Here is a 288,358-nt window from a genome sequence, read left to right as displayed (position 1 = left end):
CTGATTCTGATTCTGATAATGTTGAGATCGGAACTCTTTGGGGGTCAGACCATCTGCTCCAGCACATCTTGTTCTACTTGTGGCTCAAGCTAGCTCCTTGTGATTTCAGAGTTCCTCATTTAGCCAGGAAATGGATTTGGGAGTAATCAGACAACTTCTTTTTTTGCATAAAGAACCTACGCTCTTAAAACAGGGATTTGAACACACTTGTTACAACCACGATTTATATATAACCTATCCAAGTTCCCATTAAATTTAGCAAAGCCAGCTGGTTTATGCTAAATTAATACTTGCAGAATTTGCACGTTATGAATGCTATTATAAGATTTTTACACAGAATTAGCTGATAATGAGGAACTTGCTTTACTTAAAGTGGTGGTTTAGTGGTGCAAATATGCAGCTGCTTGCTTAGCTTTTATAGCCCCGCCTTATTTCCCTGCTTATGCCTTAACATAAAAAAGCAAATTCTGCACATATAGTTTGTGTTTAATGTTTTTTGTAAAGAACATCCAGAATAAATGGCACTGTTGTTAGATGTTATGTTGTGTTTTCAATATGTAGTTTCAATGCAAAGATTCCAGCTGATGCATGCAACGAAGGAGTTAAAAACATCTGAACTTTAATCAACACTTTTTCTTGACTCTGTGTTCAAAAGCCCGTCAGCTGTCTGACTTCCATAGACCGTGGATTCCCCTTAAAATGTTATTAAAAGATCTTCTAAAAAGCTTTTAGAAAATCATCAGAGTTATTTTGGGCGTGTGTGTGTGTGTTCACAATCACTTTTGCCTGTTTTATCATTTCTCTGAGTTGGTGACTTCTAAAATATCCCAGATGAAGGTAGTACAATAATTGGTTACATCTCTGCTGGTTTGAATTGGCATGGAAATGTATAATCCCAATTAGGCATTGTCTATCTTATATATTTATTATTCAGGGAATACAACTAGAGTTTAATGGTGATCGCTATATGCACAGGATCTATTTATAATTCACAACATAACTAGTTAGCAAATTATGACACAGGGACGGTCAATATCATATGGCAAGGAGCACTATATGCAAACAGCAAAACACAGATGGGCTCTAATTTATTTCAACATTTTCACAGTACAATCCATGCAACACATTTCAATAATATCGTTTACTGTGACAGTATGTGTTACTAACATGTTGAATTTCCAAACCAGGCACACCAGTGCTTTGACGATCTTTTCTTGGCACACTGATTAAGATTTCCTCCATGTTCGCCTGCGTGACAGATTAGGCCTGTGCTGCAAAGTAGCCACAAGAATCTAAAAATAAACAGACACTCAGGCCAGACATAACGTTGCAACCAAATCTCAAATTAACTGCCCACACTGGGAATTAATGAACAGCATTTATGAAGTCTGACTTTTAATCCAAAATGGCTGAATGGGGAGAGGCAGTCTGAATCGAGTGAGATAAAAGTTGTAATCCAAATGCCTCAGGCATCCGGTTGGGTAATTAAAAAAAAAGTTTGAAAAATCTATTAATAAACCTTTAATTAAAAACTACATTTTTAATATCTCAAGACCTTTTCAATTGACATTTCTAACAGGATTTGGTTGCCCGCCTAAAGCGCTTACCACTCGAGTGTGGCTGCAATACAGTACATTGAAGTGAACAGCTCATTTAACATATTTCAGTATTAATTTGGTTGTATAGTACATATGATAGTAAACACAACCTACACCAGTGGTGGTGTAGTGAGCAAAAGACTATTACTGAAAAAAGTACTAAACAGAATGAAAAAAACATTTTTGCTCTGACCTTTTTTTTTTGAAAATCCACAAGAACATCACAAAAAATAATTCAGTAAATTTAAATGACCTAATTCACCATAAAGGTCTTTGGAAACAGTGCCATCAAGCAGCCGCAGGTTGATATGATCCATTTAAATTTTTATTAATAGATAAATATTAAGGTTTAATCAGATTTCATTAAAAGCCATAAAACAATAACAATGCTATCCTATCAGACTAAAATCATGAAAAAGCAAATGAATGACATGACGAGTTATTACTACTTTTTTGTGTTTATTTTATTTATTGTTTTTCATTTTGTGCTATGACCGTCTCTCAGGCCCTATCACGAAATCTAAACTTTTTTAAAATGCATGTGGCTAACATCCATGTTGGTCATTAAAACAAAAGATCAAACAGGCAACTTTAGCCTACAAATGATCTAAAACACATTTGCAATTTGTGTTCACCAGCTCAAGTTATTCCAAATAAGGATGCGCAGTGTTTCCCAGCACACATCAGCTGATGGCTCAGCTGATACCACATATCTAGATAGTATGTGCTATTTAAGCTGCCTTAGCCTACCCACAGCAACTACAAGCAGCTTTGCAACCCACTTTCAGCTGAGGTCCTGCTTTCACATTGTGTCTAACTTAATCAGTGTAATAGTTATTATCATTGCTGCCTGTTTTGTTATCTGCTGGGTCCTTCCATACATCCACATAGTAGAAAGCGACACAGCTAAATGTAAAGTACTGAAATAGCAAAGGAAATAACAGAAAATAACAATCATCATTCAAAATAGTTTATATTTCTATTATTTACAGTATCTCAGCATGCGTGCTATAACTTATTTTGCATTAGTTGGATGCCATATTGTAGTAAATCTCTGTGTTGTGTGTATAGATCCCAATAGAAATGTAAACAACTTGGGACTGCAGAGTCACAGAGAGAGAAAGTAAAATGGAAAGTGTGACTTAACACAGTGCACCGATGCTGACTCAGAGCCTTTATTTTACGCCTGGAATTTAATTGTCATCTGTATTTGGATATTTTACTTGGATAGGGTGAAATGCCTGCTAATGCAACATGTAAATAAACTCGGAATTAGCATCAGAATGTGATCAGACTGGACAAACTACATTCGAAGGTGGTTAAGCTAGCACTGTGATTAGATATCAGAAATGCAGTCGGTATAGTTTGACCACATTAAAAAGAAAAACTTGAGGTCATCTTTCTCCCCCTTCTTCAAACCAAGCTACAGGTAGAGGCGTTAAAGATGTTCAGATACTATTTTCAAAGACTGATCACATGGTTACAACAAGTCTAAATGGAGTTTTGAATCCATTATTTCTAAACAACCTCAGTGTAAATGAGCTGACGCCATATTTCTGTGACTGTATCTGTTATTTAATTTTATTTACAGCATATTACACTAAGAATCTAGAAGATAAATGCTGTTTTATGTATAACCACTGACAACCTTTGACTCAACACAGAAGGATGACTGTTCAGAGGTGGGAATGTTTGAATGTTTGACCTTAAGCTCTACAGTTTCTTTGTTCTCCAGAAAGTTTAGTTCAAAATTAATCACGAGGGACTCTTTTATTTTCCAGCTATTAATTAACACAAGTGATGTATGTGTTGTCTTTGCGGAGGAGGACATATTTTAGTGCTGGTCAGTGAATTAAAACATTGTTAATACTGTATTTGACTTCTGTATCCTGTACTTTGTTTCACATACTTTTGTGTATTAACTTTTAATCCTATTCATGCCAAGTTTTTTTCACCTTCAGGGAAGTTGAATTGAATTAAATTGAACTTCACTGAAAGGAAACCGAATGTACCTTGAGAGTTTATTGGATGTTTCAAGCCTCGACCATTTGTTAAGTACAGCAGATGCATCAAGGATGTAGAAGGAGAGATGCTTTTAGTTGTGAAACAGCAAGTGAGGGAGACAAAACACTTGTAGATGAGAATGGAAATGGGTCAGGACACATCTAGACACTGTGCTTCTGCTGGGTTCCCTCTTGGTGTTACTATGGTAACTCACCCTATCTCCCTACCTACCTACCTGCCTTTAACGCACAAACTACACACCTTCGCAGCTGTGCTACAGGTTTTGCACCTGAACGCACCGACGCTGCTCCTGTTCGGAAGAACCCAGCACCACGTCTTATCCTGTTTCACAGCGAAGCGTGAAAATGTTAAGTTGTAGCTGTGTTTGATGAAGCTTCTGCTGGTGTAAACAGTCACACTCGTTTGAAACGTGAAACATGTGCCAACACGCACAATGTTTGGGAGTAATTTGAAGCCAGCGGGAAGAGTCTGATTGTGGTATTAATAAAAGGAGCTCACTAGTGATTGACAAGGTGTGATGAGACAAAAGACCTGATAAAAATAGAGCAGAATTTCATAGCGAAACACACAAATAAACTACTGTAACCAGCTAAGTAACACCACCTGAGGAAAATGCTTCTCCTATCTAACTGACCAGAATTAAGCTGTTCGTGGACCCCACTGAAAGTAAAACTCACAAACTCAACTGTGAACACTAGGAAGTGTGTCCCCTATTTTGAGCACACAACTGTTTTCCAAATATGGATGAAATATACCCCGGATGCTGGAGCAGCAACTTCTATGGTGGAATCTCATTAGCATCGTAATAGCTTCCAGGCTCATTTGCATTTTGCCGTGAGTGATTCCCCCCCCCCCTCGCTCTCTTTCCTCTTCGCTGCTGGATGGAATAATAATAAAAAAAAAGAAGTAAAACTTTAAAGCACCATATTTTATTTCATTATTTAAGTTAAACAAATTGTAATTGAAAAGCACTTTTCAATTATGCTATTTCCTCATACTGGTGACAAATGAGTCTTACAGTTGTGTCAAGCAATTATAGGAAGACACACAAATCTACAAACTAATATTTGCATACAGGGATGACAAATTAGTGTAAATAGATTAATACATGAAGTAAATGGTTTTAGTTCTATTTCAGAAGAAGCCAATATGTGCATAGGTGCAGGGTAGAAATATGTTTGCAGTAGCATCCTGAGCTACGGTGCTGAAGTGGCATGACAGGAAACCATTATGAAGTCTGTTGCCACCAAAAACTGAAAAAAATACTGAAGAAAACATGCTTAGCTGATAAAATGATATACTTTCCAGGTCAGAAAATGTCAAACTACATATTTAAAGTGATTAACTAGGTTTTTGTGATGCCCACAGCCTTATTTAACAAGGCGGTAACATGTCCTTGTGCTGAATACAAGGATACAAACACATAGTGCAGCTTGTTAGACATCCACACTCTTCTTCTCTCATGCTGAATTTTTGCAGCGAAGCAGTTCAGCGAGCAAAGAGTTAAAATTTTCAACCAGTTCTGCCTCTGACACACACACACACACACACACACACACACACACACACACACACACGCGCGCGCGCGCGCGTATCCCCACAGCCCATCACCCCTGATCACACTCAGACGCACGCACACTCCCACGCGCACACACATGCACACACAAACCCATAATTCCCAACACCACCTCCCCCTCTCCCTCCTCACCCACCGCCTCCTCCACCTCCTACCTCCCTGGGCTCCCCCGCTCCCCCCACAACCTCCTCCTCCATTCTCCATCTCTGCCCCCCCACCACCACAACTCCCCACTCACTCCCTCCCTCCTCCACCACCGCCCCCCTCAGGTCAGTTAATAAGCGAGCCTGAGCCTGTGCCTCAGCTTGGCTGTCTGGAGGACATGCAGAGCAGTGTCTCCTGGGAATTGGCTCATGCAGAATGCTGCTCCACCGAGAGAATGGAATTTTACCCTCGCTAGGGCTCCCAGCCGCGCCGCGCAGCAGGAAACCTGACAGACACACGCACACACACAAACACACACACGCAGAGCTACAGTGGTGCACGTGCATGCACGCTAACACGTGCTGCAAATCAACACACATCCTACATCCTCACACACATAGTGGTCCCAAGAGTGCATTTCTTGAGACATTTCCCCATCCCTTAAAATAAAGTGACCACTACCTAAGAAAAACACTTATTTTCCCCCTGAATCATCAAGAAGCCATCATTAAGTTAATTGCGACACAGTCTTTGGGGACACACAGTGATAGTCTGTGATGCACAAAAGCCTCCATTTCACTCCAGCTAATGTAAACACACACGGTTATGAATACAGGGACATCAGTGGGGACAGTGGGGACACTAGATTTTATCTAGTGTTCTGATTTTATCTACTGTTTTTAAAAAAAATCAATTTTAAATCATGCTTTTTATTGTTTTTGTTTTTTAATGTCTCTGTAAAGCACTTTGAATCACCTTGTTGTTGAATTGTGCTATATAAATAAACCTGCCTTGCCTTGCCTAATGAGTTGTCCCGTAGATTTAGAAACAGTGGCTCTTCCACACTTCTGTCTCAACTTCAAATGTTGCGAAAGTCACCCCCCTCACCCCCCCCCCCCCCCCCCCCCCCCTTCCTTCTCCACCTCCCCTTCTTTCTTTCATTCCACCTCAAACCCACAGCTCCATCTATCGGTGTCCCAGTGTTACACGAAAGAGTATGTAGGCAAACACTGAACCACTGGACTGGCTTCAGTTGGATACCATCATCACTTTTCCAGCAAGCAGGGAACTATTTCATGTTTAATGCAAATTAAATAGAGTGGCTGCAAACAAGTTTTGCAGTAAATGAACAAAGTGAGTGAAAATAGATGAATAAGCAGACATAATGACACTGGAGCAAAATGAACTAAATATTTTCTCTAAGTGACCTTTAACCTGTATTTTTTCCCTTTTTTTGTCATTTAGAATGTCTGTAGATGTGACTGTGTGGACAAAATGACAGAGGTCTGATGAATCATGTTGCCCAGCAATACTGCGTATGATTCATGCCTCCAACAGGGTTGTATTTACTCAGGAAAAAACAACACTCACCCTGAGCCTGCACATACATGTAGACAAGCTTGAGAAAAAATGTAGAAACATGTTTCTTATAATATGTTTTTGCATTTTTTATCAATATAAAGGAAGGTAAAGAGAATGCTCAGCATTAGTGATTATGATATTTTTCTCTTTGTGATGAGTTTTAGCCGATTAAAGGCTCAATCCCATTTTCTATGGTTCCAGGATGTAAATAGAATCTAGACCGGATCTCCAGAGAGAGATCTAACTGCCTTTATGTGTAGATTACAGACGGGATTAGCAGTTACACAGATTGTTAACCAGTGTCACTCAGGAATGAATTGTCCACAAACAAGACCCAGGCCTGTTGCTTGGAACTAAATGTGGAAGAGCTTGGCTTGTCAGGCAACCTTTAAGGCAATTGTTGCCTTTGTTCAGTGTGGTTTTGACCTAATCATAAACACGACTGTTTGCATTTGTTGGCTCCCTCCTTCCTCCCTCAACTAGGAAATTATCCACAAAAATTATATTGTTAAAGGCGGTGATATGAGGTGTAATGTGAAAACACCCCCTAATTGCAAATGAGATTTTTTTTTTCAAACTAAATGTTATCCTCCACCCCCAACCACACCATGACAGTGGTGGAAAATTTGTGGAAATGGTGGACTTAAAAAAAAAAAGAAAAGGAAAGGAAAGAAAGCCATGCAGACTACATACAACCTTCACTGAGCGCCTCTCCATGAAATGCTGAAGCCAAGGTAACATTTACACCATGAAAATGCTCCAAATAATAACACTGACACTTTACATATAAAATATTCCTGCACTTTTTTGCATTGGAAATATTTTCCATCTGCAACATTTGTCAGGTGTAGCATACAGAGGTTATCATTATAATTATTTTTCTTCTCTCTCATTGAGCACCTCCAGTGAAAAAGCCCAGCCCGTCTCAGCTCTGGCTGTTTGTAGTGCAGCAAGCCGAGGCAGCAGCGCTCTCTTTGGGATTTAGCCTTTCAAAAGTCCTCGTCAGATTTGCAGCGCAGACGTACTTCTGCTGCCTGCCGCCCCCACATCTCTGCCCCCCCACACCCCAACACCACCACCACCACCACCACATCTCCCCATCCCTCTAACCACCATCCCTCCCCTTCCTCCCCCATCAACCTCCTTCCCCTCTCCTCTCTCTGCTCACTCTGCTGCAGATGTTTTGGGTATGTTTTCTTAGTGAGGAAGCTGCGCCAACTGCCAAGTGTCGACAAAATGCCCCTCAGTCGTTTGCTGCAGTCGCTGGTGTGGCGGTGGTAAGGCTGGCCAACGGCTGGTGAGCTAGAAGTTAGCATGAATGGCAGCCAACATTCCAGAGACACAGAGAGGTCATGTAGAGGTTAGAGCCAGTGGTTGCCAAAGTGCACAATGTGCAGGCTCCTAATTATCCAACCTGCAACACAGGAGTATCTTTATGAGAGTAAAGTGAAAGTTACTGCATAAATAAACACGCATGAATCTATCTCTGTGATGGTTTGCTGTGTTCGGACACCGGGCTCCAGTGTTTTGCACCACAATGTGGCAAACATTTACTGAAGGGATTTCAGGTTCAGTTTGACTGGAACAGTGTGCTCATTAACTTGCTTGTTGTATGGCATCACAACACAACAAGTCAGGTGGAAAACTTTTCTTACACAACAAATAAATCAAACTGCTGTGCACATAACAGGGGATGCCTTATCCCATGTCCCCTGTCCACACAGGAAATTTCCCAGTTTTGTTCAAGTGTTGATTATTCAGTGGATGTTATCCCGCGTGTTGATTATGCACTCAGAGTGGATATGGCTTGGAGGCTGTTCAAAACTATCTGAAAGTGTTAAATTAACTCTGATGGGAACGGAATTACCTAAAAACTGGTACGGTGATGAGTGTTAACACCGGCAATGTTGCAGGTTTCATGTATTAATTTCAACGCTGTCAGCAGGTGAGGAGATTCCAGTCAGTGTTTCTTCACTTATTGGCATCAAAATAGTGTTCACAGGTTTACTGTTTTGCACCACTCTTATTAATGCCATTTTTTCCAATCCAGCTCATTTTTCAGAGCCAGTCACCATGTAGTATCTGTACAAATAACCATCAAAAAACTTTTTTTTCATTTACTGACATCAAAATAATTGTTTACTACTTTGTCATGTATGTATGTCATGCAATCAGAACCAATTACCTTATAGTGTGCAACAAAGTAGTTGTTGTTTGGGAGATCCAACCCTTGCAGTAAGAGCAAGGGTTGGGTCAGAAATGAAATGTAGTCAGTTACCATCTAGAAATACTAATTACTAAGCAATTACTTATTAGTACTAAGTAATTATTAATGTTCTGTTTTTATTTTGACAAGCGTGTTATGTAATATGATATATTTGGATTGCTTCAAAATAAAATAAAATAATAGAACATTTAACATTTTTCCATCTAAAAACATTTTTAACCAAAATCAGATTGTGCTTCAAACAGAATCAGAACTATATCTGTTGCTTAAATGCTTTAAGTCATACGAATTAACAGCAATGCTGTATAACTTTATAACTGACATTTTAAAGAAGCAATCCAAATATAATTTAGTCATATTTGACAGTGGGATCATTACCTACTAATACACGAATAAGATATCTTTTCATTTTTTGTAAGCCCAATTACACGTAGACTATTACTACTAACCCTGATAAGAACATACAAAAGTATGCAGTTTAATATTTTCAGTGTACAAAAGTAATCTGTGTCCTAAAATCCATAGTTCCTGTATTTATACATCCACATTCTGCTTTTCAATAATTAAACATCTGTAGCTTTCATGCAGAAGATAATCAACAACTTTTCCCAATAAAACCTGACTGTAGCATATTGTTATGAAAAAATTGCAGCATATTGTATCTTCTAGTAAGTTAATCCACATCCATATAACTATCTATTATTAGTAACATCTGTGCGCCACATTTTGGTCTATCAACACGTATGATTTTTTCGTGGATCAATCAACACCTGTACTAAGTTACTCGATAATTATGTAGATAACATTGTGGCTTATCAATAGTTGTCTGTACCACATCTTCTACCAACAAGCATTTTCTGTAGAGGGTGAGGCTGATGGGAGACCAAACTTGATGTTCAGGAGAGAAAGAAAGAAAAATAGCTGGCTGTGCTGCTACCATCCCCCATCTCGTAGGCATGGCAGCAGCCTCGCACACATGCGCCTGCACACATTCACACACAAACACACACACACAGTTGCTCCTCGACACACACACACACACACACACACACACACACACACACACACACACACACACACACACACACACACACACACACACACACACAAATACACATGCATACAAAGCACACATACATAAACGCATGCACACAGATACACGCACAGCCCATCTCTCTCTGCTACCTGATGTGAGGCAGAGAGAATATTCCAGAAACCAAACACAATGAATGTTCCTCTACTATTCATACAAAACAGAAAATCTCACTGCAACGGTCCTAATTCAGATTAAACCCATACGTGCATTTAAAAGCTGCTCTCGACACTCTTAAGAATCAAATTTAAAGTGGGAGAGAATAAAATATTAGGGTAGAGGAGAAAAAGTTTATGGTATAGCTCCAGTGCTGGATAAATAAAGTGTTTTAAGAGGCAGCATTTGAAGGAGAAGAGCAGCTGTGATGATCTGTAGCGTTCCTGCTGACCTTCCTGCACCTTCATAATACAACACTCAGAGCGGCTCAGGGCTGATTCGCTTCAGCTGTACAAGGTTATTTCTTGGAAATTTGATGAGATTTTTAATTTCAAAGATGTTTTAAGCATTTGAACATTAATTCATGCAGTTACAGTTCCTTTCAATGTCACAGGAAGATTGAAATGAAGTCCTGTGAGGGAGTTTAAGTAGGAAGGGTTTTGACAATTTGTTATAAGTATGGCCAGGTCTTCAAAAAGAGAAGTGGGTTGCCTTTGAACTCATAGCAATCCACTTGCCTGATTATTTATCATCAATATTATATACTAAATAATATTATATACTGATTATATACTAGATTTTAACTTGCCTTTAAGGTAATTTATAAATATGATGCAGCTTTCCATTTATATGTTTCTTAATGCGGATAAAAGTAGAGATAAAATACACCATAATTAGGTTTAAAGTAAGAAAATGGTTGTAAATCAGGCATGTGATCATGACACGATGAAATCCAATACATGTGAATTTAAACTTTCAAATTAACGTACTTCAATTTTGTGTGGTCAAAGAGTTAAAAAAAAAGTTAGTTGGACCTTTTTAAGAGGTTCCTACTAGCTGCCACACATATCAGCACTTAAACTACTTATAAAATTAACCCCTTACTGGTCTTGGCTGTTCTATTGTTGCTGGAGTGCTATTCCTAATGCAGTTTTTATTAGTTGTAACTTCTAAAGTATTGAAAAGGCTGTCAATTATTTCTAGTTCTGCTACCTCTGCTATTGCTACTCATGCAAAGCACTGTATACTTGTTTGTTATTATACAGCCATTATGTGCTGTATATTTCTAGAACTGCAGCCTCTGTTGGTAGGAACAAAAACACATCATGAATTCATTAGGATATCAGAAAAAACTGTATTCACTTGTGCTTCAGAGAAACTTGCACAGCCAATGCAGAAATCTCTGTATTACTGAGCTCATTTAATGCAGATCATGGGGGTGAGGAGTTGGGGGGTATGATAGGGCTGGTCTATAACAGGGCTATCTACTGATGTAGCCTGTATTATTTAATTTGACTGCATCAAAATATGACATAAAAATACTAAGACACTAAGAAAGACATATCTGTCCTTTTACTCCACTAAATTTGTTGTAAAATATGATTCCTTCCTTCACAAGAAACTTTCCAGTTGTAGATAAGTATATATGGAGTGGACAACAATAAGAAATCTGTTGCAAGAAGGTATCATATCCTTCATGACTTCAAATGAATGTTGGAGATATCATATAGACAAATATATACATAAATATAATTGTATAATCATTTTAAATATAAAGAGTAAGTGGCTAAACAAGATGTAAAAAGTCAGAATAAACTGCAGACTGCTCCTGAGCTGGCTGTGTCCTCATCGCCGTCTGTTAGAGAGGTAAAAGTCTGCTGTGGTTTACTGTCATCATCCTCCAGACTTTTTAACTAACAGCCAACTGGACACAAACATCACAGTTCACTGCTTAATTTATTCCCAGTGTTTACCTTGCCAGACTCTGCCAGTGTCCTTGTATCATCTGCAATCCCCACAATGCCTTTTTTTTTCCAGGCTTTGTGTAATCGGCATCATCCCAATGACGATCAATAGCGCTTCAAAATTACAGCGCTGGACTGGGTGCTATCTCCAGTCCTGCTGATTATTGGACTTTGCATAGTGTTGAGTCGGTTTTTCTGGGCTTTGGTCTTACCAGCAGCCAGGTATAACATGGGAATGGATATCTGTTTGAATAAAAGCCCAAAGCTTCTGGCAGCTCCAGTCCAAATCAATGTTCAGGCCAGGGCACCAGATACATTCGTTTCCCTTCAGAAAGGAGCCATTCTTTCTTATCTCTCAAGTTTTCCTGACTTCGATCCTCACACATAGCCCCCCCCCCCCGCAAAAAAAATAAAATATAAATCAGCTCGAAAAATGCGTAGAACCAGGAGTCTGACTCTTTTTTTTTTTTTTTACAAGATTGTGGGAGGTAAGGGGGCTTGGGGGAAAGGTTGGAGAGGGGTGTTCCCTAATGAGCTTTAAAGAAAGGGTGCAGCCACGTTAAAATGAGAGGAAACAGACCTCCCACCAAAAATGAATACCAGAAAGATGCAAATGCACTCAGCAGTGAATTTATTATTCTGAATATGTTCGGAAACAAAAGGCTCTGGAAAACAGAGGGAGTGAAAGTGAACTGCTTCCCTCTGCTCTTCACTGCCTAAAAAATAATAATAAAAAAAAAATAACAGAGTGGAAAGGGAGAGGATGGGAGAGAGAGAGAAAGATGGAAAGGGAGGGGTATGAAAAAACAGGCAGAGAGAGGGGGAGAGAGAGAGAGAGAGGAAAAATCCTGGGCCCTGTTTCTTCTATTTTTTTAAGCAGTGGCATCCTGTGTTCTTGGATGTGTCGTTGCCATGGCAACTGTAACTTGGTGACCTCGTTATTTCTACCTAATCCCGCTCTGAAATTATGGTTGCTCCACCCTTTTGCCTGGCTGCCCTGATAACATAATCATTGCAAATGAGGCAGGGGAATGAAGAAGAAGAAGAAGAAGTAGAAGAAGGAAGAGAAGAAGAAGAAGAAACATATATGGCAGAGCTTTTTTTCCTTCAAACCAGATAACCAATAACTGTAATCACATACATTCACCAAAATACACGCACTGCTGCTCTTAGTGTTCTGCAGTCCTTTGCAACAGCTGTTGATGGGGTTGAGTAATTAAAATATGCACTTAGCAATAATCGGCATTGAGTGGTTGATAAACTGTATTGATTTCAGATCAGACAGGAGTTTATTACAGTGGAAACTGTGCCAAGTTAACAATAAAGCTGCCAGTTGCAAAGTTTAGAAATTCTCAAACTGAAGACCAGACGAAACTAAATCTACTGTACAACACACACACACAAACACACAGATACATGCACACAGCAGCATATAAACACCTGAATTATTGATTTCAGTGTTTGATTAGATTTACTTATTGGATGGGGCAGAAGAGGCACTCTGTAAAATTGATGGATTTTTAGAGATAAACATGCAAACTAATAAGAAATCCACAGTCATGCCTATTCAATAATTCACCAAATTTACATATTATTATTGGCATATCTCATTACTCCAGACCAAGACACACTTATATATTCCAAAATTTTATTAGTTGGGTATTCCGTTGCATAAATTAACATGAATAATGAAGCATGAGAGATACTTTAAAGTCATAATTCAAAGAAATTCCTCATTTAGGAACATAAGAGAAAAAGGCTTTGTGTGGTCAAATAGGCCACACCATCTTTAGTAACTGAATTGTTTAGAAACCCTTACTATAGCTCTGATTAAAAATATACTCACTCAATATAATTTGACATGTTTTTTGTTTACATCTACAACATTATTCTTTAGCTAAAATACTTAAAATAAAACACTTTTATTCCCCCCAAAATCTGAATTTAGTTTCTTAATTTTACAATACTTTAATGTAATATTTTATAGGAGGGTATGACCAGTGTTCCCATACGGTAAAAAAATATATTTTAAAATACATTTTGAAATATATTTCAAAATATACAAAAAATGGCCAAAAAATATATGTGCTAAAATACATTTTAAAATATATTTATATATTTAAAATGTATTTTAGCACATATATTTTTTGGCCATTTTTTGTATATTTTGAAATGTATTTCAAAATGTATTTTAAAATACATTTTGAAATATGTTTATGTATTTTGAAATGTTTTTTAGCACATATATTTTTTGGCCATTTTTTGTATATTTTGAAATATATTAATAAAATATATTTCAAAATACAATTTAAATTTATTTAAAATCATTCAAAAAAATATAAATTTAACCCTTCATATATTTCTAAGAAAACACATTCACATGTAACATCTGAAAGAAATCTTTATTTGATGTTTAAAACATACATATAGCATATCAATCAAGCAAGGAATATTCATTTTATAAGTTTATTCTCATTACATACTCAAACATTCTAAAAGAAACACACACACATATACATATATGTGTGTGTGTGTGTGTATATATATATATATATATATATATATATATATATATATATATATATATATATATATATATATATATATATATACACACACACACACACATATGTGTGTGTATGTGTATATGTGTGTGTGATTGTATGAACATAAGTCAGCATACTTAAAATGTAATTTCTTTTCCTTTTCCAGCAGTCTCAGTTCCCCCAGCTTTCACGGCAATCCTCAAAGCCCTTCTGGACACGCTGGGAAACCCCTTCCTTACCGCCACTGTAACAAACAAAAGTCACAGTTCTATTACTTTTATCAGAGTTAAAATAAAAATGTGATTTATGTTAGCTGGCTTCATTTAGCAAACAGATATTTCTGTTTATATAGATACAGATATTAATACAGATATATTTTACGCATAATTTTACCTCTTTTTTTTCCTAGATGGGAAGTCTATCCAGTTCACATTACAGTAATGCTAACACCCCTTTTGGTCGTCTCTCCTTACCTTCCAGCATTCATAAATCTGTTGACCTTCTTTGTCTGAGACCAACCACTACAATGCATCATCACCTATTTGTATTGGTAACTTACTTTACAACCTATTTTAATGGTTGCAAAGTAAGTTACTTGTGCTGTATGCAATTTTAGATACACAGAAAGTCTTCACTTACTATATATGGCTGTCATAGTGTCCTTATCAAGGGCAGTTCTTCACTCTGCGCCGATGTCCGTTTTGCTCTGTCCTCCTATAAAAAGCATGAACATTTGAGTGTTTGACTAGTTTTAGATTTCCAAAAATTTGATATTTGTACAACTAAACATTTGAACTACAATATATGCTATTGAGCGATACTTTTATGGGTAATTTTTGGTAAAGAAACTGGTGACAGAGTTGTAGGCTTTTTAAAGTACTATTAGCTAACCATTTGAACTGACTTTCAAAGCTGATTACCTTTTAAATTGCTGTGGATCAAAACCTCCAGTGGGAAGGCGGCCATTAGAAGAACACGCACCATTGAACCTGAAAATAACAAAAACAAACAAAAAACAGAACAATATATAGATACTGTTTATATAGGGTAATAAATCTCTTCTGAAGCAATATAGTTCATTTTGGGTGAAAAACAAAACATTCCTCTAAAATATATATACTGACATCAGCAATCAACATCATGATTGTAATTATTTCCTTTTTAGTACATCTACTGCTGTTTGCATGTGTCAAGCACTACGACTGTATCTATGCATATAAATTCACCATATATATCCAGCAAAAATGTTTTGTTATAGTCAAAAGGAAAACAAACAAAGGCATTCAATCAGAGGTGAGAAATTAATTGGGAATATGAATTATAGGTGAACTATTCTTTACCTACTAGCAATCAAGCTTCTTTAACCAAGAAGCTTGAAATATTTGAATGTAAAATAAAATAAATAAATAAATAATAATAAAAATAACATCATGTAATTAAAATGCACAACTTACATTAAGGAAATCTGCATTTGTATCCACAGGCTAAAAGTAAAACAGTAAATGTGTTAGTGATAGTACAGGTATTTGTAAAAAAAAAAAAAAAAAAAGAGGCAGTAACTGTGACGCTTCTAGTGGGATGCTAAATGCAGAGATTTATATTTACAGTATAATACTGCATGTACGGGTAACTGTGTTGTGAACTGTAACTGAATATTAGAGAATCTCAGAGAAATTAAATGTATTTATTTTTTGAATTTATCAATCATAAAACCGTCTGTTTTGAAGGCCTGTTACGATAGCGACTTTTTGTTGGTCGGTATATTGCCCCATAAACAATTGCGACAAGTTATGTCATTGTCATTTTAAGACCATTTTATGTCTTTGAATGTATAATCATAATATAACACCATAATAATGCAAGATCTACACACTTTCAATTGACAAACCAACATCTAATTCTTAAAGTATTTAGATCATTGAAATTAGGAATCAAAATATTAGATACCTTAAAAACTTGAATAAATAGTAAATTTTCTAACAAATAGAAAACAATGTTATTTAATGTTATTGTTTTGTTATCATTATATTTTATTTTTGTAAATATAATGGCGGATAAATTACATCATCAACAATTATTGAGGTCATGTACATGTATTGTGTGTTAAGTCGATATATCGATTATTGTGATAGGCCTACTGTTTTGGTATCATAACGAGCTTGTCAAACATGCATGACCACTAAACAATGTCTAAGCAGTAGTATTGGTCTGAATGACAACAAACATAACTAGTGTTTTGGAAAATCTGTTAGAAAACAGTTATTTCAATAATTATGATTAGCATGTGACACAGACACCGCATAAAAAACTACAACAACAAATACTTACTTTAGGAGGATGGGGGAGGGCAGCATGAGGTTGAGACTTTGACATCTGTAAAAAACAAATTCATGTATTACAAACAAGTCACTTAAAAATACATTAATGTGGCAGACTGTTCCCTGTTCAGATGCAGTGTATAAGCACAATCAGGGCTGTCACAACAATGGGGTGGGGCCAAGTGGCTGCAACCCTAGGTACAATGTGCAGGTATATATAATTACATATAATATATGTGAATAAAGCAAGAATCTGTTTAGGTTAGTCACTGTGCTGACTGATGCTTGCTAGGTTTATATGATTGCAAACTGCACAAAAACAACAACAGCAACAACATTAATGACAATGACAAACAAAATTACTTACATTTATGTAAATCTCACATTAGGAAGATCTGCATTCGATTTCATGGGCTGAAATAAATAGGCAGAAACATTACTGCTAAAAAAATAAAAAACAAAAACTCTAAAAAGCCTAAAAATGACTTAAAAAGCAAGGAAATGTGGAACATTGTAATTAGCGAACATTAATAAAGCATAACTGTTCTTTGTTTCTAACCTTGGTGAGTACTCTGTAGCCAGAAGGAGAGGTAGGATTTCTGTGAAAGCCAAATTAAATGTGAATAGGCTTTGATAGTTATTGAGAAGGCAGAATAATAAGAAAAGGCAAAAGTACGTCACAATATAATTAATTAAGTTACATATTTTGATTACCAAATTATGGAAGCGTGGAGCTGCCACCCAGGCAAAAGAAAAATAGAGCTGTATCACGTTATGACGTGAAATGTTTATTGTTCTAACATTATGCTTTTCATGTTTGTATAATATAATATCAAGTTATTATAATATACATAATTGTCACGTTCGCACAATATTGTACGGACGTGATAATTATGTACATTTTTCGTACAATGTTGTTCAAACATGTTGTTCAAACATGATAGTATATTGTTAGAACGATAAACTTTTCACGTTATAACGTGATATACTTATATTTCTCTTTTGCCTGGGTGGCAGCTCTACGCTTCCGTTCCAAATACACGAGAATAAAGTAATATTATATGGGAAAAGGCACCTGCTAGCTTGATGATGGAGGCTTCTTAGACTGGCCACCCGCCTTGGCTTCTTGTCGCCACTCCACGAAATAAAGGTCCGTTTCCTCCATGCCGGCTAATTATTCATCCTCATTAAAATCTCGTATATGTTCAGTTGGCAGAATTGAGAATTTTACATCTTCCAACCACTTAATTAACGCGAACATAATCGGCTTGTTTCTTCCCGTCTCCTGTATCCGGCCGTTCCTCTCGCTGTCAGATTTCGCGCCTCAGAGACGTCGTTATTTTTCAAAAAAAAAAAAAAGAAGAAAGAAAGAAAGAAACAGCAACAACTACTAAAGAGAGTTTTTGCACGTTCATTGCACATTTGTGGGAATGTTTAAATATTTAATTTTTATTAATTACTTTTCATTATATCTTTATTTTTTAAACCACCGTGGCAATGCGCATGCGCATACACTCCTGCACGCAAAGGGCTTTGGCGTTGACGTAATGTCGCAATGCATTGTGGGAGCGCAGCACCATCTTGGCAGGTCACGAATCAAAACAAGATTGCTACGAACCATTCTGAAACGTAGCTCAAAAGAAAATGACGGTATAGAGACAGATTCTGTCCAGATGCAAAGAGACGGTACTTGATTGTTGAAATGTGGACCCGTATGAAATGGCTATTTTTAAGCCTCCACGTTGTGAGTACGCCGTCATTCAAGCAAAGGTAAGTCAGCTTGAGTACTGCGAGTAAAATGCGTTTGATTCCCCCCAGCATTCAAATTAGTGCTAGCAAAAATTCATTCGTGAGGGGGAAATTACAGTGAGAACATGTAGAGGCTCTGTTAGAGGGATAACATAGTGAGTTCAGTGCATTGATGTGACATTGTCCTGAAGGATTTAGTTATTCTTTATGGTTAAAGAAATTTCCCTAATTAATTCATATTTATTATAAATAATCCTAATTACACATCTTGCTTCCTTGTTTGTGTCCTGTGTCACTAAAAATACATTCTGTTTTAGTTTTATACATTGATTAATGACCTGCAGAATCTGCTTGTCATATTAGGTGTCCATAGTTGTCACTTAAAGTCGAACTTTATGTTTTCTCCCTCTTGAAAGTGATTACATCCTTGCATTACATACTTTAGGTTCATTTTTTGCTGATAGGTTTCTAAAAAGAAACATGCAGATTTAGAATATAACATGCAGCGTTCTATAGATGGATACATAAAAACACTTTATTTGTTACATTTATGATAAATGGATTTGAAAGTAAATAAAACACATTTGTGTCGGACTTGGCTTATTAAAGTTCTTGTCTTTAAATGAACTTTGTCTGTGTGTGTTTTAGGTCCTGCACTCTTAAAGACTGAATTGCAGCATTGCAGCCACAGGTCATTGTGAGCATCACAGGGAAGGTTGAAGCCGCCCACTGCAGCTGTATGGCTAGAGTCGTGGAGACTTGCAGCCATGTCACTGCTCTTCTGTTTAATGTAGAAGCAACAGTGAGGATCTGTGGCACAAGGACTGTTACAGATGAACCTGCATACTGGGTTTTGCTGGGTAATATGACCAAGATACAGCCAGAGGTTGGCCATAAGATAGACTTCTCCTCTTCAGCTGCCCAAAAAAAGGTTCTTGATCAAAACATAAACAGACCATTCGTTGTGACAGGTAAAAGAAGCCATCCTCAAAAAAGAAAAGTTCCACCTGCTACTGTGGAGGAGTTGGATCAACTGATGGGACAATATTTTTCCAAGCATAGTTCTGTTCTGAATAACCCATAATGTTTTAATTTAGGGGGCCATGTAAATACTTTGCATTTACTGAATATGTACTTACTAAATACCACTGTTCAAAAGTTGAATAAAGAAACAAAGAAATGTTTGCCTATTTTTAATTAAAAGCACTTTGTCGAACATCACATCAGTTACAATGTAGAAAAAATGTTATGTATAGTTTACAAATGACAAAATGTTCACATAAAATCATGACAGCATTTGTATAATATCACCCACTACTAGCATTCTGTAATTTACTGTCTCTTTTGAAAACTTATCACTACATAAACAGCACAAGACTTAAAAGTATTTAACAAGAGCATTTTTCCCTGGTTTTACTACCACACTGGGGCACATGTTCACCAAAACGCAGCAAACCTTTCCCATCTTATCCAGGAAGGTCACCTTTTTACCCTCACATGGAAGAAGTAATCTGATTGGCATGGTGGTATGTAGCATGTAGTTTGAAGCAGGGATTTCGTAGTGCCCCATGTGTAGTGTTGGAACCCAGTCAGGATTTGTTTCATTCATTTCATAGGCTGGTTTGTTGCAATAATGCCAAATAATTAGCAACTCTATAAATAGAAGGTAGTTCTGCATGTTTGTTCTAAGTTTGTGCTATTGAAAATAAAATTAACAGGCTATAAATAATAATATGAACTTATTTAGAACTTACCTGAATGAAAATACTGGAGCACACCAACAGATATCTGTGGCTGGTAGAGAACTGAATATCAGCTCGTCTCGCAGCTGCTATCCAGGCTAGACGCCTTCTTTTGGTAACATCCAACACATAAGCTCCCTCATGATGTTTCCAGGTGAGGAAACAATGAAAAGAGAGCCTGTTTTCAAGCTTATTCCTTTGTCGGTAGTGCAATCTAACATTACAACCGACCACACAGCAAGCATTTGTTTGGCCTGCTAATATGGCGCCTTGACCAAAAATCCTGGCTACGCCCCATCCCGTAAGATCACGCTCCAGAGCCCTATTAACGTACGGATCTAGAAAGAAGACGCTGCATTTTTAACTCTGAGGGAGATGGAGAATGAGCCTATTTCCAAAACAGTGGAGTGTGTTCCTTTAAGTACTAAATTGTATATATTGTCAAAAACTAAAGTGTACATAGCAGTTGTTGTATCTTGTTTACTGTATCACTGACAGATAATTTCAAAGTCAATGAACGCTACATTATAGTGAGATATTGTGTAATGTGAAATACTGTAAGCAAATGAATAAACAACCTAATTCGTGATAGACCTTTGACTCTGTTTTGTTTGAATCCAACTGTTTTTTGCAGATGTGCATAAAACATGTTACTTTTAGTATTGTTATCATTATCATCATTATTGCACTAAATATATTTTAAATAAAGGATACTTTGATATACATTCTACTGTAAGGTTGGAAATGTATTTTCTTCACCCTAAAATATGTTTTGAAATGTATTTTGGTTTGAAAGAAATATATTTTCAATTTCAAAAATATATTTTTTTGGAGCATCACAAATACAAAATATATTTACCATATATTTGAAATATATTTTGGCCAGGAAAAATGTATTTTTTTACCGTATGGGTTGGGGAGTAACGGAATACATGCACCGCCGTTACGTATTTAAAATACAAAATATGAGGAACTGTATTCCGTTACAGTTACAGTTTAAAAAGGTGGTATTTAGAATACAGTTACATTGTTGAAATAAATGTATTACATGGTGGTATATCCCTGTTTCATATTGTCGTGGGTCAGGACTGTTTGGGTTTTGTTTGACATGTTCTGTTGTTCTGTTGTTCCGTTACGGTTGCCATGGTTATAGGGTGACCCCCACTGTGTGTTTCCTGGGTGAGAGAGCGCCTTTTTGTTGTTGTTGTTGTTGTGCTAAGCTAATAGGCAGAATGCTACAGGCATAGCCCTAAAGAATGTAGCCTCATAGGCAGTGTAGTCCGTGCTGCAGGTAGAATGGACTACCATACCCGTTATGTGTCTGTGAGCGAGGGAGGGAGAAAAAGGAAAGTGGAAAAGTACGAGCTGTCACCGAGCAGAAACGGGAGCTGGAAGCATGTAAATATAATAATAACCACTGCAGCCAAGAAGAGTGCCTGACCAGCCCAGTTGTAAGTAAGCTATTAAGACTCGACTGTACACCGTGTTCGTGTTTTCCTCCGAAAAAATAAGTTCCATTGGAGCAGCCTTTCAACGCCTCTCTCTGTCTCTCGCTAGCAAAGTTGACCCACACAACAAAGTAAAGCTATTTTTCGGCTACGAGCCCGACACGGAACCGACGTATTAGCCAGAGGTCCCTTTATTTATTTATTTATTAACCTTTATTTAACCTTTACTATGGGTCGGAGCCGCGAACCTTCAGTAATATTAATAAATCACATTCATGTAGTTGTAAACAGCATGATAATATATTAAGTAATCCAAAGTATTCAGAATACGTTAATCCCATTGAGTAACGTAACGGAATACGTTACAAAATACATTTTGGGGCATGTATTCTGTAATCTGTAGTGGAATACATTTTAAAAATAACCTTCCCAACACTGGGTATGACCTCATATGTGAGACCATATGCATATATGTTGGCTCCTTCATTGTTACATTTGGAGACATTCTGAGACAGACAACTTCATTTAGAGCTTCATCATCATCATCATCATCATCAATACATCAATAATTGACTTTGAATTAAGTTCAGCACCTAAACAACAATCGCAGTTTCTCACCTGGCCCATTGGGAAAATTAATTCCCCACCCCTGATCTATAGCGTTCTTTAACATGATAAAAAACAACAACATTTAAATTATATAATTTGCTTATGCACCTTGGATTGTTATTCCATTATACAACACACCAACCATCTATTAACAATCAAAAACGCACCAGTAATTTGTGGTTGGTGTATTGTTTTATTACCATAAGTCTGTCTAAGTTTTATTTTGAGTCAGTCTCATACATGCTATCTTGCTATCAAGATCTATTTTGCTTCATACACTATATTACCAACTGATGTATAATTAAACAGTCCCCTGCAAATGCATTTCCCTTTTCTGATTTAGCCTTCTAAGTATGAAGATAATAAGAATTATAATGTCAATGAGCAGGAACCTACTTATAACATTTATGTTAGTTTTGTTATTCTAAATACATAGTTTAAATGTTTACATGTACACTGTATTACTTCGCAACTAATATCAATACCAGAAATCCTATATAACTATATAACGTAGTCTTTTACATATCAATATATTTTTTATTAATGTTTAATAAAGTTACACTGTAATGAAAAAAGTACAAGAATGTGTTATTATGTTTATATTATACATACATACAAATGATTAAAGGAATTTCTTCCTTAATAGCATTACAGGGATAATTCCGACTTTCTCTTTGACTTGTTAGATGTCACATGCAAATACATGATGGCAGCTGTTTAAATATGGTAAACAAAACAAACAAAACAAAACTCAGTGGAACTATTATTTTCTAGTCTAAAGTTTGTTTGTTTTTTACAGTCATTGTTGCAGTGAAAAATAACAATCATGTCTGAATTGCAGGCTCAGAGTACATTGCAGTAGCTTGCATCACAGTCAGGTCATGCACCACTAATTTTTTGTAGACTGTAACTGTGTGTTACATATCAGATGATGGCATTTTAACTAAATTTCATCCCCTCTCCTCGTTTGAGAAGATGGCAAATGAAAAAATATGTTGTTGTTGCAAATAAATAAAAGATTTTATTGTGTATATGTTGACATGTAATTATCTAGTCACATACAGTATAACGTTGACTCTAAATGACCGTACACTTATATCTTCCAATAAATGGTATTAGAGCCCAGCTCAAACTTTTTATATTTTGTAAGCAGTGTTGGGAAGGGTACTTTTAAAATGTATTCCACTACAGATTACAGAATACATGCCCCAAAATGTATTGTGTAACGTATTCCGTTACGTTACTCAATGAGAGTAACGTATTCTGAATACTTTGCATTACTTAATATATTATCATGCTGTTTACAACTACATGAATGTACTATTGCTGTGTGATTTATTACTATTACTGAAGGCTACTCGCCATACCAACTAGATTTTTAAATCTTAATATAAAATGAGTAACAGTAGGGTGGACATTAGGTAAGGCTGCACTTTTTGCAGCGATCTCATATAGAAAACTATTCCGCACGTATAAAAAACAGGTCTGCGGCTCCAAACTGTAGTAAAGGGACCTCTGGCTAATACATTGGGTTCGTGTCGGGCTCGTAGCTGAAAACTAGCTTTACTTTATTGTCTGGGCCAACTTTGCTAGCGAGAGACAGAGAGAGGCGTTGAAAGGCTGCTCCAATGGAACTTATTGTTTAATAGCTTATTTACAACTGGGCTCGTCAGGCACTCTTTTTGGCTGCAGTGGTTATTATTATATTTACATGCTTCTCCCGTTTCTGGTTGGTCACAACTCGTACTTTTCCACTCTCCTTTTTCTCCCTCCCTCACACTCACAGACACATAACGGGTATGGTAGTCCATTCTCCCTGCAGCACGGACTACACTGCCCATGAGGCTACATTCTTTAGGCCTATGCCTGTTACACTCTGCCTATTGCCTTCATATTAAATAATTTTTTGAATAATAATTTTGAAAAATATTTCTTCATGTCATTATGCGGGCCGCAAATGGAGGTGACATGGGCTGAGATTGAGACACGGGCATTAGAGCCTCTTAATGCGTGTTTTGTTTGGGTTTCCACCAGCGTGGAATTACCAAATATAGAGAGGGCATAGCCTAACATATGAAACATGTACTCCATTTATTTAAACAATGTAACTGTATTCTAAATACCACCTTTTTAAATGGTAACTGTAACGGAATACAGTCACTCGTATTTTGTATTTTAAATACGTAACGGCGGTACATGTATTCTGTTACTCCCCAACGCTGTTTGTAAGTTTGATAACAATAATGATACAGCCTGGTAATGTTTTAAAATATAGTTTGATATGTGTCTCTTCAACTCTGCAACTCTGACTAGAAATTAAAAAAAGCTGCACCAGGAAACTTGGGACGTCCAAAACATTATAAAAGCATTAGGAAATAAATCGCTACAAATAGTAACTGTAACAAGCACATCTACTTTCTAGTGCTATTTGTTTATATTGGCTAATGTTAACAGAAAGTACCTTATGGATTATGGCTATATGGCTATATTTCCTTCTTTATCCACTTTTCTATTTACTAAAGCTCTGTTTAAAAATACACCCAATATATTTGACATGTTTTGTATTTACACAGTAATGCTACAGCCTTTTTTAAAGTATTTCTTAAAATATTAATTCCCCCAAAATTCTGTATATAGTTTCAGACCTGTTAGTGCCATCATTGTTACTTTTTAAGCCACTTAAAGACAATTTTACAGATATTTTCAAGCTAATGATTTAGGCTAATGTTGCGAGAAATTCAAATCAATTACACCACTGGTTTGGGGCATTGGGAATTCATTAAAATGGGCTAATAATTGTAACTGTAAGAAGCACATCCACTCTCTTGTCCTTTTAGTTTATATAGCCTAATGTTAGCAGAAGTTATATTGTGGCTTAAGCTATATTGGTCAAAACATGAGTCATTATCAGCTGATAATCTATAAATGAAACCAAATTAGGTAGCTAAACAGGTTTATGATATTAAAACAAAGAGGGAGAAAATATTTTTGCCTGAAACTGGTACCTTTAGCAGCGCTACTCATTTATTTACTTTATGTCCTATGCACCTATGAATATTTAAAAATGACCTTTAATGGAGCTCCCATTTTAGAATGAATGAGACGAACACTTAAAACCTTAGCTATAGTGTTTTTCCATCATCAAACTAACAAATCAGCTCACTAGTTAAAGACAGCAGCAACGACAGCTAACAACTGTAAACCTGTGGTTCAAAAGGTTATAAGAAGTGATTTAGTGTTTCCTTGAATCTAAGACATCAATTTAACAAAAAATCCTTGCATCAAATTCAAAATGATCTGATATTTTTCAACAAATAATAAAATGTCTTACTGATATGTTATGTTTTCGATGTTCTGTTCTTATTCATATTCTTTTTTTTCCTTTATTTTATTTTATTTTTTACATTTTACATTTTACACAACAACCTAACGCTTTTGGAATGGGGATTGCAACTTTTTAAGGTGAGTCTGTAACATTTCCAATTAAAAAAAACCCTAAAAAACCCCAAAAAGGTCATTAAGGGATGGCGGCTGGTGGGATCGGGGCTTAAGTAATTCTCAATATGATTTTAATTGAATATTAAAAATATTACTTGAAAATGTTTGTATTGTAATCATCTTTAGTCATAACTAAAATTGAGACATCTTAAAATTGAGTTACAGCTAGAGGTGTAGTTTATTGTTCAGTAATTACTTGAAAATGTCACAGTTTCACACTGCAGATGTGTAATTATTTTGTCAACAAAGGTCTCACATTAGCTGTCACTTTTAAAAGGCACGCTTATTTGTTGTAAATCTGAGTAGGTGTCAGTGTTTTTAAATTTTAGAATTTAGAAAGACTTTACTTATATTAAGAAGAAAAGCCACATGCGGGAGACTTGGATATTTCTTGGCTGCTCACCTTCTAACAATCCCCCCCACCCCACTTCCATCCAAGATGTAAATGAGAAACAGATGTTCAGGAGGTTGGGGGGCATTGAGGAGAATGTGCTTTCATGAAGACCTTAGGCTTAGAAGAACCAGAAAATCCCAAACTTGGATCATTTTGGGCTGGCTTCTTTGCACTAGACGCCATCCAGGGAAGTCAATGGAGATAGAAACGGGTAAACTAACAGACAGGCATATGGACAGATGTGTACAGTAGACAGAGAGGGAAGTGTGCACATAATCCACCCTGAGAGAGAGGATCGCTCAACTCCCAAGAGGCTTATCTTGGTCAGATCCTGTTGCTTGTATGGAAACTCGGATTTCGGTCACATCGTCCAGTGTTTTAGTGCCACCTCCACCCCACCCCCTTCACTCATACTGACACACACACGCACCCTCCCACCCCCAATGACCTGGATTTGACTGGCTCCTGCCTGCAGTATCCGCCCACATTGACTTCAATGGGCCTACAGTGCTTACTGTTGGATGCTGTAACTGACAGGGAAATGGGTCTTTCACTTATATTGTTTTGTAACTTTTTTTTTTGTAACCGGATGAACAAAATAATTAGTAGCAGCTTTTGTAAAATAGAGCCTGCAAGTTGCAAAAGCAGTAATACCATTTGGAGTACCTCAAATCACCTAAGAAGTAATGGCAATCGCAATGGTAACAGGTAATTTAGTAGTAATAACACCATAGGCTAACAGTATGATGACAGTAATATTATGTGAGCTTCAGCTAAGTTGTACCAACAGCTGGTAGCAGTACCAGTGGAGAAGCCAAACCAGTTTGAAAGTTGAGGCCAGGTAGATACTATTACTTAGGGTAGGTATGGCATGAACCTGTGGCAAAGATGTTTTTAACAAATAACAAAAAACAAAGTTTAACTAGAAAAATTGGAGGCAGCATAGTAACATGGTGGTTAGAGCACAGTAACCTCTGCAAGATGGTCCTGTGTTCAAACCCACTGGTCTTTGTATGAGGACTTTGCATGTTCTCCCTGTGTCTCTAAGTACTCCAGCTTCCTTAAGCAGTCTGAAAACATCCATGTTATTTAATTGGTTATTCTGAAATTGGCTGCAGGTATGAATGTAGAATGAATGGTTGTATGTCTCTCTGTGTTAGTCCTGCGCACCCCGCCTCTTGACCAGTGACAGCTGGAATAGGCTTCAACCCAACCATGAGCCTGAACTGGATAAGCAAAAAAAAGGAAAAGGATGGCTAGAAAAAAATTGCAGTTGCTGGATGTAACCCCAGTTCAATGAGTAATGATGATAGGGTTTCATGGCAGTGAGAACTGTGGCCACCACTTGGATCTGCTCTGAGTATTGTTCATAGGAAAAATAGTGTGAGCTAATAAGAACTGATCTGATGTGTTGCAAACACGTCCTGTCATTTTGTTGTGTCTCATGCTCCTTATCACTAGAATGGGTTTGCTGGGAAATTTAGTGAATTCATTTTCTTATATGTAATCTATGAACATGTATGCAGTTTTACAGCTGCTTTGCAAATGTATAATGGGTTAAGTTTAGATTATTACATCAAAGTAGTTTGTAACTTTCCTTCACCTCCAACCAGTCGTGCCAGATGGCTGCCTTTCCCAGAGCCTGGTTCTGCTGGAGATTTCCCTTCCCAGTGCTGCCTAGTGCTTGCTCATAAGGGATCATCTGATTGTTTGGGATTTTCTCTCTAATACTGTGGGGTCTTTACCTTACAGTATGAAGCACCCTGAGGCAGCTGCTGTTGTTTATTTGGCAGTACATAATTAAAACGGAATTGAATTGAATACATTTATACGATTTCGATGCCAAACTTATTTAAACTTTAAATTATTTTAGAGATCTGTTCTGATCCCAAATCACAAAAATAGTTCTTATTGAAAGTCGAAATCTTATTAATAATGGTCTCAACAGCAGTACCCAAGTGGTTTTAGCTATTACCTACCCATACCTGACATTGAGTGTATGCATAATTTTGCAGATAATGGTTTCAGCACTAACATCATAATGTTTTTTCTTTTTCTATTTGGCACATCTGTATTATTTTATTATTGAACATAAGCATAAATAACCTCTTTAACTTGGATTGTGTCTGTAGTAGGATGGAGGGATTACTTGTTGAACTCAGGAAAAATTATTTTAAACTGCCATTTAACTCTTTGTACACATGTATCATTTCCCATAGGATCATGTCACAGTTTTTCATGTAGTGTTCTAAAGACCTGTGGTGATCCTTTTTTCTTTTTTTTTTTTGGAAAACAAATGCTCCACTTGCTTTCTAACAGTGTCAGAGCTGTTAGGAACAAGAACCTATCAGGTATTCCTGGTCCCAGAAGTGACAGCTGTGATTAGATGGATCATATGTAATGCCAGGCCTCTTTAGCTTCACCCCATCATTGCTGCAGGCCTAATAATGAGGTTATTGCCTGTAATGGTAGCCTGCCTTTGTCCCCTCTGTTTGTTATCACTTTAGCTGTGTCTGGCCAGGGGCATTTACATTTTGGGTGTTATCCAAGGACACTCCAACAAAGTGCAACAGTACAAGAAACCTCCATTACTAGATTATCAACAATGCAAGCAACCAACAACTCAGAATACAGAAGGTCCCAGCATCAGTAGCTCAAATGTGTGACAAAGGAAACCTTGTTTGGCAATAACAGCTGCAGAAGAAAACAGAGAGCTGGTGTTAGCTCAGATACCCCGAGGCCCTGATTCTCAGACTCTGGACCTGCTCCTCCTTCATCTCCCCGAGTAACACATGGGGTCAAAGTGTTAGAGGGGAGGGGATGTGTGTACTAGAGAACATATGTACCAAATGGTTCATTCATTCACGGGTTTGACCTTTTCTTTTTTTTTTTTTTATTAATTATGTGTCAGTTTTAATTAAGAGTGCAGGGTGACATGTTCATGTTGTCTGATTTACTGGCAATAATAAAAATAAAGCTATTTAAATTAGATGCATATATAATAGATAATTAGTGTGGGGCTGATGTTTAGTATGAATATTGTCAAAACAACCAATGGGGGTAACTCAACACCCACCACTGATGGCGGTCATGAAAGCAAGCAGAGAAGGCAGAATAGGCAGCGCAGGCAATAAATGCTTAAAAATGCTTGAAATGTCACGAGGTAATATGAATTCAAATGTAACTAAACTCTACTGAAAAAGCAACTCAGTCTTATAGAAATGTAACTGTTATTAAGAACATTGGTGGTGTTAACTCATTGTGAAGCACTAGTTTAGGCCATATAGTGTCCAGTTTTTAAACAATTAACCAATAATCAAATCTTTCCTTTCTTTCTATTGTTGTACAATGATGTACAAACTGTAACGCCATCTAAGGAAAAGTCATTGTTTTTGGATATATGTATATGTATATATAAAACACCCAGCACGCCCCTGCGGGCGGTTTATCCTTCAAGCTCGGGTCCTCTACCAGAGGCCTGGGAGCTTGAGGGTCCTGCGCAGTATCTTAGCTGTTCCCAGGACTGCGCTCTTCTGGACAGAGATCTCCGATGTTATTCCCGGGATCTGCTGGAGCCACTCGCCTAGCTTGGGAGTCACCGCACCTAGTGCTCCGATTACCACGGGGACCACCGTTACCTTCACCCTCCACATCCTCTCGAGCTCTTCTCTGAGCCCTTGGTATTTCTCCAGCTTCTCGTGTTCCTTCTTCCTGATATTGCTGTCATTCGGAACCGCTACATCGATCACTACGGCCGTCTTCTTCTGTTTGTCTACCACCACTATGTCCGGTTGGTTAGCCACCACCATTTTGTCCGTCTGTATCTGGAAGTCCCACAGGATCTTAGCTCGGTCATTCTCCACCACCCTTGGGGGCATCTCCCATTTTGACCTCGGGACTTCTAGGTTATACTCGGCACAGATGTTCCTGTACACTATGCCGGCCACTTGGTTATGGCGTTCCATGTATGCCTTGCCTGCTAGCATCTTGCACCCTGCTGTTATGTGCTGGATTGTCTCTGGGGCATCTTTACACAGCCTGCACCTGGGGTCTTGCCTGGTGTGATAGACCCCAGCCTCTATGGATCTTGTACTCAGAGCTTGTTCTTGTGCTGCCATGATTAGTGCCTCTGTGCTGTCTTTCAGTCCAGCTTTGTCCAGCCACTGGTAGGATTTCTGGATATCAGCCACCTCCTCTATCTGCCGGTGGTACATACCGTGCAGGGGCCTGTCCTTCCATGATGGTTCCTCGTCTCCCTCCTCTTTCTATATATATATATATATATATATATATATATATATATATATATATATATATATATATATATATATATAACTGGCTGCACTCCACGAGCATCTGGCAGCACAAATGAACCAGCTGCTAGTTGACGAGAGACACCCGGAATGGCTAACCAAAGGCCGGACAGTCCTGATCCCCAAGAAGGGACCGGTCCCATCCAACTACCGACCAATAACCTGCCTCAGTACTACATGGAAGCTCCTGTCAGGCATCATATCGGCTAAGATGAACAGGCACATGGGTCAATACATGAGCGGGGCACAGAAAGGGATTGGCAAGAATACCAGAGGCGCAAAACACCAGCTACTGGTAGACAGAACAGTCAGCCGGGACTGCAAGACCAGACTGACCAACCTGTGCACTGCCTGGATTGATTACAAGAAGGCCTATGACTCATTGCCCCACAGCTGGATACTGGAATGCCTAGAATTGTACAAGATCAATGGGACCCTAAGAGCCTTCATCAGGAACTCAATGGGGATGTGGCGTACAACACTAGAGGCCAACTCCAAGCCCATAACACAAGTCACAATCAAGTGCGGGATCTACCAAGGAGATGCTCTGTCCCCACTGCTGTTCTGCATAGGCCCGAACCCCCTCAGTGAGATCATTAACAAGACTGGCTACGGATACCGACTATGGAACGGAGCAGTTGTCAGCCACCTCCTGTACATGGATGACATCAAGCTGTATGCCAAGAGTGAACGAGACATCGATTCACTGATCCACACTACCAGGATATACAGCAATGACATTGGAATGTCATTCGGGCTGGAGAAGTGTAGTTGGATGATAACAAAGAGAGGGAAGGTAGTCAGAACTGAGGGGATCAAGCTACCAGAAGGCAACATTGCAGATATAGAGGACAGTTACAAGTACCTGGGGATCCCGCAGGCGAATGGGAACCATGAAGAGGCCGCTAGGAAAGCTGCAACCACCAAGTACCTGCAGAGGGTCAGGCAAGTCCTGAGGAGTCAGCTGAACGGTAAGAACAAGATCCGGGCCATCAACACGTACGCCCTGCCCGTGATCAGGTACCCAGCTGGTATAATAAGTTGGCCAAAGGAGGAGATAGAAGCCACTGAGATAAAGACAAGAAAGCTCCTTACCATGCATGGAGGGTTTCACCCCAAGTCCAGCACCCTGAGGCTGTACGCTAAGTGGAAGGAAGGGGGCCGGGGACTGGTGAGTGTCAGCACCACAGTCCAGGATGAGACAAGGAACATCCAAGAATACATTGGGAAGATGGCCCCAACTGACCGAGTGCTCAGTGAATACCTCAGGCAGCAGAAACCCAAGAAAGAAGAGGGAGACGAGGAACCATCATGGAAGGACAGGCCCCTGCACGGTATGTACCACCGGCAGATAGAGGAGGTGGCTGATATCCAGAAATCCTACCAGTGGCTGGACAAAGCTGGACTGAAAGACAGCACAGAGGCACTAATCATGGCAGTACAGTACAAGATCCATTGAGGCTGGGGTCTATCACACCAGGCAAGACCCCAGGTGCAGGCTGTGTAAAGATGCCCCTGAGACAATCCAGCACATAACAGCAGGGTCCAAGATGCTAGCAGGCAGGGCATACATGGAACGCCATAACCAAGTGGCCGGCATAGTGTACAGAAACATCTGTGCTGAATATTGCCTGGAAGTTCCAAGGTCAAAATGGGAGACGCCCACAAGGGTGGTGGAGAATGACCGAGCTAAGATCCTGTGGGACTTCCAGATACAGACGGACAAAATGGTGGTGGCTAACCAACCGGACATAGTGGTGGTAGACAAACAGAAGCAGACGGCCGTAGTGATCGATGTAGCGGTTCCGAATGACAGCAATATCAGGAAGAAGGAACACGAGAAGCTGGAGAAATACCAAGGGCTCAGAGAAGAGCTCGAGAGGATGTGGAGGGTGAAGGTAACGGTGGTCCCCGTGGTAATCGGAGCACTAGGTGCGGTGACTCCCAAGCTAGGCGAGTGGCTCCAGCAGATCCCGGGAATAACATCTGAGATCTCTGTCCAGAAGAGCGCAGTCCTGGGAAGATAATGCGCAGGACCCTCAAGTTCCCAGGCCTCTGGTAGAGGACCCGAGCTTGAAGGATAAACCACCTGCAGGGGCGTGCTGGGTGTTTTTTATATATAGGAAATAGTCCACACTTTATTAGGTACACCTGCTTACAACCACATGTAAGCAACTCAGTGCATTTAGACATAGACACAGTCATGAGGACCTGCTAAAGTTCAAACTAAGCATCAAAGAAGAAGGGTAATTTTAGTGACAATGAATATGAGGCATGTTCTTGGTCTCAGTATTTCAGATTTTCTGTATTTCTGAATATATATTTAGGATTTATAGAGAATGGACTGAAAAAGAAAGAAAAAAATCCAGCCAGCAGCTCTCTGGTTGGAAATGCCTTGTTGACACGGGGTATGAGAACAAAGGCTAGACTGCTTTTAGCTGATAGGAAGGCAACAGTAATTTAAATAGCCACTCATTACAACCAAGGTGTGCAGAAGAGCACCTCTGAGTGCACAACTAGCCAAACCTTAAAGTGGATTGGCTACAGCAGTAGAACGCCATATCAGGTACCACTCCTGTCAGCTAGGACAGTAAAAAGTGGTCAGACAGGCTCACCAAAATTGCACAACAGAAGATGGAAAAATGTTGCCAGGTCTGACGAGACTTGATAGCTGCTGTGACATTTGGATGATAAGGTCTGAATTTGCTGTAAATAACATGAAAGCACAGACCAATTCAGCACCAGTGGTGCTGGCTGTTGGGGGAGTTTTTTTTTTTTTTTTTGGCCCAACTGAGCATTGTTTAGAAGCCACAGACTACCTGAGGGTTGTCGCTGAACATGCCCACCCATTTATGACCAGCAACATAAATATACTGAGCGTCTGATGCCAGTTACCAGCAGGATAACGCATCATGTCACAAAGCCCAAATAATCCCAAAGTGGTTTCTTGAATGTAACAGTGAGTTCGCTGTACTTAAATGATCTCCAGTCCAACCTCCAATCCAACAGAGAACCTTTGGGATGTGGTGGAACGGGAGATTCAGTTCATGGATGTGCAGCCAAAAAAACCTGCAGCAACGTTGTGATGTGATCATATCAGTATGAACCAAAATCCCAAAATAATACTTCTAGTACCTTGTAGAATCTATGACATGAATATTAAAGTTAGTTCTTGAAGAATTAAAGGAGGGTCCACCCTGGTACTACCAAGGTATAGGCTATCTAATAAAATGAGCAGTAAGTATACTTAAGCTGAACACTGCATACTGAATAAATTTTAGCTTAGAAAATAGTTTCAAGATTATATAAAACTTGCTTTGTTAATATGACACCCACGGAGATGAATTGTAAAAAGGAGAAGAAAAGCAGCAGGTTGGTGTGTATGTAGGAGCCAGATAACAGCAACATGTGTGAACAGAAAACCATAAAACACAGCAAAACTAAGACGACAAGTAATGGCGTGTAGCGTATGTACAGATTTAGCAGCAGGTTTTACTTTCCTCGGTCCCATATGTCTCCAAAAATATCGCCTCCAAATCCTGATCATTCTGCTCTTGTAAATACAGATTTCCTAACATACAGTAGCCCTCCGAAAAGAAAGTTGGATACAATTTGTCAAATACTGTCAGGAAATATTCAGAGACAGAAAATAGTAGTATAATACGAAGTAGAGGTTTGACAGAAAGTATGTGCAAAGCAAGCCATCCCTGTCAGCCTGTCATTCCTACGAAAGTGACATCGCTGACAGGCCAGGAAAACATGTTCCCACATAACTTCAGAGTAATCACAAATCAAAGCTTCTGTTGTTCCTGTCTGTGTGCTTGTTTGTGTGCACGTGCGTGTGTGATTACTTCTGCTTTTATGTTGAGTAATTCAGAGATTTCATTATTGTGTGCATTGAAAGAATATCTGGAGCAGGTCTTCATTCAGCCTATCATTTATTCATTGACATGGATTTTTCAAGCAGTGGCTCACCTCTCACTGAGCAGGTGTTGAGTACCATCTCGAGCTGCCTTGATCTTAAAAGACAGAGGACCTGATGTTGAAAAATAAATTCTCTATCCACGTCGACCCTATGTTGTGAGTTACTGGCTTGAGGGGCATTTAATTAAATCAAAAACTTATCACTCACGTTTTAATTATTCTGCCATACATCTCAGGTTCACTTATGACTTAGTGCCATCTAGAGGCTAAGTTGGGTGAAACTATAACACTGATTTTAGAAGAGCGAGCAACATTTGTCTTCAGTACGTACCACACAGCTTTCTTTATGCAGTAACACAAAAAGACTGACAGCTTAAAAACCAAGTGAAGAGTATTGAGAGAAAACACTGACTCATTCTACTTAAAAAATATGGCCAAGTATGATAAGATGCATTTGTGGGAATATTTATTAGGGTAATTAAATGTTGGAGTGGGAAAGCCATGCCAGAAACATACCATTATATCACTGCATTTAAGTTTTCTGCCATTTTTTTTCCCTTATTCTGTACTCATTTTATTAACCTTAGTGCAGTTTCATCTTACTCTTATTTTTAAAGACTGGTCTTTGCATATGCAGTATGCACAGTGTCCTGAACTGCCACAACATCAAAACCAGGTGAAGCGAAAACTGCTGCAAATCCCAGTTCTCCTGGGAATCACTGTGTCTTGGCATTCATGTGGATGCTCCTTTAACGCTCACCCTAACTGCAGACCAAGCAGATCCCCGATCTCCCAGCCAGTAGCCCCACCCCCCCACGAATAGGACAATATGGCCATCTACACTGCAAAAACTGCCCTGGAATAGCTTAAGGACCAGCCCTAGGCTTTGACCTGGCCTCCAGACTCCCAAGATCCCAATCCAATCAAGGATCCATGGGATGTGGAAGAACAAGCCCGATGTATGGATGCCTCGACCCCATAAACCCAAAGGACTCAATGTGAGCCAATGACACCACTAGGACATCACCAGAGATTCTGTGTCCCACTGTGGTGGCTCGGATCTGTGCACGAGAGAGACCTACTCAGCAGTGGGCATGTGGTTGTAATAATGTGGCTGATCGGTATATGAATACCTTTGTTGAAAATGTGGGGGAAAAACAAACAAATAAATAAATAAGAAATAACAACATAAAAACAAGCATACAAAAAAACCCATATAAATGTATTGTGACATATATGTGAATATATCATATATGTCTATATGATATATTATTATGCTAGTCATTATTAATACTGCATTGTCAGTGAAATGTAGCAGTAGTAGCACAAATACATCTAAACGATACTTCTTTCCAGAACCTGCGAGACAGACATTTTGGTGTGGTTCTACTTTGTAGTGTTCTCTTTACAATTGCATGTATTTTGTTAAAGATGACTCTCATATAATGGGTTAATGCAGGTATACTGTATACAGGATAAAAACATGAATCAGACTCTTAATAACATTGCCATCAGACCTCTAGATCCTCCCTGATCCTGTCTCTGAACTGTTTCTGTCTGATCCCATTTCTAGTTTGTTGTTTTAGATCCTCAGTTAAAGAAAACATCCCCGGACTGCTGAGAACAGGCAGTCAGGAAGCTGCGAGGCGGTTTCCTGGTTTTTGGGTGACTTATTCTCACGCAACACATGTGGCGGCTGGTCCTCGTGAGGCAGAGGGGTCCTCCCCTGCAGGTCAGGTTACCCAGAGCAGCCAAGGACTAACCACTACCATCTGGCCTTACCTTCCATGTTCACTGCCGCTCCAGCTCTCAATGGCTTCCACATGGCGCCCCGTCATCTCAGACATAACCTCTACAACAAGCAAACACACAGAAATACACATTTATATAACCAGTGCACATAAAAACACACAAACCCAGGCACATATGGTACAGCGACATGTAAACACACAAACACATAAAAAAGCCCTAGTGCCTTACAGAAAGTAGAAGCAACACTTTTTATGTAAAAATACACTAATAAGTTGACAATAAAGACAAATATGCATGAATTTAGCCTTATAAATCCATGCATACACTATGCAAACACGCATGTGCACACACTACACCGTGTGCAATTCTTTGGCATGTATCCAAAAACTGCGTACGCAGACATGTTATGTCACATGCACTACCCACAGACACACGCAGACATGTGCATATAACCCACATACAGCACATGTAGGTGTGCACGCTTGCACAGGCACAAAAACGTTCAGATAGGCTCACACGACTGCAGGGGTTTGGGGGAGGGGGATGGGTAGTGAGGGGCTTTAATCAGGAAATTCACCTCGAGGGGTTTCATCTAAGCAGGACTGGACGCTGCTCTTCTCCCTGCTTCAACACAATGAATTGAATCACCGAGACAGCCAGTGCTTGAAAGCCTCAATCCGCTGTCAATAACGCTAATGCTATCACAGGTTTTCTGTGAGCACTGTAATCTATTATATGGTTTCATATGCAGCATGTGGACCTGAATTCAGCCGCATATGAGACAGACACAACCATTATTCCCTGTTTGAATGAATCAAAGCATGCAGTCATTTAGACTTTTTAGAGGCATTTTGTTGGAATTAAAAGATTCTACATTAGATTTAATGAGACGCAAGTTTTAATTCACACACAGAAAATATAAACACTCAAAAATTCGGCCTACTATTGACAATTATGTGTTTTAACTGGTAATAAATTGTGTGCCTGTTTGGATCACATAATAGAACAAAGTAATAAACTTTACAAATGAAACCAGTAAGTATTTAATTCTTGTAGTACTAATAAATCCACAATGCTATGTTTATGTTTATTATTAGTGCTTATTTATTTCTTTATTTTGAGACACAGACATAACATTATGTTAAAATTATCTAATCCAAATGAACTGAATATTTCTCTTTGTAATTAAAATACATAACCATAACCAAAAATACATATTAGAGCAGAAGATGTCACTTCAGTCACTAATTTCACTCGCTGATTTGACAAATTGTGCCCACTTTCCTTTCATTTCACGCCAAACTTCCTGATATCAAAGCTTGCTTCACACGTTCTGCTTACGTAGCATGATTTTTGTTTGTGATCATTAAAACGTCAGTGTTTTTGTAATACACTTTAGGAAACTCTTCAGCCGACACATTTCTTTTTGACCATTTAGTTGGTAGTTTGGTTTCTGGATTTTTTTCTTCATCCGTTCAAATACGCAGGTTGTCTCTGCTCATGTTACAAATACCGGTTCTATATTAGTCATGGCGATTAAAGCTTTTCAGTGTTCAGTTTCCATACTACACACTACAGCCATTGTGGTCTCAAGAAACTGCACCTGGTTTCCTCCCGGTGAACAGAAACTCTCCCTCTTTTAATATCACATAAGTATAGCATTAAGCACGGTGGACAGTGAGTGGTAATAGAGACATTCATAATTAAGGAGGAAAAATACTTCCTTTGAGTACTTTGGCGGATGATTTTATGGCTGTCTGTGGACTTCATTTGTCAGTGAATTATTTTCACAATAATGCATATGCCGTCACAAAACTTAGCAGGTGTAAAGTTGAGGTCAAAATGAAGGTTGGGTTCAAAGATGGACGTTTGAGGCTGGTGTGATCCTATTGCCAGATGATATCTACAGTTATATTAACCCAGAATAACTGCCATTGATGTTTAAAAACTTGATTTGCGACAGAAGGATACGGGCAAGAGTGAAAAGGAAGGCTTATAAGATGGTAGCGAGACCAGCTTTGATGTATGATTTCGAAACTGTGGCACTGACAGGAGAGAAAAGACAGGAGGCTGAACTGAAGATGTTAAGATTTTAATTGGCAGTGATTGGGAGGGACAGGATTAGAAATTAGTGTATTAGAGAACAGCTGAGGTTTAGAGTTTTGGAGAGAAAGCTAGAGAGGTGAAGCTGGGATGGTTTGGATGGGTGCAGAGGGATAGTGGTTATGTTGGGACAAAGGCTGATGAATGTTGAGCTGCCAGGCGGCAAGAAAAGAAGACCACAAAGAAGATTCATAGATGTAGTGAAGAATGATACGAAGAGGGTTGGCTTGACAGATAAGGTCGCGAGGGACAGGGTAACATGGAGGCAGATGATCTGCCGTGGCAACCCCTAAAGCAGAAGCAACAGAAGAAGATGATGATATAGTGCATTCTTCTACAACATCGAAACCATCTTCCTAATGTCATGTAGGTCCCTCGCGTGCTGCAGATTAGGGGTGTTCAGGGACGCTCAGTCTGACTGGGCTCTGAGGAGTTTGGAAACTGGATCAATGCCTTGGGCTCTCTGTTTTCTTGAGCAGCTTTTAGCCTGCTGGGAGAGGTTGCTGCTGTTGGAGAGCGTTGTTGCCATGAAGGGGTGTGCTGGGTTCCCAACAATAGTTCAAAGTATCACCCACATGAATGTGAGGATCAAAGATTTGCCAGTGCAACACTGGATTGTAATGGCACATTATTTACTTCACCTGTCAGTTGAATTGTTGTATACTGATAGTAAAAAGTGATGGAAGATGCATATTTCCATTTCACTACGTTGCTTTGCCCCATTCCACTGTATGGTCGTGCTGACCTTATTAGAATTTGTTTGCTGTTTATGTGAACAAGACCTTTCTTAAATCACATTGGTCAACCTACATTTACACGCGCTATCAGATGGGATGTGAAAAGCGTGCCGCCGCAGCTTAGAGGAAGAGCACCGCGGATAAATTCGCTTTAGAGCACCGCGGCACCTGTGACATACAAATAATTTGCTTCTCAGAGGTTTACACTGCGCAAAACAATAGCACCTGTAGCGCTGGGTGACAACTTATCTGCCCCAGCTGAAACAGGAACAACATGCTCTGTCTCAGCGGTAATCTTTGATCAGCTGAAACGCTTTCTGTGATAAACATTGACTCGATCCCCATGGGCAATCACTCTATAGTACTGGCATCATGGGAGGTAATGTATGCATAGACGTGTTGAATTCGCCTTGGGCCCCTCGCACAAACACTCACACACACGCACGGACACACACCGTGCACAGTGAGATGAATTGCTACGCCACCTAGAATAAATACATATCAGCTACAGTGAGCTGGGGCGCTTTGCTCTTTCCTATTAATCCTCAGCATGGTGATTTATTGCAGCGTGCTTGTCAACAGCCATATAGTCCCCTGGAACTGTGGCCATCCGGGAGAAATAGTAGAGTTTAAGACTAAGGCCCAGCAGCTGCCCCATAGTCTATTTATGTGCATTCTGGTCTGGTCCACGCTGAGGGTGAATATATGGGTTGGTTGAACAACAACATTTTGCGCTAAGAGGAATGGGGCTGTAAAATAATCTATTTGCCATAATCCAAGTTTTAAATTGATGCCTTCCCAGATGTCACTGTTGTAGAGATTTGCATTTGCCAAGGTGAAAGGCCTGGATGCTCAGAAATCAGTTGTGCGCAGGAGAGTGAATGCTAAAGGGTCCTCCTGTAAGTTATTTTTATACTGTGTATGCATGGCACTGCATATTCAGCTCTGGGTGTTAACTCATCCGTTTGATTAATATGACTTCCACTGAAAAACACAAGAGTGGCAGTAAAGCAGTGGGACTCTTTATTTAACAGCACCATCTAGTGGGCATCTCTGTGGCAAATAATTCATAATTCAAATGACAAATGAGAAATCTAAAACTGCGAATTGATCCTGACACTAAAGACTTGATCAGACTTTATACATTGATCAATTTTATGTTCACTTATTTATTTGAAGACAAGAGTCCTGCATGTAAAAGGAGAGCAAGAATTGTCCTCATATAACCATGAGATTTGATTTCTGCCTTAGAATTTTAGTGAACAGGGTAGTGAAGGACTTATAATCCTGCTTTTAATATGTATATGAATAATAATAAGAAGGAATCCACCTTGGAAGTTGGTACAGTGCAAATTTATTAGACCACATGTCCCAGTGTAAGTTGCTCTAACTTAAAAGCACTGGCAATAAAGTCAGTTTTTCTGCTTCTGTAATTGTTACTCCACCAATACGCAACAGCTCTTTAATGGAAATCACACTTTTTCATGCTAAAATATAATTGGTGTTATCAATCATTATCACAAGCGCCTTGAGGCGACTGTTGTTGTGATTTGGCACCGTATAAATAAAATTGAATTGAATCAATGAATTTACTTTTCTAAAAAGGCAAAAATTGCAGTTATTTTCTTACTTCCTGAAAAGAAAAATAAATTTTAGTGGTTGAATGTTAACCTTGATTAATTTTTGACTTCTCAGAGAAGTTCAGTATGCTGGCTCAAATTTGAAATGAATAAAGTTTGTGGTTTATGACATAATACATATTAATATAACTGTTAGTTTTAAACAAGTTTTTGGCAGATTTCTACAATATTTGTGTTTTGTTTTTGTTACATTTCAATACGTTTGTTCACCACTGTGTTTGCACACTTCTAAGAAGGCCCGATACATGCTCACTCGCTAAAATAAAGGCTTTTTGGTACTTTTCTAAACCTACCACGAAAGCCTTGCATAGATTCATTTAGTGGAAGGTTTTTGGGCATTGTTTTTAATTTTCTTTGCTACAATTATTCCCCATACATGAGTGCCACTGGTTTGAGGGACACCAATAACTCTATTATCTTTTCTTTTTTTTTAAGAAATTCCCCACTAATTAAAAGCCAAACAATTTATTTTAGACTTTTATCACTAATGAGTTTCCCCAGATCTGTGAAGAGTGGTGTATAGCTTACCTTATCTTACCAAATGTCACTTAAAAAATAATCCACAGCTACTTGAAGGAAAGAAATCAAGTAAATTAATTTTTTACTCTAACTTGTCTCTTTTCTGCCAAACACGTTACACTCACATATGACTTTAGGGCAGGATGTGAAAGTCTATATATCTGTAACTGATAAGACAAAGAACCAGAGAAACTACTGTGAAACTACTCGAGTGGGCCTCACATCTGAAAATACAGTATCAACTGTAATTATTGCAACATGAGCTTTATTATTTGTGTCTCACTAGATTTAAAAAACAAAAAAACAAAAACAAATATAATTTTACAAACACCAAAGCATCTTAAACTTCAACTGCTGTTTTCAAACAGGATGACAATTTTTTTTGGATTGATTTAATGTGAATATTGACAGTTACAACACATGACTCAGAAAACCCACAACAGGAACAGAGCACCTTTTTCATACTGCAGACGGCAAGGACACTTTGACTTGATAGCTACATACAAAAAACAAATAAGGCCACTCCACTTTAAAGCGTTATTGTCCGTTTGAGAGAAGACAGCGGCTTTCTTTGACTGAGTTTCCGCAGTGGTAGAGGACCTAAACAGTGGAAACTAAAAAGGTCTACGGAGCTCACACATTTCACGGGTCACTGTCACATGTTACATTTTAGAGGGAACTGCTATGGCTAATGTAGGTGATTATGAAGTTTCCAATGTGCTTTTCAGAAGAATGAACTTTAAAATGTGGTAAAAAACAAAAAACCACAGGGTAGATAAGCCACTGCTCATTAATTTTCAGCAATTACCCGTATTAAAAATGTTATGACAATGAAATGGAAGGACATCACTTTAGTTTGAGTTTAAAGCTACATTAGTATATTTTATTACCTCTTGTTTGCATCCGATGAAATAAGCCTAAAATATTTATAACACTGTTTACTCTGAATGTTCAGTTACCACAATTTCACATCACTGTTCAGTGAGATTAAATCAAATATGCTAGGTAAGCCTTGATGGTCCATCCGTGAAGAATATTTCAGTTACTAGAGATTGAACAAAGTTGGATTGGCTGTTACAGTCAGTTACAATGATTGACAGCTAGATGGCGCTGTGAGGCTGTATTTGCAAAGAAAGCCCCCCTCCTCCAAAACAAACCCATCTGGTCATCTCTGCTCCACCTACCCATTTTATTTAGCTCCTCTCTGTCTCCAGCTCTGTTCTTCACCTCCACACCTCATCACTCCTTCCATCTATCTCTCACCCTTCTCTCCTCAAGCCTCTGTATCCGTTTCCATCCATCTTTATCGCTTCCTCCCTACTAACCCCCACCCCCCACCTGCTCTGTCCTCTACTGAGCAGCAACAGCCTGGGTTTCGCCTCCGGAGGTCACCAGCTCCATGAGGCTTCCTGAAGATGGTCGGTTCACCCCGGTGGCCCAGCTGAAGAACATTCTGAGGAGGGAAAAAAAGAAAGGAGGAAGAACTTTTTGAGTAGTTGAATAAAACCTTCAATACCTTTTCATGTTCATTCTTATATATATTATATATGTACAATGTGCTGAACCTTTTGGTTCTTAGTAAGTGTGTTTGCTTTTTCCAGTTTATTTGTTGGAGTCAAGGAGGCACAGATGTGTCTGGAAGATGAGCCACACCTCAATCATATTCCCCTGATTGTTTTATAAGATGCTGGCAGCGTCAGTTCTCTTTTGCTTTCCCTCTGGTGGGCTGGTTTTATTCCCTGGGCGACATCCTGCTCTATGACTGCAAATTCACAGCCTAAAATGGTACTGTTAACTAGGGCTGCCACAAACGATTATTTTGATAGTCGACGTAATCGTGACTAGTCGACTAATCGTGGCAGCCCTACTGTTAACTGCAGTTAAATACAACGCAATGGTCACAGAGTTAGTTTCTCACTCAGATCTGCCACTCGCTCAATACATGTGCATCTTATGTTGAAAACAGTCAGCTTAGAGCTTCATTACAGGATATCGCTGATCAGTGGTCGATGTCAAAGCTATATTTTTCTTTAATATACTGTCTGTAGTTGTAACCTTATTCTTTGCATACATTTACAACTCTTTCCGTTTATCCCCCGTTACACGCCAAATAACTGATCAGCATACCTAAATTTGTGGGGTTTTTTTTTAGTTAAATAAACCGATAACTCAACACCAAAGATGCCTTCAAATACCACGTGAGCTAGTCTGTTAACTTAAAACAGTAACATAAAATCTAAGTAAAAACAGCTTATACTGGAAGTCAGTTTGGTTTAATAGATGAACAGTGGCCAGAAAGGTAAGCACAGAATAACAATAGGTGCTAAAACAAACTAACCGCTACCTTCATTAATTTCGGGTCACATAGACTGTTTCTATTTCTGTCTCCAGACCCTCATCTGTTTCCTACGGGATTATCAAAGTGGATCAAATCCCATCTAATCTTCACTGGCCGACACAGACATAAACGCAGCCAAAGCCAAAGCCAAAGCATTCATTCAGTTGTACACCAAGGATTAAAAGAAATTAACAAATTTATCAAAGCTTTAAGTAAAGGCAGAGTGGCTCATGTAGCTCAAAGTTCTATTTGTTAATAGAAGTTTAATTGTCTCATTGCTGTTTAAAACCCCCCAGAAGAAGTCTATTTTGCCATCTTGTGGTGCAATTCTATATTTTAAATTTTATTTCTTTTTGGGTTAATGATATTCATATGCAGCCAAACCTTCAGATCCTCAAAAGAAACCAATTCCAGTTCATGAAGATGTCAGAATACATAATATACATATAAACAAAACAAATCTGTCCTAACAGATTTTTTAAGCAGCTACTTGCAAAACACTTTGTATTCTGTGTTCATGCCTCCTCATTCTTGTGCATAATTAGACATCCTCAGGTATTTCCAGTCACTTTAATGTAACGTAGTTTGATAGCTGGAAGTGTTTCTGTGATCCCAAGCATCAAAGGTAAATGTGACGATTACGGTGTCAGTCCCTGAGAATCAAAGAGCTTCTTAGTCCAATGCTGAACAATCAGAAAGAAATTCTGTTTCTTTGCCCACACCATCTTAATAACAGTGTGAACAATTGAGAGTCAGCAGGGGGGCCGTTGTGAACAGAAACACGCAGAGGAGCTGTACAGCAGTTGAACGATATCAAAGCATTTAAGAAGTATATTAATTTAAAATGTGAATGCCCTAATAGAGTGCAGTTGGAATTTTGCATAATAGGGCTCCTATAAAACTGAACATCTTGAACATTTCACCATTTGAAAATTGATAAAAACATATACACACACCCCCAATCTAAATAAAAACAAAGAAGAGAAAAAGACTGCTTTGGCACTCACTCTGCAATATACTCCAGCGGTGTCCAGGTACTGAAATCTGCTTTAGGCATGAACTTCCTGTTCATCGGCGTATCCAAGGTAACGCTGCCAAATGAAGCCAGATGACAATCAGGGTGAGTAGCTGCGTCTGAGCAGCACAGAGGAAGCAGAGTGTGCAGACTGCAGCATCTCCACACATACTATATATCACATGCAGTTTCTGAGGGGTTGAAGTCATTTTATAAGCATACTAAAACTGCATTTCACAGGAAAATCGATTATTCCGTATAAGTTAGACATCAACATTCAGCTTAAAGAAAAAAAATGTTTAGGAATTATGGCAAAAGGCACAGGAGGCTTATTTTAAACTTGAAACAGCCATCGCTCAGACAATAAGGCTTGCAGTTTATGTGCTTGAGTGAGGACATTTGCATTGGGCGTGTTATCATCTGCCAGGGCAATCCTGTATTGTCAGACTGTGTATTCCTGCAAAAGCCATACAATGGGTAAACAACATTTTTATTCTATACTGTGCTTTGCAGAAATGTTCGGGTTACTATATGGTGGTGCCACAGCATCAGAGACCTGCATGCAGCAGAAATGCAAGTCATGGGGCTAATGTTAAACAGATGTGACAGAATGCTGGAGAGGCAGCCTGGCCCCATACTGGAGGAAAATGCAGCCAAACAGAGCGCGAGGGGTGGATACACCCCCTAACAAGACATTTCTTTCTTCTCATGATGACAGTGCAAAAGCTGCTTTTATATCCAATAACTAAAGAGAGAGCGCAATGATGCAAATACAGCTGTGTGTCATTCATCTAAAGCATTCATGTGCAGATCCACCGCGTGGAACGGGCACCCTTATTCATCTTTTATTCCTGCATCTTATCCTCACCTCGTACTTATCTATCCAACATGACAAAGAATACGTGGCACAGCTAATTTTATAGCTTTCATCTTCAGTCCTTTCACCGACTGCTTGCCGTGCTGGTGTATTTAAAGCAGCTCTATACATGACTTTTATGTTATGGTGAATACAGAACACATTTTTAAACCTGCGTCTGTAGCACAAAAAAATGACTTGAATTCATCCTACCGGTTTGTCAGTCCTGTTTTATTAATAAAAGTCTGCTGCTGGATATGGATTAGAGACAAATCTGTTCCCTAAAAATATTAAAAACACACTAGAAGAAGCAATATACAGTATTACCCTGCAAGCGGAACACCAGCACACTATCCAAGGAAAAAAAAAATCTTTTTTGTCATAACATACAGTACATGCTTTTGCTAATACAGGAAATCTAGGGGTTTCTGTGTTACCATAAAATCAACTATTTTTACCCCATAAAAACAATTCAGGTGGGATCTGAAAGGTTAGTCCATGTCAGCAGGACGAACAGGAGTGCAGAGGCACCTGCAGACAATTCCTTGGTAAAACCCAGTGTGGAAAAAGAAGACATGTAAGACATGCAAGTGTAAGATTTATTTCTGAGTAAAACCCAGGGAGCCATGTTTCCCTTTTCATTTCCATTTAAATTCTAATTACAAACTCACTACACACAGTAATGAACAGTAACTGTATAATATAATTAAAGCCACTTGTTTTCTCATAATAAAAAGAGCAACTTGTGTTTTGAGGAAAACACATTTGTGTGAATTGTACAGTCAAAAAAGCTTAAAAATATATTAAAAACTATTGTAGCTTCTTATTTTAAAAGGTTAATAAAATCATGCTAGGCCATATAAAGCTATTAAATTCTATTAGCTTCAGTTTGTTGCTTTTTGCTAGCAGGGATAAACCAGAGATTTTACACATAAAGTGTGCTCAGGATCATCTCGACTAAGTTTTAAAATCTTTGAAAAACAGACTGGGGATGAAAGTTGGTAAGGACTGCTTTTAATTATTCAATACTGATAACTTTGTTTCCTGTAAGTCTGGCTTTCCAGTTGTATCTGCTGTAAATACAACTAATCTAATCTGAGGGTGAGAAGAGAGCAATAGACTTTTCTAGTTTTAATCTAGCAGAGAAGACTTTTTGTTGATTGTTCCTTTAAGGACAGCACATGCTAGAGCTGCTTTTGTACACCTTGATTGTGTTTTATTTCAGTACTCACGGTAGTATAGCGACAGCAGCAGTGTCGGCAGGCATCCCACTGTTTTTTGCTGCGAGACTCTGACACAGCTGGTGGACGGCTGCTTTGGCCATGCCATATCCTATCATGCCTGGGGGTTGCAGTGGAAACATTATTATTTTAGTATCCTGGAGAAAATTCAGCTTGCAAAAGGCAACGCACAACACAATATAATCGTTACACAGAAAGTGGACGGTACTGATTTGTTGAGAGGGGTCAAGTGGACAGACCAGACGTCTGTGAATCTATGTGAGGAACATCTTGAGACTTTCAAATGCTTCCCTGTCTTTTACATGGTTTGTAAATGTTAATATCGACTTAAGGCTTGACAGTCTGCTTACTTGCATACTGAATCTGTACATGAGCCCAGCCTGGGAGAACGAATTTTCTGACTCTTCAGCATCTGGAAACAGTAAGCGTCTCTTCCCCCTAAATGATCTTATGAGAGGCTTATAAATCCCCAACCAATAGAAACGAGGGGTGGTGGCATGACTTTGCTCTCAAGCTTTTGTTTTTCCTGCAAGAGCAAACACTAGTAAGGAATACCAGTCTTGCAAATGCATCCACTCACTGTATACTGACCAGATTAGAATGCGAATTTAGACAACCAGACATGTTCAGCCCATCATTAAAAAACAAAAATCTGATTTCTGGCTCTGTTGCATGAATACATATACATTCACCTGAAAACATTTTGGAAAGAAGGGAAAAAATAGAATTTACACTATGCAGACTCACATTATTATCTGCAATATAATAGTTCCAAAACATGTTGCGAATTTGCAATTTTGAGTTGTTATAGTTTGCATTAGACGTTTGATAACCGCTGCGCCATCATGCTGATCACCTCTCTCATCTGCTTTATTCTTCAATAACTAAGCTTAATTATTTAGTCTTGTAACAGACACACTCAATAGTTACCAAATGATTAAACTCCAAATCTCATGCTGATAATTTAGTGATTCTATCTAACAGCAGCTGCAACTGGTTGCAGAAAAACAAATGCAATAGGTGCCAACTAAGGTTTTTCCAGTTATATACTGACTCTAGGATTACCACTGCATCCACTGGAAGTCTCTTCATAGTGTCTTCATCTCTGTTCTGTATGAGAGACTGCTTTGACTACTGACTTATCATCTAGTGAATGTTAAATGAGGCCAGAATGGAGTTCTCCAAGGAATTTAAAAGGCTACAAGTTGCATATCTGGGAGGATAATCACAAACCATGAAAATTTCACGAGGCCAAGCAAAGAGCTCTGCATTCCTTTTGAACTGTCTGGGGTTCAAACTCTGCTCTTAAGCTTAACTGTGGGGTCAAATTCTCAAAAAGGGCAGTCATAAAATTTCCAACCTTTTCTTCACCTGCTGGCTTTTTGTTTTTTCTTTCAGATTTCTAGTAAATTGGGTTTGCTCCTCAGAGAAAGAAGCTAAGAAACAAGATTGATGTGCTACTGGGGTATGTTGAGCCTAAACCCAACTTTGGTAACTTACGCTGAACACAGAACCAAGTCGTGAGCAGGTTTTGTTTTTTTTTTAACCAAGTTTTGGGTTGAAATTGGCCGAAAGTGCCACATTTTTAGTTTCTTTTCACAACTTGCCCCAAATGCAGTATATATTCTTTACTGAAGGAAAACACTTTACACATGTTGGACCTTACTAACACCACCAAAATGAAGCTCTAAAGTAAAGTTACAGAAATGCAAACTACACAAACTGGAAATGTACAAAAAGGGAATTTTCATGTAGATGATGCAGAAAATGCATATTTTTTTGTGGTCCCTGTTATGAGGGTCATGCCCGTTATCTCTGACTGGGTTTTAGGTTTTGTCAAGACAGCAAACACAAAGAAAGCCTGGGTTTGTAAAATCTGCTGCATCGTAAATCCCTCTGAAAGACAACGAGTATGACAAAAACTTTTAACTACTTTAAACATTTGGCCAACCCAAAATCAACGTACATTTTCAGTGTATTAAACGATTCCCTTCATTTGGTCTGTTAGCTCACACACCTGCAGCATTTAACAGCCTTTTCATCCATTAAACTTTGATGAACAACAACAAAGTCAAAGTCAGTACAATTACTCATCCTAATATCCTTTCCTGTTTCCTCTTCATAGATGATCTGGATTTGGCTTATTAACTCTCCACTCATCTTGTTTGATCAAAGCACTCAAAAAAAAAAAAAAAAAAAAAAAAAAGGATGAGTGTAGGTGCCTCTTAAACCAGTTTGTTACATTTCTTAACATTTGGTACTTGTTATTGCCTTGTGTTTATTTAGAATTTGAAGATTTTTTTCCCCACATGTTTACTATGCAGAGCTCTACCTAAGTGCTTGCACTACAGAGAACAACTAAAATGCTTTAGTCTGATAAGTTAGAACACTGCATGGGGACATTGTGTGAGGACCAACAACTGCTGAGTCACTGTCTTCCTAAGCCGGCAGCCAATGAGCTCTTCGGCTCTGTGTGGGCTGCTGAGCCAGGGCTTTGTGTAGCTGTAGAATTGGATCATAGCCCATCACATGGCCAGCTTGGTCACAGGAGGGGTTTTTACAAATCACATGGCCCTGGATTTAAGCCTTTATGGACACTACATGAGCTGAAGAGCTGGACCAGTATCACATGGTAACAAGGCTGCAACTAACAAAGTATTTGACTATACCAATTAATCATAGATGTAGACTTTAATTAATTAAGTTGAATAAAGTGATTTCTTTGGACTCTGTCTTAATTGGTTGTTTAAGTGGCTGAGTATTAAACAACCCCATGGACGGCCTGTTCTAGTATGTAAATAAACATAAAATCGTTAATTTTAGACACTTTGTTCCTAGCACCCTGTCGCAAAAAACAAACTTAATTTGTTCTAATTTCATTAATTTAATATACAAAAACAAACAAAACAAAGCCAAAGATATCACAGTTTCACAGATATAAAATGTGATTTTGCACCAACAAGATGAATGCTGAAGAACTATTAACCAAAACACAGGAGTGGTACATCTTAAATACTACCTACAGCATCTGAACAGGGTCTGACAGTCATATCGTTAAGAAGCAGGAAAAAAAAAAATCCCTGAAAAACCTGACACAGGAACTGAAGAATGCATCTAGCCCTTCAATGAATCCATCTACTCCTCACTGAAGCCTCATGAGAAATTGTTTCAGTAGAAGGCTGGATGTCAAGAAGATATTATTCGTGAAGGAAGGCAAATGGCGAGAACCAGCCAAGGTTTGCCAGATTACAAAAAGAACTGCAGTGAAAACATGTTGTATGGAGCGATTAATCCAAATTTGCACATTTCAATAAATCGCTACACCCATTTCCCATTTTTTTTTTTGTTTTAAGAAAAAATTAAATTTAAATTTACTTTTGGTCTAATTTATCTATTTTCATTAACCTAATTTTTTTATTTATTCACTCTTGCCCCAGATATCTTAAAACGATTAAGCAGGTCACGGTTGAGTCGATTGCTCAACAATACAGGGGAAGGTTTGTAGTAGACAAACATGCTGTTTTGGCAATCAAACCAATTACTTTTTGTTTGTGAAACAGACTCACTAACCAGTGAGCACCACTGCTGCCGCAGAGCTCATCAGCGATTCTGTCTTGCTTCTTGGATCAATGTTATCGACACATTTCGCCCCCAATCGCACACACTGCTGTGAGCAGGTGCGCCTCTGATCAGTGTGTCAATTACCCTGGTCAAAGTCTGTAACCCTGAGGAGCGGGCCATCAGTTCGCTATGATGAGAACAGTAAACACGCAACAAAAACTGTGTGCCTCACCTCCAGTGCCTGACTGGGCTGCTTTAGCTCCAGCCAGAGTCAGCAGTCCACCTGTTTTTAGGTGCAAGGCAGCAAGGTGGCTGGAGATGGTTGAGGTCCACACGCTCTGTTTCCACATCAAATCACTATTTTTGTAAAAGTCTGTAGGAGAATACAGAGAACAACATCTTAGACTGGCTCTTCAAAGCAGTGCCGAAAGCTACGAGTACCTCGAAAAGGTTTGTTTGATCTGTACAAAAACTTGATTAAAAAAGATCAAATTACCATTTTTACAGGATTACTGTGTCAGATTATTTCTTGACTTGGACCAGAAACGTCCTGAAGTCTTACCAGACTGCCTGATAACCCTTCATTGCCAAAAATCATTGCTGGCACGTAACTCATCTATTAAATGGCGAATTGCTGTTTATAAACACTGGTATTTGTAAAGATTTAATACACTAAGTTGTTAATCTGAGCCGGGTAGACCAGCTGTTTTGAGTAGCTTCAATAATGCCAGCCTTTTCATCTTTGCCAGAAAGCGAGTGCCTTATCCTCCAAATGTTTGAAATGGCTGAATTTGCGGCAACCACAAAATTCTTATTAGCTGCACAGTGCACATCAATTCTGGCACTTCAAGAGAACTGCTGCTTTCCCTTTGCTGCCAGGTACAGCTATGGAATAAATACCAAAAAGCTAACTGGCAGAACAAAAATCTGGCAAGCTTTTGGCCCCGCAGAACAAGATTTAAACACTTCTAAGTAAATGAGATTCAAGAAAAAGTCTAATCACAAATATCCCTTAGACTTTATTTAATTACAAAGCAAATTGTTTTCAAGTTCACAATTATGCATGGGAGACTGCAGGAAAGCTGGCTGATTATTAACACCAAAACAAATAATAATAAAAAAAAAAAGGTTGAACTCTGACCTTTGGAACTACAGTTTCCTCCCGCCCATCCTCCCGCCGCGCACAAGATGGCATCCACTTTCTGTTCCCCTAGCAACTGGGCCACATCTGCCGTCACCTGCACAAAATGAGAGCTAACTGCTAACACAATGACATAAAGCCACTGGGCAGACGCACGAGCTGAATGGCATTTAAATGTCAACTAAGCAGCAGCTGGAGAGTGTTTGTTCTGGTAAACAAACAAAGGAGGATAGCTGTAGAAATTATCCTCACTCAGTCAGTGTACTGTTAGATTTCTAAAAACACACTTTTCATTTTATAAAGTGCAAAAAATATCTTACCAAAAGCAATTATACAGAGAGAAAGGATGCTACCGATTTTTATCAAGGTCACATAAAATGGGCAAAAAGAGATGCATCAAATGATAAATATATTTCTGTGTGTCAAATAAGACCGCTCAGATCAGCTTTAATAGTTTTACCTACCTTGGGTTTTTATACCTCTCTACCCTTAGACGCTCTCAATGAACAGATTTGAACTATAAAAGCTACTAAGGGGTTCAAGAAAAAGAAGTACAGTTTAGATAACCATTAATGCTGCCTAAACAAATAAGAAAAAAAAAAAAATCATCACAGTAATCTGACTCTATCATAACCTCTCTACTACAAAAACCGAAATCCCCACTTTCTCAGTTGACCTGAACGCAGCATTAGCTTACACACATTTTAGCAACTCTACTATTACTGAACAATGCAAATAGTTGTAATAATAATAAAAATAACAATAATAAATTTAAAAAACAACAAACAAATGTCATTAGAGTTATACCAAAGTCATATGAAAAGTCTGACTTTAGCTGTCGCAGTAACAGCCCTACTCCTGTCTGTTAACGCTTCAGTTTTTGCACTGATGAGTCAGAAAGATCTGCAGAGCACCTGTCCTGCTTGCTCGGTGAAAGACTCCGTCATCTTCACGATCACGTTTTCATTAGCCTCTTCATTTGCAACCATGTCGATGCTGGCGACCCACTATTTAGTGCACAGAGAAAGAGAAATATAGTTAGCTCACCGTTTATCAGTGCTAGCATGCTAGCGTTAGCTGTCACCACTCACCCATCCTTTAGATTTGAAATACTCGACACACTTTGAGCCCAGAGCGCCTCTCCCACCGTAAATGATCACCCGGTTAGCAGCCATGTTCACGCTCCAGTTACCCGTCAGGAGTGAGAGCGAGAGAGCTGCAGGGATTGAGTTTAGAAGAGCAGAAGGAGGAGGAATAGGAGGCGTTTCTCTGAATGAGCAACAAGTTGGTTGAACTAATGCTGCGTTCAACGACTGTAGGAAATCACCCACTCCAAAGTGAATCCTGAAGCGAAACAAGCTGAGAGCTGAAACCAAAAATTGCAGTTCTTGAAATAGGCACTGGAGAGCGAGTCAATTCCCACAGCCAAACTTTACAGCAATAAAAAGCACGTGGTCAATGCCAATACACTGAAAAGGAGTATAGAAAACTTAATAATAATAATGACTTTAAAAAATAACATGCTTATGTTACAGGTAAAAGTTTGTCCTCCAAGGATAGGAAGCTGTACCTGGTAACTCTCTGCTAATTTGAGTTACTGAACAGAACCTGACCATCTGCTGTTGGTGCATTTTTGTGAGCAAAAGTCTTTTAAAAATATTATTATTATGAACGATGGATTTAGATTTAGGTTTTAAAATTGAATTCAAGGCAGAAGTGCCTTAAACCTGAGCTGTTTTAACGGCCGACGGCAGGTGAAAGGCTGCTAAAAGGATTCTGTTTGAACTCTATGAAAAAATGGCCTTGTTGTTGTCTGACTTGTTGTTCTTTTACCTAATCAAACACTTTACAAAACACTTTTTAGGCTTACTCGCTGGAAAAACGTTAGTGAATGAACATGTGGCTTCATATCAGGGACTTGAAAACTCGATGGGTCACACCACAGCGGGTACATGCATCATCATATGACTTTGTCATTTGGCAATAATTAGCAAGTGTGTGTCTTACCATTGAACCCAGTGACTCTGGATGAAAACATACAGTTTCTGGATGCACCTTGCTAAATCTCCCTGTCTTCAAATGTGGTTCCTTTTTATGGACAAAAAGCTAACACTGAGAGTTCAAAATGTTAGTCCAGAACCCAGCAGGTGACGTTCTAGAGGACAAGTGTCAAACACAAGGCCCGGGGGACATAAATGGCCTATTAAAGACTCTAATCTGGCCCACTAAGTGTGTAGATTTTGATCTTTTAACTATATTTTCACAAGATTTATAGCTTTTCCAGTTGAGACAGACTTCTTTCCCCAACCCTGTTACCATATATACGACACCAAAGTAATTAACTATCACTTAAACAATTAAGTGAAAGAAAAGTGGCTGTTTTTCCGCTATCTACTATAGCTATAGACATTGGGTTTTTTCTGTTTTGTTTTTTTGTTCTTTGTTTATTTTACAGTGAGTCTACAATCAAATACTGTGTTTGGGAGGTTTGTTTTGTTTTTTGGGAAATTAACAAATGCTACATGTTTTATAATTACAGAAGAGTGTGGCTGAATTTTTAAAAGCTCGCTTATTTAAATGCTAAAAGGTTAACTGTATAGCTGCACCAAATGAAGCAGTTGCTTGTAAAAAGACTACATTCACATTCACATGGGAGTTTTAAATGGAGATTTTCTCTTTAGAATTTGAAAAATCTCTGTCTCAATGAAGATGCAAAAAAGAAAAGAAAAGGAAAGAAAAAGAAGGAAAAAGGTGGTGATATAACCTTAACTGTAAAGAAATGTTAGCCAATCAGCAGCCAGTAACAACAGAGTGCATGCAACAGCAGAGATTCTGGTGTCAAAAAAGAGAAAAAGATGATTTTCAAAAGCTCTGTTCTTAGTAACCAATAAAACTATTTACATGTACATGGCAAGCCATAAAAGGTAGAACAGAATAGCTGTTGTCCTTGACATTGTGTGTAAATAAAACATGTTTTTGTTCAGAAAAGGGTAAAAACATAAAGACTTTGTTTTTTTACTATACAGGCACACATAGCATTATTTCAAAATTTCATAGCTCATAGTGAGTCTACGCTAGATAGTCGCAACATTGGTGCCCTTAACCAAAATCCCTATGGAGAATATGAATGGGATTTTACTTTCAAGTCTCATTGTTTGAGTTTTATTGTAGAAAAATGTTCACGTCTGGTTTGAAAAAAGTAGATGGCCAAAATACCAAACCCAAGGCTTCAAAAACCACTTTTAAATGTCTTTTCTACAGTTTGTCTATCACACAAGGTTAAAAGTGAAAATGTTGTTAGATGGTTTGGATTATTTGTAAAAAAAAAAAAAAAAGAAAAAAAATACACATCTTAATCTTTATCTTCATAGCAAAATCTTAGTTGGACAGAGTGATTCATCTTGTCTGAAGCTTGAAAATGTCAGTGCCCAAAAGCTATAATGGACACAAAGATGTTTTTAAATGACAAGTGCTTAAGTAATCTAATAGCCCAGGCTGCTCTGAGAATAGGTTTTCATTAAGGAAAAGTAAATGTCTACTGAGTTTTATCATACATGAATATATTACAGGCAAGCCTAGTGTGCAGTAATGCAGTTCTGCGTGAATTCACCTATAATGCTAAAATTTTGGTAATTTCCATTTTCTGTATAAAATTAATGCAGTAATTTCAGATACGTTACAAGGGGGAGAAACAATTAAAGGCTGATGTTTTTATATTTTGCATTTGAAAAAAAAAATAGCATCATTTTCACTAAATTGTATAATAGAAAAAAACTTGCAAATGTTGCAGATCTCTTAAACCATTTAATTTTATATAGTGAGCACTAGGTGCTGCTATAAGGCTACAAGGTTTACAACATAGGACTGAGCTCTGTCTTTCCATTAGTTGCTGCTGTGCTGCCTGTGCTGAGCCAAAGCGGCATGCCAACGAGACATCCCTGCCTCTCATGAATTATACAAACAAGATGGCCCTAGTGAAGCCCCGATCTGTCACTTCACACACCTCTGCTACTGGGAATAAGTGCTTGGTTTGTCTAGTCTGACACACACACACACACACACACACACACACACACACACACACACACACACACACACACACAGGAAAAAGAGGGTTAGAGAAGCAAATACACACCTTTCCAGTGTTGCAAACAAACGAATTACACCTTCCTTTCCTGCCTGTCTTCCTCTCTCCAGAGAAAATATATTAAAACAAACATGCACACCCACACATCTCCTCCAATGTGAGATGAGGAGAAACTGTGTGGGTGAAGGGAGTCAGTGAGGCTGACCAAGTTCAATAGCTGGCTGATACAAAAGAACACATGATAATTATGACCCAGTATCTGGTTAGTTCAGACCTGAAAAAGAAATCCTGCAGCTTCCCAACATTCGACAAACAAACAGAATTAGAGCTGCATCAAAGGAACCTGTGCCAGGTTGAGTATTTGTCAGCAGCTTGGTATCTCATGGCATGAAGTGGACACAGTAATGACAACAGCAGCAACTGCTGTTGCAGAATGGGGTTTATTGGGGCAGTGGTGGTGCTTGTCCAGAGAGGAGAGATGATAACTGATAGGCTGCTAGTTTCAGAGCAAGGACAGGAGTTGGGGAAAAACTACGGCACTGGGAAGACAAATAAGACCAGAACTCTTGTGCCTTGAGGCGACTGGTGTTGTGATTGGGCGCTGTATAAATAAAACTGAATAAGAATTGAACTCCAAAATGAATGAAATGGCAACTTTTTCTTTTAAACTTTAATGATGTCTGTCCTTGGGCCTGAACTACTAAGCAAGTTTAATATACCCACAGTGTCTTTTATGTTATCTGCCTTAACTTAATGACTACCAGGCAATTACAACACAGTAGGTGTTGTAATTGCCTTAACACAGTGGTGTTAAAGTCCTGCGTTAGCAACATATGGTAATTGGCCAAAGCTGGCAACAATGTGTAAGTAACATAATCTTTAATGTTTACCTTTTGATTCTTTTCCAGTGCCTGTTATATTACTTAGATGCTCTGTTATGGTGTATACGTTCATTTTAGCACCATTCAGTCAGCCACAATCCTGTTGGTTTTAAGAACAGAACAAATATATCATCAGAAATAACTCAAAAAAAATAAACAAGCTTTCTTGCAAATCTAACATAGGGTCAGCAAGTTGCATACCAGGCTTTATGCCCCCATTTTTAGATTTATGTCATAGAGCGTTAGAGAGCAAAGAAATAGCTCTGACATAGCTTGGAGTCAGCAGGAAAAAAATAAGTAAGGAATAAGGTTCCCCCTGCTTAGAATCTGCATCCCCCATTGATGTTGGCTAGAGAAATTCTAAATGTTTAGGCAGTGTGCTAAAATTATAAAGCACTTTAATGTCTGTATAGCACTTTCTACTCCTCAGGAGACACTTCATTTATACTCTTTGATCCACCATCTTGGATGTAAACTGTTCTGGAGCAGGCTGTACATAACAGATAGACTTAACATCCAGGTCTCAGGAGTGACATCACCGCTGCCTTAAACCTGGATGAGACCTCTATGTTTTAAAAAGAAGTCTGATTGTGTAGAAGTCTATAGAAAAAAACAGCACTCAGCTCATTTTCCTGAGACTTTTTAAATACAGCATGATGTTAATTATGTGCATTATGGTCTCCATTAGAATCCAGAATGACAATAAAGGAGATCATGCTTCAGGGTGGGCCTACCTTGTGATTGATAAGTAACTGCCAGATGGGCGTGAATTGTCTCTACGTTCTCAGTGAGCTCCACTCTTCCCTCTTCACATCTGTTTCACAGCAGGATTTCAGTAAGCAATATGTGACATCATAGTAGCTACTTTTATTTTTATCATCTATGCCAAATATGCAGCAAAATACCTTTTTGATGGGAAAAACCTGGAATTAAACTAATTCTAAGCCTCATTGTACAAGCCTCTAATGTTTGTATTATACAGTACCATTGTTTTAGGGGGAAAATAACGTTAGCGGCAGTAGAAGATTTTAATCATGCTGCTTCATTCTCGTGTTTTCAGCTGTGCCCAGTACTGCTTAATATTTCATTTGATCTATTCTGTATAGATAACTTAATCAACTTGTAGTGCTCTGAAAAGTCCGCAGTGGAAATAAAACAATCCCCACTGTGCGTGACAATGTGCATTACTTTCTGCAACAATCCACAGCTCTGTTCCTAAAGATTTCCTCACATCTAAACTGTGGATTGAAGCAGCAGGTGAGGTTGTTTTTTCTATGACCATAAAAAGAAAAATAATTTCCACAGACATATACTGGTCCTAACGTAGCGGGATATATGAAATGTGTCCTTACGGTCTCTGATGTAGCGATTCTTCTCACTACATGAATCTTCCATTAAGTTAACCCGGTACAAAACAGCCTAAAGGGGATGCAATTCACAGTTCAACCAACAGAAAAACAGTGTGAAAAAAAGCTCAGGGTCTTTACCTTTTTAACTTCGTTTTACTCAATTTACATGTTTGCTTTAGAGAAGTGATTTTATTTTCATTTCCAATATTGCTCAGCTCTGCTGGCCTCTTTTAACCTTCCTAACCTCACACATTAAGCTCAGACTTTGTGATGTCTTTTGTCATCCCCGTGCCATGTTTTGTCGAGTAATGTTGATTGCGTGCGTTTGTCGTTGTAGTGCAGCACTTTGTGAAATTTGCTTTTGAAGCTACCTGTAAAAATACAGGATCACATTCATAAGTGGCTGTGCTCTGTTACCTTCTGGAATGTATTCTGTGCGTGTTTGAGCACACCGATGCCTTCAGAAGAGGATTGATACTGTATATAAATTCTGTGGTTATGCATAAAGCCATTACTCATGCATTTTAATGCATACATTTCTTGCTGAACTATTTTATACTTTGACTTGACACCCTACGTGTTCTGCCGTGTTAAAAAACAGAGCTTAAAGGAAAGGTTAGATTGTCTGAGTGAAACATTGGTCTAATGCAGGCTAAATTTGTACAAATATGAGTATTTATACATGCAGCAAAATCAGTTATAGAAAATATATTCTTGTACCTTCTATTTGGGAAGGTTAGTTTGTTAAAGAAGAAAAATGTTGTTTGATGTATGTTCAGTACAGAGCGATATAATGTTTGAATGCCTTTGCTATTCTTCAGCATGTGATAGTAATTCTGAATAAGTTAAACACACTCATGAAATACTTGTGAAGACACGTGAAGATAAAACAAGTGTAGGTGCAGACAATAAAGCTACTGGTGTTTTGGCTTATTGTTACACTGTCACATCGTACTGAGATACTTGAATAGAGCAGGGCTCTATCGACTGTTATAACAGAACACCTGTGCTTTTCTTGCAGTGACAAGTTGAATTGCCCACCTCAATCTATTGATTTAACAACAGGTGTGTTAAAGGGCTGCTTATAGCAAGACTGGTGTTCTTAATCTGACACCCGTTTTCCATGTTAGAGAGTCGTACGTTCAGTCGTCAGAACAATTGAGCATTTTACACTAAAATATGGTTTCTACAGCATTTGGATGCAATTTTTAAATTGCTGCAGCATTTGTTTAACTTTTTTGTTAAATTTTTGTGTTTTTAAAACTGTGTTGAAGTGCTGTAATCTCTGTGGGTCTGGACACTGATGTTATACACTGTACATTCCTTGCATAACAGAGTAATTTAAAAGGTGACATTGTCTCAAATCAAATGCCAAAATTTGCAGTGTGCTTTTCCAGCATTACCCAGCACTCAAAGTGCTTTAGACTACAAGCCACATTTTGGTCATACAGCACTTAAATACAGTTATAGCACTTCATCTACCTCAGTAACCACAACATTTTATGCACAGTAGTAATGCTCAGCTCTCCTTAGTGAAAACAGGATACCACAAATAAAATAGAGTGCAGTCTTGACCCACCCCTCATTATTTTACTAATGGGGGTGGTTGCTTATTGAAACATGCAAACGTACAAAGAAATATATTATGTAAGTTAAAAACTAAATCTATACAGTTCTAACAAGCTTGAAAGTCAATTCTTGGTATCACCACCTTTATTCTTCAGCACACTTCACTTATTCAAGCTTGCCTTTAACCTCTTCAAGTAGTCTTCAGGAGTAGTTGAAAGTCCAAGGGCATTCAAAGCTGCTCTTTGGATGTCGGCTGTCTTTTGTTCCATTCTCTGTCAAGATGATCCCACACTGCTTCCATAGTTTTGAGGTCAGGGCTCTGATTTTCATACATATATGACAATTTGAATCAAAAGTTTCACATTTGGATTCAGTCCATATAATTCGTTACCAGTGATTTTCTGTCAATTTCTTGTATAACTTTGAATGCTTCTGCCTTTTCTCCCAGTTTCCATTCCTTCAAAAGTTTGACAGCTACTCTTCCACTGAGACCATTCCTGCTGAGGCTTCTGCAAACAGGCTTTTTTTCATGGTGTTTGAGGCCAAGACTTAAGATACTGCTCAGGTGTAGATATTTTTGGGGATCTGCCACTTCTTTTGTTAGCACCTTATCCAATTTCCTCAAGAGTTTCAACCTCCTAAGACCTGAACTCTTCCACGGCATGCATTTTAAATTTCTCTTTGATATTTGGGCATATTGGGACCCGATGAATGTAAAAACAAAGAATTACCAGATTTTATTTTATTTTTTTACCTTATTTTTGTTTTTAGGAAAACTAAGAGCCACATATGAGGATATTCATTTAAAATTTTGATAGAACAGTAGCAGCATAATGTCCTTGTAAGTGGATATCAGGCCCTTGTAGAGGAAAATTGAGTACTTTTTTTTTTTTTTAGCAGCATAGTGCTTTTTTCCAATTATTTTTTTAAAAGTCAGGTCAAGGCTCAAAAAGCCCAAAGGCGCTATAAGGGTGGCAGCTCACAACAGTTTTTGTTTGTTACATGTTACAACAGAACATAGCTGTCAAACAAAACCCAAACAGTCCTGACCCGCGACAATATGAAACAGGGAAATACCACCGTGTAATCCATTTATTTAAACAATGTAACTGTATTCTAAATACCACCTTTTTAAACGGTAACTGTAACAGAATACAGTTACTGATATTTTGTATTTTAAATACGTAACGGCGGTACATGTATTCCGTTACTCCCCAACACTGGATAGGAGTGACAGAACCTTCTTACTATTACCACCAACTACGGTGTTGGATCAGACCACAGACGGCAAATAAGGTTTGTTTTAGCAGCTATGACAAAAATGACCGTACATCAGTTGAAATGTGAATGTGCTGACTTATTTGTGTAAATGCACCTACGTCATCAACATAGCAAGCATACTGTGGAAATACAGAATCTGAAACACATTGCCAGTGAAAGCAAATGGTGTTATACGGGATTCACATCATCTTCACGCTTACCAGTCTGTTCAGTGACTCACTGTCATTATGTAAGTAACGTAAAAAAAATAACAAAATACTGGAATGGTAATGAAATACAAGTATTACATAAAATCCATCCACAAATGTGAAGTGAAGTATAATACTTCCCAAGTTTCTACAAGTTACTGCTTCAAAGTCTTCTTTTGAGCCCGGAGCAAGAAACACCTCAGATACTCTGATCAGAAAATCTTAGAGACTTGCTGGTGACACAGAGCTGCGCTAATTCTCTAATCTAGACTAGAGATGGCACGATACCACTTTTTTATGTCCGATACCGATACCGATATCATAAATTTGGATATCTGCCGATACCGATATGAATCCGATATAGTGTGTTTTAATCAATAAAACTGTTTTTTTAAAAATATCTTGCTGCATTTTGTATAAGTTCATACTCAAGTTTAAAACAACAACTACACTAAAGCTATTCTGTTATACCTATATGCAAAAAAAAAATATTTATAGTTCAGCAATACTGATCAATCTAATAAACTTAAACCTACACCATCCTCCCTATTCTGGTATTTTAAAGAGTACTTAGCGTAAATATTAAGCAACCTAACTAATAGGGTTCCAACTCCCAGCAACAACAAAAATAAATAAATAAAAAATAGGGAACCACCCCTCACGCTCCACCTCATGATGCTTAATCAACGTAATCAACCTTAATTTGATGCAGTGTGAAAAAAAAATGCACAGAAATCAATTATTTTTCAAGAAATATTAAATAGATTCAACATCTTTCTTCAACAAAATTGCAGACTGTACAGATGGTACCTTCCCAAAGGAAAAAGTACTATAGCTTACTAGGGTATATATATTAGACTTAATAGTCACTATATACAGTAATTGACTTCTATTCATTTTACATCAAATTAAAACTTTCGGTGTAAGATTCGGATAATTATTTATTAAAAGCTAGACATTTTAAATGAGAATAAGAAAGAAAAGTATGTCTTTGTGCCCCCTTTTCCCTGTTAATGCCCTATCGGCCCCCCTGGCTAAACTTTGCTAGATCCGCCCCTGCACAGTTACCAGCGTCAGCTACGTAGAAAAAGATCCTCGAGTAGAAAGTAATAATAAATAAATTCTAACAACAGCTGATCAAGCTTAAACGTGCTGCTGTTGTTTAGCCGCTGGTTTCCTCTTTCTGGTGCAAAGTGGGCCAAAAACAAACCAGAGAGATGGACTCGCGACAGAAAAGCCGATCAGCTGATCATTAAGCAGTTTCATGATTGAAGTAGCAGCAAGAAGAGGCAGTCGCTCCATATATCGTTTGGTAAGCTTAACGCAGGAATGCTTTACAAACATTCAGAGATGGACTTACACACTTGCTTTACTTCTCTCGGGGATAACTTTGTCGGAGATGAAATGCCGGGTTGCTAGCGAAGCTCCAAATGCTATCCAGACCACCGACAGGTCCCGCATGCCACAGCCGCTCTATCACGTGATGCCTACTGCTCCGACGTGCTAACTTTCTGAGGTGAGTTACGGCGTGTTGCAAGTTTTGTGAGGTGCTTTCGTGATATTTAATGGATCGGATTACATTTTTTATTTTTCTCCGATATCCGATCCAGTAATTTAGGTCAGTATCGGACCGATACCGATACGTAATATCGGATCGGTCCATCTCTAATCTAGACAGGTGCCTGGCCTGTCAGAACACAGAAAGTGAGGAAGAATCTCGAAATGCTCGCTAATTGGTACCCAGCCTAAAGCCAAGTGAAAGGGAGTTATAGTAAAGTGATCTACATAAAATAAAAGCACAGTAATTATCTAACTTGTCTGTCTGAGCCGTCAAGAAGTCCCAAATTATAGCAACAAGTATACTCTCCAATAGCAATGGTGTGGCATTGTTATCTCTATCAATTTATTCATGTAATCCATTTAATTTGATAACCTGTCTGTATCTCTTCCCCTTTTCTTAAAAACACTTCCTTCACAAAGCAATAATACTGCAAGTCCTTGCTTACACAGTGCATTGAAGAGGAGGACTCAAATTGTTTGTTGAAATCAAATTTCAAGTTTCTTCTGTAGCAGATAAAAGGTAAGTGTTTTGTTTTGGGGTTTTTTGTTAAATTGCATCCAATTCTCATAATGTCTTGTAGCTGTGGACAAAACTATGTAAAATCAGTTTTCTGTAGACCTCTTTGCCACTGAAAATTTGACAGCCAGCACCATCTAGCCAAATTGTTTGCAGTGATTCTGCCACTCTTGACAGAGAACATAGATACATCCTCTCACCGGGGTGTCTCCCTCATGGATTTTGATTCCTTTGAGACATAAATCCAGCTTTTTCAGTCATCCCCAGGCTGTGTCAAACACCACTTTGTGGCCATTTGAATTCCAAGCTTCACTGTTGGCGGTTTGTAAATAGGTGCTTGGAGAGTTTTGGTCTGCTGTGAGTTTTTTGATTGCAGTGATTCATGACTTGAAAATGTGTTGGGTAGCTGAGCTGCTTGGAGTGGTTTTATTAATGGGATCTAATCAAACAGGGAGAAGCAGGATAGGCAGATGGCTGGCTGGCTGGATGGCTGACATGAGCATATTTGGGATCCTAAGCCAGAATCCTCATTTTACAATGACCACAAAATATCTGCACATTGCCTGCAAAGTACTGCAAACTGATTCAAATGTGATGGGAAATGACCACAAAGAGACATGTAGATAGATTGCCTACAGAGACACACAAAATAACCAATGCCATTCAAAAAGATGAATTAATTTCAACAAGGAAACAGAAATATATGACTGAAGAAAAGATGCAAGAATAGAAGCAAAGAGAACTGACTGCCTTAGATTAAGCCAGTATCCCAAAAAGACAATAGTAACAATCTGTACTGACCTAAACAAATATAAATAGGTTACATGGTGGATAATGCTTCTAACATTGGAAATTAGATCATTATGTTTCTGCAGCCTCACAAGTAAAAATTTAAACCCAAGTATTAAAATTTAAACATCTATGAGCCTGACAAAGCAAAGCTCGATGAATTCTTTGACATCTGGTAATACATTCTGTCTCTGGTTTAACTCATTAAAGATTAATCTGTTATGATGGAATTACTTTTCCACCTTCACATTTCTTAACATGTGTATCTTTTTTAAAACAATTTTAATCTTTTTAAAATGAATTATAAGGTTGTGAGATCTCTTTCTCTTTTATGAGAAATAAAACATTTCAGAAAGACTTTGTTTCCTTTTCTCTGTGAACACTAGATGTCCCCATGAGTCTTTAATAAAAATGAAACTCAGCCCAAGCTCTTGGTGTTTCTCTCGGCCTGTGAAAAAGCACTGTTTGGGGGATCATAAATACATATTTTTTCTATCAAGACCATGTAATATAGATGCAAATTAAGAGATTACACAGAGATTATGCAAAGAAGCAAGTGTACAGACAGTGCTAATGGAGAGTAAAAGACAAAGCAACTTGGCTAAATGCAGGGCAGTCTGTAGCATCACTGCGGCCTGCAGACAAAGCATGAGCTCAGAAAACAAAACCCTGTGCATTGTAGACCAGGTGATCCAAACGGGGAGGATTAGATAGTGAAGCTTGAGGGGTGTAATGGCTCAGATCTCCCAGCAACTCACCCTAAAGTGGATTATGAAGCTGATATTGGTGTCAGAAGTTTACTGGAGGGTGAGAGATGGAAGGAAAAGCAGGTCCAGGGTAATCTGTTGGTAGACAGACAAAGAGACATCTGCTACTGATGCTGGATAAAAGTACAGCTTGCCTCGAGTAAGATCAGCATGGAGAAGCAATAAAGTGATAGTGTGATACTGTTAGCGACTGGTGAGGGGGAGAGCTGGAAGAGAGCTTTCACACCAAGGTGAAGCTGTGATTAGAGAGAGATTGGAGTTAAAATCCCAGGGAATCTCCTGTGTCTGTCCAGGTGCTTATTGAAGTCTTACTTTTATGGGTGTGAGGGAAACAATCAAAATGGAGTTGGGGAGAATCAGGAAGGGGATTGATACATCTGTGCCAGGGACTTTGGGCTTAAAGATGGAGGAAATACGCTTGGAAGGAAAGCGTAGTGTAAAATCACCAGCAGCTGCTTCTTCTTGTCCAAAGTAGTTATGATTTTTTAAATCACAAAAATCCCATCACCATCTATTATTCTGCTTATCTGAATCTTCTGATTAACTTAGAAAGCAGAAAAAAAAGCAGACTTAAACTTTCAAAAGTTTTCCAAGGCAGAAATGCAGATTTTTTTTATCCACTGTCTGCTGGTTGATGAAGCTCATTTAATTTGAAATAATCACGTTAAGAAAAGACTTCTCTAATTGAAGTTTGCACGCTGATAATTTCAAAATGTATTAGCAAAGTGACTGCACACACCAGTAGTCATGGGGGCACTGAGATGTAAACAACAAATAAATGCTTATTTTCTAAATGCTTATAGGAGATAGAATTGAAAAAAAGGAAATATGATGATAAAGGCGACATTTTCAGAGGTATAGTTCAGTCATGCAGAGAAAAGTCTTTTGCGAGAGTAACAAATGTCACCATTTTTCTACATCCTATTTCCATTCATCTCAGATTCATTTTGGAAAGCTAATGTTTGCATGTGTTGTCTTTTCATTTAGCATTTAAAATTTCAGCATGCAAGAAAGGATAGAAATAAAGGTGTCTGTGTTGATGGGGACGCCACACAACGCAACCGGAAAGTAAACACTGATATGAGTTTTATCATACAAAAGATAAAAGACGCATCTCGCAAAGGTTTCCTGGCTGATAAATATAAGTTTTATATTTATTTCTCTTCAGAGTCAGAAACAGTAAAAAGATGAAAACCTAGCTTTTGGTTGATGTTTGACATTTATGGTCAGATATCACAAGAAATCATCTTTGATGACTCAGATGTGCCGTGTGCTGCAGATTCAGACTTCTTTTCAAGATGCAACCTTAATGTTCATTAAAACGTTAAAATCCAGCTATCACTAGTTTAATTGTACAGTTGAGTGTCATGTATGTAAACCAACACACACACAAAGTACAGTAGAAAGAAAATAAATGACATAAAAAGAAAAAAGTCATACTTGGAGACAAATCTCCCTCTATCATTGTATTTCCCCTGAGCTCAAGAGTTTTTGGTAGTTTTTAGCAAATGTTCAAGGTTAAAATAATTAAGCTAATTAAGCTCCACTCTTATTTTAAAATATCAAACTTAACAACAGATATGTTCATATGAATATCTTTGTCTCTGTAGCTAATAAAACACTGAACAGGAACTGGATTTTAATATAACTCATTCATTTAATTAAAGCTTAAAGTTGGCGTTATTGCCACTTTGACTGAAAGACAGGTTCTAACACTGGTAGCTGTAGCTACTACTTACCTACCTGCTTGGCTTCAACGTAAATTCAAGTTGAACAGGGAACTGCACTCACATTGATTTTGTAGCATTGCTGGCGCCTTTTGGAACACTTAATGCTGAATAGTCTTCATGCGCAGCCAAGTGTGCTAGCAGACCATTCAAGAAGTCTGTCTTGTTGCTATGCTAATTAGCACTAATCAGCGCATTGGTCTATGTGATGCACTCTGCCAATCAAGTATTTTAGCTTGATTTAACAGCTCTGGACAATAACTTCTAAAACCAAAAAGGTGTGGCATCACTGTAGCTCAGTCCATCTTTCAGATACAGTCTATGCATTTTACTAGCAATGCATAGGATTTGCACTTCACTTTGCCTACAATGAGTGAAGGTTTTTGCAACCACAGCATACCTTGCTTGTAGACATCTAAAACCCACTTTGCATAGGAGGTATGGGTTGAATACTTCTCCCAAATCACAGTTTCACTTTCACGACACTTCACTTTGCTTCACATGACTAGTGTTAAGCTAAATGAGCAACAGAAAAAACAGTCTTGCACACTGCCCCCTGGTGGAAGGGGCAGTGGTTTGCAAGGGTCTGCATAGGACAAGTTCACAACCACAAACTCCCATGCTGGTCCCTGGAGGACAAAAGTCACTAGCTGGATGGATAATTCCCTTAATGCTGGAGACTGTATAATATCTCTGTAATTTGTTTGCTAGATGTATAAATCAAGGGTTTTATCTTCACATACGTAGGCTGATTATATGTCATTATGTGACATATAGAGAGGTTAGTTTGATACAAGAGGATGCTGTGGACAGGGTAAAATGATTTTACTGTGGCAGCCTACAATTGGAGCAGTAGAAAAGAGATGTAGCTGCATACAGCAACATCAAACAGTAATGCTTAAAAAAACTGAATTCCCTCTTATAGGAAACATTAACATTATACATTTAATGTTAAGTTTAAGCCACACAAAGACATTTGTCACTAATATGTTGGTAATATGTCTGCGCTATATGAGAAAAATGTGTGATAACAGTGTTCACTGTGGCAATCACAAAGACTTTATGGACTTTATGACTCGTGATTAATAAGCAAGTAATGACATGTTCATAATAGCTATACAGACCATGTGTCCTTCTGCTTTAATTAGTATTCTGATGACAGGCATTACACATTTAATATGCTGTGCCCAGTGGGAAAAAAGAAAAGAAATCATTCTTTTCAAGGTCAAACATCCGAGTTTGCTAAGTGTGACTGCTTTGTGCATGTAAACAAAATAACTTTCTGTTTTGATTCCACTTCAGGCAGTCATTTGCAATGTGTTTACTGTACATATCACAGTAATGATGACTTAGCAGTTAGCACCATTTGTTTAAAAATCAGAGGTTGTCGGGACTAAACTGCTTCTTCTGCTCTTTCTACTTTCTAAACCAATGTGATTTCAAAAAAGAGTTCTATATTAATGTTCTTTTTACCTTGTCAAACCCATTGTCTCTGTGGGTACTCACACGCATATATAATGTCATTCCAAGCCACACTAAGCCACACTGCGACTAAATATAACAAACCTGGGTGCAGTCAGTCAGACAGACTTGATTTGCATAGCACCTATAACACAGCTATAATGCAGATTAATAAGCCAATAATAAGACATAAAACAAGGAGTAATAAAATCAAATCAAACTGTAAAGTAAAACTTGAAAATGAAAGCAGGATAAGAGTACACTAAGTACAAATTAAGAAAAAATATAAAATAGATAAAACAGATTTAAACTAAAAATACAGAAAAAATAACAAATAAGGTATGGTAAGATAAGATGCAAAACATACAATAGTAAAGAAAAGAAAAAGCACCATTCAATAAATATAGAATGAATGGTGGTAATATTTAATATCTGAACTTGGTAGTAGTGTTTGTTAAAAATCAGCAAAATCCAAGTAGAGCTGATAACTGACAATAATTTATAGCAAAGTTACAAAGTGCAACTTCTTGGACTTTTCTGAAAAGGATACTGCAAGTCTCATTAGTGAGGTCAAAACAAAAGCCGTAGTTTCTCTTTAGAAAAAAGTCTTTAATTAACAAGTTGTTGCAGTACTTAACTGCAATGAAACAACAGATGGGCATAAGGACGGTGAGGACGAAATGATTAAAGGTTCAGCATTTGCACTTTACCCCTTCAGTGTAGCGTTCACTTCATTATTTATCTTTTCAGTAATTTTTCACTAGCAGCTGAAACTCAGCCAGAGCCAAATCCCTGAACGTGACAGATGAGGCAATGAACATGTTCAGTCACACGACTCACCAATTAAGAAAAAAACCAGTTTCTGATTGTGTTAATTACAGCATAAGAAGACTTCCCGTACTGTATGTGAACTCAAATTTATTTGTATCGTGTTAATTAAGTTTTTTTTCCTTTACACGTTGCACTATTGCTGTAATCTTAAAAATCAATTTATGCTGAATTATTTTAGTATGAAAATGTTGAAAGCAGCACATGGGATAAGTGGATTTTTTTGAGTGTCTGGATATTGAGCACTAAAGTTAAACGAAAGAAGAAAAAACATAGAGGTACTACTGAGTGAAATATACAGTGGGGCAAGAAAGTATTTAGTCAGCCACCGATTGTGCAAGTTCCCCCACCTAAAATGATGACAGAGGTCAGTAATTTGCACCAGAGGTACACTTCAACTGTGAGAGACAGAATGTGAAAAAAACATCCATGAATTCACATGGTAGGATTTGTAAAGAATTTATTCGTAAATTAGGGTGGAAAATAAGTATTTGGTCACCTCAAACAAGGAAAATCTCTGGCTCTCACAGACCTGTAACGTCTTCTGTAAGAAGCTTTTCTGTCCCCCACTCGTTACCTGTATGAATGGCACCTGTTTGAACTCATCATCTGTATAAAAGACACCTGTCCACAGCCTCAAACAGTCAGACTCCAAACTCCGCCATGGCCAAGACCAAAGAGCTTTCGAAGGACACCAGGAAAAGTATTGTAGACCTGCACCAGACTGGGAAGAGTGAATCTACAATAGGCAAGCAGCTTGGTGTGAAAAAATCAACTGTGGGAGCAATCATCAGAAAATGGAAGACATACAAGACCACTGATAATCTCCCTCCATCTGGGGCTCCACGCAAGATCTCATCCCGTGGGGTCAAAATGATCATGAGAACGGTGAGCAAAGATCCCAGAACCACACGGGGGGACCTGGTGAATGACCTGCAGAGAGCTGGGACCAAAGTAACAAAGGTCACCATCAGTAACACACTACAACGGCAGGGAATCAAATCCCGCAGTGCCAGACGTGTTCCGCTGCTGAAGCCAGTGCATGTCCAGGCCCGTCTGAAGTTTGCCAGAGAGCACATGGATGATACAGCAGAGGATTGGGAGAATGTCATGTGGTCAGATGAAACCAAAGTAGAACTTTTTGGTATAAACTCAACTCGTCGTGTTTGGAGGAAGAAGAATACTGAGTTGCATCCCAAGAACACCATACCTACTGTGAAGCATGGGGGTGGAAACATCATGCTATGGGGCTGTTTTTCTGCCAAGGGGACAGGACGACTGATCCGTGTTAAGGACAGAATGAATGGGGCCATGTATCGTGAGATTTTGAGCCAAAACCTCCTTCCATCAGTGAGAACTTTGAAGATGAAACGAGGCTGGGTCTTCCAACATGACAATGATCCAAAACACACCGCCCGGGCAACAAAGGAGTGGCTCCGTAAGAAGCATTTGGAAGTCCTGGAGTGGCCTAGCCAGTCTCCAGACCTCAACCCCATAGAAAATCTGGGGCGGGAGTTGAAAGTCCGTGTTGCTCGGCGACAGCCTCAAAACATCACTGCTCTTGAGAAGATCTGCATGGAGGAATGGGCCAAAATACCAGCTACTGTGTGTGCAAACCTGGTAAAGACCTATAGTAAACGTTTGACCTCTGTTATTGCCAACAAAGGTTATGTTACAAAGTATTGAGTTGTATTTTTGTTATTGACCAAATACTTATTTTCCACCCTGATTTACGAATAAATTCTTTACAAATCCTACCATGTGGATTCATGGATTTTTTTTTTCACATTCTGTCTCTCACAGTTGAAGTGTACCTCTGGTGCAAATTACTGACCTCTGTCATCATTTTAGGTGGGTGAACTTGCACAATCGGTGGCTGACTAAATACTTTTTTGCCCCACTGTAAGGTAAATGTACATATTTGGAGTTCTGAGACATTTTTGATGTTCTTGACTTTGTTGATAGTTTGATTAGATATGTCAGAAAACTGTCAGTGGTCTCAGAGCTGTCAGCCCCTCAAAAACATATATTTATTTAAACAGATTTGTACCTAGCAGCTAATCCACTGTGTGCACTGCCTTTTGCAATATACATATTGCTGTTGATGGGGTAGCATTTCTGTCACTCCCACATGCATCAAAACCAGTTGCCTACCATTTCCAGGTTCATTTAATGGTGGAACCATAGCAAAATTTCTGAATTATAGCATTCCTGGATTACAGCAGAAAAATGGACTTCTGCCACATGAGCCTCCATAGATCCAAATTCAGCACCTGTCCCACATTTTATCCTACTTTACAGTACTAATTTAATATTTTTGGGAATATGTCAGATGAAAGTACATAATATATGTTTAATTTTGCACAATGAAATCTTGGGCCAGATACCAGGAGAGAAAAACTCTACAAACTGGCAAAAGCAACACAATAATGGGCTAAAGAGAAATGTAACACTCACTGAAATCTTGTTGTCACTTACTTCTGGTGTTTTTAACTTATAAACTTGCCACAAAAATGAAAAATGTATGGTTACTTCAACAAAAGAAACCAGTGTGTCTTTTGTTGGGGTATAAGTGGTATGACATTATTCTTTAAAATGTAATTGTTCAGTCGAGAAACCTCCCATAAGCAGGTAAACCCTTTATCAACACAGTCTTTCCTTTTGCCACTTCTATCTCTTCTTAACAGAAAGCCATTTGCTGTGACAGAGGACCTACCTCTGCAGCAAAAGCAAAATTAAGTCCAAGCTGTAGAGCAAGAGCTGCCATGTTCGCTTGCTTTGCATAATGAGATCTGATCACAATATGGACAGAATGCAGGCGCGCATATAAATCATAGATGTAAGTATAAGGCTGTGATTTGGAGTGTTCATAAGCCACACAGCACATCCAGACATATTGCACGGTAATTCAAGATGAAAATCAGGCCTTCAGGTCACAAAGATAATCTCATGTCAAACACAGCAATATAACCTCATTAATAACAGAAAATCAAACTTTGGAATGAATTTAAGAGCTGTCCTTGAAGCATAAGACTCAAAGTCTTTTTGAATACACTCTAAACCTTGCTCCTATATCAGTTATAAGTTGGCACTAGGCAGAAGTTTCTAACCTTTGCTTTTAAAATATGTGTTCTTTTAAATGTCTTTGTGTTGTTATATGTGTAGGCCCTGACACCTGGGGGTGGAGATCTTGTAATATGCAGCTTAACATCCACGCAGTTATAAAATAACTTTAATCAAGCTATACTTTACATCCACACCATCATGTCTGTTTTTATACAGAGTTTCAGTCCATCTCACTGGTTTTATTTATTTGTGGACTACAGAGAAGAACTTCTACATCTTATATACATGTATAATGCTTAATTCTTTTTCCCCTTCATGCCAGCAATTAGCATTGATACAAATCTCTTTTCTCTAACCTCAGTTTATCTCATTCTCTGGTTCCCAGCTTTGACTTTGATATTCATTCAGTGTCTGGACTGTCAATCACCTTTTGATAGTTGTGGCAATTTAATTAAGAATGACTTTGAGGTCATAAACAGTATAAAAGATTATATGAATGACTGTCAGTCATTTGAAAAAGAACATTATCATAGGACTCAATGCAGTCCTGTGGAAAAACTAAGTCTACCCTTCTACTTCCATGGGAATTAAGAGGGCAAGCAGCAGCCAGGTGCTGCAAATCAAGTGCATTGATTAACTGATCATCGGCAAGTGTGATGAGAAATTTTGGCAGTTGTCTGATCTGGAGCATTCAGTTGTGCCATAATCTTCCCAGGAGTGGATGTTTGGACAAATTCACCATGAGGTCAGACCATGCGGCGTTCACAGAAACTGCAAAAAACCCAAGAACTACATCTCAGGCTCTACAGAACTCATTTAACATGTTTAAGGTTAAAGTAAATGGTAGTAGAATTAGAAAAATCTTCTACTCTCTAAAAAGCTTTTGATTGCATGGCTCTCAAAGCTACATCTAAAGAAGAAATGTTTCAGAAATTATCCCAAGCAAACCCACAAGTCAAGCCTACAACAGAATGGCTGAAAAAGAAAAGAATGTTGTTGGAATGGCTCACTCAACATCCAGACTGCAATCCAGTTCAGATGTTGTGATGCGACCTTGAGAGAGGTGTTCATAAATAGATGCCAACAAACCACAATGAGTGTGAGACTGATACACTCGTACAAAAAACAGTTATTTTGGGTTGTGTTACGATCCAATGTCGTCAGTGTTTTGTGTTAGGCATGACTTTTATGTGTTTCCTGTTTTACTTCGAAGGTCTGTCTTATCTCAGTGTGTTCAGTTTACGCTTCCTTGTCTCGTCAGTTCTGATTTGCCCCAGCTGTGTTTCCCTCCTGTTGTCCATTCCCTGATTGCTCCCTCCATGTATTTAAGCCCTGTGTTTCAGTTTGTCATGGTCGCGATCTCCCCCCCGTGTTGTAAATAGTTGTCGTATATAGATGTAAATAGTTGTCGATACTTTTTCTTACTCGGTAGCTGTAGGGGTGAGAAGTAGTGATGGGCAGATGAAGCTTCATGAAGCACTGAAGCTTTTCATCCAATTGGTTCACCCCAGCGCAAAGCTTCTTGAAGCTTCATTTGCTCTAGTAGGACACCTACTGGACGTAAAAATATTAGTTGGCATGAATTTGAAGAGTGTGGCCTTTTGCACACAGCCTGTAAATGTCAACAACAAAAGGAGTGTGTAAAACATGTATATTGTAGTGATGGCAGTACACTGTGTATATTTATACTGGCAGTATGGAAAATGATTATTTGGAAATGCTTAAAATGGAAATGATCATTTACTGTGAGGTGAGGTGTGGCTGGGGTGTGGACAGTAGTTGTGCTTTTGTAACGTTGAGGTATGGACAGCTACACACTGAGGCTTTGTCCTGCCTGTTCACATTTTATTCTGTAAAAACTAAATTTTCACTGCTTTTATGACCTTTTTAGTGGGGAGAACATAGCTAGGATTTAATGATTTAACAAATCTTTTGAATCCTTTGTCCTATTGCACCATCAGTATTATGAAAATACATCTTCTGTAGAAATTTACATACCTTGTTGGGAGGAATAAGATCAAAATCTTCCCACACAGGGGAGGACATCCTCCTCTTCTTAGCTGGCTCCATTCTCTCCTGACTTTCTCTCCTCACTCTCATAAACCTCCAAACTCTCACTAACCGCAACTCTCCATCAAACACCTACATTTTGAAGGAAGTCTGAGGGGTTTATATCGCTGTCATATCTCGCGGCAAAGTTCGAACCACTTCATGAACCAGTCACGTGGTACAGCCGGGCAGCGAGGCTTCGGACGTCATCATTTTCAGCTCCTCCCATAAATGAAGCAATGCCTCGATACGCGCATCGCGGAAACACCCCCTCCATTACTCGACACAAGCTTCGAAGCCTCGATACAGAACGTCACATCACTAGTGAGAAGCCATTTTTCTTTGGGAACCTTTTCTCCTGTTTTTGGTTAGCGAGGCAGTTTTCCCTGGGCTGGGGTGTAACATAAATGGGGGCTCGTCTGGGATTACCTGTGTTCTTGGTTGGTTCTTCCGTCTTCGCTGGAGGGTCCGAGGGGCCTGTCCGGCCTTCGTCCGTCTTCGCTGGAGGGTCCGAGGGTCCGCTTCAGCCTTCCGTCTTCGCTGGAGCGTCCAAGGGGCCTGTCTGGCCTTCGTCTGTCTTCGCTGGAGGGTCCATGGGGCCCATCCGGCCTTCGTCTGTATGAATCAAACATTTCACTTGGGGTTAAATGTTTGATTTTTGGGTGGGGGGAAATGTTACGATCCAATGTTAGTGTTTTGTGTTAGGCATGACTGTTATGCGTTTCCTGTTTTACTTCGAAGGTCTGTCTTATCTCAGTGTGTTCAGTTTACGCTTCCTTGTCTCGTCAGTTCTGATTTGCCCCAGCTGTGTTTCCCTCCTGTTGTCCATTCCCTGATTGCTCCCTCCATGTATTTAAGCCCTGTGTTTCAGTTTGTCTTAGTTTTTCACAGGACTGCATGAAAGCTTTTCATGGAAGGGTCTAAAGAACAAGAACAGAAGAATACCGATCAGACTTGACTTTGTTATATTTCACAGACAAATGTTGGACTTTGCACATATACGATATATCTGTATGAAAGTTGCGTGCGCATATGTTTTTAAAATACAATGGTATGTTGAAGATTTAAGAAGTGGATCTTTGCAGTTTGAAGGCAACAGTGTGTGGTTGGATTCCCCTGTCATATTTCAGATTTAAAGCAAAGAGGCACTTCCCCTCTAAATAGATTCAGTGGTGTTATTTAAACAACTGTTTGAAGCACTAATGGATAAAAGTATTTCATAAAAGCAGCAACGATTAGACAAAAGTCTAAATAACAAAACCGATCTGTTGGGCAGAATATTCTTATTCCTGGACTCAGAGTTATCTTGAACCCGTGTGCAGAGCTGTGACCCCCTCAGCTGGGAACTACAAACACTTTAGGCACATACTGTGTCTTTGCTTGGATTATTTTTACATGGATTAAGCAATACTTTATCCCCCCCTCTCTGTGCTTTTTATGATTTGCACCTACTGGAAAAACTTCTGTCTGAATTAAATGCTTACCTGTCTTCATTAAATTTAACAGCTTGCTTTGCTTCACCATCTTCAATCAATCTGACAGCCTGTTACCTGTTCATTCTGCATAATTCAGGATGTATATTTATTATTATATTTTCTGCTGCACATGATGAGCTTTCAAGCTTGCTGGATTTACACCTTGATGTTAATGTGGCTTAACTGATAGCATCACGAGGGGTATTTACTTGTGGATTTTATGGGTTTATGCTCTTTATATACAGGCTATGCGTTTGCCAATCACACCCCATCCATTAGCAGATAATTTTGAAAAATGTCAAAGGCAAATTTCATCTTTGCATATGTGTATATCCAGCATTCCTTATCAAGTCTGGCATGTGTTTCTTGCAGGTGTACACATAGTATACACACACACACACACACACACACACACACACACACACACACACACACACACACACACACACACACACACAGTATATTTACTGTCAAGTCAAAATGCAAGTATGAATTTGAGCATGTAATCTCAGTCAAATTTATCTCCCAGAAGATAAACTTGCACTGAAAAATTATAATCAAAGCTTTTTTGAACTCATTCATAGACCTGCTTTAAAAGTGGACCATGTCTCTTTAGGTCAAAAGAAGTGTTTTATGTTTTTCGTCCTGCTGAGATTGATTTCATACCACATCCTTTGGGGAACAATGTTTAGCTAAGAAGCACATCAAAAGGCTACAACACTCGGTTGTAGCATGTGCACAAAATTTTGATTAGCGGTGATCCACTTTTTAGTTCACATCCATTAGGCGGTAGTAGGTACTGAGATATCCAGCAACTACTGTTAAATGTTTCTGCAATCATGAATACGTCCAAAAGTAATAAAATATGCATAAATAATAACCTTAATAACTGAGCAGCATCCAAACTGTCTTTCCCATCAGAGTACAGTCTTTGTAATTCAAATATGTGTTAAGCACAGATTGTTTTACATAAATTCTGGGCTGAATTCTTTGCCAAGATGCAATCATTTGAGTGCTACAAACACTAGTCACAAATTGAAGTTGCAGTGGCCTGAAAGCAGCATGGTGCCGTGTCTTTGTTTGAGGTCTGTTTGGGTTTCTAGTCTCAAATATCAGAGCAATGTTTGGACTCTGACCTCCAGCCAGACACAAAAGCTTTCAGTCAAAGTGCCGTGACTGCTGCATGCATTATGAATGTAGCTGTAGAATGTTCCATTAGGAATGACTTAGCAACAACGTCCACTCATTTTCTAAGAATTACTTTGTGCATAAATGAAAAGAGCAAAACAACTGTGTGAAAAGGCTCTTGAAAGCCTCGAGGAGCGCGGGAAAAAAAGTCTGTAGCCCAAAACACTAAACTAAAAGGCAGATGCATTTTCAGATGATGATCTCAAAGGTGTTTGAACAGTAGGCTAGTATTACTTTGTACATAAAGTCATCACCTTGTGGACAAATGTTTAAAGCATTTGTAAGTGCATTCAGGTAAAAATGCTTATAAAAACAACAGATGTAAATCGATAGATTATTTAATGGACATTCAAATCAAGGAGCTGTGCACATAGTGCAGGAATCAGAGAAAAGAAGAAATATGATTGAGGTCCAGTTGGATTAGATCAAGTCTGAAGGGTTCTTAAAAGACAAAAAAACGTTTATAGTACAATGATTTCTCAGATAATGGAAAGATTTGCGGTAAAAGCACACATTCCACTCCACAAAGCAGCGACTGGCTCTAAAAAGTTGAGCCTTTTTTAGTCATCTTTGTCAGTAATTGCGCTGTACTGAAGCAGAGGTCTCCTTGAAATGAATGCTCGGGCTAAACTTCTTTGATGAAGAGCTATTGTGAATCCAAACATGGCCTCTGAAATATGTTGTAAAATGGTGAAAAGTGTCCATCATACTTTCTCAAGGTAAAAAGTGACACCTTTTTTTGACACACACTTCAGAACTCAGTTCAAAGCAGAGAAAATCAACAAATTCACACAGGTGAGAGGCTGAAGCATGCAAACTGGCTTTCAATTTTTTTTGTGCTTCAGAAGCATTTTCCTTCGAGATCCCCACAGAGAATGATGTCCTTTCCACCACATCGTACAAATCACTCCGTAAAGAAATTTACTTATAAACTGTGGCAACTGCACTCTCTCTTTTCAAGTGTTTGAACTCTCACTTTGACTAAAGCATAGATCTATAAGTATTCTTTGTTTTAGCTTCCAGCACAGCAGCTGCAAATTCACCGAGGTTGAATACAAAGCCTCGGCTCAGAAAGATGGATCCCAGCTAACGTCCCTCGGTTCGAGCAGAGGCCCAGAGAGTGGCGAGTGGGAGCCATATGCTCAGTCCTAATGCAGCGAGCACAGTGAATGTACATCAAGTTGACATCGCAATCTGGAGTCGTGCACGACAGCGCGCAGTTTAACAGATAATGGGATGCGAAACTGGTCACATATCACATCTGTGTGCGCATGCTCTTGCTGACGCTGCCCATACAATGTGTCACAATCTATTACAGTCTCCACCACACGCCTACACACACGCGCACACACACTCTCTGATTATTCTCTCGCATCCATTATTTTCAAAAGAAAAGCCTGCTCACATATGAACAGATACAGAAGTGGAGTTTCTAACACTTCAGTGTGTGTGCGTGTGTGTGTATGTATACAGGCTCTTTCAAAACCAGGCTTACGCACAACATACCCACAACCTCTCAACGCAAAAGCCTGAACACACACAATGAATTTGCAGCTTGAGCACAGCAGCATGCTTTATTGCACCTGTGGAGACAAGTCCTTCCTCGACTTTCTTATTTAACATGCAGGGCATTAATTGTCTGCATGATAAATTACAGCCATCTCAGCTGCGCCCATGTGACATATACACACGGGTAGTTTATAAGCACAGATGTGGCAACATAATCTCTGGATTTGTGTGGAGAATGTCAAGGGAGAGCTCCGTCTTATATGCCTTAATGAATCATGCTGTAACTTCATTTCACACGAGCAGCGACACTTTTGGCATATGTGCTGAGTGAGCGTCAGCACGTACATCATGTTTGATTATGGTGATGTGACTGTTTACACATGTGATGTGAAGCCTGTGACATGTTTTTGGGATTTACATGAAGGCAAACATTTCAGCGGTTTAATGCTGGCGTGTTTTGGGCATCAGTGGACAAATAAATCCATAATAACCTTTCAGCATGCTTTAATTCAAGTGGTCTGAGAGGGAACTTGACTCCTCCACCTTATGTGGGCTGTTTTATTTTTTCGTGAAGTATAAAGAGCAAAAAAAAAAAAGTGTGCACATGAATTAAGCAGTGGTGGAGCATTGAGTTAGCCTTTTACCTGATGAGTGGGGAATGAATTTGTGCGAGACCAATTATTCTATACCTATGCCTCATCTGAACGCAGGGGCCAAGATGCCAGAGGAGGGCTGGCTATTTTCACATTTTGGCAGTTTTTAATGGGCTTTTTTTAGTCTTTTAGATTTAGACTTTCGGTTTCAGGCAAAGTGTGTCTCTTTCATGTGGAATCTACCAATTAAAACAGCCTCATGACATTACTGCCAGTATAAATGTACCTTAAATTTGCTACCAGTGAGAGTCAGCAGGTGCTGGCTCCAGAAAACTCTCTGGCCTGTGTGTGTGTGAAAAATTCCAAGAACTCTTTTCAGACATTGTTATGATGTCGGGCGCTTATTTATTTTTTGTGATGGTAAGTACATAAAGGAAATTCAAAACTGAATAATCACTTTGAATAACCATTTCTCTGCGCTTTAGGAGCGTCCACACAGGAATTGCGCATTATGCATCATTTTGTGATGGTTGGTCATTAGCAGACATTCCAGGCTTCACTTCTTGGTAACCCTCTTTTTACCCATACTGCTGTATTTACCACCCTGTCTTATGTCAATCCCCAATATCCTTCACTGGCAGCCATGTGAATCCCTTGCCCTGAAGCTGAGAAAAGTTTAACCCAGGCCCTGCCAACTTCACATCACTAAAACTTCATCTAAGCAACCTGGTGACCAGAGACCGTAGAAAGTGGATTAAATTCTGTCACTTAAGCAACTACGTGCCACGTGCTGCTGACGTGAAGTGGATACACTTCACAAGTGAAGCTAATGTATGGATAAATTCAAATTGTTAATTTCTGTTAAATTTCACAGTAAAGTCATTATTTTACATATACTTTACTACTTTATCTTTTGTATGTGGGTTTGGGGATTTATTTTATATAGCTATTTTTTCAGTGTTTATCAGTTGTTTGAGACAAACAACTGTGCTAAATCCATCTTTTATATAAGGTCTATGGTTTAACTCAATATTCAGATCACTGCAGTTACAATTTTTCCATCAGTTAATTAGAATAACTCACTTTACATTAACTAGATTTTTTCAAAAAGTGAGCATTTGTTGATTTTTAAAAGGTTTTCATTTTAATACATGTTCTGTGCAGATTTACTGTTTAATATGCTTCAGTTTTTATGTCCATCTTTGTTTCTATCATTTCTGTAGCATGCAGGACAAACAACATGTGATTAAACGATTTAAAGTTTGATAATGAATGCTGAAGATAGATGCACGTGAGGTATTTTGTGTGTGCAGAGGAAGCCATCAGGTTGTTGAACTGAGGAAACAGATACAGTGGGGCAAAAAAGTATTTAGTCAGCCACCGATTGTGCAAGTCCCCCCACTTAAAATGATGACAGAGGTCAGTAATTTGCACCAGAGGTACACTTCAACTGTGAGAGACAGAATGTGAAAAAAACATCCATGAATTCACATGGTAGGATTTGTAAAGAATTTATTCGTAAATTAGGGTGGAAAATAAGTATTTGGTCACCTCAAACAAGGAAAATCTCTGGCTCTCACAGACCTGTAACGTCTTCTGTAAGAAGCTTTTCTGTCCCCCACTCGTTACCTGTATGAATGGCACCTGTTTGAACTCATCATCTGTATAAAAGACACCTGTCCACAGCCTCAAACAGTCAGACTCCAAACTCCGCCATGGCCAAGACCAAAGAGCTTTCGAAGGACACCAGGAAAAGTATTGTAGACCTGCACCAGACTGGGAAGAGTGAATCTACAATAGGCAAGCAGCTTGGTGTGAAAAAATCAACTGTGGGAGCAATCATCAGAAAATGGAAGACATACAAGACCACTGATAATCTCCCTCGATCTGGGGCTCCACGCAAGAGCTCATCCCGTGGGGTCAAAATGATCATGAGAACGGTGAGCAAAGATCCCAGAACCACACGGGGGGACCTGGTGAATGACCTGCAGAGAGCTGGGACCAAAGTAACAAAGGTCACCATCAGTAACACACTACAACGGCAGGGAATCAAATCCCGCAGTGCCAGACGTGTTCCGCTGCTGAAGCCAGTGCATGTCCAGGCCCGTCTGAAGTTTGCCAGAGAGCACATGGATGATACAGCAGAGGATTGGGAGAATGTCATGTGGTCAGATGAAACCAAAGTAGAACTTTTTGGTATAAACTCAACTCGTCGTGTTTGGAGGACGAAGAATACTGAGTTGCATCTCAAGAACACCATACCTACTGTGAAGCATGGGGGTGGAAACATCATGCTATGGGGCTGTTTTTCTGCCAAGGGGACAGGACGACTGATCCGTGTTAAGGACAGAATGAATGGGGCCATGTATCGTGAGATTTTGAGCCAAAACCACCTTCCATCAGTGAGAACTTTGAAGATGAAACGAGGCTGGGTCTTCCAACATGACAATGATCCAAAACACACCGCCCGGGCAACAAAGGAGTGGCTCCGTAAGAAGCATTTGAAAGTCCTGGAGTGGCCTAGCCAGTCTCCAGACCTCAACCCCATAGAAAATCTGTGGCGGGAGTTGAAAGTCCGTGTTGCTCGGCGACAGCCCCAAAACATCACTGCTCTCGAGAAGATCTGCATGGAGGAATGGGCCAAAATACCAGCTACTGTGTGTGCAAACCTGGTAAAGACCTATAGTAAACGTTTGACCTCTGTTATTGCCAACAAAGGTTATGTTACAAAGTATTGAGTTGTATTTTTGTTATTGACCAAATACTTATTTTCCACCCTGATTTACGAATAAATTCTTTACAAATCCTACCATGTGGATTCATGGATTTTTTTTTTTTTCACATTCTGTCTCTCACAGTTGAAGTGTACCTCTGGTGCAAATTACTGACCTCTGTCATCATTTTAGGTGGGGGAACTTGCACAATCGGTGGCTGACTAAATACTTTTTTGCCCCACTGTAATCAAGAAGCTAAGAATATTGAGGCTTAGTCTATGTGATAGTCACTCACAAGAACTCTGCCTTCATGACAAAACGTCACCATTGTTTTTGTTCAAATGCTTCAAATGACCTGTGTTTACATTTTCCGAACAAGTGACCTTTTGTGTCTTGAGTGACTCACCTCTGCCACAAGCAACAGTGGAAGGATGGGAGGTTTGATAATGTCACAACACTTAGGAGGGAGGTAGTTCTGAATACAAAGTGGCAGACTTTGACTTGCATTGTTTACTCCAAACAGTCAGCATGCTTTTGTTTTTTTCTTTTGATTCTTGCAAGTTTTTTAGCCAGCAAACATACTCATTCCCTAACATTAACACTATTTAATTCCTATACCTTAAACCAGATGGCAGATCTGAAAACACTCCTATCATGCATACAGTCACAAAAAACAGTCACAGCTGTTTCTTATTTTATTTTTTTTTTATTTTTTAGGTTTCCACAAAATGTGCTCTCTTTGTTCAGATATCATAGAAACATCTCAGTTGTAATCACGGGACGTTTGGAGCTATAGTCAGGTAAAATAAACTCTACAGGTGAACTTCTGGGCAAAAGCTGGTAAGTAAATGTTGATTTTGAATGTTTTTTGTCAAAGTACTATTTTTAAAGTAAAACTTTTTTTTCTTTACATATTAGCATGGGTGAGTCCCTGTGCAAAGATGTATAAGACCCTCTTTCTGCAGCAATGCAAGACCTACAGACCAAAAAAGAGACAGACCACAAACTATGCACCTATCATGGTCTGTCTCCAGAATTACACCCCCTGAGCTATTTTGAGTAATATTATGTGTGTTTGTGGGTATTTTATGTCGATTTCGTTTTTTGTAGCTGTTTTGCACCTCTGTCTACAATCCATCTATGCTTTTTCTCCAACTTACAAAATTCTGGGTCACGGGGTGAAAGACGTCTTACACCATGGACAGGACGGCAATTTATCATCTATTTCTTATTACTTTTTTATTACTTTGTTTTACTCTGTAGCCTGTGTTTCTTGTAGTTTTTGCTTCTTCTTGTGGTCCTTCTGCAACTCATTTCACTTCCTTTTTGTGTCTTTGCTATCGTTTTGTTGTCATTTTTCATTTCATTTTGATTGATTTCTGTCTCCTGCTGCTTTGTAATGCAGTACACTTTCTCTGATAAGCCCATTAAACATTTCATTTTAATACATGATAGCTGGTCCTGAGTCACAACCTAATAAATTGCTGCTGATTTTTTGTTTTGTTTTGTAGCACCAGACTTATTCATTGAAATCTATTATTATTCCTTTCCCTCCTCCCAGAAACAGACCATGTGTCACTTATGTGTGAGGATAGTTTACCGGAGAGACACTGGCCATGTATTTTTTTAGCACCCAAGCAGGAAGTGAGAAAGTTTTTGTGTGCATGCTGGGTGAGCAGATGTCACTAAAATCAATAAACCAGCAAGTGCCGACTTCTTTTCTGTGTTTTACAGTACATCCGTAATTTCAAATCATTCTTCAGTTCAATAAGTAATCACTAGCTTATTATAAGCTTACTTATTCACTGAAGACTGAAGGATTGGTGACTCAAAGGCACGTGCAGTTCTCATAATAGCATGGATACGTCAGAAATATGTGCTTGCCAAACAGAATAAATAAATACAGTAGTCAGGTGGCTAGATGATAAATCAATAGAACTTTAAACCCATGACGTTCACTTTGCAAGTTTACTGACAATTTAATAATGGAAATATTCCAACAAAAAGAACATGCTGGAACAACAATAATTTGCTTATTAGGTCCAGCTGTCCTTCCCTACTACAAGAAAAGACAAACTCAAGTGAAATAGAAGTGTTGCAATTCCAGGCACTGATGACAGAGAGCCATCATTCCATTTCCTGAGATCATTTTTTCTCCACAGAACTGAACTGTTCTTGCACTGAAACAACCCAGAAAATATCTTATTCCCTGGACAGTTTCTAATGTGCTGAACTGTAGACTGGTCTGAGACACAGCCAAGGTTTCTACTGGTGCTGTTTCTTTCTTTGTCTGTTCAGTCATGAAGACTAATGTTACAGCGCTGCACAGTTCCTTCGCTGACTGTTCCCACTGCTGTATCAAGGAAATGTGCACCAGTCCTTTTGTGTGCGAAGCACCAAACATGCACCAGATGTTTACATTGCCAAATGCGGAAACATTTGTTTATTGTTTGCATTTCTGTTGCGCTTCTCTGATATGTGAGTATGTAGAAGTGGCATAGATTGCTACCTGCAACATTATTTTGCAGAGATGCTGTCCATTGAAAATCTTTCACAATGAGCTACAGTGCATTTTAAAAGTAGCCACTGATGCACAAAAAGGATAAAAAACGGTGGTGTGGTATGCTAGGATCATAATATACCAGCAGCAGCCTGCAGTGTGGCACACACATGAAGTAAGAATGGAATGTCGTCTCACTTTAAGCGTGCATCAAAAAGGGGGAATTTAAAACATCTAGAAAGTACGCTAAACAATAGACTAAACAGAAAAAATATAAGAATAACAAATCAAGGAAAAGCTCAAATCACTGCATTTGTATATCTACTGATATCCTATAAACATAGCACACATATAGGTATCATAGTTGCAGTACAACATCAAGTTATTTAAAGCCAGAAAGGCTTGGCATAAGACCCCAAAGGCAAACCCTCTTGACATTGTTGTGTCTTCACTTATAAGCTGATGCAGGACATGACACCACAGACTGAATGTGGACAGTTGTGAAGGATGTACACTAGTTCTTTAAGTAGGAGGGCAAGATATAAAATTCAAAAATGTACTAAAATATTATGAACATCACCATTATTAGTAGTAATAATATATGCTTTTCTTTACTGTGCCACCAATTTAAAGCATTGTAGGATAGTTTAGACTTTTACACATATACATACTTGAATGCATGTTCTTTACATTTTCACTTTATGTCTGTGAAGGTTCTCAGTCATCCAGGTCATCGTAGTCAAAGGAGCTTGCAAAGAAAAGCGTCTGGACTTCTTTAAGTTGCTTGAAGACGTTTCACCTCTCATCCGAGAAGCTTCTTCAGTTCTAAGGTCAAATGGTGGAGAGTCCCAGATATAAACCTAGTGGGAGTGACCCCCCACAGAGGGACAAAAGGACCCCCTGATGATCCTCTAATCGCCTGAGCCAAGGTGGGAAACTGGGCGTGGGTCCCAATCAGCCAGAGTTTCGGGTGTGTTCATTGTGAAACCTGGCCCCACCTTATCATGCGAATTCCTGAGGTCAGATGGCCCAGGATGTGAGTGGGCGTTAAGGCGTCTGGGAAGGGATCTCAAAACTGGATTATAGATGGCAGAGAGTTGGTGTCGTAAACCCCTTTAGTTTAAAACCACTTTAGTTTAAAACCTAAGTATCTAAAAGAAAAAAATAATAATAATGTTTTTTCTGTTTCCCACTTTACATGGTCTGAAACAAAAAAGGAAATAAAGAACTAAGAAATAACCAAATCTGCTCATTTGCGGTTTGTCACATTTAATTCAGTATAAACAGAATTTTATGGAGCAGCAATAAGGTGATAATGAATGGAGTTTAATTAATGGAATATGTAGCACCGTTAATGCATTACTTTATGGTTGATATATGAGTCTGCGTGTGTATAAATATAAATACACATACGTGTGTGTGTGTCTCTGTGTGAGTAAGTGAGAGAGTGGGGCAGCCATAAGACCCGTCTCTCTCGCTCTCGCACTCTCGCACTCTCTCTGCCCCCCCCCCCCCCCCCCCCCCCCTCTCTCTCTCTCTCTCTTTCGCGCGCTTCGCTTTCTCTCCCGTTTTAGTCAAGGACAGTTTCGCTTGGCACGGAGGCACTAAACCGCTCCACATCCACTCTGTCGGTGTGCGCTCGTTCTCTTGCCTATACTGCCTACTACGGGATACTTGTGATTGGTTCACCCCCTCCTCTCCTCCCTCCCTCCCCCGTGATTGTATGTAAATCCGGTCAGGACTGAGCCAGTAGGTGAGGTTGGGGCTGGTGGCTCCTACCTCAGTGGCGCACACGAGACCCGAAAGCGGCCGAGGTGAGATCGCTGCGCCGTCGGAGCTGTCCACTCTGTCGTGGTGCTGAACTCTACACCCTCCTCTCGCCTTCTCCTTCCTCCGTCGGCTCTACTGTACTTGGTGTTATTTTGGGAAAGGATTAACAATCTGCCCTTTGGCTGCTTAGAGGTGCAAACTTCTACGGAGCATAGCTCTCTGCCCACATCGGAAATTACCCCCAGACCGTCCGTGGATTTGACCCGACCTCGAGATTATCATTAATTGGTCCTTACTTTGTTGAGAAGTGTTGCTTAAATCCGTTCACTGCAACTGTTGTTCGGATTACCCTCCTGGATGGTTAACGTCTGGATTCACAGGTAAGAAAATGTGTGTTTGTGTGTTTTATATGCTGTTGTGGACTAATTGTTAAAGCCCATCCGATCTGAGCGCCTTCCCGAGGAAGTCCTCATTCATCTCTGTGTGACTCGCTATCAGACACACAGCTTAACCCCCATCATCGGTGAGGCGCCACAACTCTTTTCTAATAATCCACCGGGTCAGTCTCCCCGACTCAGAAAATATCTCTCAATCTACTGCCTTAAGCTTTTACCATTTTCAATTTACTTTCAGCCAGGTCCCGGAGACTCAAATCAGCTGATATCCGGATATCTGAAGTTGAGATTATAGTTGCTGTTATGCTGTCAGGGTGAGAGCACTGAAGCACAAACATTCCCCATTGTAACACAATCAATGTTTCTGAAACGATTGCAGGCACACCGCCTTGCCCAGAGCTTTTAATTTATCCGCGTAGTACTTAGCGTGTTATTTTTTCCCCCTTGGCACGCTAATCCTTGAGTGACACCGTTAGCAGCGAAGGGATTATACTTTTGTTTTTCATCCTCTGCTTTGCGCCTGACTCATTTGGCAGTACTATATTACGGGCTCTGCCGGGGATGGCCGTTAACTGTGTTGTCTGTCGATTTGCGAAAGAAAATATTTGGGGGTCATTGTTTTAATCTCTGCTGCGGTGCATCAGACGGACTTAAAAGTAGCCCAGCAGAAAACCAGATTAAGTTCTTCAATCGATACGACTTAGATTTTACATGTTAAATCCACTACACGAGGTTACTGTTGCAGGACGTGGGAGCGTCATCATTATTTTTTTGTTTTTTGTGTGGAAAAGTAGGACTCGTGCACATTAATATACAACAGAATTTGTCATGTTTCAAATTAATTTAATAATATATTCTGTGGATAAAAGCACATTCTTTTGAAGTTCATGTTTCAGATGACAATATAATTGGAAATCTTACAGGTTTACTTATGTTTTAAACACATTTATGCATCATCATTCGACACTTTAATAAGAGTTTTAGTTTTAGTGTTTTTTTCTTAGTGTTTTCTTGCCTTTAAATGATCCAAATACCTCTATCTGCACAGATCATACAAAAACTAGGCTAACTCTTCAATTTTTACCTTTATTATTCTTTTCTTTTTTGATTTGTGGACAAGACTGAATCCTGATTCACCCAGTGACAACTTTACTTGGTTACAGTAAGTGCAGTATGCACATCAAAGGGACAAGACAGAGGATGTCTTCATAAATACTTTACATTCTTGGTGTTTGGTCCTTCCCACACAATGTTGACATACTTTGTAATTCATAAGGTGCACAGATGATGCCAATCCCAGCACAGTCCTTGACTAATTGCACCATCAAGTAAAAATCTTGTGTAGAAAGTACAAATGCTACAGAAGCCATGCAGTTTGAACGTTCAGCCATCTGCAGGCCTCTACGATCAAACTTCAAACACTCCATTCCCGCAATGCATCCACTTTATCTTTCGAAGCTCTTTGAAACCGCAAGATAGAATCTATTTCCAATGGTGCATTAGATGGATCTGTGAATCTGGTTTTCAAGGCTGTACTCACTAATTGATTCTCCACTTGAATACAAGCCAGGAACCAAGTAATGTATCATTTATGTAAGTTATATATTATATATACTGTGCAGAATGAAGTGAGGATATTTGATAAACCAGTCTTAATAAATAAGAGTCAGCTGTAGAGGGAAGCGGATAGTGAGATAAGACAATGCTCATTTTTAGAATGACTCTGTAGACTTTGTGCACTGAATGATGCCAATAATATCAGTGCACAATAATGTTCAAGATGACAAAGCTAAATAGCCGTATAAAACATTCTTTTTCTCCACCACACTAAGACCAGAAAAGTCTTTCTATTTCTTCTTTGGACTCCAATTAAGCCATTTAACAAAAGATATACTGTAGGTGGCAGCTGAGCAGGTATAGTGTTAATGGAGCTGCTCTGCTTTTCATTAAAACGACTTTCTTTTGGGCACAGTAGGGAGGCAAAGGCTTTTGAGTCAATAATGCTTTTGACTAGAAGGAAGAATAAAATGCTAGGAAACTGATCAAGGCATTTCAGCTTTGAGAGGAAAAGCACACAATCTGAAGGTGTGAGCACCCACTGATGGTGGCTAGTTGCAGGGGGCAGATTTGGGGTGATATGACAATAAAGCTGTATGTTGGGAAGGAAAATTGCGCTGCCACTGAAAATGGTACCATTTTAGAGTTTTCACCGTGATCTCAGGTGTCCAGGCATCGCAGCAGGTTCAAAAATCTTTAGCAATTATCCTCTGAGATGTCTTTATGGGCTATTTTAGAGAGGTAAATGGTCTTTGAAAGCAGATTTTATTCTGAGAGAAGTACTCTTGTGTCTTTCTGTGCACATGTCAGATACAACTGTTCATGCTGCAGCCAGGTCAGTTCGAGTAGGTTTTCCCATTAAACCAATAATGGTCTGCTCTGGCCTCTTTTGAAAACTGTACAAGACCACTGATCAAATGTGGGGGATAAAAACTGTAACACTACCAGTTTCCCGTGTTGAGGTTTCTAACATGTGACCTGAGCATGTGTCACAAGACAACATACTTGCTGTGCCGGTAAAGCTGCTTTAATGGGTTTATACAGTGAACGATGTGTTCGAGTCCCTTGCAGATGGAGGTGTACACACAACCTTTCAACTCTCAGAATTTAACACCATGCTTGATAAACACTTTTTCAAAGCTCCGTTTGATATCTAAAAGGTCTGTTCACCCAAAAGACATCAAAAGAAATGTTCTTGGTATCCAGTCACGCAGATTGTTTTCTTTGCTTTTGAAAAGGTTTAAGAGATAAATGCCTCTTAAACTTCTGCCTCTGCCCAAATATAATGAATATAAATAAATATGAATGTATCTGTGCTAGTTTGAGCCCATTCTATAACTCTTATATGGACTGTTTCTGGTTTTTGGCAGAAACTGGTTCATCTAAAGGGCAGAACATTATTCTTAGAAGTACATGTTTATGTTGATTTAAAGGGGAACTTTTACGCTTTACCAAGTGAAGCCAAAAGCTGCTCTAAACGCTGCCTCGCAGACAGTTTCTTCTGCTCTTGGTCCTGTATGGTGTCAATTTGAGAGGATATCCCTAAACGGTCAGCTCTTTCTGTAAGCACAGAAGCCCCGCCCACCTGCTGTTCACATCTCATGTTTACGAGGGGCAGCCAATAAAAATAAAAATGAGCTAGTCTGAGATAAAGAGCGAACTGACAGGGATCTTGAACCGTGAATCTAGCAACACTACCTAAACAGAGTTGAAGAATAAAATTAAGGAGCTTAAAATGAGAATAAAAGATCCCCTTTAAACATTTTAGTTCCATAAGCTTTGCAAAATAACTCTAATTCACCTTGGGCAAACAGAAATGAATCAGTGGAGCTAAAGTAAATGAGAAAATATATTTTAGAATTAGCTGAACCAGATAAAGAAAGTTCAATGCTCAAGATATACTCTCATACTTTTTTGTTTTTACAACCATTTGAAGAAATGTTTTGACTGTGGAACCAAATTTATGGTTGACTAAATTAATTTAGTCAACCATAAAGTCGGGAGGTGAGGGAAAACATGAAGCAGATGTTTTTCAAAGCTTAAAAATGTACCTGCTAACACAAATCAGCAGATTTCTTAGCTAATTTGTTCATCTGATCCTTGGCTTTCCATCTAATATACGAAGCAACATTTTGCCTGTCACTATCAGTGCATCTTCACTCCTGAAATGGCAGCCACATTGTGACAACAAGACTAGGAAGTCACTGCAAACAGCTGTTGATGGCCAAGAAATGTCTCTAGCACATCCTGTGCAACACCAAAAATTCATTTAGTTTTTCAGTATTTGCAGAGTTATTTTAGTATAGCCAGATAGTTAGCGAGGTTTAGCAATACTAGCAGATGCAATTTTGAACTTTGAAAAGAGCTAGCAGCTTCTTCCTGCCTGCCAAGCTCAATGTTTACAGTGCAGACATAATAGTGGCATCAGTCTTCAAATTTCACTCTTGGCAAGAAAATAAGCACAATCCCAAAATATCTCTCTATATTCCTTCAGTTTGAATTCTGTTATTTGTTGAAAGATGCCACCTGTACTGACTGAATTTATCAGCAACAGACTGTTCCTAAGTAATGCCTGGTTTCACAGTCATAATGACACTGTGTATATTCTGAATCAGAATCAGAATCAGAATACTTTATTGATCCCTGGGGGAAATTATTTTTTGTTACAGTGCTCCATTTTAAACCAACATTAAGACAAGACAGACAATACACTAACTAAGAATAGTACAATATATACATATATATACATACATACATACATACATACATACATACATAAGTCACTCATAAATAAATATTTGGAAAAGAAACATGTGTAGTTGTAGCAGCAAACAGTGTGTTAAGTGGATGCGTTGTACAGGGAGATGGCCACAGGCAGGAATGATTTCCTGTGTCGTTCAGTGGTGCTTTTCGGTAATCTCAGTCTCTCACTGAACGAGCTCCTGTGACTGACCAACATGTCATGGAGTGGGTGGGAGGTGTTATCCAACATTGTCTTTATCTTGGACAGCATCCGCCTCTCCGACACCACCTTGAGGGAGTCCAGCTCCATCCCCACAACATTGCTGGCCTTACGGATTAGTTTATTAAGTCTGTTGGCATCTGCGACCCTCAGCCTGCTCCCCCAGCATGCAACAGCATAGAGGATCGCACTGGCCACAACAGACTCATAGAAAATCCTCAGCATTTTCTGGCAGATGTTGAAGGACCTCAGTCGCCTCAAAAAATAGAGACGACTCTGGCCCTTCCTGTAAAGTGCTGTGGTGTTTTTAGCCCAGTCCAGTTTATTGTCAATGTGTACTCCAAGGTATTTATAGTCCTCCACAATGTCAACACTGACCCCCTGAATTGAAACAGGGGTCAAGTGTTTCCTGGTCTTCCTGAAGTCCACGATCAGTTCCTTGGTCTTTGCCACGTTGAGCTGCAGATGATTCTGCTCACACCACGTGACAAAGGAGTCGACCACAGCCCGGTACTCTGTCTCATCATCCCTGCTGATGCATCCAACCACCGCAGAGTCATCAGAAAACTTCTGAAGATGGCATGTCTCTGTGCAGTGGCTGAAGTCTGTGGTGTAGAGGGTGAAGAGGAAGGGGGAGAGGACAGTCCCCTGTGGTGCCCCTGTGTTGCTGATCACCTTGTCAGACACACACTGTGGGAGACGTACATATTGTGGTCTTCCTGTCAGGTAATCAACAATCCAGGACACCAGAGAAGCATCCACCTGCATCGCTGCTAACTTATCACCCAGGAGGGTCGGCCTGATGGTGTTGAAAGCACTGGAAAAGTCAAAAAACATGACTCTCACAGTGCTCGCCGGCTGGTCCAGATGGGTGTAGACACGATTGAGCAGGTAGATGATGGCGTCCTCAGTTCCGAGACGAGGCTGATAAGCGAACTGAAGGGGATCCAGGTGTGGTCTTACTATGGGTCGCAGCTGGTCCAGAATGAGCCTTTCCAGGGTCTTCATGATGTGGGAGGTCAATGCCACGGGCCTGTAATCCTGGGGGCCACTGGGACGTGGCGTCTTTGGTACAGGGACGAGGCATGATGTCTTCCACATCACCGGGACCCTCTGCAGACTCAGACTCAGCATAAACAGTTTATGAAAGACTCCACACAGCTGGGGGGCACAGGTCTTGAGGACAAGGGGACTCACTCTGTCTGGTCCAGCAGACTTGCCTGAGTGAAGTCTCCTCATTTGCATCTCAACCTGGTATTGAGTGAAGGTGATGGGTGGGGGAGGGGTGTCAGGAATCTCACAGGAGGCAACAGCGCCATGTGAAGAGAGAGGCTGGCACAGTGGTGTGGCTCTGGATTCCAGGCTGACTACAGGTGAGGTTGTGGGCGTAGGAGCAGACACTGTGGTGTCGAATCTATTGAAAAACAGATTCAACTCGTTGGCTCTGTTCTCACCTCCCTCAGTTCCCCTGCTGTTGGTTGGCCTGAATCCAGTGATGGTCTTCATGCCCCTCCACACCTCTCTCATGCTGTTCTGCTGGAGTTTCCACTCCAGCTTCCTCCTGTAATTGTCCTTAGCCTCTCTGATCTTGTCCTTTAGTAACACCTGGATCTTCCTCACCTCCTCTTTGTTGCCCCCTCTGAAAGCCCTCTTCTTGTTGTTGAGGAGGGCTTTGATGTCCTTAGTCACCCACGGCTTGTTATTTGGGTAACAATGAACAGTCTGAGCTGGAACAATGGAGTCGGTGCAGAAAGTTATGTAGTCTGTGATACACTCAGTAAGCCCATTGATGTCCTCGGCGTGAGGCTCACAGAGTGTTTCCCAGTCGGTCACCTCGAAACAGCCCTGTAGTTCTGCTAAGGCCTCCTCTGACCACCTCCTGACAGTCCTGGTGGTCACAGGTTCCCTCCTCACAATTGGCACATAGCGGGGGGTGAGGTGAATCAGGTTATGATCTGACCTACCAAGTGGGGGGAGGGAGGAGGAGCTGTATGCATCCTTGACGTTAGCATACAGTAAGTCTAAAGTTTTCTCTCCCCTGGTGGGACAGTCCACATATTGTTTGAATGTTGGTAGTGTATTGTCCAGTGATACATGGTTGAAGTCACCCGAGATCACAATAAAGGCACTCGGGTGCTGAGTCTGTAGCCGAGCTATGGCAGAGTGGATAGTGTCACATGCAGCTGTGGGGTTAGCAGAGGGGGGTACATAAACAGCCACCAAGATGACGTGAGAGAATTCCCTGGGTAAATAATACGGCCTGAGTCCAACAGCACACAGTTCAGTGTCCGGGCAACAAATCCTTTCTTTGATTGTTATGTTGGCAGGGTTACACCACCGGTTGTTAACTAAAACAGCAAGCCCACCTCCTTTCCGCTTACCGCTAGCGATGCTGTCCCTGTCCGCCCGAACAGTGTGGAAGCCTTCCACGGAAGCATTCTCATCGGGAATGTCCTGGTGCATCCATGATTCGGTGAAACACATCAGGCTACACTCTCGGTATTCCCTCTGACTCCGTACCAGTGCTGAGAGCTCGTCGATTTTAATTGCCAACGATCGCACATTACCCATCACGATAGACGGCAGACACGGTTTAAACCTCCTCCTCGCTTCGAGCCTCCGCTGTCTCACCGTCACCTTTTTTCTTCTCTTCTGTCCTTGACCTCTGCATCCCCGATGTGTTTTCCTCCAAATTTCAGCTGGTACTTCTGCGGGCCTGGCCAGCGAACCGGCCGGCATCAGGGCGATCAGCTGATCTCTGGAGTAAACAGTCCGTGCGTGTAGGAGATGTGCCGCGGTCCCGTTCCTTGATAAAAGTAACAGTTCCACGGCCACCAGAAGAACAAAAACTCTCTCAATCCACATGATTGAGTAAGAGATAGAAAACGGAGGAAAATACAAGTCAGGAAAAAAAAGAATACGTAGAAAAAAAAAGCTAAACTAAGAGAAAAGCAGGAGCGAATGTAACAGGCTGCACGCTGGTTGGCGCATGCGCACTAAAGATTCTCACCTGAGAGTTACCCTTTACGGGCACGGTGACTCCACTGGAGCAGTTTGGAGAGTAAAAGCACTTTTAAATTGGGTGTTAATAGGGTGTTTATTTCCAGAAATCACCTTTAGTAGTTTTTCCCTTGTTAGTCTGGGTTTGACCAGCAGTATGGGTATTGTCTGCCTACCTGTTTTTAACAATCATAATGTGGGCTATTTTAAATACAAGGGGCGGCAGTTGAGAAAAAACTGACTAAAGATGGTGAAAAAAACTGAGATTAAATCTACATTTCAAGTGTTTTCAGTGTATATTTTCATATAAAAATTGTTTGTTTTTATGTTTCATGACTTAATAGCCCAACCCATCTCAACAATGACACTTGTAACACTGCTCCCCCCCCTTTTCCATCTCTTTTCTTCCCACTCTGAGCTAAGCTTTAACCGCTGCCAACTCCCATCTGTGTCTCTGTGTCTGTCTTTGTTGTTCCCCTCTTTAATACGTGGAATCTTTATTGTGCAGAAGACCCACACAGACTGACGTATGTTATTCTGCTAACATGTTTAGGAGACGCAACCTGCTCCTGACATTCTTTTCTCCTGGCAAGCAGCGGTTTGTTTGATGATGTGAAAAATATTTTTTCCCCCTCCGTTGTGCACTTTGCCTCTCTCTTTTATAGGACTTCACCATTGCATGAAAAGATACAAACAAATAGAAAACCTATTATTATCACATGTAGCTTTTACAGATGAAAACGGCTATAATGTAATTTTGATTACTATTTGCATTTAGCTTGCTGTAATGATGTGAGAGGATCCCTGCTCTGTGTGCAGTGAAATCAAGCTGGCAGCATTTCCACTGGATCATTTTTCTTTTTCCTTGCTTCGAAGATCAATATAAGCTAACAGTATGAGGCCGTGTCTCCTGACTTTTCAAACAGCTCTAGATTTCTGAAGCATGACCTCCTACATTCCATGTCTTGATTGAACTCCAAGTGGATTGTTAAATTGTTATTGTCATAACCTATTTCATGCAGTATGGCAGAACAAGGGTTCCGTGACTACTTTTAAGGCCAAGGCTTGGGGATATATTGAGAAGGCTCTTTGCAGATGGCCAGACCATAACAGAAGTAGAACAAACCTTCAAGGCAAAGGCCAACAGGCTGTAGGTTTCGGCTCTAATCCCGTCGAGCACAGTGATGACAAGTGTGGTTTGAGGCATTGTAAAATACTGTATGTTTCAGTGGGTCTGTTAGGAACCTGGCGGCTTTGGTCAAAGCCAGAGACATAACAGTCTGTCTCTGAAATAATAATGCTGTTGTTTGCTGGTTGTTGGAAGCATCTGATGCTCTGGGAGTAAGGGTGGTCTGGCCATGCGTTGCATTTTAATGATATCACAAGTCACAGTTCGCTGTTCGCTGCTTCTGTGGCCAAGTGTGAGAACATTGTTCAGGGCACAGTACAGTAGATCAGATCGGTCTGATTATGTAATGATTATTAACAATGGGAGAGCCATGTGCCTCTGCCAGGCGGTTTTTCCTGCAGTCTTGTAGTGGCAGCCTGTACTTCCTGACATTTGAAATGGTCTATAAATTAAAGAGCTATAAAAGAAAAGTCAAGGTCTTTGTTGCCTCTGTCTCATATGGAAAGACTCCCAAGACCATAAATGATTGTGATGTCAGCCATATAAGGTTGAAATCTTTGTCAAATCTTTCTCAGGAGTTGCTGCGTTGGGAGTATTTTTGTTGTGCTTCCTGGTGCTCTTGATTGTTAATAACTGTGGTTTTTGGATTAATTGGAAGGTACAACTGAAGCTAATAGTACACACTACACTGTTTATGATTCTCAGATGCTGTGCCAAACTCAACAGAAAGCCTGTGCAAAACATATATTAGAATCCCCTTCATTTTAGCTTTGGGTGGTTTTTTTCAGCGCTGCGATGAATAATGGACACACACTCTGTGGATGAATTAGTTCAAATTTTCATATAGTATAAACTGGCAGTCTGGGACTGGTCACAGTGTGCTATCTGGCATTTCTTAAAGGACTGGCTGTGTGGATCAAAGACACACGATATACTCTGAGAAATTCTCAAGCTTCTTTAGCAGGAACCAAGAATAGAGTCTTTCGATTCCCCTTCAAATGTCACCAAGTCCTGTTTTTTTACATAAAATTATTTTTGTAGGGTTTTATTATCTTTTTTAATTACTATAATTTCTTAATTCATACATCTTGAGAGAGTGAAACTCCAAAAACTTGAAGTGCATTTCTTATCACTTGGAGTTTATGTTTGAGCTTCAGTTTTTTTTTTTTAAATTTTATGATAGAAATTGAAATTGTCACGGAAAGAAGGATTATGTGGTGGAAGACACTGGGCTTACTCCACTGCAATCCTTTGCTTTGTTTTTGGGACTTCCACGTTCGGAGCTACACAAACGTCCCGCTTCTTCGTCCCAGCCCGGCCCACCGAAAGACTTTCGGTCCGGTCTGCAGGAGGATTTGCAGTCTGGCTTACCTCCCTCTTCCCAGAGTGAGCGACGCTCACGCAGCCGTCGCTCCGCTTCCTCTGGACAATCAGTGGTGAGCAACAAAGACTGTTTTTCTCATGCTCCCCCTGAACTCATGAATTTAACAAACAATAAATCCACACCTAAGACCCTGAAGGCTACCTGCCATGCAAGTGAATCTAAATCTGCTAACTTAGAGGTAGTTGAGTCTGTGTTTGTTAACCCTGTAAACTCCTTCTCTGAGGATTTAAGAACCAGTTTTCATTCTGCACAATCTGAACCCCGTGTTAAAATGACTAAGACCACTTTACTTGAATCTGGGGGGAGAAATTTTCGGACTGCTGTGAAATTTCTGGAGGCTGCAAGTTCTGTTTTCAAATCAGCTGAAAGGGAGGTGGTTAATGTTTCTAAGCCAGCTTTTCAGCCATGTACTTTTCAGCAAGGGCACAGGCAGTTGGTAGGGACGGAGATTGCAGGCTGTAACTTAGGCTCTCTAAAGGAAGAGGCTGTCTGCTCCCCAAGGACATTTAAGGACTCTAGTTGCCCCTCTCTACAATCTATTGAGACTGTGGCTCCTCCTAGGGACTGTTCTGTATCCCTGTTGGATGTGTGTGAGGTTGCCCACTCTGCAAAGACTATATGCCCAGACCCAGTTGGCAATATTGTGCATTTTGAGGTCGTTCCTGAGCTTCTCTCTCTCCTCCTGTTCCTGCTCCCAGGGTAGCTCGGGCCCAGCGTTCGCCTCCACCCATTTCAGTTCCTCGGGTGGGAGGGGCTGGTGTTCAGCTGGTGCCAGCACCTGTTCCTGTGTCCGCTGGAGGCTCAGGTGAGCCCGTCCAGCAGTTTTTCTCGTGTTCAGAAGGCTCAGGAGGATTAGCTCAGTCACCTTCACAACCACCGTCACTACAACCTCTATTGCAGTCCCTAGCTCAGTCTCCACCTCCACCACATTCAGCCCCGCTACCCATAGCTCAGTCACTACCACAACCAGACTTACTACAAACTTTGTTACAGTCCATAGCCCAGTCAGTAGCTCAGTTGGTAGAACAATCATTAACTTTGTCATCAGTTCAGTCAGCCACACATCTTCACCCTCAGCCAGGGGTCCCAATTGCCTCTGGCCCTGCATCTGCTCTGGCTGGAGGGCCCAAGGAGCCTGTCCAGCTTCAAGTCTCGTCAGCTGGGGGTTCAGGAGAACCCAGCCAGCCTCATGTCTCGTCAGCTGGAGGGCCCAAGGAGCCCGTCCAGCCTCAAGTCACGTCACTTGGGGTTCGGGTGAACCCAGCCAGCACATCCTCATGTCTGCTGACCTTCCGGGGAAGTCTGTTCAGCCGTCGCCTGCAGCATCGTCGCCTGCAGCATCGTCGCCTGCAGCATCACCACATTCAGGTTCCGCAGCCACCTCGCTGCTGTCAGGTTCCGCAGCTGCCTCGCTGCCATCTGGTCCGGCCTCTGGGTCTTCATCCACTGGGTCTTCACCTTCGTCTGGTCCTGCCTCGTCTGGTCCGGCCTCTGGGTCTTCATCCACTGGGTCTTTGCCTTCGTCTGGCCCTGCCTCGCCTTTGCCGGCCACCTTCCAGGCCTTTATTTGAGCATTGAGGGCGGCCTCCTGAGCGAGGCCTTCGGACCTGCTCAGTAGCCGCCGCCACCGGCTGCTCTGTTGCTGCCACTGCTGTCCGCACGGCCGGCCCCCTGAACTGTTTTGGCCCCGTGCGGTCTACCTTCGGGTCGACCCCCTGAACGTTTTTGTGGACTCGTGTTGGGATCCGGTCTAGTTTTGTTTGGATCATTACTGTATTCCTGGACTTCTGATTTCTCGGACTGTTTCTAGGTCTCCAGTGTTTTTGGTTTTTGAACTATTTTCCTGACCTCCCGTGTGTTGAACTGTTTTTCTTGTGTTTATGGACTGTTCTGGACTCTTGCTCCTTGTCTTTTGTTTGGTTTCTGTCCCTCCATCCTGGACCCCCTCCGCCCGTCCTGGCCTGGTGCTCTGGTTTTGTTCTGTTTTTTTTTTTCGTTTAGGACTGTTGGGAGCCAGCCCTTAGAGAGGCGCTACTGTCACGGTTCTGGGTCAGTTTGACCCAGTATTTTGAGTTGTTATGTTTGGTTTATTTATGTTTCTCTGGTGCTTTGTTGGTTTTTATGATGAATCAGTTATTCTGGTATGTTTCTGCATTATGATTAAGGTTCGGGTTGTATTTTGTTATTATCGCCGGTTTAGTTCAGTGTCTAGTCTGTCTCACTCCGTCAAGTCAGTGTCCTAGGAAAGTCGTGTTTCCTGTTTTACTTTGAAGGTTCATGTTTCTGTCTGTTGTCAGTGTGTTCAGTTTTACTGCTCCCCTGTCTCGTTAGTCTAATTTCTCCCTCCTGTTTTCCATTCCCTGATTACGTCCCTGTGTATTTTAGCCCTGTGTTTGTCCTTGCTTATTGTTGCGTCGTACCATCAGATTATGCCTGTGTGTTTCTGTTCTCAGTATTCAGTGTTCACTTCATGTTTTGTCTTCATGCCAGCAATAAAGCTGAGGTTTTGAGTTGTATTCAGTGTCCAAGTCTCGCATTTGGATCCTCCTCTCCATCCGCCTGCACACAGAGCCCTGACAGAAATTTAAAAAGTTTTGTTTTTTAGTTTCTTCCCTATAAAGTAGAGGGGGCTTTGATTCTTCTTCATCAACAGATAACATTTGCCTACTTCAGATGAAGTCATAAACATTAAAATATTTACTATTACAAGAAATATAAATGAGGACTATTTGATATTTAGGGAATTACATTTATTTACTTTTTGCCAAACTCCCAGGTCTGTATCATAAATGCCTCCCTAGTATCTGGTTAGATCAGGTTAGACAGCTATAAACTGCTTGCATAGGCAGACAGCAATGTAAATGCAAATTGCACTGAGGTTGTTCTTCTTGCCTTTAATTCTGTTTGATTAATTTATGATTAATGAAACATATTAAATTAAACTATATATAAATGATGGACGTAGCCTTTGATGTCCACCACCGATTTGTGAAGCTATATATTCAGGTTTTTTTTTTATGTGTGTGTGTGTGTATGTCTGTGTGTGTGTGTGTGTGTTCCTGTCTAGCTATCTTTGTGAGGACCGAAATCTGCATTCTACTGTACTTGTGAGAACCAACAGTCACTTGTGAGGACACACAAACCCGGTCCTCACAAATTTGAAGTCATTTTTGAGGCTCAAAATGTGGTTTTAGTATCAGGGTTATGTTTAGGTTTAGGGTTAGGCATTCATTTTTGGTTAGGGTAAGGGGCTAGGGAAAGCATTATGTCAATGAAGGTCCTCACTATGATAGCTGAACGGGGTTGTGTGTGTGTGTAAAGTTTGACATTTTTGAGAGACTGCCTCAAGTGGCCATTAGAAGAAATGCAGTATTTAACTCTTTCTCAATGACTTCACTTTTTATCCCTGAGTGCCTGTTGGCAATATGAACGTGGAGAGAGCAAGGACTCATGGGATTGTTAATATTTAAGTTAAAGAAATTAGACAAGTTACTCTGCAATTACTCAACTACTTTTTATACTGAGGATGTTAGTGGAACTACTTGCACAGTCCCACCAACCTTTCTGATAACACTGTTTTATAATAATACATTTTTCTGAGGAAAATAGTTGCAATTTTTTGTTTGCTTGTTTTTGTTTTTTGTTTTAATGTGAAAACACCCAACAATACATTTTAGAAAATATTGAGTGAGCTTAGTTCATTTGTGTCCAGTGTTTTCTGTTTTTGGAATAAGCGAGAGGAAAATTGAAGTGTTTCCCATACATTTGTACTGTATTTTATATCTATGAAAAATCTTTGTGTCTCTATCTGGACAGCAAAATTGCACACCCTGTTTGAGGAAAGGAAAAAAAAACAGTTTGAGTGCCTGCAGGATCACTCAGTCAGTCTCAGCGATCACTGGAAGCCCACAGCCCACACAAAACATTTACAGTCCTGCAGAGAACAAAGCAGGCAGCCAAGTAAGAAGCACATGAGAGGCTCATTAGCGTTCCAGTGATTGACCAGCTGAACTCTACTTACCCTCACAACTTCCTTAATGTTTTAACTGCTGTAAATCTGTTCTCCTATGTACCAATATCACACATTTGGCTTCTCTGTGATTCCAACAGGACTCTTTTCATACGCCTAATGCAAAGTAAGACTCATAAGCAGAGTCAAATGAGATGCCAGTGTTCTCAAGGAGGGAATCTACCTGCTATGTTTCTCTTGAATTTTCTCTTGAAGTACCTACTTTCTGAGTGTGAGGATCATTGAAATTCCACATTTGATTTCAAAAGTTTCTCTGCCCAGATTTGGACTGCCTGCCAGGATTTATAGCAGATTAACTTTGAAAGTGATTTAGCTCTCAGGCTCTGCAGTCACTACCAGGGCAGAAAAATAACTTTTTCTCATCCTCTATCTCCATCCTCTCTGGCTCACATGTTCTCACATTCGCTAAATACTCCAAACATGCAAAATATGAATTGCTTGTATGACAGTGACAGTGAAATGATGAGTATAAGTTTAATATTAATAAGAGATTTGGGCGTGGAAATGCATTCACACGCAGGTCTGCAGAGGAATCAACTCATCTCATCGCTTGCACACAGCTCAATGTAAGCATAGCCCGCAAGCATTTCTGACATTCCTCCATCCGTGGTAAACGTGTGGTGCTTGGAGGATTTAGTGAGAAGACACAATACGCCAGCGTAAGTTCAAAGCACAGTGTTATCACAGTTTATGTGTATGGATAATATCTGAATGAAATGGATAACAGCCTCATAAAATGGATGGTGGGTGATGAATTATGTCATCACAACATGCAGCCAACAAATTTACACAAGGATCCATCTCCGTCTTTATCTGTCATCCGGTGGCACAGGAACACACTCCTGTTATCTGCTTGGCATTTGGAGTCATTGCCCTGTCTAATGAGTCGGGGATATCGGACCAGTGGCTTCCTACGGAGTTGAGAAGGAAGGCTGTAGACGGGAAGTTTCTTCTTTGAAGCCGCTTTGAACTTAGTTTGGCAGCGAACTCAGAGGCTTGTAAATGTAGCGACTGAGATTTGATTGATGGAGGGGTTTTGAATGATGATACAAGTCTCTTTGAAGTCTTTTTGTGCTGCAGTTTAATGCATTTAATCTTGCATTTATTCATTTTTGTTCACCCAAGGGCACTGTAACAAATTGAAATGTTATTATCATATACTTGGGCTGCTATACCTAATGTGTTAGTGAATAATTCATATGTATACAAGAAGCAACAAGGGGTAGCTATTCTCACACATGTGCTTTTCTAAACCTAACAGTCGCACATGTGAAAATGCAAATAGTCAGATTGAAATGACCTTTAACCTGCCGGCTCCCTTGTGCAATTTTTTGATTGCGCGTATGTAAGAACAGAACAAGTGTAAAATAAATTCACAGTTAGTGGGTGGATGTCACGGCCTCCTGCATGCTTCATACAGGCAGAGCCATCACCTAAACCAAAGTATTTTCAGTAGAGAAAACATGTGAAGAGCATTCTCCCCTGCTGCGTGCTACTGTACATGTGAAAAAAGGGCAACTTTTGATGTCATGATCTGATTCACTCGATATTACCGTGTGAAAAGAGAAACCATGTTCACCGCCTAAATTTGTCAGCCTCTTGTTTGGCCCTAAGCAGTGAGTGCAGCTGCTGCTGGAAATTACCAAATCATATAACAGAAAAGTTGTTTTTAGATTAAATTGCTAAAATTCTCTGTAGCAACTAAGAGTAGCATATTTTTTCTGGATTGTTAGTCAGTTAATTTGGGGGTGGGGGGACTGCTGATTAGCAAAAGCTACAAGAGCACAGAGCTTTTGATCATGTGACCAAATCTTCATCAGGTGTCATGACTGATGTTATGTTTAATTTTTTTTTTTTTTATTCTGTAGGGAATTCTTTTCCACATTGACTCAAGAGTTTAGATTCAAAATCACTTGTTGACCTTGAAAGCAGCACTTGACAAAACAATCTCAGCTGCACTCAGCTAGCTGTTCGGGAGATTTCAACTGTCAGTTTTAATTGTAGGTTGGGAGTTTAATTTCTATTTGGCACCATCATGACTGCCGTAGTGGTGGCTGAGTGCTTTTTCAACCCCGCGTTCCATTCACAAGTCATGCTATCTGGAATTATTAGCAGTTAAGTGCTCAAAACGTAAACATTGTTTGCCAGTTCGATAATTATTCTATCAAGTATATATAGTCAGAGGCTGGTAGTAGACTTCTTGAAGCTAGGTTGAGCTGAGCATGAAATCAGCAGCATGCTTCATAACACACAGTCACACCTGAGAGCTGCCCTGAGTAAGCACAGTTTTTATCTACTACTCACCATCAGCCCAGCGAGCACAAAATGGGAGTGAAGTTCACCTTAGTGGTGGGTAATGAGGTAAGAATATGTCACTCAGTCAGTCATACTCTGTAGTGTTTTTTGCTTTATCTTGTTTTGTCTTTTTCTGTTTTTCTTTCCTTTTTTGTGGTTGAACATATTTAACTGGAAGATTTGTATTAGTAAAAAAATAGACAGCCTTTACAATAACAGAAAAAAAAACGAGGAATGAGAGTGGAATATAAAACAGACTCAACAATATGATACAGAGATGGGCGCGTTACTGTAATCTGATTACTTTTTTCAAGTAACGAGTAAAGTAAGGGATTACTATTGCAAAAACGGTAATTAGATTACCGTTACTTTCCCGTAGGAAAGCTGTGTTACTGCGTTACTAAAACCGTGATTTTTTGCGAGAATGTCTCACGACCGTGATGTAAGCGAGTGCGCCATTAGTGACAACAGCTGTGTGCAGATCAACAATGGATCACATATCGATTGTGGGAGAGAGTATGAGCGTGGAGCGTTTAAAGCGTGGAAGTACTGACCTTACTTTGAGTTTGATTCCATAAAAAGTGACAAAAACATTAGCGTCCATCGTGCGTGGGAAGAAAACTTCTTTTTACAGCGAAAAACCCCCTAAACTTCCAAGCAAGCACCGAGTGCGCAACGACGTAATGAGAAATTCACAGAGAAACTCGTGGATTCTTCAACTGACCGCGGCACACCTGCACCAGGGTAAACCTCCGCCTACCGTAGTCCTGCTTTACAGGTGAAAATAGAGCAACAGGACCGCTGAGTCTTTGACTTTATTTATTTTCTGCTGTGTTTTACTTGCATCTATTTGAAAGAGTGAGTGTAAACACAAAAAATATTTTATTTTATGTGCTGGAATGTGTAGAAAATAGGTTTAAATGTTAAACTAATTTATTCAAGTCAGAGAATGTTGCATATCATTAAATTTTTGCTTGATGCATAAAGTTAAAAGATTAAAACTGATAAAACAAGTTTAAAAAAAGATACTTTTCCATTTGATTACATTTTGTATGATGGATTATGTAGAAAAAGTAGAATTGGGCTGAAAGATCTATCGCTTTATCACCTCTTCAGGTTGTAAATCGTGTTTTTAAAAAGTAACTAAGTAACTAAGTAATTAATTACTTTTGAAAATAAGTAATCAGTAAAGTAACGGGATTACTTTTTTGGGGAAGTAATCAGTAATTAGTTACTGATTACTTTTTTCAAGTAACTTGACCAACACTGATATGATATCTACAAAACAAACAAAAAAAAAAAACCCAAACAAGATTTAATAAAGTTCCACGGTCCAATAAACTCTTCCTACTCCTCTTCATCCTGCAGAATTGCAATTGCCTGTTCCTTTGATAACAAGTCCATGAAGTCATTTTGCCAGTTATTCATACTGAAAGAATGTGTTTATGTTATTTGCAGTTCATTAAAATTATCCTTTTAGTTGATAAAAGAAAAATATCAGTGATAAATCCATGTTTGGATCAGTGACATTTTCATATCTACTATATGTCTCTGGTCAAGGTTTGATATCTCTATTGAGAAAACATGACAGTTTTTCAGTAATATCCATTTAAAGGTGCTTAACTCAAGGATAGTACCACAGCAAATGCCTAAAGGTGTAATCACCTTTGCAACCACTGCACACAGTGTTGATGATGTATGATCAATTTTCTACAGTGTACAGGTTATGTTGTGGTTCCTATCTATTAAAAACAATAATGCTACACCACATTCAGTGGCTTACATGCTACAACTTGCCTTAAATTATTGATTTGTTTTCCCTATTATCCATCCATTTACTTAACAAGTTATCCATGCAGGATACACCCTGGACAGGTTGCCAGTCCTGTGAGGGTGCACAGAAAGATAAGCAGCAATTCACATTTATATTCATGTCAGTTAAGAATCACTAATTAGCCTAATATCCATGTCCTTGGACTGTGGAGGGAAGCCAAAGTAGGCTACCAAAAGAACACCCATGCATGCACTGGAAGACCACTCCACCTCTCTACAGCAACATTCGAACCCAGGACCATCTTGCTGTGAGGTGACAATGCTAACTACATTTAAAGGGCATTCAACATATTGTTTTAAGCACATCTTGTTGGTTGTTAGCACCATGCTGTTTGGTAGTGGTCGTATTAGACCCCTTCCAGGTGGGAGGCTGCGTAACAATGTAGTAGAGGCCACTGGATGTCTTAAGCATGGACAGTCAAAATGGAAGACTTCTTTTACTTTAGTTGTGGGTAAGAGCTGAGTGTTTTGCAAATCAAGAGAGAAGGCTGTGCTAATGATATTCTATCCATGACACTTAACTCCAAAATCAAGAAAAAGATTTGTAGCGTATATTGTATATGGAGATTTAACAAATAAATATCTGTCTTCTGCTTCATATTTAAATGTTACAGTTGTTTGAAATGGGCTTGGATGTCCTTTTATAAAAGATTTTCCTTTCTTGCAAAAAAAGGTTATAACAGGCTGATGCACACAACCGAGCCAAATGTGTGAAGATGAAAGCTTTTTGTAAAGATCCTCTAGGTGATGTTAATTAATTGTTGAGTAAGCTGACCCATCCTCTACTCCATCCTGCATTTCTTCACTGTCAGGGTATTTTGACCTCCTGCCAACACATGGTGCGTAATCATGCACATGGTTTCTGTTTGTCATACCTTATATTCAAACTGCAGATCAGTGAGTGATGTGATTAATTTTTGAGTGCATAACTGCATACATTTGCATATTAATATAGAAAACTGCATTTTTGTCAAATTTGTTCAATTCTTCACTGCCTACAGAGCTGATATTAACACCTACAAATTATAAAATGACAATAACACTAACATGAAATGTACACAAATTAGTGCATTAATTAGCTTAATGAATTAGTCCATTAGCATAACTGGTCATATTTAATATATCATGGTGATTACGGCAGCTAAATTGCCTCCTATTTGGACGTGATCCAGAATATCTGAGGGATGATTATTAAGGCTGTGCCAGGTTTGGGCCTCAGCCTTTTTTAGATTTGGCTCAACTAGTAGGACTCAATTTAAGCTCCACAAAGAAATCCCCCCTTTCTGAAAATTGCTCCTTAGATAAAATGAAAGAAATAAAGCAGAGGCATGCTTTTCTTTTTTTTCTTTTCTTTTTTTTAAAAAGAGCCCTTTTCAACTATTTTCTCACATTGTGGCTAGTATTTCTTCTCATTATCATGCTGTGAATAGCAAAAACCACCATACAGTTAATGAAGTCCAATGGCATTTTACCCGTTTAAACAGTAGGCTGCTGTCAAAGAGGTGGCTTAAAGGTGAGCTTGGGTTAGTTAATCTGTCATAAAATGCTCTTTCTTCCTGAATCTAAACACAAAGAAAGCCCAGAGGACCTTATTACAACTCCTCAGGTGCCACCGACACATATTTTTCACTCTTTAAGTCTCAGTCAGTCAAAAAAGTGTTAGTGACATCAGCATAACGAAAGGTCACGCATGACCGGCTCTGTGTAGAAACATGAGTTAAATATATTGAATACAAAATTATCTTCCAAATATGGAGATCACAGGGAAATTAGAGGCCGCACACAAACCAGAATCCATGTTAGCTGTCAGCAGATACAGCTGCCAGCACAGCTGGGAATCTGCAGAGGAAGTGCTCTCATAGCAAAAAGACGCTGCATATCCTCTCACCAACACATCTGTCACCATGTCATTTGAGATGAATGGCCAGTGATTACACAATGATGGTTTTGTCAGGAGGTGGCATCTAACCACCTAATTCTGGATAAATGACAAGAGGGTTCTTGTTGCCACATCCTTCTGAGACAAGACAGCATGGATGGGTTGTCAAATCAATAATATATATATTTAAGGAATCTTTTCCAGATATTATTATTCAGATATTTTATATTATTTTTTTATATATATATACACACTTGTAAATAGTCCCCTTAGAGCATGAGACAGCACAATGGAATAATAATTTGCCTCACCTGTGCTCAGTGGTTTTTGAGCACTGAGTATGATACACAGCTTGTAACCCTAGACTTGCATGTGGCCAGTTCTACCTTCTAAGTATTACCTTAGAGGCATCAACATTTCTGCAGGAAGGACCAACTTCAAGAAACTTTCCTTACTCTTGGACAGGATCCTCCTTAACACAGTGCTGCTTATTAATATCACAGAAGGCTGATTCGAAAAGATATTCCATTCATATTCATATTTGATTTTATAAACATCTGTTTGTTTTAGTACTTTTCTTCAAGTATAAAAAATGCTCACAGGAAGTATGCTTTATGTTTCCAGGTGCTATAAAAGCTTGCAGTAAAAAGAGAAGCAGAGCAGTTATCATGAACAGCAAATCTCACCATGACTTTATAGATAAAAGAGCACAAAAGTACAAAAACTAAAACTTCATCAAGAGAAAGTCAAAGATAAAAAAAAGGCAACAGCATGGGCCAGAAATTTTAAAAGACAAGTGATCTCCGGCATTGCAGTGCCAAATTTCTACAACTGTGATTATGTAGCTCTCCAGGTTCCTGCCAAAAGACTGTGCAAGCAGATCAGCACTGCAGTTATGTTTAACTGCACAGCGATAAAAGACTGTGAGCAACTACAAGGACTAAAGATGTAAAATAACCAAAAAAAGTGGAATTTTAGGTCTTTAATGCTGGAAAAAGTAGTTTGGAAAAACGATTCCAGCTTAATATAGATCCAATAAAGAGCATGGGTTTTCATGCTGCATTATGCTGTGTTCTGGGGGGGGGGGGGGTCCTCCCCAAGGACATTTTGACCTTCAGACACATAATTTCCCACACTAGCGGATTTTTTCTACCCTTTCAACCTTAGTTAGTAGTGAAAATGTCTTCAAAGGAAAAAACAACGAAAAGCTTACTAACAATTCAAAATATACCAGAATACATTACAATAAGGTTCTCTGGCATTCTGTATTGCTCTCAAACAATTATGCTCAATTATGCTTGTTTTTTCTGATATTATTATCCTCTCTATGTCAACACACGTACAGACATAATTTGTTCTTCTGTCCTCCTTTGTGTTTGTCTGATTTCAAACATCAGAGTGTTCTGTTTGATATCAGGCTTCTACTTGCTTTAATGTGCATGTGCCACCTGTAGTCCAGCAACATTTACACTGATGTTCGAAACTCCAATTATGTCACACATGTCTGTGTTTTGGGATGATTATTGAGGAATCACGTACATGTCAGCTATGTTATTAAGGCTGATTTGCAACAACAAGAACAAGCAATTTTGGCAAACTACACTACAAACTCACACAGCGCTCTCAGCTTCCTCCTTTAACTTTTGCCTCACTGATAAATGTCATTATGTTTTTTATTTCCTAATGTTGCTGCTTTTGCCATATTTTTGTTATATGTGCTGTAGCCATTGAGGAAGATATTCCTCCTGTGTACCCAGTGAAATCTACACCTGTAGGCTCGGTTGCCTTCTTTAGTTTTCCATAGCACTTTTCTAAAAACGAATAGTAAATATTAATGATAATAATGAAAATAAAATAATAATAAAAGAAGCTCTGCTTCTAAATCAAAATCCTAAAACTAGCGTTGAGGAAATCTTAACATCTGTTGATGTCAAAATTGAGTGAAAATGAATCAAACTCGATGTGCATGGTGATGTTCACGGTGATGACCATGCATGAATTGGCTTTATTCTGTCAACGTTTAATTAGCAATATTTGACAACAAATGAACAAAACAAACAAACACTAGGCACTGTCTTGCTGTCTTGGTATGCATAATGAAAGCACCCTTGAAGACTGAATCCTGTGCATGAAATGATAATAAATAGAAGTTAGCGCATGACTGTGGACTTCTAATTCATAGGGGGCTGATAACACTTATGTTTTGCAAAGAAAGTGGAAATTTGTCTAGTGTGGACTCGGTGGAAATTTCAGGAAATACACTGAAAAGGTTGGCAACTGTTCTGGAAATTAATTATAAACAATCCCACATTTATCCGCTCCATAAATGAAACTCCAGCGCAAGCCTCTTATCAGTGTGGTAATTAAAGGCTTTGATTTGCACTGGCTGGAAGTGAACAGAGTCCTGGGATCACTGCTGGAAGTGACCTGAGGATTGTTTAAAGCTTTCGGCAATGTTATCATTTTTGAAAGATTCATATAAAATCAAATCCCGACGCTTTGCCATTGACACATATCTTAGTTTTAATTTATGATTTGGAGCCAGTATACTATACATGCTCAGGTTATAGCATGCAAGCCTATGCTGGGAAATATGAGACTTGTGAAATAAAAACCTTAATATGAAGGCACAAATCTCAACCTTTCCCAATAAAATAAAGGTCAAATGTAATATTTTCATCTTTTTACAGAGGGAAATTACTCTCTTGTTGATTCTGCTGACCAGTTTGTAGTTTCACAGTAGATACCTGGCTGGGACTGAGTACATTGCCCGGGGTGGATCTCAACAATATTTTCTGGAGGGGAGATTTTTGTCCTGTTTCTTCAAAATCCCATTTCTTTAAGTTCGTCTCAGGATATAAACTTATATTCACCAGCCAGCTCCTCTAACCTCTAGGCAAGTGCTGCCCCTTTTTATGAACCCACTTTGCCATTTATTAACTGACTCACTGACTGCAAGTCCTGCAGAAGGAAATATAGTCTGTTTGAGTTGTTAGAATTCGTACCCCCGTATAACCATTAGAAAACCTAAGTGAAAAGCTTGTTTTTGCCCTATGCAAAACATTTTCAGCATGTCCCTTTCAAACCCCAACTGTTTCATTTTCATGCACATGATAAATGCATGGACTACAGAGGCGGCTAACATTTTCTTGATGCACCAAAACAATAACAAAGCAGTCAAAAGATGTAAGAAATTTAAAAAAAAAAAAAGATTCATACAGACACCATGCAGGGGCATAGCATGAATACCATATGAGATACCCATTTAGGCATGTATGACATTCAGAATGAGTCCTCTGTTCCTTTGTTGTAGGAAGTCCTCTATCTGAGAGATTGGCAGAGCATTTTCAGTATTTGTAAGGGAAGAACAAGGAATAAACAGAAGCACTACCCTTGGGCAAAGAGTGTTGCCTGTGGTTTTGGACGTGCTTTGAACTTGAAGGAGTCCTTTATCAGTAGACAGTGGTGTTGGGAATGTATGAGTATGAGCATAGAGTATATGAGAAGTGGCACGATAATTCTGCCACATAAGACATGCTTCGGCAATGTGCTTGGGCAGCAAACACACAACAGATGCTCCAGCGTTCTCCAGATATCTCAGAGACAAACTGTAGTGCTCCACTTAAACTGAACTGTACATAGCAATACTGCTGAGCGTGCTTAAAGAGATCTGCTCACAGGGGTCAAGGATGTGTCAGCTGAAGCATATGGTGGAAGAGGGGAGCTGGTGGTCTAGTAGTGTGGGGGATAGAAAATCCGTTTATCTGCTGACTAAAGTTACACTCCAGTGACCTCACTGACAATCTGAATAATTTCAAACAAGTCTCTGGAGGAAATCCTTGGTTTGCCAAGCAAACTGGGAGCATCCAAGTCCCAGTATACAGTATGCAATCAGCTGCAAGCTGAATCAGGCGCAAGTACCTCTGCTGCCATCCAATTTCTCCTCTGTATAGGTGGGTTTTATTTTGACTAGAAATTGCCCTGCTGAAGATAATGATTTTCCTGTGAACATGCACCTCAGGAGCTTAAAATATCAATATGTTTTGGCAAGTCTACTCATCTAGTCTAAAACGTTTTTTGGTGTTTTTGTCTATAATATGCAGCATTTTATATCCTGAAAGCCAAAATATGAAACCCCAATGAGAAAATTCTATTACATCAACAATAATTCTTAGCCAAATTAAAATAAGCCAATATAAGCAGTGGTGATGTATGTGCTTATTCCAATGCAAGCATATTGAGAACATTTGTTTGCATTTGTTTTTCACATTTACAGGATCATTTAGGGAGTGTAATATATGAGCAGGACCCTGCAGACAATACACACATAAAATTTAAAAAAAAGATCTTTGCATTTTTACACAGAGAAAAGTTAAAGATATTGAATAAAATGTACAGTTTGTAATGAAACTCAATGACATGAGACCTTAATTTGACCTGAAATTACTAAATAAGCCAAACTTCTCCTCTTGAGGTGTTTTTACTGTGAATTATTCTTGTTATATAACATGTTATCTGTGTGGAGAAGAAAGGAGACGCTACAAATTAACTATAAAAAAAAGAATGGGGGTTGAGAAATGTCCAGTTTTCCACTCAATATGCTGCCCCAGTTAAAAAGATGTTTGTTGACCTTGGGATATAACTTTGGGCTATCCTGTCAATTTAAAATAACAGAGTTTTAGAAGTCTATAGAAAGGGGATCCGGTAACTGTGCTTTGCTGTGGGGGGCATTTTGCTGCCATTTGGTCAGCTTGTTCACTTAGAGCCAGTCCTCTGAAAGTGTGGCCCGCCAGCCAATGCAGCCTTCACATATAACAAGAAAAGAATCGAGTGCTGTGAATTTCAGTCATCCATATTTCACGTTTCACTACATACTGTAGCAGTACTTAACAAGGAAGGAAGCATTTCTCATCAATCTCTTCTTTTCTAGCCAGTACAGCACATTTGAATTCTGTACAATTGAAAACAACCTCAAAACAAAAAAAGACAAAATAAATTAGCATAACATAAACTATAAACCTGTGGACACATTATAAACTCTAAAAGTGTTTGGTGTGACCCCTGATATTCCAAAAGGAAAACCACCTCATTGAAATCAATGAAAGGGAAACATTATTTCAGGAAATCTTTAAGGCAACTGTTTGAGATCTGCTTAAATATGGGGGAAAAAAACTTGTTTCATTATTAACTACAGCATGTTACAGCATTTGGCTGATGGCTAAACATCTGTCCTTTGTTCTGAATATTTTAACATCAGATGACTGAAATCATGCAGAGAGGTGACCGTCTCAGTAGTCATGTATAATGATGGTTTTTACAACTTATTTACAAATACTAAATATTATTTTAATCCTAATCCGTCTCTTAGTCAGTCTTAATTCAGTAAGGCAGGTCTGTACTGCAGTGGTAATAAAATTTCAGATAAATACACAGGTAAAAATAGAACAAAAAATAATTAGAGTTAATCCATATTCATGAATAAGACCATACATTTATTTGTAATTGGTGTCTGTGAATATTTATATTTCCCTAATTTTTCTTCAGGCATATTCTAGTAGTATAGTCTACATATATATGGGGCCACATACAGTACCTGCCTTGTCATTTCTAATTAAAACAGTTTAAATTAATTCAGCTCTATGTGTGTCATATTTGAATATAAATGTGGAATGTTTGCCCCTTCGGCTCAGTCAGTATGGGGCTCTGAGAAGAAGCGATGCCCACCACGCCCGCTGTTAATCTGCTTCCCACCAGCAGAGGCAGCATTGAGCTGTGACAGCACAATAACATTAAAACCACGTCGGTGTAACTGCGCTGCGGTTGTTAGCAAGCGTCAACGTGACGGTGAACTGTCTTCACATGTCCCCAGAAGTTCACCTACTTGTCCTTACTGTCTGTGAGTGCAAGACTAATTCTCTCGGAGTTCTTATCATTGATAAAAACAGCCCGAGGACACTTAAGTTGAACTGAGCTTATATACTTCGCATTACTTGGCAAAGCATTAACTTTAACCTTACATTTCCCATGTACAAGGTGTTTGTAGATTTGGCGAGCTTGCCTCTATTGAAATGCTTAATGGTGAGAGCGGTGCAGCAAACACAGCTTGTGGTCTGCCTGTAGAGGTCCACATATGTGGAAATTGTGCAATGCCTTAACACGTAACCAACTCAAACGTATTAAACTTAAATGCATTTGGTGTTTCTTAAAAGATGTTACTGTTGATTGTAATTTAACGAAAAAAATAAATAATTACTTAATGTTTAAGATAGTTCTGTGCGAGCATATAGTACAGTCTTGATTTTTGAACCACACCTCAATTTCGCATATTTTACTTCCAAGGAGCGTGCCTTTCTTGTAATTTCAGAGATATTACCGGTAGCCAAAAAACAGACATATCTTTGCATGATGTGGAGTCTGTGCTTAGAAAATTTGGAATAACTGGAGGATGAAAGTTATTTTAGGCTTTCCAGTCGTTCTGTGTACAGCAGATGAACAGTATCTGAACGTCATGTCCTTAAGAAATAGGAAAACATCAAAGACCTGAAACAGGAGCTGAGAGATGTGTCTGGCACTTAAGTTGATCAATTTACTGTTCACCAAAGCCTCATCAGAAATGGCCTCAATGACCCACTATCCAGTACGTTCTGGAAAGCATCTGATTGGCAGGATTTTAATTTTTCAGCAAGACAATGTTACTAAACACACTGCCATACAGCAAAAGCGTACCTGGATAGAAAAACTCACAGGGGAACACTGTCAGTCAAGTTTGCCTAAGAAAGTTCAGGCTGTGTTGGAGAATAAAGGTAGTCATACCAAATATTGGCTTTCCAGTTAGTTACAAGAAACCATGTTTTTTGCTTTATACTCTATTTGCCTGACTGTTTGCACATGTTTCAATAAATTGCTACACCTGTTTTCCATTTTCCTAGCAAATTATAAAGAAATGAGGGGTGGCTCAAGACTTCTGCTTGCTATTGGATACATGTGGAGCAGGTGCTTTCTTTTTCTAGCATCTTTGAACCTTTAGATATTCAGTACAGGCGATACTCTGGAATTTTCAGAGTTGAAAAATAAATTGATATGAACCTTGAATAGTTCACCCAAAATTCACTTTCTGAAATTTTCTCAAGTGAATGATGAGAAAAGAGATAAAACATCCAGGGTACCCATGTTTTTTCTCTCCTATGGCATTAATGTTGAAGGCAGTTACAGTAAAAGTTATGCTGAACAAAAATGTTGTTTCGGCTTGAAATTATGACACTTGGAGTTTAAAATTCATTTGGTTGCAGTTTTTAACCGATGTGGTTTTCATGTAACTATCCCTGTTTACTTGAAGTTACAAGGCCTCAAAATTACCTGAATTAAAAACTGGCAAATATCAACTCAATGCTTTGTACTTCAAAGGCATGGTAAATATTCATAGTATTAAAGAAATGTTGCATGGCTACATCAAATATACTCATTACTATACAAAAACAAAAAGTTGATTCTGAGTTGATTCAGGTGGCAACTGTTTCAGATTAGATTGATTTTATGATGTGGCCCATTAGTGTCTTTCTGTCTGCTGGCACACTCGTAGTCTGTGTTTTAACATATTAGTGTGGATTTTGTGGTGGAGTGTTTTTTCCTGTTTTCAGTGGATGTGACACGTTGCATTCAAGTCATTTAAATAAATCAAAATGTGATCATGAAAATTCAAAAGCACTTTTGACTTTTTTAAGCATTTGAGCTTTAGCTAGGATTTTATTGAATCCTGTGGTTAAAATTTTCATGATTTAATGACTTTGATATAAAGCAAAAAAAACCAAAAAAAAACCCCACGCATGCCCAGCGAAGTAGAAAAATAAGAGTCCAAAAAAGTGGTTTTTTTTCCTTCTTGGATAGAAGAAAAGACATAGCTGTCAAAATGTATCTGCCACAGAAAGAAAGATGAAAAACTTCAATCATAATTTTAAAACTTGGCAGGTTTCAAACACGTTTTGCAAAAAATGGTATTTAAATATTGATATAACAGCAACAGATTTAGATTTTTTTTTTATCTGCCAGGCATGCTCACACCCTTTTCTGTTGTTTCTTCCACTTGTGTCTGTCATCATTTTGTTCTGTGGCAGCAAAATGGTAAAAATAAACCAAGAGTGCGATTTAAGCTGTATTTTGTAAATTGGATATCTAGCACTTCAAAGATGTTGCCGCCATGAAGCTTAACAACTTCTTAAACATTTTCTTTCTTTAACGTCTTCCTGATTGATTAGCGCCCATGAAAAAATGTTGAATTATCAAGTCTCCTTCTGTTAAAAATATCTTTATATTTAGTGTTGAAATGTCAGGAAGAGTTGCCCCCCTGTCTTTATATGCAATGTGAGAAAAGCAGCCATCACATTGACCTTGAAGCAGTCTCATGGAGTGTTTCAGTGGTTGTTTGGCCACGGTCCATTGACTTAGCATGCATGTTTCTTTCAGCATCGCCCTGTTCCTTATTCATAGATGTTTGCTCCACTCACAATTGGGAGCTGTGCAGTGCAACAGGGGGTTACTGTTTCCCACTTGGAGAGCTCACGGGTAACTGAGGGGAGTTGAAAGGTTCAGAACCTTGCATGCTGTAAGTTTCAAATGGCAAAGGAAAACCAATGAATTGAAAATCCACAGCCTTAAAGCATGTCATGTCAAAAATGCTCACAGCATGTGCACATTCTTAACAGAAACCAAAAGTTATTAAACATCCTGGAGTTCAGGTTTGTGTGCTATTCACTGAATCCAGCTGCTGCTTTAAGACTGTGGTTCCCTGTGAATGTCAGGTTTCCAACAAGGAGCGAACAGATAAATCTGAAGGCTTGGAAACTAAGCCGGAGGAGAAGAGAGCAGAATAGGATTTTTCATCAAAACAAATGTGTATTTATTACCGACATTTATGTAATCTTTGTTTTTTTGTTACTTTATTGCTTATTACTTTGAATTGCATCTGTGACTATTATTCAAATAAAATGCAACCCACACCCCGCAATTTCACTTAAACTGTTTATGATGCTATTACCTTGTCACACCCACCCCTAAACAAAGCATTAACCAAAAAAAAAAAAAAAGAATTATTGTCGGTAGTAAACAGAAGTTATGGGGGAATAATAAACAGCTGTACAATAGTATTTAAAAATTAAAATTGGTGAGTCCTCCTTATCAACCAAGTTCAGTTTGTTTTCTGAACATGGAGGGCTTTCTAGCATCTGGTGAAGTGGCCCTTTGCATTGACTTTATTTGTGGGCGTTAACAGAAAAGGCTTGTGTGCTTTAATGATAAAAACAAGCATTTTTTAAATGTGTATCTCTACATGATATCCTATCTTTCTCTGTGTGCAACAGTCTGTTTTAACTTCTGTCTCCTCTGCCTAGAAAGTTGGCAGTTTGAATACAAAGTTAAAGTTACCATCAGTATGTCTGCTAACAAGGAGCTTTAGTCTGATGTTATTTGCAACTTTCTTTCTGAGTGGTCTTTTTACATGTGAATAAAGGTAACGTCATAGAACAGCCAAGACTTTAAGCAGAGTGAACGGGGTTTTTATCAGAGTTATTTTTTATAAAATCAGGACTTTGGCCTTGAGGAGAATAGGACTGGAAAATGTCTTTAAAGTAAAGGCTGGTTAAAGCCTTGGCTATTCTCTCTGTTGTTGCCCTAGTGAACAGTTGTGTGAACCAAAAGTGACTTCAGAACTGGCACGCACCACACTTCGGTGTAGTTTCAACTTGTCATCCACCTCTTGAATTTTGTAACCAGGCACATGGGGTTAAAGACATATCGGGTCAATCTTTATAGCCACTTCGCTGATATATCAGTACAAGAGCTCAGCAAATCCCAGCTCATACAGAGGGAGATGCTACAACAGCTTGAAAAGATAAAGTGGAGATCTACATTGAGGGATGAAAGATGAAATTGTCCGTGGTTGTTGGTTCAGAGATTTGAGCCTAAAACGTCTCCAAGTGTACAGTATTTCATTATGTTGTTATTCTGGTCCAGACCTTATTTTATGTGGGTTTAGAGAAATCTTAGCAGCTCTGAGAAACATTGAAAAAGAAATTGTAATTAGCAGGGCAAAACAGATGTTAGAAGGAAGCGTTGGCTGTGACTTTTGGTGCAAAAGTATTTTAAACAATCTGCTACAGGGTTTGGTGCCCTTTTGCAAAAGACTGAAAGACTCTTAACTTTTGCATTATGTTGTTCTTTGTGTTCTTTGTTTGTTTTGTAACACGAGCTATACTGCAGCTTATATTTCGCTGTCTGACTAAAAACAGTGAGAGAAGAAAGTTGGGGATGGTAACAGTAGATGTTCAGCTATATTGAGAGTTTTGCATTTCTCAAGGGCTTTCTTTAATTATACTGGAGACAAGCTGACAGTAATTAGAAAGCTGTAAATTGAAGACTTATCAGCAATAAGTCAGAATTGGTCCAAGATTACTCATAATAATGGGGAGAGTTTTTGAGTAAAGGTCTTTTGGGGGAAACCATGCATAATGTCAGGAAAATGTATGGCACGCTTTAATAATATATTCCTATTTTCCAGAGTTATGGGTTACCACACATGCATGACAGTTGACAGTAAATTTCAAAATGTGCATTATTAAAATCTAGCCAGTGCCCAGTGTGGTGCAGTCAGTGTGATGCATACATAGAGCCAAGTATCTGTAAGGTGAGCTGTATGGGCGCTTATGGTAACTTGCCCAGTGCATGAATGGCAGAAATCTACTGAATGAGATGGAAAGTGTCTGTGAGCTTGGCAGGGCATGATTCATTGTGTACATAGTGGGAGATAGGTAGACTTCATTTCAAAGTCAATGCCAAAGCTTAGGTGTGCTCTAGGGGATTTAAAACCACATGCCGAAGTTATGATGGCAGCCTCTCGGGCATCCTGGGAAAAAGAATTGAGACTGTTTTTGTCTCTTGTGCTTTCAAGAGAAATAAATAAGACGTGCAGCATTTACTCAAGATTGCATGTTTTCCCTCACATACTAAGACTTACAGTTGTAGATCAGCCCTGCTGTGCCTGGGATATTTGGGGGATTTTGCTAAATTTTCATTGCCATATTTTGAGATTTGTTTATTTTTTTTATTTTTGAAAATGAGCTAAAATTCTTAATTTATTCTTAATTGGGTTTTTTTTTTTCACATAAAACATATTGGTACATACCAAAGATGTTTTAGCCCTCCATCAAAAAAAAAATTATGCCTGCCATTTAGAAAAATTTAGATTTAATTTACTCCAACTTAAATCAGATTTTTGTTTTGTTTTTAAGAAGAAAATGCAGAAACTGTGAGGTGAGGTGATAAAGATGCTTTACCTCGAGCTACATCCAGACAATCATTTTTATGTGCAGCGTTACACCCAGAGGCCCATTTTGAACCAAGACCAACCCACATTAATGTATTGTTGAGTAAGCTGAAAAATTTAGGCACATATAAATTGCACAGTGAAAATTAATGAAATTCATCAGTTTATTATAAAGAATATAATAGGTTTTTAGTAATTTTATCTTTAAACTGATATTAATGATTTATACTTCAAAATTTCTTTGAACTTTCCTTTCTTCAAGGCTCATTTGTTGAGCAGGGCTTATAGGCATATAGGCAGGGAGTAGCCATTTTCCTGCATTGAGGGCATTGTCTTCATCCATCCATCCATCTTCCGCTTATTAAATTAAGGTTCCAGTCATCCCTCTGCAACCATTATTCAATATCCTTTTTTCATTTCTCTAAGGGGTTAGTTTGTTCAACCTTATGGCTGTTTTGGAAGTTCTGCTTTTTTAATTTTAGCACACTGAACGTCTTTGAGTTATAATATTTTCCTCTCTGGTCCTCCTGTCCATTCGTGGGCAAGATACTGAATACTTAGTTACTCTTTCCCCTCAGGCCAGGTATATTAAAGGCTGCATAATTTATTTTTCATTTTCCCCAAAGAATTACAGAGTCTGCGATCTATTTGTATGTGGACAATCCCCCTTTTCTCTCAAGCTCAAGGTTTTCTTACCACCTGGCTCGTTGGCCAGGTCGGTCAGTATTATTCAGATGCCTCCTTTGAGCAAGCTCCAACTACTGTTTGGAGTGGAACTGATGGTGGTAGTCCTTATTCTGTTCTGGAGAGCTGCTGCAGTTTGAAGGGCCAATCTAAGCAGAACCCACAGCAGGTTGAGAACCCCTTCGTGTGCCACTATGTCGAGCTCACCAAAGCTGAACGGATTAAAAGGACATTGCCAACTGCAGGTTGGATGGATGAATGCATGGATGTGTACCCCATTCGTCTGGTACTCACTGGAGGCTGAACTGAACTGGAAGCTGAATATATTGTTCTTATAATTGCATTATTTTGAAATTAATTTAAAAAAGGACACATGTGCTCCCCCACTTGTTTAATAGCTCAGCTGCTGTTATTGTTTGTGTGTGAATGGTCAAATCAACGCACTCATTGTAGTGATAGCGGCTTTAAAAGAAAATCTGGTTATTTTAATGAATTATAGGACAACACAGTTTTAAAACTGTCTGGAGCTCCAAGAAAGATTACTGATTATTCACTAGAAGGAGGACTGGAAAGGTGCTTGCTTATGCCGCAGTTGTGACTGATCATAATGAGTTTAATGTCTCTGAGGAACTGTGCTGTATGGTGCAGTTAAACTTCTTAAAACTGTGCATATGTTTTTGTCTCTGACACAGCACTGTGCAAAAGCTGGTCCATTAATAACCCATTTAACACTGGGATACCGGAAAGAAGTTGATTGATTGTGCTAGCAAATATGGTAATCCACCTAGTGTGGCATAAAGACTGTGTTAGCGGAGAAGTGGAGCAGCAGCTGCTGCAGGCAGGGTTCCTACCTGGATCTGGAGAGTTACGACGCACAGAGAATGAATATGAATATGATCGCATTAAAAAAGTGAGTGCGACTATTAATGCCCTATAGCATAAAAGGACCATAATATGTCCGCAGGGGGTTAGTAAGGCTGTTGATCATTACCAACATTTTAACAATTATTTTTCAGGTTCATAGATCTTTTGAATTTCTAGACTCATTGTTCCGAACAAAACCTCCTACTCGATTATCGAGGCACTTTGAATGTCTGTCCCTCACTACTGCACTGACACACACTGAGGTAGAAGACCTGGCACGACATTTCATTTACAGAGGCTTAAGCTTTGTTCACAAGGTAGCCACACTAAAGACCAAGGCTTTAACATACAGGATTATACGAATATGTTGTCTAGAAGTTTTTTGTTTGTAGTTAGACAAGTCTCTGTTTGGGGTGGGAGTGGGGTGGGGGGCAGGTGTATATCAAACCTTGAAAAGAACTGGATTGGTTAGTAGGGGCGCTGGCGATGGGTGTAATTTGTGTAGGAGGATTCAAGGCTGTTTCAGAGTTCGATAAAGAACATTGATCTTTTTTTCTTCTAAAGGCCAATGAAACAAAAAGTCTGAAAAATCTGCCAGAGAATTACAGTATACAACACAGCTGTTGAAAATATTTTTAATTAAATGTGTTTTCCACCAAAAGACCAAGTTCTTTATATCTCCTCCACATGACAAAAAAAAAGTAGGTTTGAAATAAAAGGAAGTAATTTCAAAGCAGAAATCCTGCAGGCATCAGGCAACAGAGGAAGGCTTTTGAAGACATGTAAAGTCACAAAAATAAAGTTTCAGTATCTCCTCTCTGTCCGGCACATCACAGTGACACACTGCTCTGCTGGTGCAACCTGCTGACCTCCAGTGAAAAGCGCGTGGACCCACAGAGCTGCCACAGCAGCACCATTGTTGTCTGACTTAGTGTCAGCCCCAAAGAACAAGGAAGCGGGGTCACCATCCTGCTGTCACTCATCTCCCTTCACTGGAGAATGGTTTTGGATGTCTTAGAAAGTGCAGCTCAGTGTTTGACTGTGAAAAAAAAACAAGTCAAGTCTTGTCAGATTTATTTATAAAGTGCTTCTGATGGAGGAGATCTTTGCAGTGAGGTGCATAAAAAAACCCGAGGGTGTAAATGCAGATAAAGATGAGGGATAAAAATATGAAGGAACAAATGCACTGCAGGTTTCAACATAACAGTTGTTTAGCGTGTAAGGCGTGTAAGGCGGTATAAGAGGAGTGGTTAACGTATCGTCTTCTCTGGGGATGTCCTGTGCCTTGCTACTTGCTCGAACCTATCCGTTTCACTGACACAGACATTTCCACAGGGCTTGTTTTTTCTTTTCCCCCCCTCCTTTCCTCCACAAGTGTGATTTTGTTTAATTCATGTCATGCAAAGGTCAAACTTGTTTTTACACAGTCCAATGAATAATTGAAAATGCAGTCGAATTGGAGGTGAAAAGTGAATATTCTCACTTTTAAAAAAAAAATATTTCCAGGCTGCATCTGTGCAAAGCTGTGAGGAATCTGTTTTAAGATGTAATCTCTCCACTTCATCACAGTTGCTTGACTTAGACACTCAGCCTAATTAATCCAAAGCCCTCCCTTTAATTGCCTTAATATATTGGCTCTTTGTCTTCTTTATCTTGATTTTCTCATGACGTCTATTTCCCCGTAATTGATTTGAAAGGAGATCTAATCTCCCTGCCGAGTGTGGGCCACGTATTGATAGCTTTAGTTTAAATCAGCGACAGTTTTGCGGTTCTCATTGTCTTCACTAATTATTGTGGGCTTGATGTATTGTCTTGGCCAACCAGTATTGAACCTGCAGAGTGTTGGAGGAGAGTACGCATTCACCATTCTTGTTTGGTTTTTGACAGGAAAAGACCAATGAAGACGACCAGATGGTGGTCTGCTGCGATTTTGCTGTTGGGGCTCGCTGCGCTTGGCACCAACGGGAGACCCAGCAAGGAGGGATTTGGGTCACCGCCCTATCGACCAGTCGTGAGATTTCGACACAAGGTATTGATTGCCTTTCTGTTTTTTCATGCTGTCCGTAACAGGTCTGTGTGCTTTGGCCAAGTATGAAGCTCATTACACCGGCACCGTCTTCCTACATCATATGACTCTCCTGCGGTTGTTGTTTTTCTGCCCACTTGATGAATCATTATCCCTCCCTCTGAGCCAGAAGACTGTCATTTCAAAAACAACATCAGATTAATGTGAGGAACAGATGAGCAAAGATGAAGACGAGCTTTGAAAGAAGATGCTGGCATGGCATTTTAGCTGAGTGTTTTAAGTAAAAGATGTAATTGAACGCTTATTGACTTAGTAATAGAGGGCAGGCCCCAAAAGCAAATTCCGCCGCTTTTATTAATTTCTTGCTACATCTTAAGGAACAAGATATTTTTTTAAAAAGTTTCTAAAATAAGTAGCATGCTCATTTTTTCTCGTCTGATCCAGTTACAAAACACAGCAGGCATGGATCAATTAGAACCAGACTAGGAAAGAAATTGACTGTTTTGGCAGATGGAGAGTTGAGGAAAACAAATTGTTTTGTCAAGAGGCATTAGTCAGATTGTGGTCCTTCAGTACTCATTTCCCCTAAGCCCCCTTTTTGCAATTATGTTTGCTAGTAAACACTTCTTTCAGTCCAGTCCATGATAAGAATTAGCAGTGACAACAATAGGAGAAAAAAGTTGTTTTCCTTTGTGGGTATTTTTTGTTTTACTTTAAGAAAATCTCTCGTCTCCCGGCTACATTTCATGTTTGTTTATGTCGGTCTGTTACAATCACGTCTGTGTGGAATGAATGGCAAAGACAGTGGTACTAAAGGGCGGGTAGGGTGAGAGGTAGTTAGAAAGAGCGGGAGTCAGAGTGAACAGATGGTAGGAACGTCATTGCGCTGTATCATAGTTGAGTGGGGAGCTGGAAGCGATGCAAAGCTGTTGAATCGACACAATGGTCAAAATCACTTTGACCTTTGAAGAACATTTTTTCACAGCGATGCTTTCTAAACATGTAGACTACACATATCAGCTATTTGGGACTTGTGATTCTTTCTAGCAACATCTAATCTGAAAATTGAGTATTTTAAGAAAGTGAAGCGATTTAAACTTCAATACCCAAACATCTTGTAATATGGTGCCAATAAACTGCAGAGATAGCACTTCTGCCAGACTGCAGTGCTTTATACCAAAGGGAGGCGCAGCAAATGATCCATCATCCACCTCTGCATGGACAGGGATGGATTCCATCTAACACGACCTGGCAACTTAAAAAAAAATCCCCCCAAAAAACGTACCTCTCTAGCGAGTTATATGATTTGTATCTTTCCATATCCTACATATCCGAGGATGAGGCAGAGCAAGAAGAACTAGTTTCCAGGAAAGCAGATGTAATGTCATTTGCTTTAGCTTGTATTTACACTTGGGAAGGAAGGATTTCAGGGATAGGTGGTGATTTTTGAACTGAATTCCCAGACTCATTGTTAAGAACAAAAATATCAACAAGTAGGCAGAGTGGCTTCCAGGCGCCTAAATCTATAAGATTTACTTTTGAGGGCTTGATAAGATGCTTATTTTATGCACTAGTTACATTTGGAATAAAATGAAAAAAATAAAAATATTGTCTAATCCATTCCTCTTTTTGCAGCGAATGTAAAATCCAAAAGTGGAGCTTACTTCTATCCGGGCCTGTGAATAATCCAGAGTTACCTCATCTTACCTTGGGAATGGCTTGATGCTGTTTCATTTTAAAAATATAATTTTTCAGTTTGAGTGGAGGAAACAAAAATACACTCTGTTAAGATGCATTTAATCTGCTGGAGTTCAATCCAACAGTGCTACTGGGCTGTTTTTTTTTTTTTTTTTGACAACATTGGATAATAAAGGAGAGAGACAGGAAGGAAAGGGAAGAAGGAATGACGCCAGCAAAGGGCTCATGGTGGAGAGCAACCCAGAGCACTGCAGTAAGAATTAATCTATGTACATAGTGATCTAGCTCTACCTCAGCACTTCCATTAATTCTGATAAAACAATATGCAAACAACAAATTTCTTTGCCTTGTTGGAAATTTGTTTCTTTCCTAGTTTTGGCTAAAAAAAAAAAGAGTTACACATGTCTTAAGCAGATAATAAATCAGTGGTAAACACTTCCTTTAAATATTAAGAAATGTTAATGTAAGTAATAAAATGCAAGTGTTTCAGTGATATCTAGTTGTAATGAATATGACCCTTTTCACTTGTAGTGTCTCTTTAATCTCTCCACTGCAACACAGTCCAGTATTTCTACTTTCCCATTACTCTCTCTTGTACTGAAGAGAGTGTACTTTCCAATGTTTTGCAGCACCATGTGAATAAGGCAGACATATTTTCTTTAAGTACTTTTAATCTAACCACCAGTACATTTTGAAGCTGCATGGTGCTTTTTTCTTTATTGTATTCAGCAGTACATTATCTCTTATTGAAACTAACTGGTTTAGACTTTGTCTCTTTTCGCTAGTGTGGTTTGGAACTGCAGTGACTTTAATAATTAAGGTAATGTATACCCACATGTAGCGGAAATCTGACGAGAAGCCACAAAAATGATATATGTGCTTTTCCACTCCAGTGAAATTAATGTGCCAGGCGCTGTGATTACATCTCAGAGGAATGTCATTACAGCATCTGCATACCATTACAATTCGTCTTGCGAGAGGACAGAGGTAAACTGCACTCGTCTATCTGCCTGTCAAATGAGACTGTGGAAATTTACAGCCCTTTGGTGGAAAAAAAGCCAAAAGTAAGCCCTTTTTCAAATTATGTCATTGGCCTTTTTGTTGCTTAGAGAATTTCTCAGCTCTTGTCTGGACTGCAGAGAGACTCGGGTCATGCTCTTGTCAATAAAGCTGAGCGAGCTGTGTTAACAGTTGTTTCAAAGTGAATTATTGTGGAGAAGTAATATCAAGTTGAAAAACATAGTCGGCTCAAAATAAAAGTACATTTTAAAAGTAGATGATAAAGTCAATGAGATAAAATAACAATTTCATATTCTCTAATGTGCCTCATTTTTAAAAAAAAAACTAAAGCTCTAGCAGTGAAATATAGGGATGGAAAATAGCGAACTGTGCTTTGCTTCAAGCTGGGAAGGTTAATGCGATGTCTTTTCCTGTGCTTCGAAGGACAGCATTTGGCTTGGGTAACGTGATCGGACACAACCTTATAAGCTTTCCTCACAAAGAGTTCAGTCACCACGTGGTCATAAACAGCTGGTCATGTGTTCTACTCCCATGTGTAATTCCCATGGCATTGTTTCAGAAATTCACTGTGAAATCCTTTACATGGGGTCAGGTATAGGACACGGATCCCTGCCTGTAGTTATTATGGGTTTTATTGCATACGCCATTTAAAGTGGTGGTTGTTGCTACTCTTAATCTCCTGATACTTTGAGATCTTTCAGCCAAGGTCTTACATGAAGAGTTTAATTGTAAGAATGATGGAGGGCTCAGTGTGCAATTTGTGAAAATCACGTAGAAGTGCCAGGCTTGCTCAGCATGAGGGACTACAGCAATTTCTGTGAGTTTTTGTCGCTTTGACATCAAGCTGTTATGTCAGGACAAACAAAATGGAAGCAAGGACAACTGTGTGTGCAAAGCCCCATCCATCCTGCACTGGCTTGGCCACATGGCAAATCTAGATTAACAGGGGATAAGCAGAGCGAGAGAGAGAGGGAGAGAGGGAGTGGGGGTGGTGGGCAAATTAGATTGAGATAAAGAGACGGGGAATGGGAGGAACAACAAGATTGAACAGCAAAATTCACAAGAAACAGCTTGTTGTACAGTAGCGTCAGTTAAAGCTGCAACAGGCAACATTTGGCCTAAACGTGACTTCTGTCAGTATTATTTCCCCCTTCGTCTTCCTCCTCCTCCCTCTCCTCCTCAGCTGGTCAGTTTGAGCCCCAACCCTTGTCACTCATCTTGATGAGCTGTCTGCTTTCAAATGGCAGCCAGCCCGAAACTGAGGTAACCAGCTTTTGTATCGTCTCCGCAGGGGCCGAAAAGGCAGAGATGCTGTACGGAGCCAGTCTACTAGAACAATAACAATGTGTTGACCTGTGGTTTTCAAAGTCTTTCTGCTACATGGTTATTTTCCCTGTTCTTTTGGTTTATTTATTAATAGTTGTTACTTGTCAACATGATGAGTCTTAGCAATACAACTACTGGCCTCACCATCCTTTGTCAGAAACAGTTTGAACACAGCTACCCACAGACAATTATAAACGGATAAACCATGAAAAGACAGCAACGGTGTTATGATGCAAAGAGGCAAAATTACACATTTGTTTTCTTGAACTTCTTGACCGTGTGAAGCATTTGTTAGAAATTTAAGTATTTATTTGTCTGGGCATGCTGTTGCAGATACAGATACTGTGCATAATTCTAGCAAGGTACAGGTGCTGGATCTGTGCATTACATTACAGCATATTAAGGAAAAAGAATGACTCTCAATTCATGGAATTTAAAATAATCTACTGGAATATGCACATGTCTGTTTTTGTTCACCTGTGTACATTGTTGTTGGATGACCTTACATCAGCCCTGGCAAAAATTGGATTCAGCTCTGTTGTTTTGTCACTCTTCTCTATTGGTCAAACAAATAAACCAGTCTTGCTCATAAGGAATAGTACTACGTACCGTATTCTGGTCACTTGTCATACTGGTATGTTGCAATTTGTTGTCATATGTTTCCAGATGGAGTGTATTTGGAAGTTGGTGGTCTGGAGAAGTGAGGTTTGTGAGATCTGAAGCGGGAGAAAGAAAAGACAAGGGGGAGGTGTTGCTGGTGGAGTGAGGATGGTTGAGAGACAGTGAGAAACACAAAAAGGGGAGAAAGAGAGATAGATGTAGGCGGTCAGCCAGCTAGCTGTGACAGGAGCAGATGAAGCACGAGTTGTACAGCTGGGTGCTTCACTGTCCCCGGAGTCTCGGGGGCAGAAGAGACAGGCCTGCCAGTGGCTCAGGAGAAATCACTCTCTTCAAACGAATGAAGTGTGAACATTGTCTGCTATATGCAAAGAAGCCCTATTTGATATCTTCCCTACCTGTAGTGCAATTCTAAATGTCAGCTCCTCTAGTGTGTGTGTATGTGTGTGTCTGTTTGGTGGGAGGGTTATACAAAGAATGTCAGAGAGCCACAGGGGTTTTCTCTGATTTGTATCTGATGGTCAGCAGTGTTTCCTGAAACATCCAGAAAGATGATGAGCAGAGAAAGCTGTTACCACATCACAATGTTTAACTTGAGCTTTAGTGATTGCTGGGTGATGTGCCTGCGCATCGAAGAAACCACGTGATGGATTTTCCATATAATGTCATAGCCACATTGGGGACTGTCAGAGTTATGTATTCATCCTCAACTTTCACAAAGAGAAGGCTGACATTTGTGGTATGTCTTGAAGACCATTGTCATTAGGAATGCATGGATTGCAAATTCTGGAAACATACCAGGGTAAAATCAAACTTGGACCCACTGCTAGTGCTTTGTAATAAACATGGTAAAGAAACTGTGCAGTTAATAGTAACCACTAAACACTAAGTTACTAATTTTTGGTAATTACTGGTACAGTTACAGTCAGTATGTACAGACCCAGTATAGTCTAAATAAAAATATGACAATGTCAAATGTATACACATGGTACCCAGGAAGCAAGATAAGCTGTGCTACTCCTTCAGTCAGAATTGATATTTAAAGTCACATCTCTTGGATATGCTTACCCATATATCTTTAAAACACATTAAGTGCATAATATCCTGTTTTTTAATTGACAGGTAATCAATAGCGCATTAGGAAGAAAATGCACAGTAGGTCGATTTCTGTGCAAACTGAGAAAATGGGTAAACTGCTGTTTTCTTCATGCATTCAGGGACCACAGTTCATTATTGACTGTAGACCCGTTGCATAATGCATCTTCCTCATAACGCCACCCAGCTTGAGCTGCTAGAAAGAGAATTTTTCTGTACAAGAACGAGAAGGATGAGCTATGCAGATTTCACTGTAGAGAAATCAAATATTTATGCCTCTTTCTTTCGCATTCATGGTTTCTGGAGAGCAGTTACTTAGAATAGTAGTCCTGATAGCAGCATTTTCTACAACTATGCTCAATAAGCATGCAAATCTGTTAAAGCGCGGCTACTCAGAAGGTCCTAGTTGTTTGCTCTTTGGTATATTTGTAATATGTTTTTTCTTTTTCTTTTTTTTTTACTGCATATTTTTTTCTGTTACACTACATTTATACATTTATTTGTCAATTGAAGAAGCATCTGGACTACTAATTTGGTTAACTTGTTCAAAAAAGAAAGTTAAAACACTTGGATACAATGATCTAAATAGATGTAAATAGATATCAGAAGCTAAAGAAACATATCTAATGACTAAAAGCAAGAAGAAGTCAATAATATGTATTAAATAATATGTAAGTAAATAAAATCTCAGAGCTTAAGGTTTGTCTGTTATCCGTGTAAGTGAGTCAAATTGCCGTGTAAAGGTACACTGTTGTTTGGGTTGTTTATGCAATATTATTTGACATTCAGACATTCAGAGTTCTTGCATTCAGAATGAAGTCCTTAGGCTTTGTGTGATGATTGCATTGAGATGTGAAACACCATTTTTCAGAAGAATGTTAATATACTGAATGGACTGCAGAATGTCATTCATCTAATACAAGGACATGTAACTGCACTTATTTACCTTAATGTTGTAGGTTTTGATCTCATAGATCTTATCTCTGTTTTCTTTTTTGCTTTTCCAACAGGATGGCGTTCCAGAGAACCTGAGAATAAAAGGTGAGTTTCTGCCTTTGATTCCTCCTTCTTCCTCCTTCCTTCCTGTATGTCAACATGTTGTGTACAAGGGGAGGGGTTGTTGAAGCTACAGCCTAAGTGAAGCACTTTTGCTTTTTTGTAGTATAAAATATTTATGTAGCCTTTTTTTTAACTAAAAGACAAAAAAAGAGCACATTTGATCAAAAACACCACAATAAGAAACCTACTGGGAGCATAACACTCTCTCATCTCCTCTTTCTAAAATTTTATCTCCTACACCAAAAAGATTTCATGCAATGGTCACATTCTTGTACAAAGCTTGACTTTTCACTTATCAAGATATATTTAAACCCTAAATGAATATTTTATGTTACTAAACTAAAATATACAGTAGCCAGCAGCCATTAAATAACAAAACTATCATCAGACACCAAACTGATAAAAGTCGTCGTTCTGAACGCAAACAGGAAAGACGAAAATCCAAAGACAACAGCAATTAAAAAGTTCTGTTTGGATTCCTTCAAAAACTGAAGTTATCAGGTCTGTGTGCAAGAAATCTGGTTGGTATTTTTTTGCTTGAAATGCCTGTGTCTAATTGTAATACTATGAATTGTGACTAAGCTTGTACAAATGTTGAAAAAAAAAGTAGACCTCAACCTAAACTTCGTCAGCTGCATGAAAACATGTTTTCAAGTTTTTGTTTGGAGACATTTTGCAGACCCTCCGCCAACATGTTTTGTATCTGCTCAAAATAGTTTTTTTTCACCAGTATATAGAGGGTTTTTTCACATTATACTATAGACATTTTTCACTCATTTAACCTCCTGCAATGCCAGGAGAATTAGGTCTGAGGGTACCTTTTCACACATGTAGCACATAAAAAGGATAGTCCACAAATGTATATAGTCAGGAAGGGTTTAGGGAAGCGGTGGTGTGGTGAGTAGTAAATACAAGGAAGGGAATGCAGATCAACGGGTAGCTAAGATGACTGTTTGAATCAGACATGTTACATACAGCTCAGCTGAGTAATATCTATAAAAGTTCAGTGCTGCATTGCATGCTTGAAAGCAGATTAAGTGAGCACTAAATGGTTATACCCTTCAGCATCTATAATGGGAGGTTTTCTCATACTTTACTTTCAGCTGGGTGTTTTTGTGCAATGAGATATGTTACTCTTGATATGCTCAGTCCATGAAAGTGATTGAATTATATTTCCATAACAAGGAGCCGTGTGAACAAGTTAAAAATGCAGCGCAGAGTTTTCAATAAGCCATTTATCTTTAACACCAAATGCAGTCGTTCTCAGCTTTAACAAAAAAATTTGTGCCGTGAAGGTCCAGCAACCTAAAAAAAGTTGGATAACCTTAACTTTAAATGTAATTTTTTAAAAATGTACTCAGGACACACACACAGTATATTAACCAGTTATTGCATCGATAATGTTCATTTGAGTTTAATGTGTGGCTCTGTTCATTTGCAAAACTTTTCTCTTGGTCAGACAAATCGAAATTTGAAATTCTCTTTGGAAAAACATGCATGTTGCATTCTCAAGACCAACGAGGAGAGGAACCATCCAGGTTGTTATCAGTGCTAACTTAAAAAACCTGCATCTCTGATGGGATGGAGGTGCAACCTGTACATATTGCATTCTGTTTTTACGTACATTTTCCACCGTGTCCCAACCTTTTTAGGAACTGGGTTTCTATAAAATGGTAGGAAAAAACTGATAGTTGCAGCAGTACTTGGCACTATTATCTCCAACCAGCTTCAACTACCTCTGTGGATCTGGACAGTGGTGATGCATTAATGCACCATGCTCTTCTTGCTGGTTGACAGATACATCTCATCTGTCAACCCGTCACCTTTCTAATGTCTTCTCTTTCTCCTCTAAACAAGAGTCAATGTCAGGCAAAAGGTGGTCCTGCTGCCCAACATGCCTGCCACTAAGTGTTTGAAAGGGGCGCTAAATGGACATCTCCCCATTTTTCCTTGCCAGGGAAGGTCGAAGCAGTAATTGTAGAGGGCGCATTACCATAAAGGGCGGCCCCAGCTGTCTGCTGTGATTCACTTTAATGCACCATGTTCTGTAAGCCGAGAGGGGAGCTCTCACTTTGGCCAGTTTTCAGCAAACTCATTTCCAGCCGCGATAACGAGAAGGCAAGCAAACTGTAGGGAAAATCATAAATTATTCAAGTATCACCATGTACATTGGAGCCTTCTCGTTATTGTGAAACTGAGGTTGATTTAGCATTAAAAGGCCCAGTTTTAGAAGCTACGTCAAAATTAACGGATTGAATAGACATCTAGCAAGTCAAGATCAGAATAAAAGTCCCCCCCACCAAATTTAGTTTATAAAGCTGTTGTGGTTTCATGTCACTTGGTCAACTTTGAGGTAACCAGCAATCACATACATTTATTAGTTTTAAGATGTAGTTACAGGGCAGACATCTGGAGCAGGGCACTTACCTAATTAATGTTTCCTTCACAAATATAACTTGATATTTCTTACTTTAATTAACAGAAGCCACACCGACTCTTCCTGTATACTAAAACAGATGAAAAAGTGTGTTTATTATTCAGCTTTACCCTCACAGAAAATAAATATGCTAGAGTAGAGTATTTTAAAGATGCCACTGTTTATCTCTGGGTTTTCTACAGATCCACTGAAATACAACAACAAAGTCTAATATTATCCACAAACATGGTTATAACAGGAAAAACCCCATGCTTTTTAATTGTGACTCTTTAATGTGTTGTACTGATTGATGTTGTTCTAATACATAAAGTCATGGTAATGCACAGTAAATCTGACAAATTGTAATGTATAGAAAATATGTTGAATATAATCATAAGAATACAAAAAAATACAGATCCAGAAGTTGAATTTGACTTTTTTTGCAGTTGTAGCTTTTATCTTAAAAACCGAACAGTTTGGTGTAGGTATACCAGTAGAAGCTCTAAATAGTGCAAATAGTTAAAGCACAGATCAAAGTGGTAAAAGTGTCTTCAAAATCCTTGGTTTGTCTGAGCAACAGTCCAAAATACAAGACTTTACTGTCATGTGCGATAAAGAAATTGTCAAATATTGCTGTAGATATTATTGCACTGATGAATAGCTTTTCTCTCATAGTTTATATCAGTAACTACTACGTTACTGATATAAACTGATATTTTATAAAATGTCCAAAATGTATTATACAATCTCATCATTGTTCAATATGAATTCTCATTTTTTGATTTTAAGAAGAATTATAAAGGTGCAAGAATCCTATTTTAAAATGCTTTCCCCCTCAGTTTCACAACTAGTTTTGTTGTGTGGTTTATTGAGAAATTCTCTCTGTCTTTTTCCATGTTCATACATACTTGAATGTGTTCTCTTGTCTGAGACTGTTATATTTTTTTACCCTGTGATATACTGGCGACCTGTCCAGCCCTGAACAAGATGAGCAGTTTGTGAAATGGATGGATGAAAATTACATTCCTGCATTTACTGTGGATGCCAAAGCAAAACAAAAAAATCATAGATGGAATGAATGAAGCGCCTTATAAACTTGAACTGAATGTCAGCAAGGAAGAGACAAATGCCAAACGTATTCCAGGATGCTCGGTAATTGGAGTCCCAGAACGAGCACATACCACACTAAGCGAGCTTGTTATGCATACTACAGGAAGACCTTGGGCTGCTGGTGAAATGCAATTTTACAAAATAAATGGGCTGATTTAGTCATGTGATTGAGCTTTTTAAGATTGTCTTCCCATTCTCATTACATGTAAGAAATGTCATTGGTAGCAGCACTATTAAGATTAATGACTTTTGCTGGTGTAGTGTATAAACAAGACACAGTAAAATAAACTTGCTGGTGTTCAGAGAACCTTGTTTTATTTAGCCAACAATTGATTTTCTTTCATATTAAGATGTATGATTCCGATATTAAAAAGCTTGGTCAGAGAGAGGGGAATAATGTTTTGCATTGGGGTATTTTTGTTTCTCGAGATTTGCCACCTAACACATCCCAAAGTGTCCTTGGGAAAGTTGCTTAACTCAAGTTGCCCCACATGGTGAACAGAGTGCTCGTCAGAATGGGAATGAGAACCTCTAAGATTAAATTTACAGCATGACTAATAAAGGAGTTTTAAAACTAATACAAATATTTGGTGATATAAAAACCTAATATTCTATTATGTTAGCCAATTTTTTCCCTCCCTCCCTTCTGGCACAAAAACATAAATGGATTTTCCTGAAATTGGTTATGTGTTGTTATTTATTAATTTACTTGTTTATGCTCTGCCCCGACTGTAATTCTCACTTAGCGTTTCCTAATAAGTTTAGGGTTACAATTTGTAGTTTCATGTTTACTGTCGTATAGGCTGGCGAAATGGTCACAACATCAAATATTTATTACATTTTTTAGCCCTGTACAGATTCTCGATCCACATCCTTACCCTTACCTGTGGTCATGAGCTTTGGGTAGTGATTGAAGAAAGATTGTGGATTCAAGCAGGAGAAATGAACTTTCTCTGATTGGAGGCTTGTCACTTCCTTCAATTCAGTCATTCGGGAGAGCGTCAGTGTAGAGTGGAGTTGCTTCTCCATTTTGAAAGGACCCAGCTGAGATGGTTAGGGCAACTGACAAGGATGCCTCCTGGGTACCTCCTGCGGGAGTTCTGGTCATGTCATACAGGGATTAGGCCCTGGGGTAGACACAGGACACATATCACTCGACTGGTTCGGGAACATCTCTGTGTTCCCACAGGTGAGCTCGGGGAGTTGGCTGGGGAGAGGGAGGTCTAGGTTTCTCTGCTTAGGTTATTGCCCATGCAACCTGGCCCACCAGATAAGTAGAAGAAAATGGATAGATGGATGACTGACAGACGGACACAATCAACACCCCTTCAGCTGTGTTGAACACTCCGTTACATGTGCTCAAACACACAAAACAAAATACAGGTCAGTATTGATCTAGTTATAGTGAGCACATCCTAGGTTTAGAACCTGTATTCTCACTTGGCACCATAGCCTTGTTCTGTGAGGAAAGCTTTGGAGTTCAGTTGAATCAAACCCAGGCCCACCGGTTAATTATAAATGCATTTTAAAGCAACTATGAATATCTATGAATGTATATCATGAATATCTCTCCGGTGCTTTTCTGTTATTCATATTAATTTTACACGAGTAGTCACCAGAGTCCAATATAAACAACCACACTTTTGTGCTTTACTTTGTATAGTTATTGCTACTTACTTGATGTATATAAACACAAAAATCAAACAATAAAAAACTAATCATGTAATACCATTGAAGTTTAGCAGATGAGTCAAATCTTATACCTGCAGAAAATGTGTTGATTTATGTATTTTTGTTGAGTGAACAGGTGAAGTGCTGACGTGCGAATTTGGCTGCTGATGAAAGATTTCCTTACAGACGTGGACTATTCCTATTAGTATGTTACAGCCTTTCAGATTTGAACTCTGCACAAGAGCAAACATCTTGTTTTGTTTCCTGGCACAAATGTTTATGTTCTTCTAATCTATGTCGTCTCGCGTAATTTATTCATTTGTATGCACGGCAACTGCCTACTGCTTACTCCTACCAAACCCGAGCCCATAGCAGTACATTTGAATAATTCAAAAGCTGCAAACACCAAGCTCTAAATTCTATATTAATTCTAAAATTACACACCACCCCCTGGGACTGGGTTGCACTTTTAATAACTCGTCACAGCTGTACTGAGGAGAGGTGAATGCTGCGTTCCTCTGCACCTTTCTCAGACAGAATTATTGGAAGACTCCCTGTTGTTCCATCTAGCGTCACTGTTTTGCCACAATTGAATTTGTAATGGCTTTCATACAGTAAGTCTTAATCAAGTTATTGTAGATTCATGAAGTGCTGTCTTTTCCTGGGCAGGGAAGGAAGCAGTTTTAAAGAGATGCTATGGGACTACACTGCACCATCTGCTTATGAGCACCCCAGTCAGTCTTAGATGAGTGGCTGGGTTTAAAAAAACAGAAAAAAGGCCCTATAGGATTTGCCTTTTGAATCCCCGCAGGACCTTGTGGCTAGCTTTACAGGCCACTTATGCTCCTTGACCCACTAAGCCATTAGAGGACACTCGTGTCTGCCCTAAATACTGTATGGTACAACACTTTCACCTTCTCAGGGGAAAAAGCCAGCTGTACCTTGCTTGGTCACGTTGCACTTCAGAAAGCGTTAGACTGTGTTTGCACTGGAGGTCTTCATGCTCTGTTTTAAATTGATGCCCAGATCCTTCAATATAGCTCATAGACTGTCTGATAGCAATATGACCTTAAAGGCACAGGCGAAACACTCATCAAAAAAATGCATGATATTACAAGTGGAGATCTTTTATTCAGTTCTTTTTTTTAGGCTCATCATCCTACTATAAAAAAACAACTTTAAGGGTGTCTGAAATGGGTTTTCCATGTACAATATCCTGTTATAGAACCAGTGACGTAGCTAATGAGCCTGTGTTTATAGTCTTAACAAGCTGAGGCCTGATATCCTGAATAAGGAATCCTTTTTAAAATTTGTATAACACAAAGCCAAACACTGCGGTTCATCTAATGGCCGCCTAAGTCAGTTCCTGTAGAGTCCCAGCTGTTTCTGATCGTTACAACAAATTTTCCCTGTCATGACAACGACTGCATTAAAAACAAATAAAATAATAAATGACTGCCTTCAGTGCCAGGTGGATGCCAACAATTGCACTCCTAGTTGACTGTACGACTTTACCTCTGCCAATTTAAGTCACTAATTTGGACCTCTTGGCCTTTTTGAAGATTTTAATTCAGTTAACTGACAAATATAATGGATTGCTGTTTGGCTAATTGTACTAACAGCCTGGCCCTGAAGTCTGTGCTTAAGATTTGGCGACTGAAACTTTTGTTTTATTAATATAACTTTGTGTCTTTGTGATGCTACCTTACTTAGCTTTCTAGTGTTGTTAGCTGATAATTTTATCCTCACAATGGCTTCAGAATATCGTGACGGAAATGGCAAAAATACTAAAATCAAGGCTTCAAATACAAGTTTCCAAACAATGGGTAATGTCATAATGGGTATGTTGTTCTGTTGTATACAGTCTGTATTAAATACTCTGAGGAATAGTGTTTAGCAGCTGAGTAACAATTATCCCTGTCCTTCTAATCTTTAGTTACACCACCTCTGGCATTACGTGTAATACAAAATAACTGTAATATGGTCATTTGAAGGCTTATCACTGTACAGTTGTTTCTATTAAGCAGGACTTTTTAAAGACTATGTAAAGTTATGGTGGCATTTGACTTGATTATCCTATTATAAACCAGTCAAAGTATTTTGTATGCCGCAGAGTGCTTAACATCAGATGGGGTCATTGTTTTGTTTGATTGGCCAGGGCTGCTGAAGTTATATTGAATGATTTTTCTAGGCATGTCTGGCCTCCTGTGCCTCCTTGGGGTCAGGACTCCTGCTACCCCAGTGTAGACATGTCAGTGAAATTAATGGGGAAGCTGCATTTTTTTGTCACATTAATTTTGCTGTCCTGACCTTTGACAACAAAGATGGCAGAAAAGGCTAAAGAGCATCAAACAAGCTATAGCACAAGCATTTAGAGGGTGGGCTTACCAACACTGTTAAACCAACACACACACAATCCAAGATAAAAAAAAAAACACACTAAAGCAAATTTAATAATTTAACAATATTGTTTTGTTTCATTTGATAAGTTGTATTTTTGTGGGCAAAAGCAACAACACTAAAACTGACCATTTATTTTAGACCTACATGTAAAAAAACAAAAGACAAAATAAAAAACTAACCAAAAAAAAAAAACCCTCAAACAACAAACTGGTGAAAAAAACAAAGACAAACCACAGCATTCAAAACGTTTCATGATTGTCCATCTTTCAAGAAGTTTAATGTACTCTTAATTTAAAACTGCTTATTTCAAAATAATGTGATGCAATAGGTACAGACATCCACATTAGTAAGAAGTCATAAACTCAGTTTGCTTGCTGGTACTTGTATACTTTTTGTGTTAACGTACTACTATTCTAATATCTTCAGAGAGCAGTCTCACTTTGTTTCCTGCCAGGGACAAATGAGCAAACTAGAAACTACAGTGTGTTTACTCAGCTTACACTACTGCAACCTGTAGACCGTTATACAGTCTTGCCAACAGAGTTCAGATTAGTATCAGTTTTCCCCCTCTTCTTTCAGTCCAGCCCTTTGGTAAATTGCATTTAACTTTAAATTAGTGCTATTTTATGTTGGTATCTTGTTTAATTCAAATGATTTATCTTTAAATGCTGCACACTCAGAATAAACAATCTGGTAAAAGTTGAGGTTTCTTAAAGTTTCTTAATTGTTTTGTGTCGTTTTTTTTCTGTGAAAGCGCATTTGTCTTGTGCTACACATATCAAATTGCTTAGCATACTGGAACATCTTAAATGGAACAAACACATTACTTGTGTGATATGAGAAAGGTCGATTTTTTCATGGGGAGAAAAAACATATCCGAAATTAGCTTGATTTTAAAATGGCTTTCTACAGCACCCTGGTATTTCATCCTACATGCTTATTAATTGCGCTCACCTGGCGTTCCAGGTGTAAGTTAGTTCCTAATTAGATGACTAAGATGTAAACCAGCAGGACTCAGCATAGTGTGAACCACTCAAATGTTTCCTGCTGAGGTACAGACGTCTAATGAGCTACTACCCATGAAAACACATTGGCTGTTCTAGGCCATAAGAATAGCATTTATGAGCCATATCCTAGTATACTGTTATGGCATGTAATTTATTTTCTGGTCTTTGAATTGCTTAATGAACTTTCAAAGAACGTTAAACTGCTTATTTGAAAATAATAACAGACACAGGGTAAAAAAAAAGAGTGATGGGTGTCATGGCGATCATCAGTGCTGCTGCCAAAGGAAGCATAACGTGCTGCACACTTAGCAAGATCAACAATATTACCATCAAAAGTCATCTTGAGTGTATAAATGACTCCCTGGATGTTGATACCCATAATTTTTGGCAAACCATATCCTGAATATGTAGAATTAAATGGAGTGAGACGAATCTAATTGAGATTCATCAATAATTCTTAGTGATCTGCATGAACCCATGCTACTTACAGCGGATAATGATGAAGGCTTGGCAATAGCGGTGCTTCTTTTTCCATCTGAAGGTCAACACAGTAATCATAGGAAGAGATATTATCCTGAAGGTCGGTTCCGGCTTTCAGCCTAGATTAACTTTAATGTTCCTTTTATGTGAATGGCATAACTGCAACAGTGCCCAAACATGTAAAAAAATATATATACTTGACCCATTTAGGTATAACTTTTTTTTTTTTATTGTTTTTTTTTTTTAAGTTCTCACCCAGCTTTGTTCCATTGTACTCAACATAATCTCAGAGCAGTGACAGGCAGTCTTTATATGCAACAGTGTGCTTGTGTTAAACAGCTAAGGTCTTCTAACACACTCGGTTCCCAAATTAGCTTTCAGGTGTTATTTTGTCTTTCTCTGCTAATTTCATCACATGCAGATTGAGATAAGAAGTTGATGTGAGTGAGAGTACACTGGACTTGTATGATTTTAGTTCGATTTAGCTGCAGTTTATTTGACAAAAACACCCACATTTGTTTTTCTTCTGATTCTAGAAATTTCACAAACTGACTTGTTGCACCTTATTACAGTGCATGCAAATTCACTCAAATCCAGTGAGTTTTGTTTTTATAGCATACCAGAAGATGGTAAAGATGGTAAATAGGAGAGGTACCTACTAGAAAGCTGTAGCGTTTGTTACAGTGACAAACTGTCTGCTAGAAATGGCCATAATCTTGGGGCTTTTTAAGAGTTGATGTAAAGTCAAAGTCTTTGCTGTTTCTCTACAGCTTATATTACTACTGTGTCATATATGGATTTTAAGATAAGCAGAAGAGAATAGTTAAGAATAGAAGCAAGCAATGAAAGGCCTTCTTTTTCTGTTTTAACTTATAAGGGAGTTGTCATCAGAGTTTGTGCTGGACAACAACTCATCAGATGGTTGGTAAAAAAGCAGATGAATTTTTAAAAATACATGAAGTCATCAGTCTGTATAGTGATTTGCAGTGAGCATGCCTGCTGCTTCGTTGTATTAAAAACAAACAAACTAAAAAAAACAAGTTTTTGTCTTTATCAGGTGCTCTTTCCATATTTTCCTTACAGTGGTTCCTAGTATTTGTTACTGAAGTGCAATAGTTGGCAATTGGTGTGCTCATGCAGTAATGTTTTAACTCTTGATTTTTTTTTGTATGCTTTTATTATTATTTCAGAGTCTGTGAAATTGCATTTTCCTTTCCTTTGATCGTGAGTTGTTGCCGCAAATCCAAAATAAATTAGCAAGGCAGAGCTAGACAGGGGTAGAAAACAGCCATAGTCATATGCATTAACATTACAAAGCCTGTTTTAGTTTAGACTAGGATTACTTCTGGTTGGTACATCAACTAAATTCTATTCTGAAGACTCAGCTTAACAGTTAGGTCTAATAAATACAACTCAGTCCCCCTGGTCGCTGGTCTTCGGTGAATGGTAGTACATACAGTAAGCTGGAAATATCCAGCTTTGGGAAAGAAGAACTCTTACTCCTGTTTTATTGTTCAGCATAGAAAGCTGTTTCTTGATTTTGAAGAGTTCGCCTTTTCGGTTTGATAGTTTCTTCACAAAATATGTCAAAATTATTTGGTGCAAGTAGTAAGAGTCAGGTTTGTATTACAGTCAATATAAACAGAAACATTTCTTTTTGTATCTCTTTTTGTATGAGAGAGATGTGTTAATCTCTCTCCTCTAAAATATTACCTTAAATGTCAGGAGTGCGTGTAATGCTTTGAGCAAGAACATTTTACATTGGACTGAATTTACTTAAACAGTTTTTATCTTTGTATGTCAATATTTCACCCAGAGATATAGTAATGCAGAATCAGCCATACAAAGTTCATGAGAGAGAGAGGAAGAGGGAGAGAGAAATGAGGTCTGAAAAGGAAAGCTGCTTGTCTTTTTGTTTGCCCACCATCCAGCCCACTGTAATGTGAAGTAGTAATGGGAGTAGCGCAGGGTGCTTACAATTAGGCGGCAATCTCTGATAAATGGGGTTGTTGGTGGAAACGCTCTCAGTGCTGCATCCTGATGTGGACAGACTGAGAGAGGAGTCTGGCCCACGTTCAGTCATTAGGCCAGGGAATGAAATGGGACGGAAAGTTGCCAAGTGGTTACCAGGTGCTCTCATCCACTCTTACACGTGCACTCAGCCAGGAACCAGCACACATACAGATACTATAAGTGCCTAAAAGTAACACACTTCTCTTAGTGTTGTCCCTGAAATTGAATGCTTTTTCTTTTGGTCTTTTTCACATTTCACACATTTCACATTCACAGCACAACTTGCATAACATTGATGAAGGTATACATCCTAAAATGAAAATGTAATGAGTATGGTCACTGAATAAAAACAGGTGCACATTAGAGTGATGGCTATCTAGGCTATCTATCTTTTCTTTCTTTTTTTATTCTTTTAAGTGTGCATCATCATCATAAGTGGAACTGGGGTTGCTGCATTTGTGTCTCTCTGTGTTTGTGTAGCTATTTGGCTGTAAAGAGTGATTTTGGGTATGCAGCCTATGCAAACGTGCTTGCCTCTGGTCCACCGAAAAGCCAGAAGCACTTACTTCGGTGTTGACAGGAAGGGAGTGAAAACAGAGGTTACCATGAAAAAGGAGAAACATGATAAAATATTCAGTGGTCACATAAGCAGCATTAAAAGCATTAAAAGCATTAAAAGCATTGTTTTTCACACCCAGTACATGTCAATCCAAAGATTTCTTTTGTGTGTATAGCGAATTAGCGAATATTTCTAACATTTTGAGTTATTTTCCAGTGTTAGAAAATCAGCACTGCTCAGTGTTAGCCATTGTTAATCTTCAAAACTGACTAGGTTACTTTTAAACATATAACACTGTCAAAAGTGTTAATTTAACACTCAACAGTGTTGTATTTAACACTCAGAGGTGTGGACCCATATAGACACTCTCCAGTGTTAATTTAACACTGGAGATTTTGCTGTGTACTCTGCAAAGTGGTTTGTGATGAATATGTCAGACAGCATTTTATGAATAAGTTGAACGTGAGTTGACTTCGGTGCTCTTTTAGATTTCATAAACACGAAGCACAGTCTATTCATGTGCTGTCAGTTGTGTTTGTAGAGGGCGACAAGATAGATGTTGAGTAGTAAACACCCCCGTCTGTATCTCCGTCCTTTTACCTGAACTGAAAATGTCCCTGTCTTGTTTAGACGTAATGCTTTTCCCCCCCTGCAGAATTTCTGTATCTAACAAGTTTTCATAGTATGTGATAATTCAAGGTACACTAGAGCGTATTTTGCAGTTATTCTTGTCAGCACGTAGTGGCTTTGACCCTTGCACTTTCTACTCTGGCTGCTTTTACTGTTAAAGAGGAAATTGGATTTCACTGTTCGGTTGTCTCGTATAAGAGTTAAATGTCGAAAATGTGAATGCAAACGCTTTCTCTTGAACATAACTGTTATATATATATTTTTTATACGACACTTAGAGATGCAGAGGTTGGCAGGGTTTCAGATCAGCAGGTTGCAGAGCTCAGCTTTTATTAAAATGGAATAGGCTTTCCCCTTTATAAATGATTTTAAGGATTTGTCCTCCGTTCCTTGTTGAGTCAGACTAGATTGAATTTATCAAACAGAACATGGGAAATTAAATTTAGGAATATATAGTCCAACCATGTAACAGTATGAAACAGAGTTATATGTTGACCTGCAGTCACACAGTGAGTAAAATGATAAAAAGGGAAACATAAGAAGTGACAATGTTTTTTTTTTTCTTTCCCCAAGACTTTGTCTTTGTATTTTAGTGAAAGGGCTGTGGAATGAAGTCATCGAGGTGGAAGGGAAGTCATCAATGTTTTAAACATAGTGTGTTGCTCTGCTTAAAAGGCTTGAAAAAGCTCTTATACCTCAAATAGATACTCATAAATAGTTCAAGAGTTGTTTATGCCACCAGGAGTAAAAGTGTTGTCACAATGTTGCAATTAGCATTTGGTAGGGGAAGAAGTGCATTTCAGCAGGTGATAACACAACACCTTAACGACGCTGATGGATATAGGTCTTTGAGCAGGTCGTTACCTTTGGGGCTGACAGAAACAAGTCTTTGACGTGCCATGTGTAAAGCCGAAGATAACAATGCTGTAACAGCCTGCCTTTTTGACACCTTTTATCACCAGAAAACAATTTGTAAACGAATGGGAAACCATGCCAAATGTACTTCCAGTGTAGTTAATGCATCTGTCTCTATACACCTAGACAAATTTGTAGTTTGTGGAAGAAGGAAGACAAAAAACAAGAGAACAACTTTAAATCTGATTCTGATATTTCAAAACCCAGGAGCTTTCTAAATTGACAGTGTTCTGGTGAAAAATTGATAATTATGCACATTTACATTCATATCAATTTTGAGCTGTGTAAGCTGTTCATTATCTGCAAGAGCTGATTTTAAACATATTGATATAGTGTGTATTTTAAGTAAACCCTTAAGTAGCTAAATATAGAAGGGAGAAAATATAATTCAAGCTTTATTTTCTTATGGAGTGCATCTTTTTGCGCTGCATGTGTTTTATAGTACTGGGAATTTTTATTTACCCAGCCTTCCTTAGCTTCCTCACGAAGCTAACTCCTGGCCACTGAGAGCATAGGTGTGTCTATTGCAGGACAGGTCCTCTGACAGTTGGACACTGAGGAAGTTTAAACTGGAGACCCTCTTGATATATAGTGAGTTATGGTCTGTTCTCGTGGACCTTCTGGAGTCCATTGTTCTGGAACAAACTGTTGTCAGAAGCCCAGACTGCCAGTGTAACCAGCCTGTTCTTTTTACCTTTTAAACTGATGTTTGTTCACTTATGAAATGTGGAGATAATCCATCGATCCATTCTCATCTACTCATCCTTGTCAGGGTCACGGGAGCACTGGAGTCTATTCCAGCTACCAAGGGGAAGGTTACACCCTGGACAGGTCACCAATCTGCGGGGCTAACACAGATTGAAAGACTATCATTCACATTTACACCTATGGGCAGTCACCATTTAACCAAATGAGAGATGATGAGAGATGAAATTGCCTTTATTTGTCAGTTGCAGGTCTTTTGCCCACAACCGAGATGACAGACCTTGCCGATCGTACATACAATACACAAACATCACATTGGGGAGACAGGTCAGGCTAGGTAGCGAGGAAAAAAAACATCGAAATGTGTAACACAAAAGGATAATGCACAGTTGTCAACACACCATAGCACAATAAAACACAGACAAGCAACATGGGAAAGTGTTCCAGTGTGTACATCTGATCTGGGACCGCTGCAATCTTCGACTGCGCCTTCAGCTGACCCGATGTCCACATCAGAGGGGAGGTAAGCGTTGGAGGTGGCGTTGGATCCGGGGTAGGGAGGGTGATGCGTCAGTGAGTGCTTATCAGTATCAGTATCAGTATATGTGTGCGTGTCCATAGTTCAGCTGAGACAGTGTCCTTCACCCTGCCAGGCTAAGTAAACAGTCTTCCAGCCAACCCAGGTGTCCATGTCACTGGACTGAGAGAGAAGCTGGAGTACCTAGAGAGAGCCCACACAAACACAAGGAGAACATGCAGAATCCTCAGATGACAAAGTCGAACCCAGGACCTTCTTGTTGTGAGGCAACAGTGCTAACCACTGCACCACCATGCTGCTTTAGTAAATCATTTAGCACTGAATGTGAAGGGGGTCGCAGTGACCAGACTTAACACCTTTTCCTGGCAGAAGATTCATTTTTGAATAAAGAGACAAGTTTGCGAGCTTAACAAACACATCGGAAATTGAGCCTGAAATGAATTTATCTGGAGTCAATCCATTATAAGATTCAAAATTCTTTCTATTGGTTAAGGTTCCTGTCTTTAGGTGAAAATTATTCACCAGTTGTTTTAAAATGAAATCTCCAAGACTATGCATGCCTCCGGCTCAGGATGGCTGAAAATAAATCATGCTTAGTGCCATTAAATGTCCTTCTCCATAAATATGTCACAAATAATGCATTGTCAACAAATTGGTGACATTCAGGAAATTGCTGTTCCTGAGACGCTGCTAATGGTCAGACTTACATGCAACCATTGTTTGAGAAAAAACGGCAGGTAATGGCAGACTGGATGATGTCAGATGTTTAACCGTGAATATGTTACACCTTTTCTTTGCATGACAACAGGTTGGCTAAAAATACACTTTGCTGCTGCCGCTGCTAATGTGCACGCTTGTGCCTTCCAGTATTCGCAGCGCTCCACTTAAGAACTTGCTCACCGTCTGAGATTTCAGATAACTTATTTGCACGAAGTGTCAGTTGGTGTGAGGGACTGTGACATTGTTTATGCGCAAGTAAAGTTTTAAGATTGTTGTAGTTGTTGTTTATTCCAATTTGCATCTCCTTTTTCTTATTCATGGGCCTTGTGGGCCAGCTAAACTCTGCACTGTGTGAGCTTAGCGCCTGACTGTTGTTTACCACGCTTCGCTCTCTCCCTCAGGACTCGGAGCTGTTGTAATGGAAAACATCAGATACAGGTACTACAGCAACAGTTTGAGTTTACAAAGAGAATAGAAAGCATTCGCAAAAAAAAAAAAAAAAAAAAGAGGTACGGAGATGCCTGTCCAAGGAAAAAATATGCTTCAAAATGATATTGCTTAAATGGATGTCTGTGTGTGTTTTTTGTTTGTTTGTTTGAGTCAGCATCAGGACCAGAGTTATCAGAAGCTTGAATGGCTTTACAAAGAGTGCAGGTTGTTACACTTTGGGGAAGACAATTTCCATAACACTATTGGGTTTTTTGTAGTTTTAAAGCTTGTCTTTTGGTGCCATAGCAATGCTTTGATCCATCTGCAAAGACAATCTGATTATGTTGGCCATGTCCAAGTACGTCTGTTATCCCTTTACACAGTGTTCACCTCGTTATGCATGCATGGAGGGATGATGCCCTTCAAATACTGCACACTGGAGTCACATCTGTCAGGACCTTGGTGTTGCTTACACGCTCTGACTAAAGGTTAATGTTTTACCTGCACAGGGCATATTTTCATTTGGTTTTTAATGAGATAATTCTGACTAATTGTCTTTGCATCTTAAGCCATTCGCCACACTGAGATTTCAAAACACAGAACTCTATCAAACAAGGTTAAGAACAAAAGTTTATTTAGCTCCCGGAAAGATTTTAAAGGTAAATGTTGAATCAGGGATTTTTTTATTTCATTTTTCTTTTTTTTTACATTTTTGATTACTTCAATATTCAGCTGCAGTTTTGCATAAACAGCTGTTGTCAGTGCCATTCTTTCAGCATATAGCAAGCATACAGCTGGTGAACTGTTAAGTAATTTCCAAGGTGACATTAAAGCTTGTCATTTTAAACAGTCAGACTCCTTTCAGGGTCCTTTCTGTCAGAGTCAGGGTCCTTTCAGTCTGTGATGCAAACAGTAGTTCAGTCAATTACAATGTCCAGCTGTCCACAATAGCACTAACGTAACTTTAACTTAATAACTGTCGCTCATCAAACAATTTCAGACAACTTCTCTGCAGTTTAAAGTTACTGTAATACCTGTCACTAATTGACAATTATGCAGCTGTTATCAGTGCTAAATGCTTCATTTGCATACCATGAATGTATTTGAATGTAACTTAAAAGGCTAAAACATAACATTATCCTAATATTTTAATGAATGAATAAATGACTTGCATAAAATTAACCCAAATTTTTTCTTTAATCTAATGATATCATATTTTTCCTTTTTTCTTTTCTTATGTATGTTTCAATGGTGCATACTACCAATTGTGGTCAGAAGTTGAATGCAATTTTATTAATTTCTTTATACTGTTCTTTGTCCAGCGTGAAATGATTTTACATTCGAATTTTGAATAAGTGATGTTGAAGGTTCTGTAGTGTCTTTTAACTTGATCATGCCAATGCCTATTAACTTCTTGTTAGGAGTCATGATTTACTGCTACTGGTAGTTTCTCTGTGTCAGCATAAAAACGATTTGTTTGACAGCACTGAATATTCAGAACAATGCTAAAGGAACTCAGTGAAGATCTGAGAATGAGAATTTTAGATTTACATAAGTTATGTAGGAAGGTCTCTTGGAGTCATTTCTAATCAACTGCAGATTTGAAAATCATCAGCACAAACAATTGTACTCAACCTGTTAAGCCCCCAGTAGTTTTCTGATCTCCGCGTCTCCTTCCTTTTGCACCCATCTTTGGGTGCGTGGGTGCTTAAGAGGTTAAATATATGTTATTTGGCTGTGAACGATTAACCACTCTGCCAAGGTCCCAAGGTGTTACTCTGAAATGAGAGGAAATTGGTTTGGATGTTCAGGAATAACCCAAAAACAGACAGATGTTTCGAGGAGGTGAGGCTTTTAAACCACTGTCAGTCATGATGATGTAACATGATCCAGGGCTGTTTTACTCCCAGTGGTCCTGGGAAATTGTCCAAAGTTGATGCAGTGACGAAGGAGGACTATTTCTAAATTCTTCAGCTTCACTCAAATTAATGGCTAGACTGTTGACACTTGAACACAGTTGGGTTCACTAACAAGTCAATGAAGCCAAACTCATCAAAACTGATTTTGAAGTAGATTGGAGAAAATCCAAAATAAAGTAAAATTGTGCACTCAATTCCTGTTTATAAAAGTCATTAAAGATTTTGCTGTTCAGGCAAAAGAACAATTCAAAGAAAAAATTTAAGTGTTTGGAAACTTTTTGTAAACTAATGTAAACTTTTGACCCAATAAATGTTACCAAAGGGTTTTTGTTTGTTTTTTAATAATCGCCAGTTCAGAGTGTGTGTTAGTAACTCTAACCTCTGGCTGTGAACACAGAAGCCCCACCCACATGATTTTCAAACCGTCTGTTGATAATGGGTAACCAATCAGACAAAAGCTAGTTTAAATGGAGTGCAAAAAGAGCTAAATGGTTTGTTTCAAACAGAAGATAAACTTGAGGGCTGCATTAAAGCCTCAATGTAAGATAAATAGGAATTATGTTGAGCTGTGGCTCATGAAAAGCTGCTTAAGTAGAAAGCATCAATGAAAAAGATGGAACTGAAAGTGAGGATAATGGGTCTCCTTTAGTGGAGAACAAAGATGGATTAATTATAAGGCTTAGCTGAGTCAGATGTTTTAGATCAAGAACGTGGGTTGAAAAAAACTTTGGCGATCACAAATTTTGCAAACCCCCCCCCAGTGTTTTAGTTTTACATTTTTCCTAAAATTCTTTGTACCTTGCTTTCTTTATGATGAAGACAGCTAACAAATATTATAAATCTCACAAAGGCATTGTTTCCCAGCGTGTTTGACCTGATCATCAAAGGAAGCTACTTGATATAGGGCGTCTAAGATCCCTTTGCTTTTTCTTATAAACCTCATGTTGCTGCACTGTTTTGTTGCAGTCTGCATAAATATACTTTCAGTTCTCGAAACTATGCAAAAATGATCTCTGTTGGGGAGTATGTTAATGACAATTTCTGGGTTCTGACCTGCTGACTTTGGCCTTTTTGTTCTACTTTCTGCTAAAGAATTTGTGCTCACTGGTTTTGCTTAGTCAGCCTTGGCTGTGTTGACTTCACAAATATTAATTTCTCTGCTATCCAGCCTCATTCTAACTGCAGTTTAAAAAAAAAAAGGAAATTCCGGTGAGCCAGCTGACAGGAACGACTCTTTCAAACTCAAAAATTGTTGCTAAAAACTTTTATTAGCATGTGACTTTTATATAATTTACAGTCTGCTATCACCACTCACATATCATGACTATTAAGTCCACCCATATGTCAGTATCCACAGTGTCTCAAAGTGTTATTGAGTCCTTTAACAAAACTTGCATGGTGTGGGAGTCTGTTGTCATTAGGTCAGATTTTTTCAGTTTCTCTTGTTTTCTTCTTGTTTTTAGTGTAGTAGATGCATGGAAATAAAAGAATACCACCTAAGCTGAGGTATTGTAGCAGAAGTTGTGGTGTGTTTACAAATGACAGTTCATGTCATAGCACGTTACAATAAAAATATTGTACTACTCCGTGATAAAACAATAAGCAGAGGAGAAACAAATTGACTGGCTGCTCTGAAAAGAAGCATCAGCTGCAATGAAGTTTCACAGAGCGAGACTCATGCATTATATTTCAAGTAAACAGATTGTATTCAGCCACTGGTAGAACATGATCTATAATCTCAGTGGGTGTATACAAGACAAGTTACATTTCTACCCTAAGGGTCCCATTGAAGATTTGGCATCATGGATTTCTGTCCACATTTTGAAAAACAATAGGTCATCAATAAAGGAATTGCTGTGTACGATCCCTCATTTGTCTCTGTTGTCAGCTGATGGCCAGACAGTTGGATGTGCATACTGATAACAGATGACTCTGCCCTTCGCTGACCCTGCTGGTGACGGAGGATGCCTCGCTGTGCGACGCAAATTCACTGAATAATCATTACGCCAGTGCACCACGGGGAATTAATAAACTAGCAAATTGACTGGCTCCAATCAGGTCACAGTGTACACACTTGTATCCCGTCTAAATCCTCTGTGATGGATAGAGCATAATGCGGGCTATGTGTGGGGGGATTGTTTGGGATATGAATGAGGCGCACCACTTTAAGTCATTTTGTTTACCCTGACGTGTGACTGCTAAAACTGAAGGCAGATATTCATGAAGGCTTCTGATTGAAAGCCTCAAAAGTGAAACTGTAGAAGTCTTTCAGCTGATTCTTCTGATGTTCTAGGAAGTTTTGAAATTATGCAGTATGTTTTTTTTAAACATCTCTAGACTCATTGTCTTTAAATACATATAATTATACAAACTATTATCATAAAAACAAAAGCCTGAAACTATTGTGATTTCCGCTCATATCCATCTCTGTAGAAGGAGACTTTACAAAAGTAAAAGTTGTTTTTAATAAATGGAAGAATAAAGTGATGCTAACGACAAAGAATGTAATGGATCCGGTCTCAGAAGCAAAGCTATTTCTTTAATGCATTTCTATAACCATCTGCTGCGGTTGTCTGTGAATAGATGGTGTTGATCTTGGTTTCTCTGTGAATGAATCGAGCACTATACTGTCCCGCTCAAAGCTAAATATGTCATAGATTGTAATTAATGCAGTGAAGCACCTCTCTGTAGTCAATATTTATTGGTTGGTAGTGAACAGCTTGTGTGCAGCGTGAGTAAAATCTGTGCATGCTGGTCTGCTTACACCTTATTTTGTTATTTTTCTATTTTACATGACAGTTTTCCAGTTAAGTTGGGCATCCTTATGTGGAGGAAATTAAGTGAAACTTTGTGATCTACGAGTTGTGATCGTGTGCAGCTAATTTGCATTGGGTAATATGGTTCTGAGTAAATGAAATGCCTAATGCAGTATGTTCACTGGCAACTTGCCGAAATAGCTATGTAAGAAATAATCTTGCTTTAGGAGTGGATAATGGGAAGGAAAACAAAAATGCATTGACATTATATATTTTTTAGATATTCGGTGCTCTGCAGTGACAGTGGTCGGAGAGGAAATTACATTATGTGAACATTACCAGTAGAAGCCTAGTTGTTACGATAATTCTCAGGCAAAGTAGACAAAATGTAGCTCTTATTTTAATATTTAATCTACTTTTTTAATAATGCTTTGGAAGAGTTGAAAGCTAAATATGGGTTAGAAGTCAGTTCGAGTATAGGTATGTACTAAAATCTACTCTTAAACATGAACTGGAACTAAAGTGGTAAAGACTGTAGTATTGCTAAACACCAACATTTTTGTTTTCTTTGCGTTGTTCTTGAAAGCTATCATGCATTCTCATTATTCCCAATACAGAAGAGAGTGTATGTAAGGGGGGTGAGTGTCTTTCTCGGCAGCAAAGAAATGCTTTGGATGCTGTTATTGACTTTTATCTTTTCTGAAACCCCAATCTGCTTCACAGCTAAGTCATTTCAGCTGGTTGTAAGCCACTTAAACTTTATCAAATGCTATAGTCACAAAACAGTAACCGGAGACCATTGCATGGCCAATATTATAATGACTCTGTGCAATGAACTTACGATCTTGTCCTTTTAGAAATGGTTGCTATGAAGATGGGCATCAGAGTCTGTGACAACTTGCCATGAGTTGCCATATTAAAAGTTACTTTGATGATAGGTGGTGATATAATGACAATAAGGTGTAATCAGTCATCTGTGTATGATTGGGGTCCTGTTGTACTGTCTGCATCCAGAAATTCTCATTAACTACATAGATTCAGAGTCTAGCCAAAACCTCATAGATCTGAAACAGAAAAAAAATCTCCATAAATAGCAACGTAGTTGTTAGGGAATTTAATAACAGTATCACATTGATGATCAACAACCTTGCTTTTATATAGCAATTAAACCAGAGTACAACCAGTTGACAACTAGTGAAGTCAAGTTGGACTCATTGGTGCAGAATGACGTAAATCGATTGCAGCATGTTGGCATTCTGCCATCTGTCCGCATTTATCAATTTGATGGAATTGTTTGGAGACTTTCATCAGACTTTAAGTGATCACAATCAGTTTTAGCTCAACTGCAATTTTTAGGTTGCCTCCTGCTTTTGCAGCAGCGACCTGTGCAATCACCTTGCAGTCTCAATATCTGGGGGAAGAGTTGGTCGCTGCAACTACTTGGTCATTGAATGTGAAATTTTTTTTGCATCCGCAAATTCTTTTTGTGGGGTTTCCTATGAGTTGCAGTGAGATTACTGTCTTATTTGTATTTGAGTAGGACTGAGCCAAAAAACAAAATTGTCTCAAATGAAAATTAGATGTAGTTTTAAAAACTATGATTAAAAACCCAGAACAAGAGCAGATTCTCAGAATTGAAAAATGTTTCTATCGATCACATAAAACATTTTTAAAAAATGTCATCTGTTATGAGAATAATTTCCATTTAATTTCATGTTGAATATTTGAGGAATTTCTCCAGCTCTCTGATAAAGCTGGAGAAAATAGAAAATAAATAACTACAAAAAAGGAAGATACAGCTTGTTGTGACACATAGTCTCTTATAGTGTAAGGGCCTCGATAGGGAAGTACATCAATCAAACAACTGTATCGCTATTGGCTCTTCTGTATTGTGTGTGTTTGTGTGTTTTCATAGTCATAAAGCCAGTTCCACCTCTTTAATATGCACAAGGCATGTTGCGATTGTGTTCATTAAAACAGAATTCATGACACTCCTCCATAAGGCTGTTTGCCATGGTGGGCTTTCATTCATTAACACCAGTTGGTGGTCTGTATGAAGGTGTGTGTGTGTGTGTGTGTTTAAATATGTATGTGTTCTTTTTATTTATTTTGTTTTTTTTATTTTATATTTTATTACAGCCTTTATGATGTCCCTTTTGTCATGTGAAAGAAAAAGGTTGAACTATATTTGCAGGGTAGTGTTATTACTTTGGTAGTTTTTAAATAAGGGTACACTAAGGCCTATAAATACAGTGACCTTTTCTCTATTGGAGTAGGTAGTGGACAAAGCTATAATCATTTTCCGTGTAGTCATTGCCTGACTTCCCTTACGTTCATCAGGGTGCAGCCTTGAGAGGTATGATTGAGGTTATTTTTTTCATTTTTTTTTCCTTCTGCGCTCAACATACCCCTCCGCCTCTTGTGGACTATTCCAAAGGGCAATGCAAGAGCGGGCAGGCTGCTATTAGAAAGCCAATATATTTGATATGGTTCATGGGTTACTGTACGGACTGATCTGTGGCCTGTCAAGTCGTGTTAGTGTTCATACAGGTTGAAAAGGCAGACCACAGAGAAAATCACACTAATCTTGCACTCATAAAACCCCTTGTAAATGAAGTCATCCTCACAAATCACACAGCTTCATGATTTTATTTATGTTTGCTGCTGAATCACCATATAAGCTGTGATGTTTGGCTCTCTTATTACGTCTTTTCCTCCTTTTTTCCCCCTCCTCCACACAGTGGTCAGAGATCAGGGTTTGTTGCAGAACTGCAACCTTATAGTCTTCCAGAAATAAATCTGTTACTCAAGGACACCTTTCACACATACGGTTTTTGGTTATTTTTTCATTTTAAATCCTCAATTCCTTAACCCTAGAATTCAATGAATACTGAATGACATTGTAGCCCTTGCTATTTTAAGGGTCACTTTATTTGAAAATACATTGGTTACTGCAAAATACAAGCTGCTCCATCTCTTCTGGTCATTCAGTTCCCACTTGCAGCAAGGTGGAGGTACTGCACATGTACACTGAGGGGCACATTGACCTTGTAAACAAACCCTCTCCTTGTGGTTTCCAATCAAAGTTATTAGAGTTTTGTATTTTTCATGAGTTTTTATTCATATTTAATTTCAAATTTTTTCTTTCCATCCATTTTTAATTTGTTAGTTTCAAGAGTGGGTCCATTTAATATTTATTGTTTGAAATATTTAGTTTTAGTTCGTTTAGTTTAAGCTTTCAATTTATTATGATATGGTTAGTGTTTGGCATGGCAAAATGTTTTACGTTCAGACAAACACTGATGCCTTAACGTACTGGACTTGTAAAAGTCATGCTTGTATTTTGTGCATAAAAATAATTTTCAGACTCACCTCTTATGCAGCCATTGACATGCTCATCTGTAATGGCTTTCACAGTACAAAAACCTGTCCTGTAAACATGTCAAGTGCCAGTAAACATCTGGACCAAAGCCTCCTCATCCTTGTTCTGTTGCCACATTTGATCAAACTGACAAAACCTAAAGCTAACAAGAGTTTGTCTGCATTTTAGTTCATTTTAGGAACACAACAATGTATCAGTGCTTTTTTCTTAAAATCGAGTTTTCTTTGGGGTTTTTTTACCATTTAAGTTTAGTTTAGTTTTAAGTATACTGACCTTGTTTCTAACCTTGTTTGTCAACTTAATTGGTAGGGAGCTGTTAATTCATTTAGGGACTTTTTCTTAAACAGTTCATAATTTATTTTAAAAGATCCAAATGGTTAGAAAAATATAATGAATACCAACAAAAATAATACTGGAAAAGTTTATATATTGATTAATTATGACATTATCACTAGTCTATATCTTGTAGGAAATAATCGCTACGATTGAGATGAAACACCAGGTTTTTAAAAGATGTTCTCATGGTTACCATGGTTTTGTTCTACAGAACAAAATGATATTTAGAAATGAAATAATAATACCGTGTCACATATTATACTATACTATACTGTGAATGACTCTCATTGTTCCTGTTCCTGTTCTTTTGCACAGTTATAGTTACATTCTCTCTTGAACCTCTGTGCACATGTATGTTGAGTTTTGCCTAAGAAGGGAGCACACAGGGAAAATTTCCCATTATGATAACCTTAAATCAAAAATTTGAAACGAGTTTGTGTAAAGGATATTGATCTTTTTCAGGTAGCTCTTGCACTTTTGCCAGTGTTAGATGTTAACTTAGATAGGCCACGCTGAAAAAGGTTTAGCCTAGGTAGTAGACCAAGATCATAGAAACCATCAAAAGACCATAGAAATTCTGTAGCTTGTATTGACGACAATGAAAATATTCATTAGTGAAGCAAAGACGGTGAATCCCAAATTTATAGAACTGCACTGTTTTCTTGTCACATTCCTAGGCTTATAAAATATTTGAAACCTCAAAGCAGAGAAGTGGAATAAAAGAGCTGCTGGATCCATTCACCATAAGGGTGGAGTCTTTGAACTACTAAAGTTAACTGATTGATTGATTGACTGATTGATTGTTATTGTAAATATGCTTGTCTAGTTAATCATTTTCTTTCATCAGTCCACTCAGTGGGAGGTTTTCAGGACACACGGGTGTAAATATGAATTTAAAAAAAGAAATGTATTTCTTTGCTTTTTCCTACTGTGAATGGTTTACAGTGAACTTGACTTGCATAATTTATGGATCTCACTGACACTTTGAGTTGAGAAAAACACCTTCCTGTATTGATGGGAATTCCCCGAGGGGCTAGGGGACAGTGAAAAAGCCTGAATTAGATCCAGCCCTTGACAGGAGCCTAAATCCAGGCTTTCGATTTGTGTCTGGCAGGAACCTGTTTAGATCACGAGTTAAAGTCAGACAGAAGTGTAATGCTCTACGCCCCATTGTGTGTTTTCTAGGCTTTATGGGGCACAACAGCTATCCGGGTCCATGTGAACACAAGTACTGTGGCTTGGGACGCCATTGTGTGGTCAATCATGAGACCGACCAAGGGGAGTGCAAGTGCTTGGATCACTGCAAACCACACTACAAGCCGGTGTGCGGTTCAGATGGGAAACTCTACCAGAACCATTGTGAGCTCCACCGAACCTCGTGCATCAGAGGACACAGGATTACCATCATGCACAGTGAAGAGTGCTTCTACAAAGGTAAGAAGCTTTGTGACATATTTCTCATGACAGATGTGTTATCTAGTCCACCTTGTACCTTTAGTAATGAACAGTATATGAAGTCAAAATGGCCCCGTCACTTGCAGGATTTAACATATTTAAGTTGCCATTAGAAATACCTTTGGATACACCCACTGCTTATTGTAACAATGTTTTACATCAGTAAAAAGTCCTGATTTGAGCAAATCTTCTTTAAGCAAATCTGTTCACTTGACAGTCATCTTGGTAATACTTCTGAGAGGTTATTTGGGCAATGTTTTTTTAAAGGCAGTGCTTAAATATGGTGGTTACCTGGCGATAAAAATTGCATGTGTAGGAAACGTCTAGAAAAACTTTACATTTTGTCTCTATCTTTGCTGTTGTGAAATTCCATCCATCCATTTTCTTCCGCTTATCCGGGGCTGGGTCGCGGGGGCAGCAGCCCAAGCAGAGAAGCCCAGACCTCCCTCTCCCCAGCCGCCTCCTCCAGCTTATCCAGCAGAACACCAAGGTGTTCCCAGGCCAGCCGAGAGATATAATCTGTCCAGCGTGTGCTGGGTCTCCTCCCGGTGGGACATGCCCAGAAAACCTCGCCCAGGAGACGCCCAGGGGGCATCCTTGTCAGATGCCCGAACCACCTCAGCTGGCTCCTTTCGATGTGGAGGAACAGCGGCTTTACTCTGAGCCCCTCCCGGATGGCTGAACCTCTCACCCTATCTCTAAGGGAGAGGCCAGCCACCCTTTGGAGGAAACCCATTTCCGCCGCTTGTATTCACGATCTCATTCTTTCGGTCACGACCCACAGCTCATTGAGAGCTTCGCTTTTACACTCAGCTCTCTCATCCCAGATCCGGAGTGGAAATTTCCACATAGATTTCAACTGATGATTTTATGGGGTATTACAACATATAGAAATTTGTTGTTGTCATTAATATGTTCTTTCTCACAAAAATTGACTGTGAGTCAGAGCCTGTTTAACGAGCCATGGTTGGTGTAGGTAAAAATGTACACAGTAAAGCAGTTATCCAGTATGGCATCTGCATTTTCATCTTGTCATAGAGAAAATAATAATGTTGTTGAATTCATGTGGGAGTTTTATACAAGCAAACATCAAAAGCAGCATAGTAATTAGCAAGATATCAGCAGAACAGTTATGGTTGTGAAAAAGATGCATGCTTTGCTTCACATTTAGATATGTCATGTCAAAATTCAAGCAGATGATGTTAAAAAAAATCTGCCTGAATAACCAAATCAAAATTAACACATTACTGAACATGCAGACATCCATGACATTTTATTTACATTTACACTACCGTATTAATACCGCATAGTGAAAGGAGCTTAACAAAGAGGACGCTACCTGAAACCAGTCATATAGCTCTCTCTGGTTTGCAAAGCACACTTTAGAGGTAGGAGCAGGTGGTAGTGCTGTTGTGTTCATATTTCCCCAGAGAAGGCTGACTGCATTCTACCATTGATTGTATAAACATACCAATTATTCTTAGTCCCCGGAAACAGGCTCTTCTCCCTTCACAATGCTAGACATCACTGAAGTAAAAGCTCCTGACACTCTGCACCTTTTCCTTTCAGGTCAAAGGGGATTGATGAAAAATCCTCACATACAGCATATGCATAATATTCATGAGAGACTGCATCTGCATTGATTTGACAGGGTTTCTCCACATACTTGTTAACTTTGAAAAGTAACTTCACAAGAGACTAGGAATGGTGCTTGGATCTATATAGTGTCGCACATGAAACTCTCTGCGGTCCTCCTTACAGAGAGTTTTGAGGACAACATTCTCGGGATGTAAAACCAAAATAAACCAAAACAAAAACAAACAGCACATCCTCCTTACCCAAGTATGCCTTCTTCCACTACTGAAATGTTCAATTTAAAGATGAACAAAGCCTAAGTGTAGGTAGGAAAACAAGCATTTACATCAATTCCCTTTACAATACAAGAGCCGGCATACAAACCATCTTAAAACTGCAGCCTCATGACTTGGAATACGTTAAGGGAGCAAAAAAGCGATGCAGGTAAGGCAGTGTTAACACTTGAGCATGCATTTTATCCTAAAAACACAAAACGGCATCTAGATCAATGATCCTCCTGTGAGTGACTGTCCTAACTAGCTTGCCACATGTGCCCTGTCCTGTCAGGCTATCCCCTCCCCACTCATCAGCATCTGTTCGGAATGCAGAGTGGGATATTTGACCAGTGTCAGGTGATCAATATCAGATCAACAAGAGCCAAAAGAAGGGGGGGAAACAAAGGCTCTTTTTTTTCCTTCTTTTTTTAAACATTGCATCCTTTGTTCAGTCCGGATAGTTTTTCTTTCTGCTGTGACTGATATGTAATCAATTTCTCATCGGATAAAAGCTCCAGGGAGAGGACACAGGAGCCTGTTGGAGCGATTAGTAATCACAGTATTATTTTTCTCCTCTGCACTTTAAAATATTTAGAAATTAAACCATAAATTATATTTTTAAAAATTGTTTGTGATTTTAAACTTTACATTGGAAAACAAAGCGATTGCTTAAATGTTAGACAGCTTCAGGGAATTTGTTCTTTGTTGCAAGTACAAAAGGCAGCATAGCAGCGAGAGGAAAGGAATAATTGAGCAAATGTAATAGGGCTTACAGCCAGATCTAGATGTAATTATGATCCAGGGATTATTAGTGGGTAAAGCAGAATGTGCCCTCAATGGCATGTTAAATATGTTACTTGATTATTTGTCCTCCAGGTAATGGGTCCAATTTATGTAGCAACAGGAAGATATATACTCATTATCATAGCATAATAATGACTTTTCCTCCCTTCTTTCAGCATTAGCTGCCTCTAAAGCGCTTGCTTGGGTCCAGACCTTTGAGACTGTGGACTGTTTCTTTTGGTGCTGTGACATAAAACAGCAGTTTCTAAAAAAGAACAGTCATCAACTTGTCGGTTGACTAACAATTAACCAATCAGAACCATGAGTGAGATTAAAGCTGTATTAAAGCTTTCATTAGTAGAGGGTCAAGTTGTGCTCTGTCACAGGGATGATTTAAATGGCCAGTTCTTACTTAAAAAAACAAAACAAAACATCCCCAGATATTGTTACTGAACAGTTAATTGGGGAATGGAATTGGACTGGTGTATATGGCATTTTATTTACCACAGCATTGCAAATTTAGAATTGGTAATTAAGTTTTTAAGCATCACTTGCACCACTGTGCTGCAAACTGTAGTAAGGTGCACATTGTACTTCTTTTTTTGAAATTGCATAAATTCAGGCTGATATTTATTGCTTGGCTAAGGAAAATCAAGTCCCTTATCCCATGACATTATTGATTGTGCACAATGTAAGACTGAAGATCTGACAAATCTAATGTTAGACTAAAGAGTTAAAGTTACCTTATTATATACAATAAAGCTTTCATTTAGATTTGGAAGATAGCTAAGCCATTTGTGAAAAGCTTCTTTTTCTTCTTTTCTCTAATGAAGAAAGCTGTTTAAACCAAAGAATTCTTACAAAATTGGAGGGACTAATGCTAATAAACCTGCCGTGCTCGGAAACAATATACATTTTTCCTCTATTCGGTTTGTTTTTACCATAAGCAGTATATAGAAAGTCATTTAGAAAAAATCAGATTATAAATCTGAATAGACAAGGAATAATGACTAACTATAGATATTGGCAAAGATATGCACTCCCTTCATGCTTCTTGGTTAACACTTTCAAGCATAATCTGTCATTCTAAAGTGAAAAGGAAAAAAATCAAGGTAAGTAGTTCACAGTTCCAATATTTGATCAATAAACAATGAATTGAAACTAAGTTTACTGGGTTCATGCTGCTAGGATCTTAGTGTTGAATTTGAGGAGGTGGTTTATGATGAACATGTTTGGCGCATATTTTTCTAAAGGCTTTTTTAAAACTGATGCTGCCCTTGTCCTTCTTTGGATGCGAATCATAGGTATTATTCAGATATGCTATATTGAATTACTGTTGAATATTGAATTAATACACAGAAGGTTTATCTTATACAGCATAAGGTGCGGTATACTGTTCAACATATTAATCTTGCTGTATTAGGTGACAATTGGTTGTTTACTTTGAAACACAATGCTATAACTGTCATGACATGCAAGAGCTACTAACGCTTTGTTGGCTGGGACAAATTGGTTCATATTTTTGTTGCTGTTGGCTATACAGATGCTGATAAAATGATGACTGTCAAACAGTCATCTGCCAATCACATACCAACACACATTTGTTAGTCTAACTATCTATATTACTTATAATAATAATTATAATGGATTGCATTTATATAGCGCTTACTTATATATTCAGTTTTCCCTTGAGTACTGTATATGGTATATGATAGTTGAGAATAAAAAAAAAATCTAAATGCTGATCTGAATATGTTCATCAGCGTTACCCATGATGCCATGGTGCCTTGATTTATTAATAGATGCTGTTAAACTGTACAGTTATTTAAATGTCATTGTGATGTCTTAATGAGACCACATATCATCAGCAGACAAGCCCAGGATCTCTTGATCACTGAAGAGATTTTGCTTCATTTTAATTTGACAGACAGACAATTAGCCCTCTAGGCCAGCTTTAACATAGAGCCATGAAAATGATTGCTTTTGAACTGACATCCATATGCATAAAAAGTTGAGTCACTCTTGGTTCTGGTCCTAGCTGGATGGATCTATGTTGGAAATGGACAGGGCTTGTCAGCCAAACATTTGCTGGGCCTTTTATCTATTATGAAAGACAGGATAAAAAATGACAGCCATGTGTTGACTGAAGCTTCTCGTTAGCACCGGGGAGAACACATGACCCCCATTTTCCTCTCACACTGCACGGCAACTTAACCAGGATCGAATCTGATTGAAAATTAAGTGGTGCACAAAAGCCTGTCCAATCTGTGGAGGGCAATGTGGGCATGAAGACGAGCAATCTCTGCAGCGAGCAATTGCCACAAGTGGAGACAATTAGGGCTACGGTTGCGCCACATCAAGCAAGTGGTTACAGTGCATTAAGTGCATCCAATTATGTGGGAGATCATACATTGAGGAAAAACTTTAGACATTCAGCTTCCAGTAAAATTCCTGCACCAGTCCTTCTTAATTTTTTATTTACTACTAACTGTATTGTTGCATTGCATCACTTACTTTGCTGTTGCATGCTGCAAGATGGATGAAGTTTTACTCTTTGATCCTGTCTGTGTTTCAGCTTTGGGGATGAACTGATGTTATTACTTGACATCATACCTGTATGAAGTGAAATGGTGTGCTGGAGACTTCTGGCAGTTGCATAACATATTGGTTTGAGCATTTTGGAAGAAGACACATTTTTTCTCTGTGATTTGATAGAGTTAGAATTATTGCCATAGGCTCAGAATATAAATGAATTCTCCATTCCTGTGAACATGTGCAAGATCATGTGGTTCAGTCCAGCGTTTTTTTCAAGGTTACTGGATTAAAAAACAAAACAAAAATAAACCGAACAAATACATGACCATGTTTCAGAGTTACAATTTTCCAGTATTTGTTAATGAACAAGATATACATTATAATTTCACAACTCCTTCTCATGCTAGAATTAGTGTCAAAATATTTTAATTGAAATATATTCTAGATGTTTAATATTGTTTTATTATATCGCCTTACCATGGTATTGTGATTGGTGATTATTGTTTTTATTCTGCTGATAATCTTGAATTTTGAAGCAACTTGCTGTAATATAGTAATTATAACAGATATTTCTTGTGTAACTTTAATTTTACCAAACGATTAATATAACATAGGCTCTCTAAATAGGATTTACGATTTACGGTTTTAGAGACTTCTTATACGGGCAGAAGTGAAACTGTCTAAAAATGACTAAAATGTCAGCTTCAAGGTTTTACACACAAGTTTCAGTTTCAGGTTTCAATATTTGGTATATCACCAAGTAATAGGCTGTGTTATATTTTCTGAATGAAGACCCAAGAGGTGGCATACATAATAAAAACAGAATTAGAAGAATTAGGCCTGAATTTACCATGTCAGAGAGGCTGTTTTAAAAGGGAAGTAACCAGTGGCTGAAAGCAGGATCATTAGTCGGACAAGACTTCCATGAAAGTTGAACCAATTTAGGTCATGGCCATGGACAATAATACCCAGTCTCATAGTCCACAGATTAAAAACATAGAATCAGAATCAGAATAAGAAAGGGTTTTATTGCCAAATGTTGAGCGGGTTTACAACATTAGGAAATTGCTGCGGTGCTTCAGTGCAAACATACTGTTATAAATACTGTTATAAATTAATCTTAAATAGACATGAAAATAAAAATGAGAATAAGAATTAAAAGTGCTGAGATGGGAGTCTGCAGCCAATAGCAGTGAGATCAAGCAATACAAGAATGGAGTAAAAAGTATCAGCAATGCGTAAAACATCATTAAAAAGCCATGAAATAGCAGATTCCATGCTGCGGTATAATTTGAGACCACTTTGAAACACCATGACTTCAGACTTCAGACAATACAGTGCATAGATTGGTTAAAATTTGACTGATCTCTAGCACCTACATTGTTATACATACACACATGGACATAATGCTGCATGTTTAAAATATCGTTGCGCTAAATCTGTTAAAAGATGGGAAATTCTGATTGTAAAAATCCATGACCCAGTTAAACAAAATAGCTTCTTGAAGCACCCAGAGGGACTGATTTGTGATATGCACATATTTGTCAACAGTTAGTAAAACGTGAAAGGTAGACGGGCTCAGATTAATTAAACCAATTAGATCTGAGTAATCTTAACTATAAAATATATAAGGGGCACACTGTATGTGTCAGAGCAGAAGGCATACATGATAGTAAGAAGATTTGGGGTAAGGGGACTGATGATAGAATTTTTGTCTCTGAAGCAAATTCTTGGCTTATGAGAATGATTTGTAATTCAGTCTGAAAAATATTTGTTTCGTGTAGCCTTAAAAGCATTTTGATATTAATCATTTGCCAAATTTGATACGACACTCAAAGACTGTCTTTTTCCCATGTCCACTCTGTTCTCCTGCCCTGCTGAGTGCCAAAGTAGACTCATTCTATCATATTTTATTATTATTACTATTTTATTTAATGCAGGACTGTAATAGTTACACTTAGGCTCTGTTTGTAAGTTTACGTTAGCATCATTTGTGCTTCAGTATATGAAAAAATGGGAATGAGGCTGCCCCCCAAAAGTGATGTCAAAATCACATGACTTGGCACCTGCAGTGATTGACAGTCTTAAAGAAACAGACTAGGATAGGGGAATGTTGCATGGATGAGAAATGTATGATGTTACTGATACGTGGCACTGATATGAAGATGTTACTGACTTGCTTGGAACGTGCAAGCAGAGAAAACTGGCTGCCACTGGGTCTAATTTATCTACTGCTTCTTTGTAAGGAAAAAAGAAGAGTGATTAGGAGCAGCACACCATTTGGATCATCAAAAAGATTTTAGGTGTCCCTTGTATTTTTGCATCCATGCATAGCTTGGCTTATAACAAAAGGTGAGAAAGAGTTTTTGCTTTTAAACTCCAGTGAATAACAAATATTCCCCCCCCCCCCCCCCCCAAACCTAAATTGTTAAGGACATTAAATCAACTCTTAATATTGTAGAGCAGTAGTTCCCAAACTACCGTACGCGTACCCTCGGGGGTACGCAAGTGGCTGTAGGTGGTACGCGTGGGTTGGGGTTGGAGTGGGGATCAAAAATTTTAAAAGCCGAAATTTGCGCTAATGAAGTTTTATTTGACTGTTAAATACATGACTATATACCACCCTCTGGTGTTCAGCAAAAAAATAGCTCTGACAAAATACATGGGCGTGATTTGCCCAAATGACCCAAATGACTGACACCTAACAGTTGAAGTTGCCTCCAAGCATTCAGTGCAGCGCGAAAATGGACAAGTGGTTAACAAGAAAAAAAGGCCCTACCACAGAGACACCGGCCACAACAACCAATAAGCTCATGTCTGAAGATGCATTTTCCAGTGACCGCACAGGTGATTGTTCAACAACAATGTGTTCGTCAGATTTGGATGCTAGCAGGGATGTATCTGTGGTTACTAGCCAAGTGGCTAGCATAGCTGGAGCCAGCCATGTGGAAAGTGATGAAGTGTCTGATGCGGAGCGTCAAAGTGGGAGAAAGCATGACAGCTCGGACTGTAACACAACCTCATCAAAGAAGCGCAAATATGATGACAATTATATTTCGCTGGGGTTTACGTGTATAAATATTGGTGGATTTTCCCGGCCACAGTGTGTTATTTGTGCAAAAGTATTGTCTCAGAACTCAATGAAACCTTCACTTTTGCGCAGACATTTAGAGACAAATCATCCCCATTTGAAAAATAAACCAAGGGAATATTTTGAGCGACAGCTAAAATCACTTTCAACAAGTAAAACCTGCATTCAGGTGCCAGATCTTATGAATAAAAACAGACTACAAGCATCTTACATGGTCAGTTACAGAGTGGCTAAAAACAACAAACCCCACACTATTGTGGAGGACCTCATTCTCCCTGCTGCTTTAAATATGGTAGGGACAATGTTGGGGGAAAAGGCAAAAAAGACGATACAGTCCATTCCATCATCAAACAATACTGTCTCACGGCGCATCAATGCAATGTCAGAAAATGTTTTACAGCAGCTACTTCTGCGCATGCACCACAGTGAATTTTATGCAATACAGCTAGATGAGTCCACGGATGTGGCTGGCCTGGCGCATCTTCTCGTATATGTGCGCTACATTCATGAAGGAACCATCAAGGAGGACATGCTGTTCTGTAAACCACTGGAACAAAGGACAACTGCCGCAGATATTTTTCAAAAGCTGGACACATTCATGAACACACATGGACTCGTGTGGGACAGATGTGTTGGCATCTGTACTGATGCGCACGGGCCATGACTGGGAGACACGGAGGTGTGGTTTCGCGTGTGCAAGCAGTCGCGCCAGATGCCTCCTAGGTACACTGCAGCATCCACCGAGAGGCTCTTGCTGCAAAGGGAATACCTGTCCGTTTGAAACATGTTTTGGACACGAGTGTAAAAATGGTTAACTTTGTGAAAGCCAGGCCGCTGAACTCCTGCTTATTTGCTGCGTTGTGCAATGAGATGGGCAGCGAGCATGAGACATTATTACGCCACACAGAGATTCGCTGGCTATCTAGAGGGAAAGTGCTGACCCGTTTCTGTGAGTTGAGGGATGAACTTAAAGTTTTCTTCAATAACCATCCCTTTGAGCTGTCTGAACATTTGCATGATGAAGAGTACCTTACGTGCCTGGCTTATCTGTGTGATATATTTTCTCGTCTGAACGAGCTCAATCTCAGATTACAAGGCGTTTCTGCAACTATATTCAATGTTCAAGATAAAGTTGAGGCCATGATAAAGAAGTTAAACCTTTGGAAGAACTGCTTGGATACAAACAACACTGAAGTCTTTCCTGTGCTGCATGATTTTCTGTGCTCTAATGATCTCACACTATCTAAAAGTGTAAAGCGCGAATGTAATGTGCACCTTGAGGAGCTGGAGGTGCAGTTACGCCGATACTTCCCAGAGATGGGCGGCTCAAATGATTGGATACGTCACCCGTTCACCGCCATGCCTACTTCGTTATCACCGTCTGACCAGGAGAGCCTAATTGAAATCGCCACAGATGGATCTCTAAAAGTTGAACACGCTCAAAAGAACCTGGCGGATTTCTGGATAGGGCTGCGCACTGAACAGCCCGCGCTGGCTAAACGCGCTGTCAAGACTCTGATGCCTTTCGCCACCACATACTTATGCGAAAGGGGATTTTCTGCTTTAACAAACATGAAAACAAAATACAGAGCAAGACTTTGTGTGGAAAACGATTTAAGACTCAGCCTTTCCCAAATTGAGCCAAACATTGAAGAGCTGTGTGCCTCTGCTCAAGCACATCCATCACATTAAATAAAGTTCTGTTTAATGAAAGTTCATGGCCTTTATGCTCTCGACAAAAAAGTGAATTCTAATAAATCTTTTGATACACTGCTAGTATTAAGTAGTAAAGTTTGTTATTAAAACTCTGTCATTACTAAAAAATATCAATAAATTCATTTGGTGGTGAGAAATAATCGACTGTGCAGTATTTATTTTTATGCATGCGATATTGCAATGTATTTATAGACACTAATTAAGAATCGTTCGTAGTAGGGGGTATGTGGCTGAGGGTGACATGTTTCAAGGGGTACGTGGCTGGAAAATGTTTGGGAAGCACTGTTGTAGAGCAATGGTACATATTGTCCTTTGCAGCAATATCATGTAAGGCAGCAGAACTATGGTGAGCATCTGTAATTAGGTTATGTCTATAAAAGTAGGGCTTGTAGAAGTAAAGTGCTTCTGTTATTAGCTGCTTCCCTGGCATTCTTAGTACAACAAACTCTTTGTGGACAACTCCCGCGGGCTCCACCAAGAAAAACATGCTCATGAAGCATCATAGCTTCCGGCCTCTAGAGACATCCTACCTTAATGATGTGTCTGCGCCTTTCCCACTGGAGAGTCACTCCAGTGAGATCAGCTTGTGTACAGGGTTTCAGAACCTCCTGTGTGTTCTTGCTTTCTTTTAATGACTCTGTGGCGCCATTAATGCTGCGACCTCTCTACAGGACCTGGCACTGTCATCGGCAGCAGTGCCAAAGAACAAGCTGCTCATTAAAATCTAGACCTGTGAATCATTAAGTTCGCAAGGACGTCCAAACCATTGTCAGCTGCAGGGTCTTGGTGCCAGTCAACTCTAAAGTTAGTCTGTGCACATCTTGATATGCTTTGTTGATTAAAGGTTGTTTTCGGAATAAGACGGACTCATTCAAGTCAGTCACAAAAAAACAAAAGAAGAATATTCCGTTTAATAAAACACTGGAATACTTAATTATCATAGGGATGTAGTTTTGAGATGTTTAAAAATACTCTTTTCAAAGTTTTCTGTCATATTATTCTATATTTGACATATAGATGAGACAGTATGTTGTATTCTGCAATACTCAGGGCAGAGGAGATTAATGTTCAAGTTCAATCTATCCCGATTATGTGCTTAACTGATGTGTATTAAATCAGTCAATGCAGGATCACATTTGTCTTTTTAGTCACTAAAAAGAGGAAGACAGACACACAGATATACACATACACATCCACAAGGCCTCTGTGTGTGTAAATTGACACAATAAATGACACGTCTATGTGCCGTCACACAGTTTCTCTGCAGTTTTTACACTGAAAATGGATATTTATGACAAAAACCTTATCACAGTCAAGGAAATATAGATTAAGGGCAAACAAGTCATTATCTGAAAGATAAAGAAGCTAAGAGAGCAACATATCCTGAGACATAACAATACACACCTTGCATGAGACCAGTGCCAGCCGGCTTTTTCTTCTTAAATGGTCAGTAAGAGAATTAATGTTTGACATTATGCAGAGAATGGAGAAATACAAGGCCAGGTTGAAGGCAATATGCTTGAAAGAATGCACTGAAATTACTTTCTACCACAGGAATAAATGTAGCCTCTATGACTTTGCCACCTTTTAAAAGGAGACACTGAGAAAGTCTGCTGTCTGGAGCCGTGATAATGCCCATTCATACTTCCCTAAATTGACACTGCACAAAATTTTGTTATTGGACAACTTGGAGAGCAGAACATAGTCATCCTAAATCAGAGTTCAGGCATTACAGCAAAACAGAGATGTAGCTTTTTTATTGATTTTTTCCCAGCCTTTTTCTCTGACACAGTGATCTGCTAATGATAGTCATATCACTGAATACATGGCAGCGCTGACCTTCCTTATTATAACTGAATGAAAACAGATTCAGTAGAAAAAAAGCGTGGCTGTATGATATAGCTGTAGGGATTACCACTAGCCCATTTGCTGAAAACTGATTGGGCAAATTTAGAGTACAATAGTTTCATTACTCTGTTGTGGTTAGCAGGAACAGCTTTTCTCCTGCACTTGTTGGGAAGGATCCACTGAAGATGGAGTGTAGAAAAAATGTTAAATAATTGGATGCAGAGAATTAAAAAACAGTGGGCTGAGGGAGAAATGTTACCTCAATGTAAATCAAACATCCTCAACAAGAATACATTGGAATCTGCAAACGTATTGTTTTATGAGTGAAGGCGCCGGTTGTATATTGAACACTTACCTTGTACGGTTTGGCAAAATGCATCAACTTGTATTTGTTTTACTGGCATTGTCAATCACTGAAATCTGCAGTCTTGGACTGAGTGGCATAATATCTGTGGTGTTATTTTGTACAGTTAAGGCTGAAAGATGGGAAGACAAGAGCATGGAGTGACTGGAGATGGCGAAGGCAGTCAATATTTACCGAAGGCTACAGGACCTAAAGCTGTTCTTCCATGTCAAGAGAAGTGATCTAGTTTTATAGGCTGCAAGTTTAGTTTGTTTATACACAGCCCTGACTCCTGTCAAAGTGATTAAACATTGAACCCTAAGACTTAGCAGCTAATTTAGCTGGGTGGGATGGCAGCTCCTGCCATAAGTAGGTTTCACTACAAGCTGTATCAACAGTCCAACAGCAGCTTCCTGAGCTGATCAAATCACTCATGTTGAAGGCCTGTGTCCCCAAGGGCAACTGAAAGTCATGAGCCCTTCATCTAAATGCAAAAAAATGTTCCACTTTAGCCCCTAATTAAAGGATCTGTTAATCTGATACTTAAAGGAGATACCAGTCCAATACAGACGAAATATCCTGGACTAGGTGTCAGTGAGAATCGGCCAATCGCGGGGCCTTGAAAGTCGTATCAATTCAATTTAATACTGCTATGTTATCCTACTTTAGTGCAATGCTAGACTCACATATTTTGCTAGAAGGAAAGCTAAACAGCATGGAGGAACTTAACAACAAATGCTCCACAGTCTGGAGTCATTTCATGCTCACTTCACCCAGAAATGCTGTTGGTTTGTGATTTTTTTTCTTTTTCAATAGTCTGTGAATTAATTGTGATTTAATGGGAAACAGCAACTTGTGACTATGCTTTCACTGTTGGGCTCTTTTGTTATGCTAGGCTGAAAGCTCATTATTTACTTTAGGTAAAATTATGAGTTATCGTCAGCTTGATTAATGTCACCTGTCTCTTGTCTGTTCTGGACTGTCCATGTACGGAAGGGTGTACGTGGTGAAAGAGAGAAGAGAAACTCTGCATCTGCAGAACACAGTGCTATGTCTGTGTACTGATGTTATTTAAATAATAATAAGTACATTTTTAAATAAGAATGATTCATTAACACATTCATTTTTACACTGTTATTAAGTCAGTACTTTAAGCAAAGTCACATGCCTTACATTGCTGTGTCCTTACATTTCATATCAGGAGTACTTTTGTACCCAGCCCAGTAAGGCAGGAGCCTGTAGAGTTTGTACTATGTACAGTAAACTTCTCATGTTAACATAAGAATACATTTTCTTCCTGCAGTTTTACAGTTTGGTGCATGTGGTTCATGATAGTAAAATTGCATTTTTGTAGAATGAAAGGGATGATTTGTAAGTTCCCAAACACAAAAATAGATGAACATGAAAGAAACTTGGGGAGCTTTAATGAAATTCTTTAATAATTTGCTTGATCTGTTTTCCTCTGGGTTGTTTCTGCACAGCAATCTGTCACTTTACTCTTCCTCCCTTTGGTTATGTAAAGGCTCCATCAACCGTAAAGCAATGATCTGCAGCGTAGCCATGATGATGATGATGATTATAACACAGCACTGTGATGGAGAGCTGTGTAGTACACTGGACATTAGTGATGTCATCTCATATTTTAATTTGATCCATAGCTGACAGCGTGCCCTTGAATCCAGTAAACATGATAGGCTTTACTGGCAGTAGTTTCTGTGATGTGATTTTGATTTTATAGGGCAAACACACTCCCTGTCTTTATCTGTGGTTTTCAGTGTCCTTGTATTGTGTTTATCTGTTTTTTTCTTTTATTTTGTATGTAGGCACTTTGTTTTCCTCTTTATTAGAACATTTCCACTTGCAGAGTGTGTTGATTTGATGACAGAGCAATAACACCTGCATGGACTTTCAGAGTTTTTAGTCTGGAAACTTAACAGCCAATCTAGCTCAAACAATAAACACAGTAATTGAATCACACCGAGCTTACTTTGTTATAAGCTACTTACTTTACTTAGACTATTAAATTATATATTATGTAACAATGGCTGGAAGCTGTGATGCACACTGTACTTTTTCTATGCATCACTATATTTCATGTGTTTATATAACACTGATCAAATAAATTCCTCGTTATATGTATTCACTGCAGTCGTGGCTATATACATAGTCATAGTTTTTCTCAGCCTAAAATCCAAAGAAACAGCACTGTTCTAAAATTATATTTTTAAACAGTTTCCTTAAGATTTATTTAAACATAATTGTCTTTCTTTTGACTGTGTATTCGAATAATAATACAAACTCCATTTATGTCAGCTACAAAAGCACATACTTGGTGCCTTTACTGCATGTGTAGTTACTTGCATGGTCAGCCTCCTCCAAAGGCTCACTCTGAGCCAGGAAAAACTCTGATAGGGTGCCATGTGTTGGTGAATAACATAATAAACTTACAGTAGGTGTTTGCATTTTGTTGGCATGAATGTCATGTTATTAAATGAATTCTAATTTGGATTAATGCTTGATCTATAAATAATGATTTATACGGGTACTATTTTAGTGACACAGAAAGGAAAAGCCTTTGAGAATTTACCCCACAAAGAGACTTCTAATTTATACAGTGTTCATTTATGAGTGGTATTTCTTCCTATTTATTTATTTTTTCTCCTCTGTGTGTGTGTTCTCCTGCGGCACACAGTCTAGACACCTGAGGCTTGATTTACCCTATTTATACAAACAATTAGCACCATCTGCTATGGACTGTATAAAAAAAGCAATGCTATAGACAATTCTGATTTGCTGCAGTGTGTTTGTTTATAGTGCTTCTTTGCAGACAGGTCTGGGAGAAAAAAGCTAAAACATATTTAAGAAAAGCAGAACATGTAGTCTATTATAGTTTTAACAGAAAATAAAATCATACTCTATAAGTAAAAAGTCTTAGGCCACTCCAAAAGGTCTTAGTCTGAGAGCAATGTCTGTGTAGGCTGGAATTTTAAATTGAACAGTAACAAGGATCTTGGGAAGAAACTGAGCATAGAAGACAAAGAACATGGTGTTGGTGGAAATATGTTTTCTTTTTTCATTAATTATTAACTATTAGAGTGAAAATGGAAAGTATATAATGTACTTTCTGATGAAACATCACCACAGTCAAAAGAACAAGCAATTTATAAATATTAGATGGAAACATTGTGCAGCATTGATTTGAAGGACAAGTTTGTCTTTGATATCAAACCATGAGCCTTTGGAAAAAAATGTTTTAATTATAGTACCCCCTGCTAACGGAGAAGAATATGAAACTATATCTCTCTTTTCATGGTACTTTTCAGCCGTATAGAAACCTACAGAAGCGGCACATCTATTTAGATGCTGCACTAATTAGCACTGTTTAGTGCCATTTTTGGTACAGTTGGCTCCCCTGTACACAGCACACACACCACTGCAGGTTTGTGAACCTCAAGACAAGAAACTGGTGTCTTTGATCGATGGCTTTATTTCTAGCTTGGCCAGCTTCAAAGGAACTTATAGTCATTTGCATGTCATTATGTTCCCAAAATGGCCAATTATTCCATCAAAGGCGTGTGCTGAGGACTAGGCCACAGATCCCAAACAATCATGTGACAAATTAGCCAATTAAACATGTTTGATGTTACTCTCCCCTGTAGTGCAGAATAAGAGGTTGTCAGTGCAGAATAATTTCATTAATGTTTACAGGAGGACTTTCAGAGATAAGTTTAGCTACCTATAAATAGTAGAATTGAGTTAACCAGGGAAAACATAAGGGCTATACATTTGTAATTTAGTGAGGTTATGACTTTTTCAGTAACAGTTTACTAGATTGTGCATTTTCAAGAGATACAGTTTGGACTATAGGTTTTATTAATTTATTAATATCCTTTTATAATATAAATATAAACTTTTAAGCTTTTTTGTTGGTTTCCATTTGTTTTTAATTTAAATTTCATTCTACCCCCCCCCCCCTTGTCCTCTAAAATATTCCAATGACAACACAAGCTTAAATAACCCCTTAAAAGCTCTGCAGACTGTTGATGATTCAGTCGGGATTCAATTGGCCGATTGAATCCCGTTGCAGGTTTGTTTACTTGAAGTGAATGGGTTCCAAAACCATTTTTGCAGTCTGCGCAACATGGCTTTCCATTAAAGTATTGGTTAAAAGCCATTTTCCTGCATGAGCCATTATCCTGAAAATTTTTCTTTTTATTGCTCTCTGCATTTTATTCCTCTTTTGTTTCCACCTACTTTGTCCTTCCTGGATATCAGACCTTTGTAAAATTTGCTGAAATGAAAGTGAACAATAGCTGCCAACATTGCTTGAAGCAGCGTTTGTGAGTAAGTCATAGATACAGAGATGTACAGAAGAAGAGGAGTGTGGGGGGGGGAGGTTGACTGGGTTACAGCATTGTGGGTGTTTTCTAATATCAAAGCATTGACCTCATTCTATATTTAGTGAAAAACATGTGACCCAGTGACATGACAAATGTGTTGGATTTTCAGCTGCTGGACAGTATAAAGTGAACAAGCTACTTTTTTATAAAGGAAGAGAGGAAATAGAGAATTGCTAAGTGATGCGAATGTAAGGACTTGTTTTTTCACTAGCATAACCAAAACAGAGTGATCCAAACAGTTATTATGGGATAGTGTATACTGTAATTGCAATAGGATAGTGTAATAAACAAATCATTTTTAAAATTTGAAATTCTGGTGTTTTCCACATGTAGACTTTATTTAGACTGACTGCTCAGGTATATTAAGAGCTGCCTAAGTAATATTTGGAGACCGGTTTTAGTCTTACTTCAGAGTCTGATGTATTTACGTTACAGGACAACAATATCCTGGGTAGTATTTTGAAAGTTGCTGCTAATAAGTTACCACCAGTCCTTCCTGTGCTGTGTTTGCCTTCGAGCTAGCCAGTTTAGCTGCCTCTTTTCAGAGTTTTTCATCTTGCAGTCAGACAGAAAATCCTTGATCTCCTTAGGGAATCCAATGTGAGTTAGATGGCCACTCTATCCAGAAACTGCGATAGGCGGAAGGCTGGGTTTTGTACTACAAAACAAGTTATCTTTTTGTTATGTGGCTTTAAGCACCCTAATATCAGTATGTGGAAAGGTTAACACAGGGTTTGTCAATCTAGCTTTAAGCACATTTACATAAAGGGGGTGGTGTTTGGCAGCATTCGCTCAGTCACAAAGATGATATATGTCTACAGCAGAGCAGCTGATTTTACACAGGAAGATAAAACTATAATGTTATCTTTTCAGAAAAACATGAAAGGGTTAAACAAATAATCAGACTGAAAGAGACACAGCTGCTGCAGAAAAATGAGTGGAATGAGTGTATTTAACTGCAAAAGCACTGTACAGTATTAGTATTAAAAGTGATGTATGAATGAGCCTATGCTTTAAGCACTTTGGTCAGTAAGGCAGGACAAGACACATGGACAAGTTGTGACTGTGTAACTTAACAGATTTATCAAAATTAAAGCTCTACTAAGCTTCAGGAGTATCTTCTGGGTTATTATTATTACATTAAAGGAATATTTAGATCTGCATAAGTCAGTTAGCATTTAATGGTCTGAGAGTGGAAAATGAATATAAAAACATACTTTCGTTGTAGGCGTCTCCTTACAAATTTAATATAAGGTCAGTAAGTACGAATGATAATTCTTTTCCACTAGTACCTACTCAGCTCCACTCAAGGCGGCTTGACTCAACTCGGTTTTGGACGTTTTCCATTGCAATCGAGTACAGTCTGTAGCGGTTTTAGATACGGGCGACACGGGTGGTTGCCCGGGGCGGCATCGTGGTGGGGGGCGGCATCACGGGCATTGGCGAAAAAAAAAATGTACTCAAAAAACTTGTACTCATGCTGCCCCGATGTCAGCCAGGGAATGGCACAGGCACCGATCGGTTTTCTATCGCCCATTTGCTGGGAGTAAGGGCGCCCTCCTGCTGCTTCTGACACGGGGAGGAGAGGGCGTGACGGCGGGGGATTCTCTGCCTGGCTGGAGCAGCATCTAATAATAATCAACTCGCAAAATAAAACAAAATAAAAACAAACCAACAAACACGAAAACACCAGACATTATAATACAGACTTATAACTTGCACTGATGTTTTTTCGAAATTCTGTGCACGGAAAGTGAGCGCGAGAGCCCTTGGTGCGCCTGCTTGCTGCTGAAGTCAAAGTAAACTTTATTGTCCGCTACATACAGTGCAGTATATAAAGAGACAAGACGACGAGGCTCTAGTTACAGCAGTGCAAGTAAACAAACAATATATATAAGAAGCGTAAGAAAATAAATATACACTTTAGGACTCGGGGTAAAGGGATCAATAACAATTTAAAATTTAAAATTTACAGTTTGATGATTTAAAGTCTCAAACACAGCCCGTCGAAAGGGGAGGGAGACCTGCTGCTTCCAAATAGAGCACATTTCATTTATAATGTTATAAATCCGAGTCCATTATGTATTCATGATTTGAACCTTGGGTTGTGTGAAATCCCTGAAATAAACCCTAGACAAAGTGAATCTGTGAACTAAGGTTTAGGTCTGTTAGATTATGTTGTGGTGATCCTCGATATGGGGGATTTGTGTTCATACTGGAGTGCAAAATTAAAACCAATGGAAGATGGACAAGAAAAGTTCAAAGCCATCAGGTGCTCAGTTTAGAAAAAAGAGAAAAGAAGAGGAGGAGAAACGAGCAATAGATACAGGTAAGCAGATGTGTCATTGGATAATGGCAGGTCATCCTGAAACAATCAGATTCAGAATACTTTATTAATCCCTAAGGAAATTATGTGAGTTACAGTTGCTCCAAGAAGAAATGGTAAAAATAGCAACAGTAACAGACTAAACTCCAAACAATACATTATATTACAGATTTTAATATTAATTAGTCATTGTTAATTGTTGATTTGCCCTGTTCTAATTGTATAACGAATTATGATGCCGTTTTGGTAGCTGTTTGCATACTATGCATACTCTCTCTCTGTCTTCACATGTGTGTGTGTGTGTGTGTGTACAACAGTTTTTTGTTAATGTACAATCCTTAATATGTTTTGTGTGTGTGTGTGTGTGTGGGGGGGGGGGGGGGGGGGTAGGTCTACAGATTATGTTGCAATGGGGTTAATCACAAAGTTTCACTTCTAAAGCTTTAAAATTGTTCCAGTGCTTCCAAAATTCCTTTGAGCAGTATACTCTGTGACTGCATTATTTGTGGGGAAGTGTCCTATGTAAGTAATATTTTATGATTATTGTAAGAAAGCATGCTGGCCCTCATATACATGTGCCCCATGCCACAGATAAAATCGAATACATTATCCATCCATCCATCCATCCATCCATCCATCCATCCATCTTCATCCGCTTTATCCAAGGCCGGGTCGCGGGGGCAGCAGCCTAAGCAAAGAGGCCCAGACCTCCCTCTCCCCAGCCACCTCCTCCAGCTTATCCGGGGGAACACCAAGGCGTTCCCAGGCCAGCCGAGAGATATAATCTCTCCAACATGCCTGGAACACCTCACCCAGGAGGCGCCCAGGGGGCATCCTTGTCAGATGCCCGAACCACCTCAGCTGGCTCCTTTCGATGTGGAGGAGCAGCTGCTCTACTCTGAGCCCCTCCCGGATGGCCGAACTTTTCTCCCTATCTCTAAGGGAGAGGCCAGCCACCCTTCGGAGGAAGCTCATTTCTGCCGCTTGTATCCGCAATCTTGTTCTTTCGGTCACTACCCACAGCTCGTGGCCATAGGTGAGGGTAGGGATGTAGATCAACCGGTAAATTGAGAGCTTCGCTTTTACACTCAGATCCCTCTTCACCATGACGGACCGGTGCAGCGTCCGCATTACTGCAGCTGCAGCCCCAATCCGTCTATCGATCTCCGGCTCCCTTCTCCCATCACTCGCGAACAAGACCCCGAGATACTTGAACTCCTCCACTTGTGGCAGGAACTCATCCCCGACCCGGAGTGGGCACTCCACCCTTTTCCGGCTGAGAACCATGGCCTCAGATTTGGAGGTGCTGATCCTCATTCCCGCTGCTTCACACTCGGCTGTGAACCGCTCCAGTGCGAGCTGGAGGCCTTCACCCGATGAAGCCAACAGAACCACATCATCCGCAAATATCAGAGATGAGATTCTGAGGCCACCAAAGCGAAAGCCCTCCGCCACTTGGCTGCGCCTAGAAATCCTGTCCATAAAAATTATGAACAGAACCGGAGACAAAGGGCAGCCCTGGCGGAGCCCATCACCCACCGGGAACGAGTCCGACTTATTGCCGGCAATGCGAACCAAGCTCTTACAATGGTTGTATAGGGATTGAATGGCCCTTAACATTGGGGCAGACACCCCATACTCCCGCAACACCTCCCACAGGACACCCCGAGGGACACGGTCGAATGCCTTCTCCAAGTCCACAAAACACATGTAGACTGGTTGGGCAAACTCCCATGCACCCTCAAGTATCCTCGAGAGGATAAAGAGCTGGTCCAGTGTTCCGCGACCAGGACGAAAACCGCATTGTTCCTCCTGTATCCGAGGTTCGACTAGCGGACGAACTCTCCTTTCCAGCACCCTGGCATAGACTTGTTTCCATCCATACTGAATGTTTTATGAGCCGATCAATAAAGGCTACAGAAAGCGCTGTATCTCAGCGCAGCAGATCTATAGGAATTCAACTCTTTATGGTTCCCAGCTATGAGCTGAGTGGCTAGATAGATGATAATAGAGTCCTTTAACCTAATGCTGACCCCACAGTGCAATGAAAAGCAGGAATCTATAGACATTGTGATCAGAGTGTTGGCCGCAGGTCAGTATAAGAAGCTGCTTTACAATCTGTGTAGGAGTAAGAGATTGTTTGTGTGTGTGTGTGTGTGTGTGTGTGTGTGTGTCTGTTAATGTCGGCACTATAATACAAGCCAGTACATAAAGCTGAATAGAGTACTGTATGTCTTCAGACCACAAAGCAGACTTCTGGCAGACTAGAGTTTATTCATGCAACACAAACATTTCTCAGAGGCTGAGCTGCACTGGAGAGTAAAATAAACTCATTGGTTGAGGTAAACACTGATATGCTGAGTTAAAGAACCAAACATTTTCTTTGTGCAAAGTCTCTTGCTGGGTGGAATGTAAATGCCATTAGTCTCTAGATGTCAGAAATTGAGTTTCTAGGTATGTGCTTTACATACAATGAAAACAACGAAAAAGTATCTGAAATTGAGGTCAGCTTCTGGACTTTTTCAAGAGTTTTAGACTATAGTTAATTACATTTGAGTGATGCTAACCAAAGACAGATTCATGCTTGGGCATAATAGATACAAGGTCATAACTGACCTTAAGATATTTTTAATTAAATTAAATGAAGTGATTATAATACAGTGGGGCAAAAAAGTATTTAGTCAGCCACCGATTGTGCAAGTTCCCCCACTTAAAATGATGACAGAGGTCAGTAATTTGCACCAGAGGTACACTTCAACTGTGAGAGACAGAATGTGAAAAAAAAATCCATGAATTCACATGGTAGGATTTGTAAAGAATTTATTCGTAAATCAGGGTGGAAAATAAGTATTTGGTCACCTCAAACAAGGAAAATCTCTGGCTCTCACAGACCTGTAACGTCTTCTGTAAGAAGCTTTTCTGTCCCCCACTCGTTACCTGTATGAATGGCACCTTTTTGAACTCATCATCTGTATAAAAGACACCTGTCCACAGCCTCAAACAGTCAGACTCCAAACTCCGCCATGGCCAAGACCAAAGAGCTTTCGAAGGACACCAGGAAAAGTATTGTAGACCTGCACCAGACTGGGAAGAGTGAATCTACAATAGGCAAGCAGCTTGGTGTGAAAAAATCAACTGTGGGAGCAATCATCAGAAAATGGAAGACATACAAGACCACTGATAAGCTCCCTCGATCTGGGGCTCCACGCAAGATCTCATCCCGTGGGGTCAAAATGATCATGAGAACGGTGAGCAAAGATCCCAGAACCACACGGGGGGACCTGGTGAATGACCTGCAGAGAGCTGGGACCAAAGTAACAAAGGTCACCATCAGTAACACACTACAACGGCAGGGAATCAAATCCCGCAGTGCCAGACGTGTTCCGCTGCTGAAGCCAGTGCATGTCCAGGCCCGTCTGAAGTTTGCCAGAGAGCACATGGATGATACAGCAGAGGATTGGGAGAATGTCATGTGGTCAGATGAAACCAAAGTAGAACTTTTTGGTATAAACTCAACTCGTCGTGTTTGGAGGAAGAAGAATACTGAGTAGCATCCCAAGAACACCATACCTACTGTGAAGCATGGGGGTGGAAACATCATGCTATGGGGCTGTTTTTCTGCCAAGGGGACAGGACGACTGATCCGTGTTAAGGACAGAATGAATGGGGCCATGTATCGTGAGATTTTGAGCCAAAACCTCCTTCCATCAGTGAGAACTTTGAAGATGAAATGAGGCTGGGTCTTCCAACATGACAATGATCCAAAACACACCGCCCGGGCAACAAAGGAGTGGCTCCGTAAGAAGCATTTGAAAGTCCTGGAGTGGCCTAGCCAGTCTCCAGACCTCAACCCCATAGAAAATCTGTGGCGGGAGTTGAAAGTCCGTGTTGCTCGGCGACAGCCCCAAAACATCACTGCTCTCGAGAAGATCTGCATGGAGGAATGGGCCAAAATACCAGCTACTGTGTGTGCAAACCTGGTAAAGACCTATAGTAAACGTTTGACCTCTCTTATTGCCAACAAAGGTTATGTTACAAAGTATTGAGTTGTATTTTTGTTATTGACCAAATACTTATTTTCCACCCTGATTTACGAATAAATTCTTTACAAATCCTACCATGTGGATTCATGGATTTTTTTTTTTCACATTCTGTCTCTCACAGTTGAAGTGTACCTCTGGTGCAAATTACTGACCTCTGTCATCATTTTAGGTGGGGGAACTTGCACAATCGGTGGCTGACTAAATACTTTTTTGCCCCACTGTATAATGACTTAGACTCTTAGTCAAAGTACTGCAATGTACTCGTGCCTAGCCTGTAGTGTTTCATCCTGCTAGTCCAAGTTCAGAGTAAGACGGAACTTGGCAGTAGAGTAGCAGTGAGCACCAATACACTGGGAACAGTGTTGGCTGCACCCTGTGACATATCCTGTGGAGGCCAAAAGTTGTTTGATGATGGATTGGATTCATCACTGTCCTAACATATGCATTTAAAATGACAGTCATGTGAAAAAGAAAGCTTTTAAAGAGATCTTATACAGTCCTGTAAAAACACAACAGAACACAAAAAGAAGCAAACCAACAAACAAGATAATCAACCAAATAAATAAGAAAAACAAGTACAACCTTACTACTTCCATAGGAATTAACAGGGTAAATACCAACCAGGTGCTGTTAATGAAATGCATTTATTAATTGATAATCAGCAAGTGTCACCATCTCTATGTAAGAGAGATGTTTTGGTAGTTTTCTTGGCTGGATCAGTTAGGTCTATGTTAACACAATGCTGCAGTCATCCCAGGGGTCCTGTCAGGGACCAAGCAGTAGTGATGGGACGTTCTGTATCGAGGCTTCGGAGCGTGTGTCGAGTAATGGAGGGGGCGTTTCCGCGAAGCGCGTATCGAGGCTTGCTTCATTTATGGGAGGAGCTGAAAATGATGACGTCCGAAGCCTCGCTGCCCGGCTGTACCACGTGACTGGTTCATGAAGCGGTTCGAACTTTGCCGCAAATAATCATTTTCCATACTGCCAGCATAAATATACACAGTATACTGCCATCACTACACTATAGGTGTTTTACACACTCCTTTTGTTGTTGACATTTACAGGCTGTGTGCAAAATGCCACACTCTTCAAATTCATGCCAGCTATTATTTTTACGTCCAGTAGGTGTCCTGCTAGAGCAAATGAAGCTTCATGAAGCTTCGCGTTGGGGTGAACCAATTGGATGAAAAGCTTCAGTGCTTCATGGGGCTTCATCTGCCCATCACTACCAAGCAGTAAAGCATAAAGGACACAGGTGGTTTTAATTCAAAAAACGGGTTTTATTGACCCAAAAATATGAAAATATATTTAACAAAGCCAAAACTTAAACAGGCAGACCAATAAAAGAGGTCAACTCAATAGCCTAAACTCAAGATAATAATTAACAAAACCTCAAACAAACATATGGTAAACTGACCTGCTGAAATGACACACAGGGGGACTTAAATACTGGTTTAGCTAAACCAAATGACACACACGGGGAAAACAAGATGGCTGCCATATAACCAACTAATACAAAACATTTAAACAAACATGAAACACCCCCCAGGCAATGAAGCATGTGGTGCAATCCAATTAGGCTGTCAGCAGTACTTCAGGTCTCCCAGCCCTTTGCCACACCTTTTGCCAGACAGGAGGAGACACCAACACCCAGGTAACTCAAACAAAGAAAGCTGTATTAATATAACATAAAACAGAACTTTGACCTTGCAAGGTTAATATGTGTGCACGCCATATAAACATTGGAAGGTGTGATGGAAAAATGAATACATTTAATAAAGAAACGATATTGAACAATAAATAGAATATTTTAAAGTAGTGACTGTAAATTAAACTAAAGTGAATCAACGGGTGGTGAGGTGTGGAGCTTACCATGTGTGGCATGCCATCACAGGTCCGAATCCCAGCAGATTCACCCCAAGGTCAGACCGTGCAATGCTCAGAGAAAAAGCAGAAACTCTGAGAGCTACATCTCAGACTCTGCAGTCCTCAGTTAGCATGTTAAGTGTAAACATTCATGACAGTACAATTAGGAAAAATACTGAAAACAGTGTTGGAGGGTCGATGAGTTATGAGCCATGCAAGTAATGGGAGATGCACAACTTGAACCACAATTTATTAACCAAAAAACCCCCAAAAAAACCATAATTAACTTTGTGAGGTGTGTCAGTCATTGTCAGTGTGTCAGTATTTAGATGAATGAATGTTAAGTCTGTGATGTTGTGTAGTGTAAAACCTAAAATAATCTGGCTGTAGTCAACCAAATCAAAAACATGGTCCTGGGTCGATGGAGAAAGAGCTGATACAGACACCTGTTAAGTCCTCCAGGGACACTGGCCAGGTCCTCCCAGTTGTACTAATTAACCCCACCTACTAGGATACTGCACGACAACACAGAGGGTGTACTCTTAAGTACATCAAAACTCTCTTGTGTTCAGCATGGAAGCACCATGTTTTCACTGTTTTTTTATTTAGTTTTTTTTGTTGCAGCATGTTTTAAGTGCAATATAGATGATTTGCTGGGATGATATATTTGATATGTGCAAGTTGTTAAGACGTATCTTAAACAACTGAATGAAGCACAAACAGTGCATCACATTGTAACAGGAATGTGCATGTATTCATCGGGTGAAGCGGATAAATTATAATGTGCTGCTAGGTTTCCTTTAAACTGCTGGAATCGCAGCTACAGTACTACAACACAGACCAAAAATACCTGCCCAGTCAACAAAATAATTTCACTTGATCTTACTACAAATTAATGGAATGTCCACATCTTCTTTATTATGCTATGGGATAGTAATGTTTAGTGTTTACAGCTCTATACCTTTAGACTAGATTATTTAATGTGGTGCAGTCACCTTATTTGCAACAGTGTTGCATTTTAATGTCATAGTTTGTGTTATGTAAGGATTTATCATCTTCATCTGATAATATGATAACTCTGATTGGAGTAGTTGACACTCACAGGGATCACTTTTTTCTGAAGCAGAAAGCCACTGAAGTAAGGTCAGCATGCCTAAAGGGTAAATAGAAGCAAATAGAAGGCTTTTCACACCAGCACACATCTACCCATCTATTCCAAATCCATCTTGACTTGGGGCTACATAGTTAACCTCGCAACACCAAAAGCCTTTCTGACTATTTTAAACTGTAAATGTTACTGAGGTTACTCCTTATTTCTTTGCTTCCACCACTGGGTTTCAGTCTAACATTATTAACTCAGGTATTGACATCATTTATGCATCAGCTATACATCTGAGAAATATTTCTATTCTTGTTCAAGCTCGCTGATCAAACTGTGGCCCAACTGTGAAGAAATGATATTCCTCAGCCTGTCTGCAGTAGACCAAATATAGACCTGCAGCAGTGTTGATTTGATGTCTTGGCCCCTGGGTCACTGCCTTCTATCATGTCATCAACAAGACCTGCCACTGAAGGAGTAAGCTCTGTGTAATCAAGCCTTCTGGGATCATATTTGAGAGGAAAACAAAGCCTTCCTGTTCTCACAATCTCCTTCTCTTCTCGTTCTTTTCTTTGTCTTGTATTTCAGTCTAGCTTCATCTCAGTCTGGAAGATTAGTCTAAGCCAACCTACATTTCTTTTGGGAAAAGAAAGGCCTGTTTCTTTTGCCCCCCCCCCCCCCCCCCTCCCCCCTCCAACAAAAAAAGACCTACAATAACCAACAATTTCAAAGTATTTAAATTATACTTATTCTTTATTCATTTTTGACCAGTTTCCATTTACAGTCTCTCACTTATACATGTATTGGATTAATTAAATTTGCGCTCCAACCTGTAATGCTTTATACAATGCAGGAGTCAAGATGAGTCACATGTTTCACATTCACTGAAATTAATAATTAAGATAATCCATCAGAACATGCCACAAAGCCATCATGGCCAGGATCCAGCAGTGCTAGAACAAAAGGCCAGTAAAGTCAGAGTGTTCAGGTGTGGGTGTACTGGAGTATATAGTAGCAGATGGCACAGAAGTTGGGCTTTTTTTTAATAGGGGAATTGAAGCTCTGAACACCTCCTGGGGATTCTGTCAGTCGAGTGAAAAAAAAGGAAAGCAGTAAGGCTAAGTTGGGTGGATGGAGTAATGTTTGAGTAAAGTCTCCTAGATGATAATGATTCCATTCAAGGTAAGAGAGGAGGGGTGGGGTGGTAATACATCAAAGATTAAGACGTGAGGAAGAGCAGCAGTCTTGATGAAAGATTGGAAGGAGAGGATTACACCTGCATCTGGGGAGGAAACAGTAGTGACAGAGACTGAATGAAAGGGGGGGATCTGTCTTGTGCTGTTACTAAAGGCTCAGAAAGTTACTAAGTGGTAAAGAAACAAAGTGAGGTTTCCAAAGAAACTTTTGTATAGAAGTTGTCCTCTATATGAAAAATACACAATTGTTATTTGGTAAAGACAGAGTTGGAATTACTTATTTATTATTTTTATTATCATTTTGTTATTTTTATTTTTTGCAAAACATCTCATGGAGGAGGCTAGTGTGGGTTTTTGGTATATAAGACATCAGAGTTCACCTTTGGTGACTGTTTTAATATACTGATATATTAGCTATAAACACAATTACTTGGTTGTTTCTTTTATGTCTTTAAGCATGTAGACAGTACAAAAATGGGATGGCACCCATGGGTTATGAAGTCATATCAGCAAAAATGCTCATCCTCAGGGTGAGTGTTTTTGCTATCAAAAATCTCGGTGCTTTGAATCTCAGCTTTCGAAGGGTGTGTGTGTGGCCCAGAAACTGCAGAACACTTCATGTTCATTAGCAAATGACTGTGATAATCGTCCTTTATGACTGTAATCGTAGCCATAATTTACAAAATTCTACTTACCCTATTAAGCCATAAGAGAAGCCTTTACTGAGGTCACAGAGCAAAGCAGCCAAGGGCTATTTTTCTATATTCTTCTGTACAACTAGCAGTTTGTTTTACAAACTGAGCACTCTGCCCCTGGCCATTAGCAAGAAAACAGGTTTATGGTACTTGTGGACTGACTTTACATTGCATACCCAGAACCTACTTCCATATTTTATATGTAGTCTATTAATCCCAACCAAATGGTGTGTGTGTGTGTGTAGCTGACAAATATATCAGTAATCATTAGTTTTCAGATGACTGTGAATGGTTTGAAACAAATTTTACATGATATGTATTTGAACAAATACATATCATGTCTTTTACCAAGACTTTTTCCGGTTTTCCTTTTGTTATTTGTTACGTTATTTTAATTGCCTGAACTTAATAAAATATCAATAGAGGTGACTGATAAGAAAATGCTCCTATAATTGACTTCAACAGAAAGCTTGTGGGTTTTTTCTCACTAGCTTCTGGTTTTAATAATTAAACAACAAACCAATCATTATCTCCAAAGGATAATTCAATAGATCAATCCTGTTCTTTGTACAGATGTTATTAGATACTGTAAAACATTCAGCCATCGGGCCAAACACAAGAAATCTGTTCATCAACTCTAGCAGCCACTTTGACATAAGTCTAACAATTTAGAGACCCATTCCCTGTAGAAATTGGACTGGCTTGTTTCCAGATTTGTTCTTTACTTTAATTGCCATGTGACCACAGATGGAATTGGTTTTTAGTACAGCATGAAAACAAAATTTCAGTACACAATGTGAGCAGCAAATCATATAGGCACATGTGACAAAAGAAAAGCAGCTCCATGACAGCTGGGTAAACTCAATCTGCTAATAAAGATCATGGAGTGTGATTAAAAGATCAAGAATATCTAACAAAAGGACCTTACGGTGTGACTGTGTTTCAACTTGCTGTTTCCAAGGGCAGGAATGAACTTCAGTTTTGTATTTCTTTACTTTTCAGTATGGATGCAAAAAGCCTCAGTGTGACTGAAATCTTTTATTTTGAACTCCGAGATATTAGCAGGAGTCTCTTCTCTGTGCCTGAGGTCTGCTGTGAGTGTTTTGCATTCATATCGACCTGGCCAGAGCAGCTTTGAGGGGTTGCAGCTCTACTGCCCAGATATCCATTTCAGATTCAGTCAGGTGTTACGGCACTGACACCTCCAGTTGCTCTTAAAGATTGCAATCAGTGACCTCTGATTTGGTTAGCCCAGTTGTCATGCTGTGCTGTCTTGATGTATTGTGAGCAGCGGCAGTACCCAGGGCCCTGGAGACGGAGATGGAAAAGCTGCAAGAGATGGTTGGTGGGGGGCAGGCTTAGTCGGGCAAAGATGGGACAGTTTCAGTGGAGTTGACTCTAGCTATTCCACTGAGCCGCCTTTTTCTTTTTATAAATAAAACAGTAGGGCTTTTAAAGGGGCAGGTTGAGGTAGCGAGGGGGGTTCAGTCACTTTTACGGTCTCTGTGGAGAGCATGTAGAATTTCTTTTTTTTTTTTTTTTTTTTTTAAATGACATCAGAAACAGCAGTATGCGACATTACGTGATGGCAGAGCTTCAGTTCATCCTTTGTCTTTTTTTTTTTTTTTTTTTTTTTTAATAAATAGGACAGGGGGAATGAATGAGAGAAAGAGGGGGAGAGAAAGAAAGAAAACCAAAGGGGAGAAGAGACGGTGAGAAGGGGGGGGAAGAGAGAGAAAAAAAAAAAGAACTCCTGGGTCACCTGTATGGAGAAAAAAAAACAAACAAACAAAAAAAACAAACAGAGGAGGCAGCAAACAACAAAGAGCAACATAATAATAGAGAAAACAAAGCACCATCACAATAAACTAGCTAGTCATAGATATCAATATTTACTAAATAATAAACGACATTGTGCAGCACGCAAGATAGACAGCGCACAGTGTGCTTTGAGGTAGCAGCCAAGAAAGCTTTAGTCCGCGTCTGTGAATACCCATGTGTGCATACCTGTGTGGATCAGCATGCTTGCATTCCAAAGGTTTCTCCATGTAATGATCTGCTAGGGAGTGTGGGGGGGCCACAGCCCCGTCCTCCAGGGTGTGAAGCGGGTATGGAGGAGATCAAAACTCCAGACATCCAGAGGCCCCCAGAACACAAGAGACCAAGGAAGACCAACAGAGGGGCAGCCGCGCCACTGTTCCAGTAAGAGCTGAGGAGAGTCCCAGATGAGGGCTCGCCCAGCAGCCGCGGAGCAGAAGTCAGGGGGGGTTGCAGTGACGCGCCCGTGAGCTCCGCCGGCCCCCAGCTGTGCCTGAGTGACCGAGCCCCAGGCCGAGAGGCCGGGGGCACCCCACCTCCAAAGGGGCCCGAGCGAGCCCCAGGCCCCAGGCCCCGACAAGCGGCCGCCAAGGAGTGAGCCGGTGTGTACCCGGACGCCCACCCCCAGACACAAAGAACCACCAACACACCGACACCTGAGGGAGTCCGTAGAATTTCTGTTTTCTTTCTCTGAGTCTACTGCATGTTCGGCAAAGGATTAGTGTGTATTTTCAGCTCGAAAAGTAACTTTTCATTAGTGCCAGCTGGACTTATATTGGTTGCTAATGCAGCAGCTGCTTCTCCATGCTGTTTGGCACAATACACGTTTGAGACTCTTAATTTCTTGTGCACAGTAGTGTGCCTCTCAGGTGCTTAGAAAGCAGACGTTTTTCACCTGTACAATATTTAAGTTTTCTACACTGACGTCATCTGTATGTGGAAAAGTTCTTTAAAACAGAAACTACTTTTTTTGCTTTTAGCCTTCATGCTTCATTACATTTGCTCACCACAGAGTGTACCACCATTTCCCTGTGCTTGCATGCTGTTATACCCATGAGAATGGCACTTTTGTATGGTTTGAATGTAGGGTTTTGTTGTTGTTCTTTGGATACACTAATCTCCGGGTCATTGAGTCAACAGCAAACAGTAAAAGAGCGTCTTCCTTCACGTGGTATTGCCAAATTATCAAAAATTAACACTGGCTTCCATGAATACCTGGATGGCCTACATTTTGACTAAAAGCCACTTATTAACCAATTGCACACAGATGAATAGTCACTGTGAAAAGCTAAATTTTTTTGTCACTCTCACTAAATTGTTGCTTTCTCTGCAACTCTGTCCATGAAAAATGTCATGTATTCCATCCATGGATAATATTTAGTTTTGTATTACAACACTTTTCCATGTCCCTGAATATATTATTTACTAATCATATGTTGTTTTCAGGGTGTGTTCTTAATAAGGAGACTGTGAATGAAAGGTACAGTTAAGCTTGCACTGGGGACAAGGGAAGATGAAATTATAAAGCACTAAAATCAAAACAAACACGTGGAGAACCCAGTGTCAAACATTAGTTTAAATTTTAGATGTTCTTTCTAAGGCTGTAACTGGCTGTTCAGTTTGTTTGTGAATGTCACTAAATGTAGAAAAAGCTGTCGGCTGCATAAAGCGGTTAGACATAAAGATTTTGTTGTTTGATCACTATTCATCACCATCCATCACTTTTGCTGCACAAATGCAAAATGTCCATCGATACCACTTACATAAAACAGATAAGAAGAACAGATGAAACTACATTCCAGCTCATCTTTAACACTTAGCATTTAAGATGCCATTGCTATTCAGTAGGTAAGGCTCAATCGTTTAAAGGCCTTGGTGTGAGTCGCCTAGTAAACAAACGTAACTTCGGTTAATGTGATACTATTGCAAGAATTGCTCTCTCTGTGTCCTCGAGGTCTTCGTCTTGAAGCTATTGTACAATACTCTGTTGTTTACCTCTTTTATATTTGCTGTTTCTTTGCTCTTTTTGTTGGCACAGGTCACTTGACCATTACCAGCACCAGCTGGAATAACTCTGAACTGGCAGGAAGCTTGCACACCACATTAAGCTTTTGCTTGAACCTTGTCCCTTTGTTTGTGTCATCTTATCCATGCACACGAGTAGCTATACTTGTGTAACAGCTAGATGGACCATTTAGTGGAATTTGCATGTTCTCCCTGTACCTGCGTGGGCTCTGGCTGCCTCCCACAGTCCAGAGATATGCATGTTAGGTTAACTGGTGATTCTAAATAGGCGAAGGTGTGAATCTGAGAGTATATGGCTGCCTTTCTCTGTGTGTTGTGATTGACTATGTATTTGTCCAGAATGTACTCTGCCTTTTTGCCCATTGCTTTGCCTGCTGACAGTGTTGTGTTATAAATCAAGCACACCCATTTGCCCTGCTATAAATGCTCAGACTCACTGTTTACAGCCGCACACAAGATGACCAAAAGAGAATCTTCGGTCAGTAAGATCAATCTAGAGGAAGCTCTCGGGGTTTCATAGTTGAACCTGTTGAAGGATTATTAGTTGCCTGCAGCTGTCCTTGTCCCTGGATTTCTCTGAGTCTTGCAGCCTCTCCACTTTCACAGTAATCGGTATCAGTTGACTGTTGGCTCTCTGTCAGTTACCCTGTGGCTACCGTGTTGGTCTCCCAAGGCATGGAAGTCATTGGAGGCATGCTTGCTGTTATGGTCAGGGTCTTAAACTTCCTACTGAAGCAGCCTGCTCTCCTACCACCAAATTATTTTAAAATAAAAGGATAAGGTTAAAGGATTATTTAACATCATTATCATTACTGTAAATAAGATTGTAATGTTGATGGAACAGTAGAACTCCATTTTAAGCCTTTTACTGATATCTAACATGATCCTCCATCAAAAACAAAACAAAAAAACCCAAAACAAAACAAAGCAAGCACCTCTGTTCTTCCCTTGTTCTTCCATTACAAGTAATTTTGAGTCCAGACGAGGTTTGCACAGTTTTATAACCCATCCTGATTTCCTGTGTCTTTGTCTACAGTAAGACTGAAAAAAGGCAGATGATTCAATTAACAAGACAATGTTGGAACTGAGAACTCATCAGTTAGTGATGATCAATTTAATGATCAAAGTTTTAATGGGAAATGTTTTTTTTTCTTTTTTTTCTTTTCTTTTCTTTTCTTTTCTTTTTTTTTAGGATAACCCCAGCAATTGCACAGGAAAAGCAGACCCCATTGATGCATCCCTTTGAGCTCAAAAACCACTTCTGTGCCTGAGACATTTCCATATTTACAGGAAACTTTGGATTTCACGAAACGGAGAGTTATTCTTTCAGCATTCAGTAGATCTTAGTTTGACAAAGTGGATTGGACTGAATAACACAACAGCTTTTTGCTGAGTTTTTACTTGTTCCCTGAAGTACTGTTTTGACTAAGGCATGTTGGCATAGTTAATTTGACAGATTATAGTCGCCATTGCCAAATTATTGCTTAAACTCCCCTGTGTAGACAAGTACTGTTTGGATATGTTGGAGTGTTTAAATGCATGTTTTTGGGTAGCAGTTTGTCTATAAGTAGTTTCATTTACATCCACGTGTGGACCTGCATGCATGTGATAGTTCATGCTTCTTTTATGTAGCTGACCTTAGCCGAGGGTATGCCAGCAGCCATTTATCTTTTATTCATTTTACCAGCCATCTGTGACCAGGGCAGCTTCTCTGCCACTGATGCTTGTTAAAGCAGAACCCGCTCCAAGAGGTGCAGCATTCTGCAGTTGGTACACTTTGGAGGGCAAGTTACTTTTTTGATTCCCTAGAATTCACCAGCCATTATCACTATTTTGACAGCCAAAGCAAATTTTGTCATTGAAAAGAGCTTCCTGTTGTTTTGTTACCTGCTGCGGCTGCTAGAAAGTCCTTAGCAGCCACCACTGTTTTTGTTCACACCCTGCTAGTTACAGAGTGCTTCTGACTGAGTGTGCAGCTCAAACATCTGTCAACACCTCAGTTTGATAGTTATAGAAGCCAGACCATCACTGAGAGACAATGTTCCAGTGCTTCTTTCTCTTACCTAATTTTCTCCACCTGGCTAGGTCATGATTTCCTAATTTTGGTACACGAGGTCATCAGAAAATAAAGCATTTATAGGAGTAGAATTACACTGCTGACAATGTCTTTGGATAAACAAAACAAAAGAGACCGTCTTAAAACACAACACATAGATTACAGGGAAAAAAATCTTTAAAGTGAAATATGTCCACAAGCATCTACGGTAGATGTGTTTTTTTATGCGTCTTGGGACCAAACTGTTCCTACAAAATATAAACCTTGTTTTTCAGTTTTTTTAATATTCATAACTACAGCAGAGAGCATGATCTTCAATATGTTGATCCAATATCTCCCACAGTAAACATTCGTGGTTGGAGTTGGTAACTGTAAAGGTCATCGCATGCGATTCGCATCAGTTTTACACTCATCAAACATTCACTTGAACCCTTCTGCCCTGCATGGAATAGCAATGATCAGACACTAATGGCGTTAACTTTTCCTTTTCATTGCAGCGCAGAGAATGTGGCAGTTTTTAAATTTGAAAAGGAGAGCGCTAGTATCCAAATAGCACCTGTTGTCCATGATATTGACATCTGTATTAAAGAGAAAATCTTATCTAACAAGCTTGTATGGAAGAATCTATATTTGTCGTGTTTCTTGTTATTTGCTTTTCTCTTTTCATTCATAGATAAAGGTATTTCTTCACTTTTTCCACCAAGAGAATAACAGCTATCACAGAAAACTGCAAATCTCAGTAAATCATTTCTAATAAGTTAAGTGTCGGTTGTACATTGTTGTTTACACTGAATCTTTACGCTACCATATTTTTATACTTAATTTTTATACTTTCTTCATGATAATAATAAACATTATATGAATGCGAAGAATAGAGTTTTTACGCCTTGGGGACTTTACAAGGTTACAGAGAACTGAGATGAAAATGATAGTTTCGGTGAAAGCCAGTTTATTTCCCTGGCAGAGTTTAAGGAGAACTTCTTCAAGGCTGTCATATCCAAATGATGGCGAGCGTCGGGATTACATCAAGCATCTCATTTAAATGCTCACTGATTGCTCAATTTGTTTCTATAAAGGAATGCTTGAAGACATTTACAGTACAAAAATGAGATCCCAGGTATCTCATAATGACATGTCATTGGTTTCTGGGGTCACTCTGATTCTACTTAGCTAGTCATCAGCTTTCGGTGAGAACCCAGTTCTACTGTGTGAAATTCTCATTACCAGACTCACTAAATCATTCCTGCTTGATCATCCCCAACAAAGATCATTTGTCTCACATGAGATTCTGCAACGAAGCTATTATTCCATACTTGTCCCATGTTGATCACGCAGTAAGATGTGGTATAGATGTCAGCGTCCTCTCCAGAGACTTAAAAGACTTCCCAGTGAACAGCAACGTTTTTCCCATGTGCTTGTTGACATCAGCTAATATAACTGTTATTAGTAGAGAGAGACTTCCAGATTTAGCAAGGAGAAGCTGATTTGACATGTGTCAACCTCTAGTTTTAGTCCTTATTTTTCTCTTTGGCTCCACTCTACTCTGCTGAATCTTTCATGTAGTTTACGTCTTTGATCTGGAGCCTTTGATGGTGGATTGTAAATACAAAACCAACGTGTTTTCTGTTGCTGTCAGGGTTAGTGTTTGACACCTGTGTGATGGATTTGTTCATCAGTTTCTTTGTGTTGAAGAGGCTCCCGCTTTCTTAGTTTGAGGCAGTGAATGCAGCGTGTCTGTCACACTTTGTGCTCCCCTCGGGAAAACAATCTTTAGCGTTTGTTATTATGAGGAAGACAGTCAGAGACCTGTACAGATTTGGGTTTTGCTGAATATAAACAAGAGCTAATGTTTAATAATGTGAATCTTCAGGGGGATTCTACTTTGCTTGGATACTAATTGGCTAAAAATGTGAAAACACTACATCCATTGTTACAAATAATAAGTTCAATGTTTTTAATTGTGCTTTGTTCTGCACTTGGGAATAATTTAGATATTTATGAAACATGTTATCGGATAAAATAAACATGTACTTTCCCCTTAGCTCTTATTGCATTTTTTACTACAAATAAATAAATAAACTCTCCATCATCCAACCAGTTTACCTTTTCTTTTCCCCCCCCAGATGATAACTGTAGACTGAGCGACTACCGACGGCTGAAAAACAAGATTCTGGATTTGCATGAGAAACGATACATGGGGCCTGCCAGCCATGGGAAACACAAGGACAGCATGGTGGCCAAGAAGCAACTGGTTGATGTCATGTTCAAACGCTTTGATACAGACAATAACGGTCAAATAGATGCCAGCGAGCTCTCACAGGTAAGAATATGGGAGTAAAAATGAGCTTGACTATGCCACTACATATTCCCCCTTTCAAAAATGAATGTGGTATTAGTGTGTGTTTGGCATGAAGGTAACATACTGCTTAACCTCGACTCACAAGCTAACACTGGTCTTAAGGTATTTTTTAAAGCATCATTTAAGTACAGAATAAAAAGATTTGCTTCCCATTTCAAGAGACTTCACAGTATCTGTCATGTCTGTCAAAACTTGAGAGCCATTTCATTTAAATATCTCATCAAAGGGGGATAAAAAGTGAACAAACCATCTGTGCGCTCAGGTGTTTAAACTGTCCTCTTTCATGTGTGCCAGAATTGTGTCCGTTTTACTCCTTTTACCCTTCCCTCTGGTAGCTGTTGTGCATCGCTCAAGGTAAATCTTTTGAAAAGCAATGTGGGTCAAAGGAGCCATGAAGCTTAAGGGAGGCTACAGCCTTTGACCAGGATGTTGTAAAAAAGACCTTTTTGTGGCTGCCGTAAGGAAGGAAGATATTCTGTGCATATCAAATAAAGTCTCCCAGTACCCCGGGATTGAGTTAATATAGAGCTTATTTGAATAATTGAAGGGGTAAGCAACCCGCAGTGGTTTTCAAAACCATCATATCAGTTTCTTTTCTTCTGTTATCTTCCTGCTGATCCAGTAGGAAATCTTGCGTGTACAGAGGTCACCTTGGTAAGCTTTGTCAGTGCCCTTTCCTCTGACTCATTAGATCAATATTTTAGCACAGGAGGTTTATGGCATATGGCCACAAAATAGTGATATTTTCATATTATTTACATATTTTTACATGTTTTAACATTAAATGGTACTCCTTGCCAGCTTGAGAGAAATCAATGCTCGGTGAATAAAATACATAGTCAACAAACTATGTTGGACTGGTATGTCTGTGAAGGTTCTCAGTCATCCCCCCAGGGGGTTCATGACCCTCTTGGGGGACGCTCCCCTAGGACTTCAATCTGGGACTCTCTACCATTTGACCTTAGAGCTGAAGAAGCTTCTCGTTGATAGGTGAAACATCTTCAAGCAACTTAAAGAGACGCTTTTCCTTCCAAGCTCCTTAGACCGTGTTGGACTGGGTTTTATGGAAAAACATTGCCAATATACCCCAAGTGTTAATTTGAATATGCCCTTTCAACCTATTGAATATTACTTTGGCCTGGTTTTTAACCCTGTTTGTAAATGAGATGTAATCTTTTCCTCTGCAGAGTTGATACCCCCACCCCCACCAGGTGTTTTGAATCATGCAGGCTAATAATATACGTCCAAATGGAGGAACTGTTTTCAGGGATTCCTCCAAGTCTGTTTTTAGCCCTCCTCCCATTTTTGTTGTTTACATATATGGGAAATTTGGCATATTTCATGCAGAGCCAGCCACATAAACCTCATTCACAGGAAAATGGAGAGAAGGGAGCACTTTTGGGAAGGGCAGAAATTGAAATATCAGTGAATTGCAGGTGGCCCTTATGGGGGTTTCAACTGAATTTATTATTTTTTTGTTCATACAGATATGCTTTTTTTCATGAGCCTACCTGACTTTGGGGTATGCATGCAGTAGTTAACCAAGAAACTTTTTTTCATTTGTTTTGTTATTTACCTTGGAGAAAATATTGTCCAAAAAAATCCATCAATGCAACAGTCCAAACTGTATCTTTGTTTGCCTGTAGTAAGTGAAGACTATTTACATGTTTACTTTACAGGCATAAAAATGTTTCTGATTAATTTAATTCACATCAGAATAACTACACAATGACAGCAGGACAAATATCGCTTCGAAATAGGTTTCTCCATCTAATCAGTCAGTTAACAAACAAAGGCTCTCATGGGTTAATAGCGCTTCACCATCATGGCTCCTATACCAAATTAATAATTTGTTTTCAAATGGATTCTCTGCTTTATTGAGTAGTTCTTCAGAATTTTTTTTCAGAGTAATTCATAACTCAACTTAAATGATGTAAGTTACACAGTAAGGTTATGGCTCTCTTAACTTGTACTGGCAGGGCCGTGCATGTTTTCTTAACCTCATCTGCTTGAGCTGGCACTGAGTTCTATCTTATTAAGAAATTATAATTTTGAAAGAAGAGATTAATGCAAATCAAATTTGGCCTGAACAAACCTTCAAAAAGAACTACATAAGCAATTCACACATTTTTCATCAGTTTAAAATTACAAAATTATGGCTGCCACCCGCATGGCCTAAAGCACCCTTTATAATTGGAGCATTCTCTGATCTCATTTGAAATTCTAGGACAGAAATCCCTCACTTGGACTTACTCAATGTGCTAGAGTGTGCACATGAAGTGACACAGTGAGCAATTGTTCCTGCCCTTTTAGTGCCCTTTTAAAATGGCAAATCAAAACATATTTTTTCTTCATGCATTCATCGTATCTATCATTGTACCAAAGATAATATTTGAAGATTTATCTTTTACTAGAAAAAATAAAAATAAAACACTGCTTCTTGTCCAGTGTTGATCCTGATATACCGTTTATTGTCTACAAAAAGCATGATAAAAGATGCTGTAGAATTTGCTGTAAGAAGAAACATTATGTAAGTTTTTTTTCAACTTGCATCTATAAACTTTTAAATATAGTACAAATCTCAAGGTTCTAACTAATGGAAAATTGCTCTTTTAAATCTCTGCAGAAGTCTAGTCTGAGTTGTTATCAGGTCTGCAAATATTTCTAAAAGAGCTGAATTCAAATTAAGAGGAGTGCGAACAGGTGACTTCTGATCCCTATTTTGGGATTTTGAGGGGCTAAAATAGATATAAAAAATAGATATAACGAATTTGCAAATCTTTTGAAACATTCATAGCACAGTCACTGAAGATCTTGCTTCATAAGTCACACATCCTAGTATGAGTCCTGCAGTATTGTTTTGTACTGCAGTACCTAATTCATCCTCTTGACAATACAAAAGGTTTTCTTTTTGTTTTTTCTTTGCAGATTCATGCATGCAGGGTTTACAACTACCCTCTTTTCACATGAATAACACAGAATCTTATTTTGTTTGTGTAAAAAAATAGTAAAGGTGGATAAAGAGGAGACAGATGCAACTTTAAAACTTTTGAAATTGTAAGGGAGATGATGTGTAAATTGTTATGGTTATGAGGGAAGAGCAGAGTCGAGAGTGAAGGAGATGAAAGCACGTCTGGAATGCTGGAAAATGTTCACATACAGCAAGGTTTCCACCAGTGTATTGCAAGCCTGGAGGCGCAACAGGGGGTTAACTTAAGCATCCCAGCTGAACAACCTTTCTAGCAGGAACCGTATAGTTATGGTACATAATGTCTGTATTGCAAGAATAGGTTCCGTGTAAGTAAAAAAAAAAAAAAAGAAAACTCAGTGTAACTGCTAATTGTAAGACATATGTTCTGTCTGGGTAACCAGCCAATGTTCCATTGGCTTTGTAAATTAAGGTTCAATTTAAAACAGGCAGAAGCTGCAATCTCAATACACATATATCTGGTTAACCTATTGATGATTTGCCTCAGATCATTTAGCTCACATGGTCCACTGAACATGTGCAGGATATGTTACTGCTTTGTTGTTCTCTTTTTCTCCAGAGGAGTCACTGGAAAAACACTGTAGAAACAGAAATGGAGTTTATGCATCAAAGCCTGCAATTCCAACGCATAAAAGTCTCTTAAATGCCACATCACTCCAGGTGATGAAAAGACCAAAAAGCAAGCAAAGAAAGGAGCAATGAGTAAAGACTGTTTTTGAGTTAAAATCATCTTCTTTTTAAAAAAAATTTCTAAGCCCAAGAATGAAAAGAATGAAAATAGAAAATTTGTACATTGAATTCTTTTTTTTCAGTGATTCAACATTCAAATAAAAGTTAGGTGTAGCTCACATAGCATCACAGGTAACTCTTAAATTTTGGGCAAGTCATCTGGGAAAGGGAAGTGCACTGATCCGATGGACAATGCATGATGTATAAAGCCGTCCCTTGTGATCAGCATTTTGACAGCTGATCTAGTATGATGGATGTTTTACTGCCAGGGCCATGCAGAAGGTGTGGAATAGGATCATGTTTTTATCAGGATGATGACAAAAACTGCAGTATTTTGGACCTGTTCATCCACTGTTGTGACAGAACTTCATTGACTTTCAGTTTGGCTACAATGCAAATGTTACCGAACATGACCACAGCCTTCATAGACTGACACTTTACCTGAAGGAACTGTAGAACTTTTAAATATTAATCTGAAAAGCCAATGATTAACAAAACTGTCTACTATTTTGTAGTTTTGTGACTGTACGGTTCTACAAATACTAAAACCATTGTATTTGTTTTTCAAATTTAAACTTTCAATTGTTAACTGGCTTTGTCTGAGTAAACAAGATGGGGGAAATGGCCTGACATTGCGTAGTTTTTCCAGCAGAGGGCACTTTGCAACTTGGCTTTTGGCAACACACATGTTTGAAACACAGCAAGCATAAAAACTACATGATCTAAGCAGATTTGGCCAGTGTAAATCACTAAATAAATAACTATGTATAAGAAATGCTAGCAAAATTTGAAAATGCGCAAAATTTTAAAATCACCAAAATATCAATATTGGCCTTAACAATCCTATGTTTGGGCTTCAGTATAGTGAGTGGAGAATTGGAGAATATAGTTGATATCTGGGCCATTACTTCCTTTTTTGCGCATAATTACACGCTGGTCACATCATCATTCCAGCACAGAGGTGGATTCAAACCCATCATCTTGTTACTGTGAGGTGACAATGCTAGCCACACAACTTGTCAAAGAGTAGATGCAAATAAGGTTAACGTAAAAAACTTAATTGACCTGAGATAGTACCCGATGGTTTCGACTTTGCATTTCAGCCAGTGCATTCCAGTTTTAGTGAAACCGTTTTCTTGGCAATTAGATATATGGTACTCAAATTTTCATTTTGTAATGACATGTGTAATCCAAGCAACACCTATTGTTTCTTAGATTTAAACCTGGGGTAAACAAATTTTTTTTGCATCAGTGGACAAAAGATCTATAATGATCTTACCACCTACTCACATCTTGCATCACTTGATCTCAGTAGGTCACATGATAGGGTGAGACAAGGTCTCGCAATGTTTCACCCGGACCTCTGCTGATGTCCTTGGCTCATGTGATGAGGCACATGATCAATAGCGGGTCAACAACCATCTTAAGGGACAACTCGCACTAGGGTTTAAATACCTGGGACTCTCCACCATTTGGTCTTAGAACTGAAGAAGCTTCTCGGATGAAACGTCTTTAAGACACTTAAAGAGGTCCAGTCGCTTTTCTTTCCAAGCTTCTTAAATTACCATGACCTGGATGATTGAGAACCTACACAGACAATCCATATTAGCCTTTGTTTGCCTCATCCCACTTAAAATGGACTTAAAGGCAACTGGACATCTGTCCCTCTACTGTGTTCAGCTTATTAGGATATACATGTCTGGTGGGCTTAGAGCAGAAAGCAAGTTTAAACCTACACAGATATGTGTTAAACCTACACTTCTCTGTGTAGGTTTAACTGTGCTGATTACTCACTGTAGACTGAATAAGCAGTGCCATCACTGCTGTGGTTTACTTTAAGAGACATCAAATCCTTTGGTGGAAAAGAAAAATGTTATTAGTCAACATCTGGCTGATTTGTTTAGTGGCAACATTAATTGCATAGAGGTTTTGTTTTATTATAATTTCTGGAACAGTACTGAAAAAAAACAGACACACACAAACAGAATTAAAAAAAAATGCTCTTAACCTTCTTTAACCAACGATTGATGTATTCTCATTGAAGGTCATCAAGCAAGAAGGTCTATCCAAGGACATCTCTGAATGCACATTGTTTGACTTGCTGAAGTACAACGACGTGAACGATGATGAGCACCTTACAAAAGAGGAGTTCTACACAGCCTTTGGTGAGGATACAGTTTTGTTACTCCCATCGTCTGTTTACATTGTTCAGTAAAATATATATCAGATGTGACAGAAATGTATTTTTAAATTTGCAGTTTTAGTCAATACTAAATAATAGCTCTTGTCTTTAAAAAAAACTATATTTTAAAGTTGATGGTTCATATTGTCCTAGTGTGTAAACATTACGACAATGTTTACAATGGCGTTCTTTTTACCCAGTTGTTAGTTAATTGATTTGGAAAGTAGTGCAGTAATTATGAGTATTATGAGAAAACGGAGAGTAAATTGAAACCCTGGAAAAAAAAATCTCTCAGATGCCACGACATAATTAATGTGTATACTCATATTTCATTGATACTGATGCTCATTTCTTCTTTATTCTCCTTTTAATAGCATAAAAGTATAGAATAGCCCTTTATTTGTCCTTGCACACTTACAACAAGTACACATACAACTGTGCTGGAATAAAAAATAAATAGTAGACAGCAGGAATAAATGGCAAATAGGAGAAATATATACAATCAAGAGGGATGTATACAAAACAAAAGAAATATATACAAAAATAGGAGAAAGGCACACATTAGAGAACAATGAGTGCAAAGCAAAAACGTAGTCTGAATAGAGTCTGTGTGTGAGGTAGAGCTGGGCGATATGAGATTTTTTCATATCACGATATGTTTTTTTCATTTCAGGCGATAACGATATCTATCACGATATAAGCCAAATAACTATATTTGTAAGATTTAAATGTGCCGTTGCTCACAAGTAAAATGTGAAATAATCAGCAGCTTGTTCTTATTTAAATATTTATTTCCCATAATAAGTTCAACAGGGTAGATGTACTTAAGGAACATGAGACTTTTTCAGATAAATAAAGGCAAATATTGCAAACTACACAAAAGGCAGCTGCTAAAGCGTTTAAGTTTCAAAATAGAACAAACGAAACAGACTAAATTGTCAATTCCACTTAGAAACAAAATATTAATTCTAAAAATAAATCTTAGTTTGTTTTACAGAAGAACAGACAAAACTGACTAACTTTTGTCAATATCAAATAAACTGAGAACTAAAAGGAAATTCTCAATCTCTCCTTGTTGTATAGCTGAGCTTTTCAAACAGTTTTAACAGTTACTTTAGTCTGACAAAAGCCGAATGATGAATTAGCGCTTCCAGTCAGAGACTGAGGCTACGTCCACACGTACACGGGTATTTTTGAAAACGGAGATTTTCCGTTTTCGTTTTAAAAAATAATCCCGTCCACACATAAAGGCAGAAATGAAGGAAAACGCTGCTATGAACATGCCAAAGCAGCAGGTGGCGCTAGATTCCTAACCGTGCAGAAATGTTGGCCAATCAGAAGTCTAGAAGCCTCGGTGGGAAAAAGTAAACAAAGCTGGGGCATAGAAGCAGAACCGAGTCGTATGTGTGGAGGGACAGTAACTGTGTGTATATGTAAGCATTTAAACACTGCAGAGAGTAGAATTAACAGTAACAGTATTGTAGAAATTCATTTCACCGAAACAATAACGTGGCGCACAGTGTGACGCATGCACCAGTTTATTGTATTTCCAGACTTGCTTTCGGCACATTTACAGTGCACGCTACTCTGTTTTTTGTCAGACTTGAAATAGCCGAAATACCTTCACACTACGGAACTTCTATGGCTCTTCCGTTCGACAATCTCTCCGGCATTGGAACCATCATCTGTTTACTCTTCGGTCACGCTCGGTTGATTTTTCTAGTCGGCACACTCATTTCCTCCATTACGCGCTGGCTCCATTACCCGCTGGCTGCTTCCCAAACAAACACACGTGCGGCTTGGCACTTGTGCTGTACGTAACAAGTCACGCGACGTGACGCTGCGGCTGTGATTGGTTCGGCTCTGCGCTACTTGATTTGGATTGGCTGACCTTCTTTTTTTTTTTTTTAAGAGGACAGGAGCGGCGAGGTCTATCGCGATAGCTTAATTTCTCTATCGAGTAAAAGTTTTATCGTGATACATATCGTTATCGTTCTATCGCCCAGCTCTAGTGTGAGGGGTCTGAGTGATGAGGGTTCTCAGACCATGGCTTAGATTATTGAGGTGGGTGGGCAGGGGTGGGTTGTCAGGGATAGTGTTTATTGAAAGTCTGCATGGCCAAGGGGAAGAACCTGTTTACGAGTCTGGAGGTGAGGGACCTGATTGACCAGAGGGCAACGGGTCAAAAAGGTGGTGAACGGGGCGCACGGGGTCACCTGTGATGGTTCTGGTTTTCCTGGGACATAAGCAATTTTTTTTAACGTGTGTAAAACCTTTGGTCTTCATAAAAGAAATATGATTGATTGGTAATTGTTACGTCCCTCTGCAGCTTCTAATCGTCTCAGTGTTTTCAGCTGGTGCTAATTGGCCACACCTAGTCAGGTGTGGATAAAAGCATACCTGAGGCAAGCTTTCCGGCAGTGCACTAGTCTTTGCCTTGGTGGCACCAGCCATTTTAGCCAACCTGGTTTTCCATTTTAGGATGAAACCTCTTCTCACCCACACTCTGTTATTCATCTCCTTTTTTTATGTTGCGGCTTTTGAGCCGGGTCGTAACATAAGTGGGGGCTCGTCCGGGATATTTGGACATTTTAGTGGAGACTGAATGTCAGTTTGTTTTGCTTTTAAGTGGGTGAGTGATGGTGGTCACTGTAATTGTGCAAACTCCCTTTAGTAAGTGTGTTTCAGCTGGGTGGCTGTGCTGCCCTTCCATCGAAGCACTTGTTTGTTGTTTTGCTTTATTGTTTTAGTTTATTGTGTTTGGTGGCTATCCTGGGTGGGGGTACGCTTCAGAGTTTGGTAGGAGACTGTATCTCTGGTCTGCTGCCTGCTCTCGAGTTCGCGTTTAAAGTTGCCTCGAGCCTGGTACACCACTGAAGACTAGGGTAGGAAAAGTAAGGGTTTTGTTGTTTTTAGTGTTTTAGGCTGGGAGTTGCACATAGTAAATCAGTGGGACCAAACTCGGTAGGAGGTTTGAGACCATTCATGATCATGGTCTGTAGCTGAGGCAGGTAGGCTGTTTTTAAGTTGGCATTGTGTGTACGCCATGTGTGTGCATATGTCAGTGTTGATGGATGCTAATGAGATCCTTGTGAGGTGAGTGTTTTGTGATGTGACCTTTTAGTGTTGTGGGGAATATGGCTATTTTGTTGGATCACTTGAGTGTTGTTGGCCAGGTGATGGCAATAACACTGTGGGGTGCTGAGCCACCCTTGATGTGATCATTGTGTGGCCATAGCTCTCCAGTTTGTGGTTGGTCACTGGTGTGCTTGATTTACTGAACTTTTTGGATTAAAGTAACTTGTTGTGGTATAGGGCCACTTGTATGTGACTGTTTGTGTGGTGGAGACAACAGATCACTTGGTTGTGATTATTTGTTGCTACTTTTGGTTTTGTGTTGTAGCAGATCAGGTAATCATTTTGGGTTTGACTGTTGTGCTCCTTTGTGTTGGTCACATGTTACTTTTTGTCTGTTCAGTGTGGCAACTTCAAATCCTCATGCCCATCCATGCTTAGAGATGCCAACTATAACGTGAACACTGTGCTTCTGTTAGCTTTAACTTTTATTCCAGGTTTGTGGGTCAAGGAACTGAAGGCTTCAGAGGGGCTTTTAATAAATTTAAGGGTCCTAGAGGAACCCTTTTAAGGGAGGAGGTGTTACGTCCCTCTGCAGCTTCTAATCGTCTCAGTGTTTTCAGCTGGTGCTAATTGGCCACACCTAGTCAGGTGTGGATAAAAGCATACCTGAGGCAAGCATTCCGGCAGTGCACTAGTCTTTGCCTTGGTGGCACCAGCCATTTTAGCCAACCTGGTTTTCCATTTTAGGATGAAACCTCTTCTCACCCACACTCTGTTATTCATCTCCTTTTTTTATGTTGCGGCTTTTGAGCCGGGTCGTAACAGTAATTTATTTCAACATGTGAACAATATACAAGTACATTTAGAAAAGAAAATAAGAAAGAAAAAATGCTATACAAATTACATACAAAAAAAATGTTCTGATTAATTTACATGTTGAAAGGGAGTGGGAAGAAGTAAACACTTATTTAATCCCACCCCTTTGCCATAAATTATCAATATTTAGTCAGCTTCCTTACTGATATAATTTGTAATAAAAATAGTGAACAGATTTCTGATATACTATATACTATAATATCACATCATGAGTTTTTTTTTGTTTGTTTGTTTTTTAAATGGAGACATTCACTTAATTTAAATATTTTCCTTTTCTTTATAGTCCGAGAAGATCATATTTTTTATAACTCTTTTTGAACAGTTTTATGTATGCAGTTAATTAGGCTTTGAGTTTTTCTTTGAAATCTGAGAAGGACCTAACTTGTTATTAACATTTGAACTGACAGCCTGTTTCTGTTCTTTTGGCCATTACAAAGTTAGGATTGTGGTAAACCTCGAGAAATATGTGATGTCTTGCCAAAGTTTACTCACTGAGACCTGCAGATTGTTGCCAACTGTGTTGTACTATTGAAGGAGTTCAAAGTGGAAATGGTTCAAAAGAAAGCAGGTCACAACTTCTTAGAAACAGTAGTTCAATCCAAATCTCCATCATTAGGCAGCATAAAGACAACAGGTGCTGTGTGATATCTGAGTCACACTAACACATGTGCACCAGTTTCTGTCTTTTGTTTCCTTCCTATTCACGGTTCCTCCCTGTCTGACATTTTCAGTCAGCTCAATATCCTCTGACAGAATATCTTCTGACATTTGGCTGGCTTGACACATTTAGCAGAGGGAGAGAATTCATAATCAACCTTCATCTTATCAGCCCTTTGTATTTGAAGCATTTCCTAGAGGAGACCAAGAAAAAAAAGTCACAGGAGCAAATGACAAAGTGCAAGAGTCTCATCTAGTCTGCTGGATTCCACATCATACATGAATGTGTGGGAGAGAAACCCCTTCTGGCAAGTCACAGAAACACAGAACCCCATTCTTTGAAGAGTTGAGTTGGTCTGTCTCTTCCTTTTTTAGGTTTCAGAGGATTCTTTTTTTTCTCAAGTTTCCAACTTAACTGTTCACAAGGAAATAGGATATTTAATGTGAGTAAATAAACTCTGTGATGGAGTTTCTTTCAACCTGCCTTACTCCTCTTTTAGACTTTTTCATTTTTTTTATCCTTGCGTGCCACTTTGTTACTATTTAGCGACAGCGGATAATTATCCAAGTGCAGAATTAATCTTTGGATAAGTTATTTTTTAAGACGCTTTACTGGAAATTGCTTCTATATTGATGTTAATAGTTACAGAGGCAATCAATAAACAATATGCTTAGCACAGCTGAAGTAATGTGTCTTTGTCAACAACTCAGGATTTCTGAGTATATTAATATAGAAAACAAACAGAAATAAATCCACAATACTTTCAGTGGTAAAAGTTCTCATGTAACATACTCATTTTCCTGTGTATATCTCAGTGTGAGATAGAAATACATATAAAGCAAAAAAGATTTTTGTTTTTTTATTCCATCCCATGTGGGCAGTATCAGATTGCTCAAAGGAATTCAACTCTCTTCACCGAACACTCAATATTGAATACTTGGTTTACTGACGTGCATTACATACCTGGAGGTCATGGTAGTACTCAGCTTGTGCTTCTTCACTCTATTCATGTCCAAACCTGTTTCTCTCTCCTAAATACTTCCATCCTTTCAAGATAGGCCCACAGCTCAGAAAGAAATGATGATAAAAAGACCAACATCTCTAGAGACTTAACAGCGTGACTGAAGAATTTAGTTCTCCTAATTTCTATGTAAATGTACTTATCTATCATATAGTCAGTAGAGAGAGGTGATAGTAACTCTAGTGTAGTATAAAGTGTCTTTCTTCTAGATACTGACCAGAAAGCCAACACCCCAATCCACTGCCATTCCTTCAAGTTGAGAAGCAGCGAAGTAGTTAATTTTATAGAAATACATCTTTCTAACTATGGAGGAATCAATAAGGGGAGCTAGTATTAAAATATTTAATCACAAACATTTGATGCAAACCCATCGTTTTGTTCTGTAAGCAGGCCTGAAACATGACAAAAACCGCTCAATTCAGAAAACAGCTTCAAGTGCTACTCCTAGTTGGTGTTTAGGGAGTAAAGGTTTAAAACCATAGGCAGTATAAAAGATAGATGTAGCAAACGTGACATCAGACATTGGTATTTTGATCTTTTGGAGCTGGATCTGACAAGTGAAGGATGGATCTGGCTATGGAACCTTACGCTTATTGGGTAATGACTTGTGAATATCAAGTGGTTGGTAAATGAGGACATCCTCCTTTCTCATTTTTTACAGAGTTCACAGAGCAAGGGAGCCAAGGGTCATTTTCACGTTGATCTTTATACAACTGGTCTTTTTGCGAGTCTTTTAAGTCACTTCCATTTGCGCTTTACTTTTCAAACCTGAAAACCTACATCCATCTTTTTTGCAATGTAAAACCAAGTAACATGTGATCTACTACAGCAGATTTTTTTCTTTAAGCTTAAATGTGACTTTGTTAGTTTGCTAAGTAATTTCAAGGTGATGTTGCGTGGCCTTCTAGCTTTCAGTCAGCGTCAGTAAAACTGGGGAGATCAACATATAAGTATAAATAAGTGTATATTTAAATAAAATTCATCTCAAACTGAACAAGTAAGATATTTAAACAACCTCACAGAAAAACAGAATCTCTCTTTTCACACCAGAGAGAGAAATGTGTAAAACCAGACTGGTTGGCAAGTGATTGCTGGAGTTAGGTTTGATTGCTAACTTGCCAGTTACACCGGTGTAACTGGAGAGTTAGCTCTGAAAAGCTCCTTGCAATTGCTTTGATTGGTAGAAGATTGTCATGGTGACAGTAGTCACCCTTTTTCACCATTTAATAAAATCCAGATTTGAGGTAAAAAAAAAAAAAAAAAAAAGTCTTGTTGACTTTTGAAAAACAAAACGTGGGACATGTCCATTATACTGTGTCTTGAGACGAGGGGGATACCTGTTCATTCAACTGGGAAGACAACCCAGACTCCCCAAAATATATATTTCAGGTAGATCACCAGGCTGCATACTGTATTTTGCTCTGATGCTCACAATCATGCAACATAAACGCTAATTGGAAAAGCATTATTTTTTTATAGTATATTGAACTTACTAAAAACACAAATCAATCAGTTTTACTGAGCATGGCTAATCTATTTTATTACTGCTGATAGTGTTCTGTCTGTGCACAGGTAGAAAGCAGCTATATAATGAAACATACTTAATTCTTTTCTTCTTCTTTTTTTAATCTGAGTGGGCTGGTGCGCAGCTGCTGATAATGCTGCAATAACAGGCATCTCCAGTATAAATCTGAGTCAGAGCACTGAACATTTATTTCAGTGACTTGTAGGTTGTAGCCTGATAGAGCCTGGTCACAGAGCTTGGGGTAAAACTACACTGTAAAGTTATAGTTTCTCACTTCATTGCCAACATAATATCTATGCAAATACCTTAAGCGCTATCGTAAACTGAGCACGATCATAAAGTAAATCCGTTGGCTCAGTGTATCCAGAACTATGGTGTGGCTTGGAAATGAACAGCAGTAAAGGCAGAATGACTCTCCATGAAAACGACACCTGTCTGACTGCTGCGCTAATAAGGACCCTTTGCACACCTTTATGGAATATTCAAAGTATTGCAACATTGTTTGTCAGGACAGAAGATAAGATTCTAATGTCCATGCATTATTCATTCCTGCTTTGCATACACTGGAAGGGGGTTGAGAATCAATTTGCTTCAGCTAGCAGTAAGGAAACTGTCTGGCAGAAGTGATGTCTTTTAATTAGATGATGTTACAGATATGAATGATGTCTGCCATGCTGCTGATAGTGAGTACCATGTCATCGTTGAATAATTTGGTGAATGATGGCTCAGTGCATCATGGGTAAATAGATAAGGTGTCATCTATCACAAAGTGTCATTAACTTTTGGCGCACGAGTGACAAAATACATTGCACAGACACTGAAGCACCCGCATCATGCTCATTACCAGGCACCTTGATTTTATTTTGGGGTCTCATAGAAAAGTTTTACATGCTTAAACTATGTTAGTTATCTTTTACATACTGTACCACATCTTGCCATCCTTTATCTGCAGCACTCAGTTTTAGAGTCTGTTTCTTTAATATCTGTCTTCCAAAAAGCCCAGTCTGCTCTGATTCATTTTGGCATTACAAAAAAACTCAACTTTTTGATTGTTTTAAAATGCTGCAACTGCAGCAAATAGTTTCATTCACATAGTGATGGAGACAGAAAAAGACCTGAACTACAAATGAGCTGTTTTAGTCCAGCAGCAATGTTTCCTTTGAGAGAAGAAGACTGTTTAGCATTGGCAGTGCTCTTTTACATGTGCAAAATGATATATACAGTAACATCTGTCATATTAGAGTAGAGCAAAATATATAAGGAATCTTATAGCAATACAACATGAAAATAAACTCAACTATGGTAAATATACATGTCTCACTAAATACGAATGTCAAGTCAAAGTCATCTTTATTGTCAAAAACCATATGTACAGATCAATGTGTTGTAACAAAATCTATAATACAGTACATACAGTAGTTATACCTGCACTATGGCATTTGTTGTAAAGTGCAAATTTTATGCCATGTTTAGTCAGTATACAGTAGCAGCACTTGAATTATTTTATTTTTAAAAGAAGACGCTGCTGCCTGCACATGTGGCAAATGTATCACGCTTGCTACTATATATGTAGTTAGTAGGATACTTTCTGCTTTAATGCTAAGTCTGATACTTTCCTCTGTGGAATAGCAGAAGATAAATATTCCCCGTATTGTGGAAATCCATCTCTTTCTTTGCTTTACTCAAATTAAACAACTACCAGAAAGAAAAAACCTCAGTAAGCAACTGAGGACAGCAGAAGGTGCTACGCCAATTCAAAAGGCACATAGAAAAAAGTACTACTGTAGACTTTTTACACTCTTTTGCGCACTTGCAAATAAACTTTTGTTGTATTTAAATTCAGGAACCAAATCCACAAGCTGAAAGAATGGACAGTGTCTAAAGGGTGGTTTAAGATTAGCCAAGTCGGGTGCTTTTAGATTGAGGGCTTTTGAAAGCTGATGCGTGCAATTCACACAGAGACTGAATCCTTGTGTTAGTGAGCTTTTTAAGCTCTTTGAAGTTGGCTGTACAATCACAATGTGCTTTGCCTGTGCACCGCACACTTTAAATGTTATTAGTTTGGGAACACCTACTGAATGCAATCTTGAGGCATACTGCTTGGCAGACAACAGTGAAAATGAATTTGAAAGTATTTGGAAAGATCTCTCTGGATGAATGCAGCCTGAGGCAAACTTTAGTTTGAAAATCTATCTCTAACAAACCCCCCTCTCAGGTCCATAGACATTATACAGATTTGAGTCCCTTTCTTACATTTCAACTGTAAACTGTATTTGCCCTACTTTAGGTTATATCCTGTTAGCATGATAGAAATAGGTGGTTTATTTAAAGAATGTGGGATGCAGTATGTAGTTAATAGAATATACAATATTTGACTGATTCATAGTAATGACATACTCCAGTCTCCTTGGTTATCAACATATTGATCTGAACCATGACACCTGCTGACAGAACACATATCCAATATAACCACCTCTTTGATTTCTGCTGAGACTAAAAAGCCTTGGAGTGCCCGCTGGCCTCCTGAGGGATTGGTGGGAAGCTAAGATGGACTGTAACGTGAGCTATCATATATTACTCTTGTGATCCTCACACAGAAAGAATTTCTACTGTCTGCATCAAAACACATGATGTGTATTCATGTAGGGGTTATCCACCATATCCAACTACCTACAGCATGATTTTTCCTGGTTCAAAATGAGCCTTGGGCAGCTGACTGCATTTTAGCACGATTGATCAGTATGTAGTTAAGGCAATAAATCTGTGTTACTTTAACAAAAGCCTATTTCTGTCCACTTGTTAAACAAAAGCGTTTTATATTATAAAAACATTAAAAAAAGAATCCAAGCCTGGTTATTGTGCTTTGGGGGATGGTCAAAATTAACAATACATTTTTCGAGTGCAAGAATAATCCAGACACATGTTAACACACCTGAAGTAAGCTATGAGTGCGTTTTGTTATATTAGTGCAATATCCAGTTGTGTTCTAAGATAATGCTGTGGTACTATATGGCGGGGCGTGGCCTGCAGTGCCGTGCAGGGAAGGCGTACGCACCTGCACGGCATCTGCAATCATGCCTCGCCGACTTAAGTATTGCACCGGGTCCTGTTATAGTGGTTGTTGTTATGTTGAGCTGGCAGTGGGAGAGCTGCAGCTCAGTGTGTGGATGTACAGCAACCGTTTTTGAAATAAAGTGTGCTGCAAAGCATAAATATGTCACCGGGTCTGCCGTGGTCATTCACATACTGTAATATTTTGCCAGCCGTAGACATTATAAAAGATGTAATTACATAATGTTATATTTTTTTTTCTGAAATCTAATTTTCAATTCAGTTAAATTTTATCGACATAGCATCACATTACAACAAATCAAAAGGTACTTTATATACAGTGCATCATGGGAAGCACCTGGCTGCCTAGGTCTATTCCAGCATACCTAAGGCAGGATTTAGGGTCACCTGATCCAGCCCTAGCTATATGATTTATCAAAGAGTTAAGTTTTAAACCTAATCCTGAAAGTATAGAGTGTGTCTATCTCCTGAATCCAAACTGAAAGCGGTTTCCACAGAAGAGGGACCTGAAAGCTAAAAGCTCTGCCTCCCTTTCTACTTTAAAAGGAACCACAAGTAGGTGAAAGGCACATTCTCTATATCGGTCATATAGTATCAATAGGTCTAGATAAGATGGGGCCTGATTATTCAAAGCTTTGTGCGGGAGGAGAAGGATTTTATTTATCTGTTTGAAACATCGAGATGAGTGTTTCTTTCATTAGTAGAGTCCAACCCACATCAGATTTTTAAGGCAGAAAATTAGTGACTTAAAAATATATCAGCTCATATTTTTGTTATTTTAGACACATAAAACATGAATAGCCTTCCGTAATATCTGTTATGTGTAGTTATTTTTGAATCCTTAATAAGATGAGTGTCATTTAAAAAATAATCTTGTTTTTTTTTTAACTGAGTCATGTATTACTCCTTACCCAACTCTTTACCCAACTAAGCTGGTTGTTGTGTTGGTGGCATTCCAAAAGCTTGTTACCTAAAGGGAAATTGCAGAGTGGACTTCTTGGTTTAAAAAAAATAGTTGTGACAAGGACGAGTGTTTCAGTGAAGCCGCTCACTTAATTGTTATAACGAAACATTGCTTGTGTAATACCTTTATTTTTTTGACCCAATGCCATGTTCCTTTTTTTTTCTTTGCTGTATGTTGCCAACCAAATATTGTCAGTGAATTTAAAAAATATAAATCAATTAAAGTTAACCTAAGTTTGAGCAAATACTAGATTCACTTGAGAAACCATTTCCAATTAGCTGCTAGAGTGAATGCTCAAACTTATTAGCCTTTTTAAAATTGATTTGGAGGAGCATAACAATTCTGGCTGTACAGTTGTGATTTCCTTTTGGTTTTTATTAATTATCTTTTCTTGTTTCTTTTTTATTATAATTGTTTTTATTCACATTCTTTTTCTTTTTAACCTAGTCCACCTCTAATCATGTGTTATCCCACGCGTGGTGTAATACAGACTTTGCCAGGCTTGAAAATTAGTTGACTTACACCCTTTACTTCTCTGAAGATTATAATTAGACATCCAAACCATCAGCCAGGCCTCTTCTAGGAAAAGCTGCTTCCATTAAGTCAAGTTTGCTGTTAGTCAGCACCCATGGTAGAGTGAGAGTTAATGGATAGTCTGACTGTTGCTTGTCAAAACCCCTGCTGAGTATTTCATTCAAGTGCTAAAATGGTTTCATAACTTGTGGCTCATTTTCAAACATGTTTCTGCTATATCTCCAGAATTTATTAAAAGAAGAAGTTGATGTACTTTTTAAATTTGAAGTAATCCTTGAGTAAAGTACTTTTTAGTCCATTAGTGTGGTATAAGGCAGCACGGTGGCACGGTGGTTAGCACTGTTGCCGCACAGCAAGAAGGTCCTGAGTTCAATTCCACCATCAGGCCGGGATCTTTCTGTGTGGAGTTTGCATGTTCTCCCCGTGTTTGCGTGGGTTCCCTCCGGGTACTCCGGCTTCCTCCCACCGTCCAAAGACATGCAACTTGTGGGGATAGGTTAATTGGATAATCCAAATTACCACTAGGTGTGAATGTGCGAGTGAATGTGAGTGCGAATGGTTGTCTGTCCCTGTGTGTTGGCCCTGCGACAGACTGGCGACCTGTCCAGGGTGTACCCCGCCTCTCGCCCTATGACAGCTGGGATAGGCTCCAGCGCCTCCCGCGACCCTGAAAAGGATAAGCGGAAGCGAATGGATGGATGGATAGTGTGGTATAATTTGTCTATGTATGCGCTCCCATTGACATGACTCATCACCCTGCAAACCAACACTGTGGGGGGACAAGCGAGACCAGCCCCCCCTGCCACCCCAATACATTACCAATTTCAGTATGAGCTTTGCAGTTTCACTATGCTGATTCAGTGGGCACAAGGTACTCAGTAAGTTTACTTGTGAAACATGTTTCTCCATGGCAGCTAGTCCTGTGCACAACGAGGTTGGAAACAGTGGGGTTTCAATGAATTAACTCTTCACTACTGTTCATGTGCCACTGATGGGTCAGGTTTAAATTCCCAGTGAGGAGAAATTTCTTACAATAAGTTCTACAGCTCTCTGAGTGAGAAAGGTTCAACTTGCTTTTCTGGCTGTCAGGAATGTTTCAGCATAAACGGGTTGCTGCATTCATTTGCTTCTCTCAGCATTTAACATCTCCTGTCATCTATTTGAAGGTGTAGGCCTGGCTGTAATGTTGCTGAAAAACTAGCAGAAACCAAGACAGTTGGGTGGAAGTGTATACTGCCCCTTTAACACACAAACTGGTGCCTGATGTTTGTCAGTAAAGTGCATCAGCACATACTGGAGTCAGCAGCATTAGTGGCCTAGTGGCTTTTATATTTAAGAAATAAGAAGTCATTGAAATATAGCCTCTCTTATGCTGTAGCTTAAGTGCCGTGTGATTTACTTATAGCAGGAAGATGGAGGATTTTTTTCATTACTTGTTTTCCACAAGGTAGCTGTGATAAAATTAGTCCAATTAGACATCCTCTTAAACTCTGTAGCATACTAATGCAGGCCGTCCCTCAGGATCTCTACCAGCAGCTTGGAAACAGACTAGAGGCTGATCAGCCAGAGGTAATGCACTCACAAAGGCCATTTGTGACTGTTTTAAAGCCATCCTGATGTTTAGAATGTTCGTGGGAGGAGGGTTGAAGGTGATAATAATAATATTCTCACCTTTTACCTAATACCTGTAATTTTTTTTGCATATTTAAGATGGTTTTAGCAAGCTGCAAAAGCACAGTTATTTATCCTCCTTCACAAGATGGTGAAAGGTGACACGAGATGCTGAGACGCCGCCCCTATAGCTGTGCATTATATAATCATCTCTTACAAGCACAGATTCATCATAAAAGGCAGCTCGTTGTTCTTTGACCTGAAGTTGAGCTGCAGTGTTTTCCATGTAAACAAACCCAAATTTATTATTTATTTTGCAGAATTCACCTGTGCAAACGTTAAGTACAGCTGCCTCTGACAATATCGATTACAGTTATCAACGTCTAAGCTCAAAAGATCTGCTCAGAAGATCTTAATTACAAGTACTTGATGATGAGTTAACAAGTCCCATGTCTGCATCTGTTTATATTTTCCTGTCTGCTTATTCATTCTTTGAAAAATTATTAAATAATTTCCCCATTTTGCATAAAGAATTAAGGACAAAACACAATGAAAAGCAATTTTGGAAAAAGCAAGGCATCGCATAAGACACAGTAATGAAAAGCAGCTCTGGTGGAATAAGAAGACACTGCTACTGTGTACACATACTTATTAATATAAAGAATATACTGAAATAAGAGATCCATTATTACTTCACATCCATCCATCCATCCATCCATTCTCTTCCACTTATCCAATTCAGGGTCGCAGTCTCTATCCCAGCTGTTTTAACGTACTCTCGGGACAGGTCGCCAATCTATCTATGGCAGTTTGGTGAGAGAACTGTAAAAAAATGCTTCATAGTGTCATAATATAAATATTCTGTGTAAGCTCAGCCTTTTTTGAGCTTACGTAAGATTGTTTTGGAATAATTGGTTTTTATAACATGCAGTCAACTTCTTGTAGGTAATCTTGTAAGCTGTAAATTTCTTCCGACTACATCTTTTTCTCCCCTGAACAACAATTATGGTTATGTTAAACCTTTCATTTGTACTCTCTCACCAAGTTTTCCCAGTGATGTCAAAAACTGCTTTTTGGTCTTCACAGCTAGGTTGTTTCTGCATTACCAAGTAAGGAATGAAGGAAAGGCGCAATGTTTCCCTGTCAGCAATGTGGGTTTCTCTTAATAAATGCATAAAAAGTCACCTGATTAGTGTTTTGTTTCTTATTATACAGGGAACGATTTATTTTCTTTAAGTAGCGCAATAAGCCACAGCAGTTCAACATGAAAAGCAAAACTACGAATCTTCTTTGGGAAAACAAAGGACATGGGAATGTTTCACCAGTCAAACTATTTTCTGTTTCTGCCAAACATCCAAGTCCACAGAGTCATTCATGCGCTATATCAAAAACACAGAAGCAGAGACTCGATTCTTCTTGCTTTGGGAGAAAGTTTGCACAAATCAAGTCAACCATCCAAGATCAGAGAGCATTCAGATGAATGTGTATTCTGTTTTTTGGGGGGGTGTTTTTTACCTTTGAGTCTATGCATATGATCTATGAATACTGAGCATCAGGGAAAAATACTTTTATCTCCTCTTCAAAATGTCAAACTCAAAAGCAATTGGGGCTACACAGACGTTCAGCTTTGGTAATATTGAATGTCATTAGGATTGAGCGAGGGAGTAAGTTAGAAAGGAATGAAAGACTTGGTGAAGAAAGACAACTCGAGTGAGCATGTATTTGAAAAAGAGGGCGACAGAGCATGATAGAGGATGGAGTAAGAGGGTTGGCTAAGCAACTTTGGTGCAATTTGTCTTCATGCAGCTGGTCCTTTGCAGCGTCCTCTAGGCAGAGCCTATTTTCCCTGACAAGCTTGTTGCCTCCAGTGCAATAGGTGATTTACCTTGTGCCGTGCCACTGACCAACATCCCCTTCTGAGAGCAGAGGAGAGTAAATCAAAAGTCTGGACCTTACCGTTAATCACTAATTACAGGTCGAACGGTGAAGGTTGATCCTTCTCTGGGGGCTGAGTCCCTCAGGCCTCAAATCAGACCAAAAAGAGGAGCCGGTGCCACTTCCTCCACTGATAAATCTTTAACACAGGAGCTCCTGCACGCTGAAGGCTTTCAGCTGGCTCTGGCCGCCCAGACTCCCCTTTCTCTGAGGATTTTCTCATTCGGGTCGGATCCCTTCCCTTCCATCCCACCCTTGCTCCACCCAATAGCTAAAGCTTGCCTGCCTGTCTGCCTGCCCACTTTCTTCTTAAAATTCTCCCTATACCTTCACAGATTTCTATCCCCCTGGGGATCAGCAGCAAATCGAGTTTGTTGCTTGCAGCGTATTCCAAAAGCATTACGATACAAGGGTGCTGTAATTGAATGGTTAGGGAGGACATTATTGAAGGAGATTTTTGTCAGTGTATCCACCCACCACCACCTCAGCACCATGTAGAGCACCAAGTAGCTCCTTGATCTGCTGGCTATATTGTTATCAGTGTCAGGGTAGGAGGAGGTATGTGGCCACGAGTGACTGAGGATCCACTTTCCTTAAATCTTTGCTTTCTGCATGAGGGTCATGTTATTGTGTTTTGTTTTCCTTGCTTTGTTTTTCTTCTTACTTTCCCAATTATGTTTTCTTCTGGACATTGTTAATTTTACCTGACACCTTGATTGCTTCATTTTGGGTTGCTATGACTATAGTTAATGTAACATGAATTTGGTAAAAGTACACTCAGACTCAGCCCATTATTTTCTCATGAACTTTGATTGAAACAAAGTTGAAGTAAAATAAATAACCATTTATTACAGGAAGGATAAACGTAAACCAGACTTACCAAATTGTCAATAAAAATAGAATGCAATGATCTCTTAAATTGGGCAGCACGGTGGCACGGTGGTTAGCACTGTTGCCGCACAGCAAGAAGGTCCTGAGTTCAATTCCAACATCAGGCCGGGGTCTTTCTGTGTGGAGTTTGCATGTTCTCCCCGTGTTTGCGTGGGTTCTCTCCGGGTACTCTGGCTTCCTCCCACCGTCCAAAGACATGCAGCTTGTGGGGATAGGTTAATTGATTAATCCAAATTGTCACTAGGTGTGAATGTGCGAGTGAATGTGAGTGTGAATGGTTGTCTGTCCCTGTGTGTTAGCCCTGCGACAGACTGGCGACCTGTCCAGGGTGTACCCTGCCTCTCGCCCTATGACAGCTGGGATAGGCTCCAGCGCCCCCCGCGACCCTGAAAAGGATAAGCGGAAGCGAATGGATGGATCTCTTAAATTATTAATGGTAGTAGTACAAAGAGTACAAATCAAATGTTTGAACTGATAAATGTCTGTTTTAAGCATATATAGTCATCTTAAATTTGCCTGCCAAGCATTTGAAAGAAATTTATGACGGAAGGTAAAAAACCAGTGGACAAATTGTGTGATTCTTAAGCAAAAACAGTGACACACACACCCCCAAAAAAACCTCTTGTGGAACATCTGAAAAGTAATAATTGGTGAACCTGGCAAAATGTCACCTTGTCTCTTAGATACTAATAGCTTTAAAAGCAGAAGCAATTCTTCCATTTTGACAACTTCTAAGTATTTAAGGCGAGTGACACGAGCTGGAGCTGCTGCTTCAGTTTTCATTGATATAGCCTGCAGTGTTCTTAAGAAAACACAATGAGGGTGCAATAGTTGCATCAGTAGCACTTATTTACAGGGTTGTGCACTATGAGTTCTGCTGTAATGTCCTCAGGCTCTTGAGAGAGAGTATATGGCAAACACGACCAGTGCCACTGGGTCGTTGTGTGCCCGCAAACATCACAATGGAAACAGTTTTTTTGGCCTTCCTACACAATCTTTACTGTCTACCAACCCTGCGCCATACTTAGGGTCCTTACAACTTTGTCTTATATCCTAAAATAAAGGGGGCGACATAAATTGTTATGTTAGCAGACGTTATATGCTACCTGTGGCAGTGGATCCACTTTGCTGAAACATGAAAAAATACTGAAGAGGTGAGCTAAAGAGAGCAGTGCATCTGTAAGCCCTGAAACAGTGTTTCCCTTGTTGACCTGAAGTTGTCCGTGTACATCAACACTGCATAAAAAACATGTCTAATGAGCTGTTATAAAACTAGTTTTTGCTCCTAAATGTTTTTCCATTTCCCTTCAGTCATTATTATTTATTTCCATCCATGACAGCTCTCATATCACCCCCGCTGACAACTGTTGTCATGTCTTTATTACATTGAAGCAGTTCTTAATTAATCAAATGTGTTCCATCAAATGACTGTCATATTACGGTGTCCACAGGGGAGATGTTCCAATCGTTTATGAAGCTGGTTATTGCTTTTCATATATCATTTACACCATGCTTTTTCTAAATCAAAACAAGTGGCAGGTTTATTATTTATTTCCGTCGAAAAAATACTGTCTGTGCTGGGCATCACATGACATTTTATCATTAACCAACAAAAGAGACTGACTAATGAGCAAATATGTTTGCTTTTTAGGTTTTAGTTTGAATGTTTTCTTTTCTTTTCAACTTCAATATTTGTGTTCAAGATCATTTGTTATTAAGAAGGAAACACTTTAATTTTCATCTCCTAGGGGATTGTCGTGCTGACACACATAGGAATATAACAAAATAAAAAACTATTAAGAAATCTAAAGTTTATCCTTCAAGTTTATCTACTGAAGATAGATAGCAACTACTGTTGCCTTTATCTTCTACATCTTTACTATCTCCTCTCTCAGCCCTTGGTATACCTCTAGGTTTGCGAGTTCCATCTTCCTGAAGTTGTTATGACAGATTTAGCTGACCATGTCAGCTGGGTATTATAGCTACATGTATCACTATGGCCTTCTGTTTGTCCACCACTACCGGTTGGTTAGCCATCACCAGTTTATTTACCTTTATCTGGAAGGCCCACCAGCTCTTAGCTTGGTCATTCACAACCACCCTATGGGGTGTATCCCATTTTGTGCGAGGAATTTCCAGGCCATGCTCCGCACAGATGTTCCCGTATACTATGCCAGCCACTTGTTTATGGTGTTCTGGTTATATATAGACTTTGAGCATCTTGCTGTTATGTGCTGAATTGTGTCAGGGGCATCTTTGCACAGCCTTCACTTCGGGTCTTGGCTGCTGTGGTGGACCCTAGCCTCTATTGATCTTGCGTTGAGAGCTCATTCCTGTACTGGCATCATTAGGGCCTCTGTGCTGTCTTTCAGCCCAGTTTTGTCCAGCCATTGATAGGATTTTACGATATCAGCCACTTCTTCCATCTGCTGGTGGTACATGCCGTGCAGAAATCCATCCTTCCATAATGGTTCATTTTCTTGCTCTTATTTCTTGGGTTTTTGCTATCTGAGTTATTCTCTAAGCACATAGGTCATCTTCCTGATGTAGCTAAGGAGTCTTTGTTCTTTCATCTATCCAATGCATCTATTCAAGCACAGACTAATGCAATAGCCTAATGGTATACGGGTCACTGACTCACTCCAATGAGCTATAGTGGTAGTCAGTGTTTTTTAATCGCTTTTTCAGCAGTTGAATAAGAAAAAAATTTCTAGAAGAAACTGCAGCCTTATAAATTACAGCAGAGTTTGTTCAACACTTCACTAACAGTATAATCATTTAAACTTAGTTATTCTTCACTCAGAAGAAAGGGCTCTCATTAATCCTCTAATTTTGATGTAATCCTAGCAGTGATTTGCCTGGGCTTAAACAGGGTTTCATTGGGCCAAATGTGAGATTAGAAGTCTTAACTCAAAGCTTCCCACTGAAAAGAAGTATGAGTTTTCACGCGGTCTCAGTGTGATTAGCTTGGATCTAACACGCTAGCCAAGTTCACAGTTCAAAGACACAACAAGTGGACCAAACACAGCAAATGAGTGAGAAGGTTAAAAAAAGCAATCAGCAGACATTGGTAAAAGGGCCACAGGAGTCATGCTGTAATTGAAGGTGTTCTCATCCTCATTCTCTGGGCTGTGGCAAGTGAACACTGTTGGACCTGCTCTTTCATTAGGTTTTGTATTTCATGCCCTTAGGAGCAGAACAAATTGAGTCTCTGTTTCCTTTTGCTCCATTGCTCATTACCCAAGAGAAAGATTAAAAGGCATTCTTTCACAGGCCACATTACATAATATCAGCAAAGTTGGACTGTAAATTGTACTTGTTGTCTCTTCAAAATACTGGACGCACCAAGGCATTAAACAACTTCAGCCATGGTGACCTCTCGCCAAGCTACCCGATCTGACTTACTTGCAGTATTCTCTCTGTGTTGGTCTCATCATCATCAGAATGAGGTTTTAAACACTTTGGTGTACTGCAGAAATACTGAAGCGAGCAAAAAACTAACTCTGGTTGAGGTGAGGGGTTGTGTTTCTGTGGGGAACCTCTGTGAACATAGAGAATTTTTTTCTTTTCCTTTTTCTTTTTTGATTTCAATGTTACTTTCATCAGAAAGTGTGTACTCCTGGGCTTTTACAACAGCATGGAGATGTTTTAAACTCTTAGAACACTGAGCATGTTAAAAATATTCCAGCTTTAAGTTACAAAGCACCACGCTTCAGTTGAGATTTTAGTAGTCAGCCGACGAGTAGTACTGGTGCCTCCCAAGAGTGTCAGGTTTGTTCTTTTAGCTAAAAAAAGAAATACATAGTGGTGGACACAGACTCTGCAGAGAGGCTGATAAAGCAGAACTTCCATTAAAGTATCTTCACATAAATTATGCAAAGTGTTTACAGAACGTTAAACTTAATTCCCTCTCATTACTGTGCAAAATGCAATAATTGTGCTGCCTCGGTGCATATTTAAAAAAAGAAGTGTCTCCCGCTATAGCACGGTAGCAACTAATTGAGACATGCTTGTATTGTGTGTCTTATTTTTATGCTTCGTTTTTATGCTTCAAGAAAGATGTGAGAAATCCATGAATTTTGAAACATCTCAGTGGGTAAATTGTGAGCCATTAGAAGAATGAAAAGCCCGTGAGTACTCAATGCAGAAAAAATATAGGATGACTGAGTTGAATCATATTTTTTACTGTTAGCCTTCATGTTCATAGTTTAGAGAGGCTACTTTTACTCAGAAGGTTAAATGTTTCAAAAATCATAAATTGAGCCAAAGACAGTCACTCAAACTTTTCTGTTTATCTCATCAACAGATGCGTACCTGCTCACCCTTCCAGAGGACCAGAAAGTCAGCGTGACAACAGTAACCGTGGGCCAGAGTGCTGTGTTGACTTGCGCCATCACAGGTGAACGGAGACCTCCTATATTGTGGAAGAGAAACCATCAGTATCTGAACTCCTTGAATCTGGAAGACATCAATGTAAGAGCTACCTGTCAAAACTGCCTTTAATTTATTGTTTCTAAATAGATGCAATCTAGTTAGATGTGCATAGAACTTTGAATAGTTCTAATTATTGCATTTTCACAGCAGCAAGTCTCACCAATTTGCAGTTTTTGCAGGGCTGTCACTTTTTTTTTCCTTTTGGAAAAAAAATTACACAAAAAAAATCCCTCCTATATTTTCTTCTCATCATATTTCAGCTTTATTCTTTTGGCAGTGGCTCAGATTGTCAGCGCATTTTATTTGACTGTTGGCACTGGCTTTGTATTGTAGGCCTGACAGTAATCCGGAATGTCAGTTTGTGTTCCTGGTGTCTGTGTTTAGAGACTGCTGGGAGGGGCTGGGATTTCAGACAAAGACAAAAGATGAAGGGGGATACCGAAGGGGTTCAGCCCTAGAGGAAGGACCTACTTTTACAACTTGGTGAAAGACTGCGTGTGCGTATGTGTCGGCGTTTTAATCTGTATGCACGGCCCCAGACAGCCCTCTGTGTCACTTTCATCCACATCAAAAGGAGCACGGATACTTAACGTAGCGAGATACACAGAGAGGTACAGAGGCAGCTCCTTTGCTTTACCCTTTTCCTCTCCATGTGTCTGGGCTGACCAAGATGAGTGTGATACTGCTGTGCATAATTAAGTCAACACTGTCGAAGAAGATAAAGGGAAACCCAGCGAAGCCACTAATGTACCATTAAATCTTGATGACCCTTAAAATGAGTAAGAGGCGCCCAGCTGTCGCCAGTCATCCTTGGCACCATCAACTGGCTTTAAACTAGTGTGCTGGTGCTGGATGGAGGTGATGTGCAACTATTATAGAAACTTGTGCCAACCCCATACGTAAGTCAGATTTTTTTCTCAAGAACGCTTGAGAGGATTTATGGAAGTGAAAAAAAGTGAAATGCAAGTTTTTGTAAGGTCAACCTGGACTTTGATCTTTTTCATATGTCTTTTTCAAGAACTGTTTTACTGCTTTGTTTTTTGTTTTGCAAGATTCAACAAAACCATTTTTTGTTTCATCTTCTTATTTTGCCTGAAGACACGGCAGAGTTCAGCATCTCAACGAGAGGTGGTCTTTGTCTGCTTTTCATGCACTGTCATCCGTTTCCACAGTGACCAGTATCAGATCTTGCCCAGGTGTAGTTTCAATTCAAATGTCAGCTCAGGGATGAAAGCTTCTGCTACTGAATGAGGTTCATTATGAAGAAATGCTTTCTCTGGAGTTCATCAATAGCTTGGAAAAATGACAGCATATAGACGAAGGAATAAAAATGACCTATTTTAAAACTGTTGGGCATTGCTATGATTTTACATCAGAACTTAGATGAAAAAAAAATCTCTCCACCTTTTCTACTCATACATTTTTTTCCCATTATTGTGAGAGCAGGGAGGAGAACAGGCTGTGCTGGTAATCAGAGTTCTGCCTTTTGTGGTTTGCAAACGTCTTACTCTTAGAGAAAGCATCAAAATTTGATGTCCGTCCACAGAACTCAAGGTTTGAGTTGCACATCATGGAGAAAGCGGAGTTGAAAGAAGGCTTCAGCTAACAGTTTGCATTTTAATTAACCCTAACCCACTTTGGTACCCCCAGGGCTTCATAGTACTTGTGGTAAATGTTGACACATAAATTATACTCGCTATGCCTCTCGCTCTATGGTGCACACAGCCTGTTGGGTTGATGCCAGTGCAGCTTCATGAAGTGAAACTGAGTTGGACAACTACAGGGACTAATCTGGCACTTCATACTGAGAGAACTTGATCTAGTCTGATCCTCGGGGTATGCGATTGTCAGATTAGATTTTTTTTTGTTGGTACCTAAAAACGCCCAAGTTTACAACCTCTGCTGTTGCTCAGATTACCTCTTCACTTACACTAAACAGTGTCAGCAAGACAATCAGCATGAATGCTAACAGCCTCTTGCTTTTTAACAGAATACTGTGTGAAAGCCACGCAGCATCAAGAGGAACTACCAGTGGAACAGGCGCAGCTCATTCCAGATTTATTTTTGGCCCTCAGACATCCAGTCAATCATTGTTGTTCTTTCCAGAGAGGAGAATGGATTTTGCCTGCATTTGGCATCCACAAGCCCTTTCCCAAATTGCCTTGCAGACAATTTCTGTATAATTGCTGTCTGTTAATATTTGTGAGCATCTGATGCCAGCCTTAATTGGAGTTATATTCCTGTGAGTACACATGGGAGATTTATGCTGTGTAATCTCGCAGGCCCTCCCAATTTTAGAACGTTGTTATTTTAGATTTTTTTTCCCTCAGACTTAGTGAATTGCACATTAATCCCAGCGGGGCGCTTGTATCCTGGAGTTCAATAGAGCCTCTCTGAATTCTGACAAAGCAGCTTACCGTAATTCCGTGAAGTTGACAGTTGCTGGCTATTGCATCATCATCCAAGGCTGTCAGTATTTCAATCCTCCCTGAGTGGCCAAGCCAAAGACACAGTTGTGTACTGTGCATGTCTCTGTGCAAGAGTTTGTGCGTGTACCTTCGTATTTGCTTTTGGGGATGATGACTCTTTGGTTTTGGCAAAAGTTCAGATGATGACATTTTTGTAATTTTTCAAAAGTTTGAAAATCCATCTATTTAAAGGAGTATTTAGAAGGGATTTGTATACAGTATTTCTCAGCAGCTTTCAGAGTAGTACGTCCTACTTAAACTAGTGCTTTCACAATAGAAACATATCTCATTAGGACCAAAATCTTTGATCTGAATCATAAAAAACATGCATATGTTTAAAAATAGACATGTTTTGAAGACAGACATTAAAGCTTCAATAGGAGAAGATGAAACACAGGAAACAGCACAAGCTTATCAGAATGTTTCTTATTCTCCTTTCTGATCACATGCATTGAAGTCGGTATTTATCTGATATAATTCTTAAGCAGCTGGTTTTTTTTAATTGAATGCAACTCCTGTGCTGTTTCTAACAGATGATTCAATCAAGTTTTGTGATAACACATTTCAGATAATACATGAAATAACTGAAACTCAGTGTCCTGTTTTAAAATAGCTACAAAAACATGTAATTTAGCAAAGCAATCATATGGTCTGGAAGCTTAGCTCATATTCTGTACTGTCTGTACTGGGTGACTTGCTGCCGTGTCAGTGTGCATTCAACAGACAGTTTGCTGAGAGAATAGCTGATATCTCCTAAAGTGATGCCACAGTTAAACACTATAAAACAAGAAACAAATTGCAAAAACTGCAAATGTTCATATTTGAGACAAGTGCATTTATCATTTTTTACTAAGCCTTGATGATGCAAGAGTTAGCACTAGGGCAGGTTAATAACTCCCGATTTCCAGAAAGTTGATCGAATTTATTTGGATGCAACATTTTCAGTGGTACAAATGTTTCATCACTCATCCAAGTGACTTCTTCAGTCTCAGCTGATTGCAGGTTTCCCCAGGCTTATCAACAGTACAGTTGCATAACGATCAAAACTACCACCACTGCATAACGATGAGTTACGAGATCCAAGAGAAAAGGAGGACACTCGCTGCCCAAGTGAAAAGCATTGTTGATCTCATATATGTCACGAGTGTTGGAAGAGTTGAGATGCATATTTTTTAAAACTTTGTGTCTCTGTGGCTTTCAAACCCGAAATGCAATGCACAAGAAATGGTCCACCTCAAGCAAGCATCAGGTTCACAGCAGGATTACTACTTACTAGTGCCAAAAGCACTGAGGAAACCAAGTAACCACTGCTAAGTGGTTGCAATCAATCATCACTCTTTAAATGAAAGGATGAGGAAGGAATTCTGGTTTGAGCGGATATTTATGTAAAAAGGAATGACCATCTCAGAGTTCAAGCAGTCTGTGATTTCAGCCATTCTCCAGTTCTCTGTGAGTAATGCTCATGGCCACTGATTAATGCTCATGACAATTTGCATGTCAATGATCAGGAAACCGAGCTTGTGGCTCATTGATACATAATGATGATAATTTTGATCATTATGCAGTTGTACTGTTTATAAGACTGGGGAAACCTGCAATCAGCTGAGACTGAAAAAGTCTCATGGATAAGAGATGAAATGTACCTAAATTACTGAGCACGTGCCAAGACAAATCTCCTGGTTGTGTGTATATATTCTCCCTGTCAATGTGTGGGGTTCTTCGATTTGCACCGGTTTTCTCACACAGTGCAAAGGAATGCTTGTTAGGTTAATTGGTGATTTTAAATTAGCCATTTTTCTCTGTCTGTTACTCTGTGACTGGTGACCTAACTTCCACCCCTTGACAGCTGGTAGTAGGCTATAGACCCCATTTGGATAAGTGGCTAAGAAAACGTTGGTACTTTATTATTTGCTTCCCTTTTTTGGTTTGGAATCCATCTCTTTCATAAATGCTTTGATTAGAAATGAACCTCTAAATCTTTGACTTCTGTTTTTCTTCCAGCAGATCCCGTCTCAGGTACGGTGTTTTTGGTTTCACCAAACTGACATCAATTCACGTTTTCTGTTATTTCATCTCAAAAAAAGCCCACAAAGCTGTAAAGTGCTGACAACAAATCATGTCTGTCAGCTCAGGGATGGGACAAAAAAGTCTGAAAATATTACACATGAACTGTCATGCAAACTTTTATGGGACAGTTAAATCTAAAGAAGTAACCTTGCCTAAATAAAGGTGTTAAGCTAGTAGAAGATACTAGGATTATTAGCATAAGTAAGGTTGGAAAGCAAATTTTACATGCCTATTATACTTTCACCTTATTGCTATTTTAAAGGGTAATATATTCCAATAAATACCTGGTAGTGGTCAGCCGTGCAGATAGGTATTTTATGTCACATTTAGAAATATGTCTCTCTGACATTTACAGCTTTTCCCGCTATGATAGAGGTGACTTGAATTTTGTTTGCAATGGGTGCAACATCAAAACAAATTAACTTCAGCAGCTGTATTTCTCTCCAGGAACTGTCTTCTTAAGTTAGAGAGTGAGCTCTGTGGATTAAGTCAATCCATTTCCAACATTTTCCTTTCCTCTCAAAAGGCAATTCGAAGCAGTGAATCTGCAATGAAGCATTCATAGATAAGTCACCTACAAACATAAAAACAATCAAAATACAAAACTTTATATAAGGAGGAGTTGAAACAAAAAAGTGTTTCTAGGAAAAGATGCACCTTTTTTAAATGTCAGTTTTGTTAGCTCAACAGATTAGTACCATTCACCTCCATTGTGCTGGGGCGCAGGAGTAATTACAACAGCTGAAATCTTATAAACATAGGCACATAAAAATGAAAATATTTGCATGGATAGAAATACAAAGAGGTAAGTAATAAAATGGTTCTTTGTATAAAATTGAACTGACAGTTTAATGGCGAACAGCCTATTTTTAGCTGGATTGCAAAACATTTCCGTCTTTGTTTACACTGGAGGGTATTTTTACTCAAAATGTCGTGTTCTTCTAACAAAGTTTCACGAGGCTGAGCTAGAAACGTCTTCAAAGGCCATTGTCTGAAATGCCTCATCATACCACAGGTTAGCTATTCAATGAGGTGGCTCTTCAATGTTCTTTCAGAGGTGACTGGGCAGTGACAGCTTTATTAATTATAGTTTCTTGAGGACTATGGCCTATTTGTAAATCCACCTCTGCCTGCCCTTGTCTCCTTTCCCTACGAGTAGTCCTACCCTTGCCTGTTTCGTGTGCACAGAGCTGGGTGCTGGGTGCTGCTGATAGCTGAGGTTAGGGTGGTGAGGTGAGGTGGAGGAATCTTGTCGACAGCCTCTGCCGTGGCTCGTTCCACCCCTGTGAGTTTCATTTCTCCCCCCATTCATTTTTCATTTAAGAAGGTGACACAATATGCTCTGAGCCCAAGGGGCCAAAACGCACCATCGATTTCCCCTCATATTGTGGAGCTCTGATGCTTCACTCAGCCCGACCCGTTACCAAGCTTGTACGTTAGATCGGAGCACACCGGGACGAACCGATAAACACGCAGTTTGCCTGTAAACACGAGGACTGCCTGTCCTCGCTCATCTGCAGACATTTAAGGGTAAGCTGAATGTCAAGATGTAAAGCCGGCAGAGATGTGATCAAAATGTTAAAAGCTATTTAATGAGAAAAGGTACATTTCTTCTTATGAACTCTTCTGATAGAGGGTTGTAATTAAGGCTGAGTCTTGACAATGCTGTGTACAGGTATAATAAACCAGAAGCACTGAAGCAGAATCAAGGATATCCTTAAGAGCAAATGTTCACACTGCTAAAAGATATCTGAATGATTTTTTTTAAGCGTAGCAGCAATCAGAAGTGAACACGTTTTGGCATTTGGCCCTCATCAAGTTAGATGGCAATGGTGAAAACTCTAATGAAGGCAAAGTGCCGCAGCACGCTCATTTCTGAAAAGCCACTGTGCAACACAGTGTTATTGTAAGAACAAGCACTTATTTAAGTAGTCCCAGAAGATTTATAATGTATTCGCTTGATTTAGATGATACGCTTAAAGGAGTGTTGTTATATAATTCAATGTACGTTTATTTTTTCCTCTCAAATATAGAAGCAGATTCTAAATATTAATGTCTTCTTTTTAATAGTTACTACCTTAAAAAACTGTGTCAACAACTTGGAATTCAAGAGTGAAATTGCCAAACACAATAAATAGTTACACTAATACTAATGAATGAGTCAATAAATAGGAAATAAATAAATAATAGTCAACCATAATATCCCAGGTAACTTCCTGTGCATTAGCATTATTAGCATGTTTAGGTCAAAAGTAAACTATTAAATTTCTTTCTCCTTTAGGGTTGTAAAAACGAGAAAAACACTTTTACTTTTCTTTCAAGCAGAAGAAGTCTTTTTATTACTTTATACGAATCCAATGCAGAAAAAGAGCACCTCTTTAATTAATTTTTAGGAGTAGATTATTATATTACTCCAGGGCTCAACGTAGTACCAAAATGTATTATAGTAACTTGTGAAGATGACTTTTTATTGCAGTGTGATCTTACCAAGAGGGCAGACATTCACTCTTTGCCAGCACACCATCAACGGGCTCATTAGCTTTGGGGGCTTCTTTCTGTGCTGCAGCTTGAACAATTTATTCCTCTGCCTGCTTTGCTTCCATGTCCGGCACCATTTTCTTTTCCTGTTCTCTGGCTTAATAACCACAACACAGCATGAATTAATCATGTTTCAGTTGGCTTTCATAGATTGGTTTTGGTTTTGTTTCGCTTGAAATAAACCACATGAGCATTGCTTTGTGTATTTGTGGAACATGCATGGACACAAAGTGTCAATGTTTTGCCTTTTTCAAGGTCAGTTACATTTCAAATGAGTGTCTTTTGTTATTTTTAATATTTCATTGTTTTTTGTTTGTGAAACACTGTAATTTTTGTGGGTTTGAATCCACTCTGTGTGGAAATTGCGTTTATCAGTGGGAGGTACTCTAGCTCCCACAGTCCACAGATATGCACGAGGTTAGGTTAATTTGTGATTCTAAATTGACTGTAGATGTGAACGTGAATAACCTGTTCAGGGTGTACTTCTTACCCTACGACATCTGATATAGCCGCACCACCGATGGATGGATGTGTAATTTCTACAGTAATCATCTGTCACCTCAGCTCCTTTCCATCAGATTTCTTCCACTGATTGGAAAAACTGAAAACAATTCTTCTTAACTGTGTTCTGTGGGACAAAATGGCTTCAACTTTTGACTTAGATTGATGGCCATTAGCTCAGCAATGTGCCTTTTTGGTTGTCATGTGGTAGTTTTAATTTCCTGTTCTATAAACGATTCTCATCTGCACGCCACAGGCTTGTTGCATTTCAACTGACACGATTCATTTCAAGCTCTCAATGCCTAAAGCCAAACCTGCTGCTTCTGGTAGCTTTCTGTAAGTGATAAAAGCTGTTATTTATTTATTTTCCTTCTATGTGTGGCAGGATTTTGGGGATGACGGTTCACTGTACTTCACCAAGGTCACCACTACCCACATGGGCAACTACACCTGTTATGCTGATGGATATGAAAAACTGTTTCAGACCCACACTCTTCAAGTGAACGGTAAGAGGCTTACACATACATTTGTCACACTATTTGTAAAACAATAGCCCTGTTTAATGCTAAGATTTCATCTGAAAATCGATATTTGGTAAATAATAGTAACAAAGTGGAAAAAACACATTCTTGCCAGGTTTAAGGCAAATTTACATTTACTGTTAACATTTAGTTTTGTTATGATCTCACAATGGTCATTATAATCTTTGTATTTGTCCCCACAGTCCCTTGTCACATTTGTGGTTGTATCCAGTCTTTGTTTATATTGCTCTTAAAAAGTCATGACCATAAGTATTTGAACAGTCAAACATTTTTGTGTTTTTTGTGGGTTTTTTGTCTTGTTTTTTTTTCTCTGTACACGACCACCGTGGGTTTTAAATCAAAGAACAGAGATGTGATTCAAGTGCAGACTCTCAGCTCAAACTCAAGGGGAATTTGCCTTGAAAAACTCCTGGGTTCCTTTTCCAGTATGCTTTGGGTCGTTATTCATTTGCACAGTCAAGTGCCGTCTAATCAGTTTTGCAGCTTTCGGCTGAATCTAAGCAAAGAGCCCTGCACACTTGAGAATTAATCATCCTTTTTCTGTCACCAGTCGCATCATCAATAAACACTAGTGATCCAGTTCCAGTTGCAGCCATGACATATGGCATTAAGCTATGCCATAATACTACCTCTATTATGCTGGGGAAGGTTAGGGTTAGGGTTTAGGGGTAGGTTAGATCATGAGCTGTTCTAATCTGGCCTTTTTGTTGAGTGTAACCAGTGGTTTGCACCTCTTGGTAAACCCTCTGCAATTGCATTCATGAAGGCCTTGACAATGATACACCTCCCTGAGTGTGTTCTTGACTTGATTCGATTTTGTGAAGGCGTTTTTCTTGCATCAACATTTCTTTATGTTGAGAGATTAATTTGTAATGAAATAACAAGGGAACAGGTTGTACCTGGCTAGGAATCTGATTGTCAGTCAGTTGTCTAACTATTTTTGAGCCCCTGAAAATGGGAGGCTATGTGTAAAAATAAGTATAATTCCTAGAGGAATATTTTTTTTAATAACTTGAATTAAAACTGAAAGTCTCTTATTCAATCACATGTTCATTGTTTGAGTTAAAATCCACTGCAGTGTTGTACAAATCAAAATTACAAAAATCATTGTCCAAAAATGGACTTGTGGACTTGACTGTAGCGGTGCATTTAGAGCCAATAATGGGCTTTTAAAACAGCCTCTAAAGAGTAGAAAAGTAGAAATTCATTTCTGAGAAAATTGTCTTTTTTTTCTAAGTATTTCTTCCTGGAACAGTCGTCCTTTAGAAAAATGTCCCTCTGCAAAATCACTTCAAAACAATCATTGTGTAGGGCACTCTTTATTAATGAAGACTGTAAGTAAATGGGTAAGTGGTAAAATATCATGCTGCACTCAGGAATAGTTGTCACCATACCTACTGTGTAATGGAGGAGGTCACTGTAAGTGGGATGGACTTGACCTCCTGACTATGACTGATGTAGATGATAAGGTGCTGACTCTAAGAATCCACAATCTCAACAGGGTTGTCCGATAAGAACAGATGGCATATCCACAAAATCCACTGCCACTCAGGTATCTGCCGTTCACTCATTTATTTAGCAAGAATCCGAAGCACACATCCATAATGTGAGTGAGGGGATTTAACAGACTGTAAAATGCTATATGCCGTGTGGTGAGTGATGGTGTGGTTTCTGTTGGAAAGAACATAAAAGTCTTCCATAATTAGGTGAACAGAGTGAATTAAATGTGTAATACAACAATACAAACAATACTGGATAGTGGAACATTCAACCAAAATAAGGGAGTGTCAACAAATGCTAATTTTACTATTTACATAAATCCTAACTAGGCACTTTACATTAGAGCTAACATGAGAAATTAGTGACGGTCCCTTAATGACCGCACGGCAGAGGCTGCTTCGCAGTAAACGGCAGTAACAATCGGTAAACAAAGTGTGCGCCAAGGATTAAACAAGGGAGGATAATGGCCGCAGCAAAGAACAAACACGATAAAACACAGAAACTTACAGTCTCATGGACGCACACCGCTAACAGCATTAGAGGAATGAAAATCCACACGGTGAGTAAAACTCTGCTGACTCTTCCCACCTGCAGCTCCGACCGAACTCTCTGCGTCGACATGTGCGTAATGATGAGGTAGAATTGTGTCTTCTGATTGGTGAAGAGAATGGGTTGCCTCACCGCTCATTGGCTAAACGGCAGCCGTATGCTGATATCTTACTCCGCAGATGCGGCTCCGTTCGTGAGTTCTGCGAACTGGCTGGCCTTTTGTACATACTGCTTAAAACTGCATGCCAGGTTCTGCTGTGGTGGGGCTTTTTTTCTTAGCTGGTTCTATAAATTTATAATATCTCAAAACTTTTTGCTCCGTAATTAATGGCAGGATAACATAAGGCAGATGTTTTTCATACCGCATGAGTGCATTATCCCAAAAGTAAAACGTAGTCTTAAGATGTAGTCACACTAATACCAATTGATAGGAAAAAACTGTGGCAGACTGAAAGAGCTAGCTTTTTATCTTATTGTTTAGCAGCCTGAGCGATTTCTCTAAAAGTTGGTTTGCACTATATGCTCAGGACTAAAAAGCAAACAGCAACTACCTGGTGGCGGCATTGAACAGCTAAAGATTCAGACACTTCCCAGAGGAGAAGTCAGTCCAGCAAACAGTGCTGGAATTAATATTTAACTATTGATCAGAATTACAATTCTAAGACATTCTTACTTCTTGGTGTAATGCCTAACATGAGTAAATAAGCAACTGTTTGCAAACAAGTCTGCCTTATCCAGTAATGAGTTCATTAGATGTCTGTTGCATTTATAGCTTCTTCCTGCAGCCACGAGTGGCCATGCAAATCAGTTATTGTGTATTTGTAATTTCTTTTGTCATTTCACTCAAATAAAAGTCCAAAAGACTGAATGCTAAAATCCAGTTTATACTCTAGTGAGATCTCTATCTGCCTCTGCTAGACTTATAAGTCTGTTCTCAAAAATAAATCTTTGAAACAGGTGTGTTCCTCATACAAGGCTTTTCTTGGCTCACAATGGGCCTTTGGGGGTGACTGTACACCTAAGCACAACTGGTTCAAGTATATTTAAGGCAAAGAGTCTATGTTTCCTGTCTTTCAATGTTTATGTATTTTTCTGCAACTTTTGGTCATTTCATACAGAAAAAAAGTGTTTGGGCTTGAGTAAATTAACCCCCACTTAAAGCGAAATAAAAGCCATATTTCATATTCAGGGAAACCCTGTAGTGATGATAGTATTGGCTTTTTGATGGTGCTAAACTAAAGTCACGTTTTTTAAATATTGTGTCAACAAGAAAAGTAGTACATAAAATTTAAGGAAAAGTTGACACATTTTTATTCCTTCAAGGAATTCTCATGATTTTGATAAGCATGCTAATGTTTCAAATAAGTGGCCTTCATCATAAATTAAAGAAAATGAAGGTCATGTCATTTATGTACTAAATGTTGGCAGGTGTCACGTAGTATCCTGATAGAAAAATTATTATTATGTAATAGAATAGAAGTGTAGCTTTTTGAATGTGAAAATTAGCAATTGATTGTGAAGAAAAATCCGCATCAGCTGATTAGTCTCCCGAGTGGCAGAGAATGCAAAACCAGACTACTTCTATGTTAACTGAGTACAATCCACCCAGGATGGTGCATATTGTATGCAAAGTCAGAGCAGCTGCATATTGCTGCAGGTGCAAATAAAAGAAAGTGCTGATTGGTTCACAGAAGGCAGGCAACCCCCCCCCCCAAAAAAAAAAACAAACAAAAAACCAAAAAACAACTGGACCAGAGTGATGACGGAATTAATTTTGGCAGTGTGGGAAAGTGGAAGTTGAGTAAAGAACAGACTAGAAGCCCCAGTACCCAGGATTCCACACAAATGAGTAAAGACAGAGCAGCCTTCTTGAATCGTGACAATGATAAAATGAAGCGAGGTGGTATAATTCTAATGACAGTTACTGATGGTCAAGGCTCTGTTATGTACGCTCTGTTGCTATGTTTTTAACCCTCTCGGGCTCAAATTAAACTTTTTGTTGCTAATGCACAACCAAGTCCTGCAGTGGTACTTCTGAGTAAAAAAAACTCATAAAATATGTATGTGGGGTAATCAGGTTGTTAGTTTTTAACTGTTGCAAATCGGCAACGCCTGCCTCGAGAGGGTTAAACTTGTTCAGAGAAAGCATTTTACAATAAAATCATTGTTCAGTCCAGCAGGTGTCATTATGTAGAGTCCTGAGCTCCACTACATATCTCTCTGCAGCGTTACTCTTGATAGATTGCCCCACCTCGGTGGAGGATTTACATGTTCAGGTCCAGTGGAATGGCTGTAGGGCCATGCTTGGCTAACTGATCGTTTCATTCTCACAGATTTATTTTTTATTATTTTGTGCACTGCCACCCTTTTCAGAGTATTCTCCTTTTATTTGTGCACTAGTCAATGTGACCTCACTTTCATTTAGAAATAGTACCAGTTCAGTATATTATCTACTTTTTACTAATTGGTTTGGGATAGTCAGTACAGGGAATAACAGTGCAAAGACTGACACGGGAGCAGTAAAGAGAGGACAAAGGTGAAGAGGGCAAGTTTGTGTGAATGAGACACTTTTCTTCCATACTGCTCCTAATGAGCTGAATGTATTAAAAAAAAAAATCACAATGTGTCAGTGTGGAAAGCTCAAGATCTTCATTACTTTTGACAGACACTCGGCTCATTATCATTCTTCTAAAAGATTACTTTGAGGTTAATTGCAAAGAAACACGGGCCCTAATAAACCCAGTATTGTGTATATGGAAAATGGGGACCCTCGTGAGGCTGGTGACTTTTGGTTGTAATTAATACTCTAACTTCCACATGACCTTTTTACTGAAGACTATGAGTTTCACATGCTTAGTCTGGGTGAAGCCTCAGAGGACCTGCTATCATCCTGCCATGGCTACTGAGCTTTTCTAAAACTCAATTAAAAAACAGCTGAAATAGGGTAATCCTGGAGAAGTGGATTCAGAATGCTGTCCATCACTCTTGGGGCCGCAAGAGAATGGCAAGATATACATTTAGAGTTTTATTCTGAGCAACTAATGAAATTTAGACTGGACGCACATTTAGGGGAACTTTTTGATTTCCCAGTGAAGACGTCTGAGAGCAGAGAGGTTTCTATATTGTAAGCTGAGTGCAAAGTGTGGAAGATCATTAAGAAGTTTTGGTTTTGATCCCTTTTTACCCACACAAACTGACTCATCAAAATGTCCCTCATGGATTTTATACAAGCATCTCATCTATTGTCTGCATGCTTTTATTGACAGCTAGCTGCCTCCTATTGTTCACCCCATCTTAATGAAGATACTGCAATGCTATCTTCAGTGTACACTATTATCCTCGAGGTGTTTATTTTGTCGTGATTATTTGTTGTTGGAACTCTGTTGCAGGCCCTTTTTTTTTGTCTTCCTTTCTTTCTGTTTTGCGGTGACCCCACTTTACCCACATGAATCAATAGAGCTGAATCTCATTTATACTGTGGCTGCAAAGTTTGCCCACTCTCCCAGGCACTTAAGCAGAAAACAAATTGTTGTTTGGGGTAAATTAATGAAAGTCTTGGTTGAATCGTCAAATACACCAACCAATTTTCCTCCTGGAAAAATACATTTTGTTTCCCTCTCTACAAAGCTGCTTTCATTCTGGAAAAAAAATAATTTCAAAACCTATGTAGTGTTAAATGTGAAAGGTAGTATCTTTTGTCAAAAGTTGGCATGTGCATTTTGTGTATGAATGGTTTTTACTTTTATCCAAGAATGAATTGATGATACCATCTAACATTGTTGTTTATGTGCCCTGTGACCCCTGGAAGTCATGTTGTTGGGGGTTAAGAGCTCGTGGTAGGGTGTATGGTACGAAAGGGAGGGCGCACTAATGGGGATTCAGAGACCTGCTGAACCTAACATATACCCATGGGGTCTTGTTATGAACCCTGAGTTTAGCTATAGGTGGTAGGTGTGGTGTGAATCTTGGTGCGCTAATCCCTTGCTCCAAAATAGCCCCTCGGGGCCTGAAAGAAGTCATATTAGATTATATTAGATAGAACTTTATTAATCCCTCGGGTGGGTTCCTCTGGGAAATTCGATTTCCAAAAAAGCACAGCACCGACAGAAGTTACAGAGTTACAGAATATTATATATATATATATATATATAATACACACACACACACACACACACACACACACACACACACACACATATATATATATATATAAATACAGAGACAATATAAATAAAATATACGAAGGGGATAAATAGAATAAATAGGAATAAAAATAAAAATACAAGTGAATTGCACATTTCAAGTATTGAGTCTATTGCACCGTTGACTATTTACAAAAGTATTGCACAAAAGGTATTGCACAGTGAGGTGAAGAGGCACTACAGCTTAGTTGTTCCCCCCTCCTTTGTCCTCCTGTTTCCCCTCCCTCTCCCCTCCAGAGAGGAGTTAAACAGTCTGATGGCGTGTGGGACAAAGGAGTTTTTAAGTCTGTTAGTTCTTGTCTTGGGGAGAAGCAACCTGTCACTGAACAGACTCTTCTGGTTGTTTATGGCCGTGTGCAGAGGATGTCTGGCATTGTCCATAATGTCCATCAGTTTCTTTAATGTCCTTTTCTCTGCCACTGTCACCAGAGTGTCCAGCTTCATGCCGACCACAGAGCTAGCCCTCCTGATCAGTTTCTCCAGCCTGGATGAGTCCTTCTTTGCTGTGCTGCTCCCCCAGCACACCACAGCATAGAAAAGTACTCCAGCAACCACCGACTGGTAAAACATCCTCAGGAGCTTCCTGCAGATGTTAAAAGACCTCAGCCTCCTGAGGAAGTACAGTCGGCTTTATTTCTGAGAAATAGAGCTAGAGGTGGAGCTTACCTATGTAGAAGCTCAGGAAGCATAAACCTTGACTGAAACTGGACTGTCTGTTTTTCCGCTGTTGCTCTTTCGATGTGTGAATACTTACAAGCCCCTAGCTGAATGCTGCTGTGTTGGAGTTTTTCCTAGAGAACCAGTGGGTTGCCCACACGCTGCTGGATTTTGATGAGAGAAAAGGGTCTGAGTGTTGCTGTGCGTAGGTGCTGAAGAGCAGTTCAGAAAGAGTGTACAGACGTGTAGATTTGGAGTGTCTGGTTGGGTGTTTTAGGGGGGGGTTTACTTGTAGAAGTTATGGTTCTGCCAAATGGATACAAGTTGTTAGGTTTTGTATTGTTGATTGTCATTTATGCTTAGAAATATCTACTTATATATGCTTAGAGTTTTATAATTAGTTTTAGATTGGTAGAGGTTTGATCCTTAATAGTCTGCAAACTTTGTGTGCACACCTACATCCTGGGAGCATGGGAAGAGGTTATACCTTGTCTTATTGTTTTATGGTAGGATAAACGTATCTATATCTGTTTTAGGCTAAGTGCCTTTTGTTTAGATGAACTGCTGGACTTCCAGACCAGTAGGTTTAGGGAAGTCATTTATGGGATCACACTCTGGACCCCCCCCCCCCCCCCCCCCCCCCAAACACACACAAACACATACACAAACACACACACACACACACACACAGGCAAGGTACTCTTTGTTTGTATGTAGACGTCGTATGTTAATGAACCTATGCATATTCATGTAACCTCAATAAAAGAGCAGTGTTACAGGGGAGCGGACGAGAGCAACTGGGGTCAAGCGAAGGAACGGCGTTTGTCCGGTTCTCTCCCGTGCACGAGAAACATGAAGAACTTTGCCTACTTCGTGTCTTGCTTGCTGTGTAATTATATTGTCTTCAACGTTCCAGCGAATAGGTTCAAGCTACAAACCTAATAGTTAAAATAAGAAAGTAACATTTTCAAAAACATCCCAGCTTGGTGGTGCTTCCTCCGGGCGTGCAAATCACATGTCTCTCTGCAGAGTGGTTTAAGTTCTTCAGGGCGTCATAAATGTCCCTTCCAGTTGTTTCCATCATTGTCCATAGGACCAGAGAATGTAGAATAAGCATTCAAACATACCAGTTGGTTTTGTTGTTTGGGTCTCAGTTATCTCCAAAGCTGCAGACCTCTTCGGCACTCTAGTTTTATGGCCTCTACCAACCCCCATCACCTCACTTCAGGCCTTCGTCCTGCGAGGGGGATACTTATGACTCCTCCATTGTCCATGCTCTGCAGAAAAACCCCTCTGTGGAAAGGGTGCTGGGTCCAGTTATCTTACTGCTGTTATGATCCCAGCAGTCTTCAGAGTGTCATCGTATGCACAGTATAGTGACACAGCATTAGGTGATGTTCATAGGAAACTGCTGTCATCACAAGTAACCAGATGCACAAAATATCAGAGAGAGAGTGTAGTTAGGAAAAATGAGCTATTTCGTGTATACACGTGTTGTGTGAGTCTTTTGTCTTTCCTGCAATAATTTGGCCAAGAACTATACATGTTGGACATTTAGTCATAGTTCTTAAATCTATATAATTACACGGATGTTTTTATTGTGGACATTAAACACATAAACCATAGACCTTTAATCAAAAAGGAAATAGCTACTGTAATATAACAAATTGATATGTGGACATCTTTTTAAAGGCGTAAGACTGTTATGGTGCATTCAATAACTTTGAGCCATATACAGTTTAAATATGCTTGTTTCTTAGCTGACACTGGATGTATGGATGTTGCCATACCTCAAACTTTTAGTGAACTTAGTGAGACAGCATATGAGAGCTGTACAGAAAAAATGCACACGCTGAACAAGTTAAGTTATAAACTTACACATTTAGTTATCTGTGACATTTCTGAACACTAAATCTATGATAATGATGGCTGGAACAAGCTGGTCCAAGGCTGTTTAAAATTTCCCACGAGCCTAATTTTAAGTATCTTGGGCTGAGACATGACTGTTCAGTGCTTCTTTTAAGTATTTTTTGTTTCAAAATAAAAGCTTCTGGTACAAATTACAGAAATAAAATAGCAAAACAGGTGTCATTCATATCAGCTATTTGCATTTTACTAGAACTGAATTTATAATCAACGAACTATTACAACTATTATAACTCTAGTTGTATCTTTCCACAGAAAAAAAGACAACCCAAAACATCTGTTCTTTTTTAGTTTCTTTGTTTTTGCTTTCTATTGTTATGTTCAGCAGGTGCCCTGTGGACCAAATTCCCCTCATTTAAATTGTATTATTTAAATTCCTTGTTGTAAATAATGAATCAGATAGAAAACACACAATGAATGAGAAAAAAGTAGCCCAGCCCCTGTGCACACGTACACTCATTACTGTTTTTGAGACAGAAAAGAAAAAGCATATAAACACAGCATCGTGGTATTCCTTAGAGATCCATTATTTCCATTCCAGATCTTTTTTTTAATAACACTCCTAGCAGTCTTACTTTTGTTTTACCCTTGGAAAGGACTTTTTCAATCGCTTTGTGATTTTTCACATAGTGCACTGGATTCAGGCTCTGGACCAAACTGTTTTCTGAGCATGATTACTTCCACATATCGATGGGAGGCATGCAGGTGAAAGGGTAATCACAACCGAGAGAGAAAGCTTTCATCGTGGTGTGCATATTTGTCCTGGTGTGTGGCTGTGGATGTGTGTGGACAGTATTTCAAGGTGGTGTATGAGTCGGTGTCATAGGGAGATGTACAGAGGCTCATGTGTGCTATTAAGAGTGTGTGTGTCTGTGTGTATTTAATAGCATGAGCCACAAGTTTAATTTGACTGAAGTTCTGTACCAAGACTGCCAGGCTTAGTTGGAAATCTCCCAGTCGTGTGATGGTGAAGTGGTCTCCTGCCATGGTGTTTGTGTGCTCCACGCTTGTTTGTGTATGTGTGTCTCTGCACGCCTGCTCATCTTCTGCAGCGCCATGGCCGACGGGAGCCTTGCTGAGTGATTGACGACTGGCTGGGGAGCTTTATGATGGAGCTGTCAGCCCTGCTGTGTCGCATTCTCCTGGCAGTGGCTCTCCTGACACTCTCAGAAACACATCAGAATGCAACTTTTCTCACATCTTGTCTGAATTGAGTTTTGAGTGGAAAAATCCCCCTGCTTGCCTCGCTCTTTTCGTTTTCACGAATGTCTGGGCAAAGAAAATGGTGATTTGCACGCAGGAATCAAGTACGTGCATATGCATTGATGGACTGTGTGAGAGAGGGATTTTCGAAAGGATGAGTGTACACTTTCTGTTGTTTTGGGGACTCTGGTGAAAGAGCTGGATTTACTGTGAGAGAAGGCAGGCTTTGTCAAAAGTCTTTAAGTTACATTTTGTGTCATTAAATATCACTCTATCAGAGTAGCTATACTGTCAAAGCATATTGTCAGGCTTTCAGCTGACATAATCATTGGCAACAAACAAAGGTGTCAGAAAGTAACAGCTAACAAACAGGAAGTTGTGTCTTCAGAAACACCCAGTGCTCTCAACATCAAATAAATTGTGTTAATTTCATTTAAAACTACATTTAAAACAAAATACAACTCTGATATTCTCTTTCTTTTTTTAAAGAAAGAGAGAAAATCACTCTACACGCATAATTTAAACAAAAAAGAGACATTTTAACCATTACTAGTATATAGCAAATGTATAGTGAGACTTTCTTAAGCAGAAATTTTGTTTACGCTCCACAAGAATGATTCTGAGTCCTACTGAATAAATTTCTTCATCTTGTCCTCCAGATTGAAATGATGGCGGTCAACAAATATTAATTGTTGCACTAGAGAAGATATTGATACTGTAACACTGTTTTAACTATTCATTTAAATAATAAGTACAATAGACGAAACATTGTCACCATAACGATCTTTTGCATCGGCAGCATTTATTTTTCTGTTCCGTACAAATCCTTGGAAGCTCAGCATTTCCAGTGCACAGCTCACTGCACTCTTGGCACTCTGAGTTGAAAAGTGTGATTTTTAGGAACATGGCCATACTCAAGACGTGAATGTTTTGTAACCAGAAAAGAATAAACACTCAAGTGTGTAGAAGTGCTCTAAAAAAATGGGTCCGATGCAAAATCCAATGTGTGTGGACACAGAGCCTAATTGATGGAATTGAGCAATCAGATGGCACACCTGGTATCATTGCCTGTTGCTTTGTAAGCACATCCAATTATTCCTGACGACAATTTTAAAGCCAAAAGCTCGAAGCTACATATGCTCTCATGCCTCTACTCTTTTTATCAGGGGAACTCCTCTTTTCAGGTATCTTTGGTGTTTTGCTGGAATGGTAACACTGGGAGAAAACTGGGTACAACATGCAAAAATAGTCCCCTGGGCACTTATTAAACTGTAAAGGAATGCGCTGTAATACTTTACTTTAAATGATTATATTAGTTTAAAAGTTTCACCCATTAAACTCATACAAACCCACACACACATACACACATGCACAAACACACTTTGTAGTTAATTGCTATTCGTAGCAAACAGTGCTTCTCCTAAACTAACAATTATCCCAATTCTCCCGATAATATTAGCTACATTTGTTTTGAACTTAATTACATACATTAAGTATGACTTTCAGTTATTGCAGTGCCACAATTCAACATTTCAATTTGCTCTTATCCAACACCGCACAAAGCTTTCCCTCTTTTTTTCTATAGATGTGCACGGTTGGCTTACCACATTTTAATTAATTCATTCTACCTCAGGTGGGAATTAAATAACTTGGTGGACTTATCGAACGCTACCAGTGACCGTAGGGCAGGATGGGCTTTCTCCCCCACATTCGTACAGTCACATGGGGAATTCACTGACATGAGCTTTTTCTCAAATAATAGGCCTTTAACTAAGCAGTGACCTTTATTGGGCTCTGTGGGCAGCCACTGGGAATTATGGCAACATTGATAGAACTTGGCACCTCCTACGCAGGTTTTAGCCCCGCACACCTGCTTTTTAGCTCAGAGTAACAACTGTAGGCTGTAAATGATAGACAGCAGTCAGATTTTTGCAGTCTTGATGCATAAGCTGTATATTTGAAAGTGTAATTTGCAAGAGGAAATGCACTGCTCTGCTATTTGAATAGCTTTTCTGGTCTAAAGAAGAGGTGAGAGCTGATATCCCCCATTGCTAAATATGACTTATGACAGGTAGAAATCCCATTTTTATTAATACTTATTCATACTGATATATCCTCAGAAACTTTGGTATTAGAAATCTGACACAACGCTGCAAAGTCACAGTATGCAGTGTTTTCAAATGTTATTTAAGTACTGCACTACAGCACGTGTAATTTTATTGCAAACATCCTTTAGAAGCTGTTTGGAATTTGAAACCATTGCCACAAAGTCAAGGTTTCCACGACCAAGAATAAACACTAAATCTCTTTTTAAACGATGACTTTTCGAAAAGACAAAACCTAAACATCTGCAGCCCAGATGCAGTTGATCCAGCTCAGGATTTGGGAATTTGTAGATATAGCACAATGAAACATTTTGCATCATATGTTCACAAATGCATATTGGAATAATATAAGGAAAACTGGAAGACAGTGTATCAACGTTCTCAAGTAAAATATCCCAAAATAATTTGGATACAAATCTTAACAATTCATGCATGGGGGGAATTTTCAGCCTTACGTAACCTCAACCTGCTCTTACATAGTTAATTATGTATTTATGTTGTGCTGAGCACCTTCATGAATAAAAAAGTTGGAAAAACTAGGCTAGGTTACAAAGATTTTGGCAGGCAGTGATTCCTTCCCATCGCAGATGTTTAGTTGAACTAGGTCCATGAAACCAACAGAGGACCCACTCACATGGAACTGCTGGTCTGCCTGCACAAGCCACTGTATACCCATTCACAGCACTGATTAGTCCCACTCTTACTTACTGTGTAATAGCACCTGTACATGCTGAAAGTATGCTTTGACTGTAACCTACTGGACTCCAGTAGTGTTGTTACCAGCTATGATTAGATCGTAGTTCAGAGACCTCCAGCTGAAAGTGCCAACCAGTTCCACCTTCTGAAATCACACAAGCAATTTACTCAAAAATTGGATGAGATGTGAGCGCAATCTCATCCTATCCACTTTCCATCAGTCTCAATAGTATCAGAAGATATTTCTATATACTGTATTGGCCTTAGCAAAAGACCACCCTGATCACAACCTGGCTGCCACTTTTCAACACCTGTTTCAGACTGAGAGTGAAGACTAAAAAAATGTGATCACATCATATTTGGTATCTTTGAAATCACATTAAAATAGCAAAAACGAGTTTTGCTAGTATTTTTTAATGCAAATTTATTTATAATCCTATTTTAATTCTTAAAGATGATGATAATGATAAAGGAATAATAGTTGTAAAGTTGAAAAAAAGTGGAGTTAAAGCTTTATTGTATCAAAAAAGAGATAAAACATATGACACACTTTGATGACTCAAAACTTAAAACCTAAAATAAGACAAAGAGCGACTGTGTCTGATCTCCTCAGACAGCTCATTCCTGAGTTGGAGCGCCTGGCCTCTAAAGGCTCAAAGCCTCCACCTTTGAATTTCAAAAAATATCTCTGCTGGACATCTCAGGGTGTATTAAGGCTTATAAAGGTATTGTTATGCTGTAAATCTAATAAATGTCTGTCTATCAGAGACTATAAAATTAAACTATATGGAGATTGTAAATTACATCTTTATTGGTTTGAGTAGTCTTATAGCAGCTTTATTGACCTGTTTAAGCATATATATTTTATACCAGCTGAGACAGAAATAATGATAGTATTGGTTAATTTTCCAAAAGCATAAATTACAGTATTAAGTATTAGCACTACTTTCAGCTATCAGTAAAATACCACTAAGTGCCTAATGTAATTTTCTTCAAGTCCCCAATTTTTGCAAATGTAATTAACAAGAAACATCCTGTTGGGTCTGGGCCAGTAGAGAGCATCATCAAGCAAGCAGCATTTAGAATACATTTGCATTTGTACTTCTATGATGTACTTTAAAGAGCTTACGCTTGAAACTAAGTGATATTATTGCACTATGAGTAAAAGAAATTGAGCGTTAATGCCTTCAAATCAGAGGTGTGGGATCCACTTCCCCAAACCTGGCATGAGTGGGAGTCTGTGAAACCTCAGTCATTTTCAAATTTATGCTGGTAGACCTTGTGATTCACAGGCATTTACACATTTTATTCTTCACCCCTCTCTTACTTTTCATTTTTGTTGCCAGGGTTTGGACTTGTGCCTTTCATGGCTCCAGAGGTCTCAACACACTTTATCCTTTCATTTTAGACCCTTGCATTTCTCTGCAGTAGTCGCAGATGGGAGGATGAGAATGGTATCTATCTATCATTGCTTTTTCCTCGAGAACCTACCAATGCTGGAGGCAAAGGCTTTAACTGACATGGCTCCAGACCACCATGGCCTAGTCTTAATGTCTACTTGGGATTCTGTAGGTGACAAGTCCTCCACTTATAAAAAGCACTCTGTGTCATAGTAAGCTGCTTTTCTATCTAGTCGTCCATCTTTCTGTGACCTCGGGATGTCACAGAGCAACTCCTGCCTCAGACATCCATACCTGCCCCCTTCCACAGCCCTGTTAGCTGTTATTTTCTTAGGTTTTTAAAAGCCTTGATGATCCTTTTTTTCTTCTTTTAATTCCAACACACTAATTAACACAGCTTTGTCAGACTGCCTGAGAGGTTTTTAATGATGGGATACTCAGGGGAACCTGGCTGATCCATGCTTGCGCTATACAGCTGTTGATTAATGGGTTGTTGTTGTGGGCCAGGAACATGCCATTTTTGTCACGACCCTCTTTCTTTAACACCTCCACACAAAAAATACATCCCGCCACTCAGTCTAATATGCACCAGTAGAAAAATCTATAAAGAAATTTAACATCTTATAATTTAACTACAATGAATTCAGGTTAACAGTCAGAAACACAGCAAGAGCACTGTGAGGAAATACAGTGGCTTCATTTGCATTTTCCAATACTAAAATCCATTCTATTTATTCAAATCATCATTTCATACTTCACAGTGATTAAATTTACACTCGCAATGACAATGATATGACAATGACATTAGCACTGTACATAAAGAAACCTGGTTAATTAGATCCTTCTCGTGTGCTTGATGTATTAGCTATGCAATGCATTCCCCCTTCATATGATTATTTTAAAATCATTTATTAATTTATCAAAAGAATTTTAATAAATGCCACCTGAAGTATTATAACTCAGAAAGATAAAGGTTGCAAGCTTCTGAAACCTAATATGATGCCAGACATGACTTGGTATTTCAAAATGTCAATTATAATCTCACTGCAGGTGTGTTTGTGCACACTTTACAAAGTATTACAAAGCTGGACTCTTAAATTCTACATTGATGCTAGATGGGATTATAAATATACATTTGAACTCAAACGTACAGTTTTTAAATTTAATGTTGCTGAAACAACAAAGGGATAAAATAATAAATCTATCTGATCGAGAAATCACTCATCTTTGGAAAAGAGAGTTTATTACAGAAATGTCTCTTTCCAAAATAAAAGCTATACTATACGCTTCTTCTGGGCTATATTCTCAGCAGCATATTAAACATCGGGGGTTGGGGGCCGCTGGTCTAAATGACTCGGGTAAAGTTTGTAGCATGTGTGCTTGTTGTTTTTGTCTGCTTGTCTTTGCACTAGGATGATGTCGGAGTAAATATGCAGTCATATTCATTGTGTTCCCACTAGTGCTGTCAGCGTTAACCTGAAATGACGTTAACGCCACAACACGGCAAATCTCCGTTAACGAGCTACCGCGGATCGCCCCGTGCATGGGGCTGGACGGCGTCAACACGTTAACGAGCAAACTGCGCTAACGCAATAGTTCCCACCATGTAATTGAGCATTGCATCCGACATACTGTTTTACTTTTGTCCATGACGCGCTTACCTTCAGGATCATACTTCACATGAAGACCAAAATAGTTCCAAAGGCCAGATCTGAATGAGGGTGGGGGAGGTTCAATTTGCCATGTTGCAACGAGCTTAGCTTCTGTCTTGCTAGCTTGCACTGCGCTCAGTGGATCTGCGCTCGACAGTGCAGCCTAGGCGGAGTAGTCGAACGCAGATCCACTGAACTCTCAACACAGACAGCATCGTCAGAAGAAAAGTTGATAAAATAAATTAAAAATTTTGTATTGTTCGATACATATGCGTACTGAACCGAAAGCACTGTATCGAAAGGTTCAATATCGATACAAGTATCGTTGCACCCCTAATAAATATATATATATATATATATATATATATATATATAAACAAACTCTCTGCTGTTTGGATTGCTTGTTGGATATCTCGTTCTTGCTCCTTGCCAGGTGCATCACATGCACATGTTGCAGGTGTAGCTCCACATTGAGATGATGGTTTGTGTCACAGTTAAGCTTGTTTTCCTGCACTTCTGGACATTACCGTAGAGCTTGCCATTGACTGTTTGATTGTGGGGTACATAGTTACGTTGAACAGCCCTGTGAACATTGAAAACAAATAACAACCATGTTCATGGTCACGCTTTCTGCAGCTGACTCGTCTCCACGGACGATTTTAAAAATGGGGTCAGTTTCATACAAAATCTGATGTTCAAGTTCAAGGTTCTTTATTTGTCACATGCATAGTTATACAAGTATAACACACAGTGAAATGTAGCCTGACACGCTCCTCGACATGTGCAAAAATTGGGGGGGGGGGGTGTAGAGGAAGAACATTATATATATATATATATATATATATATATACATACATATAGTATATACACTGGGTGAATGTGCAGTAGTAGCAGCAAGCAGGTGAATTCTGTACATTAATATGAATAGACATCTGACTATTTTACATGTTTGTGCTTTGTTCAAGTTTTGAGGTTCATGGTAAAACTGCACATGGTCAGAACAGGACTTTCAGGGTGCAATTGGAATGTAGCAGGAGTTATAGGAACAGTCTATGGCTGCAAAAAGAGATAAGATAAGATAAGATAACTCTTTATTGTCATTGCACAGTCATACATAGTATAGTAGTACAATGAAATTGGAAAACTGTCCTACGTCGGTCAGATAAACCAGAGCACTGACCAAATATGAATCACATATGATTGTTATGCTTTTTAGAGGTGTAGTAGTGAGACTCCAATCGTAACGTGCTAATTGACATAAAAGTCACATAAAATGTGATATTTAAAAAATGATTTTTATGGTTGGTGTATTCAGGATGATTGATATAAGGACACAGGTGTAGATTTGAGCTTCCTTTTTAAACAGCTTGTGTTTACCGAGTAAAAAAGTTGTTTCACCAAACAAGGCACTCACAGAGTGATTTACAGTAAGCATATGGCACAAAAACAGATAAGCAAGGAGGATTGTAAAACTTATGCTCTTCACCCCACCCCAACTCTTTCTCTCTCTCACACACACAAACACATACACACACAAAAGAAAGAAACAGATCTTTTGGGGGATTGTGTGCGCATCTGTGAGGATATTAAGCCTGAGTAATAAACTTTATTCAAATGATTGTACAAAATAATTGTCTCCCAGAGTTCTATGCAATCAGCATTGTAACTGCTAAGAGGCATTGGCATAAGTGGTGTGTCTGTGTGGCTGTGATTGGTAAGGTAACCTGAGTGCCATAAGAACCTTTGTGGCCCACTGTGGACAGTGTGTTGGCAGTTGGGTTGACGGGAGCTCCAAAGCCCGGGAGTGCTGTGGTTACCAGATGGCCATGGCAGTAATCTTCAGTCCTTTCACTCACCTGGCTGAGTAAAGACTTCCTCTAACCCAGTGCCCACAGGAAATGGTCTCTACAGCACGTCTGCCTTCTCTGCTTCTGCCAAGAGTCTTGCTTCCATCCTCCGCTCACATCTCTGAAGTCTGTTTCAGAAAAGAGAGGGGAAAAAAGGAGGTGCTGATTTGGGCCACAGAGGCTCAAAAAGGATCGCTCAAAACAAGATGGCAAGATGGAGAGATTTGATGTCTCTACTTTAACTGCTGCCAGGTTGTCATCTTTATATGTGACAGGCTGTTGTGGAATGAATCATGCTGTATTTTTATGGATGCTCTGTAAACAGTTCATTGTCACTGTCCAAGTTTGAGTCACCATTCCAGTGAAAGAGTCTCCTCAGACATACTGCTATGCCTCTGAAAGGATTTATCATTGTTATGCTATTCAGAGAAGTCTTCCGTCTATAAAGGATTATTCAAATTCATTCTTCTGATATTTTCCATGTTTTGTGGAGCAGGGCTCTAACAAGTTGGCCCCCGGGTGTAGAGCAAAATTTGTGGCATAATTCTCAGCCAATGCATAAATGCATATTATTAATATATTTGTGTGTTTTATAGATTTATGTTAATTTATGGTTCTTGGAAGTACAATATGTCGGAGAGATATTTTTGTTTGTCTTTGCTTCAGGGTAGGGTAAACAAGTGAAACGGCAGCATGACAGTAGCACTGTGTGCAGAAATGTGCCAAGTCAGCTTTTGGAACAGTTTGCAGAAGAGAGCGACATTTAGCTTTTACCTTTTTTTATTTATTTATTTTTATTTCTGTACACATTTTGTTTTCTCTTCTTTTATCCCCTCATCTCCTTCCTGACAGGAGATTACAGAAAATCAATAGCTACCAAGTGAACAGAGGTTCCCTCCCTTATTTATCTATCTGATTTGTTTGGCTTTGTGGAGCACATTAACCTTATCTAAAGGCATTCGGTAATGCTGCAAATGCACTCAATCCTATTGATAGTTTATGCTAATTCTGAGCCATAAGTTCAGAACTTGTTGTCTTCTTGAAAACGTCTTGTTCAATAAGGTTATTCAGCTCCTCAACTGATTCTAATGTAAACAGCAGTAAGGGATGCAGAAGCATTAATTCATTTCTGTATGCTGTCTGTCTCTTTTCTCTTACACCATCTTTCAGTTCCTCCTGTCATCCGAGTTTATCCAGAGAGCCAAGCCAGGGAGCCGGGTGTCACTGCCAGCCTCCGCTGCCATGCAGAGGGCATCCCCAGCCCCCAGCTGTCCTGGCTCAAGAATGGCATGGACATCACAACCAAGCTGTCCAAACAGCTCACTCTGCAAGGTAAACAGGAGTAATGAGTTTACTGCAAGTGCACCTGTGTATTTACTTTTTCTGTAATTGTTTTTACCACCACTCTCACACTTTTTATGCTAATATCTGACCATGGTTGCCATCACTTCATGTATCAAAGAGGACTGGGTGACATAGATGATCACATGTTTTTCTGATATTCTCACACATTTGTCCTGTTAGTTCAGTGGCTGCTTGGTTGGTTCTTGTGACTAATTTTACTGTAAAGCTGTTTGTTTGAACCGGAGGCATTGTTAGATTGATGTCACCAAAAGATGCACAACGTCAAAGTCTTTTGTCCAAATTCTATATCGAACGCTCAGAAGTAAAGTTATCAAGTGTCACTTGATTCTCAGAATAAATAGTGAAGATTGCTTTTCCCCTCAAGTTGCTTTCAAAAACTACAGAGCGGAAAACTGTCCCAGATCTCACAGAAACACAGCATGTGCCACATTCTAACTTTGAACTCCCACCTTTTTGAAATCTCCCCGAAACAAACCTTTCACCCTTCTTCCAAACACATAACTGTTATATAATGGTAGCAGAGGATGGTAACATTGAAGTCACCTTTTATCTCTTTCCTGAAGGAAAATTGTCTTTTTATTTTTGTCTTTCCCTCCTGTTCTGTTGTCCCTCGCAGCTAATGGAAGCGAGGTTCACATCAGCAACGTACACTTTGAGGACACCGGCGCCTATACCTGCATCGCCAAAAATGAGGCCGGCGTGGACGAGGACATCTCTTCGCTCTTTGTTGAGGACTCTGCGCGCAAAACTTGTATGTATAAGTCATGATGTCAGTGTCTGCTTTTTTCTTTTTCTTTTTTATTCAGGGGGAAAATGGAGCCATGCAAATGGAGCCCTTAATAATTTATCCTGTCAGCTCTTAATAGTTTATATCCTGTGATGCTGCGATGAAGGAAGAGGAGTAATGGTGATACTATCTTTACTCTCTGTCTCTTGGCTTGAAAGCAGGGAGAGTTGTTCTTTTACCCTTTCATCCACTATCATGCCATTTTTGTTCCTCATATTGCATCTGCGTCTGCCTTGATACACTAGGGTTCAAACCAATCATAATTTCTATTAGTGCTGACAAGAATAATTTAATTAACTGATTAATTATTAGTTCCAGAAGTGACAAACATGCCTTTTCTACTTGCACTTTTTTAAAAAAGTGATCATTAATTGAGCATCTCTTGGTGACGGTTTTCTGAAGAGATAAATTTCACCTCGGGTGTAGTCATTTTTCATCATTTTGAGACATTTGCATAATAAATAGTTGATTAATCTTAGAAGAAATGGTAGATTAATCGGTTATGAAAGTAATAAGTGCAGCTGTAATGTATTTATGAATAAATTAGTTGCTGTTTATTCTATAATCACAAGCATAAGGGAAAATCTTAAAATAAATCTTTGTTCTATAAAACACTACGTAAACCAAATACATTACATTTGCAATTATGTAAATGTAAAACATAATTTTTGATCCTGAAATTTGATGAGGGGAAAACATCTAAAACCATTATCCACATCACCAGGTTTTTTGTTTTAATACCTTTATTAATTGATAAGGTAACTGTCAACTGTCAGCATGTAACTTGAGGACACTGATAATCATCGTATTCGTATTTGGAAGCTTTTACAGTCTAAACAAACTCTTCTAATTCCTCTTCGTGAATGGAATCACACACTCTAATTAACGTTGACCTTCTTAGAAATGTCAAAATCTGTCTTTGGGGTCTATGACCAGTTGTTAGTGTGTTGTATTTTCCTGTGGGTAATTAGAGTTCCCAAACAACACACGCTTCAACTTTGCAATCCGGTCACACATCACGCACAAACTGTCCCACACCATCACCTGCCAGACCCGGTGCGTTTAGATGCGATCCCTACAGTACGACACTTCCTCCGCCCCGCCTGTCACGCGTCAGAGGATCATACTTGGTGAGGTCAGAAGTCACTCCTATGCTTTGAAGCCTTTGAAGCTCTACCGCGGGCAAAATGGTGCTATGAGTTAGATATAGCAGACCCTTTTGGAGTGAGTTCAAAGGGATGTCAGCTGACGGGCAGACAAGGTTGCACTACTACATTACGAAAGAGAAAGACAGGAAAAGACAGACTTTACTACACATGCTGTTGTCTGTCTTGGATATCTGAAGACTGCATTCTTGACCTGTTCTGCTTTTCCCATGAGATTGTCCCCTTTATTTAGATACCAGTTAAGTGAGCAAATAGAAGCTGACTGTCTATTTTTCCTGAACTGGCTGCCTCTATGAGCCTGAGGCTAATGTGAGGTGTCAGCTCACAAAGCCTTCATTCCACAAACACAAACCTCTATTTCTAAAACAAATACACATCCATTTCACACATAAGGGGACACCCAATTAAAATTCACAAGGGAACTTTAAAATGCATGATTGTCAATTTTCATTGGCACTTAAGGTGTGGCAAATACACAAATGTCATTCTATTGATATCAGTGATTTCAGCATATTAATGGTCTATTTATTTAGTCAAAGACCACAAAGAATAGCCTTAAACCTGCATCTTTGCTAAGTGTCACTTCTATATAACCAAACCTGTTTTTACAACTAGAGAAGATTTTTTTTTTTTAAATATATTAAAAAGAAGATGCTCTTTCTGTTTGTAAAACTTGTCTAGTTTAGACTGGTGGCTTTTACCTGTAAAGTTTTGCTGGAACTCAGCTATTTGTTACCTTTTCTATTCTGACGTCAGGAAACACTTTCCTAATAGGTTTATGGGCTCGGTGGCTATTTACAAGTGTTATTAAATCTAACATGATGCTTATTTTGTCAGTCATGGTCCTATTATGGCATTCTAAGTGCTGCAAATCTCTCGAATTCTCAGGCAGGTCTACTCCCTGCTTGTCATGTCTGGTATGAAAACAAAATGATGGAAATGGGGAAAACGCCAAGCTGAGGCTTCAGAGTAACCTCTTGTTTTATGTCCGCCTATTATGTAGGGTCTATACAGCCATTACAATGGAGGGAGTCATTCATTTGTTTTAATAGGTTTTTATTCCTTTGCACTAGCATCCAGTATGGCAGCAGGTAGCATTTTCCCTCATTGGCAATTATCCATCCATCCCATTGTCCTGCAAATATTATTTTATTGACACCACAGACTGCAAGAAAAAAAATGGAACTTGAACCTATGGATCTACTTGTTCCTTGTGCTTTTTGTCTTGGTCTTGTTACAACTCATATGGAAAAGAAATAGTAAAAACTTATATGATTTACTCATGAAAGTGGCCACTTTCTCATTACTTTCATATATTGTTTTAGTAAGTATCCAAAACATACAAGTTTCATTATATAATTTTTCAAGGGATCTTATATCTGTTTTCATTCTTGTATGCTTTTCATACAAGTTTCACACAAGACAGATACAAACTTTATAAGATTTATATATATCTTTTCCATATGGGAAGTTACAAAGTGTTGTCACATGCCTGCAGGCCGGATATTGAGAAACTTGCAACTGAAGGATGAACTGAGTTGATTTTCAAGTTTAAAGACTGAGCTTACTGTAAGTCCTTTCTGTTCTTCTGAATGTGATCTCTCAGGAACTTCTGAAAAAATACTTTTCTTGCTATTATTCAACACCAAAACGCAGGAATGGTAGGATGTAAACTTTGCCTTCAGTTGACAGAGGCATACAATCCTGGGGTGGCAATTCTACAAATGTACACTGTAAGACAGAATTACTTTGAATGTATAGAAAACACTTGATAGTAGGTATTCAGCCTTACAGATGTAATTAGAACAGTTGAAACATGTCAAGTCAGAAAAATCCCTCATGCATGCAAACTATAGGATCATTAAAATAAAGTAACTATCTTACAAAAACTTCAAAGATCACCTGTAAAACTGGATTTTTTTCAACCCTTTTGTCTTTAACAGCCTATCATAATCCTGTTAGTTAAATTCATCTTGATAGCTTCTCTTCCCTTTGTCACCATGGTGTGCTTTATGGAGTATATGCAGCCATTATTTTCCAGACTGATTGCCATACTATATTAAATTATTATCTTTGTGCTTCTTTTTTTTTTCTCTTTTGGACAGTTGTAGCTCCAGTTTTGATCACAGGTGATTTAGTGTCTGCAGAGATGTGAAAGTTGTCTAATGTTGCTTTGAAATCTTGGATATCAAAGAGTTGATATTTCAGAAGCTGAAAAATGTGTCTAATTGGCGTCAACTCTGATATAACTCCCCTTTAATATCATTTGTACCTTTTGTTTAAGTTATTTTACATTTATGGCCAAGTTAGTTTTATGGGATAGACTTTATTGGTTGTATTTACATTGTAGTCAGCACACCATAAATTGTTAAGCAACAATGCTTATGAAACAAAGGTTAAATATCATCATTATAAAAGCTGCAATGAGCTGTAAAAACCCTAAAAATCCACCAGTTCTTATTTAAAAGTGTGTGTGTGTGTAGTAGTTTTACCTTAATATCTGTGAGAACACTACTGTGGGGACAAATGATGTCAAATATAAAAATACCAGCAAGCTCTCTGAGTGGCCCTAATGTGATGAACACTGGCACATTCACATGACTAATGGTTTAACAGTTTATTCCAGCCGCTTTTTTGTTAGTCGTGCTGAGGTTGTCAGGCCAACAAATCTTTGCAAAAAAATTAAATCAACTCAATTAATATAAAAAACATTAAATAAAAATAATTAAATACAGACTGTTCGACACTAAAACATCACCTCAGCTTTCTTAGCAACAACAGCTTTTGATGGTTCTTTTTGCATAGGGACAAACATCGCGATAGGACACATCTTTTTTTTTTCCTTACCTGACCAGTGGGCACAGTGGGCAACTGTCTTATGCAGCAGGATCAGATATGAATCAATTTTAAATCTGACAGTCAAAAGAATAGTGTAAGAATAGTGTAAGAATAGTGTAAGAATAGTGGAGTTAATAGTCCGGTAGATTTACTGGTAGCAAGGAGATGCTCTTTGTTGCTTCATATGGAAACTATAAAGAGAGCTCCCTCGCCTAAATTGCATACTAGTGGAAATACATCTGAAGCTGATAATTTCCTTCTGTGTGAAAAGTGACAATTATGGAAACTAACCTTCATGCATTATTCAGGGATAGATCCAAGAGGTTAACAATACAGGCATGTGCAAACTGGACAATATATACGCGCTGATCATGAGAATTATGCATGAAACAATAATAAACTATGATCTTGGTAATTCCTCCATTCATAACTTAATACAGCAGACCAATCAAAACCAGACATCATTCATCAATTTACACTGTAGATAAAACGCTGTCTTCTTCACAGAGAAAACACAAGTAGTCTGGTATAAGGGAAAGACAAAGAGGTATTGGATTCTTTAGCTTTACAAGTGTAATTAGTTTAATGGTCACACGAGGTCATGTCAAGTCAGATTTATTCCTAAAGTGCTTTTAACGCAGATCCATCACACGGTGCTTTACAGCTGACAACTGTGTGTTTGTGGAAAACAAAGTAAACTATTAAGCTGTTTCCACTCCATCTAAAGGTTTTCCTGGCTTGAGGGAAAAGGCGTGTAAGGTGTTGACTAATTAAACAGATTTAAAATGTGTTTTTAAAACAGCCGCATACTGAAATTAACTAACTCAAGAAAAGAGAATACACTGATACAACAAATGTAAGATATATGCACGTAAAACAGAAAAAAAACTATTATATTTAATGTTTCACGTGCAGCCTGTTAAGAAATAATAAATGAATTCGTCCCTGTGTTCAGATAATTTAATATCTGAGCATAGAGGAGAAAGGCTGACTAGTATAAGTTCAGACTTGTTTGTGTCTGTGCAGCTGTGTAAAAAGGTGAGACAAACACAAAACTCATTAAATCTGTGAGGGGGTTGCAGGTTTGAGTTTTGACCCCCTGTTGTCATTTGCATTATCTTGGTATTTGATTAGCCTCTGCAGATGGACAGATATTCCTATTGGGTTCTCCAATCAGAGGCTGCCACGGGTGATATTTCAGAGGAAAGCTACCAGCTGTTGTCAATACATCAGTGTTTAAGGCCAGAACACAGACACCGAGGAGTCTAAGATGCTCATGTGTATTGTAATCTACAATGTACTTGTACTTTAACACAACAAATTTAATCAGGTTTAGCTAGTGTCGTTGTACACTGCACCTGGTTTTACCTGAGAAATTGTCTGAGTAAATATTGAAATGTTTGTCAAGCAGCTGTTATTTAAAAAATATCATCATTGATTTACCGCGGCTTTATAATGATTAGTGCAAACAGATAATCCCAGGATTCATGCTTGGAGCATGCAGGGTTGTCTATTTTACTTCTAATGTGTGTGTAAACGGCGGTACGTGTGCAGTTCTCAGTCCCACTTCATGCTTACGTGCTCAGTTGACAGGCTTCAGGTTGAAGTTATTTAGCATATATTTGTCTATTAACCCATACAGGTTGATACTATTTTACATTTGTGTAGCTATTAGATTAGAATGTAAGCATATAGTACTTTGATACACTATTAATTCTCTATTATTAATTGATGCAGCTAAGGGACTGCTTGACAGCTGTCAGAAATAGTTCCCAGAAAATAGTTCCTGTTTTGTCAGACAGACGGGTATCCCTTTTGAATAACAGAATACTTTGGTATGCAGACTAGTTCACGTCTGCAGGGTCCTTTGGCTCAAATCATCATACTTCCACCACCACCATGTTGACAGTTGATATGAAGTGTTGCTATGGTGTTGGTGTGTGGCCGGATATCTCTACTTTGGTCTTGTCCGTCTAAAGGACATTGTTTCAGAAATTATGAGTTTGTTCAGATGCTACTTTTCCAACCTGCCACTTTCTTTTTACAGAGAAGAATCTTTTTCTAATTGTTTTGTCATTAACTTTAAATTTAAAATGCCTATTTTTTTAAGGATTGCTTCCTCTGACCTTTAAAACACAACTGAATGCTCCAGTCCAACAAAGTACCAAAACTTGTAGTTTTATAAAGGTGGTCACAGTTACTGATGATCAGTAAATCAGTAGCAGCATCAGTCTCTTAATTCCTATAGAAGCAGCAAGGGTCTGCTTAGTTTCTCCATGTAGAGTTTGGTGGAAACTTTAAATTTTTCATTTGACGGTGTCCTTCTCAGCCATCCAGTATTTAATCTCTGTCTCCATTTTACAAGAGCATGGTCACCCTTTTCTTCTTAAGCATGGAACTTTCCACCTTAGGCAACACAGTTTGATTCTTTCCCCTTCATTTCCAGCCAGCAGAGACACTGGCAATTAGACAAGTTGGTTAGACTTTACCTGTTCACCCCTTTTATCTTTTTGTCTCAAAGATCTTTTGGTCTGTCACATTGTCTTCTGAGTCTGAGCTTATTCTCCACCTTGATCTTCATCAGCAGCCTGCCAGTCTCTCTATTAGCAAAAAAAACCTGCCACAAACTTTTCACTACTTTTCAATTGCAGCAGCTGTTTGTAATAATAAGTAATTTTAGACTGTTTAGATAAAGTTATGATTAATGACCATCTGTGCCACCCACTTATGCCACATAAATCACAGTCTTTTCAGTTTTTTCCTCATTTAAACTCACATGCTGTAGTACATTTGGAGTGTGAATCTAGATTAGCTCCATGTGATATCATGTTGGGCCAGAGAGGCTCTCTGAAGTCATTGGCAGTTATTACCTATCCAAAAAACAGCATCTGGTTTCATAAGATAGTTTCAGGGAGACACTATGGGGACAAATATAAAGGGAAATTTTATAACTACTGAAGAAGTATTCTGTACAAAACCAATCCTAATTCTTACTGTGATTTAAGAAAAGCGCTATACAAATACAGGCCATTTACCATTTACCATTTAAATTTGCATACAGGTTTAGTCATTCTCAATTCCCTAAAGCCATTTAAAATAATGCCTATCCATAAATATACAAAGTAAACTTACAACTCAACTTTTTTACAGACCGAGGATGAGGATTTCTTAAAGGCCACAAATTATTCTCATTTTAAGTAGACTTTATTATATGTTTTCAGAGGTGACATACACGTCAGTAAGCACAAGTAGTCTGAATACAGTAAAAGCAAGTAGTTTGTGTTTCATTTTTTGATGTATTTATCAAATGAATTACAACTATAACCTTTGAAGTATGGTCATTTCTAATAAAATGTACTCATTGTTGGCTCTTTTAACTGCTCTGTTATCAGAGTTCACTGTACAAAGAGAATGACATTGGCAGGTAAGAGACAGATTCACTGACCGCTTCGTGGTGAAGACATTCCAGACCCGAAGGCAGTGTTAAGAACTTTGAGTGCCTTCTTGATATGGGGAGGAAAACTTCACCGGTGATTCTACACAAGCATGAAACAGTATACTGGAAGCCAAAGCCAAGATAGAAAATTCCCTCCATACCGTGTATAAATGGTGTCTCTGGATCCAGATCAGTTTGTGCTGTCTTGAGCAGGACATTCAGTCATATTTGTTTGGTAATGGAAGATCGCATTGCAGAAACAAGTTAATTATCCAGTTCATAGTAACTTAGTGTTTCTGCAGTGATACAGTTAACTGCTCTGAGTAAGGACACTGATCCTACTGATGGAGATTTACTTCTGCCCTGATGATTTTGGAGAGGATATCCTTAAGAATGCAAGTCAGACTTCAGAAACTACTCGCTCATGTTTCATCGTTACTAAAAAGAGCTCATCCATTAGCTTGTACTGCTAGCTTGGAAGGATGATTTCACTTGAAAAGTGCTAAACAAATGGAGATCCTGCAACGCCAACTGTCACATTGTGTAGTGGGGCTATTTATTCATGTGTGGACTTTGGGAATATCCAAATTTCCCACTGTGTTGTTAATTTAAAGTCTCTGTTTTGTGACTTATAGAATTATGTGATTGCAGATTTATTTATTTTTTTTTGTAAATGAAACAATAAAGTAAGACGAGCCTTTCACCCTTTTAAAGCATATTTTTAGGCTCTGGCGCCGACTCTGAATTTAATAACAGCTGGGCTGTGTTAGCTGAAGATGTGCATTAAAAGTTTTGGAACACCTGCTATATGTGTGTAATAATTCATATTTTTCACTAATCAAAAATTGGACAACCAACTGCAAACACTGTGAATCATTTACATACAATACTTAAACACCCCTAAATAAAAATACTTTTTCACATATAATTGTAGTACTTCTGGTTTTCTAACTTTTCGATGCTCATAAGTACTGACTTAATTGTGTTTATGCTCAGGGACAACATATGCACATTATTAAAACAGACGACATTTGCCTCAAGTGCCAGAATCAAGGACGCTTTCAAGCAAAAGCTCAATACTCTGATCCTACACAGGATGAGATGCTTGTGGGCATGTTGTGGCAGCAGACTACCCTTGATCTACCAGCATTGATCTGAAACAGACAGAGATTTAAATGACACGTTGAGATTACACTTGGAAATGTTTTAGAAACCTTCCACATTACTTTTGTGGAAAGTAATGATCTCTTTCTGTGGAATCATTGTTTATGACCCGCCTTGGGCTTCTCATTCAAACACTTCAATAAAAGAGAGAGGAGAGCTGAATAACTAACTAAGGCAGTTGTCAAAGGGCTGAATACAGTATTAAGCAGGAGATGAATTGAAAAACATGATTTGATGAGCAAGGCATGAGTGATCTTTTTTAGATGAATCCACCAGAGGAGCTTGGAGGTCAAAACCTTCTCTTCACAGGCGCAGCACTGAATTGTTTTTCTCTCAGATTTATCCAAGCACTTTGTTGTTTGGGAAAACCTGAGCAGTCACTATTCTGAGATCTCTTTAACAGAAGCTGTCACCAGCAGGCAGAGCGCCATCCATCTCTGACAGTCTGCCGCTAACCTGGCATAAATATCTGCCCTTCACAATGTGCCAATTATTTCTGCAGTGTCAGAGGATCTGCGAGACTCAAAGCGAGTGTTTGTTGCTTTGGTCTCTCCACTTTGTTATGTCTCCACATTATGCTGCACTTCATACCTCATATCAGGGACTTACAATACTCTACAGTGAATCTAGTGGCCCGAGTTACTGCTTCTTTACCTTCATTGAAGTGCACTCGTGGACCAAATAAAGAACTTTTAATTATGCAGTTATTACTAGAAATAATCTTGTGAGAAAATCTGCCTTGCACCGTTTCAAGGGCCGATCATATCGTTATCGTCTAAAGCAAGCCACATATTAACTTTATTTTTATGCCCACCAAGGGGTATATGTGATTAATTCAGTGTCTCTGTGTATTTGTTAGCGAAATTACTTAAAAGTTTGCAGGTGGATTTTGGAGTGATTCACGATCTGGATCCAGGAATTTTTGGGAGCAAAACTGGACGATTCATGTCATATCTTCATTAATATGAAATTGAAAAGTAAAATAAAATGGGAAACATGATCTTGGCTTTCTCAAGAAAATATCACAAAGTATCCACTTGGCTCCAGTGACTGAACTATTGGATAGTGTGGTGGGAATGTTGAACAGAGGTTTGGTTTTGGTGTGCTGTTTTCTGTGCATGAATAGCTTTTGTATACGTTGTTAATCAAGGTAGCTGCTCTGCTCAGCAGCTATGGTTTGATGCAGCTAAAGTTCTACTATTTTTGACGAGTTTTAATTAGAAAGATAATTAACATATAGAACACAGCGTGGTGGTAGTAGTTGTCTTCTGTAGCCTTGACCCTTTTAAAGTGGCAACTTTCAGCTGTTTTACCGTTAATAAATGAGTCACCTTACATTGCCTTGCCAAGTGAAAATATTTGCTTACTATAACAAGACAATTGTTTCCTTTTGTGCCGACTTTCCTTTTTTCTGTCTTACTTTGTGGTGGCTGTGCTTAGTGTATAGCCTCCCTCTAAAATATGTGACTATTTAAGAAAAACAAGAAACTAAAGGAAGCATTCAAGTTTTTTTTAATGCAAAGAAAGAAGCAGCTGTTTAACAGGTGGATGGAATTTTTAAAATCTCCATTAAATATTTTTGTATCTGAATCTTTCATTTTATATAATTAAAGTTACAAGTAAGTTTGTTACTGTTACAATATTTTTAAACTCACTTACAGGATAACGTATTTTGTCAGATATGTTTAGTGTTTAATTGCAACATGCATTTTTCACTTGTCTCTCTGTTAGCACAATAATTACATTTACGTTTTTGATACTTTATATATATATATATATATCACCCTGGTAACCCACTAAAGCCACATGTTTTAATACTATGGCTGTTTGTGGCATGGTTAAGAGCAGATGAGGTGAATAACATTGATGGTTTCATAACAGTGCAGTGTTCTGCTGGGAAAACATCGGCTCCTGGCATTCATGTAACTTTGACTCGTACTACTCACAGATATTAGCCTCCCCAGCAGCACCTCACTAAACTGTAAAAACATCTAATCATCTGACATTAGCCAGTCCCATTTCCCACATTCACAGGACCCAAAAGATCTGGTGCAAGTACCATGGTACCAGATAGTGCATGACACCCACAGAGGTCCTGAAAGGGTCATAGCTGTTTTGGCAGCTCAAGAGAAAGATGGCTTTTAATGTTCTGGCAGGTCAGGTACATCCCCATTTTTCTCTTTACTCTGGTTTTGACTCACAATTCCAGTATCTATTTATTATTACTATATTTTCTCTGCTTTATATTCTTTCCTCTGTACTCGTTGCTTCGTGACTCACTGTAAAGGTTCATTAATTAATGTATGACCTTTAAATACTCCAGCAGGAACAGAGAGTCTTGAAATTCGAGTGGGCTGAAAAGTGAGTTAAGCATTTCCGCTGCGAAACATCTCCACTCAGATATGATTCACCTATTGAGTCCTAAAACCATTATTTTGTGGCAAAGCTGCAGACAAGGTACAGTTATTTCACCTGTAGGGTACAGACAAATTGTTTTGGAGAAATTCAGACTGTCTTCAGTCTGAATCAGTCTGGATATTCTCCAGTCTTGAGATTTTTAGGGCTCTGTTTTCATGTTTATTTCGCACTGGTGACATTTTGTGCTTATTTCTTCAATTGGCAGTTGGGTATCTTGAGCCATTTCCACATAAGCACTGCAGCCATGAATTTTTCTAGGGCTCAACCAGCGGAGGTGCAGGTAACACAGCGAGACTGAACACTGAGCCAGTGTTTAACCTGCCAGCTCCCTGCTACAAAGTCAGTGTAATATCAGGCTGTCTCGATGTTTTAACAGAGCATCTAATTGTTCTGCACATTCACCACTAGTGAGTGGGCGTCACATGTTTTTCTTCCTTTAAACTCTATTGTAACAGTGTCCTCATCTAAACCACACAGAGCCTTTTTTGTAGTATGTCCCACATGTGGAAATTATCACAACCTAATTTTCCTAATTTTGTACATGTGTGAAAATAAAGATAGTGACTCACTGTGTGCAACTGTAGGAGGTGTGATGTGATTCTGAGGTTGATGCTATGCTGAGGTTTATTGCTTAGAGCACTTGTATTCCAGAATGAGAAATTTTAATGCATTTTGGTAATTTTTTGCAAAGTGACACCCACAGCTCCCTTTATTCTTGTGTTCTTCATCCCACTAGTGTAGTGTGTTTTTCAACCAGCTAAGTATCTAGATTGAATCATTAATGTCAGACATAATAGAGCAATTTGTGATGCTTATCAGCTTTTTAATACGCAGAAATAATCAGGCAACCTTTCCTGTTCCACCTCAATAGTAATGTTGTGTTGGTGCGAACCACAGTTGGCATAGAGGCTATTTAAATTTTGTGCAAGTAAACAGACTAATAACTACAGATACCTGCTGATCTGCAAGATAAGCAGAGAGGTATGTGACCAACAATAGACCATTAAAACTTCTCGCACAGTCACTTACTGCTGGTCCTCATCTGATGTCTGTATCTAAGCCATCGAGTGATGAGGTCTTAGGATCGTCCATGTTAGATCTCAGTGTGGTCCTCCAACAAATTCTTGTTTAAAGTAACTTAAACTTTCAGATATACACCATGAAAAGAACACTAGACATTTTTACAGCCCCACAGCTGATATCTACCTGTAGGTAAACATTTATCACTGCAAAACTTCATGAAAAAAAAAATTATGACATGTCCAAAGTAAATTCAAAACTGAGATCATTGGTCATGTGCATTTCTTAATAACCCCATAACTTTTTTTTAATGTTATTAAACCGATAATTATGTTAGACTGTTGTCTTTGCTCCATGTTATGTCCTCTTCTATGCCACTTTTTTCCTCCCTCAACACTTGTCTGCACACCTTGCTGTTTTTATTCTGTCACGTTTTCTTGGCCATTTTATCATATCTTGCAGTTTGTAAGCTTTTGTTCCAATCAAACACGCCACTGCTTGATTTTACAGTTTCAGATGAAGGGGAAGATCTAATCAGTGAAACCTGCTGCTCAAGTGATTGGTTGGAACAAAGCCCTGCAATCTCCTGGGCCTCGGCGCTACACAGATGAGAACCACCGCTGCACACCGAAGTCTTCACAAAGCTGTTTTAATGCTATGCTGTTCGCCGTGCTGTCTGCTTCATATCCTCTGAACACAGAAGATCAGCTCGAGCCAAACTAGCGTCCATGTTTCCATCAGTAGCGTCCCTCCCCATCACAGCAGGCTTTCACACAGCGTTGGACACGCTGTCAGCAACAAGGAACTCTAACCAGGCAGTGACGCTATCTGCAGTGTCAGCAGCCTACTGCCTGTCGACTGAGTTTCACGGTGAAGGCTTTCCAAAATGAATAACGTAAATCCAGTGGAAAGTTTTAACACCTTTAAGCCCCAGCAACAACATGACAGCTTATGAATATTTGTGATGATTTTTTTGAATGCTAATGTAATAATACTAATCATGAGGATAATGATCATAATCAGTACAAATCATGAACAGCAGAGGACACAACACGAACACCACTTAAAATCTATTTACACTTGAATGATTATAGTGATTACATTAAACCTGGTTTGTAGAACTAAACTGGCTGAAAGGTTGAATGGATTTAGTTGCCATGACTTTGCAAAGTATTATAAATGTGATAGAGCATGATTCATTTAGTGATGTAATAAAAATAAGAACCCACAAGGGTTTTTTTTGTTCATAATTATAGACGGATCACATTGGCTGCACTGCTACAGCGGATATTCATCCGTGTATGTCTCCCATAGCAGCCCGTGTTTGTGATGAAGCACAATCAGTTAAAACAAGTTTTATTTTTCAAGTTTGGATGTTTGAAGTGCTTTCCAGTAACTCGTTTTTTTTTTTTTTCTCCTTTCTGAAAACTCTCAGGGATTAAGTCTTTTGAATACTTTTCATCCTAAAGAGATGATACAGCCTTCGGTCGTCCACGGGCTCCCAGCTCTAATTCAAGTGCTGTCAGACCTGTTATTTTGAAAGCTTCCTCGCTCTACCTGACTTTAAATAGTACTGCTGGGAACTTGCTGTTGAAGCACAGAGCTGCTAAAAGCAACGGGGGAAGAAGAAAAAAAAAAGCTGTTAGGAAATCTAAAGAATTTCGTGACTGAAGAATGGATGGGTTAAATATAAAAGCTAAAAGACTTTCTCTGTATGAAGTCGGACTTGATCACTAGGTGACTCATAAGTGTTTGTAGTGCAGAGAGAAGAAGCCAAGTGAGAAGCACAAGGCTCTGAAAATGATATTGTTTCATCAGTATTCACTTTAACGCCAGAGAGGCTGAGCCACCATCAGTTGATAGCCACTTTAAATAAGACATGAAATATCTTGGCGCTTAAAATGACCCTTCATGACTTTTCTTCAGCCGTATCAACCATCATTTTTACATTTTGCAAAACACACAGGAAAAAGATACTCTGCTTACCATCTGAGAGCTACAGCTTCATGACATTTTCTCTGACCTTTGACTCACAAAGGTGCATTGCTTTATAATTCTCATTTCCTAGAACTGGATAAAGATTTCTGCTGTGGCTTTTCTTTGTAAAGCATACGGCTCATGATATGAAAATTGCCCCCTAAAAATTATACTCTGTACTTCTCATTGTGTTAAAGGGCCTGCACATTGGTAATGATGTCAGACCTCTCAGTAGAAAGACCAACGTGTATATACTGAAAGCTGACTTAAAAGCATTTAACTAGTTTTCTGTAGGGATCGGCATAAGCATAAAATTTTAAATTATTTGTCTGAGCACAATTTAGAACCAGAGTATGGGAAAAAAAAAGCCTCAGTGTGACTCATGTGTCAAAGCTCCACTTCCATCAGTTTGACATGTTCATCTGTCAGAAAAATGTGCGAGTGATGATAGAAGCAGTTGGGGGCATACAGTCGAGATAGATTGGACAGTTTGGAAGCGGGTCTCAACTCGAACTGTTTTTTGATTCCCACCCTGCGCCCAGAGCGTTGTCTGATAAACTGAGGGTTAAAGGGACAGTTCACTCTAAAGTCAGATAGCTATGGTGTGAGCTGCCAGTTGCAGCGGTATCTGCCTTCTCTTTTATTTAATGGAACTAAATGGCACTCACTCTTTGGTGCTTTGAAAGTAAAGGAAAAAAATCTGGGATTACATCCCATCCAATTTAATATTGTATATTATGTGTATATTTACATACTTTTGGGCTGTCACTACCATGAGCACCTTGTTGTGGATGAACACTTTCTTCTTTATTGTTACATATTTGGCATACGTTGTTGCATTCGTTTTGGAAATTACTCAGTTCTCAGTAATGGTGTGCAGTTTTGTGAGTTTTTCTTTTTTTTTTCACTTAAACTGCAGCAGTATGAGACAATAACAGTCAATAATCCAATAGATGGAAACTTGGTTTTAGTATTTTACCCAAGGACATTTGGCATGCATACTGGCACGGCGAAGGATCAAACCACCAATCTTCTGATTAGTAAATGACTTGCTCTACCTCCTGAACTCCCTCCCTAGATTTATAATTGACTTCTAAACGAAGTTTCAGGTAAATTCCTGAGCTTTTTTCACTTTAAATCAGAGACATTTAGGCAAAAATCCAGATATCTCGTGTGGCAAAACCGATGTTTTTTATTCATGCTGAAAGTCTAAGGAGCTTGGAAAGAAAAGTGTCTGGACTTCTTCAAGTTGCTTGAAGACGTTTCACCTCTCATACAAGAAGAAGCTTCAGTTCTGAACTGAAGAAGCTTCTTGGATGAGAGGTGAAACGTCTTCAACGTCTTCAACGTCTACGATGACCTGGATGACAGAGAAGCTTCACAGACATTCATGCTGAAAGTACTGTATTCTTCACTTGTAGGCAGCGTCACTCATAGTGTAGAGCAAATTAAGAAAATAGTCTTTCTTGAAAACACCTACAAGAAAATTGATCAACTACCTAATTCTAAAAATCAGCACAGAGAAAATTCTAAAAAGAGAACATTTTGGGGTTGTAGGTAAAAGGAACATGCATTTACCTATTCTTTTTTTTTTTTTAAAGGAGCATTTGAAAAGTAGTATTAGACACTGTTCATTAAAGACAAATTTCTGCTGATATCCAGGTTTACAGGGCTTGGCTAAGAGCCAAAGGAGAGAGTCCTAAGACATCTTGATCCAGGCCTCAATGTACTGCAAGTGGGAGTTGGCAGGCACATGCAAAAATCTTTTTGGCTTTACACAGATTTGTGGGGTACCTGCTCTGCATGCTATCAGTGTTCTCAAAAGACTTTTGTATCAGTGTAGATGATGAAAGAAAGAAGAGGAAGAATGATATTTCTGCCTGTTTTCTCGAGCATTATTTTTTCACTTTCTGAATACATAATGCTAGAGCAGCGAGCAGGATTTGTACTTCCAAACTGTTGAGAAGGTGTATGTGTGTAGAGCTTATAATTAAAGCATAAGTCTTGGGTCAGTTTTTCCAAGAAACTTCGTAAAGAATACCTGGAAAGAGCAATAAAAAGCTGAACACCTAAGGCAGTCATCCTGAATTTCATTATACATTTGCATCTACTGTGACCCAATTACTTTAGCTGTATTATACTGTCTTCTGCCATGCCACTGTGGTGAACACCACGGGCTGTTTGGCCCACTGTCGCAGCAGCGTGCTCTTGTAAACAAATTGAATTTATGTAACCTTGCTGACGGGTAGGAACTGCGGAGGCCAGACTGGCTGGTGAGCGTGGCGTCCCCGATGTTTGTAGCCCAGTGGAAACATAGTTATTACGGCCAGAAAGAGTGAACTCACTGCCTACAGTGGCAGCCAGCTTGTTTTGTTATATGGATGATGAAGTTGATGTATGGGCTCCTTGTATGCGCAGAACAGCCACAGTGTTTCTGCCAAGTGATGAATAGCATCAATACTGTGGACTATTGGAAAAGACCGGGGCACACAAGATCTCATCTCAGCTCCTCTTTTCCATTTTCCATTTTTGGCAGATCTCAAATAAATTGTATTGTTTTCCTTTTTGTTTTGTCCTTGCCTTCCTTCCTTCCTCGATCCTCCAGACCACGCTATACACCCCGCTCCTTTTGTGGAACTTTTAATGAGCTAAAAGGTATGCAAGAGTGCACAGGAAAGACTTGACAAAGCACTTTTGAAAGATTAAGGCTGACTAACATCACAGTGGTGTCTGGTTGGCTTTGTCTCAGCTCTCTTTTCTTTCTCTGCATCCGTCCACCTGAGCAAGAGGCTGCGGGAATGAGCACTGCACTAGAGGCGAGATTAGAATCGGATGTGAATTGGCCTGGAGATTGGTTTGTAGACTGAAAATGCATGAAAATGGAAGATGGAATGGAAGCAGAGAGAAGACTGGGGGACACATGAACAATGAGAGAAGGTCACAGTTAAAAGCCAGTGTGAGATGATAGTGGTGGTGGTGGTGGCGGGTTGGGGGATGAGAATGATTGAGTGGAAGAATTTGCTCTTATCTTTACATGGAAAGTATATAATAGCTCTAGATTTTCTTCTCACTATTTAGTCTTATGATGTCATCTTTTCTCTCAGAGTATCCAGCGGCTGCTTTGAAAGCCCACTGTCAGTCTGTGTCTTAGGTCGCCAGTGAACATTCAGGGTGTTATGTGGCTTTCATCCCACATTTCATGTCATTAGTCACTTCTAAGTGAATTTAATGAGAAATTACCTGTTATAGCAGCCAAAACAGGTTTCATGCCACTGAAGAAGCAGCACATTAATCCTTCCTAATGACTTATGATAATCATCTGAGCCTGAAACCTGTGGACTACTCATGGGTGTCTAAGGCAGCTTACCCATAACGCTCATATTGATAGATGATGATCTGAGGTCTAAGGTTTTTTCTCCTCTCTCTTCGTAAGATTGCAGCATCCAAAAATCATAAGCTGTTTTACAGTACTTGTTGTTGCCTGCACTCCATTTTCCAGTGTTTGGAATCAAATTATTTCCAAGCAGAGGGCTCCATCGATTGTTTGTTGCACTTGGTGTCAGACAGACAGCTTCCATAAAACTTTCATGTGGTCTACTTTCCTCTTTGCCTCAACAGGAGTCAGTATTTGGGTGTTAGTTCTCACAAAGGGACACTATTGATTCTTGCATTTATTTTCATCTGTGCTTCCCTCTTTTTCCTTCCTTGCAGTGGCAAACATTTTGTGGCGGGAAGAAGGTACGTCTAGACTGCTTCTGCTCCACTATAGCATTCATTAAACTGAGTTAATTGAATTTCTGTAATAGGGTTACTGAACTGTGATGAGAAGGATTAAGTGATTTGATGCTTCGAGAGTAGATAACAATGTTATATGCTTATTTCCGTTCCAAATGTTCATACTGTGCAGTCTCATAAGCTTTTTCACGTATATAACGGCGCTGTTGTTACTCTCTCGCAGGTCTCGGCATTGGCAACATGTTCTATGTGTTCTATGAAGACGGGATCAAAGTCATTCAGCCGGTTGCATGTGAGATCCAACGGCATATTAAACCCAGTGAGAAGCTGCTGGCTCTGCAGGTGAGTCGTCAGAAAACATTTACGATTCAGTGACTTTTTTTTATATTCCATCATTAAAAATGTACGTAAAGCCCAAGTCCAGTCAGAAGGTGGTAGTAATGCTGCCAGAGGTGTTTCGTAAGCCACCAGTAAAACAGCAAGATGTGTAAAGACGTCTAACTCAACCAGGCAAGGCTAGCATATCAGAAGTCGACCATAGCTATATGTAGCCACAAGGTGGGAGACTGGAGAAGGTTGCCGTCTTCAAAGAGCAGTGAAATAGTTCTCAATGAATATCTAGTGTCAGTTTTGGGCCTTGCTGTTAAAACAGATTATAGTTTATAATGCATTTCTAAAGCAGTGTGTAGAATACTGTAAATTGTAATAATTTTTAAAACATTTTTACAGAAGACCTGAACCAACAGTGGGTTTCTGGTTAGAAACACTGTTAATGTATCCAAAAGTATAAAGTGTAAAAAAAAGAAAAACACTTGTGTGAGCCCTATTGTGCTTTCTCTGCCGACATGCAGCATAAAAGGAGACCTCTATGGTGTATTTAACAGGGTATTTTCCTCTTCCTTTGTATAAGTGTCAGATCTCCAATGTTGAAAATTAATAGCACCTAACCTAGTATACGTCAAGTTTAATTGCAATAATTTTAATGACATTATTTAATATGAATTCATGCCTCTCCGCAAAACCCATTTCTTTTCCTAAAGTCCAAAGACTGTTATGATTTGTGCCTGCCAGGAATTCGCAACACTGTGAAATGTTTTATTTTAATTTTGGAAGATCTTGTCAATGACCAGTTAATTTAATGAATTGGAAGCAGAGAAGAGGTGGTTGAATAGTCTTGTAAGCCCTTGGCTTGCATAGATCAAAAATGTCAGTGTTTGCATCTTAGTGTTTTACAGTGGAGTCCTGTGAACAGACAGGAGTGTTTGTTAATGTCTCTGAAAAAGATGTAATGTGTTATTCACTATTTATATCCTACACATCAAGTGCCATGCTATCCAACGGAGTGACAGCTTCTGTGAGCAGTTGGATTTATCTGAGATTCAGAGTCAGCTAAGCTGCCGAACGCTCAACAGTTGATAGTCACTAAACTGTCCAATTTTGATATGAGTGATTCCAAATATGATTTAAATGTAGATCTGCATTTTCTCACACACTTGATAAATGATAGTGTAATTATCTTATGTCAGCAATGCTCTTCTTTTTCTCCTGATTTTCAAATGAATGGACCTAAAGCTTGCCATTGCAATATAGATTAATTTGAACATGTTTCAGAGAAACCCCAAAGAGAATCAAGATCAGACTAGACAAGAAGAGTCGTCCATGGTGGAAAAATCCATCCCAACAGCTAGGGTGATGGGGGCAGGGCTAACAGGTAGAGACATGCAGCCAATTTACCCATGAGATGATGCGCTCCATCATCTCCTCCCCATTTACCAGATAATTTCATTAGAGCCGTTTTCACTGAAGTAAGAAAAACAAACATGTTCTGTAAACCTGTAAAAACAACAGGCTCAAACAGTCATTTTTATAACATTGTTCAAATAAATATGTCATTATTTTTCCTTCTGTCAGATAACTAATGGGGGAAGAGTAAAGCAAGAGATTGACAGGCAGGCCTGGTGCAGTGTACTGATGTGGATGCAGTACTGATCTGAGGAGCTGAGTTTGAAGATGAGGCTGTCGATTTATTGGTCAGTCTGGGTTCCTAGCTTCACTTGTGTCTACAACCTTCAGTGACAGAAAAAAGTAAATCAATGTTGCAGATTCAAGAAATTGGCTTCTTTTAAAGGGTGTCTGGGCATAACAGAGGGTGAGGAGTTGAGCCATTCTTGAGTAAAGCCTCCGCTTCTCCGAAAAGGGCATCTAATTAAGATGCCTTCAAGGTAAGGTGTTTTGGGCATATCACCAAAGTGGGGATCAAGGGGAATACCCAAGAAAGATGGAGAGATGCATCTCTTGTTTGGCCTGGGAATGTCTCAGTTACCCCCCAGAAGAGCTAGAAGCAGTGACTGGTCTAAGCATCTGTGTTTGGACTGCTGCCCTACGACCTGGATCCTGATAAGTGGTAAGAAATAGACAAATGGATGGACAGTTGAAGAAAACAATGTCCACTAGACACGTAGGGTACCCACTGAGTCATGGTGTTAATTCACTAACATAACTCATGCAGTCAGAGTGAGTTTCAGATGGCAGTGGACTGTTTACACCAAGCCTCCCCTACTGAGACACCGTTTATCACTGAAGCTTTCAAGCAGCAAAACATTCAGAGCACCCAGCTGATAGATACCTGTTAGATTTACACGTGTTCTCGAATAGCAGCTTTCCTCTGAGCTGCCTTTCATCCAGGAGCTCTGCACTGATTGGACGGCTGTTATACATAAAGCGATGCCATGAACGCGCAACAATCAGCCAAGCGTTCCTCTGAGAGGTGTTTGTATTAGGATATCAATCACTGCAGCACTCCACTCTTGTCTTGGTGGATTGCGGTGTGAACACATGAGGCCGTTTCCCAGCACAGTGCTCACGTTTTCTCCATCACAGAGGATTGATTGCTTATGCACAGCCAATCCATTATCCAAATCCACCAGATAGACTGCTCAACTGCGATACATGTCGTATGGAAGAAAACACAATAACGTCCAATTCTGCTTCAGGAAGCATCTTTATTTGGTTTCCTGTGGAACAAAGGACAATCAGATGTGTTATGAGTTTTGTTTTGTTTTTTATTACATATGCTACAAGGTTATGTTAAGTGCGGTGGTTGTCTTAATGTTTACTGTAAACAATAACAATAGCTTATTTTTTATAGCACCTTTTAAAACATACAAAGTGCTTCACAGTTTGGTGAAGACCACAAATTAAAGATAGTTATACATGTCTAAATATACAAATGTGAGTTAAAGATACAGCCTTAGATTTTCCCCTGCACATTAGAAGAAGAATAGTTATGAAAAAGGACAAAAGGTTAAAAACTAATGACTGCAGAAAACGTTTTCTCTGCACTTGTTTAAAACAAACGACAGATTTAGCCTGTTCCAATATGTAGGAGCTACAACCTCAAAATGATCCCCTCTGGTTTTAAAATAAGAGCATGGAACAGTTAAAAGAGTGTGTACAGATTATCGGAGAGGCCAACTGCCACAGTAATGTCTCAGCACATGTCCCTGTATAAGATGGAACTTGGGCCATGTAGGGCTTTATTTAATAAAATTTTCAAATGAATTCTGAATTTCACTGGAACTGAAAGCTTGTAAAGGCAAAAATATAGCTAGTTTTTGTTAGCAGCCTAGCTGCTGCATTCGAGAGCAGTTAAAGATGGCCTATTGCTGAGTGTGGGATGCACACCATAAGTGAGTTACAGTATTTAAGACAGAAAAAGGCAGGAAAAATTCAAATGCGTACTAAATGTTCCACATTTTTGGGTGTTGGTAAAGGTTAAATCAAAGAAACACGGATGGATGCGCTCAGATGGATGCAGTTTGCACTTTACCATCATGCTCTCGTTCTTTTGTACAATACAAATAATTTCCATATCCACGCAGTAGACTGCGCCACTATTTTCCTACTCCACCTTACTCATTCCTACTCGTGATGACCGAGTAACAGAACCGAGTAATAGAACTGGACCAGGAGGGTGTGGTGTGACCATGAGGACTGAACAACGAGCGGAAGAGTAGCTGTTGGTGTTTCCAGAGTAGAAGGAGCATAGAGAACCCAAATGCTTAACTTATGTAAATGCATTTTGTATGTATATAAACCTCACATTTGTAATGACAATTTTAATCATAAAACAGTCAAAGGGTAAATAAAATATAGTAATTGGAATTTTAGAAACGCCACATTTATTTTAGAAAACTGACGGGACTCAGTCAACAGCTTGAACACTCTCTCCATATTTCTCTAATTTTAACAGAAGTGTTTTCTAAGTCTTATGTATTCCAAGAGGACCTTGTTTACTCTCAAGGGTGATAATTAGCATGCTAGTTCAAAAGGAAAAAAACAAAACACTTTAGGGTAATACTAGCTGGAACTCACCAGTAGCTTTTTGAAAAAATTTGCTTGGAGAATTCTCTAAAGGCTTTAGGTCCAACTAAGTTATGAGTACATGTTAAAAAAAAATATTGTGAAAGTTGCATCACGTCATACTATAAGACTACAGAAGTTTGGATTGAGAGCTTGGAGGAACACCTCAAGAGATTAGACATGATTGTGCCGTGACTTTACCACAAAGTTTCTCTTTTTGACACTTTTGGATGTTGCTGCTTCACTGTTTTCGGCACTTTCCCTCCCCACAGACGACTTATGTGTCACAAATGTACTAGCTCTACAAATCATCTGGCGGCTTAGCTGGAGAATATCAGATGCCTCACATTTCTCACAGCAGCTCTTTAAATGTCATCATCCACATTCACAAGTGTAGAGAGTAAAAATCCTCTAAATATAACTTCACACTAGTATTTTTTTAATATCTTTTAAAGAAATACAACACCGCAGTGTGAATTCACTGCAGCATAATGTCCTACTGCAGTATTTGATGAAAAGATATATATTGTTTTGTATCACACTGTAGTCATTTCCATCATAAAGAAGTACAGCAAATGTTTGCAGTCTTTAAAACCTGTCAGTTACAACATAAATTGCATACATCGATTGCACCCACATATATACTGACATATGCAACACACATATACAGAGAGGATTACAGCCGCCTCCATTCACACCCTCGGCTGGGCATCAGATGTTCGATTTCTCACTTCTTAAAGGTGCAATAAGTTGGATATTGGCAGCCCCCCTAGCAACAAAATGACCACAGCGTAGGTCTGCAGGGGTGTCGCAGGGTTCAATAACAATGACTCAACGATTACTTCACAAAGTGGAAGGATTTCTGACTTTTAAAACTGACTCCTCCAACCTGTTTTGGAATAAACAGCAATAGATGGCGCTGCACCTGGACAATGTAGTCACAGAGAATTGAAATCCTTGTCTTTCTGGCTCTTTCAAGCCAGAAAATTCAAAGCAGTGTCATTGATTTAGTGATTTAGCTTCTTGAAATGACCTCTTAGCTGGATGTTTTTGTTTGCAAATTAACCTACAGAGAAGACATGGGCGACATCACTGGGGAGGTCGGCAGTAGAGTTTAGATCCCTCCTCTCTGTTTTTCCCCATCATTCTTAATATAAAGTTGAGTCAAGTTCATACATTAAAGAATGCCCCTCGAACCAAGAAATTTTGGCCAGTGAAAAGGGACCTGTCATGGGCTGCCTCTGTGGTTGTAAATATGAGAGAAAGAGTTCATCCCGACATGCCGGAGTCATCCTTGCAGCTCCCAAAATTGTCCCACAGAGTCTGAAATGGACGACTGGTCACTGCCTGGAGGATTGGATGACTAGGGAAGGGGGTGAGAGGTGGAAATCTCCTGAGCCATAAGGCTGGTTGAGTTGCCCGTTAGCCAGGATGGCGAGAGCTGCCAGGAGTGGAAGCTGAACAGCCGTAGACTGTCCGCGGGCTTTGTGTTGAAGAATATGTGCGGACAAGTGGGAGCGATTACAGAGATTTCGCTGGACCACGTAAAGCTCATTTATCCAAGTTGCCAAGATAGCACGACTCACATCAGCATAGGTGATAAGACTGCAGGTAGTAAACAACACAGAAAAATGACGAGGTGAAGGTAATTGTTTTTTAATGAGACGTATTTCCCTGTAATATGAAAAACAATATGCTCACTGTCGGTGTGTGTCTGTGTGTGTGTGTCTGTGTGTGTGCGCGCCTTTGTTTTTGCAGGAGGAAGTGTGCCCCACCTCACCAGGAGAGGCGGTTCAGAGGTGTGTGTGGACATCAGCGGTCAACATCAAGGACAAGTTTATTTATGTGACACAGCCAACCTTGGATCGAGTGCTCATAGTTGACATCCAGTCTCAGAAGGCCGTCCAGGTAATTGTCGGGCTAAACTGGAAAAAACAAGTTCTCGTCAGTTTTGCCAGAAACACAGAGAGAGGGTCTGACGATAACACAGGTCAAGAAAAAAAAAAGATTGAATAATCTTTCCTGTTTGTATCTTTGTAAAAGTGAAAAGTTGTTGTTTACAGTAATTGACTCCATCTGTGCCAAAAAACTTCAAGGTTGCTCGGTGTCCCCATGTTGATTGAACGCAACATATTTCACAAAAACCTTCAATACATCATTGCTCCATATGGGTATTTTCTGTGATTGATTTTGCTGAATGAAGGACACACATGTTTTTTTTTCCAGTTCCATACATCATCCTCCTTCATGAAGTTCAAATATATGAATGCTTTGGGCCTAAACTAAAAATGACCTGTATCCTGTTATTTGGGAAACGCTTGTATCAGAGGTGTTGGAATATTGTACTTAAGTAACTATTTAGTAGAGCATTAATACAAATAAGTGAGCGCTGTGGTGTGACGATGTATGAGGAGTGTAGTCCAATGTAAATTCAATATTGCCAGGCTTTCTTTATGTCATCTGGCTCAACAAAACAGATCATTAGTGAAAGGTATCAGAATGGTGGTTATCAGCTTTCTTTGTTATCCCACACTTCCCTCAACCTAGTATTCTGGGTAATAAACACCAGTAGACTAAATAATTTTCCAGTTTATGGTCTATTAATCTGAGTAAAACACCACCAAGCAAAAAAATACATTTTCTGATTCATTAACTAAATGCACATAAATTAGTGTAGTAACAAACTGTAGTAATGGACATTGTAATACGTACATTGTGTCTGATACTGTGCTGTATCAGGTTTGACAACCTTTGGTTTTCAGCCTGCATAAAACGTAGCCTCAGGTTCATGTTTATAGCAGCCAGCATTAGTGACACCTGCCAATGTAGCCCATCGGCTTCAAGGTTCAACATGTTTCACATTCAGAGATACTGTTCTGCATACAGAACAGCTAGTTATTTGAGTCAATGTTGCCTTCCTATTAGCTTGAAGCTGTCTGAAGCAGTCTTCTTCCCCAATGTCTGACACCAACAAAACATTTTTGGCTATAAACTGCCTCTCCCTGGTATTTTTCTCTTTTTCTGATCATCCTCTGTAAAATCTAGAGATGATCGTGCCCATCTGGCACAAAAAAAAAGAAAACGTTAAAGAAGAAGACACGTTTCTTTAATATTTCAGGGAGGATGATTTTTGTTATCTTGCTTGAAAACAGCGTGAAACATCATCACTGCTACTTGTTCTATTCTGTTTACTAAATACTCAGAGATTTTTTGCATGTACAGTAGATTTATCCACAAGCTTACATTGATGTACTGTCCCCAGTCCCCAATCTGAAAGCCATAATAAAACATTTAGCTTGCATTTCTTGAGGTTGCACATTGTGGAATTTGAGGTGCGTTTAAGGTCATTTTCCTGCAACAAGAACCCAAAGCATGGTCAATCTAAAATGGTGCTACAAATGGTGCTGCAGTTTGAGAGTTCTTTTCATGAAAATCTGCACTTTTTTGCTCCAAATATATCGTTGTTCAGTGTAGCAGTCTGCCATTCGGACTTCCGGTTGAGCTTTGATGGAGTAGGACGCGATTAAATTGTTATTTATTTGCGCTTTTTGGGCATATTTCCAGTCCTGTTTCGGTTTGTGGATTGTCTTGTTGAGAAGTTTTACTCGGGCCGGCGTAAAATGGCAGCAAAAAATGTTAAAACCCGCAGTACTATTCAAACACATCTGAGGCCTGGTTTGCAAACCGCGACCACACCCTCGAGTGAGCCGTCGTCTCCTGCAAAGCCCCCCACATCTCAAGCTAATCCTGATATTGAGGCGCTCAAGGTCGAGTTGCTGGCTTTGCTGAGGAAAGATATCGCCGACATCTTTAAAAAGCAGTCTGCCATTCATCTGGTTTGTTTGGATGTTGTTTGGATGCCAAACTTCTGATTCCATTAAGGTTATTTCTATGAAATCGTGGAGACCTACTCCAAATGTCTATTTAAGAAAAAACTATTTTTATTTGGTTTTCTAGCAATTATTCAAGCAGCTCTTTCAACCTGACCTCTACTTTCTGTTTACCATGTCTTAATTCCATTACAAAGTAAGAAAGCTTCTACTTAAAAAAAAGCTATTTTCTTGTAGTCAAGCTTTGTGGGCATCAATTATTCTCTGTTCTTTAGAGTAGTAGGCAGCTGCTAGTTGTTGGGACAAGGTTTTAGGAGTCTGAGTGTTTATTAAGATGTGAAATGTGCATCCCCAGGCCTTTCCATAATTCTGACCTAATACGAAAATAGGCCTAACAAGCAACTGTAATCAAGGTTGGAAACCTTGGCAAAACTTATGTGAGAGGTCAAATCTTCTGGGGTGCCCAAACTTTTATTTTGCACCAAAATTATATAAAACAGAAAGTGCTCTAATCTTGCTTAAAATATTCAAAGTAATGTTTCATATTTGTCTTTTTAGACATCAGTTTATTATCTACTTACACACAACTATTCACAGTAGCAGTAATTTTGACCAGGGGTTCCCAGCCACTACTGTCACCACTACAGAGAGATTATAAAATCATTCTGATAAGCAACGTCAGTGTCAACAGCAGAGTGCAGGGCTTTGTCTGCATGTGTTGAATTTTTCTACTTGATGAAGTCTGTTTTGTTTCTTACTTGCTTGAAAGCTTGCCAGTGCATCAGCCCGGCTCTGTTCCACTTGAACCGCTAAAGTGCTGCTTTTTCAGCTTTAAGATCAGCTTTTGTTTGACTGCTAATCCCTGACCTGACCCATTTCATACAAACTGCAACCGTCAAGACCCACAGTTAACCTTAGCGTCAACGTGATGACCGAGTGACCCTGAGACCCACCTCTTCAAGGATACTGTCGCCTGGCAACCCTTCAGAAGTGCTTTAAAATGGCAAATCCTGCCATCTTCCTCACAGATGGTGTGAGGAAGCCGCCCCTTTAACACTCCTTGCTGCACCCGTCTCTTTTCCTGGTGGATTTTTTTTAATGCAAGGCTTCCTCAGGAAATAACAGTGAGTGGTGGAGTTGAATCATCAGTGTCAGTGGGTTTTTTGGGTGTGTCAGACTAATTCCGGGCTGTTCAGATCCCTGCAGATGTTCCTGACACCGTGATAGCTGTTTACAGCTTGCCAGCCTCTCAGGGACCTGCCAGTAAGCAGGTTGGTGTCCCAGAGTCTGTCACAAGCTCATTATTCAGTCGCCTGGAGGTTTAGCTTCATTGCATTATATTACCAGTTGTTAATTACCCACCTGAACCCGTCACTCGTCTCGAATGGTAAGATACGCGCAAGTTCTGGTTTCCCAGATTTTCGTGTTCTCATTGGATTATTAATATGATTGACATGCCGAAAGCAACAATAACAAGCGATTTGCGTTTTGAAATTTGCAACCAATTAAATTGTTAGTTAACAGTTTTTAATGAGCAAGCTGTATTTTGTGCATTATAACTAATGAATTGCAGAGTGCATGCGGATACTTGTGTGCAAGTAGCTGCAATGTTCTCCGCGCTTCATCTCTGACAGATCTGTAGAAGTTACTAGAGCATATTGGCTGAGGATCTTTATAATCTTCCTCAGCCAGAAAGAAGTTGTCAGTCGAGAGGAAAAGAACAACGCGGACACCTGTTTTCTCTGATGACTACATGCTCGGAGATTAGTTAGGATTCAACAGATATTCTCATCTTATTTGCAATAACTCTCTTAGGAGAGGTTTACTCTCTCAGTAATACAGTATATATTTTGCCAAGGTAAACAATACCATTAGGATTTTGTGGCAAAACAAATATTATAGAAGGAAAGCTGCAGTCAAAGGGGGTTGTGGGAATACAGGGTTGCAATAATTCTTTTTAAAAAGATGATTGCTTTTTCTTGCTGTTGTGAGGAGTAAAGCTACTGCATGCTCTCGCTTCCCCTGAGATTTCCGTATTCCCTTTGAGCCGGGTGTCTCTCTGCACTCAGGTGGACATAATGCATGAGGAGCGCTTTTCTGTCACATACGGCTCATCTATTGTTCTGGTTGGGAATATTGCCGCTGTGTGTCAAAGAACGGATAAAGACTGAAAGCAATTGTGTCTGTCACCACTTGATTTGAAACGCAGCTCAACACCAAACACACCTTATACATAAAAAGCACACCTCCAATCTACCTTGTTAAAAGAAGACTTGGACCTGTCAACCCGCGGTGCATTAGTCTGCAGGAAAACCTTTCAAAAGCATTACCATTGCACATCAAAGAGGGATCTCTTCAAACACAAGTCTAGTTTGCCTTGCGGTATTATACCATGGCCCTGCTGTCTTTGGGCTCAATTTGGTTTTTGATCGGTTGTGTGTTCTCTTTCAGACGGTCAGCACTGACCCGTATCCAGTGAAGCTCCACTATGACAAATCTCATGACCAGGTGTGGCTGCTCAGCTGGGGAGACATGGAGAAGAACTTTCCTACCCTGCAGGTGTGTCCGTGGTTCACTAGTTAATTATATTTCAATGTTTTTCTCTCCTCTGCAGTCCTTGTCCATTTTCGTCCTTGTAAAACGGTTGAAAGCAGTGAGTTATATAAACAAGCACAGAGATGCAGACTATCAAGGCAAAGTTCGGATAGTTCACATGCTTTAAAATGTATTATGTTCACCAACTGTCAGAAAATTGTGAAAAATACCAATCATGTTGTCCCAGAGTCCAAGGCTGCTCATTTTTCCTTTACCAACAGTGCCAAATTATCTGGTCATTAATTTTCTATTACTCAACGAACCCTTTCAGGATTCTATAAATAAAAAGAGCTGATAGAGGAACTTAATATCTTCCTGCTGATTATATTAAATACCCTGTGTGAAGATAGGCATGTGTAAGCTGTAAAATCAGCAATAAGGAATAACTATTAGCATAACATTACCAACAAAGCCAATCCAGAAAGCTACAGGTGATAAAAACAAACAAACAGATCTTTTCTCCCTACAACAAATTCAGTGACTTCAGCCGTGCATTATTTGACAGTTGAAAAAAAGATTTTATTTTTATTTATTTATTTATTTTTTAGAAAGAGGGGCAATACATATTAATGAACATTTTAACAAATGTAAATATGCCAGATTATAGCCTTGGGCTAATTTCCATCTGCATCCCACCTTTACTTTCGTTGCTTCTCCCTTAGAGTATATTTTAAGTTAATTAAATGCACTTTGAGTGCAGCAGGCATTAAGGCTGTAGTAGTTTTTGGTTCTGAACCACTACACATAAATCCAGGCACATAAACTTCTGACCACAAAGGTAGAGTGTTGTATCATTAAAAAGTTAAATTAAAATATATATATCAAAAGATGGTGCTTTTATTGCACATCAGGATTGGTCCATCTCATTCACACTGCTCTTTAGATATCCTGTTCTGACCACTTGTGTCTCTGCGAACAGCAAACATTAACTTGTTGGGTCAACATCAAAATGACCCAAATTTCATGTAATAATTTTTAACATGATACTCAAGATGAAGGGTTGCTGAGCCAGTGTAGCACATATTGCATACTTCAAGTGGTAAAACAGGACCTCTGGGGAACACACTGAAAATAGCACTCGCGCTATTATAGTATTAACTAAATCTGCTGTTTCTTTCTTTCTTTAAATTCTGGAATTCACTACACTTATTGATTGCACCTTATAAATACTCTTTGTATATGTTCAATTTTGAGGCCTTTGCTATAAATGGAACAAATATTTAATGAGTGTGTTTTTTAATTGTTTCCTTTGAGTCAAATTGAGCGGTTTCATTGGAAATTCTAGTTTGTCATCAGGAGCACAGAGATTTGTAATGCAGGGATTTGGTCTGTGGCAATTTGCCTTCAGCATTGTGGTACAATCAAAGCAAACCCTGCCTACACACAACCACATGTCTACACGCTTCCATGCATGCATGATGATTATTTAGACACCAAGGAATATAGCACACATCACCTCCTACTGAGAAGCTCCAGCTACTCAACAGCACGAGGAGAGGCTGAAGAGTTTTATCTGTTAAAAAATGCTGGAAACCTTTGCAGCTTTCTGATATTAGTCCCTTTCGGTTCATTGTTAGCTCCAAGTAAGTATGATTTAAAGACTTTAATGAGGAGAAACCAGCAGCACTGAGTGTATTCATCAAGCTCATTTTAAACACCCACCTGCTTCTCTGTTGGTCTTCACCAGGTGATCAATCAGGCCAGCGGAAGAGTCTCCCACCACACCGTTCACACACAACCGGTCGGCAGGCGCTTCGACAGAGTGGACGATTTCTTCATTCCCGCCTCCAGCCTCATCATTAACCACATCAGGTACATCCAGCATGATCCAGCAACATTCCTAATGTAAATTGATTTGCAAATTAGGTTCACCCCTTTGGCATTTAATTCACTTTACTTAAAATCTCTTCAAGACTCAATACAATAATTTGAATGAGCATTGTTTTGCGCTACTTGAGTGGGTTTTTGGATCAAGGCCACACAGTTATCTGATGAAACTGGGCACCCTGAAACTGATTATACAATTCCTTATTTTTTAAATAAATTCAAAAGACTAACAAGAACCAGCATAAAAAATCACAAAAGAGTTGCAGAAAACAATAAATAATATAAGCATATTATAAGTATTAGAAATTTTAAATATGTCAGTGTACTCTTTGCTTTACATTTCTTGGCAGTATCTCAAAGGACACTTGCTGAAAGTCGCAGAATCCTTACAACTGTTAAATATCCTTTGACTGTTTAAACTCTGGTTTGGCCACGAAGAAAAAGGCCAAAGTTACTGATTTTTTTTTAATCAAATCACTCGGTCATAAAAACTTCCAAAAACAAAGAAAAACTAAATAATCTTAATCTTAATTTTTCCAACCAACAGATTACCAAAAATATTCAGTTTTCAGTAATAAACAGCAAGTGGCAGAAAATGATCTGCATTCTTCTTGAAAACTTTTTGAACAGTTACCAGATTTCAGTACAGTTGCAAATACTGAATTAATTTCATCAATTATTATTTTATCTTAAATGTTGCTAGGTTGTTTAAAATCAAGTATTTGTCGGCTGTGTTCCTGTGCAGGTTCCTGTGCAAAGACTGTAAATATTACACAGTAGCTCTGGTAGATCTTGTACGCAGTGCTTTTCAAATGCTCAAAAAATAAGAGGACTGACAAATGCAAGTGACTAGCGAGATAGGCATATCACACTGGTAAATTTATAATCCGATTCATTTTTTATAATTTTATAATTCTGTAGATTTAATAATACATCATAATAGATTCTGAATCTACCCCTCAGGGCATGTTAAGCTGTAAGGCATCTTCATGCCTACTTTAAAGTGTCTGGGAGGCAGAAGCTCAGCCCATCCAACTGGTTCACATTCCAAGCCATCAAATACTGCTCTTGGTCAGAAGTCGCTGGGGTGACAGACTTAAACATGTCAAAGGTGTTTAGGCATCGGTGCCCTGATGCAGGGGCTCCTGCAGTATTAGACTCTAAGAAGTATTGTGTATCAAATTCAAATAAAGGAGACACAAGGGCGAGGTGGAGGTCTAGGATAGAAGATGCTAAGGCAGGTTGCAGTTAATCTCCCATTTAGAGCGTTGCTTTTTTACTCAGTGGTTAGTTAAGTTTAGGAGTTTATTATGATTTTCGTCACTTGGTCACAACATTAAGGTGAATATTAAAAATGACATGTAAGCAAATAATCGTGCAGCAAAAATAAGGAGCTGAAAATGAACATCAAAGAGGATTTGTTTCTTTAATGGCCACTTTGGCTCCAAAAGTGAGTCCATCTCTGAAGGAAGCATTTTTGTAACCGGATACAAAAAAACTAAAAGATTGTGGCCTTTATGAATAGTAAACACCCACTCCCTGTTAGGGGTATAGAGGTTTTGACTGACAGATGGGACAAAGGAAAGTGGCTACAGCTGACGGCTGCCTGCTAGGCCCTACCTTTACTAATTTGATTGAAATAGACCTTTCAACCGTTCGGACTCTTTTCTTTTTCTTTTAAGGAAATAATGTAACAAATTTCCGAGCTTGGTGCTAGACATTACCAGTAAATGGTGATTACCTGATAAATCAGCAGCAATACCTGAGGCTTAGGTTTATTTCCAGTTCTGTACAGGATGTCCACATAATGTGCATTAACTTTAAAAACAATTAAATAAGCTATGCCGTTTATAGCTGTTGAAATTTTCCTTTCAGAAACATCATGACCAAAACAGAATAACAACAATTAAATGCAGCTGCCTCTTACACTGATAAAGATATCCCCAAACTCTTTGTGTCAAACGGTTAAAGAGTGGTTTTAAGAATGAATCAGCAATTAGTATTATCATCAAATGCCACTACTTACAGGAGTCATTAGTATTTTCTTTGTTCTCACCGAGATCAAATAAAAAAAAACAACCCAACAAAGTCAGAGAGTGGGGGGGCAGTTTGGCACCTCACCTGCTCTTTATCGCTTTAGTTCATCAACAACAAAGCATAGACCTGCTGAGTGCAGAGTGCATCGAAACGCTGCTTCGGTTTTCACATGTCACGAGCAGCTGTCACACCCAGGCTTAACGCGGATAGAGAAAAGCTTTTCCCAAACGCTTGGCTAATGTCACGGAGAGGCCAGGAACAAGCAGGAGGTCTGGAGGATTTCAGGAAGTTAACGGTCTCCTGCCGAGGAGGAGCACGCAGTCCGGCGTGTGTCTGTGTGGTGGGAGTGTGGGTGGGGTTGCTGGCACAGCTGTAATTAGATCCACTGAGACCTGCAGGGAAGATTGCAGGAAAGTGTGACCATGTTTTCTTTCTTTTTTTCCCCCACAATGTTGTGTGAAAAGTGCTCTCTTTAACAGCTACTCATAATTAAAAATAAGCTTTCTCTTTGGAGGTGCAACTATTATGAATGTTTTTCATATGGCTAAAATCGGACAGTACCTGAGGCTGAAGCCGAGTACTCTTCTGGAGAATGTGTGACAACATGTGAAGCAGGACAAAGCTTTGGATCTATACACATTTTTTATTTGGACAACTGTTTTATTGCAGATAATAGAGAAGTTGGAATTAACTGCTACCCCGTGGCTCTGATTTTTCTTTATATATCTGGTACTCACACAGGCATTTATCTGCTGGCAGGAACACAGCATCGATTAGTCGATTAAGCAACATGAGCAGTGTGCGAACGGCCAACATATATTCAGCAACTTCCAGGGATTGTTTAATGACTGGGGATTCCCTCGGCAGCTACTATAAAGCAAACAGGAACTTCCAGGGGCTGTCATTCATTACAGCCATCGACTTGTAGCCAAGCAAATTTACATGTCAGCAAAAGGAAAGAAAAAAAGTGGTTGTTTCTTATTTATGCCCACATCTATAGCACCCTGCAGCTCAAGCTACCCACACTTCTTTTTTTTTTTTTCTCCACAAATTTCTAATCATTGCACAGACTCCCTTTTGGCAAAACAAGTCGAGCGAGATGTTGGTTTGATGTTTCTTTTTGTGCTAGAGGATGGGTGAACAAGAATTGCTGTGCTTTAGATATATTTTACTGTTCAGCATCCATTGTCGCTGCTCACGAGCTTTACCCTGAGGATCTTTTACTGAACTGCATAGCAAACATTACTCTGGGGTTAAGTGTTTAGACTCAGCCATTTCTAAAGTGAAAACACTGACACAGAGATGAGTTAGCATGCAAAGCAGCTAGTTGAACATAGCCATCTTGTGCAGAATTGGGGGAAATCTTTTATGCATTAGTCATTGGTACAAACGACAAACAGCAGCTGTCAGTTTGGCACAGAGCAATCCGGGTCTGCCAGTGAAGCACCCCAGCTGTGTTCACATCACAGCAAGGCCAAACAATGTCTGATTATCAATTTTTCATACATGAAAAAAAAGTCAAACCATTGAGAAAAGTATTTGTTTCATCGCATCGACCTTTTGCTTCCAAGCATGTTACCAATATTTCACAGCATTTGTGCACTAGTCATTGATCAGCCACAATATTGATAATAATCCATGGCAAAACAATTTCAGTGTTGTTTGATAGGCTTGTTTGATGAGTTGTATTATTGGTCTGTAAATCACCAGCTCTGCCTGCCAGTGGGTGAAAATGGTTTTTCAGATTTAAACTGCACAATACATTTTTCTGATGATTTTCTTCTAGATTCCCCCATCTTTCTTCAGAGCTTATTTTTTAATATAGGTGAGGGACACTATAGTAGAATCAAGAACCAACATGTTTAGTGACGGAGGGCTTTTTAATTGACATAAAACCGCTTTGGTGGTTTCACAGAATTGATTGAATGATCATAAATCTTTGTAAGACTCCAGTGAATCGAATACAACTTATGAAAGTTAACCAGTGTATACTGCCAACAAATTTTACAGTCTAAATTACTCATAAGTCCTGATTGTATAATGAAAACTTTGTCTGATTAATTCATTTGAATGGGCATTTTAATTCTTGGCTGTTCTGAGAATTTGGCTGTATTCACAAGCACTTACTGAGAGAGATGCTAGAGCTTCTTGTTAGGATACAGTGCAGTATTCACAACGCTTCGCTCATTCCACAATTTGTCGTATTACAGTGGTTGTTTCTTATTGAATCTTAGGATTCAATTCATTTTTCACCCTTAAAATTCTACAAATACCTCATAATGACAAAGTGAAGAAGGTTTGCGCACACAGCCACCAGTATAGACCAGTTCGGAGCCAGGAAAAAACAGCAAAGTGTGGTTCATTTCAGTTTGATGTCAACTCCAAATAAAAGTTTATTGTATATAATCATTAGTTAGGCTAGCATTGACTCTGCTAGCCTAACTAATGATTAAGAGAGAAATTCTGAAAGGCTGCTGATATCACTGCTTGCTTCTTATGGAAGTAACACATTCACATATCTGAGCAATAACAACTTGGTAGGATGAGTGAACTGGTCCAGTGTTAGACTCTAACCTTAAATAAAAGTCCAGTCCAGGTAATTAATTTGGATTAGATTGTCCAAGTCTCTTACCGTTTCCCTGCAGCAACCTGCCTACTCTGACCTGTTTCCTTTGTCTTTGCTTTACTTATTCTGAAATCCTTGGTTCCCCTTACAGGGATTAAACTAGTTGTTTTTCAGTGGTGGTCCTCAGTTTCCTTTCAGTCTTAGACTTGGCTAAATCATAATAATAGATTTTTGTATTTTTATTAAATGACAATGAGTAGAGAGTAGCTCTTTAACTGTATGAAGGGGGTGGAGTGCAGAACAGAAAATGGTCAAATAATTCATATTGCAAGTTCTTACAGTAACACTGAGTTACAAAAGGAACAATTAAATCTGCTGTCTTCCTGATTAAATTGGAAAAAAAAGGATTTTTAGTTGTGAAAATGAATGAAAATAAATGGTCTGCTCCACAATTTTTGTGCTAAATGCAGACAACTGTTTTGTAGCACAGTCTAGACTTGGCAACAAAATATGAAAAACTGCTCCATTAATAATAAGACAAGCTAATTAAAGACTATTTAAGATGCCAAAAGCCATCGATCGTTAGCAGCTCCAAACCAACGGCAGGAAATTTTTAAGTAAAAAAAACAACCCAAAACTAAATGCTGATCACATAATAAGTGAAATATAACTAATTAAGGAGTAAAGCCAGCCTCGCACACGTGAGAAATAGTTGTTATCAGTTTATGCTCACATGTTACAAACCAAAAACTCTGCTTTAGTTGTTTCTGTGACCCTGTGCAATCTCCTGCCTGGCCCCAGTGGACACAATGATCTCTGGATCAATGATTCCCTTCACAGTGATGATAATGTGCTGTGTGGCTTTCAAACAGCCATTTTCTGTTCACAGGTACAGACAGTGTGGTGTTCAAACGGCATAAAAGATGATGAATGACGGCAAGATTGAAGCGCCTGTCAGCATCAATCACCTGGTATTCGCATTTAATTGAGGCCTGTCCGCTCCTTGCATATTCCAACTGTTCAGCTGTTAAAGTGTAATGTGCCATTAGGAGGTTCTTTGGGTTTTTCTAATGAGTAGCATTTTCACTGATTGTTGCCCACATATAACACTGCTATGATTCTATTAAAGGGGAAAGTGTAGATGATTTTAGACAGCCAATATGAAGATTGCCAGAGGGCAGAAGATGGCCGTTTTAGTGTTTTAAATGGACCTCTCAGATATGTTAAAGTTTTGCTCCTGAAAATTTATTTAAAATTATGACAGTCCAACAATCTTCATAATTACCTAGTAAAAAAAATCAGTTTCTTATTTCAGGTTGACCTTGCCTTATCATCTGCATTGTGCTGGTCGATTTAAGATTTTTTTTGCACCTGCAGGTTAAGCTTCTAGGGGGCATTTTACTGTCAGATTTCTTTAAAAAAAATCAAAAATTACAGAACATTTTCAAATACAGTGCATGACTGTTCAAAGCAAATGACTTGAGCTTTGAACTAACAAGATGTCCTTCTGCATTAATCATGCAAAAAGGCCGGGAAGCTCGAGAAGACAGCCTAGAAACGTATGATTTTGCCCCTCAAATTCAGCTTACAAGCACTAATTGCTAGTCAGTCTGTATTAGAGCACAAATTATAAAGAGTGTAGAACTAAACACAGCTGCAGCTGATAGGATGATGTAGTTGGTCATAAAACAAAAAATTAAAAATGCAATTTGATGATGGTCTAGGATGGAAAAACTAAGAATCATCAAGATTATTATAATTAACATGGGGTGCGATGACTATATACTTCAAATTTCATCAGCAGTTGTTGAGATATTTTATCTAATAGTATGAGTGCTAGAGTTAAAGGTAAAACTCTGGATTAGCAAAGTCAGAAGCTCTTCAAGTCTGTGAAACAAAATTCAAAAAAGTCATGCAGCAATCCAAGGAAAAGGTGTTTAAAAACCCCCTCAAAGTTCTAATGTACTGTTTTTGTGTAATTTTGGTCAAATTTGTCAGCACAACCAGACTGAGGAGACTGTATGTTTATTTATATGGGGATGAGTTTCCATTGAAATCCCTTTTACAACTGGTTTTCAAATGAAAACCAAGTTAAACCCAAAATGTATTTACTTTACCCCCCCCCCCCCCCCCCCCCCCCCCCCCCCCCCATTGGTTCTAAGCAGGTCATGGGAGAAATGCCACCGGCGGTCAGAACTACAATGGTACCTGATGGTCTTCTAATCTTAGCAGAGCAACACAGTGTTGCAGTGGCTAGCACTCATGCCCTACAGTGAAAAGGTCCTAGATTTGGATTGACTGACAGCTGAGCTTTTTTTTGTGGAGTTTGCATATTCTGCCTGTGTTTGAGTGAGTTTTCTCCAGGTACTCACTCCACTTGGTTTAAAGGAAAGCATTGACCAATTACAATCCATAAAGGCTAAGAATGCAAAAGTTGCAGCATCACTAAGGAGGCAAATTTCACCTGCTGACTCGCTAAATCTCATTCTCAGCAATGTGTGGACGTGCTGAGTTGCGGCATTTTGTCAGATAGCCGAGATGTTTGCTGGATGGGGATTATAGGGAATATATTGTGCATTATTTGCAGTTTATGCATCAGAAACTGTATATAGAAATAATATACAACATTTAAACTTGCTTCTACGTTTGTGTTTTGTTTTAACACGGGGGTCTGTGGGGATTCATTTGATCTCGAAGGAAGCCTCAAGAGTTTATTAAACAAACTGCAGATTTGGGCAGTTGTGCATTACTGCTTGGACAGTCTTAAATGAGAAAAATGTATCGCTAAAGTCATGCTCAGGTAAACCGAAATATTTTGGATATGTTCTGACCCTACTTTTGTACAAAGTGCTCAACCAGTCAACTGGGTTGGCAGTTTCTTGATTCTTAATTTGGATTTCAGAAGAAAAATGTGATATTGATTAAATCTTTTCTTTGTTTTTCTCTTTAAATTCTCTGCAGATTTGGCCTCATCCTTCATCGAAATGAGCCTGTCCTACACAAGATTGACCTGGAGACGACTTCATATGTGAAAAACATCAGTTTATGGGAGTACAGCTGCATCCCCAAGTCTGTAGCCTACACCCATCTGGGTGGCTATTACTTTGTTAACTGCAGGCCAGACTCTACCGGTGCCACGCAGCCTCAGCTCATCTTAGACAGCGTGACAGACAGCGTAATTGGACAAAACCGTGACATCACTGGCACTCCCTATGTGTCTCCAGACGGCCACTACTTGGTCACTGTCGATGACAGTGATGGCTTGATGAGAATCCAGACGATCTCAGAGCGAGGGCAAATCCAGGAACCCTTCGATATCCACACCAACTTGCACCTATCTGATCTGGCCTTCCAGCGCTCCTTCACCGAAGTCCACCAGTATAACGTTTTCGGCAGCTCCGGCCGTCAAACTGACGCTCTGTTTGTGGAGCTGAGCACCGGCAAAGTCAAGATGATCAAGAGCTTGAAGGAGCCGACCAAGTCCTTTGAGTGGCCGTGGAGCAGCAAGAACAGGATCATGGCGGGCAGCGGACTGTTCGGACAGTACCTCATGACACCGTCCAGAGAGTCCCTCTTCATCCTGGATGGACGGCTCAACAAGCTCAACTGTGAGATCACCGATGTCCTCAAAGGCAACGTGGTGGTGTGGGTGGGAGAGTCTTAGGTCATGACGATGAGACCCAGTGAGCTTTTTCCTTTCAAAGGTACTAATGCACTGAATTCTGTTGCAGATTCTTTAGTTTTGTGGGAGTCCGATAATGAAAACCACAGATTCAGAAACCAAATTGACTTCATCACACGGATGAGGGACTGTCATCCGAAAATGAAAAAAATAAAATAAAATAAAAAATGCTAAAAAAAAGAACAAATATGTGAGGGCATAATTGATTGATATTGTCTTGAAGCCAAGTTTGTTTGTTTTCTTTTCACCTGGGGGTTTGCCTCTACATCAAAGTTGCTTGCTAGTAACATTTTTTTCAGGAAAATTGGTATGAAATCATAAATATGTGCAACTTTGCATTATTATTCGGTTGTATTCAGTGTGTGGGAATGCTGTAGATAATCTCTTAACAAAAACAAACTAAAGTGAATCGGCAGAAACGCATATATACATATATATTGTATACACCCAGATTAAATCTTATAATTTCAATTTTCCCATTCCCAACTTTTTTCCTGTGCCTTCAAGGAAAATTCCCCTCCATCAGAGGAATTAGCATAATTATTCCCAGTGTGACTGCAGACTAATACCTCTGTCTTTGACCCCTTCATTCATGGTGAGTGTGAGTGGTTCCTCACAAATCTACAGCTCTCGTCCATCGAATGCAGCCAAATCTGTCTAATTAAAACGAGCCCTTGCTGTGATCCCATCCTGTTTGAAGTGGAGACTGAGTGGTTCATTATGGTTGTGTGCTCTGTAACCTTTGATCCGAAATTATAACCAGCTTTGGAAGGTTTTGAATGATATAGGTTTTTTTTTCCTCTTCTTTTCATTTATAGTCTAAAGCAGAAAAATGAAAGTCAGTGGTGATGTTAGGTAAATATTGCCAGCTTTACACATTGTGAAATTTAAAATATTTCAAAAATGTTCCTTAGCTAAGAGTCAATAGAGCACTCGTGTGTGAAGAAAATTCTGTCATAATTTTAATATCCCTGGACCAAATAAAAGAAAAGCATCTTAGAGTGTAGCTGAATGTGGAGCACATGCGTAGTCTGCTCTGTTTGACAGCATGTTTCAAGTGAATGTTTTAATGTGAAGTAATGATGAACTAGCACACTGGGGACTGGGGTAGATGTGGTTGTGCCGTGTAGAGGGTCTTTGAGCATGAGAAGCAGCTCTTTCTAGATGCTACTGCAGTAGTCAATGAAACCGTTTCCTAGCTGGACACATTTCTATGCATATTCACCCTAGCACTCTATGACTCTGAATCACAATGGGCAACTGTATCTCAAATTTAGTATGAACTTTTGATGTGTACAGATTATATATAGTCATTCTGTCTTTCCAGTTAAAGCGTATATACTTTGATTTAAATTTTCCTGTTTTAAACCCCGACTCTGCTGATGACGACCTCTGACCTTTCTCTCTGTTAATGTCCTGTACATAGCGGCTGGCTGTGACTCCATTCGTTTCTCATCAGTGTACAGATTCTGCCAGGTTCTGTTCATTTCAGAAAATCAGCACACTCCTTTTTAAGAATGAAAAACAAAACACACAGCTATCATTATGGACATCCTGTTCCCAAGCAGCACATTGTGATCACAAACACTGATTCCACTTCCCTATAGCCATGTCTCGTATGTTCTTTCATGTGATTGTTATTTATATAGAGAAAACACGCTTGTCATTTTACCCAACAATAAAAAATATATCATGAACCAAGTGTATCGTTGTGTCTTTTTGTTGTTAAAGTGACCTTCTATAGAGGCCGCTTTACAGCTATGGAATAAAGGCTCCTTTAGGAGCCAAGCTGACCGTTATTTATTCTGCAACAAGAACAAGGTCACAAGTCTGTTTTCCCTTTGGGTGCATTTATCTTGCAGCAAAGAATGCTTAAGATAACTGTAAGAAGCAGAAAAAAAATACATAAATTAAGACTTTTTAGTTTCATGCAAAAATGTGTGTGTATTTTTGTTATTGCAGGCCTCAGCCACACAGAGACCAATCAGCTTCCCTAAGCCTGCTGGGAAACAATGTGTATTCCCCCATGGTTCGTGAATGATTGCTGGAGGTTACTGGCTGTGTCAGCTGAAATCAGTCACCAAGAGCGTCCTGCACCAAAAACCTCCTTGTGATTGCTTTGGTCACTAACAGATTACCGCAGTTGCCCATAGTGTGCATGGAAGACAACGATTTATCTGCAAACACTCGCCTGCTGCTTACTGAGAAGTAGTGAAACTTGAAAAAGTGCGACCCAAACCAGAATCGGAGGGGGAAACCCCCCAAAACAATTGAAAATGCATGACTTTTACTATGAAAGCGAACAGTCTTTGCAGACAAGTTAGCATCTTTCATGAATACTGCAAGTGAATGTGACACTTACAGCTAGAAAGAATTGCAATTGCAACCCCTGTCTTCTAGTGAGCAGTGGTTGCCAACAGGTCTCTGTGTGACTGGATCTTAGCTCTCAGGTAAAATGTGAAATGTATTTGACTAACTGAAGGTAAAGAAAGTATATTCTTTGTGTATTTTAGTGATATAGCACCAATATTTGCTTTTCAAGTACTCGTTTGCTTAAAAAAAATATTTGTACAAGAAAGTCACTGCCTCCAAGTGCCTGAGGCCATGGTTCTCTGCTGGGCAATCGTGGCTCAAGAGTTGGGTGTTTGTCTTGTAACCGGAAGGTTGCCGGTTCGAGCCCCGGCACACAGTCGTTGTGTCCTTGGGCAAGACACTTCACCTACTACCTACTGGTGAGGGGCCGATGGCGCGATATGGCAGCCTCGCTTCTGGCAGTCTGCCCCAGGGCAGCTGTGGCTACAACTGTAGCTTGCCTCCACCAGTGTGTGAATGTGAGAGTGAATGAATAGTGGAATTGTAAAGCGCTTTGAGGGCCCCGAAAAGCGCTATATAAATGCAATCCATTATTATTATTACTTCAAGCAGGGGACTTCAATTATCTTGTTAACAAGTGATGAGCAGGTGGGCTGTGATTTGGACTAGTGGATTGATGAGGCTTCAGCAGCAATGTGGCCATCGTACCAGACTATCGTGGTAAGAAGAGAGCGGAGCTCAAAGGAAAGTTTTCATTTTACGAGTCAATCTGCACCCCAACCCTCACCTATGTTCATTGAGGTACTTCTGCGTCTGCTTAGGATGCCTTCTGGACAATTTCCTTTGGAGGTTTTCCATGCACACTGAACTCAGAGGAGACCCTGGACCTAGAACCCACTGGAGAGATTATATATCTCGTCTGGTCTTTAAGCGCCCCAGGATCCCCCAGGAGTAACTGGAAAGTATGACTAGGGAGAAGGACATTTGGAAAAACCCACTTAGCCTATTGCCGCCATTACCTGACTTTAGATAAGCAAATAACAATGGATTAATAGAGGGTAAGTATGTTCAAAATTGTTCAAAATGGCATTAAAATTCATTTTAGTATTTTTTACAAAATCACGTATTATTGAAAACTTCATATTTGTGTTTACTACATACTTAAGTTGATCCAGTTAGAGCTCATTTTGTATCAGGTGATTTTATAACTTAATCTATAAAATCATATAAAGTCACGTTTTGCCAGCTTTTCATTTGGGAATCACCTACCTGTGAAGGTAAAAATACTGCCATTTAAAGTGTGCTGCAGGCAGAAGACATTTAATGAAAATGAAACTGAGAAGTCCCTGAGAACAGAGTGAATCTCCATCAACGCTGATGAGGCAAACTATTCTTATGCAAATTATGGTGTTCTAATTTATAAGAATGAAAGGCTTTTCCTGATTTTTTTTTTTTTTAACACCACCACATCGGCAAAACTGCCTGGGTAATCTGCAGGATTTTCCTGCAAAGGGAAACTTGGGTTATAATTTTTGAAAACACTGAGAAATCTATCAAACAAAGATTACATTTATTTTTTGATGTTTGGACTGTTGGATGGACAAACTGGCTCGTTTCAAGAAGTCATCTTGGCCTTTAGGAGATTGTAAGGGACATATCTGGAGGGATACAACCATTTGATTAATGAAGGGGGAAAAACTGAAGTTTTTGGATGCAAATCTAAACTCTAATTTGGAACTTGTCATTATCTTCAAAGGAAGATGAAGAAAACTTTAAGAATTTTGTTTTTTTCTGATTTTTTTTCTATATTAAAGTCATATCCTTGACTTTTTCAGTGGTTCATCATTGAAATTTCCTTCCCACTGATATGTGTTATGGAAGAAAAAAAAAATATTATAGCCAGTATATTCATGTTTCAGCACAGGTAATGTTTTCTGGCACTGTCATATTTTTCTCTCAGGGCTTATTCATCTTTAAAATGTATACAGCTGCAGGTTCAGTCGGGTGTTTTGGATAAAAGGATCCTCCAAATTGCACAAGGTTGAATACTTATCTGTGAAATCCATGTGGAGAGGTACTTCCATCTCAACAACCCCTACAGCAGATAAGCCTTTTTTGTCCACAGATATGAAAAACTTACCAAATTCAACCACAACTACGACACAGAAAAGTCTCACCTTTTCACTGCCTGAAATATATTTACTCTGTGATGAACTGATTATACTGATGCTTAACGAATGAAATGCTTTTCTGCCTAATGTTCTTTAGTACTATGTAGCTTGAAAAATACATTTTCTTCAACAGGGGATTTAAACTCTTTTTCTTTCTTTTTTTGAATCATTGAAAGTGATGAAGCTTGAATGAACGAAGACTAATATGCAAAAAAACTGCAGCTGTGTGACTTTTTTCTGCAGCAGCGATTTAAATATGTGAACATGCAAACTGCTCAAAAGCACCTTTGTTGCTGATGACATGCGTTTGTTAATTCACCGGAGCTCAACACAGCTTCATTGGCAAAGTGTGGAGCCCATTCTCATGATCACCGTGCTCCACTGTGCCCCTGATAAACACTCCCTAATGCATTCCTCCACACACCGGCCCCAATTTATATTCATCTGAGTCACACGGGCTGTAGTTTATATTAATATTCTTCCTGACTGAATCCCCTTTAATAATACAGCCATGTGAATAGAAAAGAGGTCCTGGCAGTTCCTTAATTATCTATTGTCAGTCTTTTATCTTCTCTCGGTCACATGGGAGGGCCTCGGACTCCTCCCCACCGCATACTCATGTCTCACCTCCATCAGGAGAATTTAGCACCAGACTATGCCTCCCTCTATTACTCCATTCATAAGGCGAGCAGCGTAATCACACCGCTGGCTCCTTAATCATGCTGCTGGGGGCTGCCAGCACAACAACCTCTCTGCTCCATTCGTGCTGAGGCACCTCGTGACTGATTGAGGCCACTGGTGGTGCTTGCACCTTGTGGCAGTTGTAGGTCCTCATCCTGCATTCTCCTGCCCGCGCTCCCGCTCTGTGCCTCCGGAATAATCAGCGTACTTGTGTGTGGCGGTGAATGGTAGGAGCTAGAAAATGGATTTTCTCTCAGACAAAGAAGCCTTCCCAAAATGCTAAATGAACTAGTCACAGTGGTGAAATAAACAAAATGTAAACATACGAAGGAATTTAATTACTATAGCAAACATGGACTTTGAATAAATTACACATTTCTCTTCTGTGGGGTTGCAGAAAATGAGCAGAAAAAAATTCTTAAGGCTGGGAGGATAGCTTTGAATAGTGACAGAGGTACAATAAGAGTCTACCAAGTTTGTGTGCTTTTATTTTAAACTGAACACAAAGTTTATGCTGATAAGATTTCCACTTAGTGCTTCAAACTAATGCTTAACTTTAGTGATCACACAATGTACACACTAAACAACTGGATGAATGTAGCACTTTGACCAAACACAAAATATGTGCAGTCCAACAAATCCATACAAATAGCGCAAACACTGTACAACAGATTTGGATGGGTGGATGGATGTGTATTTGGGCTAAGTTTATAAAAAACTGGTCTTTCACTCATCACATGTCCTGTGTGTCTATTTACTAGCTGAGCAAACACTGGCTCCCTGCTGTCTTCCCAGCAGAAAAATAAACCTGGAGTTCTGCGACATGGATTTAAGGTGCAAGTGATGATTGTGAGGATCTATTGGGTTATATCATTTTTTGTGGTCTCTGTTAGAAATAAGAAATGTGCCTGCATGTTTTCTTATATGATGTGATGATCACAGTGTGGTCAGAGATGTTGCAGAACCCAATGAACTAACATCCACTATTTCCACTATAAAACACTTCCACCCAAGTCACACAGGCCGGGCCTACAGAATGGTTGGCCATCATGGTCAATGCTTAGTTTGTAATTTGCTGACTGATTAAAGTAAGGCAAACAAATTATTATAATTTTTTTTATTGCTAAAAAATGGTTG

At 39.1% G+C, this 288,358-nt stretch overlaps 2 protein-coding genes and 2 long non-coding RNA genes across 11 annotated transcripts; 2 read left to right on the top strand and 2 right to left on the bottom strand.

Annotated features, from left to right (window-relative positions):
* Positions 1 to 14,529: 14,529 nt before the first annotated feature.
* On the bottom strand, positions 14,530 to 18,000 carry LOC308408368. Of its 5 annotated transcripts, XR_013973782.1 has the most exons (8): positions 17,866 to 18,000; positions 17,350 to 17,389; positions 17,158 to 17,204; positions 16,801 to 16,845; positions 15,927 to 15,956; positions 15,393 to 15,461; positions 15,112 to 15,186; positions 14,532 to 14,716 (listed from the first exon to the last, which is right to left on the bottom strand). It is a non-coding gene; the product is annotated as an uncharacterized lncRNA (long non-coding RNA). The 5 variants fall into 5 exon arrangements; XR_013973781.1 differs by having other exon boundaries at positions 14,530 to 14,716; positions 17,158 to 17,389; XR_013973784.1 differs by lacking the exon at positions 17,866 to 18,000 and having other exon boundaries at positions 17,350 to 17,581.
* Positions 18,001 to 18,423: 423 nt separating this feature from the next.
* Positions 18,424 to 19,719, top strand: LOC308408370. The gene is made up of 2 exons (XR_013973786.1): positions 18,424 to 18,560; positions 19,188 to 19,719. It is a non-coding gene; the product is annotated as an uncharacterized lncRNA (long non-coding RNA).
* A 21,869-nt stretch (positions 19,720 to 41,588) lies between these two features.
* On the bottom strand, positions 41,589 to 55,777 carry qdpra (quinoid dihydropteridine reductase a). Its single transcript, XM_080901313.1, has 8 exons — positions 55,732 to 55,777; positions 52,462 to 52,736; positions 52,285 to 52,377; positions 51,371 to 51,467; positions 50,462 to 50,602; positions 46,660 to 46,768; positions 44,564 to 44,647; positions 41,589 to 42,671 (listed from the first exon to the last, which is right to left on the bottom strand). Exons 1-8 carry the CDS (start codon positions 55,760 to 55,762, stop codon positions 42,569 to 42,571), a joined length of 933 nt encoding a protein of 310 aa, XP_080757439.1. The 5' UTR covers positions 55,763 to 55,777; the 3' UTR covers positions 41,589 to 42,568.
* A 29,299-nt stretch (positions 55,778 to 85,076) lies between these two features.
* On the top strand, positions 85,077 to 283,746 carry fstl5 (follistatin-like 5). Of its 4 annotated transcripts, XM_080900440.1 has the most exons (17): positions 85,077 to 85,618; positions 120,452 to 120,593; positions 127,358 to 127,388; positions 152,581 to 152,829; positions 188,664 to 188,860; positions 194,662 to 194,782; positions 215,271 to 215,437; positions 219,868 to 219,882; positions 223,358 to 223,478; positions 242,422 to 242,583; positions 243,233 to 243,367; positions 261,134 to 261,160; positions 261,381 to 261,499; positions 267,278 to 267,427; positions 271,801 to 271,908; positions 273,632 to 273,756; positions 281,336 to 283,746. In XM_080900440.1, exons 1-17 carry the CDS (start codon positions 85,596 to 85,598, stop codon positions 282,036 to 282,038), a joined length of 2,595 nt encoding a protein of 864 aa, XP_080756566.1. In that variant the 5' UTR covers positions 85,077 to 85,595; the 3' UTR covers positions 282,039 to 283,746. The 4 variants fall into 4 exon arrangements, with proteins under 4 accessions (XP_080756566.1, XP_080756567.1, XP_080756568.1 ...); XM_080900441.1 differs by lacking the exon at positions 219,868 to 219,882; XM_080900442.1 differs by lacking the exon at positions 261,134 to 261,160.
* Positions 283,747 to 288,358: the final 4,612 nt, after the last annotated feature.

Source organism: Rhamphochromis sp. 'chilingali', assembly GCF_963969265.1.
Source record: "Rhamphochromis sp. 'chilingali' genome assembly, chromosome: 13".
Taxonomy (NCBI): Eukaryota; Metazoa; Chordata; class Actinopteri; order Cichliformes; family Cichlidae; genus Rhamphochromis; species Rhamphochromis sp. 'chilingali'.
The sequence above is the reverse complement of the archived record's forward strand: the minus strand, read 5'-3'. Positions and strand labels throughout refer to the sequence as shown.

What these genes read in the sequence shown, in the direction of transcription:
- qdpra (XM_080901313.1), bottom strand. Translation starts at nt 55,762, where the DNA reads ATGTTGGGAAGCTGCAGGATTTCTTTTTCAG. An exon ending in CTGCAGGATTTCTTTTTCAG is followed by an intron (nt 52,737 to 55,731) that starts GTCTGAACTAAC and finishes TTTTGGTTTCAG; the next exon opens with CTCTCAGCTTGTTTCGCTTC. An exon ending in CCGCTGGAGTATATTGCAGA is followed by an intron (nt 42,672 to 44,563) that starts GTGAGTGCCAAA and finishes TTCCCTCCTCAG; the next exon opens with AATGTTCTTCAGCTGGGCCA.
- fstl5 (XM_080900440.1), top strand. Translation starts at nt 85,596, where the DNA reads ATGGTTAACGTCTGGATTCACAG. An exon ending in CAAACAGCTCACTCTGCAAG is followed by an intron (nt 242,584 to 243,232) that starts GTAAACAGGAGT and finishes TGTCCCTCGCAG; the next exon opens with CTAATGGAAGCGAGGTTCAC. An exon ending in AGAACTTTCCTACCCTGCAG is followed by an intron (nt 271,909 to 273,631) that starts GTGTGTCCGTGG and finishes GGTCTTCACCAG; the next exon opens with GTGATCAATCAGGCCAGCGG.